We start from the raw sequence: 265,790 nt of genomic DNA, 5'->3' as shown, positions 1-265,790 counted from the left end.
CTGATCTCGTGCCTATTGTATTATTTTTATTGCCTTTCCCATCCAGATCCGCTCAGATATTCGTCACTGGAAGTAGTAATATTTATCAACTTGAGCTTATTCTTTACACCTGCATGCATCCTACCATCTATCAGTATTTCTTCACTTTTCTAGGATGCCAGGAACACTGCTATATATAGGTATATTGGTTTTTTAAAAAACTTTATGCAAGACCAGATTTGAGAGTACAATTCATTTAGGTCATGTAAGAGATCATGGTTTGCATTCTGTAATTAACTTCTATTTTGTGTCCCATTCATGGTAATGGCTCCAATGTAGCAATTATGTATCAAATGTTGCCTAAAATGTCGAAGACCTGCTGATTTGTGAACCAGGTTTTCCTTTCCTTTTTTTGGCCAGGGTAAGAAGAGAACTAGCTTATAATGCTGTACTGTGGATAAGAATGAATTCTGTGGTTAAATTCTGAAAATGTAAATCTATGAAACATATACACAAAATAAGAATTGTACAAATGACTGAAACTGGGGTTTGCTTCCCCCAATTACACTCCAGGTTACAAATACCAATATAAGACAAAAAGTTTAAAGAGTTTCCATCTCTAACTAGGAATTATGCAACACAAAATAGGCTCTTGCTATATTAATGAAGTGCTCTATACTGTTTAGCATCTATAGCGATGAATAGAAAAAGCCACAATATTATCTTTTTAAGAAAGTATTGATCATGTTCTAGAACTACAGTAGAGATGATACTTGATTTTGTGTTTTTAATGTGAACTCTAGGTAAGAATATCTTGCATAGCTTAACATCCCTTTTTTCTAAAGATGGGAGTCTACTGGAAGGTAGAGGCTTTCCACAAATGAACAGGCATGAAGAACACTAATGTGTGTGTATATATATCTGTATTTTTATAAACTTTTTTTAAAAAATAAAACGTGTAGCAATGGTACACAAGTTTCTAAAGTAGACCTGAATAAAAAAAAACTTTACAAAACGTATGTCTTATATAAATTAAATCACCTCACATGAATTTGTTTAAGGCAAATGGTGTGTACTGTATATGGCTTTTGAGGCAGCAGGGCCCCTGTATAACACAGAAATTCATTGGAGAGTATTAAAAAGAGAGGAGCTTGAAGAAGTGAGGTGCTGAATACTTTGTGGAGGTAAGTGCCTGGACTGGATTGAATGGAGTGAAATTTTATGGGCTGCGTAGAGCAGCCACAGCTGAAATTCTAACAATCTCCAAACAGCTGAAATATTTCAGGATACAAAATATTCCACGTTTTGAAGGAGATAGATAGAAATCTGGGTGGTGTGGAACTACCCTTACACTCATGACCTCCATTTTAAGAGATGTAAGAAGGTTCGTTCTTTAGATCATGGTTACTAGAAGAGTACATTGGACTACATTGTAAAGAGAAATAATGCTGCTTTTAAACAGCAACGAAAATGAGAATTGAGGACTACAAAACAACTCTAGATGAGTAATGCATTTCTAGGAATCTTGAATTTAGAATGCGCAATTTCCCTGGTTCCTTAGCCTCCCAAGACAGCATATGGGCCCATTTTGTTGCCCATATGGACAGATGAGCTGTTTAGAAGCCATATAGCCATCCTCTGTAACTCTACGCCCAGTTCCTCTCTTTGTCTCGCAAGAAAATGAGGGTTTCTTCCATTAATTCAAAGTCTACTTGTGGAATCACTGTTATAACCTCACCTGGGACCTTAGTAGGAAGGGTGGGTAATGCATTGTACAGTGGTACCTTGGTTTACAAACTTAATCTGTTCCGGAAGTCTGGTATTAAACCAAGGCGTGCTTTCCCCTAGCAGCAGGGGACTCAATTTACAAATGGAACACACTCAACAGGAAGCAAAACATGTTCTTATTCCAAGGCAAAGTTCACAAACCAAAACACCTACTTCTGTGTTTGCAGCATTCTTAATCCAAGTTGTGCATAACTAAACTGTTCTTAAACCAAGGTACCACTGTAATAATGTATCTTGCAGGTTTTATTAGCAGTACAGTCATACCTCAGGTTACAGACGCTTAAGGTTGCGCGTTTTCAGGTTGCGCACCACGCCGAACCCGGAGATACCAGATCGGGTTACTTCCAGGTTTCGGCGCATGAGCAGAAGCGTCAAATCGCGCATGCGCAGATGCGGCGCTGCGGGTTGCGAATGTGCCTCCCCCACGGATCACATTCGCAACCCAAACATCCACTGTATCTCCCAAATAAACAAATAAAATCTCAGATGCGTGGTCAGTGTCCCATAGTATTTAAATTCCACACTGACGTGAAAAATAGTATCTGTATCTGAAGAAGTGTGCATGCACACGAAAGCTCATACCAGGAACAAACTCAGTTGGTCTCTAAGGTGCTACTAGAAAGAATTTTCGATTTTGTTTTGACTATGGCAGACCAACACGGCTACCCACCTGTAACGTGAAAAATAGTGACTGCAAGCTATCACTGCTGCCTTCTGCTTGACATCTGTTGCCTTGAATGCAAGGTTTCTGTAGAGAATTTTACGCATAAATTGTATGCACTTGGTTCTATCATGTGCATCCTATGCTTGAATAAAGGGAAAGCGCTGTATTTTTTTATTTGTATTTTTTTTAGTGGGGCTCAGGGCAGGCCATAAGACCTGCACCAGCAAGTTAGTACAGTACTTCAAGGAGGCTGGGGAAGATTGACCGTCATTGCCCTCCCCAACATTTCTCTTCTCTTGCTGCCAGCCTCCTCTGGAGTAAAGGATACGGGAGCCAGGTTTTATGTCATCTAACCTGGCTCCCCTTTGAACTGTATTTAAGGCAGGCTCCTTGGTGTACAGAAAGACCAGAAACTTTATTGTCAGTTAACTCTTGCTTTGTATTTAAGTACTTAGACCTAGGTAATTTTTTTTTAATGTTGAATTTATTTTGTGTTTGCCAATTTGCTTTTTTTTTTTTTTAATTGACTGGTGGTGTTTTTATATGTTTGCTGCATGGTCTAGCTCATTGTGGAAAGCGGCACATAAGTAAACGCGGCCACCCAATCCCTGCGCAGGCGCCTTTGCCGGCTGAACTCTCGAAGCAGCGGTTTGCGCGTGCGCGCTAGGTCTGCTTTTTCGGTCGTCGCGAGCGTCGCTGTTTGCCGCGCATGCGCTTTGCGGGCTCTGGGGGGAAGAAGACTCCCGGCTGAGGGATGGAGTCGGCGGCGGAGGAGTTGATGCCGCGGCTCCTGCCTGTGCAGGACTGCGACCTCTCGGAGGACTTCGACCCCACCGTGCCCCCCAGAACACCCCAGGAATATTTAAAGCGGGTCCAGTAAGTGGGCGGCTGGCCGGGTGTCTGTGGGCGCCCCCTTGGTAGGTCGGGGTGGGGAGCAGGGCTGCTCCGGGGAGCAGAGGGAGCGGGCTGGGATCGCCTACCTGCCAACCCCTTCGGGAGAACAGAGATTCCAATAATGTTTTTCACTGCCAAGTGGACCCTCATGCACACCTGGGCATGGCGGCTGCTGCTTCCAGCGTGCTTGCAGTTTGCATAGAGCTGATCAGGGCAAGCACTTCTTTTGATGGCGAGATGTGTGTGCAGTTCTGTCGGGATCGGGTCATTTATTTCCCAGAGGCTGGCTGTAGGCCACTGTTTATTTATTTTTAGCACATTTCTTTTTTTTCTTCTCTCTCTCTCTCTCTCTCTCTCCCCCCCCCCCCCCGCATCCTACCTTATGAAACAAAACAGTTTTGTCGTCTTAAATTTTGAAGTACAGGAACACATCGTGACAGCCGCCATAGCCACGTGCACAAACAGATTCCAAAAATTCAGGCACGCAGATTCTTTGTTTTGATACAACACACTCACACACGCACCAAAGAGTATCAGTACATACTACTATACCCAGTTGGTTAGGATCAGCTGACAGGGGCAGACTATGGAGGTGACAACGGGTGATGTTCACATGTTGGAATTTGGGGAGATCAGTGCTCACTTTCCTGATCAGCTGTGTGACATGACTGCAGTGTTGTTACCTGGGGGTAAGCTCTGTGGAATGCATTGGGCCTTACTTCTGACTGCATAGATTTAACTTGTAAAACACATTGAGCGTTAACCAAAAAATGTTCAGCCAACAAAAACACAACACTTAACTTTTAAATAGAAATGCAGTTTTCAGCTGTAGTTTGTGAAGCACATACTGTATAGATAACGTTTCTGCTGCCCTTCTATGTTATGTTCTGGGTTAATAGTTTTATATTGCAGCCTGTTCTTTTCACTGATCAAAAAAGCCTAAAAATAAAACATTCTCATTGAAAATAAATAAAACAGCTCAAAGAGGCAAAATTATATAAAAGAGAAGAAGGCAATCAAGAGTCTCAATGAAGCCCAGTTGAGGGCAAAGAGTGGGATAGATTGTGACAATTTCCTTAAGTATTTCAGTGTGTGGCATATAGAAAACCTCGTTTTACATGGTAAATTTACATGGAAATCAGAAGGCACTCCAAATTTTAGATCCCATTTTTGTTTTGTAGGATTGAAGCTGCAAAATGCCCTGATGTTGTTGTGGCCCAGATAGACCCCAAGAAATTGAAAAAGAAGCAGACTGCGAATATTTCAGTAAGTTTTGAAGAACTGTATCCAGAAACTTCTTGAGATAAAATAATAAAGTTGGAAGCACTTGAGTATGATTGTTCTCTTGTTTTAAGAATGTGCCACGCCATTGCAATTTCAGGGTTTGTTTTGCAAAAGGAGACACCATCCACGTAAACTGCAATGGCTTTTGAGGGTTTTCCAGTCACAAAATTGAAAACCTTGCACCAACCATGTGGCTGGTGTTCTTGCAGAACAGGACTTGAAATTGCAACAACATGGTCCTGCCTTAAAATGTAACTACGGTATGCTAAATTCTTAACAAAGCCATATTCATTCTTTCCTTTGTTAGCTTTCAGGATGCCAACCTGCCCCTGAAGGGTATTCTCCAACTCTGAAATGGCAACAGCAACAAGTGGCACACTTTTCAGCCATTCGCCAGGTAAGTAGTGATTACACACACCAAGCCAGTGATCCAGTATGGTGTTTTTCCTGGTATATTTTAACACACTTTCTGAATCTTATTGTCAGCCTGAGAGAACTCCCAAAGATTTGCATTCTGAAGATTTGGCCTCCAATATTAAACATGCTCTCAGATCAACTAACTTTCAAGAGTATTTTTTAAATAGAAAGGATCACATTGTGTTGATTTGTATAATGTTATAGTCCTTATCAAAAACAACAAAATTCAGCCTGCCACTCATCTCACTCTTTTTCCTTTTGAAATAAGATTTAATTCTGTTGAGGTCTTTTTAACTGATGAATGCTGTAGTCATTAGATTTTAATTATAAATCTTCCAGAATGTGAACAAGCACAGGAATCATTGGAAGTCGCAACATTTGGACAGTAATGTAGCAATCGTAAGTTGAATATAACATATTAACTGTGTTGTCAAACTGTTTGTTCCATAATACTCCAATTCAGCCCCTTATGATTGCCTTTATTTTGTTCTTAGGTCACATTATGATTCCAAGTGTTGTTGTTGTGGTAACTGTGTTACAAACTAAAAATACAGGATTGACTTTTTTGAGGGTAGAATTTTCTCTAACCTAATGGGGGGGGGGGAAACACCTCACAACATTTTTGTTTCATTAAATAAGAAAAGTAATTTGCCTTTTTGCATTCTTCAGCCCGGAGTGGAGGATGAAGAAGGTTGGAAAAGGTTTTGTCTAGGTGAAAAGTCCTATTTAGACACAGCTGTTGAAGTATCCAGAGATGAAGATCAAGGAATTGATTATGTACAAGTGCGTATTAACTTTGGACAAAAGTGTTGAATATCTACTGTACATCCTTGTTCAGAGTTCCTAGGCATGTTTTTATGTGCATATGACACTCCCATTTAATAAAGATGTGTTTTTTTTTATTAAAAAAATTGGGTGATAACCCACTTTGACTATCCACCTTCCACTGATAAAATGTGACTTCTCCTTCCTCTCCTCCTTTGTACAGCCTTGCCCTGCACCTACAAAATCTGCTCTGGGGTTTTGGGGATCCTCTGGAACAGATTTGGAGAGGATGCACAAATGAAGGAGCTGTCCTGTTTGTTATCACCCATTGGCAGCAAAGTGCTGCTGCTTGTGTGCTAAACTAATTCTGATTTCCATCAAATACATCTGTATCCTACTAAAATCCTATATATTCTAATGGAGGTTTTTTTTCTCTTCTAGATTGGCTTTCCTCCATTGCTGAGTATTGTTAGCAGAATGAATCAGGTAATTCTATTTCTTTCACTCTACAATTATGGCTGATAGTGAATTCTTTAGATTTGTACTGTCCACTTACTCACAGACACCCTACCATCATACATATTGTTGTGGAAAGTTGCATCCAGCTCTGAACTACAGAGTTATGATCTAACAAAAATTTGTGTGAGTTTTAGGAATATTTGTCACAAATAGCAACCTGATTTTCAAATTGGATATGCCAGTGAAAAATAAATGCTTATGATAAGACTGTTCAGCAGGGATGGGGAAATAGATCCACACTAGAGGGCTAGATCTAGAAGTGGCTAGCCTTCTGCAGGACACTTTGATAGGTGATGGGGCCACTCACTCACCTGTCAAGTCACTTGATGTCATATGATATCAGGTGGTCAAAAGTTTAAGCCGTGGCTGCAAATGAAGACACTTTATTTGCAGACCAAACTTGAGTTCTGCCCTTTTTAAATTTGGCACCTTTTTCAGTCCCTCTGCAGGGTGGTGGGAGAAAGCACCTTATTTCAAATTCAAGAAGCACCTATTTTGGCTGCAGAAGAAGAATGCCAACCTCTGAAGCCTGGTGGGCCTAATGAGGCCTGTGGGCTAGACACAGGCTTTTCCAAACTTTGGTTTCCAGCTGTTTTTTGGACTACAGTTTCCATCATCCTTGACCACTGGTACTGCTAGCTAAGGATGATGGGAGTTGTAGTCCAAAAACAGCTGGAGACCCAAGTTTGGGAAACCCTGGGCTAGAGGTTCACCACTGCTGTACAGCAACTATTTCATAGCAGCAGAAGTTACGAACATGTGTTGTCACTGCAGGGTGGCTTTGCATGTGTATTCAAAACAGGTTTATTGTGATCCATTTAGCCATTTGCTTCCTTGATTATCCTTAGCATTTGTGTAAGTCAGTTAGGAACCTGTGGCCCTCCATGCTAGCTGGTGCTTATGGGAGCTGGAATCCATCCACAACTTGGAGGGCCACAGATTCCCTGCATGTGGTATAAAATATCTAATATAGCTGTTACATCTTTTCTAATAATGCAAGGGCTATATGGAAACACTAGCTGCAGAAAACCCTTCTTCATAACTGCTTCTCTTGTTCTTAAAAGGCAATGGTAACCAGTGTCTTGGAGTACCTGACAAACTGGCTTGCAGAGAAGGAATTTACTCCAGAACTGGTAACTTGCACTCTTTCTTTTTTATTCGTTTTGGAAGTCAAAGAAGGCAATCTTGGAAGTTAGGCTAAAGAAAAATAGTAGTCATACCTTGGAAGTCTAACGGAATCCGTTCCGGAAGTCCGTTCGACTTCCAAAATGTTCGGAAACCAAAACGCAGCTTCTGATTGGCTGCAGGAAGCTCCTGAAAGCTAAATTTGGCTTGAGAAAACCACATGTATCTATTTTATGGTGACTGGATTGCTATGGATCTTTCACAGTGGTAATCCTTGTTGCAACTTTTGTTGAATTTCTCTAGGGCAGATGGCTTTATGCGCTATTGGCCTGTCTTGAAAAACCATTGTTGCCAGAGGCTCACTCCCTCATTCGGCAGTTGGCCAGACGATGCTCTGAAGTGAGAGTATTAGAAGTAAGCTGAATCAACAAATTTTTGTGGCAGAAAAGTAATAGTGGAATATATAATCTATGATAATTGCACATAGTTTCCTTTTCCTGTAACCATCTGGGTTGTATGAAATGTGTTGTTGTTTTTTACATTTTGTTTCTTTATATATTCTGAAAATGACAATTCAAAATGTGGCAGAAAAGCGAATTTGGGGTACTAGGTGGTATATTAAATGTCCAAAATGCTGACAGTTCTTAATTTAGTGAATGCCTGAATTTAGTGAATGCCTAATTTAGTGAATCACCTGTTTTCAGAAGCATAACAGCAAATGCTGTTAACATAAGAAATTACTGTCACATTCAGTGGAGTATATTTTGAGTCACAAATCTGTCTGGGATTGTTGACATTTACTGTAACATACTACATTAGCTTCATTTTTCTTCTGTTGCAGGAAAACAAGAATGATGAAAATGTGTCTGCTCTGAACTTGTTAATTTGTTTAGTTGGCAGGTATGGCATAGTTGCATAAATGTTAAGAGCGGGTTCAAAGCTGCAAGCCACTGAGATTTGCAGCCCTAAAGGAGAAAGAGCTGAATTGTAATTCTGTATATGGCTATTTAAGGATCGTGAGCTTGAGTCACTCAAAGCTGTTATCCTCAGTGGTCTGCCAGAAGCTTTGGATTTTTAAGTCCTGTAGTTTTGTGGCATTCTAGGCTGTTTCAGTTTCTTTATGGAGATTTAGGGGGCAAAGTTCAGCCATCACTAGCCCTATAATACAGCGTGATGAGACTTTTGGGTGGCTTATATGCCCAGACCACAAGAACCACACACTTTTTCATAAAGGCTGTAATTTGTCTGCTCCTGGTTCTCCTGTCACTTCTCCTCAGAATTGCTTGAGGATGCCTCCTTATTCATCAGGGATCAATAGGTTCTGATTCCTTATCAAAAGTGTATAGTATTGCAGAGTAGGGGCAGAGGGAATGAATATCACAACATAATTAAATAGGATTCCTTCAAGTTGTTTTAGCTTGAAGCAGTTTATTCACTACCAGGGCAAAACCTGTTTGGGACCTCCTTTTTGTTACAAGTCAGGGCTAACGAACCTTGTTGAGACCCACATTCCCTTGGAGGTGATCTTTTGGGGGGCTGCATGCCAGCAGGGGTTACAAATGCACAGGATTATGAGAAGCTGAGCCACCTACCACCCTGGCCTCTGTTCTTGAAGCAACTGAAATTGGTAGTTTTTGCATTCATTTAGTACATCAGTGTTCAGTTGAAGGAGTTTGAGATCCCCAAGTGTATGTGTTGTTTTCCTTTGACATTTCAAGTTTTTGTGTAGACTTTCCTTAGCGACTTGTATTAACTTTTATGGATTCTTTCCCCCAATAGGTATTTTGACCAGCTTGATCTGGCTGATGAAGCATCCTGACAAGTCTGGAAAGCATAAAAGCACTGGATGCCATTGTTTCTAAGGCGCTGTGCAAGCCAGTGTTATCAGCTCTGTGACAAGTGTGAAGAACAGCAGATATCCCATCTTCCAGTGTGATCTCCCTGAGTAGGGGGGAATTGTGTAGAAAACAAATAGTTGGGATATTGTTTTAGCAAGTGTGGCTGGAAAACTCAGCTTGGAAAAGGTCACCAACACAGTGCCTAAACACTTTCTGAAGGACCCATTTACCTGTAGCTAATGTGTGATTGCAGTTCATATACCAAATTCCTCCTTGTTCAAGCTACACCATGGAGCAAGACTCAATTCTGTCATTGAAAACCCCGCAGGACTGAATCTGGCTAGTGTAAAGTTTTTATAATACTATGTTTTTATAAATAAACTTATTCAAAAGAGCTTTAATTTGTGAGTGTTGGTATTGGCTCTTTGCAATGCTTTAGGCTATCTTAAAATAGCCAAATTTAGTTCATAAAATGGACGTAGCAGCTTTAGTAGATGCTAGTAAGTTAACTGACATTGATCATTCTCAAACACATTCTGAAAGAATCTCAAACACAGAATCCCCCTTCTATACTAGGAATAGTAAAATAAAAATCATATTCTATGCAGAGATTTAGCTTAGATATTGTACTTGTATTTTCTTTTCCAAAACTTGGTCTGTGCCAGTCACTGCATATGAAATAATGTCAGGCTGAGCAAGATTTTATTTGGTGGAAAGTTCATTAGAAATTTGCCTTTTCATTTTTTGTTGTTGTTTATTAGTGGCATGACCTCATGAACCAGACCAGAGCACGCCAGGCACTCCCGTCTTCCACTGCCTCCCGCAGTTTGGTCAAACTCAGTTCTAACTGTAGCTTCTTGTCCCACATAGATTTCTCATGAGACAGATGAGGTGATCAGGCACTCGCATTTCTTTAAGAACTTGCCATAGTTTGCTGTGGTCGACACAGTCAAATGCTTTTGCATAGTCAATGAAGCAGAAGTAGATGTTTTTCTGGAACTCTCTAGCTTTCTCCATAATCCAGCGCATATTTGGTCTCTGGTTCCTCTGCCCCTTCAAAATCCAGCTTGCACTTCTGGGAGTTCTCGGTCCACATACTGCTTAAGCCTGCCTTGTAGAATTTTAAGCATAACCTTGCTAGCGTGTGAAATGAGTGCAATTGTGCTCTTCATACCTAGCTGTTATTCATACCTTCCAATCCTTGAAAGCAATTACTGCAACTCGTTCAGAAGTGTTCCAAGACCTTTCCTTGTACAGCTAACACACAGATCAGCAGTAACCAACATGGTGCTCTCCAGGTCCTGCCATGGTGACACATACTTCACTTAGCACAAGAATGAAGTACTGTAATGTGCTCCACCAGGGCATGCCTTTGAAAACATCTGGAAATTCAGCTTGTGCAAAATGTTGCAGGGAGAGCGCTGAGCAGGGCTGGGCCTTGAGAACATACATTTCCAGGCTGAATTCCAAGAGCTGGTCACCACCTTTAAAGCCATAAGAGATTAGTACAGAACCCTTTCATTATAATCCATTCCCACCTGAACAACTTTTGTGGGTCACAGGTCATTGGGGGGCAGCTCCCCTTGCATGTTTCAATGCACCTTTAATCCAAGATATACTTAGGGCAACGTGAGAGAGGCCAGGATCTGGACTTATGTTTTCCACACCTTAAGCCCTTTTTGTTTAGGTAGGCATTTAATTTGCTTAGCTAATTATTCTTGGTTTTGGCCTGTTCACTTACATATTTTGATCATGCCATTTGTTTGGTGAGCCAGTTTGGAAAGGTAGGATCTAGAACTTTCAATACCTTAAATTTATTCCTACCAACAAGTATAGCATGTATAATATATGTATGTGTTTGCTGGCACACACTGAAGTCAGAATCATAGAATTCTAGACCTGGTAGGGAGCCTGAAGACCATCTAGTTCAATCCCATTCCATACAACAAGATTTCTTTAGTATCTCAAAAGCTGTGAAGGGGGAAGCTAGTTAAATGAGGGATGCAACCTGACTAAGGTATTTCAGTCATTTAATCATGAGTTCGCCCATTGAGCTATGAATTTAAAATTGCTGATGAGGGGGAAATGTTTTGATCATGCAAAGGGTTGGTTTCAAGAGTTTCAGACTTAAGGTAGTCATGAGTCTTGATGGGACTTGTTAGGCATGGCTAACTTGTCCCAGTGAGTCTAACGGGACTAAACCATGACTAATTTTGTCTGGATACAATTTAAGCTTTTAGTTTAGGCCTGTTTTAACACGCGTGTTATCTTAAAGGCAGTCCCTCCTATAAAAATATAAAAGAATACCTTTCAAAGATTGGCCTCGTCATCTTCAGTTTTTAGAAGTATTTGCATTAAAAACAAAAGTCTGTCATCTAATTAATCATTCTAATTATTCAATTAGACATTATACCCCAGTTCAGACAATAGCTGGGTGCCACATTATATATGCACAGATCTTATCAAACCCACCTCTAGATCAACGCTTGGAACAAATTTTGCATTGCTAAATCAAAGTACTGCAAAAGTAACCAGACATTAGAGCTTGAAATTTAATCAAGGTTTCCATTCCATCTTTACAAACTTGCAAGCTTCATCTTCCTTGAAACACACAGTAACTTAGCGACTACAAAAAAATAAAGCAAGATATACAGCAGACACTTGCTATTGGTCATACTTGAAAATTTGTGTTTTAAACTATATGGAATTTTACACAATATAGGACAGCTTCAATAAGCTACGGATATAAATAAAATATACATTTTATTTGTCATTTACAAGGCAGGAAGCTGGTTCTGTACATGTGTTATATCTTCTGTATCATCACCTGAAATTTGCCTGTAAAGAAAGAAAGTTATTCTAACATCCATCTCACCAAGGAGAAACAACTGTTCATGTAGTTAAAAGTGGTATGATTACATGTACTTTATTACATCCTCCAATAACAGTAACTCAAGGGTGTAGAACTGTTAGGATATTGGTACAGACCGAGCTGCAAAAGCAGCAGCGAGTCTGGTATGACTTGTGTTTTTCCCATGAGAAAGACAGCTGTTTTGTCTGCTTTCTCAACCATGTGATGTTACTGTATATCTTTACTTTCACTTTCAGTTCTGGCTCAAGAGATGCTAGATGCGTTATGCACAGCTCTGACTTACTGAGCAGGCAAGCAGAGACACACTCTACATCTTATCTACAATAAAATAGTTTGGCCTTAATGGCTTGTGTGTGTTGTTCTTCACGCTGGGGAACAATCGCATATCAATGTGCCACTGGACTTGAGTAGCCAGGAATGCACTCAGGCTTCGTCCCTGCCTGGGGGGTCACAGTCTCACAACTTGCCCTGGGCGGGACGTATGCTAACAAGAACCTCTGGTCCACAAGCCAAATTAAGCATTGGGGGGGGGGGTACCCAATTGTGTGCTTCCAAATGTTCTTTGACAAGCAAGGCTTCCTGTCAGCACTAATGCAGCCAATCCCAAAACAGAGCTAGCTGTAAAGCAGCTGAGCAGTACAGCAAAACTGTCAAGGAAGTACTTCCTTCACTCGTATGGTTTGATTTCAAACCATGCAGGCAAAGCAAAATGATCCATCTGATGTCATGGTGACATCAGGTGACTGACAGTTGGGTAACCATCTGCCAACCTGTCGAAAGTTGACCAACCGTTTGCGGCAAAGATCGAGATTCCGCCCACTGGCTGGATCCAGTTCCCTACCCTGATTGTTAGCTAGATTTAACAAAAATCTCTCAAACTTTCTGTATTAGGAGGTAGTTTTGACGTATTTTTAAAAACCAATTGCCGTTTAACAGTGCAATCAGGTTTCTACTCAATGTCCTATTGAGTTCTGTAAGCCTTACTCCCACTTGTAAGTAGGCACAGAACTGAAATCCGTTTCACCCTGGGCCTCCGGTTGAGTAGCTAGTTACAAGTTACTACCACCATTTATTTCAGACATGTTTAAAGATACAATGCCAAAATCCTATGCATGTTTCCTCAGAAGTAAATCCCAAAGTGTTCAATGGGGTTTGCTCCCCTGTAAGTGGATTTAGAATTACAGTCTTACAGAGAAATCCTACGGAACTGCCGCTTCCTAAAGTCTTGCTGGGCTCATGCTAGCCAGGGTGGCTTTTTGCCTTTCCTCCATTTTGCTTCTTCAAAAAAATCAACATGAGGTAAAATAACTCCCCCAGAGATCCATATAATTTATATAATATTTCTCCCTTGGAAGAATGAGATGGCTTGGGATCTGATGGATCCAAGGCCTCTTCTGGCATGCCTCTCTTCAGCCACTCTTGTATTTCCAGAACTGCAGCCACACTCGGCTTGGCTTCACACACAGAGGAAAAAACCAAGCAATTTAGTGCGACATCTGTGTGTTAGGGCTTGGAAACGGCCATTAATCTAGAGTAAGGTCTGTATCCAGTTAGGCATGCAGGTCCTCTAGCTAGAAATTCGTAAGACAGTTAATCCACCACCCAACACATTTCCCCCTACTTAAGTCCCCCTATACAGTGGTGCCCCGCTAGACGAAAATAATTCGTCCTGCGAAAATTTTCGTCTAGCAGGTTTTTCGTCTAGCGAAGCGGCAATGACAGCTGCGCTTTCGCTAAACAAAAAAAAGCCGAAAATTTTTTGTCTTGCGAAGCAGTCCCATTGACTTTTTCGTCTTGCGGGGCAGCTTCCGCTAGACGAATGCCGTTCGTCTAGCGAGGCATTCGTCTAGCGGGGCACCACTGTACGTTTTTGCAACCTATACCCAAGGCCGGCTTTACATTAGGCAGATGCTGGTGGGCAGGGGGCAACAGTGAGGTGTTGGAAGATAGGGTTTGTGTTTGCCCTGTATCCTACCCTCCCTATTCGATACTAGGCTGCTGCTCACAGATGCAGCAGGGGGAGAAAACAGTACCAGCAGCGTTCCTGGAATGAATTGGGAGCAGTGGGAAGTACCATCGTGTCCTCCACCTCAGACTGCAAAATATCATTGGCCAAGCTTGGCTACAACAAGCTATTTTAAGAGCAACCATCTCATATTTGTTAAAATCAGTCATTTGTCTCACCAACTTTATATTAAGTGGAAGAGACAATTTGCACACATACTTTGCCAAGAAGAAGAGTACTTACATGCAGGCATTGTTGAAACCTCAGCTGTCACGATGCTCTTTATTCCCAAGTTTGATAAAGCGCCTCTAATTAATCCACAAGTAAATGCCAAGTACTGTGGGGGGAAAGACCCATACATTAAGTCAAACAAAACAACATTCTGATAATTTATATAATTCTCGCATTACATTGTTGAAAGTTCTTTAAACTTGTGCCGAGGAATTTAATATTCAACACTGTTTTCAAAGAGGAGGCCTCTTTATGCAACACAATCATCTATTCTGGAGGTTACCAGAACATGGATAACTGTGGCCAGGCTCTTTGTCCAAGAAGGGGTGCAAGTTGTAGCTGGTGGAAAGGGCAAAATATCATGGAGGCATCTGAAAGCAACCCTGTATCAGGAATTTTTTTATGTCTAATGTTTTACAATTTTTTAATGTGCTGTAAGCTGCCCAGAGTGGTTGGGGAAACCCAGCCAGATGGGCGGACTATAAGTAACAAAATTTATTATTTATTATTTAGGCCACTTGGCTCTACCTCCAGTGAAAAAACCCAGGGTCAAGCCTCCAAGGTATGAATTTCATTCTTTAAGGAGAGTGTAATCCTGTCGAGAGCAGCTTGAAGACATTTCCATGTAGGAAATGGGGGAAATCACTTCAGGATACTTCTTTAATAGTAGCATACACACATGTGGATCTGACAGCTAGAATCAACTGATATAACACTGCTATAAAAGAGTTTGCTTCCCCTCCAACCTTTATCTGTCAAACTTGCAAAAATCCATATTGACACAGAATAAAAAAGATGACAGTATAAAGTACAACTGTGAGCACCGAGTGCATGGAGAAGTTAAGACCATTGCAAGACCACTCCTGCTGCTCTCCCCTGCCCCATACATATAATATATTGCAACTCCATGAAGAAACCTGGTTTTGAAGGTGCTCTTATGAACTACTTAAGATATAGTTAATTATACAAGCCTTAGGAGCGTGCTCCAAATACTGTTTTCCAGAAGACATCTGAGTCAGGAGACGGAACTTGTTGTCCTGTAGTACATAGATGCCCTGCAAAAAATGAATAACAGTTATATTTATATCCTGCCTTTCCTTGGCTACGCATGAAAGAATCATTTATTAATGTTGTAACCCCACTAGGTAATATACATGGGAAAAGCTAGTTACAGAGTACGTGCAAACACATGCAGTATACTTTATTTTCCTACCAAATACAGTCCGGTCAATTAAACTGCAATCATCCCAACCAGTCACTTTGAAAGAGAGACTAGGTTAATGACACACATCTTTCTCCCCAGGAAGTTAACTTCTGTGCAAATATGGTTACTAGCTGGATTGTTTTATTATGTATTCATGTTAATTATTCATTCATCCTTTCAAATCCTGCCTTTCAAGATAAAAGCTTTCGAAGACAGTGTACAATATTAACAAGAAAAACAGCAAAAACAAAATTGAAGGAACACCATAGAATAAATGTATATTATTCAGCTACGCATGCTACCCTTATGGAATTCTCGTTTACAGCACAAGGTGGCTGGCATGTGATCCTAACAAAATTATTCTGAAATAATAACCTAATTAGAATAAGAAAAAAAATGTGATGCAGCCCTTGCTTACTTTAATCTGCAAGTGGAAAAATACTATTTGGATATTCTCACATATGAAAATACCCTGCAAAGAAAACTAGACGAGTGTCAATAAGGGTTGTTCACCTTTTTACTGCTTTCTACATATGAAGACCTTATTTATAATCATACAGCCCCATATGTAGTACAATCCAAGCAAATGCTTCGTTGCGCAATTGTGCTGACAGAGCTGAGCTATACCAGATCCCAATTGTTTTAATTCCACACAGAATCCAAATTTTTACTAACGTATCTGAAGCTCAATAATGTATAATTTCTTCTCCGCCCACTTAGCACTGATATGCAACATGACTGACAACTCTACAAGTTCAGTTTCTTACAATACCTGATGGTTGGTCCTGAGGTTATCAATTTGCTTTTTGAATACAGTAGTCCAAAAATCTTTGCAGATAAACTTCATTATATCCAGTTCATCTTTGAATCTGGCAGTATCTTTTGTAAACCTAAGAGAAAGCAATTAAAAGTAGTGGCATAAGTCATTAGCAGAATTAAAGGTGCCAGTTTCAATCCCTGGGGCCTCAGGGTCATTCCCATCATTTTTCACTTAATCTGTTCTTTATTTGGGAATGACCCTGAGGCCCCAAAGAGTCACTGCCAGTCTGAGTACACAATATTGGACTAGAAGGACAAGTTATCTGACCTGACATAACACAGATTTCTAGTTTGTAATTATGCCAATGATTTATTCAATTTATGAGCTAGCATCCCACACAAATTTCAAAGTGACTTCCAAAAATTAAAAAAACAAAACCTAATGTAAAATGCAATGTTAAAAACAGAAACAATATAGATGAAAAGGTGGTCAATCCATAAAACAAATTCCTCCATCTCACCATGACTTGAAACTACAACTTTATAATTATTACAAATCTTGGGACAAGAAAGGTCTTGCACAAACAGAAAAAACACTTCCACTTAGTACAAGGCAGCATCACTGAATTCCCTCGATTTTCCATCATGTTGCAGCCACTAAAGTTTTGTGGGGCATCTTTAAAAGCAACATCCCTTAGGGAATTTCTGCATGATATAAGAACATCAGGAAACCTGCTGGAATATTGGAAAATAATGGGTCAAGAGAGAAGCTAAACATGCCACTCACCTTTCTATTAACCCCTGTCCAACTCGAAAACCCATGTTTTCCAGTTTCGTGATGCAGCGTCCATTTTCCTGTAAAGTACAGTAGAATAAAGGCAATATTGTATGTGTACAAAGAACACCCCACAAACAGCAATAACTTATGCAAATCTATTTCAAAGTTATACTTTAAGTTTTCTTCTTCCACACTTTTCTCTTGCCTGTGATCAAAAGGCTGTTGGTTGTGACACTCAACATAGAACAGTGAATTTGCGGCAACAGGTAGAAACACATATGTTATTCTCTTTTCAACTCCTGATAAACAGTCCTGAGATCTGCCCACTTCTGTTTTAACATTATAGAAGAAAGGTCTTTCCAAAGCACTGGAATACCAAAGATTATATATTAAAGAGTCACATTAACATCAACCCCTGGGGACAAATGGAATTACAGGCAATCCCATATTTATGCGCACTCAATATGTGCTCAACCACGCATGTGCGCATCATGCTGAACGTGGAAGTGACCTGAAAACATCACGAAAAGTCACATAAAGGGGTAGGGTGTTTACAGGCTTCTTCAATGGGGTTTCAAATATACACAATTTCACTGATACATGCAATGCCTCGGAACATAACCCCTGTGTAAATGCCTGTGTGTGTGTGCACCTGTATTCAAAAACCCAACCCCCAAATTTTGATTATTATTGGTAGTCTGCCACTAGCAGGGAAGAGAATCAATATATTTATTATAGCATGAAAACTTAGAAAACAATGAATTGTTTGGTACAACAAATACACAGAGGATCCTAATTGAACAAAACCAAAAGCTAATTTGTTTAGTTAGGCTGCAATCAGAAGCCCCCAGTGAAACCAGTAGGCCTGGTTTCTGGTTTTTTTAGATATAGATATATATAGATATATATTCAGCAAATCAAAAATGTAACACAGAAACTTCCCTGTTTCCCTCTCCTTTCCCTTCTGGAACAGATGATAATACCCTTGTTTGTGAACTCAGATGCCAATCACTGGAATAGTAATTAGAAACCCTTATAAAAGGGTAACATAAAGCAATTGTCCATACAACTCTAGTATATAAGCTAAGCACAAAAATGGAATGTTTAGTTGCCATTTTGGGGTAAGATGGCTCTAATGTCTCCCCCCCCCCCATGATGGACTGTGATTATCTGGCTAGTTCAGATGACTACCTTGAGCTAGGTTAAGAACTTTTGAGAACTTAAATAAGAAAAGTTGCTTGATCCAGGGACCTTCCAGATATATATTGGCCTATTCAGACCTCTTTTTCTTAATGGTGACCATTCGTAATGTAGGGAAATTGCTCACAACTGTCATCAGGGCAGAGGGGTGAAGACAAGCTACGACAAACTATAACATTATTCACTGCTCCTGCTCAGGCGGCACAGTAAAAGCATTTTGGTTCCTTAAATTCATTCCAATTGTGCAGATAAAATATGACCAATAGAATTCTACAGGATGTGTTATTATAGTATGTGAAAACAGGCAGGATCCAAGGTATGCACCTCCAGATGGTGGATCTTCACTTGGTCCCAAGTAATTGATAGCCAGGTGCAAAATGTGCCTGGCTAATTTCGAACACTGGCTATGAGTAGCCATGCAGCCCCCAACAGAAAAGTAGCAAGTTCCTTGTATTACAGTAGGACCGATTTCTGACTGATGTCTGAAGCAACAGAGGCTGGAATAAACCCCTAGTGTCAGTCAGTCATTTATTTCCCACCCTTCACTCTAAGGTCTCAGGGTAGGTTACAGTATTAAAACACAGCATGAAAAGCAATTTAAAACAACTTACAACCACAAAAATAAACTGGGTCCTACAAACATACACTTTGAGACACTCTTTGTAATTTTATAATCTGAAGTACTTGAAGTGGAATAAAAAAAGACAGAGGTAGAGTTTCAACCCACTTCAATCACTGCTGAATTGACTCCAGGTTTGGTTAATAAACACACTAATTTAATTGCAAACAGTCTGTCCCAACTGAATTAAGGATAATGTTGTGTCGCCCTAATCCTGCCCATTTTAAAACACCTATGCTGTTTCTAAATTTAATGACACGTTACACTAAAGATGACAGGAATTTGGGTGGTCTTAAATTTCTGAAACTTTTTTAAAAGTTATATGCAAACACAAAGCATGCTGTTGCCGGGGGGGGGGGTTGGAAACCCATTGCATTAGTGCATGGGTAGGAAAACTAAGGCCTGGGGGCTGGATCCGGCCCAATTGCCTTCTCAATCTGGTCCGTGGACGGTCCGGGAATCAGCTTGTTTTTACATGAGTAGAATGTGTCCTTTTATTTAAAATGCATCTCTGGTTTATTTGTGGGGCATAGGAATTCGTTCATTCCCCCCCCCAAAAAATATAGCCCAGCCCCCAACAAGTTCTGAGGGACAGTGGACCGGCCCCCTGCTGAAAAAGTTTGCTGACCACTGTATTAGTGGGTCAGAGACAATGTAATAAACATTTTTAATTTAGATCATCCCTAGTTTACTTGGTACATACTGTATGTGATGCTATTACATTTCTATCGGGGGAGTCTGTTCATGTTCATCACGGGACTCGCCCATAACCAGCCCCAAACCTGGATACTGAACACGGACTAATCTGTTCAGACGCCAGAAACCCTTGGCCAGGCCCTTAAACAACCACAGGGACACCCAGCGAGAGCGAGCAGCGCTTTAAGGGAAGAGATTTCGAAACCAGAGACTCCATTATGAGGCTCTGGGTAGGGGAAGGCATTCCGGATTTAGGGAAGCTTCGTTTTAAAAAAAGGGACCCTCCTCGGGCCACAGCGCCGGCCCACGAGCTCCGCCTCTCTCCCTTCCCTCCGACAGGGAAGCGCCGGAATCCCTCTCCGAAGCCGCGAGAGCAGCACCCGCTCACCCCATCGCCCTGCTCGGCGGCGCGGTACAGCCCGGACACCATCTCGTTGTGCAGCAGCAGGAAGAGCGCCTCGTCCGCCATCTCCGACTTGTTCATGCCGGGCAGCTCCCGGCCAGAACGGAACGAGGAACGAGGACCAGGCCCACCCGCTCTTCGCCGGGGCCAAGCCGAGCGGAGTCCCTCCTTAAATCCAGAGGCGGAGCTGCCCAGGCAACAACGGGCAGCTGCTTCTGGGGCGGAGCTCCGGGAAGTCCCAGCCTCGCTTGCGCGGAGCTCCTGGAACAAGGACGCGCGCTTCGGGATCGACCTGGGACACGGTGGTTTGCGGGCGCCGATGGGAGCGATCTCGGGCATTGGGATACTGTTCTCCGTGTCCGTTTGGAAGCGAAGGTCCGGCGGGTCTCACGGCTACGTTTGAGATGTCATGGAATTCTACTCAGTATTGATCAAGATTCCAACGTAGAGTTAGCAGAGTAAAAACTTACAACACGTTGCAGGATCCCCAAAAAATAGACAACAGGCAATTGCATTTCATCCAGCAGAGCTTTACTACTACTGAAGGCAAATGAGCATAATGGTCACAAATCCCATACATTCAGGATGGGCACTGGCCATAAGAAAATCAGTTGCAGCAGACTTAACTTTAAAATTCTAATAACTTAAAACAGGTCTAAAAACACTAAGCATACTATATACAGAACACCACACCAGAAGGAAAAGAGAAAGGGAAACTCGTCGTCTGGCCTCTTAACAGAACACCCCCAGGATTACTGCGATTTAGGGATGCCTAACATCAGTGGGTGTAGAGAGCATAGTGGGTGAAGTGTGACTGCTGGAAATTAATCCCAAAAGGCCTCTGCTGTACATTCACTCAGCTCAAATTCAGCCTTTTCACGTTCAACCTACTTTAGTGAAATTATAAATACATAAGTTGCTATTGGCTTGCAGTAGGGTGTTCCAAGGGTCTTGGATAAGTTGTGAAGTAGATAAATTGTATATATATCCTGTTTGTTTGATTTACCGTATATCTTGCCTTCTCCTCAAAGCAGCTCATCCCAATAACAAGACTGATCTACTTTTGATTTCTCAACCTCACCATTACCCTAGGTCTGCAACCATTTTTAGCCGTGGGCCAATCCACCGTCCCTCAGACCATGGTGGGCCGGACTATATTTTTGGGGGGAAATGAACGAATTCCTATTCCCCACAAATAATCCAAAGTGTCCGTCTTAGTGGGCTCTAGGAGTTCTGCTAGTTTTGCCACTGGCCTGTTGATCACTAGATCAGCCAATTCAGGGCCCTTGGCAGTTTCACTCCCCAGAATCCTTCTGCCCTTGTTGAGCTGGGCCTTCCTGTCATTTAATGGAAAGCTTTGTGTGATGAAAAAGCAGGGAAGGCAGAAATTCAAAATTAATTTGACCAAACACCTTAAAGACCCATTGAAGGTCTAATATTTGGCTGTGATAGCAGCAAACATTAATGCTGCTGCCTCCTCACCTTGGTGACCTTTTAGCCCTCTGTGCCCCAATAAACAAGATGGCTTGCCTTAAAGTGCAGGGAAGGCAATTACAGCAATGATAGTGGGAGCGTTTGCTAATAGTTAAAACCCATCTCACATATTTTGGTTATGCTGTTACTTCAACTTGTCACTTGTGCATTCTGAGTCTGTGGGTTTTTTTACTCAAAAATTAGTTCCATTGACTTCAATAGGGCTTGCTGCCAAGTGAATAGGACTTATAAGCAAATTTCAGAATCAGAGAAGCCACGCGTCCGTGGAAATTGAGTTTAGTCCCGCCTCCTGCACTTCAAGGCACCTCATGACTAGAGGAGCGCGCGAAAATGAGCATGGCTGATAGGGAAGCATACGGCGGATAGGGAAGCATAAGCCGACCCACCTCCCATCACTAATTGGTTACTCGAGGGACAAGTGTACCACTTGGTTGGTTGTTCAGATGCCACCCTGCTCTGGCATTCCGTGATTGGCACATAGCTGTCAACTTTTCTTGCGAGGAATCCTATTCGGAATAAGGGAATTTCCCTTAAGAAAGGGAAAAGTTGACAGCAATGAATTGGCAGGAGAAACAAAGCAACGCGATCGTTGAGCGGTTCTCCCAACGTCGCTCTAGCAATATGGATTCCCGATTGGCTAAGAAGGAAGCTGATGACTAGAGCACCCAAATGCCACTCAACCTGTCAGGGCGGTGATTCGCTAGGGACGAGGCGCGGCTGTTGGCGAGGAACGTTGTCGATCAAATCTTCACGCGCCGATTGGCGAGTTTGCTCGGAGGAGCCGCGCTACGTGGGGGGCTGGGCAGTCGCGCCCCGCCCCTTTCCCGCCGAGCTGTGCTCTCGGCCGGGCCCTTACTGGCTAGGCCGCGCCTGTGGGTGGCTAGGATGGCGGTGGCGGTGCGTGCTCTGCAGGAGCAGCTCGAGAAGGCCAAGGAGAGCCTCAAGCACGTCGACGAGAACATCCGCAAGCTCACGGGGCGGGACCCCAACGATGTGCGGTGAGGCTGGAGGAAGAGTAGGGCGGCCGGGTGGGGTTTCGGCTCAGAGGGGGCCGCCGCGCTCGTCCCCTGAGAGGCTTCTTTGCGGTTGCCACCTTCGTGCCCGTGCCCTTTTCCCCTTCCCGCTCCGGGAACTTCAGGAGCCCGAGCGCCGCATCCGTTAGCCCCGTCCCTCTTCAAATCGGGGGTAAACGGGTCTGGGGAGGGACGGAGCGGGAGCGCAGAGGCAGGCCTACGAGAAGAATCCGTTAGTGGCGTCCACGTGAGTTGCGAGGCGCGGCTGCGCCATGCGAACGCGGCTTCCCCTCTTGTCTTCAATGGGGACGCAGCCTGCACCGGCCAAAATTAACCCGGCTTAAGAGTGCGCTCATGCCCCAGCCTAAATCTGTAAAAGTTTCCCTGGCACAAAAGGTAGGCAAAACCCACTGCTGTCCCCCTGCATTTTCCCTCTTCTGCCACTTCCTTCCACGTGGAAAGTCAAGGTATTTTAATAAAATAGGCCACCAGGATCCTGCACACGGTGGAAGCAGTCACTCCCCGTCCCCAATGACTAAAGCTGACTAATAAAGTGGGTGGTGGGGGATATATTTGCACCAGGTCACCAGTGGTGTTCCTCTTTGCACCTTCCTGATGATTATCCCCTTGACCTTTTTTTCCAGGCCCGCTCAAGGGAGATTATTGACCATCACAGGCCCTGGTGGAGGTAGGGGGCGTGGAAGTATATTACTTAGGTGAGTATCTCTGGATGATTAATGGAAACCAATTCTGTACCTTTTTGAGGGCAGCTTCTATGCTGCACAGAATGTTACGCTTGCATTTGAAGGCTATAAATTAAAAGAAGGTTAAATGTTGATTGAATATGTTGATTTAAGGTAGCTAGAGTCTGAACTCAACTGCCATACTTGTACTGTGAGGGGGAAGAGGGGTTCTGCTCATGGTCCAAAGCATATTCACAGGCAAACAAGCAAATAACTGTTGGGGTACTTGATCATTGCTTGTGCTGTCACTGCTGCCCTAAGGTTGCATGCAACTTCTCTTCTAACCTTAAAAAAAACTTCAGTAATTTCAAGTTGTACTTGTACAGTTGCTGTAATGCTAGTTTATGGCAGTGCTGAGGAGCCCACAAGATTGCTGTCTTCAAAGATTTCAGTAGAAGGCATGTATAACTTGCCACTTGGCTCATATACCATTGTTATTACCAAAGGGTGGGCAGCCAACCATGCTATTCTAAGGGTTACAGATCCTCTGCTGTTGTACCCTAACACTGGCATGGTATGGTTGTTGCTGTTTAGTCGTGTCCAACTCTTCGTGACCCCATGGACCAGAGCACACCAGGCACCCCTGTCTTCCACTGCCTCCCACAGTTTGGTCAAACTCATGTTGGTAGCTTCGAGAACACTATCAAACCATCTAATCATCTGTCATCCCCTTCTCCTTGTGCCTTCAATCTTTCCCAACATCAGGGTATTTTCCAGGGAGTTTTCTCTTCTCATGAAGTGGCCAGCTTCAGGATCTGTCCTTCCAGTGAGCTCTCAGGGCTGGTTTCCTTAAGAATGGATAGGTTTGATCTTCTTGCAGTCCATGGGACTCTCAAGAGTCTCCTCCAGCACCATAATTCAAAAGCACCAATTCAGCCTTCTTTATGGTCCAGCTCTCACTCCCATACATCACTACTGGGGAAACCATAGCTTTAACTATACGGACCTTTGTTGGCAAAGTGCTGTCTCTGCTTTTTAAGATGCTGTCAAGACAGCATGGTATGGTACTTGAAGGCTATTGCAACAGAGCTCTGCCTGGTTTTTATTGGATGGTGTTTTAGGCTCTGCTTGCACAGCAGTCTTTGCAGTCCTACAGATGTTTGACCTACTTAGTACTTCTTGGTCTTTAGTTTTGGTACTGGAAAGTCTTAAATTGCTACATATGTTCACATTTTTAGAGTTTCTTTAAAATGCTCTTAAAAGGAGGGAATAAGCTTTTGAGTTAGTGGCATTGTGTAACTCAGGGATTAGTTACTTTTGTGGGTAGGTTATTTTTTAAAAACAGTCACAACCTCCACCCTTGGAGGGGCTTTTCAGAATTGGAACGGATACAGTGGTACCTCTGGTTAACTACTTAATTCGTTCCGGAGGTCCGTTCTAAACCTGAAACTGTTCTTAACCTGAAGCACCACTTTAGCTGATGGGACCTGCCGCTGCGCCGCCAGAGCACGATTTCGGTTCTTATCCTGAAGCAAAGTTCTTAACCTGAAGTGTTATTTCTGGGTTAGCAGAGTATGTAACCTGAAGCGTATGTAACCCAAGGTACCACTGTACTTAGTTTGTTCAGTGTATGAGAGTTGGATATATACATGGGAAGAGAGGGAGGGGAGATATTTCAGTGAGGTGGGGGAATAGAGGGTAGGTATGTGTTTGAGAGGGAGAGGTGTACTCGCAGCAGTGTATATGTGAAGTACATGAGTGTGTGAGAGAGCTGCATGTGTGTGCTGAGAGGTTTTCACTTGCATCTCACCCAAATACAGTCATACCTTTCCGGAAGTCCGTTCAACTTCCAAAGCGTTCAGAAACCAAAGCGCTTTCTTCTGATTGGCTGCAGGAGGCTCTTGCACCAATCAGAAGCTGCACTGGACGTTCAGCTTCCGATATTCATTCGAAAACCAAAACACTGACTTCCGGGTTTTGATCATTTGGCAGCTGATTTGTTCAGCAGCCACGGCATTTGAGATCCAAGGTACGACTGTACTGAACTTCCCAACAATGGAAACAGAAAAGCGCACTCTAGCAATCTTGAGGCATAGGTAGGCTGGTATAGGGAGATGTGCTCCTTCAAGTATTTGGGCCCCAAACCATTTAGGGTCTTAATAGAGGAGTACTAGCATTTGGAATTGGGCTTGACAGCAAATAGGCTGCCAGGGTAATTCTTTCAGAATTGATGTGATATGATTCCATCAGGATAAAGCGACAGCCTTGTTAGTGGGTAGCCAGGGGGCCTGTGTGTCTGGGTCTTTGATGCAGGATCCTGGACATCTTTCCCCTTTAAACTTAACTTTTTTTACAGGGCAAGTGGTAACACTTCAAAGTACAGCACTGGTGAGACCCTAGACACCTGCCATTCAAATTTGCCAATGAGCACTTGTTCTATTTTTAAATATGTACACAAACAGCAGCTCTAGACTGGATGGGGTGGAGAGCCCAATCCACATATAGTATACTGGCCCAGGAAATCCCTGTTGCCACCCCATAGCTCTGAGTTCTTCCTGACAGCCAGTTTGTTTCTCCCCTTCAAATGACAGCTGAAACTGGCACCTATACATAAAAATAAGTATATGCAAATGTTTTTTGTGGGCCTCTGCCCTGAGTCTTCAGTACCCAACAATGCTCCTTGGCTAAACTATTCTGCACTAATGAAAGTTTTCAAGGGCAGCTCCTAGTCGTGCTCGCTTCGGCAGCACATATACTAAAAGGGCAGCTCCTAGTACAACATATTACAATATTACATTTGAAAGGTAAGCAGAATGTGAATCATGGTGGCAAGGTTGCCTGTTCAGGAATGTTCCTACCTGGTGATTAGGTTGAACCTGGGAAGGGCTGTTTGTGACACTGGGGCTACCTTGGCCTCTAGTGACAACTTTGGGTGCAAGTGTGTCCCCAAGCTGCAAACCTGCTTCTTCCTGGAAGGCACACCCCTATCTGAAACAAGCCAAGCACCTAATTTATCAACATAAGAACCACTTTCTCACAACTCTTTATTGTCAGCTTTCAGTCTGTTAGCCCATCACTGAGCCCAAGCACTGGTTCTGCACCTGAACAGCCTCACCTAACTCAGATAAAAAAAAGAAATAGAGCTGATTTCCTTATACTGATGACATTTTACTTCCACCCTCTGATCTCACCTAATGGCTTCATATATATGTTAGAGAGCATGGCATGACTTCTGTAAAACTTGCTGCACACAAAGCAAGACATTGAACTTCAGTTTTTTGGGGTCTTGGAATTATAAACTTGCTTGGAGCATGCTGATCTGATACACTGATCATCTCTTTTGTTTCAGGCGTGGATTCTCGGATAGCGGAGGAGGACCCCCAGCCAAACAGAGGGATCTAGAAGGGGCGACCAATAGGTGAGCAGAGAATTAAATAGGGCAGAATTCAAGAAGAGGATTGAATGACGTTCGAGACAAGAAGAGCATGCCTTCTTAGCTGACTCAGTATATTTCCTTAGTGCATTTCTGCATGGTTTTTATATAGCACTCAAGCCTGTGTATCATTTAAAATGATTGCTTGCAATTTCAGACATACAAAAGGAACTGGGAGGGAAGAAAGGAAAAACCATTCATGAATCAGTTCTTCTTTAATTAAGTTGCATAATAATTCCTCTTGGAACCCTACACTGGCAAATAATTTATACTGGTATATTTTGATTCCGTGTGATTTTTTAAAAATAGGATTTCAATAGAACATATTTTTTGTCTTGAGTACCGGTAAATTGTGTAGGAGTTGCTACCCTACAGTATGTTCTGTAGAAAGAAAGGTAAGTGGAGTTTAAAAGTGAGGTCTCCATCTTTTAAAAGATGCTGTAATAAAGCAACAAATTTAGCAAGCAGCTAATCTACATTCACCGAAGAGTTCATTGGATCCCAGCAACAACATGGACAGAGAGGTTGGATCAAAGCAGTCTGTGAAGCACAGTATCTTGATTTTAGTGTAGTTATTTTGCTTTTATTAACATCATTTTCTAAGCCTATTGAAATATTTTCCTTGGTTCTAGTATAAAATGGATGCCTTTGATACTCTCTTAAATTTAGGCTAGCTGGGGAACGTCGGACAAGGAGAGAATCACGCCATGAAAGCGACGCAGAGGATGATGATGTTAAAAAAGTAAGGGATACCTAGAAGTTGTTGGGTAGAGAGGGAAAGAAATGTAAGAAAGCTTCCATTAACCTGGCTTTGACCTATCCTTGCAGCCAGCGTTGCAGTCTTCTGTTGTTGCTACCTCCAAAGAACGAACACGCCGAGACCTTATTCAAGATCAAAACATGGATGAAAAGGGAAAACAAAGGTATCTTACAATGTTGTTTACTGTAACCATAATGTTTTCAAACTCCAAGCACATAATACAAATTACAAAAAAAAATGTTCTTTCTTGCACAGAAAAAAATTGTCCAATATTTTATGCTGTCTTAGACTGCTCCTTAAGAAATGTGTGTACAGGCACTGACTGCACCAGACAATTCAACCCAGCTTCCACGTTTATTTACCGTATTTTTCGCACCATAGAACACACCTGACCACAAGATGCACTTAGTTTTTAGAGGAGGAAAACTAGAGAATATATTCTGAATCAAATGTTGTACTAAACTGGTATTTAATAAACAACCGGTATATCAGCATAATATTTCAACCATGTAAAGTGAACAGCAGTCAACAGTGGTATTAAGAATCATCATCACTGTCATTAACAAATGAAGAGAGACTTTAAGGCTCGAGTACTCTTTTAGTTGTCTGTGAACCCCAAGAATTCATCAGTGCTAGAGTCAGGATTTAGGAAGCTCAGTTGTTCACAGTCACTGACATCATGGTGACAAGCGCTACGTGCCTCAGTAAAGCCACAATGAAGAACCTACTTCAGCTTCTTACTTTCTGTGAGGATGCTGTGTCACTGGGTTTTACTGATCACCTTTAACATCAGTAACATCTCTGACCTTTAGCTGCTATATCAATGAAAAATATGAGCATCTCTGACCTGTGACTTTTGACAGCTAGTCCCAGTTATTATTCTCTACTAAGGGGGGAGAGATGCATCACATATGGTCCCAAATGCATGTATCCTTTGCTGCTTTTGATTCCCCACATACAAAACCCTCTCACATTCAGAGCAAGCTTGGGCTTGTTCTCCTGAGTGTTGAATCAAGTCAAGGTGTGCATGTGTGTGTTTGTAGGGGTGTGTGTGTGTTTGTTTGAATCAAATAAAGGGGGTGTTGAATAAACTCAAGGGCTGTGTATGTGTTGAATCAAGTCAAGGTTTGTGTGTGTGTGTGTAGGGAGGTGTTGAATCAAATAAAGGGGTGGGGGATGTTGAATAAACTCAAGGGCTGTGTGTGTGTTGAATAGAGATGTAAAATTTCCCGGTTGGTTGTTTTTTTTAGGAAAAAAATTTGGAAATTTTTGGAAAAATTGAAAAAAATGCTACATTAGGACTTCTTTTTTCTTTTCCAGATTGAACGTCATTCTGTTACAGTGGTGCCCCACTAGACGAATGCCTCGCTAGACGAAAATACTCGCAGAACGAATTATTTTCGTCTAGCGGAGCACCACTGTACTTTAGAAACATAAAATATAACTATGGACAGTTTCAATGGGCATAAAATTATCACAACTAGCATATTAAAAATATAGTGTATCCAAACAATTATTACAAACAGAATTTACTTTTAAAATAATATTTATTTGTATTTGTAACAAATGGAGCAACAATCTCCTGAACTGTTTACTAGTTTATGTGGAACAAAAAAAAAACGCCACAAAACAATTTTTAAAAATCCAGAAGTAACAATTATATTTCCTCTCCACAGTATTTAAAAAAAACATTCTCATAAAAAGAACTGAAGAAGGAAGTCTGACTAAGTTTCAATGAATAGGCATGAAATTTAATCAGAATCATTTTCTGAGCTGTAATTAAGTATATACTTTCAGGCCCTTTTTGTTGCTCTATATTTTCTTTTAGTGCTTTGAGGCCTAGTGAAGAGAAACAGAACCAATGCATACCACACGCATGCAAAAACAAAACTGAAACCTTTTTCTTTTATGGTGACAACAGCACCTCCTAAAGGAAGAAATGTATCTTGTTCTTGCATTGGAGAGTTCAGTTTGTAACCTAGGACTTGTTTGTCCTCACAGAAATTAGAATAATCTGATACCATACATTTTTTTTAGAAATGATTTATAAAATATTTGAACCCCTTATCTTAAAATGTTTCAATCATCATGTTAAAATAAAACATTCCATAATCTATTTTTTTATTTTTTCAATTTTTCCGGGGGGGTTTCCGGGCCTTCACATCTCTAGTGTTGAATCAAGTCAAGGGGTGTGTGTGTGTGTTTGTAGGGAGATGTTGAATCAAATAAAGGGGTGGGGTGTTGAATTAAACTCAAGGGCTGTGTGTGTGTTTAATCAAGCCAGAGGGTGTGTGTTTTTGTGTGTGGGCCAGTAAAAGGGTGTTGAAGAGAAGCTCAAGGGCTCTGCGTGTTGGGGTTGGGGCAGCCCTCTGCCCCTCGCAGATGCCGCGTTCAACAAAGAGCAGCTGAGGGAAGGGACTCTCTTCCCGCCTTTCCCCTCTGAGGCAAAGGCTCCCCTCACATCAGACACTACTCCTGTCTGGCAGCGATGGAGCTCCAGGCTGCTAACGTGAGTGGGATGCTCTTTCCTCCCCCCCTCCCCATCCGAAAAACGTAGTGTGCGGGTAGTGGCTTTGGAGGAGGAAGAGCTGCATGCGTGTTCTGACAGTAAGAGATGTTCTACAGTGGAGTTGACTCCCTCGAAAGGTTGTAGACTCTCCTCCCTTGGATGTTTTTAAGCAGAGATTGGATGGCAATCTGTCATGGTTGTTTGATGTTGAATTTCCTGCATTGCAAGGGATTGGACTAGATGACCCTTGGCGGGGGGTCCCTCCCAACTTAACAATTCTATGATTCGCCATATGGGCCAAAGTTCTTGCTCATACAGAACAAAAAAGTAAGTCAAAAGAAGATGACTATATTTTCAGTGCAATGTTGCTTACAAAATGGCAAATAATTTCTTGAGGTTCCTTATGAAAAGTCACAACAATTGTGTTCCTTTTATTAATAATTAGTCTGTTTAATGTATTTTATTCTTGTCTTCAATCTTAGATAAAACTTTTAGATGTCTTTGGGTCATAATTTAAGAACTTCATTTAATTTAATATGTTTGGAAATTATATGCTATTGTTGATAAAGCTATCCACTGGAATTATCTTGTTATCTTCTCATGTTGGTTGTTGCAGTTTACAACATCTAGTGGTTATGTTTCTTTCTAAATAGCTTTTGCACCCTGTATTATTATTGTAGCCTTTTTATAATTCATGTGCCATTAACTAACAACCTTGGAAGGTTTAGGAAATGTTTCAATAGGTATGCATAATGAACACGTATGAAAGTCAATGGTATAATCATATCTTTTTACTCCTATCTGTTCTAGGAATCGGCGCATATTTGGCCTGTTGATGGGTACTCTTCAGAAGTTCAAACAAGAATCAACAGTTGCTACTGAGAGGGTATTAGCTCAATACTTTGCAATGTTCATTAGAGGAGAGAGAGTGTACTGTTTCTATTGAATGAGAGGATTGTATACTATCTTGTGCGAAGAAACTTACTGCTCGTAGCCCAGTAGCTCACATTTTTCATTGTGGAAACACGAGGACTTTGTCATTTTTCAAATGTAAAGGGAAACATTGAGCATTCCTAAAACTTTCCTTAAGCCTATTAAGTTCAATAGAACATGGATCCTACTACCAATACAGTTCTGTATGGCAACCCTAAACTGGGTTCTGGCAACCAGCTGGGAAAACCACTAGTAACTGCCAGCAGCCTAGAGAGGTCCATGCTTAGGTTTCATATGCCCTCCCTTTAGTTGGCTATATAGTTGAATTTTTATTACTATTTACTTCTCTCTGGTCCCATAACAATTTGAAAACAGATTAGAATGAGAGAGGGGGGCACAGAGCTCCTATTGGTTGCCAGGCTTCAGGTCATAAGTTGGAGAGATGTAAATTGCATTGCCCGGCACTGCTTCACTGTAAATGTGGTTTGCATGATACACAAGGAGTGATCCATACCTTAGGGGAGCAGAAATGAAAAAAAAACTAACCACTATAAGCAGTGACTTGACTACTAAGTCCAGCCAGAAGTTTTGGGTCATCTTGAAATAATTAGATAAAGCTTTTTCTATATCAGACTTCAGTATTGATCTGACTCCAGAACAGGGGTCAACCAGCTATTAAGTGGTATATAAATTAATAATAAAATTTCTGAGCTCACCTTAAGCAAATCTGAAACTGTTTTCTCCACCTCAGCAAAAAAGACGGCAAGAAATTGAACAGAAACTTGAAGTGCAGGCAGAGGAAGAGAGAAAGCAGGTTGAAAACGAGAGGCGAGAGCTCTTTGAGGAAAGACGTGCTAAACAAACAGAGCTGCGGCTATTGGAACAGAAGGTTGAACTTGCTCAGCTGGTAAGCCAAAATTCAAGCAGCTGCTATGTGGTGTTTGTGTTGTGGACAATACTAAAAAAATAAAAATCTTTTTTTTACCAGCAAGAAGAATGGAATGATCATAATGCCAAAATAATTAAATATATAAGAACAAAGACAAAGCCTCACCTGTTCTACATACCTGGCAGAATGTGTCCTGCTACCCAGAAGCTGTTTGATGATTCCCAAAAAAAATTAAATGGTATGTTACTGGTGGTAGGTTAGATACATTTTCTTTGATAAAAGCTCTTCTGCATTTCAGTAGAAAAAGTTAAACTGATACTGATAAGGCAGTAAAGTGAACTTGCATCTTAGTCAAAGGGTCAGTTCTGGGAGTCTTCACGTTTACACAAAAACACTTAAAGCCGGAACTGGCTCACCCACAAGGTGGAGGATTGCCTGCCCAGCTTTGGGAGGTTGATGCAGAGGCACTGGCAGGGTCCTAGAATCCTGGTTCTGGGGTTTAGGAAAATCCTCAGAACAGCACATAGTTGGAAGTGAGGGTTTTTCATCTTGCAAGATGATGTGCTCGCACAAACAGAACATTTGTAATGGTGTGATATTGGAATTGCAGCCCAGGTGCTTGACAGATCCAACTACCCCATAAAGTTTGTCTCTAGGGGGTTGGGGAGATAAGGATCTTGCCCACCTGTTGGATCCAGTTCTAAATTATTTCTTAATGTGAAACTATACTGCTCATAACTGCCAGTAGCCTGTAATTCAAAAATATGTGGCAAATGCCCCAATTCACAAGTGCACATTCTTGACTTCTTAACATGGATGATCACTTGTCTATATGAAACTTTCCTTGTGTGAAGTGGCTCAAGTGATCTATCAGTAAGATGGAACCATGCTAAGTAACCCACAGTAAGCTTTAGTGTGTCTTCTCTCGTCCTGCAGCACTGTTTGAAAATAGGCGCATTGAGTTTGCTGAGCAAATTAACAAAATGGAAGCCAGGCCCAGGCGACAATCTCTGAAGGAAAAAGAACACCAGGAGGTGCAGAAGGAAGAAAAGAAGGAAGACCAGAAGAAGGAGCAAGAAGAGGGTAAGGCGGTTCAGCAGGTGGAAGAGATGGAGACAGGTAATCGGAGCAATGATGTAGAAATGGAAGAGGTAGGGGAAGAAAAGGAGGTAGGTGCTAGTCACAGTGATGGAGAGATAGAACAGGAGGACGAGGAGCAGAAAGAGGAAATGGAGGTTAAGATAGATGAGGGACCAGAGATTAAGGAGAATGATAGGCAGCAGGATAATCAGGAGGAGGATGTTGTGTTAGGGAAAGAGGAGGGTGAAAATACACTGCCAGTAGATGGTGAGCAGGATGTGATGGAAACCAATGAGGCAGATCATGCAGAGCCACTAGAAAATGAGAATAGCAAAGAAGTGGAACCAGAAATGGAGAGTAATGCTCAACCAGAGCAGGAGGGGCCTGTTGCTCCTTTGGAGAAAGAGGAAGCCAACAAGCCAGAAGTGGAAGCTGAACCAGAGGAGGCAGAAGAGAAGGAGCCAGAATCCATTGCAGTGTCCGAGGCTGAGGCCCAGCCTCAAGCAGAGGCTGTGCTTCAGCCACAGCCTTCACCACAGTTGGAATCTACTCAAGATCAAGAGCCTCAGGTAGACAAAGAAGAAATGGTGGTGCCTGAGAATCTGCCTGAAACTCAGGCAGACCAAATCCAGGCAGTAACTGTAGAAGTCAAGAACAAGGGCAGGAGCAGGAGCAGAGGTAGAGCAAGGAACAAAGGCAGCAAGAGTCGAAGTCGCAGTACTAGCAGCAGCACCAGTAGTACTAGTTCTACAAGCAGTAGTAGCGGCAGCAGTTCTAGCAGCGGCAGCAGCAGTAGTCGGAGTAGTTCCTCCAGCAGCAGCAGCACTAGCGGAAGTAGCAGTCGAGAGAGTAGCAGTAGTTCCAGCAGCAGCGAGAGCAGAAGTCGAAGCAGAGGGCGTGGGCACAATAGGGATAGGAAGCGTAGGAGGAGTCTGGATCGAAAGCGAAGGGATAATGCAGGAGTAGACAGGAGTCACAAGTCTTCGAAAGGTAGCAGCAGAGATGCGAAAGGATCAAAGGATAAAAGTTCAAGGTCGGACAGAAAGAGGTCTATATCAGAAAGTAGTCGGTCAGGCAAAAGAACTTCGCGGAGCGAAAGAGACCGTAAATCAGACAGGAAAGACAAAAGGCGTTGACAGAAGAGACCAGGCTCCCTAGCCTAATCTTTGCAGCAGAAGATTACTTGATGAGTGAAAGGATTCCATGTGGGGAAGAAAAGGCTGCCTTAATTGCATGCTGTATAAAATCTTTTGGAGAAATGCAGACTCTTTACCAGGCAATTCTCGTGCTTTTTACATGATTTTGTAAAAGGTTACTTATCAAATTATGTGAAGATGCAAAAGTGTACAAATAAAAGGATTGACAACCCCTTCATCTTTTTAAATCTCCTCTACTTAAAAGAGTTTCTGTATATTTTAATAGGTGCATAGTTACATTTGTGTGAATCACTTCTGTATCAGATCTTTTTTTTGTAGAAATAAATGTGTATTTTACAGAGGTGTGAGAGCCTGTTGCCGCTTCATCTTGCATAGATATCTTTCTCCCTTTGCCATACTTCATACAGAGTGTTTGAATATTCTGCCTATTAACACTTCCCCTCTAATTGCTAAAAAGTGAATTCTCAAGTTCTATGAAGGAGCACTCACCTGTGCATAATCCAGGTTTTCTTTTCTGTGCTTTCGTTATACAAATTGATGCCAGCTTTTACTAACGTTCCTTGGTGAACTAACTACCCATATACAGGAGCCAAGTGAGTGTATCAAGCCAATTCTAATTACTTGGCCATCTAAAATCTGTTTAGAGACTTCATGTATTTCAACAAGCCTTGCCTTTCCCCTAGTTTTAGAGTAATGCTTAGATTTTTTTTAAAAAAACTTGCATCTCATTTATTTCTGTGCTTTGCAGTATGTTGCAGGAAGGCTATGGGTAACTTCAAAACTAGATTATTGTTGGCCACAGGCTAAACTTTCAAATACCAATAAAAATGCAGTAAACCATTAAATTAATTGGGGGTTAAGATGTTGTATTTATGAATACCTGTTGATTGAGGAAAGTGGATTCAAAAATTTCTGTAACATCTAAAGCAAGTCGATGGCAATATAGTTGGTGTAAAAAGGTGACATACTGTTTTTAAACTTCCTACAATTGTATTCATTGGCTTGTTCTGTAAAAGTCTAAATAAAGGTAGCTTTATATACTATTTTCTGTATTCTGGATTTACTGTTTGTTTAATGAAAAGTTTTTTATACTTGTCGTTCACCTACCAAAACCAAATGCTCCTACACAAATTAGAATCCCCATTCCCAGCCATAAACATACATTGGAAAGACCAGAAATCTCAACTTGTACTTAGGTACCCCTTAAAAACATTTAAAGTAGTCTCTCATACCTAACAATGTGGATTTGTGTATGGGATGTAATCCTGAACTGGGCTGGCAAAGGATTTGTGTGAAGTGCCCTTTTGAGTTTGTTTCCACCAGCCACCCAGCAAAAATTCCTTTTTAAAAGTCCTGGCTGCAGATGACTCAGTGGATGGGCTGATGGAATCCTAAAGCACCTGAGTCATTTTGTTCTACATCTTAATTTGCAACATGGAAAGGGTAGATATGAAAAGACACTATTTGCCTCAATGGGTATGCGCCCAACTATGGTCTAAACCACTGAGCCTCTTGGACTTGCCATTCAGAAGGTCGGCAGTTCAAATCCCCACAACGGAGGGGAGCTCCCGTTGCTCTGTTGCAGCTCCTGCCACCTAGCAGTTCGAAAGCAGGTCAGTACTGCTCCGGCAGGAAGGTAAATGGCGTTTCCATGCATTCTGGTTTCTATCACAGTGTTTGGTTGCACCAGAAGTGGTTTAGTCATGCTGGCCACATGACCCAGAAAACTGTGGACAAACACCGGCTCCTGTCTGAAAGCAAGATGAGCACCGCAACCCCATAGTCGCCTTTGACTGGACTTAACCATTCAGGGGTCCTTTACCTACCAGTATTACCAGCAAGTTGGCAAACTGCTTAGTGTTCTTAAAACAGGCCACTATGGTAGGTTAGTGTTGGCCTGGGATAAATAAAATTTAAATAGTAAAGTTAGCAGTTAAATTACACATAAAATTACATATTATAATGCATGTCAGCTTTACATACCTGGATAAGGTTTGCCCACACAAAGCTTTTAGTAAGTGTCAAAAGTGAAGGAAGGTACCTGCCTGATGTCAATAGGCAGGAAGTTCCAGAGTGTTAGTGTCGCAGTGCTGGAAGAAAAAAAAACCTATGTGTTTAAGGAGCAACAATTTGAGAAGGAACAAAAAAGGGAACCACGCTACTAAAGGAGATGTGATTTATTTATAAAATTCTATACTGCCATATAAAATATCAAGACTGTTTACAGTGTTAAAAGATGCCATTTTAAAGAATATAAATAAAAATATGGATAATCATTAATTTGACTGGTTAATGAAGATAAAATTTGAACAGCTGCAAATATTTCTTAGAATAAAAAGATCTTCAAGAGATAGCTAAAAGTCAAAGGATGCTTGTGGAATCTCTGCTGGAAGAGTGTTCTACAGCATGGGACTGGTGACAGATTCAAAGATGGAGGCCACTAAAGGAGATGTGATTCAAAAAGAATAGTAAAATGCAACAAACAAGCATTAGAAGGATAAGGAGAACATTTCACAAAAGGTAGTTTGTTTCTGCTTTAAACATTGGTATTAACACTTCATATTCCCAAGAGGATAAAGCAATTTAACAAAACACCCTCCCAGTAAAATCACATTAAAGTTTAGTCCTGGTTCAGATATCTTTTTATGTCCAATGAGACATTATCAGTTGATAGGTTTGGAAAGGCTGTTGCTTGGGTGGTGCGTTGCTCTGCTCTTTTTCGGAGCTAAAAATATTTTTAATGTCCCAGGGACTGGGTGCTCTTTTTGTTGAAAGTATCCAACCCTAATAAAATTTCCCTTTCGTTTGGAAGATGCTTGGATTATAATTGGTCTCCAGCAGAAGGAAAGAGCTCTGAAAATGTCCCTAAGAAGCATCTATGTTCCACTATATACCATGTGTACCACAGTGCCTTTACAAATTTTAGCTCTTAAATAATCAAGGTAAACAAATGGGAACAAGATGCAATTCAACAAGAGCCAATGTGAAACTGCATTGACAATTAAACAAATGGCCATGTATAAGAGGGCAAACTAGTGTTTTGGGGAGGGGGGGCAGGTTAAGTGCAAAAGAAAAAGAGAAGAGCAGCAACAAAGATGGCCCAAAATAAAGAAAGGAGATATGAATCTCAAGTTCAGGTTATTTTTTATTTTTTTAAAAAAAAAATAAGATTGTCAGTTTGGTTTTATGCATACCTGCTCAAAAGTCCCATTGGAACTTGCTCCAAGCTGAGTGTTGGCAACCTAAATTGCCCAACATGTTTCATCAAAGAGAAGGGATGCATTTCAGTGGCAGAGCATCTCCTCTGCATGCAGAAGACCCCAGCAACTTTAGGTGGAACTGGGAGAGATCCCTTGTTTGAAACCTTGGGTAGTTGATGCCAAATGATGTCGACAGTGCTGAGCTAAATGGGTCCATGGGCTGGTTAAGTGTACAGCAACTTCCTATGTTCCTTCCTGAGGTGATTCAACAGTGAGTAGACAGCATCAGCACTTTTGAGAGAGAAGCAGCCTCATATAGTCAACATATTTAAGTCCAATTAATGCATGAAGGGATTAAGACATAGAGTAAGCTGACCTGCCAGGCTTTGCTATGTCCACTTCCCCTCTCCTTGGGAGGAGCTAGGTAATCAAGTTTTTGTTCTCCCGCAGTTTCCCTAAGAAGCTCTCCATGTGAAGAGGGTTGAGCTGGTTGTTCCAGCTCAACCGCATGGCTCTCGCCAGCCATTCTTGAGCTCCTATACAAATCATCTAGAAACTTTCACCACTTTGTAAGCAAGCCAAGTTTTACTGACTGCAACTTTTCTGAAGCACATGAATCTGACATTTTAAGAGTTTGTAAGTAAACCATTTTTAACTTACCCAATATGTGGCCTTATTCCTATGCTGGGGTAAGAAGGAAACTTTGGAAAGAAACTTTTTAAGAGGACATATTTTAAAGCCTTTATTTCCATGCTGCATATTTTGTGAATTTAAATCTCTGCTGGGGTTCTCTCACCAAGAAGTAATTGCTCTAAACTTGGATTTCGGAATACAGGAATTCTCTTCTCTATACTATGGTATTTTTTTTTCCTTGGCACCAACAATATCATTATTACCGGTATGTTATATGGGATAATAAAGGGAACCTGAAATTACAATGTGCCGCTCAGAGCAAGCAACACTATACTTTTTTCTGGATCTACTAGTGCAATGCCTGTATGCTGGATGGGCAGTCTGCAATAGAACTTTTGGGTTGACCAATTAGAGGGAAGATATAAATGCGAGGGGAAAAGAACCTTGGATGAAAAGGAGTTGGAAAAGGGCAGTTGAAGTGAGAAGACCAGACAGGCAACAGATGGGAGTGAAGATTAAGAAACAGAGCTGGCTGGAAAATGGGAAAGTGAGCTGATATACACCACATTAAAGCGACAATCCTTACTTGGCAGTAAGCCTGATTGAACATAGGATACCTTCCAAATGAAGGCTGTAAGACACCAAAGGAAATATCAGTTGGATAGGCTGATGGACTTGGGTCAAGGATATTTGGTTTCAACTCACTATTCAGTTGTTGAGCTCACTGGGTAACTATAGCCAAGTTACCCAATTAACCTCACTGGAATATGGTGATGATAAAATTAGATAACTGTGTACACCATCATGAGCTCATTGAAACAAAAGTGTGATGCAAATGGAATAATTTTGTATCATATAAGGCACTTTTCCATGTCCAGTATCCCACAAGCCTGCTGCAACCCTTGTAGAACAGATTAGTACTGTATAGGGAACCTGTGGCCATCCAGATGTTAAAGGCCAAGCTGCCAATGACCAGCAATGGTGGGAGGTAGAGAGGGCCATAAGTGCTCCATCTCTGATTTATAAGGTGAAATAAAGTGTAGACCTGCAATTGTTTATTTGTTTGTTAAATGTATTGGCTGCTCTTCATCAGAGTGATCCCAGGGTAATGTACAATACCAAATGCTGTGGCCACATATAAATTACAATCGGCAACAATAATAAAAACACAAAATCGTGTTATTAAAACTACTAAAAACATACTCTGAGCAAAATTTAAAGCAGCAGTAACAGTACATCAGGGTTTTCGAATATTCTGTAGTATTTCCTGTTAATTCATAATACATCTTTCTCTACATTGCATCTAAAGTTCCACAAAGCGCTCCAATAATTTGCTGATGCAAATGAGGCTATTGGTACATCTGTAGTTTGACTGAAAGCACCTTTTTCATTTCAAATTCCAAGTCTATATTGTCACAGACAGTTAATAATTAAGCCATTTAATCAGGACAGTTCACTGAGCAGCTTGTTGAAAGGGCATTTATGCAAGTGGACTCTGGATGTAGAAGGAAAATGGAACCAAAAAGATTTATATATATATATTAACTAAATGGAGGGGGGTGAATGATGTTTCAGACTTCTATTGCCAAGGCACAATCTGTTTTTCTTTTTTCTGTCGGGGATCAGCTTTTTTTAACCATTTAGGATGCTGCCGATTTGGGACATCAGAATTTTATTTTTGATCTTTTCATTGCTAACTATCACCAAGAGCACAAAGTTGTTGTCAGGCCACAAAAAGTGTGGCAATCCAGAATGCGAAAGTAAGTATAAGGACTTTTGCTTTAAGTAAGCTTCTCTGAAACTAATTTAAGTGTCGTCAAAATCTGTAAAACAAAACAAAGCAAGAAAGAGATTTGAAAATGCAAGATATACTTCAAGAAATGTTTGCAAAATATTAGCTTTATGCATGATTAACCTGTATATTTTCAACAATAGAGAAATTCTTTCTGGGAAGCCATTTGGTGGAACGGTGTTGTAGCGTATGTGAAAGGGCAAAGTTCAATAGAAAAGCTTGTTATCAAACCAGTGGCCTAGTTTTCGTCAGAATTGTCCCTGTGCTTATTCAAAATCTCTTATTTTCCAAAAGGGCCTGATTAATATTTACAGTATTTATATTTTAGTTATGTATACAAATTACTAGTATTTTGTCTGCCAAATCTATACTGTATATTTGGGTCAATTTGGTTTTCTGTCTATTTTTCTTAGCACCTTGTAAAATCTTATTGCTTTTGTACCTTGCCTTAAAACTGCACTGTTTGTAGCACTACCGGTATCTCTATGTTTCCTCAGAAGGAAGTGCCACTGGGTGAGTTCAGTGAGTCTTACTCCCAACCCAAGAATGCTTAGGGTTGCAGCTAAGGCTGCAGTTCTATATACTAGAAGCAAGACTCATTGAATACAATAGACTTGTTTCTGAGAGAATATGCATAGGACTGTGCTGCCTGTTAATGTTATATACTAGTGAAATGCTTGTCAATAGGACTGTGGGGTAGAGTGTTTGTGCAGGTGTGTAGGACTTGTCTATTACGGTGTTCCTAGGCATGATTTATGCACAGGACCGTCTTTAGCATATGCTCCGCTGGGTTGCGAAGATCTGCCCAGCGCCCCCAAATTTAGTTTAGCAGTCTTGTTAAAATATATTTTGGAATGTATTTCTAATTACTCCAAAATGTGTTTCTCACTTAGCATTCGTCGTAAAATGAAGAAAAAATGCAGCTTGCGGAATTCATAGTGTGTGCTCTAAGCGCGTTTTTGCAGAAATGGAAAACTAAAATCGCGTGCTGAAACACATGTGTATAGAGCCCTTAGTACTAAGTAGTTAGTCAAAGAAAATGCCAACAATTCGTGAAAATAAACATTATTTTTTTAACGGTTTCTCTAAACAAATTTGAACTGTAAGTGATGAAATTAAAACTTGCCATTGTGAATGACAAGCGCTGCCGTTGGCGCAGCGCGTCCTTGGTAAATGAGCACACAAAGTCAAAAGTCCTTTAGTGAAACAGTAGGTATACATTTTGGTGATACCTGGGCATATATGTATTTTGTTTTTCTAGCATGATCAAAATTATTTATTATTTCATAACAGGTAGATACCGGTAGTTAAAGAGTTCAGCGGCGGGCACCTTGCACCCCCCAGAATTCGGCACCAGGGTGCCCCGCACCCTTTGCACCCTCGGGTAAAGACAGCCCTGTTTATGCACTTGGTGCCACCCAGAGACACAATACCACTCTAGTTCCCTGTCAGTGGAGACTGAGCAACGAAGTATCAGGTGTGGCAGATAGATTTTATGCTCACCCAAAACATAGCCTCCAACATTTCACAGATTCTTCTAGGTGAACTCAGTTTACAGTAGTCGTCAACTTTTTCAAACCTAGGACCCACCTCCAACCCAAACATGCGTTTGGGGACCTATTTAATCTTTTACAATATATTTTGTATGGTGGTATTGCAGCTGTAGTGACCCACCTTAGATCAGGCCATGACCTGCCAAATGAAGGCCAGAGGAACTCTAGCAGGCAACACGGAGGGTGAGGCCTGGCAGAAAACGTATTTATGCTGGTTTTAATGTATGTGTTATTTATTTATTGCTGTAAGCCACTCTGAGTTACTTAGCAAAAATAGTGACTGATTAGTTCAATGCCACAAACAGAGAAATAAATTTCCAAATAGCTTCAGGTGACACAAGGAGGGTGAGTTAGGCCGCATACTACAGGACAGGTAAAAAAAAAAATACAAGAAGAATGTGTATTCATATACAAACATTAAACTTATTTAGTATACCATTAGAGGAAATTCTAACCAAACACTACCGGGTACTCACTCAGCGCAAACAATTAAAGTTTGTTCATTTATTTTAAGAATTGCATAGTGAGACTAACCACTTCTGAAAAAATGTGTCCAGGATTTTGTTGTTTCCGTAGTAAGTGGTAAAACATTTCATTTAAAGTGAGGTGAAATTCCCATCTTCTAGGACAAGAGGATATCTAATGTACACAAATAATGTAAACACAATGCCAGTGTGTCTTGGACATGTACTGTACTGTGATTTTTGCATGTGGCAACATATTATTCGGGAGGAGAGTAGATTTTAAACTTTAGGACAGCTGGGATAGGTCAGTTGGTAGACCATGAGGCTCTTAATTTCAAGGTAATGTGTTCAAGGCCCACTTTGGGTGAAAGATTCCTGCATTGCAGGGGATTGAACTACAGCACGTGATCCTTGTGGTCCTAACTCTACAATTCTATGATTCTATGCCTGTCTGAGATCAAATCCAGACTACATTTGATTAACTTTGATTAAGTTTCCTCTGTTTGTTTGTTTTTTACATACGTGCAGCTTCAATGAGCAGAGTGCTAGCCATTAAAGACTACGTAGGACCTGACTGCCGCTATTTGAACTTCAAAATTGGGGAAGAGATAATGGTATACTCCAAACTCTCCAGGGAAAGGGAGGATTTGTGGGCAGGAAGTGTAAGTATTTCAAAAGGCAACTATTTATCTTATGTGCAATCAGAATTCACTTTTATCAACAGATTTGTTATTCACAGTGCTTTTTCTGGGGGTATTCAAGAGTATCCAATAATGGGATCTTTTTGCCCAAAAGAAAAGCATTGGTTAAAAGTGTGGCACTTACTGTAACAACTTCACGGTGAGTACCGGCACCTTTTTAAAAAAATAGATGATAAGCAGTGGTTATTCATAAGTGGTTATTCAGTGGGCTAGACACTTTCCCATAAATATTTTGAAATACTTAAAAATGCTAGCCAGGTAAGTTTCACAAATGTTTCAGATGTAAATTATGATGCCACTTTCACAGATAGAAAATTCAGCATATTTTAGTTGCTGGGGAAATTATACTTTTCTTCAATCATTTTATTCTGAAATTGTGTCGATCCAAAGGGAACACCCCCCTCTGCCCTGCAGTGCATGAAAAATATTGCTCTGTAGATTTGGCTGCTGCAACCCTGAGAGCAAACTTATCAAGATCCATGTGAGCCATAAGCCCCACCCCCCCCTTTTGCAGCCAAGGAAAGTTCCTAGAATTTAGACAAAATATTTGTTTCCATGAATGAAGGCTATATGTGGAATATGCCATACAGCATCGCCTGCTAATTTAATGGTATACAGTGGACGCTCGGGTTGCGAATGTGATCCGTGCAGGAGGCGTGCTTGCAACCCGCAGCGTCCATAACCCGCAGCGCCGCATCTGTGCACACGTGTGACGTAATTTGGCGCTTCTGCGCATGTGCAAAGCACGATTTACTGGTTCTGCATGAGCGCTGAAACCCAGAAGTAACCCGTTCCGGTACTTCCAGGTTCGGCACGTCCGTAACCCAAAAATGCGCAACCCTCAGTGAGCGCAACCCGAGGTATGACAGTATGTGTTTTATAAAATTAATATATAACTACGTGTGTGGTTTATAACTCTCCCTTGGTGGGGCGGGAGGCAATATTTTACTTATTTGTTTCCTACTGTTAATAAATTGTGCCCTAGGTAAGATTTCAAAGTGATGTTAATATTATGGCATGCAGTGTCATCCTTTTAAATCCTCTTGGCATAAACCATAATAGTTTCCTTGAACATTCCCTTCCAGAGATGTAATTTCACATTAAGTGTAGGCACCCACTATTACATTAGTTTGGTCTATGTCAGTGTTTTTCAACCTTTTTTGGGCAAAGGCACACTTGTTTCATGAAAAAAATCACGAGGCACACCACCATTAGAAAATGTTAAAAAAAGTTAAAAAATTTAACTCTGTGCCTATATTGACTATATATAAAGTAATTTTTCAATTTTTCCCACGGCACACCAGGCAACATCTCGCGGCACACTAGTGTGCCGCGGAACAGTGGTTGAAAAACACTGGTCTATGTAAACAAGAACATTTCTGTGCTTTTATTGTTAGCCAAGCCACTAGGTCATATCCCTGTTTCCAAATAAATTAACTGGGAATATTTGCTAGAGGCATTGTGGAACAATATAAGGCCATTATTGTATCCAGTAGGACCCAAACATCAATTAATGGCTGGTTATTGTAGCATACAAGAGTACTTTTAATAATGTGCAAAATAATAACATTAAAAGTTCTATTACTTTGTGTATTTTTATGAAGTGGGAGAGGTAATTTTCTGAGGGTTAATAACAGTTCTTATTATAATTGAAATAAGTGCAGAGATTCTGTATTTGTCAACTCTGTATTTGTTGTATATCAATTTTAAGTACCAATCCCCATTTCTTTTATAATAAAAAGCTACATGTTTAATTTTATAGAAAGGTGCAGATTTTGGATATTTCCCAGTGCATGCAGTCCGGATTGAAGAAACTTTTATTACAAAAGAAGTAGAACTGCCAACTAAGGTAAATTAAAGTAATTTCAAAATGGACATCTTTGGTTGTGGAAATGTATATATGAATGAATGTATTAAACTTGTTATAGAATTATAGAATCTTAGAGTTGGAAGAGACCCTGAGGGTCATCTAGTCCAACCCCCTGCAATGCATCTCAACTAAAGCATCCATGACAGATCCCCATCTAACCTCTGCTTTAAAAACACCAATAACAGAAACTTGGGAGAAACCAACATTGAGAGATTTGCCCATCTCCTGCCAACCTAGCAGTTCAAAAGCACGTCAAAGTGCAAGTAGATAAATAGGTACCAGTCCGCCAGAAGCGGCTTAGTCATGCTGGCCACATGACCTGGAAGCTGTGTGCTGGCTCCCTCAGCCAGTAAAGCGAGATGAGCACCGCAACCCCAGAGTCGTCCGTGACTGGACCTAATGGTCAGGGGTCCCTTTACCTTTACATTTACTCAAAGGCCTGTGCCCCAGAGTCATTTAAGTATCTATCACTGCCCCTTCCAACAAATATGCATAAAAATATACATTTGCATGTGTGTAAAACATGTTCTAAAGACCTCTTTCAAATGCATGAACTACTAAACTTGGTCTCATAAAAATGATTAATAAAGTTGCTCTGATTTAAATATTCCTTGTGTTAATTTTTAAAGAGAATGTACATTTCACAATTATTTAACAACTTATTTATTTCATAACTTGCCAGTTGGGGCATTTGCATGCTTAAAAAAATATTCATAATGATATAATGTTAAGAAATAATAGAGACGTATTAAATGGGTAGTAGCGTATTAACTTCAGACACATGCTTATTTTTAGGAAACTGATTTCCTTTGTCTTGATGAAGGGGAATACGTTTTTGAAAATGAAGACAGCATACTTAATCATTATGACAAAGAAAATGAATATATACCTCCATATTCAGATGAAAAAGACACCACATTTGAAATGCCTGAAGATGAAGGCTTGAAACTTGGAGGTATTTCTTACCCAAATGAATATAAAGAACAATTTCCTGACAGTCATGAATCTGACAGTAAATACAAAGACCTGCATATGCTGGAAACTACAAGCCATGGTGATATAGAACTCAGAGACAGGGAGACGAGACAAGATGAGACTACTCCGGAAGAAGACCAGATTAGTCAGACTCCGCAAGCTGTCCCAACTCAGTCAGCCTGGACTGTGTCTGGTTTTGTTGGCTGGCTTGGCTTGGGAAGTAATGAAAATGAGGAGGCGGTCAGAAAAATATCACAGAAAACAGAAGAAGTTACATTCAGGCGCAGGAAAATAGCAATAACTGATGATAGTGGCTTAAAAAAATTAAATGAAGAGGGTGAAACAGCACCACAGGGCTCCAGCTGGTTTAAAAGTACTTTCACAGATTTGATGCATCTTGGAAGTGACAAATCAGAACTTGATATGCTGTACAAAGGAAATGATCCAGAAATCCACGACAGCTCCACCATTGCTGGCAATGCCGGCCACCATGGCAGTTCTACCGCATCAGAAGGAATAAAAGAACGTAGCAATTCCGAACAATCTGACTCAAGCTGGTTTGATCTGGAATTCAGTGATATTTTGCCTTTTCGTTATGCTAAAGAAAATGCAGACAAAGAAAAGCTTGCAGGTGGAGGAGAAGCAGATCAAGTTGAAGAGCAGCGTCCAAGTGAACAATCAAGCTTATTGGACGATGGCTTGAGAAAGCAAACAGGCAGACTGATGCCCTATGAAGAACGAGACAAAGTAAAAATTGTTCAAGAAACCCCAAAGCAAACAGCTGAACCAACTCTTTACGAAGAACAAGTGAAAGAAAAATATGACCAAGAAGCCCCAGGCATACATGTTAGAAAAACAGATTCTGAAGTGCAGTTAGCAGATGAGCATGCAGACGTAAAGGAGGCAGCAAGTCCATCACCTTTGCTTGGTGATAAACAACTTAAGTCTCCCTATGCAGAACAGGATTCAATACCAGACAACCAAGTTATGGAAAACAATAAAATTAAAGCTGTAACAAAGGAGTCAGAAAGGACAAATGACCAGTCAGGTTGGTATGAAAGTATGTATAACAGTTTGATTGATTATAATAGGGTTACATCAGACAATCAACCAGGGCATGAGTATGTAACTGTTGAGAGTCCACAGGAATCAGTTGTAGATCAGTTATCATATAGTAAAGGTCAAGGTACTGCAAAGGAAGAAAATCATGAGGGTCCTAAAAACCAGAAATCTTTCTTTTCTGTTAGTTATTTTACAGGTGTACTGAATGTTCAGAGTTTTAAATCTGAAGGAACCAATAATGCTCAGCATGCACACAATAATATAAAGTCTAGTGAGGAAAGCATCCAGTTTAAAAAGAGTGAGGAAGTATTACATGTAGGCAAAGAAGAATTACTAGAAAATCAGAATATTACTGAAAAGGTGCCAGAAAACAGAGATGCTGATACTACCCAGGGAAACGTTTTGCTGTCTTCTTTAGCAGTAAAATGTAGTGAAGAAAGTAGAGGAAAAAGACAGGGTGAAGAACTAGCGAAAGATAATACACCACATCCTTTGCCAGTAAAATCTATAGAGTTAGAACACCAGGTTTCCTATGGTCAATGTACAGAAAAAAAATTGTATGGAAGACCTGAGGACCATAGTTTGGACACACAAGACCATTCCAAAATAGAAGATAAAAACAAAGTTCGTAACTTAGAGGCCAAACAACAGTTTTCTTTAGAGCTACGAAAGCTACCTGATTTGGCAGAGCAAAAGGATTATATTAGTAAAGACACATATTCCTATGAAAAATCTATCCTAGGAGAAGATGAGCCACATGATGGGAAAGCAGTCAGACCAGATAATGTTGAACAAACACTATTTTTCGAGGAGCCGAATGAACATTCAGACCGTTTTTCCAAATCAAAGAACATTCCAGGCAAAGATAAGATACCTCTTGATGAAGATAAGCCAGTTATCCAAGGGAGCAGAGAATTTAATACAAAATATCAGAATCCATTTTTAACAGAACATGAAGCACCAGAATTAACATACAGTGTTAGAAGACCACCACCACCACCACCACAACAACAACAACAGTATAAGGCTATTAACAAAGATTCCAAATCTAGCAAATACAATGTTAATAAAAATAATTGTTTAGTCTCAAAAGTTTTGAATGGGAGTAGTCGTACTCCTGTCATAGGTTATACAGATGTTATGAAAGGAATACAAGTTTCACATCCAGTGCCACATTTAAATTCAAAAAAACATATAAACAGCAATATAAGGGCAGATAATGTTATAGATTCTCATGATGAAAAGAAACTTCCTGATGTTAAAAATATAGAGAGTGTCCCCTCCCATGCCATCCAAGGTTATTTTCATATCGACCCCAGTGCTGAAGATGAGATGAACCAAAATGTAGTTACTAAGGTAGGCAAGAATTTGTTTTCTCAAGGAAGTGCAAAAGAACAAATGCATTTTTCACAGCATATCTCAGAACTTAGTGAAGGCAAACAAGGACACAATGAGCAAAACACATCAAGTAATCAAGGACCATCTCCACTGTCTGAGGAAGTATTTCAAAGTGAAACGGAGATTTCCGGGCATAGCAGCCGCATACTGAATTATGATTCTGTCACCAACAGTGTGCAGAAGAAAGACTTTCAGGGCCCACAAGTGCAGATAGGTGAAGGAGGTGTAGAAGAACAACAAAACTCAAAAGCAATAGAGGAACATTTTGATAGTGCTCAAGTTAGTGATGCTTCATTAATAGATCAGCAAGAGCAAAGTGTTTTTCCTTATCGTAGCTCCTCTGGCACTTTTTCCAAGAAAAGTGTTGACTCACCTCAAATGTGTGCAAGTCTGACACATCAGAAGGATGATAAAGAAGAGTTAAAAGGTGAACAAGTATCATCTTCCTACCTCAACTGTCAGAGTACCAATATTATGAGCTTAGTACCTGACAAAAAGTGTGTAAGTCAGAAGGGACAAGATAGAAAACAACATTTAACTGCGGGTTTAGAAGTGAAGAAGCTTAGAATCTCAGCTCAGCATAAAAAAATAGACAGCATTCCAAATACTGAAGAAACTAAACCTGAGTATCAGAAACAAATAGCATACACAACTTCAAATATAACTGACATAAAACCTGAAGACAGTTTAGTGACAACTAACTTTAATAGTTTACCTCAGAAACAATATACCGTAGTTGGAACAAGTCCTGCCAGTGAAAATCCAGTCCAGCGCTTAGAAGTGCAAAGTGAGGCATCTGATCTAGATCATAATGTCAATCCTAGCAAACATTTATCACATTATCTTCAGCCTGTGGATGATTATACGGACCCTATCCCTCCACATGCTAAAGATGGCACAGACACACAGCATTTAGCTAAAGAACATCATGATGAAACATTTGCACATGACTTAATTTCTCCTTTTCCTAAAAATCTAAACCATGCAGAGAAAGTAGCTTATTCTGGGCATGCAAGAGATAGTCAAGAAAAAGGCAAAACAGGTAAAGATAGTGAGAAAAAACTAAGATGCAAGAATATAGATTGCACAAGAGACAAGACAGAGAAAGGAGGTGTCGGGAGTAACATTTTTGGTAAAATATCACGGCTTCTTGGAGAGTCATTTAAAAATAAGTACGATGAAGACTTTAAAAAATATGAAGGTAGTAGAAATATTATTGGAACACAGATTAAGACAAAGAGGCAGGAAGCTGATGTAGTGAGAAGTAACTTTGAAAAAGACAAAGGTGAAGTTCAGAGCACAAAAGCTATCAGGTATTTAGGTAATTTGAAAATTAAGGAAGAGGGATCTCAGGGCCCAGGGGAAAGGGACAGCAGCATCCAGGAAAAATCTGTTGCTGCAGACTCAAAAAATTACAACCAAAAGTATGACAGATCTGCAAATCAGGAGACAATAGTTCAAAATGGTCAATTAACATCCGATACAGAGTTGGACCTGAAAGAAGCCACTTCCTTCAGTGGATTACAGGAACTTTATTTCAACTTTGTTGAGGAATCTAAAAGGATACTTCAAGCAAATACGTGTGAAAAGCATGAACTGCAGCTACTAGAGCAAGAGTTTGAAAAACTTACCCATGATATCACCACTTTTCCATGTGAAGATATTCGCAGGGAAATGAAAGAAGTGACTACTTTGGTGGAACATGAAAATAAATTAAATAGTGGACATGAAAAGTGTTTGAAGGATAAAGTGAATTTACTTCCAGAACTGCACAGTTTTGTGCTGGACATCAGAAACAAATGTGAAATCCAAAAGGCAGAATCAGGTACCAGACCACTGTTTTGATAATAAAAGTTAACCAAGCAAGAACAATATCGCACCTTGTTTTTTTATTTTAAAAAAGCAAAATGTCTGACCAATGGGATGATGTAATTTTTTTTCAGTATAAAATGAATTATAGAAGCTGGTGCCCACTATAAGCTTACACAACAACAGGATAATATAAAGTTGTTTTGTGCTTTGTCAGGAAATATAATATAAAAACCAAAATACAAATGGAGAATCATTCGTTTTCTATCAGTAGAATAAATAGCTGGGTGCTGGAAGGATGCAACAGCCCCACAACAATAATAGTTTCTCAGAAGATATATGTTTGATAGGGCTATTAACAAAAGGCTTTTTTATGTTGCTTACATATATGGATTTTAGCCCATTACAGTTTACTAAATATGATTATAATATATTACAAGGAAAAGTCATATTTAAATTTTCATCTTCAGTATAAGAATTGAAAATATAACATATTATCTGTCACAGTAATAAACTGATATAAAAAGGCTTCCGGAAGTGATCAGGTTCAAATTCAATCAATCATGCTTGTATGCATCTCCACCCTAGCCAGTTTCCTGCTTCTAACACATTTAAATGCAGTAATTATAAATTATCAGTCTTAATAATTTAAGGGATGTGATCCAATGCTATTTTCTTCCTTATTTTCTGCTTGCATTTCTTTTTCCAAAATTTGTGTTTCCTTCCCCCCCTTATTCAAACGAACCTTTCTAGCCTCTGAGAGCTTCCTTGACTCATTTCTTTAGCCATGCTTTGCCTTGGTAGTACCGGTATATTCCCTGATTTTAATAGTAACACTTTCCTTGTTAAAAAAATTATTGCTAATTGTAAGATGGGAGACTGTAGTACAGGAGAATTTTAATGATTGAAAAGACATTGAGATATGAGTAGGGATCCTGGGAATTGACATGTGGTGGTGGGGGGTATAATCAGGTGGAAATAAACATGGTACCTCTTTACAATTATTTGTAGGTATGACCAATAATGGAAAATTACCTGATGATGCTCCTAAAGAAAAACATCACTTGAATTTGGATAAAGAACCTAACAGTGGCCAACATACAGAAGCAAATAATGTGCCTCCAATAAATACAGAGAAGAAAATACATACTTCAGCCAAAAATAGTCAACATCAGCCAAATTCAAAAAGGAAATTATCAGAGAACCATCTAGTGACTCATAACTATACTATCAGCAATGGTAAGGAATATGATTGATCTAAAAAATATAATTACATATTATTGTTGTTTTGTTGTTTAGTCGTCTTAGTCGTGTTAACTCTCTGTGACCCCATGAACCAGAGCATGCCTTGAAAACTCTTTCTTCTCAAAGCTTTTTATGTCCATGGAATTTTATTGGCAAAATACTGGAGGGGTTTGCCAGTTTCTTCTCCAGGTGGATCACATTTAGTCTTAACTCTCGGCTATGACCTGTCCGTCTTGGGTGGCCCTGCACAGCATAGCTCATAGCTTCTTGGAGTTATTCAAGCCTTTGCAATGACAAGGCAGTGATCCATGAAGGGGTACATATATTATAGTATTCTTGAAATATACTCAGAGTCAAGTGCTCTTTATTCAGAGTTTATTCAGAGTTTCATGCTCTTTATTCAGCTCATTGTGGTTAGAAATGCAGTTCCCCCAAAACGTCTGCTTTATATACACTATTTACACAATGGGCCCCACGTGATTGGCTAATTCCGGGATACTCCTGTATGCCAATCGGGTTGCGGATTCACTTCCACCTGGAGCTGGATTGGGGGGCTCCTGTGGACCAATCAGACTGCTGCATTCTGGATCCTATTGTTCTAGGACCAATCAGACTGCTGCATTCTGAATCCTATTGTTCTAGGACCTACAGTATTAGACTGCTGCATTTTGGATCCTATTCAACTCAGTACATAACAATTCTGTAAAGAAGATATATTGTAATACTCATTCTCTCTTCCTCTACTTTTACATGAAACAGAAAGAGAATGGCTATTTCAGATAATCCTGCATTTGAATGACTTCTGTGCCATTGTATCATCTGTATTTTCAGTGACGGCATCTACTAGTAAAAAGGTATGTTTATTTACTTTCGATTTCTACAATAATCATAAAAATGCACTAGTTACAGCTTTGAAAACATTTTATTTGACATTTAAGCACAAAATTCCTCCTAAGTTTGCATTTCCTAGTACACTCCCCTGTCACTTCCCTGTAGTTTTCTTTTTTTTTCAAAATTAATAAACTTTATTTCATTTCGGAATAATACAAGTAAAATTCTTAAAGAAAAAAGGAGACAACAGTGTACATATCCAAAGCATGCTATGAAAAAACAAACAAACAAACAAAAATACAAAACCAGAAGAAGAAGCAAAACCCTCCTCCTCCTAAGTTTGCATTTCCTAGTACACTCCCCTGTCACTTCCCTGTAGTTTTCTAATAGCATTGAACCTACGGTAATCTAAAGTAGGGATGGACAAAGGTTATGAATGTTTGCAAGTTCAGATGGTGGAGAAATTTGATTCCAATTGCATTTAAAGGAGGATCTATCAAATTCACACTTTCTGAAACAATATGAGAACTGAAATGCAGCCATCCTGCCAAATTCGCACTTACCAGGATTTTGTAATGCAGTTGTCTGGGCAAGTAATGTGTGCAAAAATGCATATATATTAGGGTAAAAATGTGCTTAAAACTGAATGCATTATAAACAAAATACATTATATTAGGAGAAAATGCTTGCAGAAATGAATACTATTATTCAAAGCTACGTACAAAAAATGTTTATTAGGAGAGATTTGCACTGAAACGCTGAAGTGTTTTCATGAGGTTTGTTTTTAAAGAATTGCAAATCACTGCAGAAATGTGTAGAACTGAATTTAATAGTGGAAAAAATAGAAACTGAGAGAACTGAAATTGACAGAACCTTCCGTCTCTACTGACTCCTGTGATATCACTAAGAACTGTTCCTTATCTACCTGTTAAATTTGGCCTGCAGTGGGTGGAGGAAATAAGGATCTAATTGTAAAGAACTGCAGTGCCCAGAATTCTTTTGAGGGGAAAATGTGCTTCAAATGTTCTTTAAAGGTTTAAGCAGCAGTGTTGTATTGAGCCTCCTGAATTCTCACATACAGTCACACCTCAGGTTGTGAATGCTGCGGGTTACGTTTTTTCGGGTTGCACTCCGCGCCGAACCTGGAAGTACCGGAATGGGTTACCTCCAGGTTTTGGCGCTCACGCATGCACAGAATCACTAAATCGTGCTTCACGCTGCGCAGAAGCACCAAATTGCATCACGCGCGTGCACAGATGCGGATTGCGGACGTGCCTCCGTCACAGATTACGTCTGCAACCCAAGCGTCCACAGTAAATGCATACAAGAGTGCACAGTGCCTCCTAGGGAGGCGTTTTATTTTTGCATAGATGTGTATCTGTGCTTTTTGCATGGTTGCCATCACATTTTTAGTTTGTTCTGAGCCTTGAAACACGTGCAAATTCATTGTGTAGGTCCCCTGGCTAAAACACTAAGAACCCCTTGCAGTAGATGACATGAGGGAGCAGTAGATGACATGTCTTCCTCGGCTCATCACTTAATTTTCTAGGTAGAATGGAATTAATTATCTTGTATGAAGCCTAAAAGCTTCCTGAGAGCCCACAGAGAGTTATCGCTCTTTTGTAAAAGGCAAGTGTGATGAGTTTTGATGGGAGAGGTCTGCCTAAAATCCCTGCTCAACTCTGAAGCTAATCAGGGTGACCTTGCACAAGTTGGTTTCCCTCAGCCTCACCTGTATCACAGAGCTATTATTGTATAGGTCAAATGAAAGGAGAATATACTGTAGCTGTCCTGAATTATTTTGATATGATGGAAAATACAAATAAAAATGTGGTAATTCAGACAAAGTTGGTGAAAATGCACAAGCTTTAACTGCCTGGCAGAAATAAGAGGACTCTAAAATTTCAGAATCTTTCTAGCTCCAGCAGCTTCATCATACAGTAATGAAATAAATAGGGGCACAGGTGGCACTGTGGTCTAAACCACGGAGCCTCTTGGGCTTGCTAATTGGAAGATCGGTGGTTCGAATCCCCACGACGGGGTGAACTCCCATTGCTCTGTCCCAGCTCCTGCCAACCTAGTAGTTCGAAAGCACACCAGTGCAAGTAGATAAATAGGCACCGCTGCGGCGGGAAGGTAAACAGCATTTCTGTGCGCTCTGGCACTAAGTTTGTTCTTGGTATGAGCTTTCGTGTGCATGCACACTTCTTCAGCATGCTTCTTCTGCATGCACATGGAAGCTCATACCAAGAACAAACTTAGTTGGTCTCTAGGGTGCTACTGGAAGGATTTTTATATTTTTTGTTTTGACTATGGCAGACCAACATGGCTACCTAACTGTAAACAGAATCGGTTTAGTCATGCTGGCCACATGACCCGGAAAACTGTCTGTGGACAAACGCCAGCTCCCTTGGCCTGAAAGAGAGATGAGCGCCACAACCCCATAGTCGCCTTTGACTGGACTTAATCGTCCAGGGGTCCTTTACCTTTACCTAATGGAATAAATAACTCTTATCTGGGGTTCCTTAAAATGTAACAGTAAGAGATTAAAAGTGTATGGAATGTTCTGAAGAATGACTTGACAGCCTGAACTGAAACATGCTTACTTGGACGTAAGACCCACCAAGTTCAATTGAACTTGTGTCTTATGTATGCTGCATCTTGCTAATTTATATCCATATTTAGATAAGTGAAGTTGCCTTAGTATTAAATACAAGTATAAGACAATTACATGAGAAAATAGAAATTAATAAGAAACCAGCACTGCCATACAGGTAGCATATATGTATTTCCTTTCAAGTCCAGCTTTCAGGCCTTGTCGTTTTTGAGTCTGATAAGATAATATTTTCAGCTGCGTCATATACTTGTAAAAAAAGAAAAGAAAAGGTGTTACCTAAGCATCTGTTTAGCAATGCCTTTTAAATACATGCTGCAACTAATCTTATATTTCACAAGGACCTGACTACTGTAATACTATACTGGAAGAAAGTTGCTTGTCATTAACCTCCCTTTTGCACCCCTTCCTTAAACGCATACATGTCAAAGCAGGATCTCTTTTCCATTTGGAAACATAAGCTACAGGAGCTCTTGTTATCTGGATAAACAACTAGGAAACTAGAGCTAATTTAATTATTCTTACAGATTTTTTAAAAGTAACTTTTATGTGATTACTATACTTGTTCCGTAAATGGAAAGAGCAGACGAAGAGGTAAGTTTTTAAAGGTACTTAAACTTTTAACGATAGTGAAAGGTGGGGAATGCTGTATCTATAGAGTGCCAGACTATTTAGTGCCACATAGACACTCCAGTCTAGTAGATCCTTTCCTGGTGCCTTTTTATTTCTTTTTTGCTTTGTAGTTTTGTCTTATGACATTTTGAATACTGTCACTTGTGAGAGTTGGCTGCTGAGCTTCTTAACTTATTCCTCATGTTTTAGGAATAGTTCCTAGGTCATGATATTCACCGTGGTCCCAGGTTATGACATCCAGGTATCAAGCGAATTTTCATGTTGAAGTAAAGGGCCAGCTGTTTATACACTGAGGTGCAAATAGTCTATATTAATTTAATGTAAGAATCTACGGAAGAAATTGTTATTAGAGTTAATCAAAATGTCTCCTATTTCATACTCCTAGACATAAATATAATTTTCCAGAGTAGGATATTTTCCTTTTCTTCCTTGGCCCCCACCCACAGGCCATTAGCCTAATTTATTTCCCCTAGAAACTTTGCAGTTTTCTCCCGCTTTGGTGTTTCTACTAAGAACTGCAAGTACTACAAGGAATATTATCCCAAGTATTCTAGGATTCTTAACTACAAACTGTGCGTTCTTATCTGTTTGAAGAGAAAAAGCACATGCTTGAACACAGTGTTACTTAAAATGCTCTCAGATTGAAACACAATGCTATTATTGTTATTGGCGTTAATAAAATTGTCATCTCTATGCTAATGCTGTTTAAAGTTCCCATAAATATAATTTCCCAGAGTAAGATACTTGCACTTTCTTCCTTGCCCCTCCCCACTCAAAATCCACAAGCTTTTAGCTTGATTCCCTGCCTTAAGTTTTCAACCTGAAAACTTCCCCTCTACAAAAAGGGTGGCCTGTATTAAGGGTATGTAGCTTACCCCTTGTGGGGTGACCTACTTTCAGAGTGCCTTCAAGATCAAGGATGAGGAACCTGTGGCTCTCCAGATGTTGCTCCCCATAACTTCCATAATTCCTGATCATTGGCCCTGCTACCTGGGGCACATGAGAGCTGGAGTCAGCCTCACCTGGAGGGCTGCAGGTTCTCGACCCCTCTTTTAGACACTGCACATAAGGCGGGAAGATGAGAAAACTGGGCTATGGACACATAGAAACGCATGCAGAGAACAAGCAGCACAAGTTGCATGGGCGTTGTTTTCCTTCTGTATTACAGTGTTAGAAGCTCCTCTGAATATACCGTATTTTTCCATCTATAAGATGAGGTTTTTATACTCCCTGCAGTTGGCTGCGGTGATTGAAGATATCTCTCCCCTCTGCGCCTTTCCCTTGGAGCATTCTCAGTCTGCTTGCCTCCTCGCACTCTGCCTGCCCTACAGGGCAGAGCCTGTGTGCAATCTGTTTTTTTCTGCGCAGCATCTTCGCGCGGCTCCATTTGTGTGCAGGCGGCGCAACATTACCATAGCTGTCAACCTTTTCCTTTTTTTGCGGGAAATTCCCTTATTATAGCATTGGGAAACAGCAGGGAGGGTTAACAGCTATGCGTTAGAGAGCAAAGCACATCCAGAGGGGGGATATTACTTCAATCGCCGCACTCCTCCTGTGTAACGTTGTGCCGCCCACGCACAAATGGAGCCACGCGAAGACACCGCACGGCAAAAACGGACTGCCTACAGCCTCCCTCCCAGCTGTAGGGCGGGCAGAGTGGGAGGAGGCAAGCAGAATACTGTACGGAGAAGTGCTAAAAGTAATTGGGAAAAAGCTTCACCACTCTTCCCCCCACAAAAAGCTCAACTCTGCCCCCCCCCAAGCTCAGTGATTGCCGGCAAGGGAACAGCTGATAGACGGCCTGTTAGACGCATGGGGCTGTTAGCCTCTGGGCAATTCTCCCCCCAAAAATGTCAACAAGTCAGGGCAATTTCCCCCCATTTTCTTAATTTGGGGTCCCCAAAAATAGGGGAAGTCGTATACATGGGGGTGTCCAATACACGGAAAAATATGGTAGGTCCCTATCATCTTATTAGGAAAGCAAGAAAATATTTATCTCAAAAACAGTAGTCAACCAAAATTTATTTTCATTTATGTAAGATTAAGCATCATAGTCACTTATATCCAAGCGGGAGATAACTAGAGCATGCACCACTCTGGCGAGACAGTCTGCAGGCAGGTAGTGTCTCAGCCTGCGTACCAGATGGAGCTGGTAGACAGCTGCCTTGGATACAGAATTGACCTGCGCCTCCATGGACAGCTGAGAGTCCAAAATGACTCCCAGGCTGCGCACCTGGTCCTTCCTAGCAGCTGTTCCCCACTTTCTAGCTTTTCCGGGGTGGGGGTTGGGCACCCTCTTTGTGCAATACTCCTGTGTAGCAAATAGTTTTTTCTTTAGCACCACAGAGCAGCAGAGCCGAAGGCTGCCTCAGTAATGGAGAAAAAGAACAAGGGTCAACTTGCTCAATGCTGGATCCTATGCTTTGTGCTTCATCTGCTCAACACAGAGCAGAGTCAGATTCTTACTGCCCAGTATAACAATTTACTCAAGACATATGTCATTACACCACTGAATTCAGTGTGATGTTGGACTGTGGCCTCAATGTGTTTAGAATGGAGCAGTTGGTGAAGTGAAAAATCTCGAATATAATTTCCTACTGGGACACAAGACTTAAAGCAGGGACTTGTTACACTGGTTGCATGCACTGTCATAAACCTGTATCATAACGTGGTTCTGCTTGGCTGCTGCTAATTCATGCTTGCTCAATCTGCATTTAAATAAGGCAGTGATTTATTATTTGTCAGTAGTCTGAGAAGCAGAGATACAAGTCTCAAACTAGTTATATTGACTTTGTAAAAATAAAAGTCTACTATCGAAAGAAGATACGTTTCAGCATAAACTAGTTCCCTACATGAATCTACTTAAAAATATCAGTGACCTTTACTCCAGGGCCAGAATGTTCTATTGGGGAGCTATTATTCTACCCCATATCTTATCCCATAGGGAGCAGCTACATGTTTGGTCCCTGCATGTGAAGATTTTTACCCCACAAGACCTAAGACATGCAGCACAATTCTGTATATGCTTAGAAGCACTGAGTTTGTTGGAAGATTTAAGACAAATAAAACTATGCAGATCATAGTCAAACTATGGAACTTGCTCCCCAAGGAGGCATTGATGGCCACCAATTTGATGGCTTTAAAAGAGGATTAGGCAAATTCATGGAGGAGAGGGCTATCAATGGCTACCATTATTTATTAAATTTCTATACTGCCTACTACCCTTCACCCTAGGATCACAGGGCAACGACTGAACAACAACAAAAAAACACCATAACTAACAAAAAACAATACCTCCCTCCTCAGTTTAAAAGGCCATAGATTGTTTAATTAGCCAAAGGCTATGTTCTTCATTTGCAGATGGAGGCAGAAATGCTTGCGAATACCAGAGGAAAGTGCTTTTGTGCTCATGTTCTGCTCCTGATTTCCCACAGGCATTTAGCTGGCCACTGTGAGAACAGGAAGCTGGACCTACCGTGTTTCTCCTAAAATAAGACACCGTCTTATATTTTTTTTCGCTCAACAAAACACAGTATGGCTTATTTTCAGGGGATGTCTTATTTTAACCGCGTCGCATCGGTACGCTGCATAGCCACGCCTCTCCAGGCTGTTTTAATGGGAGGTACCACGTCACTATGGCTTATTTTCGGGGTATGGCTTATTTTTGGGGAACGGCTTATATTTCGCAAATGCATAGGAATCCTGCTATGGCTTATTTTATGGCTATGTCTTATTTTAGGAGAAACAGGGTAGGTGGCCAATGATCTGATATAGCAGGCTCTTGTGTTCTTACTCCTTACCTGTTTAGGGCTGCAGATTAGCTTATATTAATACAGTAGTGCATATCTTTCAGTCTTCCACAGATTAAAATAGGGATATGCTTGTAACATGCCTCATCTCGTCCAAGGATCCTGTTGCAAGCCCTAACTTTTAGGAACAACTGGGTTCTGGGGGTGCTAAAGAAAAATTCACACCCCAGTTTTCCATTGGCCCATGGAAGTATGCTTCCGGCAGAGTTTAAATGCAAAGCAGAAGAGACTTGTCTGAAGCATTCCTGCATTCCTTCTTTATCAGGATACAAAAACAAAAAGTTGCCTTGGCTTCAGCAGAAGAACAATAAAATAAAAACAAACCAGAATTCTATTCTAGCAGTAAACCTTCTTCCAGAGACTTAAGCTAGTTTCAAACAGCACCTTATAAAAAACATTCACTCTCCCCGCAGTGGCTTCTTGACAGAGACTTATATACTTATATACCCACAGCAACGCCTACGCTTCATTGCAATTAAGCAGGAGTACCAGCAGCACCCCTTTCTTAATCTGATAGTTCTGACACCAGACCGGCTCAGGTGCGATTTGATTACTCAAAACCCAACACTAACCCCCTCAACGATCACATATTGTTGAAAGCTCTTCAGTGCCCTTTGCATATTTTTTCAGTATACACTGCAATAACTTGCACCGGTTTAAAAGGCAGCAGACTGATTTGATTTTGGCCGGTGAGAAAACTGCAATTCTTTGGCATTTTTTGTCCCACCAAATTAACTAACTTGCACCACCGCCCTTTCCCAGAGCAACATGAGCAGACACAGAAGATGGCTGTATAGGGTTTGCTTGCTCTGTATCTTTCAGGTCGCTGCTTGGGGTTGGTTTGTAGCCTCCTCGGGGCTGGATCATTTATTTTGCCCCTCGCGAACATGTAGAAAAATACAGCGTAGTGGGTGCTTCCTACTGTCGTACAGTGGGGGCGACTGAAATGCCTATGCGGCCTCCTGCCCAAACACCGAAACAGCCTCTCCTACCCCGGCAACACTGCCGTCTCTCCTTCTTCCCACCTCTTCCCCCTTTTTTTCCTTTCGCTACCGCGGTGTCGGCAACCTCCTTTCCCGGCGCCCGACTCTCCCTCCCCTCCGGCCATGGTTTCTCCCTGCTCCCCCCTCCGAGGCTGCCGGTGGTGCGTCCCGTTGGCCGGGCGGGCGCCCAGGACAGGAAGAGGCGGTGTGGGCGGCGCTGCCGGTTGCCGCTGGGCCTCCCCGAATCGAGCCGCGGCTGCTGCAGTAAAGATGGCTGCTGCCAGCGACGCCGCCGTTGCGGGGGGCAGCCCGGAGGACGCCGTGGAAGCCGTGGCCGGAGGCCTCGGGCTGGGTTGGCGGGACAGCGCTCGGCGCTACTGCGGGCTGGCCTTGGAGAGCGTGAGTGCGGGGAAGGGCAGGGCGCCGGGTGGGCGTGGAGTCGTCGGCCTTTGCCGGGGCTCTGCAGCTCTGCGTTCCCCTCTGGCTGTGATGCCGCATTTGCTTGCCTTGTGACGAGAGAGGTGCTCAAAGCCTGCTCCCCCCCCCCCCGTTGCGCCCGTCTCACTGGCACGCCGGTCAAGTGTGTAGGGGCGGCTGCGGTACTCAAGGGGGGGGGGCTGCGCCCTGCACATGTTCAGAGGCACGGCCGTGTTGCTTCAAGCGTTCCCGGTTATAAAAAGCCCTTTCTAAAAGTCCAGGTTCAGATGAAGCCCTTTAATGACAAAATGATGCCTCCAGGCTGACATAATGTCTCCCATGTGGCTGTGTACCGTGGGTAGATGGTGGTGGTACTAGGAATGCAACCATTGACTTAAGCCAAGTAGGTTGCCAGCTTTTTTTCTGATAGGGTTCCTGTGCTGTTAAGAGCTGTGATAGACTGACATTCTGGTGGAGTTTTCTCATTGCATTAGTTTAGTTCCAAAGCTGTATTTTGTCTGTCACCTGTTTGTTAAAGGGATAGGGAGGTCTCTGTCTGGAACAGGCATAGGCAACCTTCGGCTCTCCAGATGTTTTGGCCTACAACTCCCATGATCCCTAGCTAACAGGACCAGTGGTCAGGGATGATGGGAATTGTAGTCTGAAACATCTGGAGAGCCGAAGGTTGCCTATGCCTGCTGGAAGAAGGAAAGAGGTCAGAAGTGTCTGCTGTAAAACTCAGTGGCTCTCTAATGTAGTCTATTCCTCTCTCTTGTATCCTATTTGCTTCTGTAAGAGTACTATAGGTTGAATGTACATATTTTTCAGTCTTAGATTTGCCTCAAGTAGCAGCCATTATAAATCAGGTACCTTGGATCAAACCAGCCTCAAATACTATGTTTTTTGGTAGAAGCAATTCACGCCAGCTATTGTGTGATAAGACTTGCATGTGTGGATCAGTTCATAGTGTTGTGTCTGAGATGGTGAGGCCCAAGTTCAAGACCTGGGTTCCACTTGACCATAGAACAGTGATGTTAGTACAATAACCTACGGTATCTCATACAGTAAGTTTGTTGTCAGAATGAAATAATTGAGGCAGGGATGGGGAAACTGTGGCCCTCCAGATGCTGTTGGAATCCATCTATCATCAGCCCAGCTGTTGTGTTCAGTAATTACCCGAGTTGTAGTCCAGCAACATCTGGAAGGCCACATATTTGCCATACCTGAGATAAGGATTGTAACGCACTTGCACACAAAAGAATGCTGTAGTATTACAGTACTTGCAGTAATAACAAACTGATTTGATATACAGTCATACCTTGGGTTGCGAACACTACGGGTTATGGTTTTTCGGGTTGCACTCCACGCCGAACCCAGAAGTACCGGAACAAGTTACTTCCGGGTTTCGGTGCATGTGCAGAAGCACTAAATCGTGCTTGGTGCACACGCAGAAGCACCAAATCACAACCCGTGCGTGCACAGACACGGCGCTGCAGGTTGCGAATGTGCCTCCCGCACGGATCATGTTCGCAACCCAAGCATCCACTGTATTGGTAAAACTGGGGTGTACGTAACAGTCATTCAGACAACCATGTTTTTTCACTTTATAAATTCACCTCAAGTTTTCTCTCTATGTATTTTATCTTTTTATATTTTGATGCATTGTTCAGTCTTGTGCATGTTTCTTCAAAAGCCTTGATGCCAACTGGATGCATGACTGCCTGGGAGCTACATGATGGAAGAAAGGCAGATGAAGATAAATAAACTCCTTGTGTCTTAACTCAGTCTGTTTTTCAAAAGTTTTCCAGGAAATGATGAGTTCAGGGAACTTTAGGGAACATTCACAAGACTGGAAGCTACACCAAAATCATGGGGCGGGGTGGAGGAGGAGGAATACATTCATATGAAAAATGATTGCGTAAATCATCGCTATGTTTTCTCAGAGTGTTAATGTGGCAAGTCATAGTTTTGAACATCTATGGTTTTACTGGTTTAGGCTGTGAAATAAAAAGTTGAGAAGGGAAACTGTTAAATTGCTTCTCATGTGGAAGAAATGAATAGGCTATCATGTCAATACAAGAACAGCCAATTCTGAACCAAGGATTGCCCAAAAGCCCAGTTTGGTTTTGAAGCCCTCATATTGTGTTGAAGATGGAGGAATAGCATGGAAAGATCTGCTCAGCATTATCTATGTGGTGGTGAAGTTTCTGATACAGATTAATCAAGCTGTTCATTAACAGTCCAGTGTTTGCGGGATCAAAATGAGAGTAGGGGAAATTGCCTGTTTGGCTGGGTTTAAAATGCAGGTGCATAGTTTTGCAGGGCAGCTGTAGATGTGGCGATAGTAAAGCTAAGACTCAAGGATCCCAGAGATAAGGTGGCTGAGTGATAGAGTTAGGATAAAGAGTCTTGTGACACTTCTGCCCTTTTCCTTTACTGGGCATAACCTTTCGTGGGCCATAGTGCACTTCATGAGATTTGAAAGTTTATGCCATACTTTGTTGTTTTTGCTATAACAGTCTAATCCTTCTGGAAATTGAAGGGTAGAGTGCAGTTAATAGACTGAGAAAAACGTGTATGCGTGGCGGGTGAGCTAAATAACAAAAAAGCAGGAGGAGGCTCTGAAGAAATCACAATGCATAATGTCAGAATGGCCTGTAAGTTGAGTACTAAGAGGATTGATTGGCCAAATGGTGGGGTATCTAAAGGGAAAGTGTGACACTGTAGGCAGTAGCCTGAAAAGCAGGAATCTGATGAAACCTGATTATGGAGACAAGAAGAAATGGAGTCAAGGAAAAATTCACATGGGATGGAAAATAGGAAGGAATTAGAAAAAGATGGAGATTTGAAGGGATAGGTACTGTGTTCCAAAAAGTCACTGGCTATATAAATACCTTAGAATCTAGATCAGGGATGAGGAACCTGGGTGCCCTCCAGATGTTGATCAGGCTAGCATGGTCAATGGTCAAGGATGATAAAGTTGGAGTCCATGAAAACTGCAGACAAGTTCCTAGTCTATAGAGCCTGACAGGGCTGTTATTCCTTTAAAAAAATTATGTAAAGGGAGCTCTGCAAGTTGTAGCTTCCGCTGTTGCTGCAACATTGTGATTTGGCAAGTCTAGAAGGACAGTGAGATGAAACCAAGAAGCAGTGTGCAGAAGCAAGGTCTTTGTTTCATATATTGATTTCATCTAGTCAATCAAATCTTTGACACTGCCTTATATTATGAGTGTGTTTCCTGTCATTTGCTGTTTAGCAGTTTTGTCCTATATGGAGAGAGGCACTGTAAGCTAGTTCTCTTGCTAACAAGTGTTCATAGTTCTATTAATATTTTTTCCATCCTTTATGAGCATCAACTTTTGGGGTTTCCTAAAAAAAGCCACCCTATGTAAGCAAACATTGGATAGCACACCTATCTGTCTTTTTTAGAAGTGTGCATACAATACTATCAAGAACATAACTCTTGTCTTCTATTGAACAATACTGTTAAATAAATGAAATCTCCAGATTAAATACAGGGCTTCTGATAAGTGTATATATCTGTTCTAAAAAAGTAAACATAAAAGACTGAAGCACTAAACTGTGGAGTTTGCTTATCATGAGACATTCATCTCTTTCCTCCTTTCAACTTTTCTATTGTATTGATTTCTGTCTTGCAAAAATGTTTTATCAATTGTGCTTTGGAATAATGCTGAAATAGCCTGATCAAATATACACAATTTATGTTAACATCTTGCTCTTAATTGTTTGGGGAAAAGCTTGTTTTGTTCGTTTTTGTTTTAAGGTTCTTGCAGCATTGCCTGAAAATATGAAACCTGGTCCAGATCTTTATGGCTTTCCATGGGAAATGGTGATTTGTGGTGCAGTTGTTGCCGTTTTTACTATCTTACTTCTGATGTGTAGGAGTTATCAGTCAGTAAGTATTCAGTATGAGTTATACAGAGTTTTATCAAACTTGTTGGGTTGCTTTTAAAATATTCATTTGTATTTTGAGAATCCTATGTAACATTCTTCCAGACTTCTCCTGTGATGTGGCTTTGGATTTTAGCTGTAGAATTATATACTTGTCTGTATTTTGGCAACTTCATATTTCAACTTGGTGTCGGAAAAGCAAATTAAACAAAATCCATCTCCATGTTCAGTTGCATTTATTTTAATAGTCAGTTTATATTTATTTGTTTTAATAAACAGGCTTTCTTTGAAATATTCAAGGCTATATAGGTTACAGTTTCAGAATAAATTTTGAAGAATTACTAAATTATACTCAGTAGTGCAAACTGCTGTCCCTGATGATGTAACTAATTTTCTAGTATTCTTTATTTTTGTCCGTTTGGCCTCTCCCTGACTCCCACCACATCTTTTTAAAGATGTTAGTATATTGCTCTGATGTTTCCTTGTAGCTTGAAGAAACATTATGGAAACTTTAATTTGCATGATATTTTGTGTGTATTTTTCATCAGCAAGATGATGAAACAACATTTGAATCTATTAAATTAGAAATACCTTTATTTTGTGACTACATTATTGTGTTCTGAAGTTCCACATCCATTCAATCTAGATTGATTTTTAAAAAGCTTTTAGATCTAAGACAATAGTCTTCCTTTACTATTTCACAGACAGTGACTGATTACCACAGTACTACTTTTTGCAGAAGTGCAGAAAGAATGTAGTGGGAAGCACTTGCATGTCAAAGTTGTGCAAAGGGTCTACTCCATTCACAAGTTGTTTGTTACTTTGAGTCATTAGCAGACATAACGATGGGGAATGGATTGTCCACGGCTCCCTTGACCAACTACATTCTTTCTATGATAGTGGAAGGCGGAGAATGTTGCATCCGTAGAGTGCCAAACTGCTTAAGTGCCACATAGACACTCTAGTCTAGTAGGTCCTTTAACTTTTGCAGTTTAATTATTTTTTGCTTTGTAGTTTTGCCTTTTGGCATTTTTAATGCTGTCACTTGTGAGAGTTGGCAGGTGAGCTAACTTTCATGTTGAGAAAAGGGCCAGCTGTGTATACACTGAGATACAAATAGCCTATGAGATTGCATGCTGCTTCCTGAGAGCAGTCTTGTTTATCCCCAGTTAAGATATACCGGTACAACTGCAGTAACATTAGCAGTCTGTTAAGGCTAATTAAGTTCCCCATGCAGAATTATGAACTAGCTCCATATTCTGAAGATCCTGTTTATGTGGTGAATGAAGTTAGATTTAACCGTTGTTATTATCAGGTGATGTATCATTTAACTGTGATTAAAGGGGAAGTGTGGGGAGGAAGTGTGTGATTCCTCAAGCTGCTTGCCTATTTTTGATCTTTTAATTGATTTTAAGAGAGCCCTGATATGTTTACTCTGGCACTGGGAATCTACTTTGTTGACTATGCTACTCTAAATTTCCCTTAATATTGAAAACTGAGCCTCAATCCCATCTATGCTGTAAACAAACTGCAATATTTGCTCTTCTTTTGCAGGTTAGAAGTAGACTTTATGTAGGTAAGTTCAATTTTTTGTCTGAGTTGAGTTTAGCTGCAGAATTGAGTTGAAACCGTTTTCTCTCCGTTAAAGGTTACCACATATAGCTCTTCCTCTTTTTAGGAAGAGAGAAACAGCTTGCCAGTAAAGTTGCTGAACTAGTTGAAGACAAATGTAAAGTACTGGAAAAACTCAGTCTCTGCAAAAAAGAGGTAATGGTTACTGTTTCTCTTCAAAGCTTAAATGCTTAGTTATTGCTTCTGTCCAATTTTTTTAAATACAGTACTGTACTAGAATATAGACTTCCATTTTTTATTTTATTTAATATCAATTTTGCTTAATGAATGTGTGTGTTCCCGGAAGTTTCTTTCCTTCCTTTCCCTTCAATTATCATTTCTTATTCCAATGCAACCTCGTTACATAGGAGCTGCATTCAGATGATCAACGAGTATTTTGGCTACACACACACCTGCTTTGCTCCTTCCTTTCTTTGAGTGAGAAAACAAACAAACCAACCAGAAAGCTTTCTTTTAACCGAGTTTCCTGTTTAGTCTGAACCAGAAAAATATGGCTAACGGTTATGGAACAAGCCAAGATAGTGAGCCATAGTGGAAACTGATTTAATATCCAGGCTTGTTCTGAAACCATTAACCATGCAATATGCCTGCAACAGAAATGCTATAATGTGCAAAGATGCCTAGATCACCCACAGCAAAAGGGTGATAACCATGCTAAGAGAAAAGAGTTCATTGGTACCAAGTCATAGAGCAGTGCTCCCCAAACTTCCCCCCCCATGGAGCACTTGAAAATTGCAGAGGGTCTTGGCAACCCACTTAATCATTTTTCTGTCTGTAGTAGCAATGGTAATGCACTGTGCTAGGTGCTGTAAGATTTTAAATTGATTTTTTATAAACATGTCACAGACCACCTGAGTGAAGCTCATGGACCACTGATGGTTCATGCACTGCAGTTTGGGAACCCCTGGCTTATAGAACCTTGTTTTCCTGAGAATTCTGCTAGGAATTGTCACTCTCTGGGCTCACATACTACTATTTTGAACACCCTGTTTAGCCTAGTTCTTGACAAGTCTGATAATTATAAAGCTGAAATGTGTGGCGCTTTCGCTAGCAGAGCAGTTTGAGGAGCACAGCCATAGGTTGTCTGATTTCCTTTATTTTAATTCTAATACGGAATTTTCATTTTAGTTTGAAGAGTTAGAAAACTCCCTAAAAGATGCGAGCCTTCTGCAAGGGTCAGCCAGTACATCAAGCATGAAGGTAAAAGTTGAACTGAGAAAAGTACTTGTATAATATTCACTTTATTTATATACCACTTCATATTTTAATACAAACCTCTGTTTGGCTTAAAAACAACAACAAAGAGGAATCAATGTAAGAAAAAGAATAAAGATTAAACGTTCAAAAATAATACAGTTTCTAATCCTGCTAATCATCTTCATCATAATTCCACATTGGAAGGAACATAAATGAATGGCCATCTGTAAAATATATACCACCTGATCCTGTGCATGTTGGTTCAGAATTCCCACTGTGTAAGTAAGTGGGGCTCACTTTCAAATAAGTAAGCATTGAACTGCAGCACTAGATAGGTTTTTGTTGTTGTTTATGACATGTACATACTACCTCACTGCTTTTTGTTGGCTATTGTGTCCAGTCACAAGGCATCAAGTTAGGATTTTACTGTACAAGTGCGGAATCTGGAATTTTGGTAATCCCACATTTCATTTTTAAAGGCTTTTAACCCTATCTGTGCAGATAAGCTCAACAATATGTAGGAAATGTGGGATGTCATACTGTGCATAGGCTCTTTTATCCATGCAAGGCTGGCAGAAGTAGAATCAAGTATGTAAAATGAAGTAGATTGTGCTAACTTCAATTTGCATGATTTATGCAGGTTGAATAATTTGATTTTGTACATCCTTGACTTAGGCCTTTAATTTTTAGTGCATTAAAATTAAATATAATAAATACATCCAATGTAGCCTGGTCTGTGGAGCTGCTCTTAATGCTCCTACAATACATAATTAAAGTTAAAAGTACTCAGTAGCTACTACTTCATACTAGATTACGGTAATCTTATTATAAATGTCTTCATGTTATCTTTCAAAACTTGATTATTTTAGGCAGCATATGAAGAACTGAGCAGCTCGAACTCTGTACTCAAGAGTGACATAGAATGTTTAGAAAAAGAACTTAAAGAAGAGAAGTCCAAACGATCAGAGCAGGATGCCTTGGTATGTCTTTTGTTCAAAGCAGTCTTTCTCAGGCAGAAAGTTTAGCCTTCAAAGAGAAATCAAATAGTGTAGTCTATCTGCATTAAAATTAGAATATCCTGTCCTCATCTCCTCCTCTCTATTTGCTTTTTGGGTTGTTTTTTTAAAGAATAACATTAAGTCATTGAAGGTCAATTGTTCCTGTGGCTTTTGATCAAAAACACTGTGTACTTCATATTCCAAATACGTTAAATGTATTGTTTCTTTATCAGACTGATCCACAATTTTTCACTTCGTCCTGGAAGCAGCACTATTTGAATTTAATTATGTACAGCAAGGGTTGCCAACATTTTTGGTTCCAAGGACACATTTGTAAACCGGAGAAACTGCAGTGGGGATCACATTGCAAACAAGTGCACACTGCAGCCTATTCTTTTGGCTGCAATAGAATGCATCTTTCAAGCCTAATTTCAGCAGCAGGGTGGGGGCCCTGTGGGTTCCAAGGAAGACCAGTGAGGGCACATGTACCACCATATTTGCAACCCCTGAACCCAATGTTGGTTCTTGAAATGCAGCTATCTCTATGTCTGCATCTTACTCTTTCTGTTTTGCTCATCCAAGGATGATTTATTGCCATTTTAATTAACTGTAGCTAATTCCTGAACATCGGAAAAAGTCCAGCTGAATTCAGTGGGACTTTTCTCCCATGTATTTCATTCAGCATTCTGTGAGAATCATACATGGACTACAGTTAATGGGACTTCCTGTTTCCCTGTGCCAGTGTTGTTGTTTGTTTAGATGAATGTATAAGAGTAGAAGATCTTTCAGTATGAAAACATTATCACAAAGCTAATAGAATTGAATGTTTTCTTGACAAATGTGCATAGAATACCTTCATAGAGAAGGAGACATTTGCCTTTGGGACACAATAGATAGAGCCAGTTGATTTTTGGAAGTTATTTAATCAACATTCTAAAGCATATTTTATAACAAGGGTGGGGAACAGGGGTGGGGAAATGTCCCCATAGCCGCATGGGCACTTTGACTGATGGGAGGGGCTGTGCACTTGTCAATTTCAAAGGAAGAATTGTGACAACACTTAGAATGCACTCCCAACTCTTCCTTTGCAGCCTGGCTGGATTAAGTCAAAGAGTGTCACTTCTCTTTTAATGCAACCTATATAGTTTCCTATCAATGAGAGCTGAAAATAAAATGGTTTGCAGGTGATCCCTTGAGAAATACAGTATTTAAATCTAATTTAATTCAGTGTTTGTTCACAGTTATTTTGACAAGGCAGTATCAACCAGAGTGTTTTACATAAATTTCTTTTAATGTCTTTGTAGATGATTGAAATACAGAGAAGAATGGAATCCTTAGAAAATGAAGCAAAATCTATTCAAATGCAAGTAGCTGAAGTAAGCCAATCATTAGATATTAATGTAAATGTTTCATCATGCACTGCAGCAAAATCTTGGACCTCACTGTCAACTTTTTTCATTAGTCTTGAACACAAGTTCTTTATGTCTGCTCTGTTTAGACATTTCTTTCTTGTAAACAAATTGAATTCCTCTTGGCTTGCCATTAGAGGTGGTTTGTCTTTTTCTGCAGTAATTTGGCATTCTAGGAGGAGAATTCAGGACTTTTTATTCATTTCAACATTGCAAATAATTTAAGCCAAAGTTATCTTTCACCTTGTACAATCTCAAGAGCAGTTATGCAGCAGTAATGTCAATGTGTGTGTGCAGACAAGCTGCTGCAGTGCCATTGGCAACCAGGTTCCATTGTTGTCCCTTAGAACACAGTGTGTACACACAGGGTCACTAGTGCTGTTTGACAGGTGGAACTGTGTATTGTCATATTAGTCAGTGGAGAAAGCCCTGCTTGCTTATTTAATTTTTCATTAAAATATCTTTCAAAAATCAGCATGCAGAGTTAAATGTATGACTCACAGCTTTAGAACCCCCAGACCATTGAGGGGGTTTTGGTGCACAGATAACATGCTTATGATATATATAATTTACTGCTGCTGAAGGTAGGATGCTGGGATTGCATGCATCTATGCCTCAGATTCACAGGATTGCAAGATGAGCAGAAAGGGTTGTACCTGTTGTCTATTTTAGAGAGCATCGTGTGTTTGGCAGAGGAAAGGTGGGTTCTGTGAACATAGTTATACTATGGATGAGGGCACAGAGATATATATCTTAGTGAGTATCACTCAATGGAACATAATTTTATGATACGGTATTAGTTTACACTAGCTCGATTTCATGCCATCCCCACAGCATTCTTACAGGGCGTATTTTCCAATACTCCTCTGGATCTTCAACTCTGCCCATGCAACAAAGGAAAGATAGAGGACTTTATTCACTTTTTCCTCTACTGCCCACTATATGTCTCAATAAGACCTAGGCTTTCCCCTCTAATCCCGCCGACTATCGCCAGGGACGTTGACCGCATTAAATACTTACTGGTGGATGCCAACCCCTTGATTTCATGTGGAGTGGCCATCTATACATTACAGGCCCTGAAACTCAGGACTACCTTTTCAGCTAACTTGCCTTAGCCTTAGTCCTATCTATCTTCCTGACATGGACACTGTCGTCATGCCCTGCTATTGTTCTCTATTTTATCTGTATTATCCAGCACGATTTTACACCCACTGTTTTAACTCTTATCTGTAGTGTTCTTTGTATAATCGTGCTAGGCCACTGCCTGGTTTTTTACTATGTGCTATGGCCATATGGCTAATGCAATAAATAAATTGATTGATGGATTGATACGGTATTAGGATTTGCATTGTAACAAGGCTAATGCCTAAAGTCAATCAACAGCATCTCTACAGATTAGAAGCACATACTAAAGGAATGGATAGAAATAACCAAAAATGTAAATGCGATTCTATGTATTTTTGTATATGTTTATATTAGCAGCTTCACTGTGCTTTATTTCATTTAGGCCAAGTCCACATTAAAAGTATATGAGATCAACAGAGAGAGATTGAAAACATCTGTCCAAGATGCAATAGCTGAAAACAACCAACTTCATGAAAGTGAAAAACAGGTATTTTATTTACACTGTGTAGTTTCATAGAGTGCCTTTAAGGAACATTGTATCCTCACTTTAGAATAATTTATGATTTTAAATATTGTTAATGCTCCAGTTTAAATTACTATGTAGTTTAATGAAAGTTGGAGGGAAAGCTAAAGGAAAGTGTGATAGTCCACAGACTGCTATAATTTTTGTGATTTTGCCTTCCATGGTTGCATCAGATGCAACTTCTATGAGTGGTTTGATGTTCTGAGGTGCTTGGCATTTCAGTGCATTTATTAATACTCAGGCCTTTCAGCAGTGTGTGTGTGTGTGTGTGTGTGTGTGTGTGGTTCAATTGCTTCCTTGCCATCAGAGTGGTTAGATGCTCTTTGTTCTTGGAGGATGTGTTTCCTTCAGAACTCTCTTCTTTCTTTTTGACTTCCCTATACAGTAGAGGCTTTTCTAGATTGATGTGCCTGGGACAATGTCAGGACAGTATTTCTGAGCTACTATTTCAGTCAGCTTTTAATACTTGTCTCGCAGCAGATTGGATCCACCTCATATTTCCAGCTTGGGAATGATTAATCATTGGCTTGGGTTGCGTTCTGGTAACATGAAAGCTGGACTTGTTCCACATAGTCAGGTTTTATGCTTTAAATCTCTAGCTCTATATTGGCCAGAACATTCTGGGTTATATCGTGTTGTGTCTCTCAAGCTGATGGGAAGTTCTTTGCTCCAGTAGAGCCTCCCATCAGCAGAATGGAAAGAAAGGTAATTTTGTTGATTTCCCTTCCTCCCTGCAGACCCCTTCTGCCCTCTTACACTATTCTAAGGGCTTCCTGCCACCCAACTGTTCTGAAGCAGATTTCGCAGGGCAGGTTTGAAAAATTGCCTCCCTTCCTGTTCCACTGATGGAAGGTTCTGTCAGATCAAAAAGTCTTGTATTAGTCTGCAAGACACAATTGGATGCAACCTTATATATTACCATAATAATAATAATAATAATTTATTATTTGTACCCCGCCCATCTGGCTGGGTCTCCCCAGCCACTCTGGGCGGCTTCCACCAAACATTAAAATACATTTAAAATATCACAGTTTAAAAACTTCCCTAAACAGGGCTGCCTTCATGCTTTTTTAAAACGGAAAAAGTTCAGTAAACATGTTTTTAAATTTCATGTATAGCAAAAGAACGGCTGTCAGATATTAGAACATACGAAATGTCAGTTAAAATACAAAATATTCAGCTCAATGAATTTTGCTGTATGTAATGTTAATAATTTAGGCCAGACCTTTTAGAATTAAATATTATGAAATTCTAATAACTGGTTGGTATAAATTAAGTACTGAACTTTCTAACTTTTGTTTCCAGCTCTTAAAAGAAGCTGAAGGACAGAGTGAACAATTAAGTGAGTTAAATGAACAAGCAAAAATGTTTGAAACCTCAAAAGCAGGTATGGAGGAGACTCTTAAAAACAAAGAAAGTCAAGTCAAGGTAAAGTTTAAAGATTTATTTATTATATTTATATCCCAACTTTTTTCTCAAAGGATGGTTCTCCTACAACAACCCTGTGAAGTAGATTAGGCTGAAAGGCAGTGACAGGCCCAAGGTCACTCAATGACTTTCATGACTGAATGGGGGTTTGAAACCTGGTTTTCCAGGTGTTAGTCTAACACTTTAAGCACAACACCACGCTGGCTGCGGCTCTTGCTTTACTTTATTCATACGGACATGTGTGAATTCTGTGAATGCCTAATGTCACCTGGCACACAGGAGGAAATTTGTTATTTGTTTTGGGGCTCTATCATGGGAAGACTGCTTCACATTTTAAAACAGCAGGAAGGATTTTTGAATTCTAGGGGGGAGAGAGAGAGAAAGGCGAAATTCCAGGAGTTGCAAGAGAACCAATTTTATTATGTATATAATTTCTTCCCTCCACCCCCCCCCTTCAAAGTATTGCTTGGTGTGCTTCAAAATCGTGCCACTCAACAAAAGCTTGCACTCCTCCCTTTGGGGATATCTGGAGAGATACAGATGCTTCCCTCAGGCATTGATAACACTGCTTGGAACTGTGGTTGCCTTGTAGCTCCATTGATTCCTATGGGAGTCACTGGTGCAAAGCTCTAGGAGGGAGCATGGTAGACTTTGGTATGTTTGGCAAGTTGCTAAGCCCTTTTTAATTGGCTGAGGTGTAGACTTATCTGCTTAAACTTCTTGGAGTCTTCCCTCCTCTCATATCAAGCATTCCATTTGTGTAAGTGAATGGGAGAAAAGGCCTAGGCAGAAAACTAGGGCCATAATATTTCACTGATTTCTTTAGGCATCTATCCACATCCCTCCAGATTCCTCAAAGGGCAATTTCCAAATAGCTTTAGTGGAGGTTCAGGTGGCTTTTTCAGAAACCAAGGAAGCTAGTGGTCAGATACAGATTTGCAGTGCTGGATAGAGAGAAAAACCTGCCTGCAACTTTACTGGGGGTTCTGGAATTCTACTTGTATTGAGTTTGCAAGAAGTCTAGCTACCACAGTAATGCATGCTATTGTAAAAGTTTTTCTCTTAGAAGTAGTCCACATGGAACAGGAACTATTCCTGTAAAACACTCGATATGAAGATACTGTTAAACATTCAATAGGTTTATTGAATATATATGAAATGAATAAAATCATGAATTTGCTTTGTGAAGAGCCAAGGACTCATTTGTGCATCTTGTTTTATAAATATGGTATAGTCACTGACAGAGTGCTTGTTGAACATGAAAGACTGGAGCTGTACATTAGATGAACATGCTGCTGCTGAAGACAACCATTGGGATAATGATATAAAGACTGAATCAGAAAATGGGGAGCACTTGGGTAAATCATTATTCATTTCCTACGGAAAGGGAAAGAAAAGAGAAATGATTTCATTTTCAAATTCTAGAATTGTCGCCTGTTGTCCTTCTTAATATGTATGAATCAACTACACACAAGGAATTAAACAAAATCTATGGCATAGGTATTAATAGGAAATAGCCTATTGCATTCAGTGCATAAAGTGGATTTTCACCAAAGCTTTATGTTGACATATGCTAGATTTCTCTGTGCTACAGCTGACTGCTCAATGTAACCCCTGAAGTTAAAAAACAAAAAACTTACAAAATGACAGTCCAAGTTGTTGAGACTCTAACCCCAGGATAACTTGCCAAAGCACAAACTGGTCTGACAACCACTACTCGTTCTTGTCCTTAGCCTAAGGATAAGCAGCCCACATGAAAAGGTCAAGGAACTTAAGCCTGAGGAGTGTAATTCTCTCATTGGATTGATTACACATTTCAAACGCATTTCAGAAAAACTGCTTCCGTGAAGCATTGTTAGATGAATAATATCCCTATCCCCTCCCTCTGGAACCCACTGCTTCTTAAAAACAGTACAACTGTTTTTTAAATTTGGGCAAAAGAATAAAGCAATACTGTGTTTTTATAAATAAATAACAAAAGAAAAAAAATTCTGTGTTTTATTGGGGGTTTTTACCACCTCTTCATTTCCCTTAAACCAGATGATCAGGATAAACGAACTGTAAAGAAGTTGATTTATGCTGCGAAGGTAATACACTAATATTGTGATTATTTTATTTACTGATTTACAAAAACTTTTTTGGGGGGAAAATTAAAGCAAGGTTTGGAGGAGTCAGAGACAGAAGTGTACACTTTGGAAGCGGAGAAAGAGGCTGTTCAGGCAAGGGGCAGGCTAGTCCCATCTCTGCCATCCCCTGCTCCGCTGTTATTTAGAACCAGGAGGTACTTGAAGAGGGAAGAGCAGGAGAAGTCTCTGGTTGCATGTGTGCACTCCCATAAGATGAGGGTACATAACTCGGGGGGGGGGGGTCCCACTGTTGCTTTAACTGCTCCACAGGGCAGGGCAGGAACCTGGAAAAGTTAAGGCGAGCTAATTGGGCACTAAAAGCTTGTGTGCATGTGTATCCTGTGCAACTTAGGAGCTGCTGGAAGTGTGTGCATTTGTCATTAAAGAAGTAAGCATCAACCAATCGCCTTCTTTGGCTAGGTGGGTGCAGGACAAGTATATAATACTTCCTGGCTTTGCCTTGGCATGTGATTTTGTTTTACAATGGGTGCACAACCTCCCTTTAGGTACCTACTGTTTTTGCTGTGATATATTCTTTGTGTAATGTAGTGATGTTATCGTTATATTTATTTTAAATGGCTGTTTTAATGATATACTATGTGAAACCAGTTTGTTGTGGTTTGGAGGAATGGTGGCATGGGGGGGGGGAATCAAATACATAAATAAGCATTGCAGCCAGAAAATGATACAGAACTAGATAAAGATTTGTTTTAGAAGTGCAAATGTACATCAGTAGCTTCTTTTGCAGGTATGATTTGAAATAATTTGTCTTTTTTCTTTGATATAGCTAAATGCTTGTCTAAAATCTATGGAATCAGAAATAAATCAAATCTGTTCAAAGCTAACAGATGAAAACAAAGCAAAAGAGAAACTTGCAGGTAATGACGAATTCTTGATTTTTAATTAATTTTTAAAAAAAGGAAGAAGAAAACTGTTTTCTACTAAGGTTTTAGAAAAATCTTTACTTTTAACTGAATGAAGCTGTGAAGATAATTAGAAATCTCTTAAATGATCAGGGTTCACTGAAGTATAAGGTATCATGGGAAAAAATTAAAATGAAGAATTCAATTTTTACAAGATACCTTGTTGAATTTCTGATGCAGTATCCTTCATGGTGTGCCTCAGGAAGGTGTTTTTTATGGCCATTTAGATTTGCTGTCTGTTCTATTTCCCCACCCCACCCCCACCCCCTTCAGAAAGAAGAAACGGTTCCAGAGACAGTGAAAGGGGTTGAATCTTGTTGAGGGGAGTTTGTGACAGGGTCAGCCCTACCATTAGGCAGAGTGTGGTGCAGGCCCAGGGTCAGACTTTGCTGCTGCCACTCACTTATTACACACACACACCTCCTCTGCCAGGAGGACCCCAGAAGTGTGTTAGTAGTTTTCCTGGCGCTGCTGTATCATGGGAACCAAACTTAGCTCTTAATTGCAGTTGCCATCTTCCATGTTAGATTACACAAAACGGAATGCTCAACCCCAACGTTGTGTCAGACGTTGCATTTTGGGAAGTTTAACTTGGCTGGTGGCTACTGCAGATGGGAGCCAAATACTGACTAGCCTTCCATTCAAAAAGCACTGCTGCCTCCCATGACTTAAACATGCCAGGTGGCCTGGTGGGGAAAGCCATAGGAAGCTGCCTTATCCCGGAGTCATATCATTGGTCATACTGAGTCAGGCTGTTGGTCCATCTAGCTGAGCATTGTCTACATTGACTGGCAGCAGCTCACCAGGATTTCAGACAGGGGGCTCTCCCAACCCTGTCTTGAAAATACTGGGGATTGTGGTGTGAGGTGAGTGACCGGTGGTGGCTGAGGAAACACTAAGCAGGGACAACCCACAGAAATTTGAGGCAACTGCCTCAGACAATTAATTTTGGGTGTCATGAAATGGCAACAGGCTGTTAGTTATTTCACGTATCATTATTGCATTTTTAATGTCAGGGAGCTGGGAGAGGTGTTTCCGGGGTTTTTCCAGAATAACTTGCCCAGCTGTGCATACTATGCACTTTGACTGGATAGTGGGTTGGGTTGGGGGAGAACACAGCTGTTCTGTCTCAGGCAGCAAACTTGGGCCAACCCGGATCCTGATTAGGAAGTAGAAGACACCAAAAACAAAACCCAAAGCCTGGAGTTCTATACTGTACATTATATTGCCATTATCTTAGTAGATTGAGATGCAGAGCTTGTTAGCTGGGATACTGTTGATGCTGTCATGTGTGGTATTAGTATTAAAAAGGACTTTATTTAACTTTATTCCCTCCTGTCTGCGCCTCTGCCCATGTGGTCCAAACATTTGTCCTGTGAAGGAAATCAAAACAAAATTTGGTCCACAAATCCATGTGAAAGGGGGGGAAATGTATCCTTTAATGGGATTTCCAAGCATTTTTCAAAGTGACTGGAGTTATTGTACAGGGACATAATGAGGTTTTATGTCTCTTCCAAACTCCTTCAGAAATCATTTTTCTTTTCCGCGTTAGAATACAGTATTCAGTCTTCAATATTTTGTTTCCTTTATCGTATTGGTTTAACATATCAGTTAATTGCAATTAACTCTTAATTGTGACAGAACACATTGAAAATCTACAAAAGGAACATGTCACGTTGCATTCTGAAAATACACACTTTGAAAGCGAAGTTCAGAAGCTTCAGCAAAAGCTTAAAGTCATGACTGAGCTGTATCAAGAAAATGAAATGAACCTTCACAGGTATTGGTAGTGGTCAATTTGTTGCTTGATGAATGGTATTTCACTATACATGAATCTCTGTTTAGATAACAGAAAAAGGATGTTATATGTAACTTGAGCCTGTCATGTTTCCTCAACAATTATACCCTTGTCTTGGCACTGGGACCTTGCTGCCACTTCTTTGTGTATTTGCTTAGTACTTCATATGATTTCTAATACTGTGTTTTTAAACAACTCCCAAGCATTTTGGATTGATGTGACCCTCTTGACTTTTCCTTTCAACTTCCTTTTTACCAATCCTCTCATTTTCGGGATGTTTCCTCTTTTGAAGCCAAAAGTGACTGTGCTGGATTTTCTTGGCAATTGGCCATTTCCATGTATGGAACACTTGCAACACTTACATCTTGTACCAAGTTCTGGGCACCACTCAAGATAAAAGTCCAGGTTTGCCGTCCCTCTGGTTAGTTCCATGACACAGTCATTTAGGATATCTAGAAAATTTACCTCTTTGTCATGGCTGGAACACATATGTAGCCAGTCTGTATGATTCTAGTTGAAGTCACCCATAACTGCAGCATTCCCTCTTTTGGATTCTTCCTTGATTTCATTCTTTTATCTTAAGATCCCCTCAGCATTTTGATCATGGGGGTGCTAGCACTTTATCAGTACTAAATTTCTTTTGGGGCCCAGTTACTATTGTTAGCAGATGTGTACCGGCAAGTTTTTAACAGATCCTTTTTCAGATTCAGGTAGGTAAAATTGTCCAGTAGCACCTTAGAGACCAACTAAGTTTGTTCTTGGTATAAGCTTTCGTGTGCATGTCTGAAGATATCTGAAGAAGTGTGCATGCACACGAAAGCTTATACCAAGAACAAACTTAGTTGGTCACTTTTTTAGAGTTACTTCTGCTATAGCCCAGTCCTATGCATGTTTGCTCTGAACACTCAATGAGGGTGGTGGTGTTGAACACTCTGCCTGCTCAAGTGTTGCAGCTTGCCAGATGGAATGATCTCTCCTGCCCACATGCAATATTGTCTCCATCCCTAGCAAATTTGCACGGGGGTGGGGGGGGGGAGAAGCCCCATTGTACAGGGCTTCTACTGACAAGGATTGTTAACTGATTTGCACCTCGAGAAGCCCTCTAAGTATACACAGGGTGGCACAACCTGTAATTTATTGAGGATCTTAACACCATTTTTATTGTTGCTTACGCTGCTTATAATTAAGGATCAGGCTACTAGGGCAAATGGAAATTACTGTATGTGTCAGTGTTCGTTTTTTTGAAATGAGCTGCAGCTTTATGTGGGTGTTTTCTTAAGATGGCTAGAAAACAGTTGAGTTGTGGCTAATGAAAGGCTTTGTTTATTTTTTTTAAAGGAAATTAACTGTAGAAGAAAAAGATCGTTTACAGAAAGAAGAAAAGCTTTCCAAAGTTGATGAGACAATCAGTCATGCTGCTGAAGAAGTGAACCGTTATCGGTAACTATGGATTTCATTTGGTATTTTCCTCTGTTGAATGAACATAATTCAGTGGAGAATTAGACCTAGTATCTTGAAACTTATGAAAAATCAGAGGAGTCGTATGAAGAAGTACCTCTAATCAAGTCAGTGAAGCCCCATTACAGTAATCACAACTGACTCAAGCCCCTTCTCATAGTGATTTGGGTGGAGAGAGTGGTTATCAGAGGCTTGGATTCAGGGGCGTCGCAAGGGGGGGGCGGGCCGCCCCTAGTTCCAGGGGAGGGGGGTGACACTTTGGCCAGCCCCTCCCACCCCGCCTCGCTGGGTGGCCCCGAATGGGGGCATGTCGCCTTTTCCCCCTTCCAGCGGCTATTTTTCGGTGGGGGGTGGGCCAGGGAAGAGGGGGTGTCACGCTGGCATGACACCCCCTCCTCGCTGGCCCACTCCCCCGCCGAAAAAACCACTGGGGGGGGGAAGGAAGCAGAGCAGGTGCATCCAAGCGCCTGCTCTGCTTCTCTTTTATCCTTTCCGCCGCTTTTTTTCGGGGGGGGGTTGGGCCAGTGAGGGGGGTGTCACACTTGTCACTGGCATGACACCCCCTCCTTGCTGGCCCACCCCCTGCCGAAAAAAACCACTGGAAGGGGGGGGAAAGGAAGCAGAGCAGGTGCATCCAAGCGCCTGCTCTGCATTTCTTTTTCTCCTTTCCTCCGCTTTTTTTTGGCGGGGGGGCGGGCCAGCGAGGGGTGTGTGTGTCACGCTTGTCACCCCCTCCTCGCTGGCCCACCCCCCGCCAAAAAAAAGCCACGGAAAGGGGGGAATTCCCCCTTTCTGCATCCATGTGCGTCTAGTGCTTTATTAAAAGAAAGGTGCAGACTTGCAGCAAATCAGCCTGCTAGGTCTCCCAGCCTTTATGGGATTGACATTGAAGTAAGGAGATGGCTGTCTGCACCCACACAAACACTCATACATTCTTTATAGACAAAGCAGCAGACGTTTCTCGGCCAGGACTTCCCATCACTCCACCTGACAAGATGAGGGCATAGGTGGCAAATGCCCAAGTCTTACAGATAGTTGCCCTTTCTGGGCCCAGAGCCCCGCACTTCAAGCCCACAGATAAGGATAGCATCAAAGCAAGCAAATTAGCTTATAGCAAAAGAAGTGAATATAAACATATATGAGCTCATTGCTACAACTGCCAATTAATTGTGGGGTTATCTTGACTACCAAGATGACATTTGCAGAGCTTCTGGAACAATTTGCCTTTGGTTCGACACAGCCAGGTTACTATCCTCCCCCAACCTTACAGGGCCTTGTAAATCAATGTAGACTGCTAAGCTTCAATTGGAAGAGACCCCATTCAATTCCAGTTTTGTCTCTTTCACAACAACAGAATTTTGCAGGCAGCTTGACAAAAGGGAATAGTTTTGTAGGCAGGTTCCAATCTGCTTCAAAGGCTGTCTATTCTTGCCTAACTGGTGCTCTGCCTTCTGATTCAATAGGGCTCCCAGTTAGATTAGGTTTGGGGTTGTTGCTTTTTTTAATGACATACTTTTCAATGTTTCTTAAGGTGTTGTGATAATATCTGGTGTGCAAAATTATCATTGTATAATTCCATTAACAGACAACGAGCAGAAGAGCTAGAAGAAGAACTGAAAAAAACAGTTCACTCTTATGAGAATCTGGTATTTATATATATATTGTTTTCTAAATTAGTACATGTGCTATGTTTACTATGACTGATTTCAGTTGGGTTTACTTCAAAGTATGCTTGCTTTAGGATTTCAGCATTATAACATGATCCTAAGCATGTTTACTCAGAAGCAGTCCTTTTTTTCTTAAAAAATGTTTAGGGGTACTCTCATTTTGACTCAAGAAAATCATTTTGTAGTTCAAATTGGGGAAAATAAATACAGTAAATGGACAAAAGTACAAAGATTCACAAAATGTTTAGGGGTATGCATACCCCTGCGTCCCCCCAGAAAAAAGCACTGCTCAGAAGTAAAATTCAGTTCAATTAAATTTGCTCCCAGACAAGTGTATAGCAGACTGAGGCCTTTGTTGTTGTTATTTTTATTAATAACATATATCTCAAATGAATTGTGCAGCATCTCTCACCTTTAAAGGCTTACTGACTTTGACCACAGGTGAGGAATGTATCCAGTGGGCTAGATCCAAAACTTCCCCACCTATGTGGGCCATTTTGATAGGTGGATGGGGTTGCCCATATGTCAGTCCATGATGGCCCATGACAGCAGGTTATGCAACAGAAAATCAAATCAAGTGAACTCCCATTTCTTCCTTCGCTGGTGCAGTTTTTCAACTGAAGCAGTGGCTGCGAAGGAACATTCTACCTTTGCAGACATGACTCATCTTTGAGCCACGGCAGCAAAGGAAAATTTCTGTTTGTGATTTGCTCCTTTTTGCATTTGGCACCATTTCCTGTCTACAGGAGGAGTACCTCTGCTGAGTATAGTTTAAAGAGTCGTAGCTTAGTGTTACATACGAACCATATATCCTGGTTTAAAACAAGCTGCTTTAGCTTCTAAAGAAGCCAACTTCAAACCATGTGTGAACCCAGCCAGTGCTATGTATTTAAGTACTCAGGATGTTAGTTTATATTTGATCAAAAGCATGCCAGATCATTTGCCAGCCCTCTCTCAACTCCTTGTGGAGACATCTAAGGCCCACCCAAGCTCAGCATGAATAGGAGTGGGATGGGGGAATTCTTGTGTCAATGCATGCGCTTTCCTCTTCCTCCTCTTTGGTTTGTGAGGCACGCAGCTGAGAAATGGAGGCATGCTAGTATCTGTCCAGATGGCCTCCCTCTCTTGTGCCTCATACACTTTCATTAGGGTAAAATGCTGGGAAATTGGGGGGGGGGACCTTGTTTGCTGTTGTTGATGAACTTGGCAAGAAAGGAGTGGAGATAAGAGAAGAAACAGCAGGGGAAATGTGGGAAATGAGAGGAGGAGTGAGCAAGCAAGAGCACTGCAGGGCAATGTGAGAGGAAAAACAGTATTGAGGAAGGCAGAGGGACCTGTGGAATGGAGGCACAACAGAGATAAACATTATGGAGTGGGGAAAGGAGAGAGATTAATAGAAGGTGGGTGTGGAGAGAAAGCGAATTGCCATATACTTTCCCACAAATCATGTGCTAGTGTGGCTCTTTGGAATTTAAAAAAATGCATCTTGCCCCTCAGACTGTGATTTGAGTTCTGCACCTCTGAACTAATGTGGGATTCTCTTTTAACAGGTTAAGTCCCACGAGCAGAAAGCTCATGATAACTGGGTAAGTTGCAAATGCTAAAAACTTGCCAGCCTTTCTGAAAAGTGTGATGCTTTCAAAAGGGGCAAAGGCATTTTTATTATTTTATTTTAAAATATTTGTATGCTGCCTTGGAGAGATTCACCTGGATCTTTCTAATACACTCATTTGCCCCTTGCTCTGCAGCTGTCCCAAAACAACTGTTAGACTGCTCCTTTGAACTCCCCAAGTTTAGCCATTATGCTGGGTAAATTGACAAAAGTTGTTTTGAAGGTTTTCTGTGAGCTGCTATAGGCTAAATCCAGATGTGCACCTGAATGCTGCTACCCCACCCCATTTGTTACCATATTCATTTACCTACCACCAGCTCCCCAGTAGGATTTTTAAGTTATATTTTATAGGGCCTTTTAAACTTACTCTCTTTAGATAAGTATATTCTATCGCCTCTGATAAAGTCTGGTGCTATTGCTCAGTGGTAGGATCAGCTGCAGGGCTCTGCGTGCTGTTCAGTGGCAAAATTTGTGGCAGATCAAGTTGTGTTTGGAGAAAAGCAACTCTGCAATGCACTTCAGAAGGAACTCTTTCAGGGCAGAGGAAGAATGGAGAAAGGGGGAAAAGCTTCCCATGCCCCTTAGTTCAGAATTGTAGGACCATAAAAATACTCCTTTTCATTAGTACCAGTAAAAAATAGATGGGGTAAATCCAGTGCTTTTTTTCCTTTAAAAAAAGTGTTTAGGGGTACTCTCATTTTGACTCAAGAAAATCACCATTTTATAGTTCAAATTGGGAAAAATAAATACAGTAAATGAACAAAATTACAAAGATTCAAAAAAATGTTTAGGGGTATGCGTACCCCTGCATCCTCCCAGAAAAAAATCACTGGATAAAACTAATTTACCTCAAAAAGTACAAGCTTATGGCAGGAAAAGGCTATATCAATATGAGCCCATGGATGCTATGCCCAGTTTCCTTTGAATTACCGATATGTCTTATGGAATCTTTTTTATAGTAACAGTAAATCCCTTCTTGTAAAAATAAATCCTTCCAAACCCAATGCCAGTTTTAAAGTGTTTGATTTTGTAACACTCTTCTGGCCTTGTTTCAATGCCATTTTAATAAATATTTTGGCTGTTTTGCAGCTCTTATCTAAGAATAAAACAGTCGGTCCTCTGATAACATTGCAGTAACGGAGAACAAAATGTGATTGCAAAACCTATCTTTCACCCCTCCCCTCTCTTTCCCCTGTTATAAGGCACCCCAGTTTTATCAAGAGATTCACACAAAGGCTTGTCCATATGATAGCTTCCTCCAGAGCTTGAATTGGCATGGACCGCTAAAACAGATGGGAAGGGAAAATGTCCCAGCTAGTATTGAGGGTTTGCTCAACAACTGTTGGGTGGGATTCAGTTAGTGAAGCCCATCAGCAGCACCCCTGCACAGGGACTCCGCACCCCTTGAAATTGGCTTGGGTGGCAGGTGGGAGAACTGGAATTGTTCCTGGGGATTGTTCCATCTGGCAAGCCAAACTGTTTGCCCTGATGGAATGATCAAAGAGCGCAACATTGAATTCCTCCCATTAGTTTGATCTTTACTAATCTTGCTAGACTTGGAGTAGCCAACACCACACTTCTAGATTTTGTTAGACTACACTGCCCATCATCCCAGCCCTGTTGACCATACTGATGGGCTGATGGACATTGTAGACTTCTACATGGAGGGCAACGTGTTGGCTACTCATAGTTTGTTTTCACCAGCTCAACGGCACCATCTCTGTGTAAGTTGTGGGTGTCAGACAGGGTGACATTTAGTAGCTACTCCATCTAAGGAGCATGCTAATTAAACTTGCAACTTGTATGGGAAAGAGAATGCCATTAGTATTCCATAGCTTCTTTGTCTGTTAGTACTCATTGGGTCAAATTGCTAGCGAATAAGAAAGATGAGGATATTTAAAAGAAGGCTTACACCCAGACCCTTGATGGAGTCACAGTGGTCCAGCAGCTGCAAATTGCATTGTAATCAGCAGTCTTGCATTATGGTCATTGCTCACAATGGGGGAGGGGTGCTTCACTTTTAGTGTCATTTAAGCTGTTTTATAGGCTTTCTTATAGACTGCTGTTCTACGATAGGAGATAACAATATGTGAACTTTCAACTGGAAATATTTCTTGTGCTTTAAGGAATAGCAGTATTTAACAAGAACGTTTATTTTTAAAGCTGGCAGCACGGGCAGCTGAAAGGCACCTCAGTGATATAAGAGAAGAAAATGCATACAGTAGACAAAAGTAAGTATAAAAATGTACATACTGAAGAACTTGATTTTGTTGACGTACTGTTGTCACTGAATAGTGTGCCATCGTTCAGTTACTATGTGACACCAGTGATCAGTTATGTGGGTTTTCTGGAAAAATAAAAATTGATATACTGTATATGCACAGGCTGATGTGTGTCATCAGTGTATTACTGACAATTTACTCCAAAACTCCGGATTTAACTTTCTGATTTAATAATTAATGCCTGTAATCTATTTCATTAACTGATTTTTACCTTTTTCATCAGTTGAAAAATTGAGTTCTAGAAAAAAATAGGGAAGAAGTTAATTTATTAACTTGTTCTTCTTTCCTTTAGATTAACAGAAGCAGAATTTAAATTTGATCGTTTGGAAAAGGATCCTTATGCTCTTGATATGCCAGTTAGGGCATTTGGCAGAGGTACAGTACTCTTTAAAATGTGCATCTTGTTGCAGTGTAAAGAGATCATGACTCCATTTATGTATGAAAGCATAGCTGGTCTTTATTCATGCAGGGATCATTTTTATTTCATTGATCTGTAGCAGCAACAGCATTTTGGTTCTCAATGTAATTTTTGTTCCTATTAACAATCTGTAGAGCATTTGAAAATTATTTAAAATGACTTTTTTTTTAATTCCATGACTGATAATGAAGTCAAGAGATTGACTTTTCTTTTGTCCCAAATTAGTTTTAAACCTAGGTGAGAAATGAACTATATGTCAGCCCATTAACTCTAACCTGTGAATTTTAGTATTTTGTTTTAACTGTTCCAGAGCACTCCCCATATGGACCCTCACCAATGGGCAGACCTTCATCTGAAACAAGAGCTTTTCTTTCCCCTCCAACCTTATTGGAGGGTCCCTTAAGATTTTCACCTGTGCTTCCAGGTGGTGGAGGAGGAAGAGGTACAATTCTTAAATTTGAAAACTTAACTTTCATGGATTCTCTCTCCTCTTAGTCTATCCCTCCTTTCTTGGTAATGGATCTATCTGCAAAAGTATACTAAAAGGAACCCGGTTAAGAGTAAGCTTAAATTATCCATATAAATGCATTCTAGCATATAGGTCATGAAGCAGCAGTATAAAGTACCATTATGACTTTATGTTCCAAAAACCAGTGTGTTGGATCTAAAAATGTTCTTTTACATGTGAAAGATGTATTCTGCTCATGGAAGGATTCTTAACAGCACCTACTAGAGCTTTTTGTGAAAATCATGAAACTATCTATGCTTCCACTAGTGCTGTCCATCCATTTGTGGAACAGTCTATTTCCCCTAGTTTCTGCAGCTCATTACAGCAGATGGGTGCCCAATGCAAAACAAAAACAAAATAAAAGCTTAAGAAAAACAACTACTTTACTCTTAATTTTTTAAAACCAACGCTGCTCATCCATCTAGCTACTAAAGAAGCCCGTGTCATCTTTCAGATTCAAGAAAGGGAGTTTGAAAGAAAGAATAGGCCTTTTATAGCATTGTAGCAAGAATATTTGAGTCTATTTGCATTTTAGGCTTTGGATCTCAACAGAAAAAAAGAGTTTTGTTTTTAACTGATATGTATTGACAGCATGTGGTGAATAATCTCAGGAGCTGTTTCTTTTTGTTCTGGCTTTTGTTGGAGAGGATGGAGGAAATATGTCAACTTGCTGACTTGAAAGTGCAACTATACTCAGATAAATTCAGAGCCAGTACAAGTATAACAAAATAGGTGATAGACCAACATAAATCAGTACTTAGGAGCCAGAGAGTGAGTCAAACCTTAAAAGCTTCTCAACAGCTTGAATAATTAGAAATGAAAACGCTTTAATGTACAGTAGTTCAGAATATTGCCCTACTGGTTTAAAGCGTGATTTCTCATTTATTCTTCTAAAGGGGGGGGGGGGGATTCTCTAATCTTTTTCAGCTGTCTTCTTACTTTGAATATTAGAGATTTAAGGGAGGGGAGAGTATTGCATTTGATGGGGTTGATGAAATTGCTTGGGGAAGGGGAAGCAAAATTGGACTCTGAGGGAGGAGGAATCTCTGCCAAGACATTGCCAACACTGATGAGGTTGATGAAAAGACCTCATTCTTTTTCCTCCCTTTGCCCATTGAGAGGAATCAGAATATAATGTAGACTTTGTTTCAGGGTTCCTTCCACCCTCTTTCAAAGCAGCTGTCTTAGTATTTACTGTACTTTTGACTGACTGAACAGTTGCACCCCTCCTGGAAAAAGAGCACAAGACTGAAATTCACCAAGGGAGCCATGTGTGTTATTATACCACCTATCAATATGTTGGGATATCGTGGTTTGGTACTCGGTGAAAACTGCAACGACGGATGTCTCAAGTGACTGAATCCATTGTAACTTGTTCAATTAGGATCAAGAGGACCGGGGAATGCTGGCATGTATGAAGTTAGTAATGAAAGAGGAGAGTTGCATTCTGACAGGTTATCTGATCCCCACAGACCACCTTCTGACACTGGATCTTTGTCACCTCCATGGGATAGAGATCACAGGATAATGCCCCCGCCTGCAGGTAACTAAACACAGCCCATCATTCTTTGACATTTTCTTTTTTAATGGCAATTACAAAATGAAATACTGCTGAGCTCCCTTTTGTTTTGGACTCTGCTATGACCTCTGGGGGGATCATTACCAGGGCTTTTTAGGTTCAAGAGTTTGATGGTGTACCTAAGGAATAGCAGCATATGTATGATATATATGAGTCTGATAACTGCTTAAAGATTCCAAGACCATATTGTATAGTTGATCGACCTTGATAAACTGGATAGATGTGAGATTTCCATCAACTAGTAGGTTTAGGTAGCTATCGCCCCTTGTCCTTTAGTTTGTATATTCCATAACACAAGGAATACAAGATATAAGTTGTTGATAAGTCATCATTGAGTAATTCTAATGACATCTACTGAATAAATTGCACTTTTTATTGAATGGTAGGTCAGCTGTATAATGAGCAATCTCTTCCTCGAAGACCAGAAAGATTTTATTTTAGTCATCCAAACTCAGGAAGACTTTCAGGACCAGCAGAACTAAGAAGTTATAGCATGCCTTCATTTGATAAAGCAGGTAGGAACTGCTTTCTTTTAGTGCTCATATAAAGGAGTTCATTACCAAATTTGGCTGCAGCAGTAAATAATCCTTTTTTGCTCAGATCTAAAGCCCAAAGAGCTTGAAATCCAAACACTCAGAGCACTTTCTGTTCTCCTGTTTGTAGCATATCAAAGAATGCCAGTAATGACTTTGGTATTTTGAAATTAATGTTCTTTGCTGTTTGTAATACCAAGTTGTAATCCGTGTTTGTGATACAAAAAGGGGGGGGGGCAGCAATAAAGTTTAAGAAACTTCTGCACTTTCTCCATGTTAACTGGACTGCTATGCTTTGCTTACCATAAGTCACATCATTACTTTATCTCCATTCAGCATCTGGTCACATGTGGGAAAGAATAACCTGAATTCATGCTAAAAGCAAAAAGCCTTTCATCTAAGACATTTGACCCAAGATCAGTAAAACATTGATTTAGACTTTGAAACAGACCTTGTTCTCTATAACCAGCATAGCATTTAAACAATGCCCTTGGTGTTTACACACTGGTTGTTTTGAAAAGATAAATATTCTTCCCTGAAATGATCATCTAGTAAATCTATACAGCAGCCTTGTCATTTATTTAACTTCAGTAGGAAAAACAATAGTTGAAACTGGTTGTGAGTGGGGGATGGCACTATTTGTTTTGTTTTTTGAAGTGCACAAAAGTATCAATACAGTCAACACCTCTGTTTAGTAAATGTGCAAAAACATACGTTTCCACACCCATCTGTTCTTTGGAGGAAAGCTGTTTTGGGACTACTTAATGCTAAAGTGCTTGTTGGGTATTCCCCCCCTCCCCTTCCAGATGGACAAGCATCTGAGAATAACTCAGGAACAGACTTAAGTGGGAATGGAATAAGAGATCATCCCAATGACAATGTAAGTAACAGACAAAAGACTGAGATCAATGTCTTACTGAATCCCATTTGGTGTGAAAAAAGGTTTGCCAAGTTTCTGCTGAATTTGACAGTTCTTTAAATTGATTTTACACAGTATGTATTTTGCTGCAGCATTATTCATCACCTTGTGGGCATTTTCAATTACTGAAGACATGTTAGCTAAAATAATAGTTTAATGACTGAATTTATTTACCACCTGAAAGAGCAAGAAAGATGAAAGGACCGAAAAGAAAGGTAGTTAGAAATGAGTGGACTAGCTTTTCAGTGCAGAGGTGATGTGTCTTGCTTTAATGAACTTACAACTTGTAGCCTTTGAGTTTGGCTCCATCTCAGTCCTGTTAGCCCACATTCCTGATTTGGATTGGGCTTCTGCTTTGATCTGCCCTCCTTGTAGCTTGTAAATCATAGCTTCTTTTCAAGCTTACATGCTTTGACAAGTTTCTCAGTGGCTTGAAAAAGTGGCACGAGCTTCTTTCTAAATATTAACTTTCCCACTTCTCTTTCCTCACAGAATATGCTCAATGCCTCGGATCAGTCTCATGCACCTGACAATGGAGGCTTTGGGCCTGGAAGTGTGCCGCCACCACTGCCCTTACTGCGAGCTCCTCTAATGCCAATGGACCCAAGGGGGCCTTTCATGAGAAGAGGCCCTCCTTTTCCACCAGTGCCTTCTAGCGCATATGGACCTCGAGAATATTTCCCAAGGGATTTTGCTGGTCTGCCACGTCCTCTTCTGCCAAGTATGTGCTTGCTGCTCTTAAATTATTTCCCCCCTAAAATAAATAATGAAATGCATTTCATAGGGAAATGTTTGAAAACTGCAATAACTTGAGGCACAACCCAGGAAAAGTGAATTGCACCCAAGTTCCACTGAAATTAATGGACTTAAGTTAGTCGAGAGAGCAAACCTGCTCCCAGTGTCTCTGTTCCCATCAGCTTCATGGAGTGGGAACATAGGGAGGACTTTTCACATAGACTCCTCCACGTGGACAGGAATCTCCTGTAATCAGCTGAGTACATGAAGATTCCTCATCCAGACCTTCCCACTCAGTATGTAAAGTTCTGCAGCTAGTAGGGAGGTGGGAGAAGAGACTAGCATGTACAACCCTGGTCCTCTCTATATACCTGGAAGGCATCAGGTTGGGGAAAGCTGTTTATGTTGGAGGTGAATCCCTGAACGGGTCTTGCTAACTTGCTGATGGTGCTCAATAACTTTTAATGGACATTTTCCCAAGTTCAAAGCTGTGTTAAGGAAATTAATAACTACTTTTAGTGGAAGATATGATTAAACTTTACCTCGTAAGTTATTGTTAGAAAACCTAACAAGCCTTTCTCAGCGGCTGCACCCAGGTTGTAAAATACCTTACCCAGTGAGTCCCGTTTGGGCCCTCTAACTGCTTTGTGATGATTGATGAAAACATTGCGTTGAAACAACAACCAGTTTTATTATATGGTTGCTGCTGGACAAATTATTTCAATAAGGTAGACTTTCATTTTAGAATGCTCTTAGCATCCAAGCCTGTTTTCATTCCCGGTTAATTGTAAACCACTCTGAATGATGCAGATGTGTCAGAAGGGCAGGATATCCGTTTTGTAGAATAAATAAATTTGGAAATTCTCTGCTCCAAATGCTACTCTACTTCTCTTGTCAGATGAACACACCAGTGCTAGCAGAATCTTCCATAGCAAAGGGGTCCATGAGTTAGGCAGTCTAGATGCCATAGCTTCCCTTCTGAAGTTGGCTTTTGCAACAGATAGTCGTTGAACCCCACATCACATGAGCAGCATTTCCCTTACACAACAGGACTTCCCCCTCTTTTTCTCCCCCTGCAGCTCCCTTCCCTGAGTTCCCTCAGTGCTCCAAAGCAAGTGTTGGGCACATGTGGGGCCTGCAGAGGTGAGGAGAATCCTGTTGTACAAGGAAAATTCTGTCCCACTTGCACATAGACGCTCTTGGATACCTCAATGGGAATTATTGAAGTGTTAACTATTAACATTTGCTCCCCCTTCACCATGGAAGGCAAACATCTTCCATGGCTATAGGCACCATGTCTTCCTTTATTCTTGCTTATGGGTTATGGCTGCTGTTGATTTAAAGGTGTGTGTGTTTGTGAGTATTCAGTGTCAAATCTGTAAGAAAGTAGCTCTATTCTGAATACTAACCCAAACGGGCTTTGATAATTCTCTTTGAACAGTGAGAGGTCCCTTTCCTGTGAGGCCTTATTCTCAATACCCGCCTCCAAGGGCTGGCTTTTTCCCACCACTGCCACCTGAGAGCAGAAATGAAATGCCTGCTGAGTTAACACATCCGTCAACTGCATCTTCTGCGACTCCTCAAGAACCACAAGAAGAAACTTGACTCTGTTTTGAACTAGCTCTATCCTTTCCCTCTCAACTCAATAATTTGCTGTTAAGTAGCTATTGTTACTTAACTGACTGTATTATTGCTCAAATTGAAGCTTAATAGGATAATTCTCAGGAGAGTGCCCTGTAAATAATGGTCTAACTGTGAATAAATTGATTTTCGTTGTACAGCAGTAACTAAATTATTTTTAATTTGCATATCTAGATGTAAAAATTTGTACCATGTAAGAACTCTCCCGTTGTTTTGGTCTCATAGAAAATGATTGCATGTGAAGAGAATACTTGTAACAAAAGGCAATGTGAAAAAAATTAAACAAATTTAATAATTTTTGGTATTTTGACTCTTCAGTGAAACAGGCATCTCTGCTTTTTTGTTTTCTAAGGGTAGAGCACATGGGTTTAGAACAGGGTTTCCCAAACTTGGGTCTCCAGCTGTTTTTGGACTATAGTTCCCATCATCCCTGATTACTAGTCCTGCTAGCTAGGGATGATGAGAGTTGTAGTCCAAAAACAGCTGGAGACCAAAGTTTGGGAGTCCCTGCTTTAGAAGTTACACCTCCTACATAGCCACTGATATTGGTCTGAATTCACAGGTATTAGGTAGGGAGGTGGCCTGTTATAGATGGGGTTGCACTCACCTGGGAAAAGCAGGGGTGGCAGTACTCCTGGATCCAGCACTGTCACTGAAGACTCAGGTGGCTTTGGTGGTTAGGAGGAGTGCCTTTTTCCAGCTTCAGCTGGTTTGCCAGTTAAGACCTCTTGACAGAGATTACTTGGCCACTACTCCATCCTCTGGTCTCTTCCAGGTCAGATTATTGCAACAGGAGGCTATGTTCTTAAAAAGCTGCCCTGGTTGCTAGCTTCTAGGCCCGATTCAAGGTGCCCACATTAATGTAGAGGGAAGTGAGGGGCAGATAGGACTCATCAACCTGCGAGGGTAACCCCATTGAGAAAACACTGACCCTAAACTTCTGCTGCCTTGTGTGACATCTTGGGGGGGGGGGAGAGAGAAAAGGCTGAGGAGTAAACCTTACACAAATCCAGATGGTTGGAAGGTGTCCTGTATGCCTCCTTCCAGCAACTTGTGCAGCCACGTTGGTGCCAAACCTATTTCTGGTTTTTTGGACCACATCAGCAAAGCCAAAGGGAGGATCTTGTCGCTTGGATAGCCCTGGACCTTCATACACACTGCCCAGGTTTGTGCCCTGGGGAGGTGACTTTACTGCTGCTAATGCTGCAGTTTGACTTCATCCCTTGGAGCCGCACTCCACTGTTGAGAGACGGATGGATGCCAGTATCATTAGTGTTTAAAGTCTTAAACTATTTGGGCCCCAAATACCTGAAAGACTGCCTCCTTCCCTACAGATCCTCTTGCATGAGGGAGTCCTCCTGGTAGCATTGTTTGGCAGGTGGCAGCCCGTTTCCTGTGGAATTCCCTCCCCAGAGTTGCATGTAGTACATCCATTTCCTATATGCTGAAGATGCACCTGGGTATGCTGGTCTTATGACACCAAAGATATGTATATTATGATCCATCCTATTATTCAGATTATAAATTGTTATAACCAATTTCAATACTGAATCTATCCTGGAACCTTTGGGTCGTTTCACTCTTTTAGAATTCTCTTCATCATGAGGTGCAAGTGGCTGTCTGTCTTGGCTTTTAAATGGACACTGAAGACACTGTGTTTTGTTGAAGGGATGGTGTATACTGATAATTGCTGTTTCCCTTTATCGTCCACTATTTGAAAGATTGGATAGTACTCAACACTAGTTCTACTCCCATTGAAGTTAATGGACATGCTTAACTTAATTAATGAATTCAAGTAGGATTTATTGCATTCAATATGACCTCACAATTTGACTTTCCCTTCCCTCATCCATGTGTTACAAGTGCACCTGCCTCAGACACCACAGCTTGTTAACAGCTTTAGTGGGGGTTTTCCTGTATTGCACCAAAAGCAGGCTATTGGGACATATTTGTTTCAACTTGTGCATTTCCATACTTTTCTGCAAGTTATGTAGGCTTAGGGACCATTCATTAACCATTAAGAATGAAAAACTTCAAGGGAAGCTGGTTCTGCCAGTTGCCAATACAGGTAGGTGCTAATTTACTTGTAACATCATGATCTACCTTTGCCATGTGGCCCACAAGTCAAACATTTTGAAGGGTTAGCTACACATTACACATGCATAGCTGAGGTCACAAAGCAAAGAAAAGCTGCTTTGGAAGGCAGGGGAATTTTAGTGTGCAGAAGCATCTGAAGTGGCTGATTGCCCATTCCTAGTCACTCTCCAAGTAGGTTTTCCTTCTGCAGAGTTCAAAGACAGGATCCAGGTCTCAGATCCATGTGTTTGCCTGTAACTCTCTGTTAGCCCCTTAGTTAAATTGATCTCACAAGAGCAGTTAAGTGTGTGGTTGACTCTTGTATTGATATCAAGGGTATGTACAAAGACTTATCTTTTGCTGGATTGTATCCTAGGTGCAAGGGTTGCAAACCTGTGGCTCATCAGTTATTGAACTACAGCTCCCATCAGTCCCACCCAGGATGCCTGCCCGTTGTTGAGGGAAGGTACCACATTAGCCACCCCTGCCTGTGTGTTGTGTTGAACTGTGTAACATGAACTAGTAACAAATTTGGGGGGGGGCAATGTAATTTTATCACACAGAACAAGCTGCTGTTTGTCCATCCACTGTATAGTCACCCAGAAAGTACAGTAATAAGAATAAATAGATAACATGTAAAGCCAAAGGCATGGTAAGTGTTCACAGTCTATTTAATAGTGGGACATGAATATAAGTACTACACAGTTGTTGTTTTAGAACACATTCAATTTTGATATAAGCATTTGCTACGGGAGGGATTTGGGCTTTCCATATTCTACACTTTTAAAGATTTATTCTGCCAGTTTAAGCAAACAATATCAAATTATGATAGCTGGTCTGGTCTTCTACTTAGCTTGGTTTCCTAAAAAAAATTGTTCATAAAGCATTAGCCAAATAAATGTCTGACTTACTTCAGAACTCAAGGCTTTCTGGATTTAAACAGTGGAAACAAGCAAGATAGTTTTCAACGAAAAGTGTGATTTGTTCAGTGCTAAAACTACCATGCTGATATAATAAAATATTTTTCCATGATCAATTTTAATGCTTTATTCATTGATTAAAAGAATATACATTTAACATAAACCATACAACATCAGTCATCAAGTCAAACACTCAGCTGGTTTCCTTACAATTTCTGTCAGGAGTTACTTTAGTCTGATCACATTTATAAGATAAAATCTCACCACATCTGGCATTCACACACACTGTGCCAGTGGATTCACTCTACTGATGTACATATAAAATCCGCATGGTATGTGCTCACTGGAGACAAAACAGCGCACACCTGTCAAAAGGTCATTTTAATATAAGATGGTAAAACCATTTGTAAAACACATATAAACTTTTCCATAAATAGAATCATATCTGGACATCTGTTGCATAAATTGTGTTTTCCAAAGCTTACAATATGGCAGCCAGGTCTCAGCACTGCTGGGCACCCACGTTGGCCACTTAACTTTATTATTGCAGACTGTCCTTTAACATTAAATGCACAACATTCGTACCACTTAAAACTTGGGTCAGGTGGAAGTCTCACAGAGACCACGTCTGTACCGCGGTTGCCCTGAAACAGTTTAAATCGGCTTTTAAAGCCTCTCAGATATAACAAGATTTTAAAACATACTTCATGGAATGTTCTTCATGCATCATAGCAGCTCATACCTGTGATAGAACAAGGTTTGTATTATCAGTTTTCCTTTCTTTCCTTTACATTCACTATTCACAGTGAAACAGGTGCATGTTTAAGAGTTCTGAGGTTGCTGACTGAGCCACAGCACAGCTGTGTACCACAGGTCGAAATTCGACCTTATATATTACAATCTAGCAGTATCTGGCTGGCCAAAAATTGACCTGCCCCTGCCAGCATGTGGGCACTTCTTCGTTTTAAATCTATTCTTTGGCAGCTGACACAGGCGCTGACAGAGAAAATCCAGTGACTTAGTTGCTAGGGATTTCACGACTAATGTTTGTTTGCAAGCAAAGTAGACTTAAATTTATATCTTTAAATCATTATGGTTTTACCCCATCGGAGTGTAGAGACTTGACGTTTCTCTTTAAATCTGGGCCCAAAGCTAACTTGTACAGAGAAGCTGACAGACCACAAGAAAAAGAAGCTACAATTAATTTACAATGAAACTACGATTGATAGCTTTCAGAGTCAGGTAAGCATCTGAAGAAGCTATACTGTGCAAGAGACGACGGTTTCATATTTAAGGAGGAGATTGCAGAGTGGCAATATTTCATGCTCCAGATATTGTACATGAAATCAAAGCAAAGGTTTACAGTAAATGGTATTGGATAGTCCTGATTTTTCTCTCTTAAAAAAAAAGCTTTAAGTAGCATGCTACTAGTTTACATGACAATGACTGCATTCAAAACCACTGGGCTATGGATAGTAAAAAGATTTTTGGCTCCTGAGCACAAAAACTCCGACAATAGTAAAATCAGTGAAGTTGCAGAGTTACTCAGTACAAAAAAGAAAGTTAGCCGGCAACCTCAGACAACCTTCAGCCACATCTGAGTTTTGCTTTTTTTTTTTGTAGACAAGTCCATTAACCGTGAAAGCCCTAAACGTTGCCACTTTCAGCTTCTAAACCAATACCCGACTACGTTCTTTGATCAAGAAGTAGAATATACATATATAATTCTATATAGCTAATACTGATTAAACACAGCACAAGAGGGGTTAATTCACACTACTGAAAAACATAATAGGACCCTACTTGCATATGTAACCACAGGAACTGTAAATAAAGAGAACTAAATGCCTTCACTGAAGCTTTGCATTTCTCTGTAAAAATGACGAGTTGGCTCAGTAAAGACACTGAGTAATTCTATGTCCATGACTGCGTGCCAAGGTCGGCCCAATCCAAGGGATACCTGCTCAATGAGATTGTGCACCGGATCCACATCTTGATCGGCCAGTTCACCTTGGTCAAAATCAATGCTTTCTTCTGTGACTTCAAGCACTTTCAAATCAGAGCCACGAAGACGAGCAATGGCAATCAGGTTGTGAGCCCAAACAGTATAACCTGAAACACAAAAAAGAAATTACTACTTTTTAGGACTTTGTCTTTCTTCCCTCTCCATCCCCATCCTACCCCAAAGGTAATTTAATATTTTACAGCCTCACAGCTAATGTCTCCCTATTTAGCAATTTTCCTAATGAGGTTCTTTTCAAGAAATCACCCCAGTAATTGATCAGTTTACTTACTCGGTAAATTAAAAAAGTGAATATTGCTGCTGCTTCTTTTTTATTTAATTTTTGCAGAGCTGCCTGTTTTTCCTTCCCCAATAATTCCGGGCAGATGAGTAAGGAAATGTCTCATGGTATTTCTTAGTAGTTTTGCAGCACGATATGTATGTAGCATAAAGGCTTGTGTTAAAGGAGCCAATAATTGTTAAAGTATGTTGGGTGTAATACAACTTTGACGGGGAAGCCAGTAATGCATGACTAAAGTAAGGACAATCCAACAGTGCAGGAACTTATTTTCCTACCAATTAAGGGTTGTTGGGTTGTTGTTTTTTGGCAACTGTGAGTCTTGTGTTCTGAAGGTAGTAATAGTTTCCCACCATATAATCATGTTGATATGCACAGCGTATCCTAGCCTGAAGCCAGAGCACAATTTATTCCCTGCCCCAACACCCAACACTTTGGGAATTCTCCCAAAACCTGGAGAAAAATACTTGAGTGGAAAATCTCAAGGGCATACCCATACCCATATGAATGTGTAGGTTTCTAAACTAGCAGTGTTTTGCCCCTATGTAATTGCCTACCATGCACTGCCAGAAGAGAGAGCCTTGTGCACCTCCAGGCCAATAAAACCAATGGGTCTTCGGTTCGGTTGTCGCTGAGATCTGGGAAGCCAGACATATCTATCACATCATTCATTAGGATGAAATGAGTGAGGAACTTATCATACTGCCTAGATATGAGATCAACAACAGCTCCTGAAACGCAAGTGATGTAGCTGTCGAAGTGAATCCTCTCCAGTGGGATACTGGGTTTAAGAATCCTTAGCATGTCATCGCTCTTGATATCAAAAGCCATTATATAGACCCGAAGATTAGTGCTGTTGCGTGTCAGTGCCTTCCAATCTTCGTCTTCTGGCATATTTTCCAGGGACTTGTGCATTACGGAAATATTGTGGACCAGAAGAGACAGTCGATGCAAAGGCACATGGTTACTATCAGCCAGGACTCTTGCCATTTCTGCTGTAAAATCACAGAAATCCAAGGCGAGTGAGCGAAGACTGACAAAACGCTCCAATTCAACCGCAGTGATAAGAGTGGTATTACCAGGGATGTGGTTGTCCAGTAAACTCAGGTGTTCCATAGTGTTGGCAATAGGATTTGAGAGAGATGACAATGATGTGGGTGTTACGATTTGTAGCATAAACCCACATGACAGCCATTTCAGTTGCCTGCTGTTACCCAATATTTCTTCAAACAGTTGCTGTATTCTGCAAGAAGAAACAGAAGCAACCGTCTTAATCTTTTATAGTTTAATTTTTTAATTCTGAGCCAAGTTCAATAGACAAGGAAGCAACAAAACTATACACCTTTAATGCAAACTGTGTTGCATTAGAAACACACTGGCTGTAGCAGGGGTGGGTGGGGTGGTAGTGAAGGAGAGAAAGAACACACCATTTAAAAATAAGTCTAAAGTTCCAGCAGCAGAATTGCACTTGCTTTTTAAAGTTCTGTTGTCTTTTCGTTTTAAACAAATATAAAAGAAAATTCATTTTGCCCTTTTGGAACTGTGCATGCTAACTTGTTTTGATTCTCTTCCCCACATTTTGTAACTAGCATACTAGCGTGGTGGGTTCAATAGTTTTGTATCTACTCACTGTATCAGCACTTTGTGTATCTCATTCAAATGATACTCCAAAGGGAAAATCAGGACTGATTAATACTGTATATGCTTGTACATCATTCAGCTTGACACCTGATTTGAAGCTAAATGGCGGAAGTGATATTTGATTATATGAAAGCTCTATCCGTGATGCTTGTTTCACGATAACCATTTCTCACATGTGAGTCATGACTTGGTACCACATTCAGAGTGATGGACATCTGTATGTAACCTATTTATACTGGCTGATGAAAATAATGGGGGGGGGGGTAGGAAGTAACTTGTATCTTACGCTTATTTTACTTATGCAATTGCACTCTAACTGGAGAGTGGAGGAAACCCATTCTCCATTTATTTATTTCCCCCCACCCACCTGTGCAAAGCTGTGATTGCTGGTTTTGGAACAGCAGCTCTGGCAGTGTACCAGAGCCCTGCCACTGCCTTCCCCAGCTGGGTAGACAGCCTTCCATCTTGCCGGGTGTGTGTGTGTGTTCTGAAGGGTTCCTGGCTTTATGCAGTTTTGCATAAATGTGTGGACCCCTCACGTAAGAGGTGAGTTAACTGTACCAGAAACCTTTCTTCTAATTAGCAACTCTGATAATGATGAGCATTCTAATCCCACCCTTCCACCAGGGAGCTGAGGACAGTGTACATAGTCCCCACACATCACATATTTTGCTCCTGAAGTTAATTGTGAGAATAGTCAGGTTAATTGTGTCTGAAGCAGTATGCAAGTTGCTCAGCTTTTTTGCAGAATGCACCTGCTTTTTGCAATGTGGCGTGGATAGCATTTAAGTTTATATTGAGAATTGCTGGATGAAGATACTACTATAGCAGTCCCTGGCACCCTTTCCTGCTCTGCTTAAAATGATTTATCCTAGAATGTGAATTTTGTAGGAGAAAATCTCCCAACTATTGCAAATGGCTTGTTTTTAGAGTAATCGTGACTGAGAAAAGATGTCCAATTTGCAAAGGAAATTGCAACAACAAAGAATGATAGACACTGTGAATCCATGAGCCATTATTTTCAGTACTAAATCATCAGAGAAGACAATGGATTATAAACTCGAAGGATTATATTCTAAGACAGCACATTTACAACACACACATCCTATTTCTTTAAACTGCAATACTGTAACAAGATATTTTGGACAACTTACTGCTTAATCTTTTTTCCATCTGGATCCACTTTGCTGAGGTGCGTATTTGATATACTCCCATGTTGTTGCAGAATGCTTATATCACCAAAGAGACTTAATTTCTGGAGATTCCTATTTGGAAGGGGAAAGTGTCAAGTCAGAGGCTTTGCATTAGAGGAGCATTTGAAAATAGCTCAAGCTTTTGTGTTATATGAGCCGCAATCCACACGGTAACACTATAGCCTTCCAGCACATGAAATCTAGAAACTAGTTGCCCCTTCTAACCAAGGTACATTTGAATGACCAAGCTAAATAGCTTTCCAATACATTTAAATTTGTTCAAAACTAGAAAAGAACCCAACATAATTCAGTCACAATATAGTGAATCTTTTTTCTGAATCACAGTGTACTAGAACTAATCCTCATGAATATAGACGGTGGTAAGGAAATGATTATATGATTGGTATTAATACAAGTGGACATAACATTGTAGAGGGGCTTGCAAAATATATACCAGAATGAAATCTCCTGAGACTGTATAGAACCTATGATGTAATGAGCTTCCTTTGCATGAACCTGCTTATTTTCTTGGCTTTTTTCCACCTAAGAATAAAATGTTTGAATACAAAGGATGGAATGGAATGGAAAGGCCATCTAACCAGATTTCCTTCTAGCCCGCCTTCACAGACTGCATCACTCTCCAGGTTTTCTGGTTATGTTTTTAGCAGAGTTGTGACATTTTTGGTAAATTCTATATTGCATGGCTCAGGCATAAACACAATGCCCTGCCTAATATTTACTTAGAAGCTCTTGAATTGGATTCTCCCAGGTACAGATTAGATAATTTGCCAGATCTTCACAGAGGGCAAAGTAAAAGGCAGAAAACAGCAGCCATTCCCTAGATTATTTTAAGTGAAGCTTACTAATAACAGCTGTTTCCAAGGCCATCATACTTAAAGGTACATATACAACTTATTTGGAGACAAGTTTATAGTTCAATACATACAGTACAACCTTTAATTTATTACCTATACTAAAGCTTCACTGAAAATCATGTTTAAATATTTCAGCATGTACACTTTTGCCTCCCATATCATTTTAAATTCTCAATTCTGCTCCAGCCTCCTTTACTTTGGTGTTCTGTAGGCAGCCAAGTAAAACAATTTGCTCACTTTCGCTCCCATAGATGCACAGTATTAAAAAGAAAACTGTTGTATAAACAAGTCTGAAGAAGCATTCACCAACCTGGCACCCTCCAGATGTTTTGCACTACGACGTTTGGAGGACATCAGGTTGAAGGCTGGTCTATTAAAAACCATCTAAGTAGTCCCTGCTCCCACTCAACAGTGGTCTAAAAAGCAGTAAAGGAGAGCCAGGTTTCGTCCAATTAACAAAAGCTTGCTTGTCTGGTTGCAGCAACTCATATTCCCATTAAGTGACTACTAGATGAGTGGTTAGCTACAACCCTGGATTTAAATATTGACTTTTGATCATAAATTCAACCTGAAGCATAAGCACTCTGTAGAATATTAACTATGTTTATGTCAGTACAAACCTGAGTTTGGCAGGGTGCCACTCAATTGGTAGCTACTCAAGAGTTATCATAATGTATTGCACAGAGATCCGAAGACTAGTCACATAACAGCGAAGTTCATGCTCAAATAAGTCAATATTTTGAGCGCATCATTTATTGCCAATATGCAAAACACAGAGATTGCTTGCCAAATGATTTTCTAAAGGGTCAGCTTTCATACCAGATCTATACGCTCCGCTTACAGAATCAGGCCACAATAATGTGAACATTTTAATTAGAAGCAGCAGTGAGCACCCAAGAACATCAAGCAGTATTGCTATTTTTAGCTCTGCAGCCAAAGACTTTTTGCCTCAGGTACCGTAAATTCTAAAAGAACAGCATTGTCATTTGAAAGTTGTGTGTAGTTGCATAAGCTGTACATGCTGCACAGCTGAAAGCCAGGCTAGACCTTATAAGAGGCCTACAGCTGCCACTGCTATCACTCTCTCTTGTAGCATCGTCCAACACATAAAACGCATCACACAAAAAAACATTATGCTAACCCATCTGCCAATGCTGTGAGGCAAAGACAGGGAGATGAGCAACACAATAGGATGCCATGTGTTGTGTTGGATGCTATAAGGAGGAGTGGTGGTTGCTGCAGGGACGAAGATAGTAAGCCCTCACATACTGATTCACATGAATAACTCAGGCTCCTAATCAAAATAGTTGCTCAAACTATCCAGTGACCCTGAAGACCTTCTCTTTTGACTTCAAACATTCACTTACTTTAACAATCTGGCACTATCTATTCTACACCCACCTTTAGCACAGTGGGCACTGCTTGTACATCATGACTTGAAGTGTGTGTGAATGCATCTGCCCGGGTATGTAAGAGGGAGACAGAGAGATTAGGTATCACAGCACGCACTTCAATCCTATATACTTGGAAGCAAGTCCCACTTTTAGGGGGGCTTACTCCCAGGAAGGGACATGGGTGGCACTGTGGGTTAAACCACAGAGCCTAGGGCTTGGTGATCAGAAGGTCAGCGGTTCGAATCCCCGCGACCGGGTGAGCTCCCGTTGCTCGGTCCCAGCTCCTGCCCACCTAGCAGTTTTGAAAGCACGTCAAAGTGCAAGTAGATAAATAGGTACTGCTCCAGCGGGAAGGTAAACGGCGTTTCCATGCGCTGCTCTGGTTCACCAGAAGCGGCTTAGTCATGCTGGCCACATGAACTGGAAGCTGTACGCCGGTTCCCTCGGCCAGTAACGCGAGATGAGTGCCGCAACCCCAGAGTCATCCACGACTGGACCTAATGGTCAGGGGTCCCTTTACCTTTACCTTTACTCCCAGGAAACTATGCACAGAAGGATCCAAGCCATACTCTGCAGACATGCTATTCCCCCAGCCCATCAGCAACCAGAGCCCAGTTGATCCCACAGCAGCAGCAACAGCAGCAGTGAGAGCTCCTGGCACCAGGCTAACTTGATGAACTCTGGATCTCCTTCAGTCATGTGTTATCATGAACCGTAATGTCCTAAAAATACATGAGCAATTTAGTAATACCCATTAAACCACTGCGTAAAACACAGCATTTTTCTAATGTATGACATTAGCTTTAGGGTTTATGCACAATTGTTTCCAACCTGCATTAAGACTGCATTTGAGCTTTAGAGAAATTTATGGAATTGCTTGGAGAACCTTGTGTTCCATATTATGTCCTAGATCCTTCAGAAACTATTAATTCTTCCCAGCCTTATTTTATGTGCTGTACTCAAGCTAATTCATTAATTCTCTGTACAGCAACTAATTTTCAGAAGCCATATTTTCAGTTGAGCAATGGCCGGAAGGCCTGCAGTGTGGGCTCTGCTTAGACCTACATGAGCAAAAATAAAGTGAATGCGCTCTTCCGCATCCTCTTCTCCAGCACAATTTGCATCAGAAACTTTGGCACTCTATGCACCTTCTATGCACCTTCACTGCTCACTGCTATTTCTTTGTGCTTTGGCTTGTACACAGGAGTAAACAGTTTAGGTGCACAATGAGGTAAAGAGGTCTGCCCAAGTTAATTCTGTCTGTAGTGTAAAAGACATGTTTAAAGATTGCTTTGCCTGTGCCTCACCCAGGAAGAAAATGGATGACTACACCATAAGAGCACATGGTCCTGTCTTGAGACACCCTGGTGATCAGGGGCTGTGCAAGGAGCCAGGCAGAAAACCTTTAGAAACTAGATTTATTCACTAGGCCACCATTTGTCTATCCACACAAAGTATAGCCCATGCTATACTTCTTAGTCAAACAGAATATAATTTGCTAGATTTATCTCATTGCCACTTAGTCCACAACAGAAACACATCTAATATTATAGAGTGATCTAGTATGTTCAAACTCTAACATTCTGCATTGTGATTTATTTTACTTTTGTGGTTGGAAGGAAGAGCCAGATGCAACAATGACAGAAACCCAGGCAACAACTTGCCTATGTAGTGTTAGTGCATTGGCAGAGACTAAAAGTAGTCAGTGTAACCATTTCAGCTACACATTCATGTGCACTGTGGTTTCTGTGAAATACAGTTTCGGAATACAATACCAAGCTATGCACCAGAGAGAAAACTAACACCTACTAGTTATCAGAGAGCAAGTACATAGTAGAATATAAAAAAAGTAAACAAGTCTTGCCATAACAGATACTGCTGTGGCAAGACTTTCCACAAAGGCAGGATTGGAAAGATGCCCAAAACCTTTACATTAGCGAAACTAACATTTTACTGACATCCCAAATATCTACCAATTAGAGGAATACGTACATGTGTAATATGTTGCCTAAAAATATTAGCAACCACATCGCAGTTCCCTCATGTTTGTAGGTGGAAATCTGTCAAATTTCACTAGTATTATATCAGACAGTGAAGAGGTTTCTCAAGAATTTCCCACATACTTAAAAAATTATAACAGTAGAATGATTACTCTTTTTTAACCAATGTTTTCTTGGGAAGAAAGTTTTTAAAAAGTTTAGGGATCTACTACAAAATATTTAATGGCTTAGGTAATGCCTTAGATATTAACTTTGGGGCATATTGTTCAACACTCTATCAGCCATAATTGCTGCATTTTCCACCTCCTCAATTATGAACCGTATTCCACTGAACACCTAGAACAGTGTTTTTCAACCACTGTTCCGCGGCACACTAGTGTGCCGCAAGATGTTGCCTGGTGTGCCGTGGGAAAAATTGAAAAATTCAAGATAATTACTTTATATATAGTCAATATAGGCACAGAGTTAAATTTTTTAACATTTTCTAATGGTGGTGTGCCTCGTGATTTTTTTCATGAAACAAGTGTGCCTTTGCCCAAAAAAGGTTGAAAAACACTGACCTAGAAGATAAGGAGGGAACTAAGACAGGCTGCTTCCTCTGGCTGGGTGCTGCATTTTCACATCACAGTCCTGACACAGTGGCCGCTCAGAGAGGGTGATGCCCAAGCTCCTAAGTATTGACCAGTTTCAATATAGGCCTGTACTCTGGAGGCTGTACACTCAAGTCAAAAGCATATTTTATAACTGCAATTTCTGAGAATCTCTGGGGATCTTGTTGTAGTTTAATAAAGGGGAAATTAAAAGATAAGCCTATTTTGCTCTATCGTTAGTCAAGCTGCCAAGCAAACATCAATGACAGGGTGCATTTTGCTCTTTTTTCTGAATTTAAGTTTTCATTTAAAAAAAACAAAGCACCTACCTCTCAAATGCATTAAGTTATTTATGGTAGGGGGAACAGAGTTACTCAGATGTAGCAAACAGGACAGCTCTACTTATCTGCCCACACTATGCCATAGAGAATTGCACTGCATCATATGAATTTCCAGCTAAGTATATACTGTGCTTTTTGATGTAGCTCTGTCCATTTTTAGCAGTGAGCCTTGCTCATACTGTATGTCATGACACCACTGCATTATGTGGGTGGCATTGTAGCCAAGAAGGTTATCATGGTGCGAACTGCAAACAGGGATGTTCTCTGAAGGGCTTTAAACAAGATAATTATAAAAACATTATCAGGAGTCAGAACCATTAGTAAATGTAAATCATGAGTTTGTATTCCCAAACCTGAGAACCACTACATTGTTCTCTCCTACAAAGAATATAGGTTCTTTCAGAACAGAACAGAACAGTTTAGCTTCCTCACCATGCCACTCCAAAATTCTAATCAGAACTCAAATGTTTCAAAGCATGGAAATATATTTCCTTAGCTTCCAGGCCGTTATGTTCTTGATTAGTTACAATAGTCACTTAAAGTTGACTTTGTGGCTCTGCACTTCAGGCCATTTGTGTTTGACAAAGACATACTGTAGGTTTTGAAGAGATTGTAAATTTTATCACTGCCTGTTATGTAACTGAAGGATAAATAAGACAGAAGCAACATCAGTCTTGGCCATTCGATCATCAACCTGAGCATATCTCCTTGATTTCTATTTTTTCTCTCTCCAACTGATTGATGAAAAATGTTTTGCTTGCAAACCATTTTGAATAACTAGCTGGTGCAATAAAATATGCCATTTTAAATCATGCTGTGTGAAAAACAAAGGCACCAACTCTCTGATCTCATACAGCGATGACATGGAAATTTCCCACTATTCTGTAAAATACTGAAAATCTCTCCAGAACAAGCAATCTTGCTATGCTGATCAGTAAATGTGCTTCCAGTGTGCCCTTTTTCTTTCAAGAGTTCAACGACAGAAATAAACGCCTTATCTTTCAAAAGCCTATTTGCAGCATAATGCTGAACATGCTAATATGCCTCTTTCTTTCCTAGCTTATTCACCTCCTTTCCAAGCCTATTCATTTTTATTACGCAGGTGCTCTAACAAGTTAACATTACTACATAATTTATCTTGTACAGGTCAAGAGCAGGCGTATTTCCCCAGAAACCAAATGTGACAAAAGCAGATAACCAACCAGCAGGCATTGCAGATGGAGGAAGAGAAAGTAAAGCAACAGGAAGAACTACCGGTAGTTTCGTATCTATTTCAGACCTTGAAAATATTTGAAACAATTCAAGGTGCTATGGAGAAACTAATTATGGAGAACAAAAAAAAATAAAAATTGGTTTACTACCACTGCACCTGCAACCAAGGAGAAGGAAGAGAAGGCCTCAAAGGATATTATTATTTCAGGGCCTCAAAAGATAAGGCTATTTCATCCTTTGATTTCCTACCCCCCCCCCCCCAGTCTTAAGCATGTTTACATGGAAGAAGTTAAGGCATACAGGAACAAGGTCTGATTGCCCACTCTCCAAATCACACACACAATCACTTAGTTATTTCATAGTTTGTGGCAAAGGTTTCACAGGAAATAGGGGTGTGCATTAGTTTCAGAAAAATGGTGAAGCCAAGTGGGATGTGGGAGGAGGTGTCCAGTACAAAAGCCCCTGGATGTGCTAATCTATTCTGCAGGAGTTGCTATGCCTGCAAATTTTACCTGCTTCTATCAAAAGGGGGACAAATTATAGCCATTTGAATTCCCAATACTGGAAGGGTGGGGGGCAAATGGAACTGATTCACTCTCCTGTGCCAAACAGAGCTGTTTTAAAAAGTGCCAAGATTTGGGATTCAAACCAAATATTATGGTTGGTGTACACTCCTAACAAGAAGTAACTAAAAAAGAAGATTCCATGGGGTCTCTAATTATCTGTGGCCTTTTAGAAGTGGGTGGAATATTTAAAATTTTAATCCTCCGCTTGCTTTTAAAGTATCTATTGGGAGAGTTGGGCTATTAATCGGTTTGAGTTGCCCTGTGCAAGATAAAGTGACTAACAAATTCAATAAATAATAACAACGTATGAGCTTGAGGCTCCATCTCCAACACCAAACAATGGTTTGTTTGTTATATGTGAACTGACCCCACTGTTATAACAGAATTTACTTCAGTAAGACTATTTAAAATTGCAATCTTCTAAGGAGATCCACACATAGAAGCAGGCTTTCCAGAGCAGATTTCTTTGCTGGATGAGGATTGTGCTTGCAACAAGGAACTGGATGTTCAGATATTCTTGCTGAATGCCCACATCCATTAATGAAGGCTATGCATGATGGAATGTGAATTGTGTACACAGTGCCCAACTCATATGCAGCACAGATGGAATGTGGATAGGCACCAAACACATGCAAGCTCTATCAGCACTGTAGAGTGGGGAAGATGCTGAGACTTTCCATTCATCCAGGGATGCAATCAAGGCAGCATATCCCCATCCATTACCTGAGACAACAGTACATGATCATTACTCAACATGATCATTACTCAACACTAAACAGAGAATAGTTTTAAAAATCATGATGCAGATGAAACTAAGCAAGCCTGGTCCTGTAAACTGGGAGGCTGCCCAGGAAAAACATGCAATTTGCTCTTTGGAGGAGTAGAGCGTTAGCGAAATAAAGACAACTTCTTGGGTGCAACACCTTTCTTACAGCACAATCCTCTGTATTAATTCCGAAGTGAATTCTACGGTTTTTCCACAGGGCTTATTCTAACATGTGGTTACAATTGCAGCTTTAAAGGTTTATTCAAAAGGTGTTGTTGCAGAACAAAGCTGCTGCAACAATTAAATATTTTCCTCAATAAATTCTAAAAGTTAACCGCAGGGGGAGGGAGAGTTCTGCTTCACTAGGAAAAGGAAAGAGTCAAACATATTTGCTGGATTTAGTTAATAAACTCTCAGAATGGTTCTGCCAAATGAAACACATTTCCTTCTACTTCTCAAAAAAGTGTGCATGTCAGCATTCTGGCAATATTTGAGTCGTGTGCGTTCAACAGCACATGACCAAAACATACATTCTATGATTCTATACAGTTCAGACACTAGTTTTTGCACACACCCTAGTCTAGCAATCCTTTCTAAAGGATCATGCTCTGGCTCATTACCTAGGAACTAAGTAATATGAAAATGTACATAATGAAACCCTGATGCTCTATTTTTGTAAGGAAAAGCAACTTCAGATGGAGAAAGTCTTGAGCAGAGATGCAACAGGGTGGGTTTACTCTTTCACTATCAACTATTTTTTTTCTTCTAACTCACCACTTGAGCTGCTTTCCCCCTCTGTGGGGTTCCAGGAATAAATTTGTGATGGTAAATATGCTTCTAGAGCATTTATATGCAACACATCGTCTACTCTTTAAGCTACCTGATCATTTACATACTAAGACAGCCTTGTAACTAAGTCCACAAAAGTTAATAGCCTGTAAAGTAAAACCACTGGCCTGCTAAAAAGCTAGTAGGCTGTGTTGTTATGCTGCTCAGAGGAATAAAAGCCTCTTCCTCAGTGGTGAGAACAGAAACGAAGTGGGTTGGTGGTGCCTGGTCAGAGCAATCCATCCCTCCTTAGCCAGACAACTAATTAGCCTCATGGAATTCCTTGTTGCCTATGGTCACAAGGCGAGTTGTTAAGATACAAGGCTGACATAGAAGCTTTGCATGTTTGCTGGTCCTTTCAATGGGGTTGTTCACATAAACACTTTAAGGAAACAGGATTGCCTCTGCAATCTCAACCAGCTGCAGTTAGAATTACTGGGGTTAACTTCTACAGAATTATTATTTTGCCTAGCTGGTAAAGAAATAAGGCTATATAAATAGAACTGGATAAATGTTTTATGCAAGCATGGCCTCAACTGGTAAGCAACAGGGATGTTCAAAGGAAAACCAGCAGACAGTATGCAGGATCAGCTGCAAGATACAAATAACCCTTGCAATGCCATCATCTTTACACTCTCCAGATTCCGCAGGACTGAAGAAGAAAGCCCATGAAGTCATCTGTGTACCATGATTAGCTAACAGAGTGAAATGGAGGGTAAGTCCTGTAAGAAACTGCTGAGGCCCAAATTCCCCGCAGCTTTAATAGGCTGCTAGCTTGAGAGGGGCTCATCTAGCCTACCACACCCTTGTTGCAGACCTAGCACTTCAGTCTAATGGTTTCCTAATAATTTGTCCAGGCCTGCTGATGGTGATGCTGGTTAGAGTTGGGCCTTAGTGTTGCTGTTTTTATAACAGGTGCATGGATTTATTTTGTTTTTTTTTAATATATAACCATATACCCTGTAGTGCATGCTGTATTGTAAGCCTCTCTTCTAGATGACGGACAGGGTATCAGCTCAAAGAAAGGACTTTGCTGCTCTCTCTTTCTGGTTCTTGGCTTGTTACTTTTCATGCAGATTGCCTCCTTCCCTTAAGCAAGCAGCTGCCTTTTCCACAGGTGAGTGTAAGAGTGCCAATCATTGGCTCCAAGTCTAACCTACATCACATGGGTGCTGTGAGGATAAAATAGGGAGAGGAAGAACCATGTGTGTTACACTGAGCTCCTTGGGAGCAAGGTGGGATTTAAATAAATGTAATAAATGCGCAAAAATAAAAAGTGACAGAAAGGCCCCACAGCAGGTCACCTGGTGAGTTCACAGATGAGGTGAAATATGAACTGCAATTTCCTGGCTGCCGTGAAAGTGAACTGCAATTTCCTGGCTCACAGCACACATACTTGAGTGTTTCAGTATCCACATGACAAAAGACGGTCACTGTAACACCCAACAGAGTGAGCCTGAGCTTCGAAATCTCTGAAAAAAAATGGCCACAAATCTGATCTTGGCTGCTTCAGATCTTATCACATCTTTTCATTGACATATGGTTGTTGCACCAGTTGCAGCAGTTAAATTTTCTGAGATGTATGATCTGAACAGGATTTTCTTACTGCAAATTACTTAAAATGTGCAAACTATAGTTTATTCTATTATGCAGAACTGGCTGTAGGAAAGAGTGATGAGCACAGCATGGACAACTGCACGATCTTTTCTGGAAAAGGACATGTCATTCTGTAGTGGAAACAAGAGTAACACAGGAGGAAACAAAAGGAAACAAACAGCTCTGGAACATTACTGATCAAGTTAGATTTCTTCATTATATGACCTTGACAGAATGGGAATTTTGGAAATCTTGAGGGAGAATGCAGTGCTAAAGGCTTACAAATGCAAAATATGTTTATGCTATTTTGTGATATACAAATGACATGAGAAAACTTGGTATACTTATTTGTAAAACATTCTTGTTTATAAAACCCAATTAAAAATGCAAAGTATGTGACTAATTGTGACACCTTTGTTGTATGACAACACACACTAGAGTCACTGGAAAGGAAAAGATATCACTTTGGATGAGCTGGTATCGCTCCCTTTAAAAAAGAAAAAAAATGTTCTTTAACTGGTTTCCCAATTATGTAACAGCCTTCAGCAGAGCAAATTATTAATGTGCCCTGCTGCTGGCTTCAGAATAGTACACTAACAGTAGGTGTTCTAGAACAGACACCACAAAGCCACTGTCTCCCATTTTTAAGGATTTAGGCACTAAAGAAGTGACATGTTAGCTGACGAATGGTTAGTGTTTCTGTCAGTCAAGAAACCAAAAGCAACTGTCAGGTTTTCCTAGCAGCTTATGACAAAAAGTATTATGAACCCATCAAAATAGGGGGCACCGGGCAAACAATAACAACTGTCTCAACAGCTCCCTGTTTTTGGTGACACCCCAGGGAAAGCACTTGACGTGTGGAAGGTAGTGAGGCTACCTATCCAGGAACACTCCTCTTCACAAGGATCCCCCCCCCCAACCGCAGCACTTTTGGGTGGCGACGTGCAGACGTGTGTTCCTTCGTGTGATGTTCCCTTAGAGTTGCTCCAGAATGGCTCCTTCCTCGCCGCTCACACATCCCTCCCACCCCACCCCCCCGCGCGCACAGCAGGAGTAAGGCGTCTTTAAGTGATGCGTGACAATCGGGAATTCAACAGGTGCAGCTTCCCCCCACCCAGTAATAACTCAATCGGCTGAACTTCAGGCAGATGTTAGAAAGCACATGAACCTTTGAAAGAGGGAGAAAGCTTCTGCTTCCCAGCTAGGTAGCGGGGAAGCAGGAGGCTTTGCAACTCTCCCTCTCGCTCGGTGCGTGTTTCCATTGGTGTTAGTACGCGTGTGTGTTTGTGGGTGTTAGTTAACGATGGCTGGCCTCCCACCACGCCGTCCTACCTGTTGTTGCGGACGCTGCTAAGCACGCAGAGTACGAGCTCCAGGTAGGTCCTCAGCAGCTCCAGCCAGCGAGGGCAGAGCTGCGCTTCTCCCTCCGCCGCGGCTGCCGCGGCCGCCGCTTCCTCGCACACCCCGCTGGCGCCTCCTCCTCCGGCTGCTGCTCCGCCGCCTCCGGCTCCTCCGCTGGGGTAGTTGTCGGCGGCGAACTGGACGCGGAGCTCGCGCACGAACCAGCCGCACTTGCGCATGAGGAAGTCGAGGCGCGGGCGCTCGGCCGGGCAAACGCGCAGGCTGAGGCGCAGCCGGGGCCACAGGGCCGGGTAGAAGAGGCACTCTCGCCAGTGCGAGCAGGCGGCCGAGGCCCGGAGCCGGTCCGGGGCGGCCAGGAACGAGAAGATGTGGACCACCAGCTCGCTTGGCAGGGAGCCGGCGCCCACCGGCCCCCCACACACCGACGACATGGCCGGCCCAGCCGCCGGCGGCCGCAGCCCCGAGCCCGGCCTCGGCCTCCCCTCCGGCTCCTGCGACAGAAACAACAACATCAATGACAAGGCGGAGGGAGGCGGGGCGGGACCGGACGGGACTCTGCTGCTGCTTCTGCTGCCGCCGCCGCCGCTGCCGGAGCCAACCACTGCTCCCAGCCGCAGGGGGAGGGCGAGATGTACCATTGGGCTCCGGGGTTGGGTTGTCGGGGCGGGATGGAACGCACCAACGCGCCGAGAGGGAGGGGGAGAAGGAGCGTACCAAAGTGTCCTCAGCCGGCGGGGGTGGCGGGGTACTGTTGCTTTTATGACTCAGCGCGCGGAGAAGGGCTGGCTTGGCTGATGGATGCCACCTAACGAAAGTTTCGCAGAGGAGGAGGAGGAGGCGATAGCCGACCTGGATCTTTCCTTTGCAAGGCCGCGGAGACGCTTAGAAGAACAACGGGAGGCGCTTCCGCCAAAGAGCCCCTGCCTGCACAAAGTCCTCCGCGCGGCGAGGAAGGAAGACGCCCGGTGTTTCTGCATCTTTCCAAAATTCGAATGTCGCCGTACTGTTAAAATGAAGCAATTTATTCCAGGATAATTTTAAGGGCTGGAATAGCCAAACATCGGCGTCTGATAAACGAACCTGCGATTATTCCCACCTAAGTGGTGTTTATTTTCTTCATTTTTCCTTGGGAAGATAAGAGCAGGGACAAAATATTCTCCCTGCCCTCTTTCATTTGTATCAGAGCCATGAGCATGACTAGTTTGCAAAATAACAATTTTGTTCACTGTATTGTTGCTGACCTTAAAGCCCTAAATGGCCTCATCTTGTATAAGCAAAGGAGTGTCTCCATCTCTGGACACTGAGGTCCAGCTCCGAGGGCCGCCTGATGGTTCCCTGACTGAGAAGTTATGGGGAATCGGGGGGGGGGGGGCTTTTTGGTAGTGGTGCCTTCCCATCAGATGTCAAGGAAATAACTATTTGACTTTTAGAAGACATCTGAAGGCAGCCCTGTATAGGGAAGTTTTTAATGTTGATGTCTTAATTGTGTTTTTGATATTTTGTTGGGAGCTGCCCACAGTGGCTGGGGCAACCCAGTCAAATGGACGGCATATAATTTTACCGCTTTGGGACCGGATTAGAAATGTGAACAGAATGCTCTTAGAGATTGTTTTAAGAATTTAACCAAAGGCCACTTTGGCAGCCCTTAGCTGAAGAGCAGGACCATTTACTGGCCATCTTCCCAAAGAATATAAATCACACGTCCTCTCACACAATCTGTGACTCTCCAATGTTATTGGACTTTCAGCTCCCATCATCTCCGCTCAGCATGACAAACGGTCAGGGACAATGAGAGTTGCAACCCAGGAACATCTCTCGGGTTCCTCCACTCCTACTCTTACATGACACCATAATCTTGGACAGAAAACCCTAGCACACCACTAGCAGTATCATTTGTCAGCTGCCAGTTCCCCAAATCCCATCACTTTTTTTTTTACCAAGAAATAAACCAGCCTGCCAACATGCAATTCAAAGGACGGCAATGCAGGGGGTTACCAGGAGCATAGAAGAGGGGAAGGGATTTCAGCTCAGTGGTATCCCCAAATGACTCCTTAACCTTCTCCCATATAAATGAATAGTTGCCATTCATTCCCCATGTAGAAAAAAGGAACTGTTAAATTTAGGAATACAGTACTACTGCACTGAGGGCAAAACCAGCCATCCACAAGTGGCTTTTAGTGACATTGGTTTTGCAGGAATTTATACATAGTATGTTTCTTGGATATGGAAGCCTACCCTTTGCAGCACATGCCAAAATGACAATTTTGTGATGGTAATAATGTTTACAGTATTGATGATGATGGTGCTTTTTTATTTCTTCCTGCAGTTATAGAGCAAAGGGGGAAGGTGAGAGCCAGTGTGGTGTGGTGGTTAAGAGTAGTGGACTTGTAATCTGGTGAACCGGGTTCGCTTCCCCGCTCCTACACATGCAGCTGCTGGGTGACCTTGGGCTAGCCACCCTTCTCTGAAGTCTCTCAGCCCCACTCACTTCACAGAGTGTTTGTTGTGGAGGAGGAAGGGAAAGGAGAATGTTAGCCGCTTTGAGACTCCTTAGGGTAGTGGTAAAGCGGGATATCAAATCCAAACTCCTCTTCTTATGAAGGCATACTACCTAAACACACTTTCATGAACAAGTGTTCACATAACATCCATATACCTTTAATGGCTGCAGTCCTAAACATACCTGCTTAAGAGTAAACCCCATTTCACTAATAAGGACCTACTTCTAAGCTAGCATGTACAGGATCAAGCTTATGCATGGCCACTTTAGATAAAACATTGTTTCCAAATATAGGGTGTTATTTGCTCAGTGCTGATGTCACTGCTCAGGCACAACTGAACTGTAAGTACATAATTCATGAGTTCACACAGTCACCTGAGTTGATGTCATGATGCATTGTCTCCACAATATGCAAGAGCACAGGCGCTTTTCTAAGGTCTCTGGCAACACAGCATATATATATTATGATTTAATACAGGCTTTTGTGCTGTTACAAAGTATGTGTCTGAAACCACACCTTTGCCCAGCACTCGTGTATTCATACACTACCAAGAGGTTTAGGATCTTTTGCTAGTTATGACATGTGTCCGTTAAGAATATGTGTTTACTCTTAACCTTATGCCCACAAGAAGTTCTTACACAAACAGAATAAAGGTTTGTTGTTGTTGTTGTTCAGTCGTGTCCAACTCTTCGTGACCCCATGGACCAGAGCACGCCAGGCACGCCTATCCTTCACTGCCTCTCGCAGTTTGGCCAAACTCATGCTAGTCGCTTCGAGAACACTGTCCAACCATCTCATCCTCTGTCGTCCCCTTCTCCTTGTGCCCTCCATCTTTCCCAACATCAGGGTCTTTTCTAGGGAGTCTTCTCTTCTCATGAGGTGGCCATGAGATTCACAAAATGTTTAGGGTTATGCGTACCCCTGTGTCCCCCCAGAAAAAAGCACCTTGATCTAAAGAGTGAAATAATCCCTTTCTATTTTCAAAATTCTACAGAAAGTGAGTGTGACAATTGTGCCACGGAGCCCACATTAACAGCAAGTCAAGAAAAGGATAGGCATACCTATCTCTAAGGTAGAGTATGCATTGGTTCGTTGAGAACATTGAGTTAGTTATTTGTTAGAGCTTGGAAAAAGCTAACTAACCATTTAAAATCTAGGGTTCTTGTACTAATTTTAGCCAGTGCATTGTATTGGAGAAGGGAGGGGGCTTCGTAATTCCAATATTGTGCTATTGACTTTATCCTAGCTTCCTGCCTATTTCCCACTTCGCCCATCTTGCTTAATTAACAGTTGAAAGAACATGATCCTAGTGAACTGATGACTGAACCAGCCATCCTTGTCTGCCTCCTGTCTCAAATTACAGGTAGGTAGCCATGTTGGTCTGCCATAGACAAAACAAAATAAAAAATAAAAAATTCCTTCCAGTAGCACCTTAGAGACCAACTAAGTTTGTTTTTGGTATGAGCTTTCGTGTGCATGCACACTTCTTGCAGATATGTACATGGTAGTGGTGACAAGGGTGGGTGAGGAATGTGAGGTCAGAAAGCCCATAAACAAACAGATGTGTGTGTTTCATTAGTAAGTGGAACACAAATGCAAACAAGCAAAGGGTAAAAGATCAGACTCCCAGCCGATAACAGATCTGCAAAGCAAGCTAAATACCACGCATAAGCACATAAGGAGGTGAAATTCTTTTCTATTTTAAATAAATTCCCAATTTGCATTTAGCTCATGTGTTAAGTGTGAAACTTGCATATGAATCCCAGTTTAACAACGTCCCTTTTTTGCTGAAGTATGGCAGGGTCTTAGATATATAATAAATGTTCATAAGTATACCAAGCAAAGACATGTATAGGCCACATATCTGAGGCAGCGCGGGAGGACAATCCTGAAACCATTTTGACTCCCAAGCTGACAAAGTGTTTCTCTGCAAGAAGGGAGGAGGTGAAAGAAACCTTCCCATTGTCTCAGGAATTAAGTGATTACCATCTCAAAGTAATGGCCAGACTACCAGGAAAGGCAATCAGATAAGGCATTATCAGATAACCTGGCAGATAGGAAAAACAACATTCAAATTTCTGTTGTAGACCGCCTTTTCTGTGATGTAGGTATGATGTGAAAGATAGGCGTGCTCTGGTCCATGGGGTTACGAAGAGTCGGACATGACTGAACAACAACAACAAGGTATGGTGTATCTGGGGGGTGGTCTTGGGCTACACCCCTTCTGTGATGTATATATGGTGTGTGGAGGGGTGGTCTTGAGCCAGGGCAGGGAATTTCAAAATGTCTAAGGGCAGGCACACCTTTGTTCTGGGTCTTCCACTCTCCTGTGTGTGAAGGGAGCACCCTGTTGCAACAGCGTTAATAAAGATCAGGCTTACTAGCTGCTTTGCTTCTCAATATTCTCTGGTTGCCTCTGTTATTTTCGCCTACTGATGGAGAATCTACAAAGGACACTATAAGGGCTCTTGTGTCCCCCATAAGGGAATAAGGGCAGATTTTGTTTACAACAGTCAGATGGTTAATATCCAGAGAGACCGAAACACACCCCGACTCAACCCACGGATTCTAAGCATTACCATTTTTTAATATTAGATTTGTGGCCATTAATTATCTGGATCAGTGACAGTCTGGTTTAGAGAGCAAGCATGTGGTTTCAGGCTAGGGACCCAAAAAATCCGTCAGATATACTGGGACGTGATCAAACCGCTGCATAGTAAATAGATTCCAGAGAACATCCGTAAGTACACGCAGGAAGCACCCCACGCTACTAGAACATGACGTCAGAAGAGGGGGTGGCGCTTGCTATGTTAGCCGGAAGCTACCCGTCATTCTGGCGTCCTGGCCGGCGTCGTGCAGCAGAGAGTCACAGGCTCAGTGAGATTTTTCACTTCCGGTTCTAAATCGAGCATTTGGGGGGGGGCAATGCAACGAAATAAAAGAGGGCACTGTACAACCCACTCTCCCATTTTGCACCATGAAATGGGGGCCGGGGAGCTGCGTTAGTCCGCTGCAACAAAAGCAACAACAAAAACCCACATATGACAAACACACACACACAAACAACGCCCTGCTTTTTAAGGTGCCACGGACGGACTCTAGTTCTCTATTCTGCACCAGCTCCGTATATGGCGGTATTCCAACGGAAACCGGAAGTGGGTAACGCATTCAGAGGCGAATTCTCTACCTCTACGCAGTTGTGGGGTTTTTTTTGTTTGTTAAGGGCCGGCCGAGCAGCAAAGGTGCGACGCGCTCGCCTCTCTCTGCCCTCCCTCTCTCTATGGTCTGTTATCGATGGGAGCGAGGCATTTTCGATGGCTGCGCGCGTCATATCCGGACGATTCTGAGATGCCGGTAAGAAACGCTCCTCTCGGGGAAGGAGCTGGGGGGGGGGGAGTGGGGGCGCGAGATTACGTCCCTCCGCCCACGCGCTCCCTTCCCTGACTCTGGGTGGTCTCGCCACTGTGTCGCCCCCGCCGCCTACCTGCCCCCCCCTTTCCCTCAGTTATTGGGTCCAGCCCGGTCCTTGAGAGAACCCTTCCCTCTCTGCTCTCGGTGCCGTGGGAGCGGCCTGGGTCTGCCTTGGCCTTGTCGCCGATATGGGACGGATCTTTGCTTCCCCTCTCAGCGCCCGCCCGCCCGCGGGGGCTTATGCGGATCCAGGGGCTGGCGGGTGATTCCGGTTGACTCCGTCCAGAAGGTGGCCTGGTTGTTGTTTAGGCCCTGGAAAGTTTTCCGGTGTTTCACGAGGGGTCGTTTTGTTGGATGAACCTCCTTATCCCCGACCCTCCCGGGTCTTCACGAACCGCCGCCTCCTTGGGTGGTTGGAAGGCTTCGCTGTCCTCAATGTTCAAAGTAAGGAAAAGTTTAGGATTAAGCCTTGGTATAGCGATGGTTCCCACTGATAACGGAGGAATCCGAGGGCTATCTTGGACAAACTGGAGACCACCACCAAAGTTTAGAGCAAACAGCAGCCAGTAGGCTTGGTCTTTAGCGCACGTGGGGTACCATAGGGTTATTGCAACAAAAAAAGTCAGACTCCTGCCCTGAAGAGCTTTGCATGATAATAGCCGGGATATTTATTATTTTTGTTATTTGTCGAATTTATGCCCCTCCATAAGCAGTCCTGGGCGGCAATCGAGGATAGGCAGCAGAGGAAGATGACGAGGGGGAGATGGAAGAGGCAGTGAAAACCGAGGACACGTGTGAGCAAATTGGTTTTAAGACAGACATAAAGACATATTGCTTGGGAATCGGGATTAAGAGGTCTTGAACACATCCAGCCCTGACATCAGCACCTGGGAGTGGCACACACAGGTGGCTGCCAGGGCCCATGCAGTCAAGTGGGGCGGACTGGCAACAATTCCTACTGTCTTTGAGTATGTTTTCCCTCCCACACTGGACACTAGCAGTGTTACCACTAGTTGGATTCCCACCCCCGTGTTGCTATTCAGCTTCTGACTTGTGGCCTTACCCAGGCATCCCTGTTGCGCTTCCTAATGGATGTAGTAGCTCCCATTTTTGAACATACAGTACAGTATGTGCAAATGCTGTACAGCTTATAATGTAGTGATATCCCGTTGGGTGCTGTAGCATTAAGGATTATGGCTGCTCACTTTGTATAGGAATTGCACTTCCTCTGAGTAAGGACATGGAGGTTATAATCATTGTTCTACAACCAGGTAAAATGGGGGGTATATGGTGGTTGTAACACCAATGGCACTGTTATCTGGAATGGGTTTGAAGGAAGAGAGAAAGAAGCGAATTCTAGGCATATGTGAAAACGAGAGAATGGACAGCTGTTTAAGAGCTGGTATTTATGTATTAAAATGTTTATTTTTGCACCCAAATTTTGGTCCTGACCTACAAAATAAGCTTGTTGCAGTTATGTAGGAGGGAATTAATGATATTCTGTAATGCTCAAATAAAAGCTTTTCATTGTTATTGCTATATCCCTGTAATGAACCATAGAACTGTAAATGTTTCTTGAGGCTGATCTCTGGCAAAGTCTGGGCCTCTGGCAGTGGAATTTAACAGCTGTAGTTTAATGGGCATGGAGTGGAGGTAGAAAGCAAAGAGAATCCACACTATGTTTCTGCTGTTTTTTGTGTGAGAAATAATTACCGGTATGTTTTAAAATATGGCAGCATGACTGGCAATATGTTGGTCATATATTTAATATTTGGTTTTTTTTCAGGTTAAACTGAATAGCTCTCTACTACGGCTTCTCCTAAGAAGATCCTCACAAAGCTGTGAGGCTGGAATATATTTATAAACACAGAACGTTGTTCACTTTGAACTCTTAAGCTTTGTGCCTTATCCAGATCGACTTTGGGAATCGGAAACTTGAATCAATGTTATCGGATGAGTTAGAGTCTAAACCAGAGGTCAGCAACCGCTAGATTTATTTTGTGGCTCAATGGCTGTATTCTGGAATTATCATTATGGCAAATGATAATTTTCCTAGTAATTTGTGTAGTTGGCATATGGTTATCATGCATAGAAGCAGTGCAATCTTTTTTGCTTCATTAATGGCTCCAAAATTGCTCATCTGATTTGCACCCACAAGGTCTCCCTTGAAAACCTACAATCACAAGTGACACTTAAGCAGGAGTGGGCCTCACAATGTGACTTACTTCCGAGTAAGCCCATGTAGCATTGCAATGCACAGAGGTCACAATTTAAAAATGTTTAACAGTCTACTTGGCTCTTAATGTAAAAACTCTGCGGTACCAATAGCACCCAATTGCTTGACATAAAGACTTCCAGCTCAGAGCAGTTATGCTTATGGCCTTCATGGTAAAAAAGCTGACAAGGAGGCTAGTCAGAATGAAAGGAAGGGGTGTACTAATCCTTTACTCCTTCTCCACTGTCCTGTCCCCCCTTCCCCAACTGCTATTTGGCATGCGAAAGAAGCTGCCATTGATGTAATTTAGTATAGAGGAAAACTGCCATCATCAGCTTTGGGGAGTTGTTTCCATTGGAACCAGATGTGCAGAGAAAAGAAGGCTGCTTATTATGGTTTTGATTCTCCACAAAATATACCACATATAGTGTATAAAAATACATGTGACAGTATATACCACATATAGTGTATAAAAAATACATGTGACATTAAGATATATACAGGTGAAACTCGAAAAATTAGAATATCGTGGAAAGGTTCGTTTCTTTCAGTAATTCAACTTAAAAGGTGAAACTAATATATGAGATAGACTCATGACATGCAAAGCGAGATATGTCAAGCCTTTATTTGTTATAATTGTGATGATTATGGCATACAGCTGATGAGAACCCCAAATTCACAATCTCAACTTTGGGGTTTTCATCAGGTGCACGCCATAATCATCACAATTATAACAAGCAAAGGCTTGACATATCTCGCTTTGCATGTCATGAGTCTATCTCATATATTAAACTCCAGTAGCTAATGAAAACAATTGCTTACATAAATGGACTTTTCCACGATATTCTAATTTTTCGAGTTTCACCTGTATTTAACAGCATGTGTAATATGGCCTATACTCTGTGACTAGTGCAGAAGTGTTTTGGGGTGATTCATATAGATTATGTTACCTGTTGCTTCTTTTCAGCTCAAAATCAAGCTGGGGAAGGACCATAGCTGAGTGGTAGATTTTCTGCTTTGCATGCAGAAAGTGCCAGGCTTAGCCCCTGCACGTCCAGGTAGGGCTGAGAGAGGCCCCAGTGTAAAACCCTGAAGAGTTGTGCTGCCATTATTGTGGAAAATACAGACCAATGAACTAACTACTGTGCAAAGGCAACAGTAGTTGTGAATTTAGGCAAAGAACAGGGCTTGTAACATTTATGCTTGTTACCCTAAGAATTAAAATTTGCACAGTGAAATAAGAGTTCAGAGTCAGTGATGAGTAATTATTTCACATTGTTGATTTCTTATTGTTTCTTGGTTGAGCTCAGAATGACAGAATATTTACTTGTAGTATATTCGCTACAGTGTAGTTTATGAACCATTTCTCTGTGTTACTGCCTTTTGCAGCTGAAGTTGTAGAATGGGAACCGGGGCGAATTGACAGAAAGCATTCAGCTTCAGATCTAAGCATTTGCTGCTGCTTTAATATCTTTGCTTTCCCCCTAGCTGCTGGTTCAATTTGTTCAGAACACATCTATTCCACTAGGACAGGAGCTTGTGGAATCAGAACCTAAAGATATAACCTGTTTGTCTCTCCTTCCTGTTACTGAACCCCAAGAATGCAACAGACTGATGTTGCCAGGTAAAACCTGAAGCCTGATTATGCTAAAAATGCTATTTGCATTTTTAAGATATTAACAACACAGTTCCATGTGTGTCTACATGGAAGTCAGTCCCACTGAGTTCAGTTTGGCTTGCTTCCAGGTAAGTGTGCATAGGAGTGAATGCTGTGTTTAGATGTGGGATACTCCTGTAATGCACAGTTATTAAAGTTCAGTTCTTTTTCAAGGAATGGTGAGATAAAAATGTAATAGAGTAGATTCTGGCAAAGCTGCTAGCAATCCTCTAATTAATATTAAACGTTCATTAAGTTGTTTAATGTTAATTAGAGCATTGCTAGCAGCTTTGCCAGAATCCACTCTCTTACTTGTGGAATATGCAAAAATGGCGAAATTTACCGGAAGAATAAGAAATCAAGATAACAAACTTTTTATAAAATAATGGAAATGGTTTATTGAATATTTATAGATAAATTGCAAACACATAAAAACATTGATAGTTATTGTAATAACCTGCAGTTTCATAAGAGTATATATTTAAAGTAGATAATTAAATGAGCAAAGTAAATGAATTTGGATATGCAGAAGATATTAGAAAATAAATTTAAGGAACCGCAGAAAGAGGGGGAAGGAAGTCAAACTTTGAAATGTTAAATTGATTGTACAACTAATGAAATGTATAAACTTGAAAAGTATAAATAAAAACTAAAAAAAAATTAAATGTACTACTAAGGTTACTGGTTATATAATAGTTTTCTATCACATTTGTGCTGAAAGCATGATTGTCTTGAATGCAATGCATAATCTCACAAATGCTTTTTAAAATTTCATTTTCTTCATTAGATGACTCTCCAGGTCATACTAGCTCCTCAAAGGATGTCTCCTCTTCTGCTGTTTTGCGAAGCCTCCAGGTGAATGTTGGCCCTGATGGTGAGGAGACAAGGGCACAAACAGTACAGAAACCACCTGAGCTTCTGCCAAGCCCTGATACGTCTAGCTTATTGCAAGACCTCCAACCCACTGATAGCACTTCTTTTATCCTTCTCAATTTAACAAGAACAGGTAACTCCTTCAAGCACTTCAAAGCACAGAAAGAGATTTGGGTAAAGTGGCTGGAGAGCAGGGAAGCTAACCTGTGGCACCTCCAGATGATGCTGAACTAAAGCTCCCATCTGCTCTGGCCGTTGACCATGCTGGCTGGGGCAGAAGGGACTTGCTGTGCAATGACATATTGAGGGCTACAGATTAGCCACCCCTGCTGTAGAGGTTCATTGTGATATTGTGGGAAGCAAGAGATTTTGCTCCCCTTCTTATAGTCTCATGAAAACTGCCTCCCTTCTAGGCCTAGGTTCTCCCTCAGAGCACTTGGTGTTTGTCCAAGATGAAGCAGAAGATTCTGGGAATGATTTCTTCTCGAATGATAGCACCGACAGCAGTACCCCATGGTTTTTGCGAGTGCAGGAACTGGCTCATGACAGTTTGATTGCTGCCACTCGAGCACAGCTCGCAAAGAATGCCAAAGCAAGCAATAATGGTAAGAGGGCTTTTATTTCTGTTGGGTTTTTTTCCATTTTCAAGGTATAATGTTACTTTCACCCATAAAATGAGTTTAGGAAATCTTGTAAAGCTTATATGTTGTTGAGATCTTCAGTCATTTACTTCCTGCCTTTTAAGGTAAAAAACTTTCAATGTCCCTAATAGGGCTGGGTGATATCTGGTTTTCGATATCATGATATTTCACCAGCTAAACATCGCAACATACTGCTATATCATGAAATCTGAAATAAGATGCAGCTACGTAGAAGCGAACATGGTAATGTCCTGGCAACTGCTACTAAGTTATGGGTCTAAATCACCACACACTGATGAAACCATTACTTTCATCAGCAGTTTCATCAGCCAAAACGCATTCAAACAGGACTTTGTTTTGGGGCTTGGATACCAAATGGTGGTATTCAGGGCCAGGACAATCCAAAATGCAGTGATGAGTCATAGTGAATAATGAATAATCTGGGAAAATATTGAACAACAACAAAAATATAAATTTGATGCATATAATTATATTAAAATTAACTCAGATTCATCCCCCAGCATTTCCAGGGCGGGCTGGGAGAGACCCCCTCTGAAATTTTGGAGAGGAGCTGCTGCTCAGTGTAGACAATAGTGTTGCAGATTGACCAATGGTGTGGTATACTTCCTATATTCCTATCATATAATTTCCGTTTGTCTTTGGAGCAGGACCAGAGGCTACTCTGATCTCTAGCAGAGGTAATGGATCCCATAAGTTATGCACTAGTTAATAAAGGTGCTGTTGTGCAGTCACAACAGCACCTGGCCATGCCTGTGCATGGCTGTGAGGGTAAACGGAGTTCTGGGGTTTAGTAGCTCCTGGCTCTGAGCTGTTTTCGCCAGTTGTTGCTGCATGACTGCTGGGCCATGCAATCTGCTGAAGGCCAGGTATACCTGGGAATTGCTGATGCTTGGCAAATGCAGCTCCATTGCTGAGGTAACCAGCCTTGATGTTCCCTTCCTCAATCCAATTGTGTGTCGTTGATTTCTTGCCAATGAGATTGGGACGCACATTCCATTGGATGTAAAACATTCAAATAGAAATTATTTGCATTCCGCTGCAACTTCATCTGTTTGTACCACACTGCTTATAATGGGATGCACATCTCCATGCCTGTTCTGTCCATTAGGCATGCCTAACTATGTGCGATGGGAGCTCAGTCAGGAGAAAAATATGCTGCATAATTATAGTAAGATAGTGAAACTGCCAGCATAACATGGTATGAGTCCTCTCAGTTGTCTCTTTCCCCCCATAAGTGTGAGAGCAATTGAACAGCATTGTTTGCCCTTGCTGTTGTCACACAACTACAGCTGGGCACGTGGTGCCAGTTTTACTATGAGATCTGTGAGTTGGCTGGGATCACATAGTGAAGAAGCCCTTTCAAGTTTTGTGTTTTGTTTTTAAGAAGGTGACTAAGCAGCAACAGCAAGTCAGGGTAACATTGAATGTGAACAGGTATGCAAAAATGTGGAAGGTAGTGGTTTATTGTTTTAACGTGCCTTCTCTACCCTCCCCCTACCTTTGGGAAAGGATTATAGCTCCGTTGGCAGAGCACTTGCTTTGGATGAAGGCTCAATCTCTCCAGGTAGGACTGGGAATGCTTCCAGTCTGAAACCCTTGGAAATGTACTAGTCAGAGCGGTCAGTGCTAAGCCAGATGGACCAGTGGTGACTGGTTATAAAGCAGCTTTCTATGCTAGTGTTTCACCACCCCCACTGCTCCTGCCCCTAGAAATGGTAACTTTTGCAGAAGAAAATTGAACCTCCAGAAAATTTGGGAGAGTGCAGATTTGAAGTAAAGCATCCACTTCAGGGGGCTGAGTAAACAAAATGAGCAGAAATGTTTCTCTTTTTAAATGTATTTAAGTGAGTTCCCCCCCTCCTATGTATCATTGTCATCTTACCATTGCATTCTTTCTTTTTTTACCCCTTCCAGGTGAAAATGTTCATGTTTGCTCAGGAGACCCTCAACCGAAAGAATCCAGCCCTATTCCTCACTTGCCTCGGGTGGAGAAAAAGTTGAAATGTACAGTTGAAGGCTGTGACAGGACATTTGTGTGGCCGGCCCACTTCAAATATCACTTAAAGACTCACAGGTGCATAAAGTTGCTATAGCTATGACTTTGCTGAGCACTGCAGACAGTATGCAGCTATATGAGTGGTCCTGCTATGGAACGATCAGATTCAGAGAGTCAACCAAAGTACAGAAATCTGAAACAGATAAAGCCTATCTCTATTTTGGAAATACACTCAATGTGGTTTTTAAAACACTGTTTGTGTGTTTTAACTGCCTGGGAGTGGCTTGTGATTTGCAACTGGCCCAAACAAAACTCATTTGTTTTATGTACGTTATATGTAACCTAAACTTTTAAATGAGAATATCTGGTTTATTAAAATTATTTATACAGTGTAAGGCAAGGAAAATGCAGCCTCTTCATTTTACTTTAACTGTTACTTCAGGTGGGACCAGTAACTGGCCATGTCACTTTTCAGCCCCTTCATTTTGAACTGAAATAAAAACAAAAATGCATACAACACCACATTAAGGAAAGCCATAACACCAGCAGAGGACTACTTGATTACAGCAGCATGTATAATAGTGCCATGAAAGTGATGTTGTTTTCCAGGAATGACCGTTCCTTCATTTGTCCAGCAAAAGATTGCGGGAAAAGCTTCTATGTCCTGCAGAGGCTGAAGGTGCACATGAGAACGCACAATGGTGAGAAACCATTCATCTGCACCGAGCTAGGTTGTGGGAAGCAGTTCACGACAGCTGGGAACCTGAAGAATCACCTGCGGATTCATACTGGTGTGTACCATCCCCCCTTTTTTCAAATTCTTCTTTTGTTCCAGTATTCAAGTGTTAAAAGAAGTTTCTCTCCATTTCTATCAGTCAGATTATGAGCATGGCACTGACTGGGCAGCTGCTGCCTCTCTGCCTGTTATGAAGTATTTACAGTATTTAGGGTTGCCGAAGTTGTTGAGCTTTGAGGTATTTTTAATGAAATTAGGCAAAATCTACACTTCCAACATGGATTGCTATATGTCCGGATCTTCCTGGACACTTCAGTGATTTCCACCTGGGTGCTGTTTATGAGGGCCAAATGCTGGCTATGTTACAGCTAGGGAGGAGAAAGCTGATTCAGATGACCCACTAAGCTAAACCTGGTTTGGCACAGCAGCAAAGAGGACCAGGGAGGAGCAACGAGGATATGAGCTCCTCTGTGTATGGTCTCAATAAGTCAAGGTTTGGCTTAGCGGGTGATGTGAACCAGCCCAAAGGTTTCTCACACCTCATTTAGCTGATCAAAAGGTATATAATAGCAATCCATGTTGGTGGTTATTATATTAAATTTCTGGGGATTTCCAGTCTTGGAGAAATTGTGTTTTCACTCTCCAAGTAGAAAGCTTCAGCGCTAATGTTTGATAGCCAATGAAGAGCTCATGTAAACAACGAAAGGTATGTGACTGAATTTGAGAAACGGCAACTTAATAGAAAGAAGTGGATCCTTGCATATGAGGCCATATGCAATTCAAGTGACTTTTTGAATTAACTGAAGCAAATGCTTCAATGCAGGGGAAAAGCCCTTCTTGTGTGAGGCTCAGGGCTGTGGTCGCTCCTTTGCTGAATACTCCAGCCTTCGGAAACACCTAGTTGTCCATTCAGGTAAGGGGACTTCATTCCTTGAGATACCCATACAACAGACAGCATGTATCTTGAAGACAGCAGGACATTGTTCCCTAGGTCTTACTGAAAAATTACTAATGTGCTTCCCCCTTTGCTTTTTATGCTGTCTTCCCTTTTCTTCTCTTGAGCCTCATAATTTCCAAGGTGTAGGCTAAAAACTGCATCTTGCCTAGAATATACAATTGTGGGTGTGACAAAGTCAGATCTTACAATCTCTAGGTCAAAGGCTTCTTGTACATACAGGCCTGAGACTCTAAATTGCTCAAATTTCCTGACAAAATTTGACTGTGAACTTGATAGGCCTTTCTAAAGCTAAGCCTTTGGTGTCTGAATTCAAGAGAAATGAAAACTACTTAAGCATAGAAAATGGATATTTCATGCTATGCTCTAGCAATTATTGTATATTGTTTTCAGGAGTAAAGCCCCACCAGTGTCAAATATGTGGGAAGACATTTTCTCAGAGTGGTAGTAGGAATGTACACATGAAGAAACATCATTCCAGAGTTGGAACAGATAGCAACAGACAGCATGAACAAACAGGTAGGAATCAAGTAGAATGGGAATGTATGACTGGATCTTTCAAATAGTAATGAGAAGGGTCGAGTTGAGAAAGAGAACCTGTTCTGCCATAGAAGTGTTAGCATGAGATGGCGACAGAAATGTGGCTTTCTGAGGATTTGAAATATATCACATGAAGAGACTGCAGGAACAGAGAGGCTAAGAGTGTTTGACCACAAAGCATTAACTATTTCTCAGCTTTGAAAAACAGTTATAAAATTGATCTGTGTAAGTAAAGTTGTGCTTTTCAGATGTGTATGCCCACATCTCAAAATATACTCTGTATATAAACATTCCTCCTGCAAATACAGGTAATGAAGAAGAAATCTTGGATAAGGATTAGTGAGAAAACAATTGTCCACATTCTTCAGATTTGTGAAGCAGAAATCCCTCTCTGTGTGATGGTGGACACTGATGCTGTTGCTCCTCAACTTGGTGTTTTGTTTTGTTTTTGCAACAGAATCGTTGATGGGCAGTAGTTTGTTGGAAGAATCTGAAGTGCACAGTAAGAATCTGGTGTCCATGAGCTCACCTCCCAGCCTTGGTGTAGAATCCTTGCATTTGCCAGACACAGAATCAATTATTGGTGTAAAGGAAGGTGAGAAAAATATTTCTATTGGCAATGTAATGTTTACAGAAGCTGAGTTGGAAGGGGATAGCTTTCTATCAGCATAGTCTTAAATGGGATAATTTATTGGAGTTCCAACACATAGTTTCAGTAGGAAGGGTGGGATGCAATAATAATACTTTTTTATTGGTTTCTGATATTGTATATGTTTTCCTGAGTGCTGATTTAGCCACTGTTTCTTATATTTGCTCTAGTCTAATACATCTACATATTGCACACTTCATTTTTTGTCTGAAGATTGGGTTGCTTGAGAAAATAATCCCCAATGAACATTTTACAAAGCACAACTTAGTCTCCCGTTTGATTTGCAGAAGTTCTTGCTGAAGCAACAACAAACTCTCTCCATGCTGCATCTGATGTGGTTTTGCCATCTCATCACCTGATGCCCATGTCAACATCAAGACACTCCTATGGGGTGTCATCTTTACTACAGTAAATCTACAGGTCAGCCTAAAAGACTTCTATTTCTTTCTGAACAGCATACTTCTAGTCTCTTGAAAGTGCAGGAAAACTTCACCTTTTCGACTATTCGAGAATTTGATAGCAGCGAGGCTTTGGGTTATTATTTAGTCTTAAGAATATTTGTTTGAAATTTTGATGGAAGATTATAGTAATGATAGGTTTAAAAGAAAATCCCCATTCAATCTTAAATTGAAGGCTTATTATTATTATTATTATTATTATTATTATTATTATTATTATTATTACTACTACTACTACTACTACTAACTTGATCTGGAAGCTATATAGCTATAGTGGCATACAGCTTGGTCTGACACAAACATCATAACCTCTGCTGGTGCCTGTTGGTTTCAGTTAAAAAGCATATTACAGTCTATTAACTGTGGTGACTAGGCAAGGCTTTTGGTAACAACCTTACTATATCCATTGGTTCACTGAACAATGATTGGGTGTGGTACCACAATGTCACACAATTCTTGCAAAATAAGACTGTTCTCTGTCAGCATGCTGTTCCCAGCCCACAATGCCATCTTTCATAATATGACACAGGCAAAGTGTGTACTCCTGCGATGTTTTGCTGGCACAGAATATTTAGTACGAGTTGAATCCTAAGATGCCTTCTGCTCCTGAAGAGGCTATTTTACACTTGTATTAGAGTGAGAAAAGTGAAGCAGTCTAAAGATGTTCTGTTCAGCTTTTTGTGTGAGCATGGGTCTGCCCCTGCCCAACTTCTACCCGGACCGGAGTGAGCCAGCAGGGCTTAGGAAGTGGCAGTTCCTCCCACTGCCTTAGCACTGATCAGCCACGCCCTTCATTCAAAACAAATACTGTATGTTAGAAGGTGTTACAAGTAAAGGTACTTCTCCCATACATCTGTGTTGGTAATTTTGTCATATAGAGAGGGCTTGAAAGAAAGAAAAAAAGATGCTGTGAAATATAATAGAGCAGTGTGTTGCTTGAATCATTCTATTATTCGTTCCGTTTTTATAAACAAGTCTGAACTAGTATTGATAAAAATAAAATGTGTTGATTTGCAGTTACAAAAGGAAGAGCAAATGAATGAAGTATTCAACACAAGATATGAAGCTAAAGAAGAAGCTTGTGTGATGATGGGCTCAAGAAACCATGTGGTACTTGAATCCCCAGAGTTTATGCTGTGCCTCTATTGTACTTATTGTGACCTGTCAGACCAGAGGCCTGGAATATGGTTTGCTTCAATCACTGGAACCTCTGAAGAAGGGCTTCAGGAGCTTTTACTAATGTCTGAACAGGGTACTGTTCCTATTGAACCTGGCACCCCAAAGGCGAGGAGGTAATACTCTTGGAACTAGTTCCAAGCCACTTTTTTCTCTCCTGAAGCTGATCATAAGCTCAGCATTATATTGACTCGTTCTTCTTGGAGGAGTATCTATAGATGGTAGTGAATTCTGCAACAAGGCACTGCAGTTCTGTTCTTGCTTCTGAATTATCAGGTGGTTTGTGGTTTCTCTTTGAGCCAGATCTTCCACATCTCCTTGCTTGGTGCGGATATACTCTCTAATATGGTTTCTGCTCCATACTGAAGACGTGATGTTGTTCAGAGGATTGCCTCAGACACCCTTGCTTCTTGCTGTGATTTTAATTTCTAATTATTAGGGCTTAATTTAAAAAAAAATCAGAGGTAGAATCTATTCAGTATTCTTCAGTTGTAAATAAACTATCTACTTCCAACTCCTGATATTTGTGTATTTTGTGTTTTTCTTAATTCATAACTTTGCCTATTCAAAGATGCTGGGTACCTTAAAGCCAGGTACCAAGCAATTATATGTAAAACAATTAAACAGAAAAAATAGAACAAAAATGAGCAGGAATGTTCTCATTGGCCACTCTGTACCAACAGTACAGAAGCTTCTCATAGTTAGAGAGAAATATAGCTTCCACTTTAAATAATTCTTTTTCTTTGGGGGGGGGGGGAAGATGTCATCTTTCTACATTAATTTTAAAGGCCATATATTTTTGTGAACATATAAAAAGGTGAAAACAATGAATCTTGTAATGCCTTTAAGGTTAAGCACATTTATTATAGCATAAGCTTTCATTTACTTCAGACAGTTCAACTTGTAAAATAGGAAAATGCATAATTCTTTTAATCAGCCTCTGAGCTCAGAATTAACATGGTTTGATATGGCCCAGACAAAGCATAATACAGTATTTGTGCCACTCACAAAGTTTTCTGAGCAGCTTAAATATTTAAAAACAATTATAGACCATTAGAACAAGAATACAGCACAAAAATTGTTAACTGTACTTGCAAGCTGTTTCAAAGTAGCTTTTGCAAAGGGTTTAAAGGCAGCTCCTGTGCTCCCATTTGCTCAAAAGCAAGTGCAGAGGCTGTCTTAAATCTTTTTGCAAGTCTCCCCATCCACTTTGCACCCCCAACCTCTGGGAATTGGAAAAGGCTTTGCAAGTCTCCTGTCACTTTTTTGTACCTCTGAGATCAGTGTGCAAGGGATTTTGAGAAGTGGGTGGCCCCACTCACGTCAAATTTGGCCTGCAAGGCAGATCTTGGTAAGAATCTGGCCTATGGAGTAAAAAAGGTGCCCCCCACCCCTGCCCATCCTCAATGAATAAAGTAATCTTGGGCTTAATTATTTTATTCATGTTTTTGAAAATAGTTAATTTTTACTAAACGTTCAGATGGAATACCATCATGTCTTCCAGTAGTTGCTGCTAGACTAATATACTGCTGCTTTTGGAGCATAGGCACTTCAGTTTACTCCCTGCGCACATTTATCTGAAAGTAAGCCCATTTATCCTCAATGGGACTTACTTCCAAGTAAGCCAGCATAGAATCATAATGGCATCTTGGACTGTAAAACTCAGTGAACTTTTAACAATAATAAATCTAGGTTGCTAGGGAAAACATAATTTTATTAGCCTTGCATGGCCAAAGGATGGAGAAGAGGATTTAGCACAGATCCTCTGGCCATCTTTTGTTTTAAAAAATAGTGCAAATGAGTTACTGAAGGAAAATCTAAAAACTTATTGCCAACCTGTTTGTAGAAACAAAACTGGCTAAAAATCATCTACTGTAGGAATTTCATTGTACAGCTTCCTGAATCTGAGAGGCATAAACATTTAAAACAGTAGTATGGTACCTTTTAATTTAAGTTAGTTCAGAATCTGTATGGGTACCATTAGCATGAAATGTCCAAACAGGATGATGCCTCCAGGATCTCTGTCAGCACAGCAGGCTGCATATGAACATACCTTCCCACTTCCACCCACCCAAGTACAGGGATGGTGCCAAATCTTTTGAGACTGTCTAAAGAAGTGCAATACATATGCTGTCTATAATCTAGTATACATCATGATTACAAATTTTAATATAAAAGTATTTCTTTGTGCTGAAGAAGTTGCCTAACCCTGATCTAATGACATTTGATTAAAGGGGGGGAATGAGCTTTAGGCACCTGAAGACTTCCATTGGGTTCCTACTTTGTTTGTAGTATTCTTTGCCCCTCTTCAGCTAGTTCTTGTATAATCCCAGCTTTGGTATTCCTCTGCGATTTACGAGTCCTGTTGATTAAAAGTTGTGATTTCAAAATATCATGCTATAAAATAATTGGAAGTGGTGGTCATAGTTGCAAAGTTCACATCTGAATCCTACTCTACTTCAAAGGAGTTCTGAACATCCTATATGTTTTCCATATTTCATCCTCACAAGAACTGTGTGAGATACTTTAGACAGTGTGACGAGCCTAAATTCAATCTGTGAGCAGGGACTTGTATTATTATTTCAGTTTATATTCTGCTGTTCCTCCCAAATGAATCCAGGGTAGCTAAACACATCAATAATGAAACAATTTTAAAATTCTAAAAACATTCTTTCAACCGGTGATCTCAGGGTTTCCAGGAACAGATTTTTTTCCCCCAGCCATCAAATGTCTGAGTAAACAGGAATGTTTTTAAAATCATGAAAGTAAATAATGAGGGGAGACACACAGCACAACAGGGGTACCAACTCCAGGGCCCTAGGGGCCCAGCCTCTACCGGCTGGTGTCTTACCTCTGGTGGCGACTGGGCTGGGGCCTGCGCCTCTGCCATGAGGCCTCTGTTGGGCCACACTGCCGCCATGGACGTGCTTCTGGGATGCAGTGGGCCCCTCGCCAGTATGACAGTGTGGGGCCTAAGTCAGCGCAGCTGCCTCACCAGGAAGGCCCTATGAATGGGGAACTCCTGCTGAAGAGGCCCTGTCACATGTAATTGCGAGCTGGGGAGCCCCCAGCAGGACCATCACCAACAAGGCATCACCTGCCAAACAGGTAGTTTCCTATTTGGGCAGATTCTCTTTCATATAATTTGGTCCCAAGACATTTCATCTTGAATTGGGTCTCGTAGCTCACTGACAACTCCATGGCTTGTTAAGTGCAAGTTTCTTTCCTTCTCAGCATAAATGTATGCCCCTATATCTAATAGGTGAATGTAGAGACTATTTTTTTACGAAGCTACTGGTGATTTTCTGTTCTTTAAATACCTTTGTGATTCAGACTGCTCCTTCCCTACTAGGTCAGTGGAGTCTCTTCCTTTGCTTTTCACAAATTCTTCATTCAACCCAAACTGCTGCAAGGTGTCTCGAAAAAGCCTCTCTGCCCCCTGACGGGCACCTTGCTGTGGAATGAGAAGACAGGCAGTTTAGTAGGCCCTCTTCCCTTCATGAATACTTACAGTTATTCCAGGCAATCGCTCTAAACTAGAAAAGTAAATGGATATTTCTCTCAATATGGAAGAAGCAGTTATATTTTAAAATGTTTGCGAATTCTTTGAAGACCATTATATTCAAACATACATCAGTTTAAAACAATATTTTCCTATTTAGTGTACAGTATTTTCTCTTATCATTACAGCTGGTCAACAACTAAATATTGTTCCCTACCAAACTGTTTTCCCCATGAAGTGTTTTTACGCTGCAGAATTCCAGAATGGCAAAGAGGATACTTGAATATTGACTCCCTGCTAGTATTTACTGTTTGATCCTCTAAACCCTGACAGTTTCCCCAAACCAAAATAGTTACCTTTGTGATCTGTTCAAACATATATGGTCTGTTTTTGACTCGCAACTTCATCTCTTCTAGTTCCTTTTTATACTCTTGTGTTCTTTTTCGGTCATTTTGCCTGAAACAAAAGGTTCCCGTACTATTTATCATCTTCAGTTACTCTGTGCTGCACTTTTAATTACAGGTAGGAGGGCACATTTAGGGATAGGAATCTCCACAGAAATGGGCTGCATATAGATCTTCTGCTATGTGGGTGCAGAAGACCATCTGGGCACCTATGCTCCCTGGCAATTCATTTATAACATTTATACTGCTTAACAAAACATTTATAAACAATTTACATAAAAACAAAGCAATAACATTTCTTAAAAACAAGGTAGGAAAACAGAACTGTTTATCACTGATAAAACTGAGCAATGGACAAAAAAAGTTAAGAGGTTGGGTAAAAGCATAAAGTTTTTAAGGGGCATTTGAAAGCCATTACTATCTCCACCTCACATATTACCAGAGGGAGAGCTTTTGAGTGGGTGGCTGCTACTGCCAAAAAAACTTGTTCCCGTTTTTTCAAATCTGTTGGTAGTGAAATAACCAGCAGGGTCTCCTTGGAAGATCCTAAAAGTTGGCTTGGCTTGTACTTCAAGAGACAGGCATCCTGGTCTCATGTTATTTAGGACTTTACATGTCACCAACAAAAACTTAAATTTAATTCAGGACTTCCGGCGGCGACGCCATTGCGGGTGGTCGTGGGCTGCTTCGGCTGCGAAGCACCCAGTCCATCCCGGGGGTTAGGAGCCCTGCTACCGCAAAGCGGGGCTCCGGTTGGGGTGCGGGAAGAGTGTCCCGCACCCTGGGCTCCCCGGCTGTGCCCGTTGTGGCTCCGAACCCTTCCCCCGCTCCCCCTGTAAAGGGGGAGTGGGGGTGAAGGGACGACGGAGCCGGGCTATAGGGGACATGCCCCAACCGGGATGTAAATGCGGCGACAAAGCCTGTGATGAGCGTCTAAGTTCTACCTGTCTTTAACGAGCTGATAAGAACCCAGTGGCTGTGAGTATCTGATTGACTCTTTGTATTCTTGGAACGATCTGGGGGAAAGAAGAAAGGCAGCCCGCCTCCCTCCCTTCGGGAGATGAAAGAAATTAACCGTTTAAGTGACTGCTGCTACAATAATCGATAGAAAGTATCTGGAATTTGAAAACTGAGACTGCTGAGATTTCCCTTCGGGGGTTAACTGGGGAAAAAATATCTCCATTTGAAGTTTTGGTCTTTATACTCCGGCTTCGGAGAAATGGCGACGACTCGGACTGTCGTGGGAAAAAATTGAAACAAAGGAAGGAAGAGACAGGAACTGAAATTTGACACTCACCCTCCCTTCTAAAATGCTGGACTTTGTGTTTGCACTGGTATTGAACTCTGGTTTAAAGGATGAGGAAATGCTCACTGTCTTAAAGCTGGAACTGCTTAATCGGAAACTGCAAGTTTTGAGTGGAATTATAAATAAAAAGGACTCACTTTCCACAGAGGAGGCTTTTCAAAAGTTTTATACAATGGAATCAAACCTTGGCAAAGAGCTGGGAGGGGTGCTTGAAGGATGGTTCGAAATGGCTGGGCAACTCCGGGAAAAGGAACCGATTTCTGGGGGTGGCAGCCCTGGAACGGGAAAATTTATAATATCCAGACTCCGAGGTGGCAGCTCGGGGGCAAGGGACATGGAATTAAGATTTCTACAAGAAGAAGAAGTATGCTACAAAGAAACGGAGGAGCCCAGAAAGGAAGTGATGAACACCCTGAAGCTCGATGCAAGGTTTGTTGTGAATGCCTGGATCTGTGGACACTCAGAGGAAGACAATTGGAGATCTGGTTCTGGTGAAAGACAGGAAAAAACAATGGACAGAGGGGGAGTGGGTTGAAGTATTAAATGTATAATCCAAATGGTCTGTCATGGTATCCGAAATCGGAGTGTGAAGTCTGTTAATTATAAGTTTATTTTAAATAAGTAAGGAGATATTGAATCTTAAGTCAAAAGCAGCATGATAAAGGATAGAAGAAATAAGTTTAGTTATAAGAATATTTGGTTAAGATTTAGGTTATAATAAAAAGATCAAGATAATTGTGTTATTTTTAAGTAAAGTTAAATTTTTTTATAGAGAAAAGTTGTTAAGGAAATAGTATATGAATTTAAAACCGAAGGCGAAAAGGCGGGGGAAGTCAAACGTTAAGATTCAGAAGTAGAAATTTTTTTTTGTAAGATATACAAATAAGAAGAAGAATCCTGACATTATGTGTATTTGTATCTGTTTTTGTATTTGTAGGTGTGGGGTTGGGTTTGTGTTATATTATGAAAATGCTAATAAATCCTGTTTAAAAAACAAAACAAAAACTTAAATTTAATTCAGTAGTGAATAGTAAGCCAATGCAGATTTTTCCAACACTGGCATAATTTACCAGTAGCTGCATTTTGCATAAGGGTAGCCTCAAATATAGCACATTACAGTAGTTTACCAATGTATGCACCATTGCTGCAAGTAGGGTTGGGTGATGTTGGGTTTTCAACATCGTGGTGTATCACCAGCCAAACATCGCAGTTTGGCGATATAGCGCGATGTTGAAAAAATATTGCATTGGGCCCAGCCAGCGAGATGCCGGGTGAAACTGCCGCAGCTCTCATGGGAGATGAGGTGCTTTCACCCCAGTGCCTCACGGGCTAAGGTCAATACAGCTGGCCCCAGCCTGTGACTCATTCGGGTGGAAAGGCTCCTGTCCCCAGCTGAGTGAGCCCCCAAACTCCTTGGCCAGGCTCCGCTGGGGGCGGAAGAGCTCCTGCCCCCAGTGGAGACAGCCCCGAGTCCCCTGACGCTCGCGCTGGAGCAGCAAGGACCTTGGGGCTGCTTGGTCAAGCTCCCTCTGCCTTTGCTAAGGTGGGGGGCAGACAAGCTACCTTGTCCGCTTGCCCCCCACTCCCCGAAAGCCAAGCACACAGAACTTGTCAGGCTCTGTGCGTTTGCCTGTGGGGGTGTGCAGTCTTCTTTCCTCCAGTGGGGGGGTCATTCACACCAGGAGGAATGATGCAGCCCACCCACCCTCCTAGGAGCAGTCTGCAAGGCGCGGTGTGCAAAGCCACTCTATCCTGGCGGTGAGGGGCTACTGGAGGCTGTTGGCGAACAATGGGGCCGCCAGCAGCACCAAAGAGCCCCTACACTGACTAGCTGCCTTCCACTGGAAGGGTGGGGTCCGTCTTTCTGGAAGGAAAGGTGCAGCAAGCATGCAAGCAGGAGCAGGTTCAGGGGATCTCTCAGCTGGGAAGCAGAGGGTTCTCACTTCACAGCTGAGAACAGCCCAATCCCACTCCTACTCATGTGCAAACAGGAGCTGGGACCAGCTGTATATCGCTGGTGAAATGGCCACTTGAGTCCCTCTGCCTCCAGCTCCCAGCTAGTTTGTTTCTCCCTCAGCACACTGGGTGCTGAAGGCAGAGAAACTCAAGAACAGCGACGGTTTCATCAGCGATATACCGCTGAGTGATACCGGTCCTGAGCAATATATCACCCAGGCCTAGCCACAAGGCAATCTCTGTTCAGGAATGGATGCAGCTGGTGCACCAACCAAAGTTGGTAAAGATTTTGCTTCAATAATATGCTACCAAAGCCAATTCTTTAAAAAAACATCTTTAGACCTGGCCAATATGGCCAACTATCGCCCCGTCTCAAATCTACCATTCTTGGGCAGGGTGATTGAGTGGGTGGTTGCTGAACAACTCCAGGCATGCCTGGAAGAAGCGGACCATTTGGATCCCTTCCAATCGGGATTCAGGCCTCATCATGGGACTGAAACTGCCTTGGTTGTGCGGCTAGGGACAAAGGTGAGAGCTGTTTCCTAGTTCTGCTGGATCTCTCAGCGGCCTTTGACACCATCGACCAGAACATCCTTCTAGACCGGCTAGAGGGGTTGGGAGCTGGAGGCACTGTTATACAGTGGTTCCGCTCCTTCCTCCTGGGCCGTGTTCAGAAAGTGGTGGTGGGGAATGAGTGTTCAGACCCCTGGGCTCTCACTTGTGGGGTGCCTCAGGGTTCCGTCCTCTTCCCCCATGCTTTTTAATATCTATATGAAGCCACTGGGAGAGATCATCAGGGGGTTTGGGCTGGGTGTTCATCAGTATGCGGATGATACCCAGCTCTACCTCTCTTTCAAATCAGAACCAGTGAAGGCGGTGAAGGACCTGTGTGAGTGCCTGGAGGCGGTTGGAGGATGGATGGTGGTTAACAGATTGAGGTTGAATCCTGACAAGACAGAAGTACTGTTTGGGGGGGATAGGAGGAGGGCAGGTGTGGAGGACTCCCTGGTCCTGAATGGGGTAACTGTGCCCCTGAAGGACCAGGTGCACAGCCTGGGAGTCATTTTGGACTCACAGCTGTCCATGGAGGCGCAGATTAATTCTGTATCCAGGGTGGCTGTCTACCAGCTCCATTTGGTAGGCAGGCTGAGACCCTACCTGCCCGCAGACTGTCTCACCAGAGTGGTGCATGCTCTGGTTACCTCCCACTTGGACTACAGCAATGCGCTCTACGTGGGGCTACCTTTGAAGGTGACCCGGAAACTGCAATTAATCCAGAATGCGGCAGCTAGACTGGTGACTGGGAGTGGCCGCCGGGACCACATAACACCGGTCCTGAGAGATCTACATTGGCTTCCAGTACGTATCCGAGCACAATTCAAAGTGTTGGTGCTGACCTTTAAAGCCCTAAACGGCCTCGGTCCTGTATACCTGAAGGAGTGTCTCCACCCCCATCATTCAGCCCGGATACTGAGCTCCAACGCCGAGGGCCTTCTGGTGGTTCCCTCACTGCGAGAAGCAAAGCTACAGGGAACCAGGCAGAGGGCCTTCTCTGTAGTGGCACCCGCCCTGTGGAATGCCCTCCTATCAGAGGTCAAAGAGATAAGCAACTACTTGACATTCAGAAAATACCTGAAGGCAGCCCTGTTTAGGGAAGTTTTTAATCTGTGATATTTTAGTGTATTTAATATTTGTTGGAAGCTGGCCAGAGTGGCTAGGGGGACCCAGCCAGATGGGTGGGGTACTACTACTACTACTACTAATAATAATAATAATTAGCATACTGACCAGTTTTGCTTCAGCTTTTCTCTGTGTGTTTCCTCCAAGCTTTTATGTGGATCCAAAGCTTTTGCTCGGCAGTTCAGAGACTTATGCATAGCTTGACCTCTCTTTCTCTGCAACTCTGCCCAACGAGCTCCTTCATTTTCCTTGTATTTTTTATCTTCTTGAAGGCGTCTATAAATATATATGTGAATAATGGGATTATGCTCTTATTTCAAAATAAAATCACTAAGCTTTCCAAAACAAAACTTATAGAAAGCCAGTTCATATATCCAAGTTAAAACAATATTGTTCAAAGTATAACCCTGAATTTTAGCAGGCTTTTGGGAATTTTGTTCAGGGGGATATCCAAAAGCATAGGTGGCCTCCACCTGCCATGTGGGACAGGCAGGGTTATGTTACATGGTTTTGAAGGTATTGTCTGGATCAGGATGTTCCACTTTCGCACTTATTCATACTTTAATGAGTAAGTTACTCACTTAATAGCAGACTGTCTCTTTCTCACTGCATCTGTGATATATATTGGAAGTGTGTTGGAGGAGAGGGATGAAAGGTAATTCAAAGACCGACTCCTTTGTATTGGTGCCCTGGAAGGTTGTTGAAAATCCTGAAAGTAAGAATATGTAAGATTGGTGGGGGTTTTTTTGGTTTTTTTTAAAAAAACGTCTTTTTGTATAGTGCTTAGTTGCAGCTGTGCTCTCTATGTATGTATGTATACATCAATACACATATATAGTTTGCTATTCGTAATTATCAACCTGCAAATACTTGTCTCTTATGAGGTTCACATTTTTACATTTGGAAAACATTATGCTGACAGGAAAGTGGGGCGTAGAGCTGCTGATGTGGAAAGTGACACATCCTGTACACAACAGGATGTTATCCTGCTACATATATAACCGCTTCATGATCTACAAGGAAATCTCTTTTTGCTCCATGACTGCTAAGATTACACAAGAGTCTTGGGTGAGGTATTTTGCTGAAAGCTTTTTGAAAATCCAAATACACTGTGTCAACCTCTATCTATGTGGTTGCTGACACTCTCAAATAATTCTAATTGGTTGGTGAGACAGGACTTTCCCTTTGCAGAAGTAATGCTGGATCTGCTTAAGCAAGAATACAAAGAACAAGCCTTGCTGATCTAATCTTTAACGATACTTTCCACCAGTTTTCCTGGGACAGATCAGATGTTAAACTAAACAGCATTTAATTTCCAGGATTCCTTTAAAAACAATTAGGGTTATACTGGTCACTTTCCAGTCCTCAGGTATGGAGGCTGATCTGAGACAATTTACATATTTTTGTTAAAAGTTCAGCAATTTTACATTTACGTGCTTTACGAACTCTTGGGTGGATGTTGTCTGGGCTTGGTGATTTGTCAGTTTTGATTTTGTCTACTGGGCCTAAAACCTCATCTCTCTCAGTTTTTCAGACTACCTTCCCCCCAAATTTAGTTCAGACACTGTGATTTGCTATTTAATATTAATATTAATAAAGTTGGTAAGTTATTTACTATTCAAAATACACTTCAATAGAAGTACTACTACAGTTAAGACTTCAAGCCATTGAGACTCTTCTTGTTTTACTCTGTAACATTTGTTCCAAAGAAAGCCTAACTTGGTCTAAAACTATCTCAACACTGAGTTAAATGGATGGTAAAGTATATTTGGCATTTTGCACTGAGTGATTTGTATGTAAAAGAATACAAAGCAGTACAAAGATAAAAGCAATCCCTTTTACCATCATCGCCTGATTAGGCACTTGATGTTTGCAACAGAGATTAGATGTTCTCAGTCTGAATGGTTTATTATGAGTTGTTTCTTTGATTTCTCGTTTGCTTAAAGCTTCTCTCTGGAATGCCCAGTAAAGTCCTTCAAAGTCAGGCACAGATGTATTGATTCTTGGTTTAAAACTGAAGTTATCCTGCAGAAAGCTCAGTTTTTTCTCCCTGTTTACAGAGGTAATTTGGGGTCGTTTTTTTCTCTTGCCAAGCTCAATAGGAGCCCAGGAACTTTCCAATAAATCCTTGGCTCTCATCTGAATACGGATTTTTCGTAATAGTTCAGCTTCTGGGGAGTAAAAGCAACAGTGATGAACAGTAATGAACAGGCTGGGAGAAGATATGTAAATCTGGCTAATGGAACAGAAGAAAAGTGTTAATGACACTAATAACAAGAGAAGCTAATGGTTGAGCCAACTGTTAAAGCAAAAGCAAGAACTGGAAATCCAGAACATTTGAAACCACATAACAGGTATGTTTTTCAAATAGTTACGGCATATATCATGCAGTACAACTTAATAATGCTCATTCTTTTTATATTTCTATTTTCTATTTCTATATTATTTTTCAAAAACTTGTGTATTCTAGAAAGGAAAATGATCAACATGAAGTCTCCCAGACCTTTGGCTAATTAAACAATCCATGGCCTTTTAAACACTGGGTGGGACAGAGGCCAAGGCCCTGAAGATGCCCAATTCATCAACCAGTGCAAATCTGTAGCATCAGAGAAGTTTCCTCCTAATTTTTATGTGTTTGTTGATCACCTTCCCTGTGTCCTGTTTTTACTAAATCCACTGATTGGTCTTACTCACTCTGAGATAAGAAATGCATAGCTGTCAACCTTTCCCTTTTTTTGTGGGAAATTTCCTTATTCTAGCATTGGGAAACAGCAGGGAGGGTTGACAGCTATGGAATGTGTTTTGTGATATGGCAGGATAAAAGGCCTATTTTCTTTTATTTCTTTTGTACTGGTATGACAGACAATGAATCTACTAACTGGAATGTCTCCTATAGCAGATGAAGGAGATACTTTCATACCACCATTAGGTATTGTTAAGACAGTGCATTAAAAGCTGTTTTACCTTTGAGTTTATCCCCAAACATTGGTTCATAGGTGGACTTGGGGATCTTCTTCCTGACTTTTGGCACTAATTTCTCAACTGGAGTCAATACTTCTAGCATATTCTGCCTGATCACCTCCTTTCGTTTTTCTTCTTTTTCCTGAAAACTGAAGGGTTTTTGCATTGAAAGGAGCAGTTCTCTCCTCTTTTGTGTTTCCACTTGTCTGCGAATTTCATTCTTTTCCATTATTTCTTGGTAGAGTGGCAGATAGATGTGAGCAGGCACAGGTTGTGCTCTGAACTGTTTCTGACATTCAGCTTCTTCTAGGCTTTGCCTTTTGTATTCAGCTGATTCAATTTCAAACAATGAATGGGACTTCAACTTTCTGCGAGCTTCTCGAAGTGTCATATTGAAGGGTTGAGGGACAGTGATAGAGGAGATCCATGTAGCTGAAGCACTCTTTGATCTTGAAAAGGACTGAAGAAACGAATGATGATATTGCTCATCTTTTGGGTTATCGGCGGTGATGTTAGTCAACGAATTGAACCTTCTTAGGTTGCCAGATCTGAGGATATGGTAAAAATAATGTTATCAATGGCAAATAAATAAGAATAAAGGTAAAATTTGAGAACATAGAATAAATGACAGGAGATAGTATAGGAGTGCCTGGTAATGATACACTAAGATCTGTTTCATTATTTTATTAGATTCTGTTGTCCAACAGGAGCACTCAAGACTACTGTAAAAACTGTATGCCTGTGTAGGAGAATCATGGTATGCATTTCATTAGACTCTCTTGCATCTCACCTCAAAGCTTCATGGAACTTTGAAGGCAATGTCAATCTTCCATTTTCCTGGAAAAAGTCTTCCAGCTCCTTGTTCTCCTCTGGTGGTTCCTGGTGGTTTTCCAACTGTACCTGGTACATCAGACCTAGTTCTAACAAACATTGTCTGTTTTTCCTTTTGAGGGCCTGAAGCGAGTCGTAAAAATCCTCTCCTGAATTCGAGGCACCTACTAATTGTTCCTCTGACTGGAGGAAATCTAGCAGCTCACCGCCATCAGGCCGAGAAACATTACTACCCAGTTGCAAGTCTGGAGACTGTGCTTTAATTGGAAACACCTAGGCAAATCAAAACAAAGGTTTCAAATACAGAAGAAGAAACTATTTTGAAAATGCATTTCCATTCGAAATACTGTATACCACTTTGCATTTAACCAGCATCTCCCCACAACATGCCTGTGCTCAGTTAACTTGGGAGTAAAGAAGACCCCTTGAACTTTGGGTTCACATGCAATGGGATCCCGCCGCCGCTGCACGAGAGAGGTTATTCCTTGTAAATAATAATAATAATAATAATAAAATTATTTTATTTCTTATTTACTATTTGTGGTGACTGTTGCTGTTACAGGTCTGGCCCGCTCCCCTCTGCCGCCTATCGGTTTCCTCCAGGGATGCCCTCGAACTTCCATCCCCATCATACCCGACCCCCATTTTCCGCTCAGGTGAAGCTGCCGAGGAGCAGCCATGGCAACAAACAACCACCGCCTGTTGCCATGGTAACATACGGCTTACAACTGCCCCGCATACCCGTCGAATATCTTCCTTCGGGAGCACCGCTTCGGCCCCGCCCGCGGCCCCCTGAGGTTCCGACACTGTCATCGCTCCCTAGCACCTGCTGCGCCGCCCGCAGCGCTCCGCCGCTACCAGCTCGCCGTGCCCGCTTATGTAGCCAATAGGCATTCTCCTTTTTTGTCGCTCCTCGCACATTGGCCAATGACAGCGGTCTGTTTTCCGTAGCTCCCGCCCATCCCGGTAGAATTCTCGGCTCTCATTGGTCTGGTTCTGTTGGCCGCTGTCGGTTGCCAAGGTGCTGCTGAGGTTAATACATGGTGCACGAGAGTGACGTGAGCGTCACTCCCCCCAAAGATGGCGGTCGTGGTGGGTCTGTCACCGTGCCGGGGCGTTGGGCCCCTTTTCGGGAAGGGCCTCTGTCTCCGGAGCGGCCTTGCCCGTTCTCTCGTGCGGCGGGGCTCGGTGAGGTCCAGTGGCTCGACGGCGGTGTACGACGTTGTGGTATCGGGTGGCGGCATGGTCGGGACCGCCATGGCTGCTGCACTGGGTAGGAGGCTAGAGACAGGTCATATTCGTAATTTTAATCCCTACAAGTTCCTGTCCTCGGGCTCGTTGATAGTATATAGGGAACCATTGGCCCTCCCGACGTAATTTAGGCAATAAATGAGTTGTGGGCTACAGTGTTTACAGCTGTGCTGGTGTATATACATTGTTACTGTTTTCTTCAAATACAGCATTTTAGCGGTGAATCTTCGCGATATGGACTGAAATATCATGTCGGTCGTGTTGAGGAGTTTCATACCAATCATGTATTTCGCCAACATTCAGTGCATGCCAGTGGCAGCACCTGAATAGACTGGAGGAACAGACAGGAGTGTTTTAACTGTAACAATATTCCAAGGTTATTGGTGTATGGAATACCCAGGCTGGGTCCAAATATTGAAGAATGCATTAACTTGTATTCTTCCGATCAGGTAGAGTTTGTTGTTAACAGTGTTAGCTTATTCAGTAAAAACAACAAGGAGTTTTGTGGCACCCTGAAAACTAACACTTTGATTGTGGCATAAGCTTGAAAGAACTAGCGTCCATTTCATCAGAGTCCATTTCAAGTGCTGCCCTGAGTTGATTTTGTGAATATTTACTCATATGCACACTGATATATTTCTGCATTTAATTTTACTTTGACTTCACTGCTTACAACCCCCTCCCCACCTCTGCTGCAACCATGTGTTTAGGTATCAGAAACTCAGGATTACACATCATGTATTGGATGAAGTGGACTATAGTCCACAAAAATCTATACTGTAATGTATTTTTTGTTTTTAAAGTGCCACAAGATTCAAGCCATCTCAAAAGCTTTTAGTAGCCACTTTTTAAATCAACAATTTATTTAGGCTCTAAAAGAGAAAAGCTAGAACTGTTAGCTTTCACTTTTCGGAGTTAAAGAGTGCTAAACAATTCTGCATGTTCAGGGGAAGATGTAAAATAGATTCTTGTAAACTCCTGTTGCAGAATGTTAAATTATTGATTAATCTTGGTTAAAATGTTATTAAACATCTGGCTTTTTCTTTTAATAAGGGCATGATGTTCACCTGTCTGATAAGAAAATTCTGCTACTTGAAGCCCGTCCAAAGAAAGTGTCTAACCAGTTGCCCAAGAGTTACAGTAATAGAGTCAGTGCTATCACCCCTGGTTCAGCCACACTTCTCAGTAGTAAGTACAGTATAGCATTCACCTGTTGTCTGGTTGCCAACTATGCATGCATGGTATTTTGATGTTGGAAAATGAAGTTACAGATGTGAGTCTATAAAACCTTGTGTGCCGCATAGGATACTGGCTTGGAATAGATGGGGAGAATAAATCCCATACATTGTAGAACTGGCTTGAGTCACCTAGAGTGGAATTCACCTCTAACGGTCACATGTTGAAATTAATTTTCAGGTTCACATGTGAGTTCTTTGCAGGTAAAAAATGGTTACCAGCCTGTCATATTTCTGGCCTCAGTAATCCATAAGTGTTGTTGCTAGCATCTAATAAAAAAGACTGTTGATGTGAACTTCTGGAGTTCCTTACTACAAGATGTAGTGATGACTGCTTTAAAAGGGCAGCTTGAAAGCTGGGCAACTCTAAAAGATAATTAGACAAATTCATGGAAGTTAAGGCTATCTATATCTATTTGACTGGACCTAACTGTCCAGGGATCCTTTACCTTAGTCATGTATTTCCATCAATATCAGGCTATACGAGTCTGAATACCAGTTGCTGAAAAAACATAAACAAGAGAGTACTATTTGCACATGTCCTTGTAGCCACTGTGTGAACAAAATTCTGGACAAACTGAGCATTTGGTCTGATCCAGCAGGATTTTCTTTGTGTTATGATTCCCTAGTTAGTTGCTTATTGGAACATGTCCAAATTACGTCACTGTTTCTGTTCATGATTGCTTGGCTCTGTGCGTTGGGGGGATTTTCTTAGAAACTGCCGAGTATAATTAAGTGGTGCACCATTCCTTTAGTCGGCTTCTGACAAACATCTTAGAACTTTCCTCTTCATAACTGCAAATCTGCTCATCTGTGAAATGACAGATGCTTTTTCTTATTTATCTCCCTAAAATAGTTTATACAGATAACTAAGCCAAAGAAAATTGTTGATATATTGATTTTTAAATTATATACATTACACATTTTGCTCCCAAATATGAGACCCTTTCTTAAAGCAGTTAATAAGCACAACAAAGCAAGTTCCAGTAAAACATCACAAAACTAAAAATTACAATAAATAATACAACAATAAAATAGCAAATACAATAAAGCTTGAGGAGGCCAAAACAGACTGTGGTTTAATCACGTTTCTGCTGAAATAGTTGTTTGCTGGCAGGAGGGTGCCAACCAAATCTTCTGTGGCAAGGAGTTCTAAAGCTTCATAAGGTGCTCAGCAAATCATGCTGATGCCTGCTTTGGGCTTTGTTTGGCTTTAAATTTGGTACAGAAAAAATGCAAAAGATCTAAGGCAGGGATGGGGAACCTTTGGCCCTCCAGATGCTGCCGGATTACAACTCTCCTAATCCCTGGCCATGCTGGTTGAGGGGAGTTGCAGTCCCAGCATTTGGAGAAACACAGGTTACTCATTGCTACTCCAAGTGTTACCCTGCAGCTTCCATAACAGTGTCCTTGGGGAATTCACTGCTTTTGTTTCTTACAACCCTCCATCTCCCAACTAGACAGTTGGGCCACAGTCAAACCACAAGCAAATAAGGGAGAGTAGAAAGAAACCAGATGGAAATTGTGAGGGAATTTGAATTGGGTTCCCCTGAGGGTTCCCCATTAAAAGTTTACAGAGTGTCAGAACTATTCCTTTAACGTTCTCTTTCTTTTCTAGGTTTTGGTGCTTGGGATCATATTTGCAGTATGAGAATCAAGCCATTTCGGCGGATGCAGGTGCCTGGTACTTCAACAGATATACTGGGTCTGTGGGTGGTAATGTAATTCTGAAGTCCATGCAAGCAAGGACATTCTATTTTGTTTCTAGAGTCTTGTGCAAAGGGTGGGAATTAGGTGGGAAGTGTACATATAACTGAACTCATGTTTTGGGGCATCTACGTTGGGAACTCTCTGCTTATTGACACCAGGCAGGTGCCTTTATTGTTTTTGGTGCCTGCTTAAAACATTTTTGTTTACGCAAGCCTATCCAAACATGCAGATGTTGACATCTTTTTAATCTCTTTTCCTGCTAAGTATTATTATTTTTGAATGTTTTGGTTTTTAACTGTATTTGTTGATAATCTTAATGTTTCTCGTAAGCTTCTAAAAGGTTTCATAAGTGGTATAAAAATATTGTTTAAAAATATATATATGCTTTGAGTTCCTAAGAATGGCGTATAAATAATAAGTAGTGGACCACTTGGAGAAGAAGTTTATCATTTTTGTATTTCCTTTCTTTTTCATACTAATGTCATTGTATGTCTTGATTCTCCATTTATCAGAGGTTACAATTGCATTTTGTACATCATGATAAAGGAGAAAATGTCTGTGTTTGGGTCTTGTATCCTCTTTGCTGTTATTAATACTGTTCTTCTCTACAGGTGTGGGATGCTTGTTCTGAGGCCATGATAATCTTTGATAAAGATAACTTGGAAGACATGGGTTATATAGTGGAGAATGATGTTATCATGTCTGCTCTAACCAAACAACTGGATGCAGTTTCAGGTAGTAGCTACTTTCTCCAATCTTGGTTTACATGAAACTCTCTGTGATTTGGGTTGAGTGGAGGCATGTGAGAATTGGATACATTTATGTCCACCGTATAACTTGGGGTTATAGTAATCAACTTTAGAAGTATAGAAATTAAATAAAAAATGATTATGTTTTTTCAAATTGGGTCCTTTTCAATATGGTACAGTGTGTCTGCCAGTAGCTTAGAAACTGGGAGATACCTAACCAACAGCCAAAAAAGTACTTAAAGATAGGAATTCGGCAAATTAGTGAGCTGTTCTGCCTGAGTAGTTTTGGTTTTTTGCTTCTTTGCTTCGCTCATTTGATGACATCAATGTATTGTGCCCCCATCAGACTGCGTTGAAGTTCTTTACAGGAGCCGAGCAATTGGCTACTCCTTGCCCCTTCCTTATGAAACCTCTGACTCAAGCCCTTGGATCCAAATTGATTTAGCAAATGGACGCAGGCTACAGACCAAACTGTTGGTAAGTAAGCCTTCATCTTCTGTTTGGTTAGGCACTATCTCTTCCTAAATCCTAAATCCTTCCATTGGATTTGGTTGTAATCTCATGTGGTGCTACTCAACCAGCACAAAGGGTTATAATGGTCAGTAGTAAAACATGTTCAGTGGGGTTATACTTGGATTAACATTGTGGTTCTAAACATGCTTACTAGAAAGTAATTAAATATGATGACATTCTGGGTATAGGAAAATGCCATTTTTATACATAAATAAGCTACATATTGAAGTGCAGAGGAAATATTTGGGTTTCTATAACTAGTTAGTGGCTGATTATTCACAATGAGACTTGAAGGAATTCATTTTTGTTAAAACTGTTCATGGGTTCTTTTAATCTCTTGTCCACAGATTGGTGCAGATGGGCAGAACTCTATAGTTCGGAAGGCAGCTGGTATTCAAAATATTCAGTATCAATATGGACAGTCAGCTGTAGTTGCTACCCTTCACTTATCTGAGGTCAGATCCTAGAAAATTGGTCATTTGGGCTGTATCTTCTGAACAGTCAAAACAGGTGATGGAAACTTGATAATATGAATCTGTTTTCTGGTTTTCATGTGCCGCAGGCAACAGATAACAACGTAGCATGGCAGAGATTCCTTCCATCAGGACCAATTGCTCTCCTCCCGGTAAATAACTTAATAACACTTGACATGCCCATTTTTAATATTTGTCTTCCTTCTGCCTTTCTTTGTTTAAGCACTAGTTTGATATGGAAAAAAATCAGTTACTGTATGTTGTTTTATCTTCATTAATGTATTTATCCTCCCCTTTAAGTTATGAACTCCTTGCACCTGTTTAGGGTGGGGGGGAGTTATTTTTTAGAGAAGTAATGGTTGGATATTTTGTGTTTTTAATTCCTGATGCTGGGTCAGCTCTCTGACACTGTCAGCTCTTTGGTTTGGTCCACATCACATGAGCATGCATCCCAACTTCAGAGAATGGATGAGGAAAGTTTTGTGGATTCTATCAATTCTGCTTTTGTGAGTACCTTCCTCTTTTTATTTATGTTCTCCTAACAAGAGGCATGAGAATCAAGAAGTTAGGGTGGTATTCAAAAAAAACAAGTTTGGGTGATATTCAATTAAGTTTTGCTTAGAGTAGACCAATGGAAATGGACTTAATTTAGTTATGTTCATTCATTTCAGTGGGTGTGTTCTGAGTAAAATTTGAATGTCACCCTTTATTTCTAATAAGTTGTGTGTTTATGGTAATTCCTGTGCCGAGGGAATATATTCCTAGCATCAGTTGAAGATGGAACAGATCTTTCTTTCTTGCTTTCTCTGTGAGCAAGTAGTTGGTTTTTTCTTCTTAACAACCAGACCTTGTGAAAACAATATTTATTTTGTGTAACAGTTCAGCTCACATCTTTTGGCACACTGCCAAATGTAGTCATTTATACAGTGTGAGGGGACACTGAAAATAGTAAGTAAATTAATTCACCCTTAGATATCCCATACAGAAGTTCCTATTTTTGGCTACTGAAATTGAAAGTGAAGTGCTGAACTGGTTTTTGAAGCTCTGTCATAGTCTTCAGTAATACAGATGTCAATTTTTCCACTTTATATTGCACCATATGTGGTGATTGTTTATATATTTTATACTTTGGCTTTGAAATATCGTGTGTGGTCATTGGTAATCTTGTACTGTATTACATTGGCAATATAGAAGCTACCATAGCAGAGTGGTAATATGAGACGCTATGGCCTACATGAGGGTATCCTTTGCTAGAATACCTCCTCATGCCACCATCTCCTCCTTTGGAGGTTAGATAGATAGTGGAACACTCCTCCCATCTGAAATGCAAATTCTGTGTTGTCTTGCTTTTATTTCGTGCTTGAAACACATGGAGTTGATTTGCAAAAACCGAGGTCCTGGTGGTTGTGGACCCCATTATAGGTTTCTTGTGAGTCCTGTATGCAAGATATTTTGCAGGCAGATTATTAAGAAAGAAACTGTTTTATTCTAAGATAATGATTTCTTAAAACTTAGTAGAGTTTCGGTTTTGACTCTCATACTCTTGTAATCTATTGGTAATATTAGGGTGTTGTATAAATAAATCTATCGTTATTCAGTGGAGCAACGCAAATCACTCTGACTTCATTGATACTGCTGGATCCATGTTCCGATCTGCTGTCTCTCTCTTGATGCCATCGGGGACTGCAGCCCGTCAGCTGCCCCCAAGTGTTGCAAAAGTGGATCCAAAGAGCCGAGCTGTGTTCCCTCTTGGACTGGGGCATGCAACAGAATATGTCCAACACCGTGTGGCCCTTATTGGGTAATTTCACATTGAGGAACTTTAATGCTGCAATAAGGGTGGATTTGGTCTGGGAAGAGGAGTTCTTAACTGATGGGAGTATGCTGTTTTTAGTGCCAGAGGTTGAGATTCTTGATGGTATAATATTAATTTTGGAGGGATTGGTGGATTGTGTCTGGAGAAAATGTAAGTCTAGTTAGTTTAACCCATGTCCCTAGACGCTAGCATGTTAACAGGGATGAATACAAATTGTGGGAGAAGCCAGCAGGTATCAAGTGGGGTGTTCGCTTAAGGTTCTAGTGAGGGACAGAAAAGAGCTTTGAGTCCCATATAGTGAAACTCATGCAATACTACTTGGCAGGGTTCTTGTGGAGTACCTGACTTTGTAACTGGCATAAGCTGACATTATCCTTTCCTTTTAGGGATGCAGCTCACAGAGTACATCCTCTTGCAGGTCAGGGTGTAAATATGGGCTTTGGTGACATAGCCTGCTTGAGGCAACTTCTCAGCACTGCAGCATTTAATGGGAAGGACCTGGGTAAGATTTTAAAACTTTGAAGGAATTGATAGCACAGGCAACCATCAGCTTAAGCGGGGGTTACGTTCCAGGGATAGTCAAAACACACTGGGTGCAGTGGGGGGTGGAATCGCCAAAGTTTATTTCCCCGGATGCCCACTCCCCCTTTTAATTTTTTTTGCCATGCATGTAAAGCTGTGCATAAGTTGCAAGTTACCTGTAATACAAAATGTCACTTCTAGGGTCTCTGCCATTCAACTTATTGGTGTACAATCTGTCTAAAGTGCTGGCTACTAGCTTTAGGAATGACACTACCCATTTGGGGGTATTTGTGGCAGGAACATTTTGTGCCCATTTTGTTCTCCTATAGACTAGGAGAAGCATTTCTCTGAAAATAAGAAATTGACGCCACCAGATTGGAGTTAATAAGGAAAGGACAAAGCTGCAACATGCCACCTATTCTCATTTACAAAAAGTTGTTTTAGAAAATGCTAATTCAAGATGTGCTAGTAGGAATCCAGGGTGTTAATACACTCTTATGTGTTATTTGGGTCATGAATATATTACTGTTTTCCTGCTGTGGTTTACATGGAATTCCAGAATACCTGACTATAGAGGCAACATAATTCAGCATCTGGGATGCAATAGTATCACTGTTGTGCTACTGCCTATCCAACATGACAGAATATGGCAAAAATAATAATCCTTGCCCAGGATGAACTTCTTAACATACTATGAGTCAGCCCTGATTGAATAACTTTGTAGATGGAATCTAGTCCATAGGTACCTGTGGTGTGGCTGAATCACCAGTTAATTTACTCTGGAATAATCTTTCTGTTCTAGGCTCTTTAAAGCATCTACTACAGTATGAAAGTGAGCGGCAAAAGCACAACCTCTCTCTCTTGGCCACAACAGACTTATTAAAGAGGCTGTACTCTACAAATATAGCTCCTTTTGTACTGCTAAGGACATGGGGATTGCAAGCAACTAATGCTGTTCCTCCAATTAAAGTAAGATTTTTTTAAATTGCTTATTAAGAAATTAAGATTAAGAAATTTGCTTAATCCCAAATACGTGTTGCAGCTAGTGTGTAGCTTCCCTAAGTATGTGTCTCCTTCCTATAGCAAGGTTGCTCAGTCACCAGCATTTAGACTAGGGCACTACATCTAGAGCCTATATATTTATTATTTATATCTCACCTTTCTCGGTTTGGTAGACCCAAGGTGGGTACCAATTCAGATGAATTTCTGGAATTAAACAATTTGCTCTTCTTATGGTTCAAGAGGGAGGAATGGTTCCGTCTTTATAGTAACTATCCAATTCCCCAGCTCTCACCTTGAGCCCCACCAGGTGTTTGTAGAGATGAATGTATGAACATGCTGTGATTTCCAAGTCCAGTGGGATGTCCCCAAAATGGCACTGACCTATGGGAAACATTTACGGTACAGTGATATTTGAATTAAAACCAAACCTATAGCCTGTAGTTTGTACTTCGGTAATTAGGTTTGGCCCAAATGCAGGAAATGGGGTCATCTTATTTCCTACTAGGATAATCTAATAGCTTCGAAAAGGTATCATAACTGCTGTCTTTGGTCCAACCATGCTAGTTCCCCCATTAAGTGTGCTTAGTGAACAGTACTAGCGTGTCTGGAGCAACACAAACTCCACAAGCTGACACTATCCATGCAGACCCACAATACAGCATCTGTGGCAGTCTTTCATATCCTGAAGGGAGGTGTGAACTGGTTAAGTAAGAAGTGTTGCCATTTGGTGCTTATGAGAGATAAGCTTCTAAATGCTTCTGGTGTAGCCTCTCATTTTCAGATGGGAAGGTATATACAGAGCTGAGTAGATATTTATAGGATTACACTGTTAGTTTATTATATACTTAAGAGGTGGAAAGCAAACAAAAGCTACCTTGTGCATGTCATAGCTGATGACATTTGAGTAGAGCTGTCTTATATCTTAGTAGTGTATCTTGCTTTAGATCCCCTCTGTGCCCTGTCCAGCAGCAAAGGGTGGAAGAGCTTCATCAGAAATAGAAATAATGTTCTTTCTTCTTTCTTTAGGAGCAGATCATGGCGTTTGCTAGCAAGTGACATCCTTGTGACTCTAGGATGATAGTTCCTGAGTGGTTGCTGTATACTTGCCAATTACAAAGACTGTGTTTGAAATGGCATTTAAACAAAACGGGAAGCACAGTATTTTCTTACGTTTGCCAATTGTGGCTGAAAGTTCTTCTTTCCTCCAGCAGTACCAGCAGATTTTTTTCTTCTAGAATGTCAAGATCTATCTCTAATCTGACACAGTACTGGATCTGGAGCTCTAAATATTGGCCTTGAAAACAGTATTGTTGGAATGAATTTACTTGTATCCAGTTCACATGCAGGATTTTTTATTTTTTTTTACTGCTTCGGACAAAAGATTCTGAGCTGCAAGCTTAGTCGGCATCTCTTTCAGCCTTGGTGGCTGCGAAATAGAGGAGCAGAATGTTGCTTACCAGCTCCCTCTTCAAGACTGCAGTGATTCTCTTCTACCTCCAAGGATTGCAAGATTGAGACTCAAGTTACAGGATGGAGTCTGAGAACATTTTGTTAAAAATACTGTTTAATTACTAAAATAGACATTCAAAGAGCCCTGTCATAGTCATGTGCCAAACAACCAGGCCAGACATTATCAGTTTAATGGCATTACAGCACCAAGTAATGTGAACACAACTAATAAGCAAGGATATTTATGCTATCGTCTGACAATTAACTACTTTCAGAACTTGTCTGAAAAGAAATTCTAAGGCTTATCAGCACTCAACCTGTACTTGCAATGCTACATCAGTGGAAATTTATTTAAGAGGGGCTCAGTCTGCTTAACAGTTTAGCTTAACTTTTTAAAATAGTTTTAAGCTAAACCAAAATAACGTGTCCTTTCAACCTACAAGATTATGTAAAACTTAATCTGCTTTCACTTCTGACTTCTTAAAAACTCTTAATTTAGTACACTGTTAAATATGTACTTCATTCCTCCTCCGCCAATTACATAGGTGCTTTTCAACAAGGCCACCGTACAGATCATTACACTGTGAATGATCTCATTGCACTAGGAAAGGTATGGGCATTTGTGGAAACAAGATAGAATTCTGTACCACCACCACTGGGATCATAAGAGGAAGAAACTACTTGTCTGTCTTGCGCCCTACCTGACAAACTCAACTGGTGCCCAATTTTGGTTGACTATAGAAATGGTCTCTTAATTAGCAGCAGAAGTTACTCATCATTCAAAACACGTAGTACCTGAAGAAATAAAGACCCTGAATTTTTCAAACATAGGTTAACTTTGGTAGAGGAAGAGCAATGCAAAGAAAAAAGAATCTTGTGCCTGAGTTTACAAATGAGGTTTCAGAGGAAACGTTTATAATGAGTTTTAACAAATTATGTTGCTCTGGTCCAGTACCAAACATCTTGCTTCCAGTTTGCTATCTTCTTTACTACTTGCCTAATGGGACAAGAAAGCAAGTTGCAGAGAAGCTGGGCTTTGATTTAGGGTTATAGAGATAAGTTGAGAAGCATTAATGAGTTCAGACACTTAAAGAAAGGATAGTGCAGAATAGTTCCTGCCAAACTAAGGCTTCCATCATAATTAATTTTCTAACGTATACTGAAATAGGTACAAATAAAGGCTTATGCAGGGCAATAGGATACACAGTAAAAAGGCTAATCCTATGCACTTACTTGTGAGTATGTCACAGTGAGCTAATAGGAATTACTTCAGAGCAAACAAGCACAAGATGCACTGTAAGTGTCCCAACTTTGTATTCTGCAGATAATGCCAGAATACCTTTTCACATTCAGTAATAGGGCGGTGGGCCAAAACTGTTGTCAAATGAGGTATTGGGTTGGCATGTCTTAACCTAATTTGGTCAAGGTTTCTTTAGCAAGCGTTTACACTGTACTGGTATATCTGGACAACACAGAGATGAAACACTTTGTGGAGTGGCTACCATGTTAAGTCTCATATTTATGCAGCCTGAAATGTCTTGCTCAAACACAATGTTTAAGGTGTGACAGCATGTAGTGCATCAGCTTCAGTGGTAGTCCCACGATGGGGTCCAGTTAACCATACCATTTTCCAAGGAAGTTTATTTGGGAGGCCTTCATTTGCAACTGGAAGGAGGCACCAGGATGCCTTGCATTAAAGGTATCTTTAAGGCTAGACTGAGAATCAAATTATTTACGCCAGTTCATCCCCAGCACTCCTCGTGGTCCTCTAAAGTAGCCAGAAAATGCTTATATACAAGCCTTTGCTTGCTCTCTGCTTTAGAGATGTAAAAGAGGAGAGAAGTTTTTGGGGTGTTCCTAAAGTCTTTACTGCTATGTTTAGCCAGCTACTTATATGTGAGGGTTGACAAACAAGTTTTTCCACTGACTGTCACTCCTAAAGCTCCACCAGTTTCAGCAGCCCTCTTCAGGAATTGGCTAATCCTAAAAATCTTAACTTTTTAAATGTCAAAAGGTTGGTAAATGGCACACTCCAGCTTTGTTTAAAAACAACTCATTATGTAAGCATCTATTTGAGATTTGAATCTTAAGTTTCATGCACGAAAAGGCCTACAAAATATTATGGAGGAAGATCAATATTGGGATGCATTGGTACCAAATGTGTATAAATGCCTTGGCTAAAGATGTGCTTCACCTCTGCACAAGATCAGCTCCAAAGCTATAAACCTAGAATTCGGGCCCTTTGGCATCAGTTAAGCAATTGTACAACAAAGCACATCTTACTACCCTAGAAGGACCCATCTTATTACAGCTTGGAACCACTCAGTCTTAAAGGTAACCAGTTCTACTTTGGTCTGTGTTTGGCTGTATGCTCATCAGAATTGCCTTTTCTTGTTTCAAGAAAATATAATATTCTTTAGATGATGTTTTCTCAATGGGAGAGTCCAAGTGATTGCAGGAGGTGAAAGGTAGCACCTAGAGCCCAGCTTGTCTCTATGTTGTTCACTTTCTTTGCCAGCTGTAAAAGAAGAAAAGTAAGAGATCAATTACCCTTGTTGCTATAAGGACATTTTAGTCAGAGTACATTTTTAGTGTATAGGTTGAGTATATTTTCCATTGTTAACTCCAGATGGATATGATAGGAAGTACAGTTGCAGTAAAAATAACTGCAAGTCAGATCTCAAACAAGGATATCTGACTACTGGACACTAAGCAGCATTCGGGTCAATTTAAACAGGGAGTTTAACTACTGCAACTACTTATTAATGAACAGTGACTTCCTACTGTTATGAGTTTAAATAATAAAATCCCATACTGTTATGTTTGAGCTGCATTTGACTAGAAGAAAAAAAAACAGGAGCTGCAAGGACTTTTAGCAGTAGCAGTATTCTTTACCATGCTAAAATAAGTAAAATGTAGATTTACCCACCCTATTTCACCAAAGCATATGGAACGAAGTACCAGTACCAACAACTAGTAACTACCGGTAGTCAATAAAATAAAATCTTCAACCAAGGCTTCTTTCAAATTACTTGCCTGTAAAACTGTACTGTCTCCAAATCCAAATCCTTCTTTTAATAAAGCTGTAATGTAACTGAGATCCATACAAAGGAAAGGACTGGCAGAGCTGTAGCTGTCCAGATTGTCACACACTTTAAAGAAAAAAATTGAGAAGAATATTCACCAGTATTGGAGCAAGTGACTCCAAAAAAACAACAACAATATTATCACAAAAACTATTAAATGTAATTCTAGCTGAATGCAAACCATGACTTGGAGATGTATGATCCCATAGGTCATTCCACATTTGTTCATCCCCACCTGTGCTACTCTTGTGCATGAATTAGTTTCAAATGCTGCTTTAGGAGCATTTGAGAACAAGAACCATGGCAAATGGTGCAAGTGCAATAATAAACAGAGTCCTCTGCTTGTTCCCAATCCCTTAATTGTTTAGTATATGTTTTTAGCTACTCCAAAGTAGAATATTTTCTACTTGGAAGAGAGAGGAACTTGCTGGCCATATTAAGACCGTGCACTTTAAATGGTTCCTAAATATATATAAACGTGAATACACTTTACAGTACTGGAATACATAATCTATGCAAGTAGTTGAAATGCTTGTAGACTGGCTGACTTGCCCTTAAAAATCATAGACTCATAGAATTATAGAGCTAGAAGGGATCCCGAGGGTCATGCAATGCCGGAATTCTGCCCACAGCCATCCTTTGTTTGGCTCAAACCACCAACCTGGTTAATAGCCATGGTTGTTTCATGGCTATTCCATACTTCATAGTCTGAATTCAAAAGTGCAGAGCAAATTCCTAATTTCTTAAGCAGTTACTCGAAAACCTGCTTTATTCTGATCAAACCATTAGCCTTACCTTGTCCCTAAACAACAATGGTCTGATATTTCAAATGTCAGTGAGTGACTAAAATACACCCTCACATGGCACTATTTCAAAGTGACACGACTACTGCTTCATTAACTGGAAGTACCCTAATTCAACTCGCAGAATACATTTTACCTTCTTTGGCTTTTCTTCTAAAGTCTCCCACTTTGAGAACACCGCCTTTCTCATAATCTGAAATGTCAAAAGATGAGGGTCATCCTCTGGCTACGAGATACTGTGAAAGACTGATAAAGCACTTATCTCTGTGGCAAGTGTAATAGTCTACCCAACACAAGCTATAGTGGGATTTCCTGATCAATTTAGGATGGCATGGGATGCTGCTAAAACCCCAAAACATTTAAATGTTACAATTGGGTGTTTGGTTGATTCAGATATGGTCCTTAGACCAATGGTTTTCACATTTTCTTCGCGTAGATTTCCTTTCCATGTCAATTGGTCTATGAAGGAAGCCATGTGTGTCTGCCACAGAACCCCAATATGTAAAGCAGCTAATGCAATTAGTTTGTTGACGCAGAGTCCTGTCACTGGCCTATGGAACAGACCCTTGGTAGGTGGACTGACTAGGAAAGCAAGATACAGCAAACATTAATGACAAACATTTAAGTTGTCATTTAAACATTTGATGTTTGTTTAATTTAAAACAAGTTAAACATTTAAGCACTAGCTTCAACTCAGATCATGGGTGCCAGTATAGCAGTTATGGGCAAAGCAGCAAACTTAAAGACTTCTGGTGCCTACAAAGGCTGCCCCCCCCCCCTGCTTACTGCCCCCTTTGTCATGAAGCGAGGAGGGGTAGTTCCTCCTTTGGCCCTACCAAGACCTGAAAAACAACAAGCTTGTACAAACACACATTTTGTTGGGAGAGATGCAACTACAGGGGCTGATAGCCAGCCACACACACACACACAGCTCAAAATGTGCCCATTAACCCAAAAAGGCTGGTGACCCCCTGAGCCATGACAGCCTGGTATAAGTGAAGCCTAAGTGGCACCTGCCCAAGCAACTGTGCTGCTGCATTCATTCTCCATAGGAATGAATGAAATAACACCAATCATTTATACAGAAGGAAGCATGCAAAAACACTCTTTTATTGTTAAGGCTCTTCCAGAGGTTAAAGGAATTCTGTTCTAAGCACTACGTTTGCACTATCCTCAACCATCTACAGCCACACTGTAATCCATCCTCATACAACTGAAAAGGGGAAGGCACTTTTTAAAAGGTTCATAAAGTGGTGCTGGCGGCATTGCTCATGCTCGTGATATTCAATAGGTGCCAGTGACATCTGGTGCAACCACATTCTATTCTACCCAGCATTCACAATGGATACACTATCTAGGCTGGGGGAATCATATTTCTCCAGATACAATATATAATTCCAGTGCCGGGATATAAGACATTCCTGCAACAAATGAACAACTCGTGTGCATTCATTGCATGAGTAGAGGAGCGTCTGGAATGGCTCATCGAGTCCCATTGTGTAGGTGACTGACTGAAAGAGGGGCATTCATTTCCCAAGGGTCATAGAGCTCAAGCAAGATTTCAAATGTTTGCTATTCACCTATCAGGGCAGTGTCCACAGCCCGATCGTAATAATAGGAAAAAGCATAGAAGGAGCTGTGCCGAATCTCATCTGGTTGATGCAGTTTTCCCTTTACCACCTTCAACACTTCAGAATAGCAAGGTTCAAATCCCGTTTCTCCTGGCAGGGTAAACACACAAAAGTAAGTTCAACATGTCATGAATCCCATTGCAGATAAGTGCAGAATTGCTAACCATGAAATTAAGGAAAGTGCAACAGTTGTAAATGGTCTTTCTTGACAGCTTTGCAGTACTGGCACAGCCTGGGCACATTCCCATCTCCTTACGTTTTATTATTATACATTGTTTTTTAAATATAAACAATCCCTAGGTGATGGGGAAAGGGCTCTACACAAAAAGGACTCTCTTACAACAGTGAACATACACCTAATATTAAATGCCGTAGATGTCAGGGAATTATGCAAAGTAACCTTATTGTGAGCCTTGTGGTCCAAATAATGGAGATTTTAATGGAGCAGAAGTGACTTGTTTGCCTGGTTTGCACACCACACTGAGCCAAACCATGGCTTAGCACAAATGTGTTGGCTTGGAGAGGAGATGGTGGTTGCTTTGCTCATTCCCTGATTGTTTTGCATCTGTTCCACGCCGAGCTAACCCATGGCTTACCATGTCCAAAACTGGGATTGTAATTCAGCTCTCCTGGACAAAACTTTGTTAGAATTTGTGCTTAGTCTGGACAACACTAAACCACAAGCCTGGGTTGAGATGACACCCTAAGCCAAACTGGTTTAGCTCAAGCAGGGCATGGAAGCAAAATGACTGGGAAGGAGCAAAATGGCTGTGATCTCTGGGAGCCCACTCACTTGGGCCTTTGTGCTAAGCCTCCGTTTGGCTTAGTATGATGTGCAAACAGGGCCACAGTAGCCAGAGGAGAAAGGAAATGCTGTCTTCTTGGACCTAAAATTTATGTTCTGTCCCTGGTGCAATCTGAAATGGAAACTCAATAAATATTGGGGGGGGGGGGGGAGTCCACACATGGCAGAAGTAGCACAGTAAGATCAATGCAAAGAAAACAAGCTTCCTGGCTGCTACTGCCTGTGCAAAATAGCTGAGGTCTTATCTTGACACCATCTCTTCCTGACTAGAGCCTCTGTATCTTCATGAATCTCTGACTCATCTCCCAGCTTTCTTCTCTGTCCTTAAATACTAGGTTTTAATAAAAATAGGTATTCATTTAATCCATGATTTAAGAACTTCCTGTTTTCAATAAATCAAATCCAGAACTGGCCTATCCTCTACGGGTCAGTTTTGAAAGTTTATCACACTGCAAGCGAGTGACAACACAGGGAAAATGTTCCCATGCAGCTGCAGGCTGCACTTGCAAAAAAAAGTATAATGCAGTGCTTTCTCTGCCACAAGAATGCCCTGGCAGGGATGGCTTCATCCAAGAATTCTGTTCCATAGTCTCTTGAGTGGAGCCAATCCCAGGTCTGGTATTCAGCACCAAATTTAAAGATATTGAATGCAAACCCCACTTGCAGGCAAATGAGTGCACTTTAACACTCCTCGTTGTTTCTTTGCAGCTACAGCTGTACTACACCTGGCCTGGGGTAAAATGCCTCATAGGTTAAACTGGGACCGCTGGCCTCCAAGCTACAAGTTCCCCACCTGTGCCCTATGATTTTTATTTAAAATAGTTACTTAAAAAAGAAAACCCTCCAAGTGTAAGTAGCAAAATGTTTTGAAGTTGGGAGCATACAAAATAAAATTCACATCAAGCAAATAAATTATGGCAATGGATAGCTTCACTGAGATTCAGATCAAGGATTCCCAGATTAAATAAAAATGGAAGAGACCGGCCATGTTACTTCAGTGGTACAATATACTCCAATGAGCACAATCAATAGCTTTTCAGCTGAAGATCTGTTTCCTGATCATTATTGTTTCAAGCTGGGTCTAAACCATTTCAAGCCATTACCCCAGCAATAAGCTCCCTGGGACCAGAAAGATATAAAATAAAAGCCAGAGCTTCTAACTTACCTTCTTTGTTGCCACCATACTGGTATTTTACTCCCCCAAAGTGCCATTCTGCCTCCAGCTGTTTTGGCAAACATGAACTTCGGAACATCCGTCCATCTGGTGCTAAAGAGAATATAGATCGGCTGAAATCAATAGTGCTTATGTTTTTCAGTACCCTTGTATTTGCAGGAAAAGGAAGTTGGGGAAAGTTCAAATGCCAAAGACCATTTATAGAAGAAAATCAAGTTTTTTCTTGTTTCCCCAAATAGGAAGATCAGTCCACTGGAGCAGGAGTAGCTAATCTTTGGTCTTTCAGATGTTGGTGTACTATAGTTCCCATCAATCCTAACCACTAGTCATGCTGGGTTGTTGGAGCAGATGGGTGTAGGAATTCAACAACAGCTGGAGGGCCACCTATTCCCCAACTGTGCACTAAACTCTATGTAGGCAGGTGGGTCCTGTATAGATAGGTAGGTGAAAAATTGAAGAGACAGATACAGGTTGGGGAATGCTGCTGCTCACAGCCAAAGTGGACTGAAAATGTATAGATGGGGCAGCAATGTACAACACCGGGATGGAGGCCATGAAACCTAAGTGTATTGTGGGTGAGTTGGCAAAATGCACTGCATACATGATAATAGGATGTGAAAAGGATAATAGCTGAATTTGCTACCCAAAGGGTCTTGATATTAATACGTTAGTGGACTCCTAGGCCAGGCTTCCTCAACCTCGGCCCTCCAGATGTTTTTGGCCTACAACTCCCATGATCTTTAGCTAGCAGGACCAGTGGTCAGGGATGATGTCAACTGTAGTCTCAAAACATCTGGAGGGCCAAGTTTGAGGAAGCCTGTCCTAGGCTAATCAAAAGGAGGAGACGATACTTAGAAGGTTCTCAAGTAGGAAGAGCATCCCCTGAACCCGATTTTTTTCACATTCCAGCAAAACAGGAAGCTGGGTTGCTGAACCGTTTAAAAGAGCTGAAGTAATATATCTACTGTTTAGAATGTAGATCATAATAATAGTGCATTTTTATTTATTTGTTTGTTTGTAATCACAACCCAAACTCACCTCCACCCAAAGGCTTGGTTTTAATAAGCAGTTACCTACCACAAAGGGCAGCTATAATTGCTTTCCACAATTTGGCTCCTCTTTGAGTTTACCTTTCATGTTGTTGCTTCACAGCCTAGGTTCTGTTTGAGCTGGCTTGTATAACCTTACAGAGTGCCATGTTACCTGTCTCAGTGACAGCAGAATCTCATTAAAAGGAAAATGTATACCAGGAGGGGGATAAAGAGACCATCAGCCTGTCAGAAGCTGGTCTAAGACCATTTCCCATTAGAATTCTGAATAGGACAAATTCTAGGGACTGGATGAACCCACTCAGCTGGATGACCCCCCCCCCCAGACACACACGAGTCCGTTCACACACACAAACACTGTACCTTCCATTTCCAGGGCTCCCAAGGTAGCAAGCCGTGCAGCCTTCAGACCAAACCCCAAATAGCTGTAAAATGAAGAAGGCCAAACAGCACTTGGTTAAAGTCAGGGTTCACCCTATCCCACTTACAAGACTTGGCAATTTTATGAACAAGAATATAAGATTAATATTCTGCTAAAACAGCCTCCTCCTTGCTAAGCCCAGGTATGAAATGTTAGCATGTGGTTCTTTACAGTAATCCGCAAACTACCTGTTTATTATAATGAGAATAAAGACACACATGTGAGGTTGTGATAACTAGCAAGAGGTGCTGACTTCAGAATAAGCAATACAAATTATTAAGGCAATATTACATCTGACAAATATTTAACAGCGTCCTTAAAAAATAGTCATTTGCATAGAACCACCTCACTCACCTGTGTGTGTAGAGCTTGTAAGTGCTGTTGAACATTTCGAATGAGGTAAGGAAATCTATTGGTGTTTGCTCTAGGGTTTCCTAAAATTAGGATAATGAAAAAGAATTTTTCAGTGACTTTTAAATTTCAAGATACATTTGTGTAACATTTGTACAGCATATAACATTCACATGAGTCTTGAAGAGACAAGAGAATTTTGATAATCTTAAGCTATTAATGTTCAGAAAACGACTGCTCTATTGTAGTAAGGAATAAAATCTTCTATGAAGGTTGATAATGAATGTAGTCACGGTCATAAAGTGATGATGCTGGAAAGGTCACAATAAGGAAAAAAGGTAAAGGACCCCTGGACGGTTAAGTTCAGTCAAAGGCGATTATGGCGTGTGGCGTTCATCTTGTTTCAGACCGAGGGAGCCGACGTTTGTCCACAGACAGCTTTTCCAGGTCATGTGGCCAGCATGACTTAACCACTACTGGTGCAATGGGACACCGTGATGAGTGCCAGAGCACATGGAAACGCCATTTACCTTCCCGCTGCAGCAGTATCTATTTATCTACTTGCACTGGTGTGCTTTCTAACAGCTAGGTTAGAAGCTGGGACAGAGCAATGGGAGCTCACCCCGTCGTGAGGATTCAAATGCCAATCTTCCGATTGGCAAGCCCAAGAGGCTCAGTGGTTCAGACCACAGTGCCACCCGCGTTCCCTGGTCAAAATATACATATGATAATAAGATAAGATACAGGCACTACTTTAAAGAACAAGCTACAACATTTTGGAAGTGACAGCTTGAAAAGCAACATTATCAAATACATACCATTTCACATTATTTCTGGTATTTAAAACACTTTTACAAAGAAGCCTAACAAGCTAATGAATATAATAATAATAATAATAATAATAATAATAATAATAATAATTTATTTGTACCCCGCCCATGTGACTGGGTTGCCCCTGCCAGATTAAAGCAGCCTAGATCTAGATGAAATAAAACATGAAATAACTGGGACACCTGCACCAAATTATCCAACATTTTGGCAACCTCAAGAGATTCCTCACCTCCTTCTGTGGCAGGAATGTAATCTGGGTTGAGGCTCCTCCCAGATCCAGGGTCCCCACCGTCTGCTGGTTCCGGCCATACAACTGCCCTGCAGGGAACATTGAAGAAGTTCAAAGACCCACATGCCCAGAGAGTTTTTATTTGCAGCCCTGAATGGATTTCAGTAGCAGAGTCTTCTGAAAATGTGCACTATAAATATCCAACTGCCTACTCAGTTTTTATGGAACAGACTCTATCCAAGCCTCAAAACTGAAATCACATAGCAGTAATTACCTGTCAAAAAGTTCACAGTGATCCAGGCTAGTATACCTGCAAAAAGGAAGGGAAGGAAAAGTCACTGAAATTTATCTTGAGACCCAAATGCAATCCAGAAAGATATCCACTGCTTCTAGATTTCCACCTCTATTGCTGTCCAAGCAGAATCTCTTCTAATCCTTCCCTAGGTTTTGAGTATGTTCTAGTCTCCGCCCCCATCAGCCTTCACTGTTTTCCATATGAGACCTTCCACAATTCCTCTCTTAAAATATATTTGACTTCATTTCTAACCCACGAAAAATATGTTACTTTTACATTTAGTGAACTGTAGAGGACATGCTTAACTGGCTTGCCTGCTTAGGGACAACTCACTTGATCAGTTTGGCATGTTGAACATGTGGACTGAGGGGATCCAGGCTGAGTTTAGCACGCAATAAGTATGGTGGGATAGCTTTGCACTGCTCACTGTTTCCCATCTCAGAAAATATTTTGGCTTGCAAATGTGCAGGCAGGGACTGTGCTGTTTTGCCTGTACTTCCCAATAAGTAACAAACAATAATTCACTGTTCATCACAAAGGTATGGAAAGTGAGTTGAAGATCATTTGGTAAATGTAGGCTGACTGATAAACCATGCTTGTGAGGAAACAAGAAACCTCTACGCCAGCTGTTATTGTTAGTCAGATTAGGGGTAGGAAATCTCAGGCTCGGCCAAGGCCTATAAGAGACCTAATATGTCTGCAAGTTGGTTAAGATATGCAGATATATTGCAGCGAGAAGGTGAGTCGATTAAGTTGAAAAGCTATGACCAAGTAAAAAGTGAAGTCACCGACTGGCTGCAATATCACCAGATTTATGAGATATTTAAAGCAGACAAGAAAATTGGTTTTCAAATGGAAAAATCAAAACTGGAAACAGAACTGATTGAATCGAACTCTAAAAACCTTTCCAAGATGTATAACTTGTTGCTAGAGTGGCATACGAAAGATGAATTGGTTAAATCGACAATGATTGATTGGGCGAAAGATGTGGGTCATAACATTATGATGGATGACTGGGAGAGATTGTGGAAGAAAGGTATCAAATTTACAGCTTGTAATAGTCTAAGAGAAAATATTATGAAAATGCTTTATAGATGGTATCTGACACCAGTTAAGATAGCCAAGATGAATCCTACAATGACTAATGTGTGTTGGAAATGTAAATCTACGGAAGGTACCTTTTATCATATGTGGTGGTCATGTCCAGGGGTAAATGCTTTCTGGGATAAGATTTATAATGAACTTAAGAAGGTAATGAAAATTACCTTTAGCAAGAAACCAGAGGCATTTCTTTTGAGCATGACCAACGAAGAGATACCCAGTCAGGATAGAGTATTTTTTATGTATGCCACAACAGCTGCTAGAATTTTATTGGCAAGAAATTGGAAAGGTGAAGAGATTCCGACAGTGGAAGAATGGCAGATGAAGCTAATGGACTTTATGGAACTCGCCGAACTGACCGCGAGAATCCGAGACCAGAGGGAGGAGAAGGTGTCGCAAGATTGGAAAAAATTCAAGGATTACTTAGTTAAATGTGTAAAATTGAATATTTGAGCAGAATTAGCTTGTATAATCGGCTATAGCTTGTTTATGTTAGATAAAATAGGGTAGAAGAAGTTTAGATGTGAATGTTATAAATGTTTAAGAGTATCTAAAGATATTGAGTCTAAGTGAGAAACTATATTTGTTTAATTAATTTAAAGTTTATTGAGAGATATGGTAAAGGTTTATGGAAAAAGATACAAAGCTACCCAAATTATATATTAATTTTGAATGCAGTGGGGGGAACGGGGGAAGTCTTAATGTATGCAAAGAAGATAGAGAAAAGAAGATGATTGAGATATGTGTATGTTTAGGTATGTATGTTTGCTTTTTCTTATGTTTATTGTTATTGTCATTGTTATTGTTGTTGTTTATCTTTCTTTTGTTTATATATGGAAAATAATAAAATCTTTATTAAAAAAAAAAGGCAATCTCAGGCTCAGGGGCCAATGCCGCCCTCCAGAGCTTTCCATCTGGTCCACAGAACCCTGCCAGGTCATGCCCCACCCATAGGCCACACCTCTCTCCAGCCCTGTTCCATGTCCTCTTCCACTGCTTTTCCTTCACCGAAAGACCATGTCCCTGACCTGTGACAATGCCTGTTGGTGAGACTGGGGCAGAGGTGCGCATAAAGACATCTGACAATGTAGCTGACAGTACAAAGGTAAAAGTCTCACCTGTCGGGCAGCTTATTTTTGTCTCCAACCCTGCACATCTCTGGCATACAGGGGCTCCCTACCCCCCTGGGCTAGATACATTTAAAGCTATTTATTCACCATGCCAGTTTGGCTACTTGAATTTGTCCTTTGCTTGAGTTTCTTCTAACTGCAAACTATGTGACTGCTTTTCATCTAACAGTATTTGTATTATGAAATGTTGCCATTAAAACCAAGGAAACTCTTTGCTTTCCAATGTGTTGTTGTTCAGTCGTTCAGTCGTGTCCGACTCTTCGTGACCCCATGGACCAGAGTACGCCAGGCACGCCTATCCTTCACTGCCTCTCGCAGTTTGTGTATGGAACCTAATTCTCCTCTAGAAACTTAAAATGTCTCTTTGGGACTAAAAAGGAAATTGTGGTTTAGCCACCGTGAGACCAGCAATATTTTACCTTTCATTCGGCACTGGGGAGATGCTTCCCCTTCCCTCTTCCGTAGTTATTCCCCCTCATTTGGTCCCCTCCCTTTTCTTTCTCCCTGAACTCACCTCCATTCCTTCCCATTTTCTGCCTCCCAGGACCCACCTTCATAAGATCCATCCATGATGCTAACACTGTTATCAGGAACTAGAAATGGTGACTCCTCAAAGACCACCCTGACCTGTGGAAATGAAAAAACTAGGTTATGCGTGGATGAGTGGATGTCATAACATTCTTACCGTACAAAAAAAGTGGGAGGTAAATCAAGGTGAGCACAAGTCAAACGCTTTCACCCAGCATTCAGGTATAAAACAGGAATTTATTGAAACATAGTGACAGCAGATGTAGGATCTACAAGTGCCTCTCACAAGACTGGTATAGTATTTTTTAAAAAATCAAGGCAAAAACGCACATAGGCAAGCACTGAAAAGAGCTTGTTACACATGCCCCCCAATTTTGCACAATAAGCCAACCCCCTTGCAATACAACCTAAAGTTACCTCAGAGAGTAAAGCTTGGGCTTTGTGCTCTGCTAACAGCCTCAGACCAGCTGTGGCTTTCAGGACTACTGGGGTCTTATTCCAGTGACTGGGCGGTACGGCTTCTTTAGCCATGTCCAACAATTGTCTGACTGTTTCTGCTCCCTAAAGTTGGAGAGAAATCCAAGACACAAACATTGGTAAGTTCGCTCCCAACTATAACTAAGTTGCAGGTACATGCAACTGCATTTACTCACATTTGTCCCTTCCACACACACATCCCCAAGTTCCTCTTGCCCCACCCTCTCTTACTTACCTCTTCTGTTATCCTAGATCAGGCTTCCTCAAACTCGGCCCTCCAAATGTTTTGAGACTACAATTCCCATCATCCCTGACCACTGGTCCTGCTAGCTAGTGATCATGGGAGTTGTAGGCCAAAAACATCTAGAGCAGTGTTTTTCAACCTTTTTTGGGCAAAGGCACACTTGTTTCATGAAAAAAATCACGAGGCACACCACCATTAGAAAATGTTAAAAAAAAATTAACTCTGTGCCTATATTGACTATATATAAAGTAATTCTCTTGAATAGGAATCAAATAAACACAAAGAAAGTATTTTATAATTACTTTATTATGAAATAGTAAGTAAACAGAAATATGAAAAATTATAAAATACTTTATTCAGTGTGCAACCAGGGCCTGTTTGGCTGAACACAAAGCTGATATTCTGGCTGGAAATTTTCCCAAGGCACACCAGAGAACATCTCACGGCACACTAGTGTGCCGCGGAACAGTGGTTGAAAAACACTGATCTAGAGGGCCAAGTTTGAGGAAGCCTGTCCTAGATTGTAAGCTCCTGTCCAGCTCCCCTTCCCCATGATCAAACTTTGTCAAGCGCCATGTCTACTGATGGCGCTGTACAGCAAAACATCTACTTCTCACCTGCCTCTTTGTCCTCCTCGCCTTCCCGTTATGCTTTCTTTTTCTTCTTCATGTTATATAAACTGAATTTAGAATGAGTGGGGAGGACGAGAGCCAAATAGCCACAAAAAGAGTGGCTGGGGAGACCCAGCCAGATGGGCGGGGTACAAATAATAAATTATTATTATTATTATCATTTAAAAAGCCATCAGAATGTCTTACCTTCCCAGGCTGATCAGCATAGGCGGAGAGCCCTGGCTTGACTGATTCAAAGATTTCACCTTCTAACTCTGCAGGTTTTTCTGCAAAAATAAAACCAAACCACTTTTATAATGGTTGATCTTCTCAAACGTGTGCACATCTATCACAAGGAATTTACTAATTTCACAGGACATCAATCTAACACATCATTATTTCTTTCACACAGAAAAAGTTCTAGTATGGGCCACTGTCGCTTTGGTTTTCAAAATGCAGCCAAACTGACAAATTCAGTATACTTTTGGGAAAGGAAATTCTGAGCCCTGCAAATCCAGATGTAAAATGAATTACTGGGGCAACAAGTGAGCCCAAAATTAGATGAAACCTGACAAAGCAAGCTGATCTGGATACAAAATAGCAATCAAAATAAGGAGCTGAAAAACTTATCTAGCATGTCCTAAGGTGATCCCTCCCCCCACTCATCTATTTATTGAAACAAGGCCACCTTCTAAGTTACAAAACATCTTCCCCTCCCTGCCTGGAGTAACTTTTAGAAAACATATTTGTTCTGTTTGACAGTTATCCGATAACCTCCTAACAATTCACTATAGACGTTCATATACGTCTCATACCACTATCAAGTTCCCCAACTTTCTGAAACTCACTCTGTTACAGACAACATTTCAGACCAAAATCCCCTGCTGTTTTCTGTGATAAAGCCACTTTAAATTGATCACCCTTTCAAAAGAAGCATGACTAGGCAGTTCAACTGAACCACAATGAACTTTATCTACGAAGAGAAGCAAACATATACAAACTGATCAAAGGTTAAAGAAAACAAGACAGAAGCTCTGAGAATAAAGGCTTACGAAGCATTAAGAAACTCCAAAGCTCAGAATTAAGTTTCATTGGCTGGTCACAGAAGTACTCAAGCTAGTTCTCCAACTTTTAGAGGATAAGTAAGATACCGGTAACTGGTATCAGAATTAGCAAAAGCATACAATATATTTACAATCTAAGGTCTCCATGGCATAGGCTGAGAACCTACTCATGTGATCTTACCTGGGCTTCTCTGTACAAAGGTGTAAATGTGAATCCGTGTCCCTGTGCTTCCTGCATCAAACATGATGCCATATAACGTGTCCATGCTGGTGTTTGCAGGGCACACTTTAGATGGGAAGAGGTCTTGAAACCACAGCTCTGGGCTGTGGTGAGAAACTAGGCAGTAAATGGAGGAAAGCGCAAACATAGCAATGACTGCAGCCCAGGAAAGTACCATTGTGCTTGGGAGCCTTGGACAGCTGCTGTACAAATCAGGATTTGAAGAGTTGTAGAAGTTCCTGCAGCAGAGTTATTAACCAACAGCATAATTAGTTACACCAAACCTCTTACACACAGGAGACTTTCAACATCCTAAAAAGCCACCCCAACCACACCTCATGCTACAAATGTACTTCAAGAATCTGATTCTCACCATTAGGGGCTGCATCTTTTGAGTCTACAGAACAGTTCAAGATGCATTCTAATATTCCAGACAATTTCATAAAAATGCAAGCTATGCTCCTCCTCCCTCAAAGAGTATCTGGTTGAACAGCTTCAAGATAATGTTGAAACTGTGCCAAATGCCAAATTAAGCCATTGACATGAATCCATTCAATTCAGCCAAGCTGTGTTCAGGCCAAAACTTCTGTGTCCTCACTAAAACGCTAGCAGGCTTGGGCAGGCGAAGAACACAAATGTCATTCAAAACAACAGACAATGGGAATCTCATCTCCTCCTTATGGCAGCGGCTTAAAGATCAGGGAGGGTAAAATACACCATTCACTACAGTTATATACTATTATTAGAGAGGCAGAATGGGAGGAGGAGAATTAGAATTAGATGCAGTTTTCTTCCCTTGTACTCAAATTCATCTTTCAGTATATTTTTTTGTTTTGTGTATTAACTTTTACTTTCAAATCAGATGCAAATTGTTTTTAGACTAATGTTCCCGACCAATGCTGTGTCTGATTATAGCACAAAAGAACCTCACAAGAACCTAGAAAGTACTGTAGATAACATATAAGGCTTTCCCCAAAGATGAATTCTGATAGGTTGCTACCAGTCATACTAAATCTCCCAGATTATCTAGCAATGGAGGGGTGGGGAGAAGAGGGGGTAAATCCTAAAGAGAGTGATCCAGCCATATTCTAGGAAAAATGATCTTTAGTTTTACTTTTCCAAAGCTTAGAGGACATCATAGAACTCTATGAGGTAATTTTGAAATACAAGAGCTAGCTTAATAACCGTGCAGTCTAACATATGTTGTTGTTGTTGTTGTTCAGTCGTGTCCGACTCTTCGTGACCCCATGGACCAGAGCACGCCAGGCACGCCTATCCTTTACTGCCTCTCGCAGTTTGGCCAAACTCATGTTAGTAGCTTCGAGAACACTGTCCAACCATCTCATCCTCTGTCGTCCCCTTCTCCTTGTGCCCTCCATCTTTCCCAACATCAGGGTCTTTTCTAGGGAGTCTTCTCTTCTAATTTCGTGACTGCTGTCACCATCTGCAGTGATCATGGAACCCAAGAAAGTGAAATCTCTCACTGCCTCCATTTCTTCCCCTTCTATTTGCCAGGAGGTGATGGGACCAGTGGCCATGATCTTAGTTTTTTTGATGTTGAGCTTCAGACCATATTTTGCGCTCTCCTCTTTCACCCTCATTAAAAGGTTCTTTAATTCCTCCTCACTTTCTGCCATCAAGGTAGTATCATCAGCATATCTGAGGTTGTTGATATTTTTTCCGGCAGTCTAACATATGGAAGTCTTTAATGAGAAATTCCAGAGGAATACTATTTTCAACTCATGAAACAAAATGTCAAAGAACAGAAATAAAGTTTATTCAGGAAAGGGGGGAGGAAGAAGAAGAAAAGGAATGCAATGCATCACACAGAGACTTTCAAACTAAAAATTTAAAAAGTCAACCTAATGTCACCAATTGCATTTTACCTATTTGAGTAGAGTGTTGAGTTTTAGAGCCTATGCAGAACTTGCCAAAAAGAAGTTCAGGGAAAATGCAAGTCCTTACAGAGCATCTGATGACGTGGACTCTGGTCCACAGAAAATTATGGTATGTCAAAAAAAAAATGTGTTAGTTGTTAAGGTGCCACAAGACTCTTGGTTAATTTTGTCCATACTTAGCTGTGACATGCTCTTATTTCTAAAAAGCCTCAAACTACTTTATGCACCAGCTTTTCAGCATAATACATCACCTCACTATTTGCACTATATCTGTCCACTGACATGTGGTTAGAACTTGTGCACTATACATCACCTCACTATTCACCATCACCTCATCATAATACATCACCTCACTATTTGCACTATATCTGTCCACTGACATGTGGTTATATCTGTCCACTGACATGTGGTTAGAACTTGGCATCTGAATCCATTATCACTGGACTTGTCACCTTCTCCTGCTTTTTAAAAAAAATAATATTTATTGCCTTTTTAAAAAACAAAAACAAACAAAACACAACATACAAACAAAACACAAAAATTTCATAATCTATCTCATTGCTATTTTCCATTGTATGGGGACTTCCCTCAGTCCCCCTCTCTGAGCTGCATTGTCCCAATTATCTCCTATAGCAGGTTCCTCTTCTCTAATCTTAAGTTTTAATAAAATCAATCAATTCTGTCTAAAAATTAAATCAGATATGTTACCAGAAACCTATCTGCACTTCCATAAGGATATATTATATACGGTATTACAAGTCACCTTCTCCTGCTTCTACCCTTATGCCCGTTTGCTGCCCCTCCCACTCAGAAACCTCATTTGGCCTCTGCCTTTTGTTTTATTTCCTTATCATTCCATTCACTCTCATATTTTCATCCCTCAACTTTATGACTAGTTACAAAACCTAAAATGAATCTTTAAACTCCTCTCCCTCGGCAGCTATGTCATTTTCCATCTAGATTCAAATCAGTATGTTTTGTTCCAAGAGCAGGAGAAAGTATTCCTGGAGAGAAATCCCATAATAAAGTGGCCCTCTTAACATAAAATTAGGGCTAAGGACAAGTTTCTTGAAAACTCTTCTCCATATGCAGCATAAGAATATCATTCTAGGCTATACTTCGCCATAACAAAATGGAAAAAAATTGGTCTAACAATCTGAAACCTATCTGAAGAAGTGTGCATGCACACGAAAGCTCATACCAAGAACAAACTCAGTTGGTCTCTAAGGTGCTACTGGAAAGAATTTCCTATTTTGTTTCGACTATGGCAGACCAACACGGCTACCCACCTGTAATCTGAAACCTAAACTTTCATTTTACAATGAACATCCCAAGCCACATGAACCCAGAATTTATATTAAAAAGACAGCTTCAGCAACTTCAACAACAAAGGAGCAGATTAATTGTCTAAATCAAATTACAACAAAGTTTTAAATGCAATAGCAAACAAGTGAAATCCTTTATTCAACTTAACACCATTTTGAGAGACTATCCATTAACATCCCTGTTGAGTGAACTGTTATTTTGCACCACCAGTAGTTTTCCTATTCAAATATAAAGCTTGGGATGTTGTCACACTCCAGTTCGATTGAAATAAAGACATAGATTATTATCATAGAACTGGAGGAATAATAGTGAATAAACTTGTTCTGCACCAGCAGAGCAAGCCCAAAAAGGAAATAAAAATGCAAGATCGTGCTGGCCAGTATTTATTAGAAACTTGGGTATTTTCTAATAAATACCCACCTGCTCTACTTTGCATTTTCCTCCTTGTTAAAGGCATAATAACTAAAGTAGTCAGATGCATAATATAGCTTTATGTTAAGCAGGTCTCATTCATGTTGTAACTAAGACTGGATTTAGAACTCACAGTTCAAGTTTTCTTACCAACCACTGAGCCTGCTAATAAGCACGGAATTTGGCATACAGAGGAATCCTAAGCACATTTACTGAGATGTTTACTTTTCACTCAGTGGATATCTACGGTAAGCCCACAATCCTATATTCATTTACCTGGGAGTAAGTCCCATTGAACTCAATGCAGTTTACTTCTCAGTGGACATGTACAGGACTGTCTGTAAAACGTTACACCATTAAGTTGGATTTGTGGCGCTGCAGAGGGGTTATTTTTAACTTGTTGGTGCAGCACTTTGGTTTTTTGGATGTTGAGTGATAGGCCAAGCTTTTTGTAAGCTTTTGCAAAGATATTTAGGATGCTTTGGCTATGAGTGATCGCTAAAGAAGAAGAATGTCTGTAAAAATCTCTCACTGCAAAAATCTAAGGGAGCAGCTCCTGTACTATATGATACCACAGAGCAAGAGTGGTGTAGTCAACACAATGCTGAGCTAAGACTAGGAAGACCTAGATTAAAATATCTGCATAGCCATTATAATGATCAATAGTTGAACTTGGGCTCAACACTCTCTGTGCTGAACTGATTTCACAAGCCACTGTGACATAATTGATTATGGTTCCACCGATCCACCAAACACCCAATTTATTCTTGCAACTACCCTGTGAAGTGCCACTGTGCACTTCAAAGGAAGGCAGGATAATTACCGTACTTTTCCGTGTATGACTAGGTTTTTTTTACTTTAAAATAAGGTTTAAAATATGGGGGCGTCTTATACACAGACAGTGCATATGCCCATTTTCTAAATTTGGGGTCCCCAAAAGTAGGGGGTGTCATACATGGGGGCATCTTATACACAGAAAAATGTGGTATGTAATATATGAAGCAATATTTAATGATATTTGGAAATTGTAGCTCATTCCTTACTTGCCATCATACTAGGCTAGTACCCCTTCACAGATAAACAATAGTTCAATTGATGAGCAAATCACATATAAGCTTCATGTACTTCATGTACTTAGCTGTCAAGCTGCAGTGGATTTCATAATAGATTTAGAACATGTGATGCTGAAATCTTAGTATAATCTGTATAAATGGTTCAGGGCTGAGCAACAATGGTTAGAAAGCAATTAGGTTGAGTTGGATTCCTTAAAAATCTGGGAACAATGAATCCAGCTGCACTTACACAGTGTACCTTTGTTTTACCACCTTTCTTACTTCTTTCAAATCCCTCCTCAAAACCCATCTTTTCCATAAAGCCTTTAGCACAATCCCCATTCCCAATTACTACAAACCCAAAGAATGTGTAACTGAAATAAATACAGAGTCTTCCCATGCTTACTGCCTGTATTTCCCTCCATCTTATCTGTGGTCACCTGTGGTCAATTGCTTAGAATGTAAGCCCCCTCAGTGATGGATAGGGCAGGTTATCTTGTATCCTGTATTTGTAAAGCACCATGCACATTAATTACATTACAGTATATATAAAAAATATTGTATCTCTTAGTTTTTATTTGATGGCAATCATGACAACTATATATTCAATCCTGTAATTTAGGCAGTTTCTTTCAATCCCAAAGTCCCCCTCCCCACAAAGCAATTTAACTAGCCAAGCAGCTCCAATACAATACTACATCTTCACTCACCTATTTCTCGGCTTTATTTGCAAGTGCAACTAAAAATGCCCAGCTATTAAGCAAGCAGGAGTTACATGTTAAAGTTCAAGCCAACCACCTTCTGTGAACCTAGGTTTATCATTTATCTAAGGCAAACAAGAAAATATGCCTTGGTTGGGGTTTTTTTTCTGCCCCAGGAAAGTTCAAGGGGCATATTTCAGTAGGGCAAAAGCTCCAATAAAAATCATTGCTGAATTAGAAAATAATTTACCAGGATGAATGTTCATTGCAAAAGAAAGATGGGGTGGGTGGTAGGGAGGAGGCACAAAGTCAATTCATGAACGGGGGAAAACAAAGAGCTATTTTTGACTCTTCTTATGTCACACTGTGCTGATCGGAGCGGGCACTGCCACAGTGCAGCAATAGATGATGCGACTGCTTGAAATGCGCTTTATCACAGCACCCCTACAACACCACATCTCAATTTCAGGAGGCATTGACATAACTAGAATTGGAGAATAAAAGCAACACTCTTTCCAAGGCTTAACTTAACCCATTGAGCAAACCAATTTTGTAAGTAGTGAAATTACACGTTCAACTGATGCTGGAAACAAACTACGTATTTCCTCGTGGTGGTTCTAAACGGGCAAAGTGGCTTTTCTTTGTATGTATGCAACAGATTGAAACGGGAGGCATGGTCTCTCCAAGTCGAGAAGCTCCGGATGCCTACCGAAAGACGCGTGTCGGGTGTGCACGCATCCGAGTGTATTGCTCGAAACTCCGCTGGAGTATCGACAGGGCAAATGCTGCCGAAGCAGGAGAGACCAGAGCCAAGGCTGCACGTCGGGAAGGCCGGGGCAGAGGGAGCTCGCCAGGGCTCGGCCCACGCGCGACCCTGAGCCGGCGGGGAAAGAACTTCCACGCACTGCCCCGTCCAGACCTCTCCACTCACCGCCTTGTCAGAGCCCTCAACCTTCCACATCTCGCCGGTGCCGCGTGTCACGTCAACACACCGCGCGTGACGTCTCTCCCTCTCGTGCGCGCGCGCCTTCGTCCTCATCTTTTCGCGACGCCCGGTTGCCGTAGCAACGGGCCGCCGCGAGGGAAAACACCGGCGTGGTTTTTTAGGGGGAACATGAAGGGGAAAGGGAAGGCGAAAGCGGCGAAAGGAGGGAAGTAGGTAGCTAGGGAAACGGGGACGGGCGGAAGGGCGGGCGCTGGGACCCACTTCTCCGGGCAAATCTGGCGGGCTGTAGAGAGTAGGGGTGGGGGCGAGAGTCGCCCGGACCCCCTTGACCCTTCTATGGCGCGGTGTCGCTCCCTTCCCTCAGGGGGAAGAAGGGCGGCAGCGGCAAGAAGGTTGACGTGAAGGCCCTGAAGGAGGAGTCGGAGGCCGACAGGGCTAAAGCTGCGGCGTCGCTATGGGAGGCCAGGCTGGAGGTGACCGAGATCTCCCGCAAGGAGTACCGCGCCGCCGCCCGCCGCCTCGCGCAGAACAACGAGGAGCTGGAACGGCAGCAGCGGCGGCTGGAGAGGGACACGGTGGACGTGATCGGCTACCTCAAGAAGCAGGACGTGGAGAAGGAAGATCTGGTAGGTGCGGAACAACAGGCGAACTTCCTCCTCCTTTTGCAGAGTTGCTACCCCTTAAAGTTGAAGGCTACGATCTTTCCAGCCTGTCGAGCTAATTCAGAATAATCTGTCTATTATTATCTGTTTTAATACACAGATATATATGCAGTGCTCTCTTTTTTCAAAAAACATGTTTAGGGGGTACTCTCATTTTCCTACTCATATTTAAATACTGCCACTCAATGAGGCCAAACTTAGATGCGCAAAATGTTTAGGGGTATGTGTCCCCCCAGAAAAAAGCACTGTATACGTGTGTGTGTGTGTGTGTGTGTGTGTGCAAAACCCCCCCAAAAATATATGAAGGAACTGACTGCTGTTGTATTCATTAGGCAATCTTAAAACTGGTGTAGGAAACTTTTAGCCCTCCAGATGTTGCCCTTTTAGCCCTAGCAAGAGTGGCCAAAGGCTGTTAGCTGTAGTTCAGGAACATCTGGAGCACCAAAGGTTCCCCACACCTCAGAATGGAGACGTGACTTAGAATTTCAGAACAATCGCCACTGCTACACTTTTTAGCTTCTCTTTCTTTGCAACAGATAGCGTTTGCCAAAATTATTATCCTTTCATTTTCCATTGGTCTTCAGAATCAATAGTACAAAAGTACTAATATGGAGTTTCATTCAATATGTATAGTTTGGCTTTCCTTTACAATTTAACAGCCTACTCATTCAGCCCACTGACTGTAAGACTTTCACAGCATATACCCTTTCTACTGTAGCACTTTTGCAAATAAAGATACAGAGAACAAAAGTATGAAATAATCACCCTCATATGCTTAAATCTAATTAATGTGTGGAGGGACCAAAACTATAGAGTAAGCTGTCCTGCCAGGCTTAGCTAGGTCACACACCCTCACCTTGGGAAAGCTCTTTCTTCTTCCATTCCACCATGTGAGCCCTTACCAGTAAGGAGGTCTGGACTGCTTGCTCCAGCCTCAGACCATATGACTTAAACAAGCCATCTTTGTGTTTCTATACAAATAATTTAGAAATCACTCACTATTTTGGAACCTAAGTTTTACTGCCTGTGTTTTCTGACTGTTGCATGGAAAAGCATATGAACCTGACCTTTGAAGAGTTTGCAAGTACAGTAAACCATTTTTAACTTACCAAACATATGGTATCTTTTCTATGCTAAAGGAAGAGGGGAACTTTGGAAACAACTTAGAAGGAAGCGTTTAAACCTATATTTCTACACTTTACTTTGCTGCATATTTTGTGATTTTAAATCACTGCTGGGATTCTCTCACCAAGGAGTAGCTGCCTCAAAACTGGATCCGGGCATCCAGGAATTCTCCTTTTATATATATATTTCCTTTAACCAATCAAACACCAACTAAAAGTGCCACAACTAATGGGGGGAAATAGTGCCATTTGTAAACTTGGGACACCTGAGTGTATGTAGAGTACAGTGGTACCCCGCTAGACGAATGCCTCGCAAGACGAAAAACTCGCTAGACGAAGGCATTCGTCTAGCGGAAGGCTGCCCCGCAAGACGAAAAAGTCTATGGGGCTGCCTCGCAAGATGAAAAATTTTCGTCTTTTTTTTTCCGTTTTGCGGAGCTCGGCTGTCATTGCCGCTCCGCAAGACGAAAAACCCGCTAGACGAAAATTTTCGCAGAACGAATTATTTTCGTCTAGCGGGGCACCACTGTACATCATTCCCAATACTAGTAACACCAGAAACTCCTCTTCCAGTTCCTAGAATTAAGTCACAAGGTAAGTATTTCAGTCAAACCTGAGGCCACTAAGCTTATGTAAAGTTACCTTCCCTCAGCATTTAGTGGGTTGACCTGGACAGAGTCTGGGATGCAGTCACTGCATTTTTCCAATCCATAAAATGTTTGATCCCCCCCCCCATTTTCTTTCTTTAATATGTAGATTGAGAAGCTGAAGCTGCAGTTGAATGAGGTGAAGCAAAAAGCCAAAGAAGAGAACGATGAACTGGTGAATGGACATGTCTTCTGATTCTGTTGGTACAATGGGACACTGAAAAACAGACTAAACACATTTGGGTTGTACCTGACAGATAGATAAGTTGCACAAGACTGTTTTACAGTAAATATATTTAATCTTCTAACCTCTAGTGTTTCTACTCTTTAAGTCATGACTAAGTCCTTAACTAGGGCTGCCATACATTCGGGCTCTGAAAATGGCGTCTGGGTGGATTTTTGCCGAATCGTCAAAGTGTCTGGGAAAACCCGGACATACGGCAAGTACAGCTTTCTTTTTAAAAAAGAAATGCTTTAAAATCATGTTAAAAGCCTAAAAACATAATTGGGGTGTGTGTGTGTTCCCAACAATTTTGTCCCCCCTCTCCTCCCCTTCCCCCAAGAAGAAAAAAACTCAACAACTTTGTCCGGATTTTCACTTTTGGGAATATGGCAATCCTACCTTAACTGTTTTTTGGGGACAGGATTTGTCAGATTTTTTTTTTAAACTAAGTCCGAAGTATGTTAATACTCACCTCACGGCAATACACCCTTACCTGGGATTAAGTTCCATTCAACTCAATGACTTATTTTTAAATAAGCATGCCTAGAGTCAGAGATGGAGTTCTCATCAACATTTGGCTTATGCAACTGGAGGTAGAACTGACTTGGAATTGTTATACTACTATTTGGTTCTAAAAAGTCATCATTTAAAGTTTCATTTTGTTAAGTTATTTTACTGGTAGTTCTTTATTGGTAGCTCTTCCCTAGTGATGCTCTTTAATGCGAATTGTTTTTAAACATGCTACACATCAAGCTGATCCTAATGCAATAGGCTCATTTTTCAGAATTTTAAAATTTTTATTTTTGCCATACCTGTGTCTCTTACCAAGCAGCCTTTGTCCAGGAATTTGCAGAATTGGAGCAGCATCTAAACTATCACCAAATAGGGAGGGGAGGGGGAGAACTCAGGAAAAGCATGTTGCAGGTGGGGTGAGCAATGGTCATTTTTCTCTGTTTCCTCCCATGGTAAACAGTGGGATAATCAGAACTTAAGCCAGTTTGTGTCCTCACATGGATTTCCTCCAATCCTCCATGTTCATGGATATGAGTGTGCCATTACAAACACTGATAATATGCTTCTCCTCCACGCCCCACCCTTTTCTCTGCCACTCTACCTCTGGGATTTTGCTGGTGTAATTTTTCAGCTGATGGGGTCTTCCATCAGTGTAACAACAGGGTTCTGGCAGTGGATAGCTTGTTCTGCCTCTGTAGGTTCAATTCCACCAGTGGAAAAGGAGTTCTTCCACTTCCAAAGGCCATTCGACCAGTAGATACCTAGGGTAAGATTGCACCATTAGTTGTTTTTATCTTGCTAAAAGTTTCTAATTTGCAGGTAGAACATTACACCAAACAGTTGGAGGAGATGGAGGAAAAATTCAACAAGAAGGCCAAAGAAATTGGCCTAATTCAAGTTGAGCTGAAAATGATAATGGAGTTTCGCAAAAAGAAAGCTCTTTTGGAAAAACAACTCGAAGATGTAAGTTTATTATTAGCATCTATTATGCTAAGTGTTAGAAGTGCATTGGGTGATCTCTAGACTGCCATGCTAAAGTGCAGCTATGCTGGACTGCCAAAGTGTAATTTGGAAAAATGAAATGAAGTTTTGAGAGACAGGCTCAGAAGTTACTAGAATGAGACAAAGTTTTTTTCTTGGATTTTTGTCAGTTTGATGACCTTTTAGCAATTTATTAAGCTTATATATAATGTGATGTGCACTTCAACTGAGATATTTTCAAGATTTGTGTGCAGCAGATTTTGGATTATATACTTTGACAAAGATGAAAAGCTATGTAAAAATGTGAGAAGGTATGCAAGGCCTGTGCTTTCAGCGTTGCTCACAAAGTAAGTGTTACCTGTAGTGCTTTTTTCAGGGTGTACTTTGCAGGGGAAGCAGTACTGGCACCTCTTTTGTTGTTGTAAAAAAGTGTATTGTAACAACTTCATGGTGAGTACTGGCAACTATTTTTCTAGAAAAAAAGCATTGGTTACCTGATATGCAAACTTGCAAAAATGTGAAAAAGTGAAAGTTGGTAAATTTTCAGGTAACAGATGGTGAAAGCATGGTGAGTTTCAAGGCATGCAATACGGACATATGAGAAAAATGTGTGGCATAGTGTGAGATACCGCTCTAGAGAGTTTTGTTTAAATTGTCATCTAGATGGTTAAAATAATAATTAAATATTTCCTGAAATCCTAGCTCAATGAAATTATGGAAATCACAGAAAAAGAACATCAGGAAACAATCTGCATGTTGGAGAAAAAGTTCCTTGAAGAAAAGGTATAGTATTTGGGCAGTAGTACATACATTGTTTCAGCATGCACAGTCCTTGCGATAATGCACAGGGTGTCTGCTTCAATCCACCAGTTCAAACAGCTTCTAGGCAGCAGTCTATGCATGGACAACTTTTTGAACCACCTAGATATGTATGGAATAAAGAAATATGAAGTACTGTACTGATCCAGATTCCAGATTCGCAATATTTTGCCTGTTCTGTTATCTTGAAATAATAAATAAGGAAATAGGTACAGATTTTAAGGAAAAGTTATGGATGTAGGAATCTCTGCCATTCTGCCTCTGTCTGTTATGACCCTCAACTTTCACAGTGCAACATTTTTTCTTTTTCTATAACACAGAAGTGGCGAACACTTCCTTCACATACTTTTGAAATCTGAACACCGCTTTATGCCTGGTTTTCATTGCAAAATATCTGTTCATATGCTTCTTTCAGCAACGACTTGAAAGAGAAGCAGAGAAGAAGATTTATATGCTAGCAGAAAGGGCTCACCATGAAGCCATTATGTAAGACTTACTTGATTTCTCTGTTCTTTAACCATTATGAAGGTGCTAAAATATGGCAATTCCTAGGATATCCACATGGGTGCTTTGTTTCTGATAAGTAAATATGATGCTGGACCCAAAGCAGTCTTAACACTCCCATGAATGCTGTCTCCATCTGTTTGTTTTGTATCTGCAGCTTGTGCACTGTGATTAATACAGTAAATTTGTGATTACAACTGCTGAATAGTCTTTACCCTTATTCAGGCAGTTGGACGCTGCTGGAAAAGCTGTTTTTCAAGAGAATGTTCGTCTTCATGAGGCTCTTGGATACCACATGAAGGAAACAGAAGAGTTACAAAAAGCCAAGCAAAAACTGGAGGAGAAAAATGCCTTTCTCTTGCAGGAAAAGGTTAAGTTTATGACTTCTTACCGTTTTCATTCTCCTGTACATAAGATCGCTTGAAATTCTATTTGTGCAGGTTTATTAGAACTGGTACCTCTCCATATCTATGTCAAAATCACTAACATTTGGTGGTATACTGGAAAGCTAAAGCTCCTGTTCTGCTCTGTAATGAAAAGGCTTCTAACACCAATTCACACGTTACTTGCATATAGGGCACTCGTGTTGAAACAGGGGCAGGGCTGATGACTTGTTCCCATGCTAGTCTTTATCCCTGCCATCTTCAAAGGAATGCAAACATGGGAGCAGCTGCTGTTGCACCTACACGTGTCGCCTAGATGTCAATGGTACATCTGGTTGTGTAAGTGTCCTGATCACGTGAATCCTTGTATTTGAACAGCGGCTTGTGCGTATGGAATCATTTTCAGATACCATTCAAAATGTGGACATTGGTTATGCAGACGGGATGTAATTTCAGGGGTGAGGTCATGTTGTGGGCCTTGAGCTTGCAAATGCCTTACATACCTGTAATGCATGAATTGGTGTCCACTGAAGACCATGTTTTATATTTTCTCCTTCAATATTTTGAGATTTTGGGATATATTCAGTGGGTGGGATTTACCTAAGCAGCTCAACCCACTTGCAACTGGACTTCCTCTTCTCAACCCTCCAAAATTGGCTCTGAGCTGGCGGACAGGAGAACCCCAGAACAGTGCATGGGGGAGGCAGGATCGTTCCATCTGGCAGGCTGCTGCAATGCTTGTGCAGACTGAACGATAGAAGAAGCACAGCATCGAATTCCACCCGTTATTTATTATTATAGTCATATATCAGAGCCAGAATAGTTTTAAAATTAGTCTAAATCCCAACACTATTGTGAAAGATCTAGATTTAAACATAAACTAGTCATTCCAATTGAACACTGTCCGTTTCAACTACCTGTGGCTAACCTGAAACCTATAGTAGTTTCCCTCCAAAATACAAATATGCACTAGAATTGCATATTAACTGAAAGGGAAAGCTCATGTTAACTTTGTTTTTATCAGATTGAGCATGGGTTGAAGGGAGTCAACGTGTGTGCCAGCTGCCCAGCAGTGGACTCTTTAACCTGCCTATCTGAGATTGGTGAATGTTTCAAGCAGGACAAATTTTAATCTAGTCTGTAATCCATTGAAGTTTTCAATTTTGTTTATAGCCGTTTCAAGAATTTTAATTGTTTGAAAGCTTTGATGATCAAAAGACAGCTTTCAAACAGTATTATCTTGCAAGTAATTTTATTTATTTATTTTTAAAGGAAACCAATGAATTGTTAGTTCAGGAAAAGATACGGCAAATTACTCAGCAGAAAACTCTGATCCAGGACCTGCAAAACAAGGTGAAAAAACTGGAAGATGCTCTTTATCATATGACCCGAGAATTTAAAACTGAAGTTGAAAGTACCCAACAGAAGGCTTTGATGCAGAACCAGGCAGGCCAGACAGAAATTGTAAAGCTGCAGCAGCTGCTGGAAATGAAGGAACGAGAGATGAGTAGAGTGAAGAAACTGGCCAGAAATATCTTGGACCAAAGGACTGAGGTGGAGAAGTTCTTCTTAGATGCTCTGGAGCAGGTGAAACAGGAGATCATAACCAGCAGAAAGTGCTACAAGCAGGTGGCTCAAGATGCATATCAGAGAAAAATGATGGCAGCATTTGCAGGGAAAGATGAATACCCTAAAATCAGAACCTTTAACAACAACGAGCACAGCACAAATAGTGTACAAATGGACCTTCTGGAAGCAGAGAAATGGTACATGTGGTAGAACTGTAGAAGTTTTATTTCTGGTGGCCTTGGCTGCCAGGAACAGAAAGTGTGTGAAAATCCCTGTGAAATAGCACACCTCAATTTAGACTGTCTTAGGATAGGGCCGGGGTAGGGAACCTTTTTTAGCCTGAGACACATTTCTTTCTTGGCAACCTTCCCGGACCACATGCCAGTAGTGAGTGGAGCCAAGGGTAAAGTGGGTAGAGTGACAAATGAAAATTTTACTTTTGTACAATAAGCTAGTTTCTTCACACACACACACACCCTCTCTATCCTGTATTCTGGCAAGCAAAATGCACTGTCAGAATTTAAGGGCACATTCCATCCTGGCCAAAATACCCAAGGAGAGGCATTGCCTGGAGAGAAACCTGGAAGCCAGATAGAGAAGCTTATTGCAGCACAAGAGTAAGGAGATAGAGCCATATAATTTTAGAGTTGAAAGGGATATAAAGGGTCATCTAATCGAACCCTGTGTAATGCTGGAAACACAACTAAGGAATCCCTGACAGGTAGTCATCCAATCACTGTTTAAAAGTCTCCAATTAAAGAGAGTCCATCACCTTCTGAGGTAGTCCATTCCATTGTCAAAACGGCTCTTAATGTCATGATCCTAAATCTCTTGTGGTTAGGCACCACTGGTTCAGACCATATAAGCAGATATGTGAAGTTAAGACTTTTTTCTCCAGTGTGCATCACTTTATGTGGTGCTTAAATTGCATATGCCTTTTTAATGTCTGTTCACCCAGTTTAGAAAGAACCTATTGGAGTGCCTCACAATCCCTTTGTCCTGTTTGTTTTTGCCAACCTGAACTATTGGATGTCACCCCACCTCCAAATCATGACGAATAAGTTTAAAAAGCACTGCTTCCAATGCAGATCCCTGAAGGACTCTGCTTCTTCCATCTCTCCATTTGAAGAACTGTCCATTTATTCCTCTTCTCTGCTTCCTGTCCCCCCCCCAGCAGTTACTGATCTGTAAGAGGACCTGCCCTCTTATCTCATGACTGTTAAGCTTACCCAAGAGTCTTTATCAAAAGCTTTTTGAAAGTCCAAGCACACTGTGTCTACCTTACTGGATCATCCCTATTCACATGCTTCTAGATGCTCTCAAAGAGTTCTGAATCTTTTTGAGCAAGGCTTGTTCTTCTATATACTATAATGTTATTTTTAATACCTTTTCCACCAGTTTTCCTGGAACAGATGTTCAACTAACCTGCCTGTAATTTCCTGGATCCCTTCTTAAACATTGGTGTTACATTGGCCACTTTCCAGTCCTCAAAACACAGATACCAGTCTTAAGGACAAACTACATATTTTTGTTACAAGATCAGCAATTTGAGGTCTTTGAGCTCTTAGTTGGATGCCATCTGGATCAGGTGATCATTTTTATTTTGTCCATAATACCTTTATCTCTTGTCACCACTATTTGCCTTAGTCCCTGAGAGTCCTTTCCTAAGAAAGTTAGTTCAGGTACAAATGCTTGCCTTACATCTTCGGAAGCAAAAGCTTTTCTGTGATTTTCATTTCTTCCATCTGCACACTTTGACACCCTTGTAGTCTAAAGGTCCAGCTGTTCCCTAGCTAGCTTCTGCTTTTAATTTACATACTTTTTATTGTTAGCTGTAAATGCATTTTTAAATTTATTTATTTATTTGGGGACATTCCTTGCCATCTGCTTGCTTTTTATTTTTTTGGCTGAAGTTTGTTTTCCTTTTTCTCATTTGGCCCATTTCCCCCCTGAAATATTCCTTCTTGAATCTAATAGCTTCCTTGAATCTAATACCGGTAGCTTCCTTGAAGTTGCTCCTTAAATGCAGTGGCATCATCTTGGCCTAAGAATCATAGAATTGTGGAGTTGGAAGGCATCCTGAGGGTCATCTAGTCCCAGCCCCCTGCAATGCTGAAATCTCAACACATGGTCCATTTAATATGAAACCATACCGGACCTTCCTTCATTTTGCAAACGTGCTAGCAGTTTTATGGCTGGACCTCCAGGAGAACCTTGGTGGTGTCTTTCCTGATTTAAGCTGCTATTATTGAGGGTTTGGATGATTCCTAAAACATTCTGGGAAGATTTGACTTTCCCTTTCAAATTCCTTTTTACCAGTCCCCTAATTTTTAGAATCTTCTTTTTGAAGTCAAATGTGATGCGTTGGACTTTGGCAGTTGTTCATTTACACATATATTGGATTCATTAGCGGCACAATGACTGTTCCCAATCGCACCAGTTCTTGGATGCCCCTTAAGATTAAGTCCAGGGTCACTTCCTCCTCCTTCGGTTCAGTGACCAACTGATCCAGGACACAGTCATTTAGGGTATATATTTGTAGGTTTATGCTCGTAAAGTACTGATTTCTTGATTTTATCTTTTTTTCTGTAGGACAAATATTCAGAAAGGAAAACTCGACATTTCTGATTTGACCTGGGAGCAGAAGGAGAGTGTGCTGAGGCTACTCTTTGCAAAAATGAATGGCCTTAAACAACGGTAAAGTCCTGTCTGTTACAGTGAGCAAGGGCTATAGAATCCATAGGGCTCATCCACTTGGTAGCTGCCCATTTCTTAGTTCACTACTTGTTCACCAAACGGAAACCCTTGAGAAATGGTCCACAAAAAGAATCATGCTCAAAGTGACTTACAACAAAAGTCAACATCATAGGAACAATTTCATAACAACATAATAAAACAACATAATAGCAAAATATAACAAATGAAAAACACAACATTTCAGTACTAATATAAGATGGCATTAACAAAAAAATTGCAGTACCAAAAAATAACAAGAGCTTGATAGTTTCTGCTTGGTCCTAGAAACACCCCTTTCACGAGATTGCTCATAGTTCCTTTCCTGCAGCAACTTGCAGGGCTTCCAAAGGGTAGTTGGAAACATTCCTCTGGTGGTGTTGGGGGAGGAAATGTTGAAACCTTCACTAGCTAAACCAGTTTTTTGGGGGGAGGGGGAGGAGAGGTTTGAAGAAAGTAAATCCCATATTTTGATTTTGATTGAATTAGAACCACTAGGCCTGAGACTGAGAAATTCTAGCTGCCCTGCTTTCCTAGCATAGTCAGGATAAAAAAGAGACGTTAACTCCTACAAGCGGAAGATGGAAGCTTCTGCAAGTCCTGCCTCCACTGTTGAAAAGGATGAATGCTATTGGATGTCCTCCTCTGTATTAGAGCAAGAATGCAAATAGGAAATAGTAGCTTGGAAAAATATTTCTGTTTCCTTTTTCTTGTACAGGTCCTAACCAGCTAATGGGGGAAATGGGTATCCAGACTTTATTAAGAAGTACTAAAATTTAAAATGGCAGAATTATGAAGTATTTTCTCTAGTTTTGAAAATTTAAGCAGTGATCCTAATCCCACTTAGCTGGCAATAAGTAGCAGTGAGCTCCATTGAATTCAGTGGGTCTGACTTCTGAGTAGACATGGTTAGGCTTGCAGCCTTAGTTACTAGCACATTCTGACACATTGTATTGAAATAAAGTGCAAACTAACTTCAGGAGGAGAAAATGAAACAGAAGTTCAGGTGTGTAGATTCATTGCAGAGTCAATGATTTCCCAAAGTTTTGCAATGTCACAGAATAGCATTGACTCTGGGAGTTCTGGGCAGAGGAGAGACAAAATGCTTGATAACAGATCAGCAGTGTCTGCTTTAATTTCAGCAACTCTAATCACAATGAAAATTACAGAAATAGGAACTGATGATTTTTGCTGTCATTTCTGTTTTATAGGAAATATGGTCAAGCTTTGGTTCCCATAACTCCAGACACAATAAAATTAGCAGAACCAAAGAACGCTGGGTAAGAGAATTTGCATTTATCTAGTGACTTAGTAGTTCTTTCTGTAGCACTGTCCCACTTTCCAAAAAGGGCAATGGTAGTTAGTACTTGCATGAGCAATTCCCATGTTACCCTGCCAGCATGGGAAGATCTATGCTGCCAGTGTCATGTAAGACAAACTAGGTCCAACCAAAAGCCACAGAAAACAAGGTAGGAGTAACAATGTTTGTATTACTACATCTTCACTTTCTATCCTTTTGGATATATGTGATGGAATTAGCATTATCTTTTCCAGCATGTTGTAGCTAATTGTTCTGCATGCTGACTCCTTCATTGAGTTTGATAGCAACAGACACAAGGCAACAGACACTCTCCCAGCAATTTACACAGTGAAAGAAAGGTAGATATGGAAGGTGGCCACAAAGGAAGAAAAAAGCAGAGGTGCTGAGAGATGGGGATGTAGACTCTTAATCAGAGAAAAAAGAGACAAAGGGGTCCAATAGGATGCAGAGAGACCTGTGGAAAGACCTACATTGGCTCCCAGTATGTTTCTAAGCACAATTCAAAGTGTTGATGCTGACCTTTAAAGCCCCAAATGGCCTTGGTCCAGTATACCTGAAGGAACGTCTCCACCCCCATTGTTTTGCCTGGACACTGAGGTCCAGTGCCGAGGGCCTTCTAGCAGTTCCCGCCCTGTGAGAAGCGAAGTTACAGGGAACCAGGCAGAGGGCCTTCTTGGTAGTGGCACCCGCCCTGTGGAACGCCCTCCCACCAGATGTCAAAGAGAAAAACAACTACCTGACTTTTAGAAGACACCTGAAGGTAGCCCTGTTTAGGGAAGCTTTTAATGTTTGACGGACTATTGTATTTCAATATTTTGTTGGAAGCCGCCCAGAGTGGCTGGGGAAACCCAGCCTGATGGGCGGGCATAAATAATAAATAAATTATTATTATTATTATTATTATTAACGACTCATACAGCTTACTTAAAGGTAAAGGAACCCCTAACCATTAGGTCCAGTCGCAGACGACTCTGGGGTTACAGTGCTCATCTCGCTTTATTGGCCAAAGGAGCCTGCATACAGCTTCCGGGTCATGTGACCAGCATGACTAATCCGCTTCTGGAGAACCAGAGCAGTGCACAGAAACGCTGTTTACCTTCCCGCCAGAGTGGTACCCATTTATCTACTTGCACTTTGACGTGCTTTCGAACTGCTAGGTAGGCAGGAGCTGGGACCAAACAATGGGAGCTCACCCCGTCATAGGGATTCAAACCACTGACCTGATCAGCAAGCCCCAGGCTCTGTGGTTTAGAAAGAAAGAAAAACAGCTCAGGGCTACTTTATCATTCACAGCTATGCTCTGTTCCAGAACATGGCATTTTAAAGGCGCTGTATACTTTTCCTCCCTCCTACATACTGAGAAACGCTTTTTCCCTTGCAGGGGAACTGGGTTTATTATCTTTTTTCATTCTGGCCTACTTATCACCTGTTTGTTGACTTGCATGGGGTTTGGGGAAATCCAGCAACCAATTTTCCTTCTCTATGATGTTTGTGCAGCTATTAGGCTACCATTACTAGATCAGGGCAAGTGCCACAACTTGGTCTTGATATTCTCGTCCCTTCAGAGAAAGGAGTGGAGTGGGGAAGCAGCTAGAGGCAGGCTCCCACTTCTGTGCCCCAAACAGTTCAACCTCCTAGCTGGTTTGAGGACATTGAGAACATGGACCATGGGAGCAACCCTGGAAAATCTGAAAATTCTCAATCTCAAATTCCTGGGGGAAAGGAAACACACACGATTAACCCCTAAATTTGCAAGGCTTGAGGAAATCTTGTAACCCCTCAACACAATGGGAACTCTGGAGTTCCAGCTAACAGCTGGCCTAAGGTAGACAGCTGCAAAATAGGTTGAAAATGGAGACAAGGGCACAGTGCCTCAAATGTGCATGGCTGAGGACATTACCCACAGGAGGACATCCTTAGTATGGGCCAGGACCTTTGTTGTGAACTATCTAGGACATAAAAAATAAAAAATCCTTCCAGTAGCACCTTAGACACCAACTATGTTTGTCTCTAAGGTGCTACTGGAAGGATTTTTATTTATTTATTTTTTTGTTCTATGGCAGACCAACATGGCTACCTACCTGTATCTAGGACATGGGTAGGCAAACTAAGGCCCAGGGGCCAGATCCAGCCCAATCACATTCTAAATCCGGCCCGTGGATGGTCTGGAAATCAGTGTTTTTTTACCTGAGTAGAATGTGCCCTTTTATTTAAAATACATCTCTGGGTTATTTGTGGGGCATAGGAATTCGTTCACCCCCCCAAAAAAAATATAGTCTGGCCCCCCACAAGGTCTGAGGGACAGTGGACCAGCCCCCTGCTGAAAAAGTTTGCTGACCCCTGATCTAGGATCACCCCCACAAAGATCTAAACACAGCAGAACAATTTTCTGTGCAGAAGAGACAGTTCTATTAGGGGAAACGTCCCCAAAAGTGTGGGTGTGTTTGGGCCTATAGCCTAAATGTGAAAAGGGGTTAAAATTGCTGCTGAATTGAGATGGAAAGTGGGCAATTGTTAGGCTTATCTGGATGAATGTATGTGCTAATGCTGATCTTTTCTTACTGTCTTTCCATTACAGCACTGATGATACAATTCCTGTCTATGCTTTCATCACTCAGCAGGCACCAGTATCAGAGTCACCTCGTAAAGGATCAGCTCTTCCAGATATTCAGGTTATACCACCACAATCCAACTAAGATGGCTGCTAATCAAGAAAAATATATAATGAAAGCCATTTTCTTCATGGGCTCCAGGTCTATCAGGCAAATAATGCTGCATTGATGAAATTTAAATGTTTTCTATACATTTTAATTTACTACTTCAATTATTCTTTCAAGGCAACTTGACTTTCTTTTTAAAAAATTCACTAAGGCTTTCTTGCAAGATGGAATCCTATTTCTTGGTAACATAATTTGTTTCATTTTAAAGAGTTTGTATTGTATAACTGTATTCTGCAATAAAAAATGAGGACATTTTGTTCAAAGCCCTTTTTGATACAGTAAGGTGAAACTTTCTGATTTTTGCCTTAATTCAATACAAAGTTTAGCTTGGTGAAGACAATGTGTTCAAGGGGATTTGTGCTCTTAGATTGTTTTCCTGAAGAAAATCAGAAGGATTCTGAATTTAGTAGCCATTTATTCATGATTAACACCAATGTAAGACACAACATAGAGTATTAATTCAATTATTCATTACCTTTTTCAGTTTAAGCGCTTGCTGGTTACAAAAGGCAGAATATCAAATGAGTCCAATTTGTTTCATTAGAGAACTTAAAAATCACTGCTTGGTTTCAAAGTGGAAGAAAGGATTTGTTTTGTTTTGTTTTTTTGGTGTGGAAGAAAGGACTTTGAGCAAGTTTTTTATGCCACTAACATCCCTATGAAGCCAGATAGTTTATCCCTCCCTGTCCCATGACTGCATCACTCACAGCTAACCTATGCAGATCACACTGCTGTGCAATTCAAGATGTCATCTCAAGTTGTAAGTACTCCCACTATACAGGATTGCCTTTAAATAGCCCTAGAATCTACAATTCTCCTTTGCACTAGTGCAATGGGAAGTAATATCCCAGTGAAAGCTAGATTGATAGAACCAATTGCATCTTTATGAAGGCTTATTATTTTTGACACCATTATGGTCTAGCAGCCCCAGAAGCAAAAATCACACATGTTTTGGTTCCAAAAATATTTAGTGCATAAATAACGTATAGGCACATTGCTGTGTTAAGGTAGAAAATCTGTCCGCTTTAAAGTAGCTTGTATTCTGCTTCCATGCATCATGGGAACCAAAGTTCCCACTGGTAAGGTTTCACTGTCTCTTTGCAACAGCTATTTCCTATGTGTGAGATTCTTGGGGACTACTTATTAAAGTTGAGTACCTGCACATTTACTGCTCAGTACTGTAATGAGTAAATCTGCTTCTCTGAAGTATCCAAAGTTTATTGTGGGGGGAAAGCTGAATTAGATTCTCACAGCAGGACAGACCAGCTGTGAACAAAGAAACAGCAGTAACTGCAGCAAATGATTCTTAAAAACTAACATCCCATGAAAAATAGAGTCTGGGTTCTCAGCACCGGGTTGCATGAGTGGGACAAAAGAAGCTGATTTACTCTGTTTACATACAACAGATTATTTTCTCTAGAATTAAAGAAAATGCCTTGGTTAGCCAGTATGTAGATGAAAAATCTAATTTTTTTGTTAAAGGGCCCTGGGCCAATTTGATTTTAAATGCAGAGCCTGAAATGAAGCAAACTTCGTTATTTCTAGGGCAACAATGGCAACAGGGAATATCCAAGAGCAGCTTGCATCAGTGGGTGAAGAATACTTTCAGCAGCATCTTGAGCAAATTTAACAAGGTGCTTTAGTTCCCCATGGTTGGCATAACAACAGCAGGCTTGGCATCAGTAGCATCTTCCTCCTTCCACTGAGAAGTGATTGTCTTCAGCTGTGTGTAGAAATGTACCCCCTGAAAGAGACAAATGTTTATAACAGTTTGTGCTGCAGAATCGCTGGTTTTAGTTTTAACCATAAGGCTGCAGGGGAACCTGCAGTTCTTTTGACTTCATTGGACTCCAACAAATTTATCAGCCCCAGGCAGCATGGCCCATGGTCAGGGATAATTAGAGCTGTCATCTAGCAACATCTGGAGTGCTATAGGTTCTCCACACCTGCTACAAGGCAAAATATATTTTCCCTGGAAAGTTCCTGCTCATTTTCTCTTGTCAGAAATACAGCATGCTGATAAGCCCTCCCTTTGTCTATCTCCTCCCAGTTTTCCTTCCTTCCTTCCTTGGCTCCTCCTGGCTTTAAAAAACAACCTTAATGGATTACCTGTTTGCCATAGAAATTGGTGTCCCCCCTGAAGGACCCACGAGAGCCAGTGAAGGAGAACATTGGCAAAGGCACTGGAATTGGAACATTCACACCAATCTAAAGCAAAGCCAAAATTTATAATTTTATTATAAATCAAAGAAAATGCACAAATAAATCTAAAAAGAGTCAGGCTAGGCTCAGGGTAACCTGGATTCAAATCAATGCTCTGCTGTAGTCTCACTGGGTAACCAGTGAGCAATTTCTTACTTTGTAACCTCAGGGCCAAAAAAGAAAAGAGAAATATTTTGCATTTTAAGAAACTTGCATGTTGAATGCAGTGGTGCATTAAGCATTAGTTTGGTCCTCGGTTTATAAATAAAATGGCCCTCAGTTCCTCGTTGGTAGCATGGCAAATGGCTCCACAGAGGGAAAATGGGGCAAGTGCATTACATTCAGATGGAGATCTCTCAGTATGGAGGCCACACAGGAAAGAGGACAAGGTTCTTGCACCTTTAGTGTTGGAGAGGGAATTTCCCAACCCTGCTATCCAACAATCTTTTCACTAAGAGATGCTAAAGATGGAATGTGGGGAAGTCTGGATGTGGGGATGTCATGGAGCTATGATGGAGTTAAAACAGTACCCTGAGCTGTTCAGCACGATCCTCAACCTTTACATACCTGCCCAACATCCACTAAGTGAGAGTACTTCCGAGCAGTGGCACCATTTGTGGTAAAGATGGCTGTTCCATTCCCATACGGATTTTTATTTATTATTTCAATTGCTTCATTCAGACTGTCTGCCTCCAGAACCACTAGAACTGGTCCAAAGATTTCCTCCTTATAGCAGGTCATATTGGGCTGTCAAGAAAGAAGCAACTTTTAATTGTACCGCATGTCAGATTCTGCAGAAATCTTGTTTCTGACACTTAACACAGAAACTTCCTTTTCCTTCACAAGTCATCACCCCAAATGACCCTCCTGTTCCTTTTCACGAAATGGCTACCACTCTGGGGCTATCATCCCTCCCTCCAATATTGAAGTCAGATGGTGACTGCTGCCAGGATTGTAGCCAGATGGGGAGACTAAGAAACAAGAGGGAGGCTATCACCAAGCTTGGGAGGGGGAAACCCTAAGGTTTGCAGAAGTATAAAAAAGAGAGAACCACCACCTAATGCAGGGGGTCGTGGAAGGAAGCCATTTTTTATTCAAGGAAAGGATCTCCAGCACATTTCAGCCTTTATTATTCTTTATCCATCCATTCCCGTATATCCGCCAAGCATCATTCTTGAACTTCACCACTTTTTGACAATCATTCCACATTCTAGCCACAGCTCACTTCAATAGCCAGGTATCAGGACATTTGCAACATTTCACTATGGCACAAAATATAGCTGTAGGCCAACACCAGTATTTTGAAGACCAAAGGAAATGCTACCTCTTGGAACATGCTGGATCAAAGTTCATTTCTTCCTTAGTTTTAAGGTGTTTTAATTTGCACCTGATGATCAGTACATCAGCTCACCTTGACCTTCGCAAGGATTGTCGGTCCAACAAAATTGCCATTTTCAAAACCTTTCACTCTGATATTTCGTCCATCCAGAAGGATGCTAGCCCCCTCCTTTGCTCCACTGTCAATCAGTTGACAGACACGCTCCTTGGCCTGGGGACTGATCAGCGGCCCCAGATCTGCCCCAGGTTGGTCTCCTATGACAATACACAAAAGCTGCTCAAATCCTAAACTCTTCTTTTTAAACACCTAACAAAAATCAAGCATAAGCAAGCAATGTCAACATATGAAATTAAACATGGTCGTCATGATGCAGCCTTGTAACACTGCCACATGTTTAGCCCATTCAAGGCTAACTGTGCTCTTTAGCTTCAGTCACAGGTTTATTTTAATAGTGCCATATATTCTGATGCCTTTCAATGTAGCTAAGTAATTAGCTAGCCAGCTATGTAACTCTAATTTTGGTGACAAGGCAGTAAAGTTCCGTAAAGTGAACATGGTTTTTATTATAAGGTTAAAAGCAATGAGTCTTCCAAGATCTTACTACATTATGAAAAAGCAGCGACCCTACAAAGAAAGCAAATTTATTAGACACTTGAGAGAAACAATTTAATGGACAGAAGGGGCATTGATCATCTTCAGGGCTCCAAAAATTAGCCTTTAACAAGCACATTACAACACACATTCTAATGTTCTAGATTAGACAACCTGTGGCTCTCCATGTGTTGCTGCATGACCTATGGTGAGGAATGATGGGAGCTGGAGTCCAACAACATCTGGGGGGCCACAGGTTGCCCACTCTTTTCCTAGATCTGCAGAAATGCACACAAACAGATTGAATTTAAACAAATGCATCGGCACCTGCATTAACTCGCAGCTTCTTGGCTCTCTCCACCAGTTCGGGCAGCCAATTCCGAGCCTCTCCCACCAAGATTGCTGTGGATAATGCCATGCAACGTTGCCCAGCTGCTCCAAAAGCTGCTCCAACCAACTGATTCAGGGTGTTCTCCTTATTGGCATCTGGCATCACTACTCCATGGTTCTTAGCTCCCTAGAATGAAATGTACTTTTTTTCTAAACAGTAATCTTCAAACATCAGCTTAAATGGTCCCAGACCTTCAAGGAAAATGTGGCTGTTACTCACAAAAAGTTTTTTACATTTTGAGATTTTCTACTACATAATTAAGTGTTACTGAATATATGGAGTATTTAAAGGTTTCGTGTTAACCATACTTAAAATGACTGAAGTTTGTCGTTTTCAACTGTAACATCAAAACTTCAGAAATACAATTCAGGACATTAAAATCATAGTTTTTTCCAGGATCATCAACAACTATCCTATAAACAGAGATGTCAAGTGGTATACATTATGCGGAGTTTTACCATATTGGCCTGCACTCTCTTGCCGTTCTTGGAACCCCTTTCATAGATATATTCTCCAGCCTGATTAGATCCTACAAAGCTGATGGCTTTGATATCAGGGTGCTCACAAATAAAATTCACGGCTGAAAAAACCAAAGAAAAACAAAACACTGTTCATTATATCTCATCATCGAAGAGCTCTTCATCTTTGTGCTGTAGCAACGATAACTTAAACAAATAAACCAAATTCTCTCCCTCTCCCACACCCCAATGTTCTCACAAAACGTCCTTAAAACACAAACACTCTCCCATTTGGGATATCTACTTGGCTCACCAAGCCTCACACCTTCCTTGTTCCCAGATCACTACACAAACACATGATCTGGATGAGCAAATAACCTGGTCACACTTGCAAATAGGGAAGACCAAGAGTGGTAGAAGGGGGAGATTTTTTTATAGCCTTTCAAGGCATACCTCTTGAAGGAGTGGGGACTTTGCACCTGTGATTACCAGGATCAAAGCGGGAAACATGGAGAAGGCGCTTATTTTTAAACAGTTAAAAGAGAACACAAGCACACAATCTTGGCTATATAGCACATCCCTGCCTGCATGATAGCGACGTGGTATCAACCCCACTCTGCCCACACTCTACAGCCTTGGAGACTGCTGAGGCCTGCCCTGCATTTGTTACTGTTATTATTAGCTATTTATTAAATTTCTATACTGCCTTTCATCTGAGGATCACAGGGCCGTTTACAATACAAAAACACAAGAATGCAGAACACCGTAACAAACAAAAGCAATACCCCCCTCCCCAGTTTAAAAGGCCATGGATTGTTTAATTAGCCAAAGGCCTGGGATAATAGGAATGTTTTTGCCTAAAACATTTTGTGATGAAGGCGCCAGGAAAGCCTCCCCTGGAATTACCTGCGTGTTGTCCATGGATGATGTTCAGTGTTCCATCAGGGGCTCCAGCATCCTGCAGCAGCTTTGCAAGAAGCATGAGGGCTCCCGGCACCCGCTCTGAAGGCTTCATCAAGAAAGTGTTCCCGCACACCATGGCCATGGGAAACATCCAGAGAGGAATCATGGCTGGGAAATTGAAAGGTGCTATGCCTGCACACACTCCCAGAGGCAAGCGGTAGGTATAAGTGTCCATATCTTTAGTGATGGAGGGAAGCGTCTCGCCCAGCATAAGGGATGTCACACTACAAGCATGTTCAACGACCTCTGGAACAAAGAACAGGGACTTCTCAGTTTACGGATCTCCCTGGAAATGCTCTTTTCCAATGCCCCTATGACCTGGCTAGCTTTTCCAGCTCCTTCACTATAACTCATACAATCACCACCATCCAGAAATGCTCCCTATTCCAAAAGGGATAGGGTTCTGCTCGAGAATTACTTCGATTCAGATAATTAACGGGTGAGGTGGATTCGTGTCCAAATGGAGACAGGAACTACGCTAACGGGATTCTACCATAAAAGAATACTGTCGGTATTATCAGAAAGATATCAGAAAGAAAAACAAAGCTCTTGGCATTTCAGAATATACTCGAAAAGCCGGGGGACGGGGACGGGGGACAGAAGTGTTGTTTAAAATTCACAGAGTACTCGGAATTCCTTCTTGGAAGGTTACAGAAGGGGCTATCATCCCAAGGCCTTAGAACTCAGAAGTATTCTGCTCTTCCCTCAGCCCGTGAAAAGCCATTTTCTATGTACAGCAAGAGGTGCCGGCAGCTTACGGAGGCCTCGAAACACATCTCCCTCAGCATCAGCCAGGGTCTTCCCTTGCTCTAAGGTGATCAGTTTTGAAATTTCTTTCTGGAGATAAAAAAAAAAAGGTAATGAGAATTCCTGAAACCGAGAAAAGGGAAACTCAACAAAGGTGGAAATAAAGCTCATCTACTGAATCAGAAGGCAAGAAGCAAGATTTACTGTGCTGCAGGAGGCCAAGTGCAATAGTAGGGAAGAGCCACTCTGCACATGAGTAATCACCACCCTGCCCCCATCTTATTCCTGGCTGTACCCAGCTGGTGGATGGGTCATTTGGCCCTCAGGTTTGCAAGGACCACAGTCCACTTCATCCTGTTTCTAGGCAGGCTACGAACTCTATGTAGAGCAAGATAACATACCTCCTGAACAGGGTAAAATTATTTAATGTGAGGAGAGACTTGTACACTTTATTTTGCTCATTTCAGTAACAATTTTGTAGGGAAGGCTACCTTAATTCCCATTTTATAGCCAAGGGCACTTATTTATTTAATAAAATTAGTATAACGCCTGATTGAAGAAAACCCCTCACCACAAAGCGTTTTACAAGAATAAATCAATAACATTATCAGGACCCACTGTTTAAAAATAACTGTTCAAAACACACACAATCTGGTCAGTCCAGTTCCTCACCAGATTGTCTTTGATGAGCTGTTGGTATCGCAAGAAGACTTGTTGCCGACTCAGAATGGATGTCTCAGCCCAGTTTGGTAGAGATTTCTTACACGAAGCCACTGCTGCTTCCATCTCACTTTGTGTAGTTTTTGGGACACGACCAACCACTTCATTGGTGGCCTGTTAGAATAGTAAACCCCCAAAAATGGTCATTATAAATGTGCCACCGACTCAGGATTGCCTTAACATGGGAATCCACAAATTGTGGCTAAATTTCAGGGCCAACTATTATCTTCTAGGAGCTAGCTGCAAAGTCCAGTCCAGCCCAACCTCAATTTCAGTGGGTCTGTCAGGGCTGGCAGTTATCCTCTTCAGATCACCACACAAACGCTTCTTATTCTTTTATAACTTTTTATTGAGTATTAACAAACAATCTTATAAACAGTTCTTATCTTTAACTATTACTCCTCAGAGTCACTTATTACAGATACTTTCAGAGCTCTGCTTCTCCGTGACCAGCAACTCTCAAAATGGCGAACGTGCCATTCCTTATTATTATTATATTGGAGCACATGACAGCTTGTGCAGAAAGATGTTTTAAATTTCAAGCTAAAGACAGCTTTGGAATTCAGACTACTTAAGCAATTCCATTTTAAAGCGTTGCTCCTGAGTGCCTGTTCCTTCTTACACTGGTCAACTGCACAATCCAACCCTTTCCTGATTCAAAGAAGAGAAGCACAAAAGAAAAAGGAAGTTTACTTACTGGGTTGTGAATATCAATCCATTCATTACTTTTGGAATCAACAAATTTGCCATCGATGAACAGCTTGGTTGTTGGCTGCAGAATACAAAGGGTTGGTCAATGTCAGAGTTTATTTGAATGCTGAAATACCGATCAAGTTTAACTCTTTGACATACTTAACATAAGGATTAGGTATCAATTCTTTTTTCCTTTCTCTCCCTCTAATTCTCTTCACAGAGCTGCAGTCATTTATCCACATTTATTTGCAACCAAAGTTAATGAATACTGCCAGAAAAGTGGGTTGAGAATTTGCAATCCACAAGATTTTTAAAAGCCAATAATCTTGCAACTAAAACTTTATTTTGGAAGAAACCAACTTACCACTGAAGATGAATAGGAGGATGAAAAATGCCAATTTGCCTTCCTCTGGATCTACAAGATGGAAAAAACAGGAACACAGAACTTACTCAGCAACACAGCTACAATTTTCTGTGAAGACATTCAGCTACCCTAATTTCACCCAAGGCTGTGCCATGAACAGACGACGTATTCACTCATTTTCAAACTGCCACAATTTACTATTATTTTGTGTCATATGCAAAATTGTGTCCTCTTTTGCAGGTGGAGTAGAGTGCCAAACAATGAACTGGGGCCACACATAAGTATTAATATGCCCGACAAACATAAAGAAGGCCCTGAAAAAAGACTGGGAAAATTTAGGGGCAGTGGATAATGTTTTTATGTTTTTCCCAAAGCCTCTTTTTTCATTTTCATTTGGCTTTCTCCCCCAAGAAATATATCTAGGTTGCAGGGGATGGATTATGAAGTCATTTCCTTTAGAAAGATGAATGAAATGTTTAAGACAAAATGTTCCTATATTTGGCCACCCCCCAAAAAATCTAGAAACCATGTAACAGGAATACTTTTTTGTAAGACTATGTACAGTATCATATCATTACAATTCCTGTAACACAAAGGACAAGCAAGTCCTGAGTTGTAGACGGAGAACAACCCACAAATGCAGATGCAAGATGCATGTCTGTGGAAGGAATTCAACATCATGCTAAGGTGATTATTATGTCAAGGCAAGCATTTTGGCTTGCCAGACAAAATTATCCCCCTCTGCTCCCCTGTGCACTGTTGCAGGAGTTCTCTTGAACCCCCCAAGCCAATTTCAGGGGGTATGGAGTGGTGTACGGGAAGGAAAGTCCTTGCCCACAGCTTCTGCTGATGGAACTCATTAGCTGAATCCCACCCAAAAGGAAATGGTAGAGAAGCTTGTTTCAATCCATGCAAGCCTTTAGATGTCCATGATAAATAAGAGATGTAATAAGAATAATTCTTATTTGAAACATATGTTTATGCTTATGAGGTTTGGGGAGAAAGTACTGTACTAGACTGTATAAATATTACCTTTGGGGGGAAAGCTAGCAGTCAGAGGATAATATTATTTTAAATTATCTATCTACTACATGGAATTTGACAACTGGTCAACGTAAATAGATTGTCCGCACCCTCACTACGGTTAAAAGACTGATATTGATAGCAGAGATGACAACTCTCGCAAAATACAATTGGAGAGCTTATAGACATAGATATGGACAAATATTATGATATTTGAAAAGCATTTATAAAAATATAGTAGCTTATAAATAAATGTATATGTATTAGGATAATAATTTCATTTATGGGCCTTTGTGTTATATAAGTAAGTATAGAATTATAGAATTATAGGGTTTTTTGTATTTTTATGCACCTGTTCTTTTCTTTTTTCACTTTATTTTGTTCATCTGAAATATTTTCAATTAAAAATTAAAAGTCTCAACCATGATTCTTGCTCACCTGAGATATGGATATACTGTACAGTGGTATCTCGGAAGTTGAACGGAATCCATTCCAGAAGTCTGTTTGACTTCCAAAATGTTCAAAAACCAAGGTACGGCTTCCGATTGGCTGCAGGTGCTCCTTCAAAATTGTCAGAAGGAACTTCCTATGTACTTTTAAGCCATTTGCAAATATTCCCTTGGGTTTGTACGACTATGTTTCTCCATAGCACTCATTAATCACAGCTCTGACTTCCTACCTTTCAGAGCTTTTAGCCAATGAGTGAGCAGGCTCCTATCTCACAAAGCAATTCCTTCAAACATTCCTTGCACATTTTGCTTTTGTTCTACATGGGCAAGAGATTGTTTTATGTTTAAAGAAACTCAAAGTCTGGGCCTGATACAGCTGTACACCCCTGCTGCCTGAACTCCCACCGAGGGCCCTGTATCCATTTGCCAACGAAAGCCAAAAAGGTTTATGTTTCCTTCCCCTTCTCCGAACCTCTGCCCTGTCTCTTTCAAGCTCCATAGAGGAGACTGTAGTAAGGAACTTGCAAGATTTTCCAGTGTGCATTTCATTTGGAACTACAACATGTCACACTCATTTCAAACACAACTTGTGGTTAAGATCTACAACACATGTTAATTCTGTACTGAGACAGGTTTACTCGGGTTGTAAATCGCTTTGGGGTTGCCCGGGTTGCAATTGACAAATAATTAAATACTCTGCAAGGCAATTAGAGAGTTGAACTGTCACGTATGAACGGATCCCTGCGTGTACTTGGCCCCATAATCACAAAGCAGTGTTATGTTCAAGGCGGCTATGCACACTTACCACGGAGGAATTTAGCAGAACTAGCCTCCAAGTAAATATAGGCATAGACCGGCATGCACTGCATACATTCAACAGTGCTTTAGACTTTGGAGAACTACAATCTAAAGCAAGGGTGGACAGAAAATAAGCCCACCAGGCAGTTTTCCGTGGGATTTTTCTTGCAATGGGCTCCTGCCTGTATGGATCCCGGTCTGATCCTACAACGCGCTTTGCGATGAGAAATGGATGTCTTGAGGAGGCTTTTTACACTCAGGAATAACTGAAAACAAAGGGGAGCGATTGCACCTTCGCCTTTCAGAAATCCCGAGTGTACCCTCGCTTCGCACGTGAAAAAGCAAGCGTGTCCACCCACTCAAGGCTGAAGTTCGCTTGCTCTTGAGAAGCGATCCCCGTCGCCAGCCAGATTTCATCGGCTTTTGCAAGGGGGGGCGGAGCGAGTGTGGTGGGACGAGAGTCGATCCCGCTCCAGGGGCTATTCCGGGGGTGTAAATTATCCCCCTGCCCGCTCGCCCGGGCAGGAGGGCAGGTGAAATGGAGGAAGGGGCAAGATCTCCCGCCTCCCGTGCCTGACGGACCCGAAACCCCCAGGAGGAACCCTCCCCATGCCAACCCCATTCTCTTTCTGGGCCGCTCCCCCTCCAGCATGCAGTCTCACCCCGAGCCAGAGGCGCCGCCCTCCCTGAGACCCCCGAGCTGCAGTCACCGCCGCCATTCTGCCAGCGACCACCTGCCAAAAGGCGCCCCGCCCACCTCCAGCTCAACGATCGAACCCCGCCCGAGCTTTGAGCTTGGCCAATGGAATCACGAACCCCGACGTTTTCTCCTCCCCTTTCTCCCTTAGCAAGCCAATGGAATAGTGTTGTAACCTGGCTCGGACCCACCTCTTCAGCTCCGGGTTCCGATTGGCTACGTTGCCGTCAACGCCCCCTCTAGGCGAAGTTTGACTGGATGGCTCTCCCACCCACCCCCATCCCTGGGCTCTTTCTCTCTCTCCTAAATCACGACCTACGGGGAAGGAGTGCAGGAGGGAGGAGGGGGGTGGAGCAAGGTTGGCTCGTACGAAAAGAAAGCGTCATACTGTATGTTTAGATTCCCGCGTGCAGGGGGCCGGTTGTCACATGATGGGCCAAAATGGCGGTCTCAACGGAAGGTAAGAGGTGGTGGTGAGGAGAAGGCGAAGGTTTTTCCAGTTTTGCGAGTATCTCTTCCACTGGCATATTAATACTATAATTTCTGTCCACTTGCTTGTCTCTGACTGGGTGGCTGTGGAAACCCAGCCAGATGGGCGGGGTATATATAATAAATTATTATTATGCGTACGTGTGCATAGGGTGGATCGAAGTTGTCGCATGGGAACAGTCCTCACTGAATACAGCGGGTAACTATCCCTCAGTAAACCTGCTCCAGTTAGAGGTGAAATGCTACTTAAGCGAATTCCTCAGATTTTTTTCCCTCAGATCTGGAAATAATAGGGTTTATAGTCACATTTGATGCTCGTCCATTCAGGCTCTAAAGTGGCACACGATCCCAGTCCCAGTAGTAAGTAGATCATGAAACTCTTAATCTCAGTCATGAGTTTGAGTCCCACAATGATTGGAAGTATTTTGGTTGTTCTTCTAGGCACAGACTTAGAAGCCTCCCTGCTGAGCTTTGAAAAGTTGGACCGGGCTTCACCGGACCTCTGGCCTGAACAATGTAAGTTGCACTCAAGTGGGAAATGTGAAAAGGCATGGAGAATCTTTTTGGCAACTATGATACTGCTCTGACTTACAACCTGCTGTTAGGATGTTACTGACAGTGTCTGTTGGGAGGGCAGTTGTCTGGTACTGTGCCACTCGCTTTTGTGCACATGCACATTCATTTACATAGGCATGCTCATACACTTTTGTTTAGCAAACATAACAAATGTTTAGTTGAACTAACACTTTTTAACTACTGCGTTTTCTATCCTTTCAGTATTTGTATTTTAAAAGTGGTTTTTAAAATACATATTAGCTAATTGTGAGTAAGCACTTTATTATAGCTAATCCAGTTTAAGGCTGCCGTCCTTTGCAGAATTAGCTTGGAGTAAACCTCACTTACTGTGAACTTTACTTCTCAGTAGATGTGTATAGGATTGCACTCAAGGGCTCCAGGTGTGTGTTTCATTGATGGACCAAAGAGAAATCATACAAATCACTACTGAGCTGCAAATGTTACAGAAGCAAATAATTAGTGTTGCGTTTGCACGGTCACAGAATTGAACATGAATGTGAAGTAATACATGGTACAAATGAACAATCATTTTATGCTGAATGTCTCTAGCAATTTAACTGATGGAGTTAGCGACAGAAATCGTAAATTGCCCTTGAAGTTGTAGAGAAAGTTGTACTCCAGTAACTGTTTCTGTCTTGTCTCCAGTACCAGGTGTTGCTGAATTTGCAGCTTCTTTTAAAAGTGTAAGTAATTTCTCACTTGGATTGACGATTCAATACTAAACTATCTACTCAGAAGTAAGCCCCAATAAATTCAGTAGGACTTAGTCTTGTTCACCTAAACCCTAGAATCATCACCCAGTGTTATTCCCATTGTGTTGTTCAGAAACCTGATATATTGCCCAAGCAGGCAAATACATCCCATTTCATGCAAATAAACTGACTAAGAACTAATTCTAGACTTGCATGTTGTGGCTAACTTGACATAGCTGACCCATCCATTAGCCAAGGTAAATCAGCAGATTTTAGGTCTCCATTAAAGTAGAGCAAATCGGTATGTTTTTCACTTACTATAGTTTTTACACTATTTTGTGGAGCTGTTGACCTTCTCTGCCTCAGGCACCAAAAGTGTATTGGGCCATCTCTGCAACTTGCAAATTCCGGTTGTGTGTTTCTTCAGTGGAAGCTTAGCAACCTGCCATATTCAAGGACAACTGAAACGGTTGTTTTTGAAACTCCTTTTTAAAAAAAATATAAAAATTGATATCTTAAACTCATGACACTTTGTCTTTTTTCAGCCTACTTTTATTTTTTAGATAATTAAGTTTTGCACTATATATTTTTTAATATTTGCAACCATGAGAACTTTTTGTTTGTTTGTTTGTTTGTTTGTTTGTTTAAAACTGGGTTTAGGGGGTGTCTTAAAAGAGGAATCTGACCAGTGAGTCATAAAGTGGTTGATGATAGTTATATTCTGTGTAAGTGTCATGGAGCTGTAAAACGTAATAATTTTCATACTTCTGAGTTAAGAATCTATTAGTGTCTAGATAATGCACGCTGAGTTTTGTTCTCTCTGCTACATTAAAATTGTAGTAATTTTTTGTAGTTTATATAACATTGTGTAACTATTTAGAACTTGACTGGTGATCTGCATTTTTTTGTACTTGTATCACAAACAGGATTCTGTGTAGTCTGCATGTGCCAGTGCTGATATAATCTTATTTGAATTGAACTTCTATGCTTACAATGGGAATATTTTGCAAAAACAATAGTTGCTAATATTTCTTATTTACATTTTGATCCTGTTAAAAAAAAAAGCTTCCAGCAGCTAAAGTCCAATGCAATTAACAATTGCTATGCAATGCAAAATGCTGTTGGGGAGCAGGTTTTGATCTGGTTTTGTATTCCGGCATGATAAAAGGGTTTCTGGCTCTTTCCTTCATTTTGACAGCCTCAGCAATGGTAAATGGTAAAATAAAAAATATGTGTGGTTATTCAAAAACTCTACAACTAATGCTACAACCTTAATTCCACTTACCTGGGAGTAAGCCCCATAGAAAACACGTGCTCTGTATCAAAGTATAGTGGAATTTTATACAATTTGGCAGCTGAGCCTATTTTCTATCAGCTGGCTTCAGATATTAGAAATATTTCCCAGTTTCTGTTTATCAAAGAAACAGGTAATCACATTTTTTTCTATATATGTGTGTGTATTTGTTTTTAATAGCCCATCACCAGTTCTCCTCCCAAATGGATGGCTGAATTAGAAAATGATGATATTGACATGTTAAAAGGTGAGTTCCTGTCAATGTTTGAGCACTTTAAATGACTGGAATTAACAAGCCCAGTATAGTTTGTCTTTAAAACTACACAAATAGTTAAATATTTGTTTTTTATCTTTTTAAGCTCTACTGAAGCATTCATCTGAACGTATGTGGGCAAAAGATTGTGATGGGGGGGGGACAGGGGTGCACACGTAAGCCCACCCCTGTGTCCCTGCACACATCTCCTTCACACCAGACCTTTCCATGCTGGGAGGGAAAGCTTGAAGGGTTTGGCCAAGGGTGCGACCAGCTAATGTTCATCATGTATCTGTGATTTTGGATCCATTCATTGAACCTCAGACTTGGAGAACATCATGCAAGATGTTCTCCAAGACCTTGAAATGTTGTTGTTGTTGTTCAGTCGTTCAGTCGTGTCTATTAAACCACTAGTGAATTTCTGTATGTAATATTGGTTTCCAGAATTGTTGTTGTTGTTGTTGATGATGATGATACAACATTCTGGGAGTGATAAAACTCTTCTTTGTGTGGGATGTAAGCACAGAGCAGCCAAACACAACACTCCTAGAGAGGACATGAAGGTAACTCAGTCCTCCAGGCTTAACTTCCTGTTTACCTGGACTGAGTTACAGGAAACAGAAGTAGGTGTGGTCTTACCTGGGAGGAAGATCCCAAAGAAGACTCTCCATTTTGCCTCATCCTTTGAAGAAGCAGGATGCTCTCTCAGCCTGCAGCTGAGAGAAGCAGAAGTGAAGCCTGTTCCCTTATGGAATCAGCTTCACTGCATGTAAATACATTTATCTAAGTTTGTCTGCCTCTTTTTGCCTGTACTGTAACTCATGGATGTCTGTAAGTAAACTCCTTTTATATCTTATAATCAGTATTGTGTCTTTCTACTTTTAAGAGGGAACAAGGGGAATATACCAGGAATATAGCTGGCTTAAGCAAGCCTATGCAAACGTTTTTCTGCTGTGTTTTAAAAGGGAATGTAAACTCTGCTAAGTTTGGAGCTTGCTCACACAAGCTGGGATTGAGATATATAAATAATATATACTCATCCACACTCCTAAACATTCCCACAAAGGGTTATTGGCCCCAGTATTGCATATTTTTGTGTATTTTTGAAGGATTGCATTGGATTGTGTTTTTGAGTTGAGTTGGATTTTTTTTTTAAAGTACTTCCTGGTGAGCACATGTTTCTTTGTCTTTGTTCTTTTGTTACTGTGCTGAAAAGGGATTAATCCCCCTCCCCTCCCTCAGAGTTTACAGTACTCAGAGGCAGTGAAGATTTATTTGAGTTTTTTGTATTTTTGAGCATTTTTGAGTTTTTGTTTTTGGAATTTTTGACAAATTTTTGGATTTTTGAAATTTTTTCAACTTTTTGAATTTTAAGATGGCTAGTCTAGCTTTTGATAGTGAAGCAAGGCCAAACTATATGCTGCTGAACGACCATAATTTTGTGCACTGGAAGCAACGCTTAATGGTATATCTGAGTGCAAGGAACGTTCTGCAGGCTATAAAAGATGAAAAGCCTACAGGAGATAAAGAAGAAGATTTAGCCAAAATTGAAGCCTGGGAAAGGAAGAATAGCGAAGCCAAGCACATAATTTTAAGTGCACTTCGCGATGAGCATCTATCCTTAATAAACATTGAGGATGATGCATCCCAGATTTTAAAAGACATTGAGCGGATTTATGGAGCATCTACACAGAACTCCTACAGGCATTTGCTAGATAAATTGCTCAAGTTAAAGATGAACTCCAGAGAGCAGTTCACAGAGCATGTTAAGAGTTTTTCAGAGATTGTGCAAAGAATTGCTCTCACTCCTGAAGCTCTTAATGAAGTGACTAAGGTGACTTTCTTGCTAGCATCGCTAGGACCAGCATTTTCTTCATTTAGAAGCCTAATGGATCACACAAAAGATCTGACTTTTAATGAATTAATCAGCCACTTAAGAGAGGAATGCAGAGAAAGCTTGGATTCTCAAGAGCGCAACTCTAGGAGAGGTGACTGTAATTATGCTTCTAAAGCAAAGAATTCCCAGACCTTTCAGCAAAAGGCAGAAAGGAAGGAAAGATTTAAGTGCTCCATGCTGTTACAAGAGAGGAGTTTAGCTGTCCAGAATTATGAAAATGTGCATAATACGTGGATTTTAGATTCTGGAGCGAGCTCCCATTACTGTTTTGTAAAAGGATATTTTAATGAATTAAATGATCAAGAATCTGAGATCGAAATAGCTGATGGCCGCATTTTGAAGTCGGAAGGTGCAGGTTCTGTGCATTTGGAATTCAATGTAGATAATGAATCTTTTAGAACCAGAGTGTCTGATGTTCAGTATGTGCCAGAATTGAACTGCAATTTACTCAGTGTGTCCGCTTTGGACAAGAAAGGCTTCAAGATCACATTTGAGAATGGACAATGTAGTGTGACCAAAGATGGTGAAGTGTATGCTGAAGCCAGACTAACAAATGGGGTTTATGAGCTTAATGTTTCAGAAAAGCAGTCTGCAAAAGTCGCCCATTCCAGCCAGAAGGATGAAGCAGATTTAACGCTGTGGCACCGAAGATTGGGACACAGAGACAGAAACGTCATTCTGGATCTACAAAAGAAGGATCTTGTAAGAGGTTTGCAGGTAAAAGGGAGCAACAACCAGGCTCCAACAAAATGCATAAGTTGTATAACTGAAAAGGCTGTAAAACCTTCTTTTCCACGTTGTGCAGAGCAAAGAAGTACTAAAGTTTTGGACATTGTGCATTCAGATCTATGTGGACCAATCAATGTTCCATCACTTGGAAACAACAAATATATATTGATATTTCTTGATGATTTTTCGAGATATTGTGTTGCATACTTCATCAGAGAGAAATGTGAGACAGTAGAAATGTTCAGAGACTACATTGCCATGGTCAAGAACAAGTTCCAGAGAGCTCCGGGTGTGTTGATGAGTGACAATGGAGGTGAGTACTGCTCACGTGAAATGCAAGATCTCATGTCCAAGGAAGGTATCATACATGTAACCACAGTCGCATATACCCCACAACAGAATTCGATAGCCGAAAGGAAATTCAGATCCATTATGGAAATGACAAGATGCATGCTAAAGGAAGCATCCTTGCCCCAAAGGCTATGGGGAAATGCAGCCCATACAGCCGTTTATCTCCAGAATAGATTGCCCACCAAGGGGGCAGAGCGCACACCATTTGAACTTTGGCATGGAAGAACGCCTAATTTGTCACACATACGTGTGTTTGGTAGTCTGTGTTACTATCACGTGCCCAAGGAACACAGACACAAGCTAGACTCCAGAGCACAGGCAGGTATCCTGGTTGGGTACGCCTCTGGAGGAAAAGGATACAGAGTGATGGACTTACGAACTGGTAAGGTCAGCGCACAACATGCAATCTATTTTGATGAGCATGCAAAGGTTGACACAAGGAAGACTGTCATTGACTGTTCCAAGGAGTCAGAATGGACTCAAGAACTTATACACTTTCCTTCTGTAACCCCACAAAGTACTAATCTGCCTTCTAGTGTCATAGCGCCCCCTACAGGTGATGCACCAGAAGACGCAGAGGACCAGAATCCTGGCGGCTCCAGAGACGAAGAGGATCCAGAAGGGGACATGCCAGCGTTGGAGGATGATGAAGAAGCTGATGCGGTTCAGGAACCAGAACCAGAGGTCAGACGCTCATCCAGAACCAACAGAGGTGTTCCACCGGTAAGGTTGTCCTACCTTGCAGGGTCGGCGTCACCACAGGAACCTTCCACATGGGAAGAGATTCAGCGGATGCCAACTGCAGAAGCCAGTCTCTGGAAGAAGGCCGCGCAGGAGGAGATGGATGCACTGCATCAAAACAAGACTTGGACCCTCACAGAACTACCTCCGGGTAAGAAAGCCATTGGCTGCAAGTGGGTTTTCAAGGTTAAGAAGGGGTCAGAAGGGGAAGTGCAACGCTACAAAGCAAGACTAGTAGCACAAGGCTTTTCACAGAAATATGGTGAAGATTATGATGAAACGTTTGCACCAACTGTAAGATACAGTAGCGTAAGAATGCTTTTGAGCATAGCAGCCTCTAAGCAAATGGACGTGCGTCACATCGATATTTCGACTGCGTTTTTGCATGGCGAGATTACAGAACAGATTTATATGAAACAGCCTAAGGGTTTTATAAAACCGAATGAAGCTCATCTAGTCTGCAAATTAGAAAAAGGACTTTATGGATTAAGGCAGGCTGCTAGAGCTTGGAATCAGAAATTGCACAGTATGCTGGTGCAACTTGGATACAAGCAAGGAAACGCTGACAAGTGCTTGTACAGTAAGTCAAGTAATGGACAATTTTCTTATATATTGGCTTTCGTTGATGACTTGATTATCGCAACATCTAATAACAGAGACTATGTGCAAATTGTGAAACACCTCAGCAAAGAGGTGGGAGTCAAAGAACTAGGAGACGTCAAGTACTACCTAGGAATCCAAGTGGAAAGAGAAGAAGACGGATCATTTCTTCTCAGCCAGCGACAGAAAATAAATGAACTGATTGAATGCATGCAGTTGCAAGATGCAAACACAGTTGCAACGCCCATGGCCACAGACTTCCTGAAGAATCAGCAGGATTCGAAGCTGTTGCCAGACAACAGTGAATATAGGTCGGTAATTGGTAAACTTTTGTATTTAGTTACCACATGTAGACCTGACATAGCCAATGCAGTGGGGATTCTTAGCAGGAAAGTGAGTTCTCCCACTGAGCATGATTGGGCTGGTGTGAAGAGGGTGGTGCGTTATCTGAAGGGTACGGTGAACTGTAAATTAAGGTTGCCAGCTGTCAGTGACCCTAAGTTGGTGGGGTACACTGATGCAGATTGGGCTGGGGATAATGCTGACTATAAATCAACAAGTGGTCATGTTTTTATGTTTGGGGATGGACCTGTTGTGTGGGGCAGTTATAAACAGAACTGTGTAGCATTATCTTCCACAGAAGCTGAATATATTTCTGCATCGGAAGCGTGCCGAGAGATTGCCTGGCTGGATGAACTCATCAAGGACTTTGGTTTGGTGAGAAAGCAAGCTGTCAGTTTGCTGGAGGACAATCAGAGTTGCATAAAACTGACTCAGAGTGAAAAGTTCCTTGCCAGGACAAAACATATAGGTGTGAGGTACCATTATATACGTCAGGCAGTCCAGGATGGACTTGTGGAACTGTCGTACTGCTGCACCAATGAGATGGCTGCGGACATCCTGACGAAGCCCCTCCCAAGAGAGAGTTTCCAGAATCTACGTGTCAAGCTGGGACTCTGGGTGGTTGAATAAAGTTGTATATGTTTGTATGTTGTGTTCGTCTGAGAAGGGGTTTGTGGGATGTAAGCACAGAGCAGCCAAACACAACACTCCTAGAGAGGACATGAAGGTAACTCAGTCCTCCAGGCTTAACTTCCTGTTTACCTGGACTGAGTTACAGGAAACAGAAGTAGGTGTGGTCTTACCTGGGAGGAAGATCCCAAAGAAGACTCTCCATTTTGCCTCATCCTTTGAAGAAGCAGGATGCTCTCTCAGCCTGCAGCTGAGAGAAGCAGAAGTGAAGCCTGTTCCCTTATGGAATCAGCTTCACTGCATGTAAATACATTTATCTAAGTTTGTCTGCCTCTTTTTGCCTGTACTGTAACTCATGGATGTCTGTAAGTAAACTCCTTTTATATCTTATAATCAGTATTGTGTCTTTCTACTTTTAAGAGGGAACAAGGGGAATATACCAGGAATATAGCTGGCTTAAGCAAGCCTATGCAAACGTTTTTCTGCTGTGTTTTAAAAGGGAATGTAAACTCTGCTAAGTTTGGAGCTTGCTCACACAAGCTGGGATTGAGATATATAAATAATATATACTCATCCACACTCCTAAACATTCCCACACTTTGAAGTATATGTTTCAGTTTTTCTGTATAACCATTTTAAATTTCATGGTTAATTATTACTGCAGTATTGTTAAATTTGTTACACATACTTCACCAGCAGGTCACAGGGCATTTTTAATTCTTCAATAAGCTTCTTACATAGATGCTTCAGATCAGGCTAGATGTATGACTGGATGTTGGATTTGTATGTCTACACCAATTTTTTGTCTATATAGCCTCTAAACCAGCTCCAGTCATGCAAGCTAAGCTTAAGGATGTGGCGGGAGCGGTTTATAGCCGTTTAAATGGACTTGAGCAACACTATGTAAAAAAGAGAAGAGCTGTAACCCTAGACATATTTGGACAATGGTGTGCCAAATACATTTTGTATAATATAATAGTGACAAAACTAAAGAAACAACATGAAGAGTCTTTGCTAGGAATTTATTTCATGGCATATCTAAAGCCACGGTTCTTCTTTTTTAAGAGTTGGGGAGTCTCACCACAGCTAATCTAATGGAGAAAGTGAGAGGTCTGCAGAATCTGGCATACCAACTGGGACTGGACGAATGTAAGTAGATACCGTATTTTTTGCTCCATAGGGCGCACCGGACCATAGGGCACACCTCATTTTTAGAGGAGGAAACTAGAAAAAAATATTTTTTCTGGTTTTCCTCCTCTAAAAGCCCTGTTTTTTTAGGATCAGCTAAAAGTTTTGCAGCTTTTTTTGCAAAGGGAAAAGCCCTGGTTTTTAGAGGATCAGCTAAAAGTTTTGCAGCTTTTTTTGCAAAGGGAAAAGCCTTGGTTTTTTGAGGATCAGCTAAAAGTTTTGCAGCTTTTTTGCAAAGAGAAAAACCCTGTTTTTTGAGGATCAGCTAAAAGTTTTGCAGCTCCTTTTCCAAAGGGGAAAAAGCAAAGAGGAAAAGCCCCATTTTTATGGGGTTGAACTCACATTTCTGCAGCTTCTAAAGGAAAGGGAGCCTTTTCTACAGTTTCCAGACAGATAATCTAATCAGCCAGTCACATGTTGCTGGGGAAACAAACAACCTCCCTCTGCAGCACATTCAACAAAGGAGGGCGGGGCTGAAAGGCAGCCAAGGACTCTTATCTCTCTCCTGATCTCTTGCTGATCAGCTGCTGAGCGGGTCCTTTCAACACCCCCTTTTCTCTTTGTAAAATAAAAAGCATGATCCTCTTTTGGCCCCTGGGCAATTCAGCTCCAGGGACCACTATTCGCTCCATAAGACGCACAGATATTTCCACTTACTTTTTAGGAGGGAAAAAGTGTCTTATGGAGCGAAAAATACAGTAGTTGCTAAAGTGTATTCTGTTTTAAAACTGTAGATCTATTGCTTAATTTTCTTATAGAGCTATAGGAAAACTTTACATATTCAATAAGGACTTATTCAATATTTCACTTGTGAGAAATAATACAATAGCCAGGCATGTATGATATTGCACTGTTAGTCTCCTGAAAAATTAACAGTTTGGAGTGGCTGCATCAGTAGTAGAATAGCTCTACTAGCAGTTGCTGGGTTCCTACAACGATTGTGTTTCTCAACGATTTAGGTGGAATGTTTCTCCTGTTTCTGCTGTGAACCTCACTGATGTTTTGTAATAGTAACTCCATAAGATAACTGAAGTATGAATTCCGAGTACCTCGGAACACTTCTTACTTGAAGATAAACTTACTCTATTAGGATTATGTACTATCTTATGATATTCAAGGTAAATAAATAATTATTTGAAGCAGTTTATGAGTCACAACAAGAGCTATCTTTCAGTATCCTCTAGGTGGCAGCAAAATGCTACCTAGAGATAATTGGTTCTCTTCAGTGATGTTTTTGCAGCTTTTTAGATTCGGATTGAGTTCTTTTGGGAGGTGGGAGTGTTAATTACTGAATTTTTATATTGTATTGAAAAATGATATCAGAAAGATTGTCTCCATCTAGTAGTGTTGATGGTCCCTTATTTTCGTGGAATGGTAGAGAAATTTCAGTTGACATTTTTTTTTCATTCTTCGTTAGCAGTTTGCAGGTTTAGGCATTGTAATTCTTATGGTCAGTCTTTGCTCTCTCTTGAAATTAGATTTGATATTTTGCTGAGGGGACAATTTATTTAGGTAATTCTAGGGTTCAATTGGTTTTTAAGCTATAAATTTATATTTCCATGTATTAATATTTCCCATTATAAAACTTGCCTTTCTTTGCTGCTCTCTGACATTTAGAATGTTCCTGCATATTGTATATGACCACTGAAAGCAAGCCATAAGAAAATTACCTTAGTAACTTAGTTTGTAACTTATGGTACTATCCTGTTCATTAGGATCCTCTGTACAATTAGGTAATGGCACAATCAAATCTTAGTTTAATAAGCAGAGATATGCGCAAGCATCAGGCACCTACCCCCAACTTCTTTGTTCCCCCCTTTGCCCAAGCCAGAAAGCAGATTAAACCATGATTTCTTGTTAACATCTGATTCAGGAAGCTGTGGAAAGACAGGACAGGATAGAACTTTTAAGTTATGGCTTCCATATCCTGGCTTTTTCAGCAGCCATTAACCATAGTTTCCTGGTTCATATGTAATATGAAATCACAGTTAAATGCATCTTCCTGGTTTGTTCATTCGTGCAAAGGATTAAGCAGAGTGATTGCATTCAGGTGCCTGAAGCTCATGAATAGTTTAATAAGATGAGATGAGATTTGATTATTCAAATGTTACCATTAAATAACTTGTTTGGAGGATCATAACTCTTTACATAGCATTTATATACCACCTTTCAATAAAGTTCTCCCGATGGCTTACAAAATAAAAATCCTGAAACAAATACCAATAGCAGAGAGAAGACAATTCATCTCCTACAACTTGGGAGCAAGAGAAGAGGATAAACAAGGCTCATGAGAGGGCATTCTGTAGTACTGAAAGGCCCCTTGGGTATGTCAACCTGATACGCTTAAAGGATGCTGGCCAGCTAGCTGTCCACAGGCAAAATCCAGCCCCCCAAGCAGTTCTACTGGGTCTCTGGCAGTTCTATCAGATTGTACTTGAGGTATGCTAAAAAGTAAAAAATTAGAGAAGCTCTGTTCTGCAAAGGCAGAGATCTGTCTGTAACAGTCTATGCACTGAAAAATTGCTCATAAAAAATGGTGACAATGCACATGCAATGTTAGTGCTACCTCTATATAAGCATGGTTCAAATGCAGTGTTGGCCTTGTATAGGCCTGGGGCATACCTATACTAAGATGGTGCCAAAACTCTGAGGGCATCTGGCTGGCCAAGGCTGTTCTACGTTGATAGCACCAGTGTTGCAACAAGCTCCGCACTGTCAAGTTTGTTGGTGGCTTTTCTGTTGTTATGGGACCAGGCCACTGAATATTAGCCTCTAGTCCATCAGTAGACTGTGATCAATATTCTGCCTCCTTCTTTCTCCTCATTCCCCACTTCCCACTCTGGTCATGTTATTGTGGGGTTTGTCATAAAGTTTGTGTAGTAAGGTATGGTTCTGTCCCCCAGACAACTATCTGGAAACAGAGTGAGTGCAAGAGTCTGAGTATTCCTGGTTTAGGTTCTAGACTACTCCAGTACAGGAGATGGAGTAAATTCCATTGCTGGGTCTTATTGTGAGGTATGTAAAGCTTGATTGAGATTGCTGTCAACCAACTGATAGCTTCCATACAGCCACACAGTTTTAAATGAGCCATAATAACAGATCTGATACCTTGTTTTAGATCGGGGATAGCCAGTTGCAATCTACAGGCAGCATCAGGAGTGCAGCTAGTTATCTAGTCCCTGCTAGGCTCATTGTGTTGAGAAAATAATCTGAGGGTGAAGACAAAGCTGAGACTCTTCCGTGCTCATATTTAGGGCAGGGCGGGGAGCGAATGGCTAAAATCAGTTGTTCCAGAAAGCAGTAGGGTGTGACTAGAATAACCGTGTGACTAGAAGAACCTTGTGTCTACATTGCTCATCAGATGTATGAGTAAACGTAGCATGCTCATAGGTTCTGAAACTTTCTAGTGTTGCCCTCCATGTTCATCTTGCTGAACATGCCATAATGTAGCATTGGGGACTCTCCAGGGTTTCATGCAGGAGACATTCTCCCAATGTGGACATGTCAAGGACTGAATCTGGGACCTACCATGGAGGCTTTAGCCCTCCCCCTCTGCAACAATAGGTATAAAAGCCTCTGATTGGGGGTGCAGGCACTCTGTACAATCTCAGAGGCACCACCATTCCATCGTGTGGTCCAAGGATGAGCTCAGCACCAGTAGGGAACATAGCAAGGTGCCTTATACTGAGACAGCTCATTCGTTCCTCAAAGTCAGAATTGCCTAGCCTACTGAGAGCAACTCTCCATAGGTTTCTCCCAGTATTACTTGAAGATGCTGGGGATTGACCCTGGGTTGCTTCATCTGCTTGCCACAGCTTGCTATTGTGCTTGGCATATTTCATTTTCCAGCACTCAAAAGCTGCCCGCCAGATCATGGGCGATCCTGGTAGAGCGCCCCTCTGATTTTCACCATCCCACCTCAGAGGAGGAGCAAAAACACTTCCATGCTGTGCAAATACCAATGGATGGAAGAGGAGCCAGGCACATAGGGTACTACCCAGCCTCACAATCACTTCTGTCTGGAAGGAAAGGCCAGCCTTTCCATAAGCCATGGCTGAAGAGGCTCCTGCTGACTGGAAGATTCCTGCCGATCCTGAGATCCATGGTGGAATCTGTCCTGCATGATTTTAATGCATCCAGACTGCTGTTTCTGTATAATACAGTTGATTTAAAATGAACAACTTATATTTTGTATTGATCTCTTGTTTTATGCTGCTTTTTAAAAATGTTGCTCCTTGAGATAACTCTGCAGCCCCCAGGTTAGCAACCACTGATCTGGACTATTGCTGTTTGTGTAGTACAGCATAAAATGCGACCAAACCTCAAGTTTAAATAATAGAACAGTTGTGATGTGCAGAGCAATGGTTCAGAAAGAGCTGGTTTCACCTCGGAGAATTGGCTTTATTAAATACAAAGCAACCATCTGTTCTTAAATGTAGTCAGAATTACTTTAGCTAAAATAATTTGCAGCGATGGTTAGACAACCATGTAAAATTTTACTTTAAAATATTTTATGATTGTCCTACACTTAATGAATTCATCTGATATTAATTTTGTATTCCCTGATATGCACAACAAATATTTATTTAACAAAGTATCAGAAACCACATCAAAATTCAGAGCTTTTTTTTTTTTGGCTACAATGTAGATTACCAGAGTCATGTAACTGCATAAACTGTAGAACATGCTGTTTGATACCTAGTCTCCAAGGAAAATAACAAGATGGCATTTAGACATTGTTTTGAAAGTGAGAGTGCTTTATGATGAACAGAGGGCTTGGAAGTTCTGTAACTTGATAACCGTATTTATGTAGGTTTTTGTGTATGGAAAGTGTGGCTTGCTAGTATGCCATGAAAGAGAATACTAGAAGCCCACATACAGTTGCATCCTGACTTAAGTTAGTTGAGCTTGGGCCCCATTGAAATCAGTGAAACAGATTAGTCACAATTTGACTTGCATTCCATTTATTTCAACTAATTTAGTGTGGATCCAACCCATGTACTTACTTTGTGTTGTGTAATTGCCAACATGCTGGCTTCTTTTGGAATGAACATGGATGTTCTGCAGGTTCTATGGTTTGCTTCTTGTGTTTCATCTGGTATTCAGATAAGATATCTTGACTCCAAAATGTGTATGTAATGTGGCAAATATATAAACTTCAGGTTTCTCTTTTAAAGTCTCTGGCAGGGCCTTCATTTGCTTGGGGGCATGGAAACATGCATCTGTCCCTTGCCTACACATTTAAAGAGAAATTTCCATGGGATAAGAGCACAGAGAGATGATAGAAGATTGTAGTCCTACTTTCCACACATAGTTGGGGGAATCTAGAAATAATTTAGTAGTAATAAGAAAGAAGAAGAAGCTGCTGGATCAAGTTGTTGCTGGTAGGAAGCTTACAAAAGCAGGACCTGAGTACAGCAGCACTTTCCCGGACTGCAGTTGCTAGCTGGGAACAGCTTCTTCAAGGAAACAGACTACAGTGTAGGCCAGGCATGTCCAAAGTCCGTTTCGGGGGCCCAAACTGGTCGGCCCTCACACATGTTCACTTCATCAAATCTGGCCCTCTTTGAAAAAAGTTTGGGCATCCCTGCTGTAGGCTTCTGAGAAACTAGTCAGCTATGGAGAGTACTTAGGTTTCCAGCACTCCTGGGTGTATGTTAGACCTCACAGGCACTCACCCCAGTGCTCAGCCTGGAATATATTATTTTTTTCATACTTCATTCTTTTTTTATCATTCTAGGTCTCTTTTGACACACTAGTGTGCTGTTCACATGTAGAGGAACAAGACATTCACCTTTGTTTTTGCTGCTCATCACGCAGCTTGGCTTGTTTACTCACTGTTTTGTTTTTTGTTTTTTTATGTGTGAGCATTTCAGTTTCTAAAAAGAGCCACCCAAATACCAATTTAGAATTAGGATGCACACAAGACTCTTGAATTGGCTAATTTTGACATGTAATATTCTTAACTATCTGCAGTCCACAGATCATGACCTCAACTTTTTATCATCGCTATTGGATTGTATGCCAGTTTTAGAAGTGAAGGAGCTATGGGAAGTTTTAATTGTACCTGTGTGATTTATCCCCAGTCAGCTCTTTAATTTCTTCTGGCTGTCTGAGGTTTCCGACATGCTGTAAATTTCACCAACTTTTTCATTATCTGCAATTTCTTTATGACTTGTGAATCGGAGTGGAGAGAGAGTGTGGATTTACAGCGGATATAAACATGTCCATAAAGTCTGTATCTGTGTCAGTAATTGTACTGCTGTCAGTGACTGTCCTGTTTTACAGGCCTCTCTTGGGGAAGGAACACACTTTGCTACTAGTGGCAGTGTAGTGTTCATCCTTCGCTTTGCATTAACTCACCAAGAGATTAGGTTGTAATAATTGGGATGGAAATTGAGCTTAGATATTGGTCTCTCTCTCTCTCTCTCTCTCTCTCTCTCTCTCTCTCTCTCTCTCTTTCTTCTTGCTCTTAGCTAATGAATAAGTGAGTGAATTATCCAGTATTTGTTTGGAAGTAAAGGGAAATGGACAGATAGCTGCTTCATGCTAAAATGTGCTGTAGTCGACTAACAATATTATAAATGATAGTGCTGTGCATATGTACAGATTAGTTGCATGTACCATAATAAACACTGTCTTTACCTGCCTCACCAGCATTTCTAGATTAACTATTTCCTTTGAGACAGTTACTTACATCCTAATAATCTCCAGCTGTTGATGACTTTTTGTTGCCCATAGGAAGAGGTGTGGGGGCAAAGAGAGAGTATTCTTTTAAATGTCAATAAATGTGCCAGGTATTTCTTGTTTACTCTCTTTGCTTCAAGTAAAGTAGTTTGATAAGCTGTAGATTTTTTTGACAAAGGCATTTTTGTGTGGCTTGTCTTTTAGTATATGAACTATTAGGTGTTTGGTATAGCAAAATGCATTTCAGACACTGGAAGATTATTCATGATGTCTTTGTGGAATGTCTCGTTCACTTGTCAAATACCCAGAATGTGAGCCGGTTCCAGCACTTCTGATATATATGCCTGCCAAACAGATTCAAACTGTGGAGAATGAAAACTTAAAATAAAGCCTTTTCGGGAAGTGTTTGGGTACAAAAGACTGTTTGATAGCTCACTTCCTTTTGTTCATGTCAGTGGATGCTAACTTTAAAGCCTATGTCACTTGCATGGCATCTTGTGGAATTACAAGGGCATCGTTCCCCATTTATAGTGAGTGAAGTTATATTTAAATAGCTACCAAAATCTGATATGTGCATGCACTTGACCTTAAATATATAGATAAGCACACTTCATTTGAGTCTTGCAACCCCAACTTTATACAAATTCATGGGAAGTTTCTAGTGCTTGAGTGTCACTCTGTCTAGATTTGCACCCACTGAAATGCTGTTTACCTTGTATTTTTATGTTGTCAACCACCTTGAGATCTACAGATGAAGGGTGGCATATAAATTTAATAATAATAATAATAATAATAATAATAATAATAAGCCATGATCCAAACTACTTGGTTCGCCACTATGGGCCGGGTAGAAAACAAACACCTGGTAAATTCTAACAATTGGCTGTTGTGTGCATGTCTCTCTAGGCTTGTTCACACATTTCGCTGAACAAGGGTACCAATTACCGGTATCTCTACACATGTTCTATACAGCTAAACTATTGTGTACACACTGTGCTCCGCTGCATTATTAAAAAAACAACTATTTGTGTACACAGATTGTACACTGATTGAATGTAACGTGCGAACATGCTCAAATATTTTGTACTATAACAGAACACGACTAGTAATCACATACAGCTCCCAAGTTAAAACAGTACAACGCATCATCAGAGATCTGCAACCTCTCCTAGACAATGACAGCTCTCTTTCTCAAGCTCTGGGAGGAAGACCTTTCATCGCCTACAGACAGCCACCCAATCTTAAACAACTCCTCACCCACAATAATACAACAACAGGACTTAACATGGACACTGGTACCAGAGCCTGCAGTAAACCCAGATGCCAACTTTGCTGCCACATACACCCGGACAACACCATTACTGGCCCCAACAACATCAAACATACCACCTCAGGGCTATTGAATTGCTCATCTTCTAACATTGTGTATGCCATCAAATGCCAACAGTGCCCTTCAGCTGTCTATATTGGACAAACAGGCCAAACCCTACGCCAAAGGATAAATGGACACAAATCTGACATCAGGAATCACAAGACAGAGAAAACAGTAAGAGAACACTTCAATCTCCCAGGACATTCCATACAAGATCTCAAAGTAGCTGTCTTACTACAAAGGAATTTCAGAAATAGACTGGAAAGAGAAGTTGCTGAATTGCAACTAATTACCAAACTTAAAGCCACGGAGAGAGCTGGTCTGAACAAAGACATTGGATTCTTATCTCATTATACATGACAAAGCTATCTTTAGCCATCTCACCCCTTGCTTTTTCCTGTAAGACCAATTGCAGTCGTTAACAGTCGTCAACAGGTTTTCATTCCCACCACCCTTCTGAGTAATACCCCTCCCCACTCTCTCACTATATATTAGGGTCTGGTGACTTCTGTTTCAGTGTATCTGAAGAAGTGTGCATGCACACGAAAGCTCATACCAAGAACAAACTTAGTTGGTCTCTAAGGTGCTACTGGAAGGATTTTTTTTTTTACTTTAATGAAGTTATTGGTACACATACACCAGACTGTTTCTAAAGAGTTAGAAATTGAGAATATGGAGTCCATGTCTGAAAGCAGGCTTGACCTATTTTTTTTAAAATGTTTTTTTTAGTTTTCAAAAGTACATACTTCACCATCAACAATATGTTTAATTCAGGCCTGGCTTATTTCAGAGGTTGAATGGACTTCCGGAAGGGATTACGCTCGAAAACCAAGGTTCCACTGTACAACTTTTCTACAGTGGAAAAACTTCTATCTTGAACTAGGAATCGGCTATCATCCTTTGTCACACTTCTTTTTATCATACTGCAGGGTATATATACCGTATTTTTCGGCGTATAAGACGACTGGGCGTATAAGACGACCCCCAACTTTTCCAATTAAAATATAGAGTTTGAGATATACTCGACCGCAGATTCTCTACCCAGCGTATAAGACGACCCCCGACTTTTGAGAATATTTTCCTGGATTAAAAAGTAGTCTTATACGCCAGAATATATAGTACATAAATAAACTTGCAACTTAATTTTTACATTATAATTTTCAAAAGTAGAAGACTTACATTTTATTAAGTTGTGATTATAAACTTATAAGATAAGACAGCTTGTCATTATAAGGAGAGACAGCTGGTGTTGTCCAATTCCTTACCCACTGGACTTGGGTCTGGGTTCAACACCTGCCTCTGTCATGGGCTTGCAATATGCCTTGTGTAAATTGTGTTCCTTACTTCAGTTTCCCATCTGTAGAACATGTATAATAGTTGACAAGGCAAACAGGAAATCTGCAAATAAGTAGCAATATAATATGTAACCTGCCTTTTTCAAATCCCTGCCTACATTTTTATTTCCTACTTTAGTTTTTTATGACAAAAAGCAAATAATCTTCAAGCATTGGGTGCCAACCAAGGCAGAAAACCAGTTCAGCTCCAAATGCCAATGTAGTATTCTTTAGCATAATAATAATTTTCTTAGAAGATTTGAATGTATCCAGAATTTCAAAATAATCATTCTATACACAAAACTTGGTGGACCCTGATATATTGCAATCACAACTGTAGTTCTTTAAACAATCACATAGCCAGGGCTGTTTTTCAGCTGGAACTTACAGTAGCTCAGTTCCGGCACCTTTCAGATGGGCGCCATTGCCATTCTAAGAGAACAACAGAGAAGTTCATGGTGAGCTCTGGCACCTACTTTTAAAGAAAAATAGCACTGCATGTAGCTTTGTTTTAATGTATCTTCTGTTCCACCCCCTCCTAGTTTCCTGGGGAAAACTTAGGACAACCTCATTCGATTAAGTAAGCCATGCAAAGTATGTGGAAATGCTTGATTCCTAGTGGCTTCCCATGTGATGTTCAGCTGTGGCATATAGCACTTAGCAGATGATTAACCAGGATGTACATGGATATATGTTTTGTAAATTAATCCTACAGCAGAACCCTGTCCTTGTTTACTCAGAAGTAGGTCGGTATTTCGTTTGATTCATGGATAAGATAGCCTATCTTGTAGCCTATCTTGATTTCAGCAAGGCCTTTGACAAGGTGCCCCATGATGTTCTTGTAAAGAAGCTGGTAAAATGTGGGCTGGACAAGACTACCATTCAGTGGATTTGTAACTGGCTGACTGACCGAACACAAAGGGTACTCATTAACGGCTCCCCTTCATCCTGGAGAGAAGTGACTAGTGGGGTGCCACAGGGTTCTGTCATGGGCCCAGTCTTATTCAACATCTTTATCAATGACTTGGATGATGGGCTTGAGAGCATCCTGATCAAGTTTGCAGATGACACCAAATTGGGAGGGGTGGCTAATACCCCTGAGGACAGGATCACAATTCAAAATGACCTTAACAGATTAGAGAACTGGGCCAAAGCAAACAAGATGAATTTTAACAGGGATAAATGTAAAGTACTACACTTGGGCAAAAAAATGAAAGGCACAAATACAGGATGGGTGACACCTGGCTTGAGAGCAGTACATGTGAAAAGGATCTAGGAGTCTTGGTAGACCATAAACTTGACATGAGTCAACAGTGTGATGCAGCAGCTAAAAAAGCCAATGCAATTCTGGGCTGCATCAATAGGAGTATAGCATCTAGATCAAGGGAAGTAATAGTACCACTGTATTCCGCTCTGGTCAGACCTCACCTGGAATACTGTGTCCAGTTCTGGGCACCACAGTTCAAGAAGGATACTGACAAGCTGGAACGTGTCCAGAGGAGGGCAACCAAAATGGTCAAAGGCCTGGAAACGATGCCTTATGAGGAACGGCTTAGGGAGCTGGGTATGTTTAGCCTGGAGAAGAGAAGGTTAAGGGGTGATATGATAGCCATGTTCAAATATATCAAAGGATGTCATATAGAGGAGGGTGAAAGGTTGTTTTCTGCTGCTCCAGAGAAGCGGACACGGGGCAATGAATTCAAACTACAAGAAAGAAGATTCCACCTAAACATTAGGAAGAACTTCCTGACAGTGAGAGCTGTTCGGCAGTGGAATTTGCTGCCAAGGAGTGTGGTGGAGTCTCCTTCTTTGGAGGTCTTTAAGCAGAGGCTTGACAGCCATCTGTCAGGAATGCTTTGATGGTGTTTCCTGCTTGGCAGGGGGTTGGACTGGATGGCCCTTGTGGTCTCTTCCAACTCTATGATTCTATGATTCTAAGATTGTGGAATGAAAATTTGAAATTTACAGCATGTATGGCTTTAAAAGAAAATGTAATGAAGATGATGTACAGATGGTATTTGTCACCAGTAAAGTTAGCTAAAATGTATAGAATGAGAGATAAAGCATGCTGGAAATGTAAAGAATCAGACGGTGATTTTTATCATATGTGGTGGACTTGTGACAAAGTAAAAGTATTTTGGGAATCGATCTACAGTGAGCTAAAGAAGCTGTTCAGATAAACTTTCCCCAAAAAACCGGAAGCATTTTTGTTAGGTTTGATAGGAAATGAGATTGCTAAAGTAGATCAAAGATTGTTTATGTTCACCACAGTTGCTGCGAGAACTTTGTTGGCCCAAAAGTGGAAATTACAAGAAGTACCTACTATTGCTGAGTGGCAGACGAAGATGATGGACTTTGCAGAATTGGCCAAACTGACTTGCAGGATTCGAGATCAGGACGATCAGAAATTCCAAAGGGATTGGAGTAAATTTATTGTATATTTGAATGATAATTGTAAAATCTGAAGACACTAGCAGGATTGAAATAAATCCTACAGTGTGGACAATAGAGTAAAGATTCAAATTGCGTGGTTAGATTTGAAATGGAATACCTGTTGAAGGGAAGGTGGGAAGTTGAATGCTTGGCAGAGCAGAAAGTGTTTTTTGTTTGATATTGTATTGTTGAAAATGTTGTTTAAGGAGGAAAATAATAACAATGTATTTTTTTAAAAAGAAGAAGAAGAAGGTCGGACCATCATTTTCTCTTAGCAAATACAGCAATCTATTATCTGAGATTTCTATGTTGTTGTTTTTTTAGAGAAGAACCTGTTGTTTTCTCAGCTTCCCAGAAACAGTTCCTCATCTTCTGAATACGAGGCCTTACAGAGATCAATTGCATTCCTTTTTTGCATTCCTAGTCACTGCAGCCTTGCAGGGCCTGTATATATTGAATGTAATATGGCTGGGCCAGAGCTCTGTGACAAGATCTAAGTGCCTCATTAACTCCTGTACGCTAGAACAAGATAAAAATGTCATCAAGCCCCTATCAGATGCCTGATATAACCTCCAGCAAGCTGGAGTGCCATTAGTTTAAATTCTCAATCAAATGCCTTCCTTGAGCTTAAGGAGCAATGATTAAACATGGAGTGTCCCCTGAGGACTCTACAGCTGTCGCGGCTTGGGGTGGGTCCCCTCTCTTACTAACCGGAGAGTCTTGAGCCAGAGGTCCCAGTGGGGCGGGCCCTTTTCAGACCTGCACGTGCCTGCCCCAGCTGTTCTCCTTTGCCTAATGAATTGCTTTACAGGGAGAAGCTGGGTATTGTCATCACAAGCTGCCTTCCCTGGGGGCTGGAGCCAGCCTCCGTAATGACTAATGTTAGTGATAGTAATTGAAGTGTGATAGCTCCCTGGGGACTCTGCACCATGTTTGATGCTAGCAAGCACTTGTGGCTGGTGCAGGCCTGTGAACGGCTCAAAAGTGATTTCTAATTGCTCTGCTCCCGTAACTACGCTTAAAAGTGGACTATGTTTCTCATTTTCTTGGTACTCTGGTGGATTTATATTTTTTTGGAGTGAGTGGTACTGTGAAAGGTTTGCAGGACTCTACTGTCCTTGTAGTCCTATTTTTAATTAATTAATATTAATTAAAATTTGTATGCTGCCCTATACCTGTAGATCTCAGGGCAGTTCACAACATAAAATCACAATATGAAAAACAGAAATATACATAATAAAAACAAAGACAACCCAATAATCCCCCCTCAACAAAAAGTTTTCAATTGGCAATAATTGTAATAGTCCTTGGCACCCCTGTTGCTTGTCCTCATCTGTCTGTCAAGTTGCAGTGTGTGGCGCGTACAGTAACATACGGATCCTTCTCTTTTCTAAGTTCAGCTGAACTCTAGTGGAAAGAAGGATCACGCGCAATGATGCAGTTAGTTTGTTCATTGGCATCAGCATATGGGGGTAGGCCAGATCCTTACCACCCACAATAGGCAAAGTTTGACCGGCAGCTGGTGTCAAAGATGTCAGGTGACATGTTTTTGCCCGTGTGGTGATCAGCTGATGGTTGGGGCTTGCACACATCTTTGGCCCAGCCACATCTATCTGCCCTGCAACTGACATAATATATAACATTAGATATTGGGAAGGTGCATGTGGCTTAGCCAAAATGGCCTTGTGGGCCTTTTACTGGCTTTAGCTGGTTCACTAGCTGTAGCCATTGCTGGACAGAGGTAGCCTGACCGCTGTAGTTCATGTGTTGGTGAGTTGAAGGCTGGATTACTGCACCTTGCTCTTTGTGGGGCTACCCTTGGTCCTGGTTCAGAAACTAAAGCTAGTGCACAATGTGGCTGCCAGGCTGCTGCTGGAGGCCTCTGGCTGGCAACATGTGACACCATTGTTAATATCTGACTGCCCATCTACTACTGAGCCAGGTTCCAGGTTCTTGCATTAATTTACAAAGCCCTGAACAACTTAGGTGCAGGGTTCCTTAAGGTCTGCCTAAGTCCTTATGTCTCTGCTCAATCACTGAGATCATCTGTGGGGTTGTCGATGGTTCTCTCCTGAGTTGGCAAGGTCTTTGACAGCAATACAAAATAGAGCCTTGAGTGTCATCATCCCTGTCCTGTGGTATGTTGAAGAATTTCTTCAGTTTTAAATTTCTGCCATTTTATACTGTTTTTCAGAATTTTGTATTTTTCCCCCCAAGCAGTACTGCAGTCTTCACAGGATCAGTTTTACTTGAAAGTTTGGCTTGTGATATCCTTTTTTAGAAAACCTAAGCTTCAATGCAGATGGTTCAGAAACAATTGTTTCTTCCTGTCCCGTTCCTGCAGTCAGACCAGCATTGCATTGTACAGGGTTGGACTAGAATTTAATGGGTTTTTGTGGCTGTGGCAAAACTTGCTTATGTATCTTGGTCCACTTCATATGTAGCTTCCTATTGATATTTCTGCCTGTAGGAAGAATGTTCATATGTTGATACATCATTACAAAGAATATTGAATATAGTCAACTTTAAAGATACAAATGTTTTGCACTTACATATTTCTCTGAAACAGCCTTCTTCAGCAGATTTGTGCTGTAGTATCTATCTAATGAGAGAGAGAGCTCTTGGTTCCTTGGAACTTCTGTGCAAAGGCGAATGGCAAACATTATAGCTACAAAGTGTGAATTCTTAGCTGAAGTATGGTACCGACAGCATGAGCTTTAAAAAAACAAGTAGGAATGTCTCGTTTTTGACGTCACAGCAATCAAGTTCCCAATTAATTACTAAGAGACACTATGGAGAAGAAATTTTCAATCTTTTCTGCTAATTTTCTCATGCTGCTCCTAGTAATAATATTTCATTGTATATGCATTATAGATATGCTTGGATTTGTTAATTGTAATATAAAATTAATGAGCACACTCAAATAGCAATTAGTTAACATGCATTCTTCAGGAGGCTCATGGCATTTTGTTCTGCCTAGTGTACCTGACACCTGCACCAGCAATCTTGACCACATTTATCAAGGTTTACTTGTGGGGTGGCGGCGATAATGAAGGGAGTGCATTCTATTGCTCCAGCATGTCAACCAGAATAAACCCCTCCTTCTTTCCTTATATGACCTGTACACTGTTAACAGCTACTTTCCTATGGTTGCCAAGTTTCCTTAGCAAGGTCTCTAAAGCCCAGGTCTCATCTGGGCTTGTGCTGTTCCTCATTAATGTACACGTCCAAATTCTCTGTCCCTCCCCCCCCCCCAACAGAGCGCTACACTTTCTATAGTTTTTGTTAAGTCAAAACCTTATGAAATTATATTTGTGGGCGTTTTTAAAGCTAATTTAGATGTGCATCATCATAGTTCATGTATTGTCAATATATATTCAGGTCAAATGCAACCCATATAATTAGGTTTATACAAGCATGCTTTCTCAGTATTTTGCTCTGGTTTAAGTAAATCAATTTTAAAATCAATTTCTGTTTGTACAAATAAGACCTTTAATGTGGTAGCCTCAGACTTGGTTGTTTTAAGCATCGTGCCTGTTCTGAATAACTTTCCGCTGCTGTGTTCACTAAAAGTGCATCTGCTGGCAGAATAGGTCTTATTTATATGTTGGTTCTGCAAGAGCATATACTCCAGATTGGTTCCACTTAAAGCTTCCAAGATAACTGCCAGTTAGTACTGATGGTTACACGTTCATTATTTTCTGGGGAAGAGTGGGCACTGGTTGACTTCTGGGCACTGGTTGACTTCTATTAGACCAAGCTGTTTTGAATTCAGCAACATCCTTTCCTAAAATAAGGAACGTTGCATGAAGTATGGCACATCTGGCAACACCAATGCAGACCGTTCTGAATAGTTATTTAAAGTTCTATGATTTTTGACCTATGGAAGCATGGATAAACAAGTGACTGATTGTGATATAATTATAAGAGGAGGTAGTGATAGGAGTTTAGCTCCATAGAAGATATTTCTTGAGCCAGTAAGCTTTTTATAGGAAGCTGCATTCACTGCTGGTATTCAGTTGCTGTGCTCTGCTTTTCCCTGGGGGATTTAATACTTCTTCTACATACCTTAGTAGTATTCCCCCACCCCATGCCCAGCAAGGTCAAACCTGAAACACTGTAAGAGCTGTTGCCAGTGAACTATAAACAGTACTAAACTGGATGGACTCAGTGGTCTTGGTATGTGACAGTTTCCTATGTTCCACATGACACACAATATGATTGTGTATTTTTAAAACTAGGGTTTTCCAAATTTGGGTCTCCAACTTGGACTACAACTCCCATCATCCCTAGCTAGCAGGACCAATGGTCAGGGATGATGGGAATTGTTGTCCAAAAGCAGCTAGAGACCCAAGTTTGGGAAGCCCTGTTCTAGAGGAGTCCTGTACAGCATTTTAAAAACACTTGTACTAGCTTCACATTCTTAATCTGCAAGTGTGCAAACTTTTTAAAATACTTCTTTAAAAAGATCATCTTTAGGATGCAGTGAGTTTCTTAACTCAACGCAGGGAGCAATTGCCAGCTAATTTGTGTATTAGATATTTGGGCTTAAGCGTCTAATAAGTATAATAATGCCTGGTTAGTGATGAGTAACCTAATGAATCTTATGCAAGCAGGTTCCTTAGCCCCTAATCCATTGACCATGCTGAGGGTCACTGTTGCGGTGCATTTCTCAGGGTGAACCACATGCTGCCTGCTGCTTCCCTGTTAGAATTCAGCCTGCCATACCCTTAGCACCCTGTCTCCTGAATGGAATTCAAAAAGACACTTAGATTTCCATAAATAAATTAGGAATTCAGTGGCTTCTTCCGGCTAATCAGGACAGGCTGATAAACCTTGCTAGCTGTTTAATAAATGAATTGTGACTGATTACCTATTAATATGGACGCCTCAGGAATTCACCCAGGGGGAAGCAGAGCAGTGAAATAGAGAGGGGCATGGCCCCCTGGGAAATCAGGGCTTCATGTTTGCAGCTTAAATATCTCTGTGAAGTATCAATAAGGAGGTAATTGAATTTTGAACACAAACATGAGCGCCGGATGGATGAAGAGAAGGGGAGGGGGCTCTGATCGTCTCTTCTAGGCCCCTTCATTCTTCCCTCCCCTTTCCCTCGGAGACCACTCTAGTGAAGATAGATGCTAAATCCATTAAATAAAGATTAGACTCTGTCATGGTAGAAAATGGTAGCTTAGCTAGATCCCTGGGCAAATTGGGACCTTTAGCAATACAGAAAATTAAAATATACATTTTTAACAAGTGTGCTATCGACACGCTAATAATGGTTGCCTGTCTTGGGGGTTTGCTCACCTTTAGATTTGCTTTTGTTTGTCTATAGTGCTCTCCTTGTTTCTGTACTAGTTTTTTTTTGTTGTTCCTTAAAGTGGTAAAACTGTAGCTTCTTCAGACTATGATCTGTTATCTTTCCTAGAATGAGATCTAAAATGTAATATTAGACAAGAGATGTTCCACGTTCCCTGAAATAGAAAGACTACCAAGAAGATGCAGTTAAGGCAACAACATGCAGATTCAAGGATAGATGAAGCACCCAAGGGAGATAATTTTATGCCTACACAAGCTCCATAAGGACCTCGAATCCAAGTTTTTGTTTTTTCTAGGTTTGCCAGATACTGAATCTATTAAGAGGGTGGTACTGATACCAGTTGTTCCTGGTTTCTGGATTGCTCTGTGGGACAAAAATAATGAACTCACTAGTGCAGAGGTTTGCACCACAACAGTTAAACCAGAACTCTGCCTCAAGAAGCAGACAAAACTGTCCCTCTGTTAAAAAGCTCTCTACTCTTCATTATACTTGCAGTAGACTTGTTGCCAGAACTTTGGGAAGTCACCATATTCTAGCGCCTTGTAGGCAGGATAGTATTAAGTTCAAGGCAGCTTCTTTAATTTTAGGATCTCTTCGCTGAAAGATTACAGCAAAGTGGTCTGAGTTTAACACTCCATATGTTGCATAAGACTTGGTTTGTTTAAACTTGTGAAATAACTTTACACTTGTGCTAGGTAGATGGAAAGCACTCTGAATGCATGAATATAAACAGCAATCCAACATATATATGAAGGCTCTGGGTGTCCCCTGGGAAAAGAGAGGGGAATGGTAGTGAACCAACTACTTCTATAGAGATCTCCTCTTTCCATGCAGAGGATGGGATTTGAGCTAAAGGCTCTTTGCATTACTGGGATTTTTATCTCCATACAAGTCAATGTGCCAAGAAAGTCATTCGGCACTTGAGCCTACAACAGATTCTAGAACTGGCATCATTTTTCACAATGAAACTTATTGTACTTTTCCTTTACTCCATTGTACCTCTTTAAAATTTTCATTTTTTGATTGCATCATGAAGAGCTGAAGTGAATTGTTTTGAGCAAGCGCTGCTGTGGTTTCCTACAGAATAAAGCTCAGTCTTGTAAAGATTCAAGGCAAACTTGCTTTTTCCAGAGTTGGAAAAGCAGAAGCTCACTTGTGCCACTTTGGGGAGCAACATGCTGGATTCTGAGCACCAAAGGATAGAGAGAGTATTACTTAACCAAAGCAGCGTAATGGGAGACTTTTATTTACTAAGATATATAGAAGAGGTTGTATAGCACAGTAGTTCCCTATACCAGGAAATTGCCATTCCAAATTTGGCCTCATCCAAAATGCATTAGGCAGCCTTTTGCAAGTTACCACCTCTCACCCTTAGCAAATGATAATAATATTGACATAGCTGTTAGGGCTGTTGGATATTATGTGAAGCGCCCTGTGGACACTCAAGTACAATATAAATTCATACTGGTATTGAGATGTGCAGTTTTCTGGAACACATGCTAATGGCTTCACTGAGACAATAAAAAGATTCTGCCAAGGATGCTAAGGATTTAAGTATTTCATCTGTGCTTGGATTTCAGTGTTCACACAAATCCTCCCCTCAAGCATTTAAGTAGAATTAATTTACGTAAAGTTGTTTCCTACATATGATCATGATGGTAAAGAGGGTTAAAAAGTCTTCTCCAGTGCTATCCAATTGCTGTCCTTCTGTTTCAAGAATGTAAATGTTGACTAAGTGTGATTCTTTTTTTTAATTTTGGGGGGGAAAGACAGATGCTCTCTGATGGGTTGGTTGAAGAGTTTCGTCCGTTTAGAATTTCTACCATTTTATATACTATTGATCAGAATTTTGTACTCTTTTCCAAGCAGTACAGTGGTACCTCTGGTTACGAACTTAATTCGTTTTGGAGATCCGTTCTTAAGCTGAAACCGTTCTTATCCTGAGATGCGCTTTCGCTAATGGGGCTTCCTGCTACATGCGTGCCTCTGGCGTGCGATTTCTGTTCGCATCCTGGGGCAAAGTTCGCAACCAGGAGCAGCTGCTTCCGGGTTAGCGGAGCTTGTAACCTGAAGCGTTCATAACCAGAAGCATTCGTAACCAGAGGTACCACTGTACTACGGTCTCCACAGCTTCAGTTTTACTTGAAAGTTTGCCTTGTGATATCCTTTTCTAGCAAATCTCTGCTTGAATGCAGACTGTTCAGAAACAATTCTCTCCTCCTGTCGCATTCCTGTAACCCTGCATTGCATTGCAGGGGGTGGACTAGATGGCCCTTGGTAGCCCATCCAACTCTACAGTTCTATGATTCTCAGAAGAGCCTTTCAATAGTTGGAGATGTTTGCTTCTTATTTCAATGAAATACCTGCTTAATCAACCTGAATTACTCCCATTAATCAGTAGGTTGATCCCACTGAATAGCTAGTGCTCCGAGGGAGAAGGCTATTCTGCCCACACTGTTTATGAGAGCTATAATCTAGCTGTTAGAGTAGCTGTGTTAGTAGCATTTAATTCAGCGAATGTGTGCTGTTTTTTTTTTTAATAATTACATAGGGATTTGGCTTTTACAGTTATTGCAGTTCTCGGGGATGGTTGATTAACAGAAGTAATCATCTACCGGTAATCTTTGGCATTTATGCCGGTGTATGTTGTGTAGCAGAGTGAGATGGTTTCTCAAAGTGTAGCAAAATTTATGCTTTATCAGATGTTGCTTCAAAATTATGTTTGCACCTTTCTGCTTAAAGCCAACCATATCTTTTCACATTTTGTAGTCCAAGTCCACCTCTCCTCTTTATTGGTTGCAAATCATGTATGAAAACAGATATTGAAGCTATTTGGTAAGAATGGTAGACAATAGCGCACACAAACTCTCCCTCTCTCTCTCTCTCTCTCAAATCTCTCTCTCTCAAATCTCTCTAAAATCTCATCTCAAGGTTTTTGACACTGGTATACTTCCTAGTGATGGAGCATAATTTTCCTAGGAAAAAGTAGAAGATAGCCATGTTGGGCTATAAGAAAACTTGCCCATCTACCGTAATTCACCATCCCTTCGCTGTGGTAATTGCTCATTTGGGCATAACATATTTGTAGAATCAACTACTTGTACTCTACATGTGTTTAGATGATAAGGAAGCTCGGTTATGAGTTAAAGACTCATAACCTTTTGAAATAACTTGGTGTTAGTCTTCATCTTTAATGCCCCAAACAGTTCAGGCCGTCATGGAGATGTTCAAGTCCCACCAACTCCCCCCCCCCCCAGTCCCACCAACTTCTGATCTGAGACAGGATCTTGCTGGCTCTGGTTTTATGTGTTCGTTTCTGTTCTGCTGTTTGAAATGCAATGGTTAGATCTGTTTATTTGTTTTAATCCTTGGCTGCTTTTATGAACCCTTTGAGATTGCAGAGCAGAACATAAATATTTGTCAATAAATGTTTCCCTAAAGAAGGTATTCCGGAGGATTTAAGTCAGATTGTGAAATATTTTTCCTGCAACTGTTTGCATGGCTAAAGCAAATGCCTTTCGTACTGTGCAGGGATGAAAACAGATTTGTGCTCTCTTATCTGAACTGTAGCTATGGCTGGTCATCCTTTTTGCTTTTCATTTTCTTGGATTGGGCTGTGCTTTCTTCAGCTCTGCCACTGGAGATCTAAGCAATAGCACATAGCAACATTCACCACCTGTGGCCCCTTCTGGGCAGAGGCTGCATGTGGTTATTCATACTCTGATAACCTCCCAGATTAGGTTACTGCAACATCTTCTACTTGGAGCGCCATCTTTAATTTCTATTCTTTGTCTTTTATCCAAGCTGTATCTTCTTCTAGACAGTTCTAGTCTTCACTTTTTTTGTCTGTCCTTCTACTTCTAAAGCCTTTGGCTTCAGTTGAACATGTGTGAAGCACACTGAAAAACCAAGGGTCTGGTGACTTCTGTTTCAGTGTATCTGAAGAAGTGTGCATGCACACGAAAGCTCATACCAAGAACAAACTTAGTTGGTCTCTAAGGTGCTACTGGAAGACATTTTTTTTTATTTTATTTTTTTTGTTTTGACTATGGCAGACCAACACAGCTACCTACCTGTAACTGAAAAACCAATGCTCTTTAAGAGTGCTTAACTCCGTTGAATTGTGCCCTTTCTTTCTTTCACCTTGATTTACTGCAGTATTCTGCTCCCTAATCTTCCCATTTTCCAGTCTTGTTTTGCATTCTGCTGCTCTGCTCACCTGGTTTACTCTGCATTTTGTTTTGGCAAAGTCTCATTGTCTTCTGGCTTCTCTCCACAGGCCCCAGAACATTCCATGTGGAGTTTTGATTACAAGTATTCATGCTCCTGCTCCTGTTTTCCCCCTCTTTGCACTCCGACTCAGTTTCTTGGCCTCAGTTTTATGTTCCTACTTTGTATGTTAAAGATTTCCACTTCTGCTACTCTCCATCTTTTCTCACTTGTAGCCCTCTTCTATGGAATACATGCTATCTGAACACAATACATTCCCAGGAAATCATTTGTTAGGTGAGCGTTCACAAACCAGCCCACAATTACAATTGATTCCTATGGGGAAATTTCTAATGCATTCCTGACCAAGGATATTTGACCCCAAAATGATGAGAAAACCCCAGGAAAACACTCAGAAAGATTACAGTACAGTACAGAAATAAAATTCCAAACACCGTAACCATTAAAATACGAACCTGTATTGTGCTTTTTTCCCCCATATGGTTGTTTTATACATGTGTACATTTTCATTGAGTTTTTCCATCTTATTTATTATTATTAAATTTGCATACTACTCTTCATTTGAAGATCTCAGGGTGGTTAATTTGCTGCCCTTTATTATGTTGCTTTCCCTTTCCTCTTTTCAAATTCTAAATAGATGAAAAGAGATTGGCCCTTTTTTGGTACAATGTGGGTGCTATAGAAATATAATTAAATATTCAAGTATTGTGAATGTAAAAAGGAATGTATAGCTATACACAAAATGTTCCCTTCTGTGAATATTGGTTGTACAAGCACATTATGTAATTCTACCCTTGTTGCATTTCTAAGAGTTGTGGAATGGTAACTTAGAATTGTGACAAAAAAGTGTGTGTGTGTATGTATGTGTATGTGTATACACACACACACACACACACACACACACACATACTGAATGTATAGACAACACTGCATGAGTTTCAGAGTTTTGCACCAAACTCCAGGCTATTAGTAATATAAAACCAGTGGGAGCATTTGCTTAGCTAGGCTAGATTAGTAAACAATTTAATTGATTCCAGATTGCAAAAGAATCTGGATTCTTTTCTGAATGTGTCCTTATCTGAAACTAATTCTAATGCCATGTGTGTTATCCAAAGAAATTTGGGTGTGAACCTAATTTGAAAAGAGGTACAGCCATAACATCCATGGTGAAAGGTGCTAGTGTTAAAACAAACTGGATGGTTGTCACATGGAGTACAATGTGTAGCTGCTTTGTATTTAATATTCTAATAAAGCTTTGGGTGAAAATATTGCATGCCTATGTTAGATTTAGTAAAGAAATGCATTCTGTTCTGTTGAGCAGATTAAAACACAAGAAGTATCAGTTGAAACCTTTTAAAAAAAGTTTGAAAAACCAAAAACTAGTCTTGCAATATGAATAAACAAGGAAACATGCTATATTCCCTTGTGCTTGTGCACCTAAGCACCAGTCAGATTTGAGAAAAATATTTAGTAGGTTGCATTTTTGTTATGAGAAGTTGTTACTGGGGCAAGGAGGGAACTCCCCGTTGTGCAATCAAGAAGTCCTTGCATAGGACTTCTGCTGGTGGAGTTCATTAGGTGAATCCCATCCCAGATTTAATTGAACTTTGAGTTGGCTGAACATACAGCTTTCAACCAGCTCTTTTTAGAACCCTCTATCTGCCTTACGATAGAACTTCTTTGCAGGGAATCCACAGCTTTGACCACACTCACAGAGAGAAGCTCTTTGCAACTCTCCTCTATTCTTAATGGTTGGGAGAATGGGTATACAATCCTGGCATCCATTGAAATGTGGGCATGCTTGATGAGGTATGTTCCGTGTAGGCTAAGCCAATACAAATTGCTTGTTCTGCTCAGCTCCTATCAATCTTGTGTGTATTGCGAATTTTTGAGGGGATATTTACTGAGACCTTTTGCAGGCACTGCAGGAGGTACTGGTGTACGTTGGTGACCCCTAAATACATATATGTATGTGCTTTATGCATCCAGTTTTGCTGATCATTTTTGCAGTGCAGTTAGCCACTATAACACTCCTGTTATACTGTGTGTGTGTGTGTGTGTGTGTGTAAATTTGTTTATAGAGATTGGCTTTAGTGTGTATCTTTTGATGGGATTTTGTCTACATGATTTTACTTTGCAATATAGGATGTAAATTCAGCTCAGGCTTTGAGCACTATTATTGAACCTTTTCAAGGAGGTCCCTCGTGGCGGCTTCATAGAGCAGGTGGCCAGTACTGCATATGGGGAGTCAGGAGCCTGTGTCTTATCAGAACATATAATCTAAAAATCGCTCAGCCTGTTTTCCTCTCCTGGGGAGAGAACGACCACACTGGACTCTTATGCTAAAAACTAATTATTAACCTACAGTAAACGTCATTCAGCACAAATCCCAGCTGAAAGTGCCTGGGTGACGGATGTTTCTGGGTAGCAGGCCAAGCTGTCATTTGGCTTTTTAATAGATAGTCTGTTCATTGTCCTGCAGAATTTGAAGCTTATCTTTTTGGATTTAACAGAATAAGCCGAGCCTTTTTATTTTTCTAATAGCTGTTTAGAGGAGTGTGAATTTTATTTTTAAAAAAATGTAGGTCTCAACAGAGCTAGTGGGACACTGGCTGCTTTACTCAGTTATAGCATGAGTGGTCCAGTGATACCAGACATAGAATTAGGGTTCATGAGAATTTCCATTTTCACTTTTACATAGAAGCTAATTTCTCACGATTCCTATTTTAAAACCTGTAGACAATGTCTATAAAAGGCTGTATAAAAGGATGTCATATAGAGGAGGGTGAAAGGTTGTTTTCTGCTGCTCTAGAGAAGCGGACACGGAGCAATGGATTCAAACTACAAGAAAGAAGATTCCACCTAAACATTAGGAAGAACTTCCTGACAGTGAGAGCTGTTCAACAGTGGAATTTGCTACCAAGGAATGTGGTGGAGTCTCCTTCTTTGGAGGTCTTTAAGCAGAGGCTTGACAGCCATCTGTCAGGAATGCTTTGATGGTGTTTCCTGCTTGGCAGGGGGTTGGACTGGATGGCCCTTGTGGTCTCTTCCAACTCTATGATTCTATGATGAGGATGCAATTTGTGTCCTACCTGATTACCTGTTTTTCCCCCATGATCTCCAGTAATTTTGACCAATATCTTTCCTCTTGCTGCCACATTTTCTGTGCAAATAAAATAAAAGTTTGCCTCTTGCCTTGCTGAGGGTAATGCTGGTAGAGCGTATCCTTGTGATGGCATCTGGGTATCAAGTAAACCTGCCTTCCTACACTTCCTGCAACCTCCTTCCTTTTTGTATCCTTCCCTGCCCAGGTCTGGCAGCTGCCACCGCTCTAGGCACACTGAGAAGGAAAAAAGGAAAGTGACGACTACTTCCCCCCATGTGGATTGGTTTCCCGGTCTGTTTACAAACTACACAAACAACTTGCATCCCATTTATGTGGCTTGTAAACACTCCTCCAGGAGGCCAAATCACATTTGCTGAAGTAATTAGATATCTGGGACTGTGTGTATGCAACTGCAGAGGCAGCGACAACCACCCGAGGAATTATGTGTGTAAAGGGGGTCTTAGAATGTGCTACAGATACAACTCAGCACTGCACTCACTAGTGTTTCTCCACCCAAGCAAACACAATGTACTCTTGATGACTGCCAGTCTCTGGAGTTTCTCTATCTAAGTGAGTGAATGCACCCGGAGCAGTCAGTTGGGAAACTTTGTGGAGCTTCGTGACACCACGCACTCAGTTCTCTCTTTCTCCCTTCTTTTCCTGGCAGGAATGTGAGAGTGATCATGCCAGCAGCAGGAAAAGAGCCTGATTGGGTACCCAGTGACAGCTCTTTACCCCTCCAAATTGGTAGTGCATTTGAGCTTCAATGTTTGATTCACAGCCACACCTTACCAACCATTCTCTGATTGTTCATTTGCTGCGGTATTCATTACAAAGAATTTCACAACTGGAATGCAGCATCTGCAATACAGGGTGTGCAGCTACAACATACCTGACGGCCGCTGCTTAAATACCTCCAGTGAAGGAGAGGCCACCCTTTGAAGCAGCCTGTGCCACTGCTGAAAACCTCTTACCATTAGGAAGTTTCTCCTAATGTTCAGTTGAAATCTGCTTCCTTGCAATTACTACCCATTGGTTCCAGTGGAAGTAACGCGGAAGTCTGTTCCACCTTCTGCATGACACCGCTTCAGATATGAGGGACACAACCATGCAGTCCCCTCTGCTTAATCTTCACTTCTCCAAGCTAAACATATCCATCTCCTTCAACCATTAATCATAGGCCTTGGCTTCCAGACCGCTCACCATCCTGCTTACCTTCACATGCCATGTGTAAGAAAAAGGCTCCCTGTATCACAAACTCTTCTTCCACACATTGGGATTTGACAGGGAGCAGAGGCAGCACACTCATCCCCACTGCCCCCCCTCAGGTGTTTATGCCAGAGTTGTAACACTTGTGGAAGGTTGAAGTTGTCCCCTACTATCCCAGCATACTTCAACCAGCAGTGGGAGCTCTCTCACCTTTTTCTCTTTCTCTAGTCATGGTGAGAGGTGGAGACTATGATTATCTACTTTGGCCTCTTTAATAGTTTAATAAGGGGGTTGATAACTGTGGCTAGCATTTGGAGGGATTCCTGCAGGGTTAAGGATGCCACTAAGGAAAATGTCTATGATCGGACTCAACTAATCCTGCAGAGTCAAGAAAACTGGACCCAAGCAGGGGGTTTTGTATTAGTAAATGTGTTGAGTGTAGGGTTAGAAATTAAGTTTATGATTAACATTATATGGAAAGAATGGATATTGGTAATATGAGACACCATGTGAAATATTTATGTGACAGAATTCTCCTTACTTTATAGTGATGACTGCTCAGTCTTTTGCTATACCTGGGGGCTCTGTTTTTGTAGCTTTAAGTAATATTTTATAGTTTATTAGCCTCATAATTTAACTACTTGTCTTTGATATTGGCTGGTTTTGCGTGTGATGCTTGTATGTGTGCTCACGCACGGTTGGCCTTATGCCAGAATAAATATTTTAAGCTGCTTGGTTCCTACTTTTTCTCCTTTTCCTGAAACCACAGGACAGACATAACCAGCAGTGGGAGAACTGAACTGTATAAACTACAATTAGAATTGCAGAGCACAGGTGGTAGAAGCTTCTACACAATTGCCAAGCTATTTTGTTTTCTCAAATGAGTGGGTATTTAAGGGAAAAGTGGGCTGAAAATGTTGCTTTCTCATTCAGATTCTTACAGGCAATGTATTCTATTGAGGCCATTTGAAGCCATAGTGATAAACCATTTAAAGCTATCCTACAGTGATGCTGAGAAATGAATATATAACCTGATTCAGTTAGCAGTTCATTTATTGATTTAGATTAGTGTATTGGGAATAACTGTGCCCTTCAAAAGAAGCTTTCCTTTGATCACAGCTGGATTTGGCACTTGGAGCCTCAGAACAAGGCCACCAGTAACAAGCAGGTTTAAAATAAAAAGGTGGTTTTAGCGTCACAGTTAAGTACTGTTTCTGCAGTGTATGTCTAAGACTTCACTAGGGAGACAGGCATCCTATCTCTATGCTATTCAAATACAAAGAACTATGGAAATGAAAGACTGGAGTAGCCACCTTATAGCATGTAATGTACCTAAAGGTTTGTTGATCACTCCATTTTGCAATTTAATAGATAATAAACCCCCTCCCCTCGCGCCCTGTATATCTACATGCTCTACTATGTCAGATCTGCATTCTTGGGATGTAAGGTTCCATTAAAAAATAAATAATAATCACAGCCCCCGCTCTCCCCCTTCGCCACACTCATTTTCTATAATATGGTAATGATATCACCGTAGCAGTAATTACGGGTCATCTTCATTTCTTTCATCTCTGCTGGTTCTGATGGCTTCATTCCTTTGACGGAGAAGATTTGGCTCTGGGTACTGTGATTATTTTGTTAAGCATTATTCGAATAGACAGGAGTGAGAGAAATTAATCAATCCAAATGCAATTAGCATCATGTTTAACCCAGTGATGGACGTCTCAAGGTGAAACAGCCAAGGGAGTTTCAGTCATTATTATTCAATCCAGTGGCTCTTATCTAAATTATAATCAAGAGCTGTTTTATTGGCTTCAAGGCGAGGAGATGTAACTCTTTCCCTACACTTAGTGTCATGGAGATCATGGGTCAAGGAGGTCAAGCTGGCTGCTGTCAGTTTCTTGGAAGTGGGAGGTGCTCCCAATACATTCATCTTCATATTTAGGTTGGTTGAAACAAAATAGCCCTTAGTGAATTTGATACTGGTAGTTTTATGTTCTTGGCTTTTACCTTGATTGTGTTTATTAGGAGTAGCAGCACAGCCTATTCCTACGCAGTCTACTGAAGCCCATGATGGTCCAGTCTGTACGCCTCAAGAGTACTGCAAGAGTTTTTATTCCTTTCTTGTAATGGGGCCAGAAAGAGAAAATACCCGAAGGAAAACCTATTACAATAGAGAAATTCTTTTCAAATTCTGAACATCTTTTCAGGTAGTCCTAATCTATCCATGCAGCGGAGGAAGAGAAGGCGAAATCACATTATGCAAGTAGAATGTCTACTTGCGCATGGACAGTTTTGGATGCAGCCCATTGTTAAGTCACAGCATTTCACGATCAAGATTTTAAATATGTAGAGCAAATATTACCAGCATAATCAGCTTCTCTTCATTACTTAGAAGTCCAGTGCTATAAATAACATGTTCCAGATATGACTCAAAAATTCATCATTTTATTTATTTATTAGATTTATATACCACTCTTCATTGAAAGATCTCAGGGCAGTTCACAAGATAAAAACACAAGATAAAAGCACAAATAAATAGAACAGAAACAACCAGGACTTTTTTGTTTCAGCCAGAACTCTCTGGAACTCAGTTCCGTCACCTCTCATGAGGGTGCCATTGCCATTGTAAGAGAACAAAGGTGAGTTCTGGAACCTCTTTTTCTAGAAAAATAGCACTGGCAACAACAAAACAATATATTTGATACGTAAGCACTGTATTCTGGAACTAGAAAGTAAAATTATAGATTTGCAAAGATGAAGTGAAGCCAGTATATGTAAACAACATTCTATCCATGGATGGAAGGTTGTATAGAACCGCAAAACAGCGCACACAATTATATTTTAATCTCCATGTCTGCATAAGTTGCATGTTTCAACTACTATTCTCTCTGCCCTTAACAAACTTACAGGGCAAGGCTCTATGAACACAGAACTCTTCGCTTAAGGTCCCTTAACATGCAATTTCTGTGCTAATGGTCTGTGATTTTACATATAAGTCTGTTTGCAAAGCCGTGTTTCTTATAACAGGTGAAAATAGCACATCAGTGAAAAGCAGTTGAGAAGTTATAAGTATTTTATAGAGCTGCCCTTAGTTACAGCTGTGAACTGTGTATAAGAGTGCATAAAATGGCATTGGTGGTGTTGATTGTTGCTAATTGCATCAAGGAGGCTACCTTATACCAAGTTAGTCCACTGGTCTGTCTTGCTCGGTGCTGTCTACTCTTAACTGGCAGCAGCTCTCCTGGGGTTTCAGGATACCAGAGATTGAACCCAGAACCTTCCTTCTGGAAAAGAGCTATGCTGCCACTGAGCTATGGGCCTTCCCTTAAATGAAATGCAAATTGTTCTATCTGAACACATTGGGCATCTTTATGCCATCTCCCCTTTCCCTTTAAGGATCCTTCAGAATGATAGCTGCTTACATAAATGTAAGTCACTAGTTTCATTGGTTTTATCATAGTAAATCCTCCCATTATTTCCTGACTATCCAGAGCTTATGACACAGTGCGGCACAGAGATACTATATGCATGAGAATGCCCTTTATGAGATGTTGGGGAACAATGAGCCCCAATCTCCAGCAGAGGGTTCTTTTTCTAATTAAATTGCCATTGGAAGGAACATCCTAGCCGCAGTTTCCACTTTGGACCGAAGGCCAAACATTATGAGTCTTTGTCATTTGATTAAAAATGTTACTTAACCTTTAAATTGCTACAGATGTAAAGATAGCCCTGAGTTTCTAATGTAATCTCCTCAAAGTTAAAATCGGGAAAATCTTTGTGTAATGAAACCCATATGTCATAGTGAAAGGATGCAAAGCGCTGGCAGAGTGGGCTGCTCTCGCAGGAGATTCTGCACCCAATCTTGTTAACCAGGGCTGCTTTTGGTAATCCCTCATCTCCTCACTTGCAAGAAATCAATCTGTACTACTGAATCGCTTCAACCAACAGCCACAAAATTTACTGCGGGAGGCAGTTTGGGGACAGTTGTAGTGCGAAGGGAGACCAAGGCAACAAGGCTAAATACAGGATTGAGGGATTGAAGTTCCAAAGAGGAGATTATATTAAACTGTGCTCCACCCTCCTTAGCAACTGGGAAATTAAGCTTCCGTTTTTGGATTCGGCCTCTTCTGTCCACTACCTGGTTTGAGATCCATCTATTCTAAGGCAGAAAATTTAATTCCTGGTTCAAGAGCTTCTGTTATTTATAGCAACCCAATGGCTGTTTCCTAGGTAGTCCCAGGAAAGGGCGGATTTGTTGAAATACTCAGCTTTATTGTAACCTAGGCCGATTACATCCTAAATTGTTGTTTTCTGTGGTCTTTAGTGCCCCCACTTCCCCATCTAACTGAGGAGATTAATTTGTAATCGAGCTATTGCAGTTGTATCCATTGTTGGTTTTCTATTGTAGTGAAAGAGAGAGTAAATTTTGCCTGGACAGGGCAATTCATGCTTCTGTTTCGTGCTGTGGTTTTTTGCTAGAATGATAAAAAAAATTGTATGATGCCCCACCTCCAGTAGGCAAGTTCCTTGGATCAAGTATATTTGAAAAAAATATTCCAATGTAATCTAGTACAATTTTGTTTATCTGTTTTATTTGAAAACGTACCTGTATTTACTACGTAACTGGCTTCCCTCGTTCCCATGGGTAGTCAGTAGCGACAGCTACTACTGTAAGTTTCCCTGACGACAATTGCATTTAGGATGTTGGCTGCACTTTCTTCTCTTCCTTGTTTCTCAACTAAAATAAGCATATCTGGAATTAGATTTTTAATGAGGTGGGAAATAATGTTGAACTGGACCAACGCTAAACAAAAAGAACCATTTAGCATAAGAGACATTTTTGAGTTTCCTTCCCAAAGTGAGGTAAACTACAGGGAGAGGAGGGCAGCCCAGAGGGAAGAGTGCCCAAAATATTGGGAAAGAGCACTATCCTGTCTGAATTTGCCTATTACCAGCAATACACTGCAAGGGAAGGAGTGCGTGTATGGGTAGATCAGTTGCTAGACAATCAGCACACCCAAAGAAAGTAGCAAAATGCAGTAACTTCTCTGCACAATTTGGATGGCCCTTGCTTATTTGATGGCTATAAGGACCTTACCTTAGTTTTGTATTATAGCTTTTAAAATTTAAAGCCTCGTTGCCTCCTAAGTGTGTATTGAGAAGAGGAATACAGAATAGCAGAAGGCTGTCTCCTGCTCCTAATGGGATTTCGTAGCAGCATGTGCGAGTTTGTTTCAGAAGTCAGAAATGAACAGATGTTGGTATAAATTACCTCTGTGTCTGATGTCTTGCAAATTAAAAGCGCGGTTGGCATCACTAAACAATTTCACCAGGTGGGGGGGGGGAGGGCGAGCCGGGTGGTGATTATTGTAGCAGGTCGGTAAGAATCTTTAAGCTGCGGCAGAGCAGGATAGCAAGGATAAAGGAATGAAGAATAAAATGAGAGGTCTGTGAATTAATCAGAAATGTTAACATCTCCGATGACAAGCGAACAGGAGGGCACGTGCTCAGGAGCAGCCCCCAACTCACAGTAATTTCACTTGGAGCACAGAACTAGTCAGTGCTTGCAGCCTGATTTATAGGGTGCAGCCCTCTTCAGGGGCGCCTAGTTGTCACACATTCGTATATCTCCTATATGGGACTGGGGCTGTGGAAAACTTCCACTCCATCAGTTGATAATGCTGCAGTTTGACATTACTTGAGCAAGAGCAGGGCATAGGATTTAATTCAAATCCAACTTTCTTGAACCTCAAACTTCCAGTGATGATGTTTTAAAGTTATTAGGGTTTATCCCCTTTATACAAATTAGAAAAGAACCCCCCGAGTGTCTCACTGCACTTTTTAAGTCTCTGAACTTCACATATATGGTGTAATCATGGAAAAATTTGAAATAGGAAATGATAGTCTTCAGGTTACACAGCAAGGTTCAATATAGTTGACTGTTATTATGCAACTAAATGTTGGTTGAGTGAATATGGTTTCATGTTTTCTATTTCTGGGTGCATTGTGGTTATGTGATTGTTTCAGGGTCCCCTCAACACCACCAACATCACTCCGGCACATTTAATAAATATTTGGATAGTGCAGTAAAGTTGGGTTTGTGATGTGGGGAAACAATCCCATGGCCATTTTTTAATCAATATTCACTCAACCTGCTCCTTACTTAACTACAGTCCTGTGAATTGGACCTGACTAAAAGATATTATTATATACATGTTCTAGATCAGTAGTGGAGAACCTCTGGCCCACAGAAGTTTCATCTGCCCCACACCTGATGTCAGTTGTGGGTAAAGATGCTTCTAAGCAAAAGGGAATTTACAAGCCCCATTGGTCAGTTGAGCCCCTTTTAAAGCCATCTAAGTTAGCGAGTAGCTAGGTTTAACTGTCAAGTGTTTGAAGAAGTACTTCCTTCTGTTTGTACAAAATTGTACACAATATCATAGTGTGGTTGCAGCTTAGATTTGTATAATGACACTACAGTATTAGCAGTTTTATTTTCAGTCTTACAACGTGGAGTTTTCGCAGCTGCCATAGATTGAACCAGTGTTTTCACTAAGCTGTCCACCACAACCCCAAGATGCCACATTGAATGGATGCAATAATACAGGAAACTCCCCACTTGTGTGTGATCTACTTGCGCACAACCCCAGCGCCAGGAGGCCGGAAGAGGCAGGTTGATTGCGAGAAGATCCTCAGAGCCCAAAGAAGACATCCTTTTTGTGCTCTGGGGAGGGTCTTCTTGCAAGCCATGAGGACTCCCCAGGGTGCTCCCCACTTAAACACTTTTCACTTATGTGCGCAGAAACCCAGAATGTAACCCCTGCGAAAGTGGGGAGTTGCCTGTACTGCTCTTGCAGCCAAAATCTTCCCTCCGATCTTAAGATTGGGCGGTCTGGCCTTCATAATAAAGGATCCCACAGGGAATTTTGATGCCTAGGAGTCTTTGCAATATATTAGCCCTCTGTCTGCATATAACCTATTCACCACAATGAATGGGTATTTTACTTATTACTTAAGAATGGGGAGACAGCATGCAAGGGGAAATTTTGGTCTTTAGGACACCTGCAGCTAAAACCTTGGAACTCCAAGTCAGAAATGTTTCTGTAGGAAAGTAGCTGTGTAAAAGCTCTGTGGTGCTTTTCACAGAGATTGATGACACACAGGGAAGCATATATATACTTTCCCTTGCTGTATTAAGCACTCAGGGAATGACAATACAGCGTGAGGGGGTAGAGCACAGCTCTGTAAACTCTACTTTAACACACCATCCATAGATGAACTACTTTGAGGGAATATAAACCCCATTTACGTTATAGCATCCAGGAACTATCACTGCCAAGGGAGAGTGGAAGTGATGTCTCATTTATGTTTAAGATCATAAGCAGCCAGGGACAAGTAATCTTGAAATGGAGGGAGACAGAGGTCCATAATCTCTGAAGGGTTATAGCATCCAGGAAGAGATGCCCTGAGGAGGAGCAATAGCGCTCTAGATTATACTATTCATAGATGGATATAGCAGGAAAACTGAAAGGGGGAACCTGAAGCTAGCCGCAGAGGAAATAAAGGAAGTGGGTGTAGTAAGAAATGAGACAGCTTGTGAGTATTACAGCTGAGCTTTGACGTTTTCAGTGCTTGGCCTGCAATTCCAGACTGCTAGGAACTCAGAACCGCAGCACAGATTTATTTCTTCACGTTATATCTTTTTTGCTACCTCTTGGCACCAGAAAGCCATTTTAAATGAATTTCGCAAGTGGGGTTAAATATTGTAAATTATCCAGCTCTACTTGTTTTATGTTAAGCCTTTCTTTCTTTCTTTCTCTTTCTTTCTTTCTTGTGATTTCAGCAAGAGAAATGACTCGAGGGAAATTTCTGAACATCCTGGAAAAACCCAAAAAGTAGCTGATTATGGAGTTTGGAAAGAAATACACCTGGCTGCTGGAAGACAACCAGAACTTCCCCGAGTGCAGAAATGGAAAAGCCAGTACTCTGCCTGATGCTTACAGAAATGCTCTCTTGCCTCACCTCTTTTCTGAAGAGACACATCCAGGTTATTTTGGCAAGGACAGACAACAGTTCCCCAGCAGAACAATTTGACCTGCCTGCCTCTTAACTACCCCTACACGTTTTGCTAGAATAATTTTATGCCAGTCGTGTCAAAATGGATACATTCATTCATCTGCAATTGGCAACATAAAATAAAAGCAGAGTTGCTTTTTATTACCTGGTTCTGTGACACATGCCTGTACATCACATGACATATACAAGTATATGTCTGCATGCATGTACCTGTCCCTCTTTTCCCTTTGGGACAAGAACTCAACATGAATAATGCCACGTGGAAGAAGCCACCACAAGTGTGGTCCTGAATGAAAACTTATTTTTATTTTTATTTAATTTTTGGCTAATCTCAAGACTGCAAAACATGTTTGATTTCCTTCCAAGTTAGCTGTATGTATTGGCTACAAACATTGCAGATAAGATGATGTGGTTTCCCTTCCCAAAGGTCACATAGCCTCAGGTACTGAGTGGGATTGGGAGTCACATGCCAACATGTAATATGAATTAATGGATGTATGTTTGTTTAAATATATATTTGTCTATTAGGGTTGGAAATGTGGAGGGGGCCTTTCTAAATGATGAAAGAAAATATCCTCCAATCATTAATACCCAGAAGATGGTTCTTCAAAATTGGTTTCTCTTACAAAGAAACATATTGGAGAGATGTCATTATTGTATCACTTTAATCACCTTCCCGCCCCCCACAAGCAATAAATTGCTTGTCCACAAGATGCATGGTTAGGATATTGTATTATGAAGTTGCTAGTTAAATATTTGAGGATAATCCAGCCAGAAGCAAGCAGTTTTAAGTCCCATGGATCTCAGTGGGGAGATTGAACACATGCTTGCACCTCTCTCATTCTGAAATCAGTGGGATTCAAGAGAGCTTAACTTTGGGTATGGCCTGAATATTCTACTGAAAACTCTATAGATTTCACTTTTCTCCAGAGCAGAACAAAAGTATTTATGTTGTGGGCACTGGATATATATTGAAAGATTTCAGCACAGAGACCTTGGAGTGTCCTTTTCAATTTGCAGGTGATATAGGGTAAGCTTGGAGCTGTATGAGTAAACTATACTAAACTAACTATATATATATACAACTTCACATGATCCTGCAAGCAATTCTGTGTTAAGGCACTTTGTACAGTACACAAATGAGAGATTTCTGTTGCAGGGCACCTACCAGTTTCAGATGTAAATCCTTGGGTATCTGTCCATCCAGTAACAATAGGGACTTTTCAAAGCATAAGAAGTTTAGCAAAGTCTTCACTTGTTTAAGTAATGGTGACATATGGTCACAATATGCACAATTGGGGCTCAAATATGAGGTTGCATTGCTGTGGGAGCAAAACTGCATATAATGGTGAACAATGAGATTGAAAGCAAGAGAAACTGTGGTGTTGGCCAGAGAAATGTTGATGAAATGTTTATATTTGTTTAGGAATATTGAAATTCTTGCATCTATTTTATATATTTGTGGCTTTTCATATGTATATAGTAAACATCACAAAATTGGTTTTTGTGTACACGTTGAAGTTACGTTGGGACACAGAGTTCTGAACTCTCCCATTGAAAGCAATGGGATGTGAAAGTGTTTAGCTCCAGTTTCATCATGCTCTGTATATTTGTTTTTTATTGTGAAGGTTCTTAAAACACATTTTTGAGGCTGTGAAACTGAAAAGTTTAGGCAACACCTAGGGTAATTTCACATTACCAGCCTAGTCATGAATTACAATTTTTAAAATTAGTTGTTAAAAAGCATTTCTTTTTAATTCTGGAAACTTTTATCCTTCATAGATAGGGCAGTAATCTGTATATGCCCCAGTGCTGGGATATTTATATATTTATATTTTTCAGTCTTGGATATGATAGGAATGTATTTTTATAAATGGTAGTAATACTTCATCGGGTTGTCCTGAACAAGTAACCTGTATGTTATAGCTCCGTGTTCTTAAAATAAAAAAAAATTAAACAGTGCATTTTCAAAAGCATGTAAAATAAGGAATTTTGTTTCACCAGTGATTTTTAGTCAAATATCAGTTTGATTCTATGTATGCCCCAGCTGGGAATTACTAATACATTTCATTAATGGAATTCTTTCCCATAGAGTAGCCTGAGCCAATTTAACAATAAAAAAGTATCTTAAAAACAATTTGAAGTCTAATGATAATTACAGTCTGGGATAGAAATCTCAACCGCAAATGCTTGTTGGGAGAAGAAAGGTCTTCAACAGATGCTAAAAAGAAAATGGAGACGGTGCCCATATGCAACACTGGAAATTCACCAGGTGCCAGGCACATTTTGCACCTGGCTATCCGGCACTTGCATCCAAGTGAAATGCCCCGTCACCAGAATGGCACCTGATGTCTCCACCATCTGGAGGTGCATGCCTGGGGAGCCTTGGATCTTGGCTGTTTTCACACACTAGCAACACTTTCTATAGAATTCTATCTACTATGTTTTATCTGCACAAACAGAATTAATTTCAGAATTGAAAAATACGACTTTTGAGCCGTGTGGCCCAAAAATTGGCAACTAGGCATTCCATTTTGGCAACTGTAACCCTGGTTTAAGGAGCTACTTGGCGTCTATCTTATATATCTGAGTTTCTAACACTGCCTATATGGTATAGGGAGAGAGTTCTAAAGGACAGGTTCCTACCAGGTATCGGGAGGTCTGTTCTATGCAATGTATCTGCAGAAGGCCCTCACCTGCAGAGCAGTGATCAACCGATTCTATAAGGGGTGAGATTATTTTTCAGGTATCCTGATCCAAAGCTAAATAGGGCTTTAAATACCAAAACCAGCACATTAAACTTAGGCCAGTAGTGAATTGGCAGCCGGGGCAATTCTTTCAGCAGCAGCATAGTGTGAAAGTGATACTCTGCCCCAGTATGTTGCACTAGCTACAGATTCTGGGCAGCCCCACATAAAGCTAAGTGTGGTAAGTCATCTGGAGTTACCATGCATGGTTAACACTGCTCAGGATATCTTGGTCTGGAGACAGTCCTAACTGTCTTACTAGATGAAGCTGGCAAAAGACACTTCTAGCCATTGAGGTCACTTGGGCCTCTAGTGACAAAAGTTTCATATTTGGTAATGGTTATATAAAATTAAAATGTCACAGTTAAAGTTCACCTGAGTTTGAGACTTGAAAACCAGAATTTAGTTACTTTATAAAGAGTAAGACTTGTGCTCTCTCAGTCTACATCCCTAAATATCCTCTATAACAATCGTATGAAATTTTGAATACAGTCTCAAGTTTCTTTTGTATTTTGACATCAAAATAAATAGAGCAAGATGGATTCTGGTCTTTCAGGATGCCCATTTCACTTGCTTTCATACATTTAGAGTGAATTCATTTTGTATTAATTAAGTCTGGCAAATGTTGGAGTGTTTTGAGATAATTACGGAAGGAGTCTTCCTTCGGGTTGACTTGAATCTCCTATGGTCCACAATGGAAAGTGTAGCTTTGTAATAACGAGAAGGTTATCTAATTAGCAATTCAATTTAATCTGGTTTTAAATATTATTCAGTAATCATAGCTGCATGGTGTTACTAAAGGATAGAGTTAATTGAAAGCCTTAGCTTTGCATTTCCATACCTTAATAAGCTTGGAGAATAGGAGACATTCAAAGAGAAAAATGTTACATTCAAGTGTACCCTGTTGATCCTATTAAATCTTTTAGCAGCCCTTAATATCCTGAAGCACTAGGTTCTGGTGTTGCAAGTGCGGAACGTGGCAGACTTTTGTGTGACAGCTTTCTAGGGGTCTTCTGCTGCCAGTTTCTGGGGAACAACAGTGGAAGAGAGCTATTTCCTTTATGCCCTGTCTGGTGGGTTTCCCATAGGAATATGATTAGTCAGGGTGAGATGTTGCTGAACTACAACTCCCATCAGCCCCAGCAAGCATGGCAGATGGGCAAGGATGAAGGACGAAATGGCTTGTTCAGTCGCAGTGGAGCTGCAACACTAGTTTCCTAGCAGGTTTGTCACTGCTACTCACAGAGAAAGGGGGTTGGAGAGGTCAGCAAAGTCAATCCGGTGTTTCCTCCCATGCATCTGCACTGCCCTGCTCTCCTCCTTCCCACTCCTAGTAAGCAGCAGTGACACAACTGCCAGGCAGCTAATATCACAGATCCACCCCACAGTGGGAGCCATGCCTGCTAGGTCTTAGGATATAGGTAGTACAGATAATTAAGATGTAGATTTATACACCAGCTATCTAACACCTTAATTTAGGGTGGAGGGAGCCCTTTTTGTTTTCACAAACAAATGACCTACTTTAAAATTATCCAGCAATCTACTAATAGGTCTGCATTTAGCTGCTGCCAATCCCTGCTCTGCATAATTCTAGTGGCACCCTGAAGATAGCAGCAGGGTGAACATCTAGACTCCATTAAAATGGAGAGCATGAGACTCTTAATCTCAGGGTCATTGGTTTGAGCCCTACAGTGGGCAAGATTCCTGCATTGCAAAGGCTTAGACTAGATGGCACTTGTGGCCCCTTTCAACTATACAAAGTCTTCTATTCTATTCTATTCTATTCTATTCTATTCTGCCCACAGTTTAAAATGGTATGTGTGTGTGTGTGTAAAATCTCATCAAACTGTTTCAAGGATGTGACTCCACACATCTCTATGCATCACCATTTTAGCACTTCAGTGGTTTTGTTCTAAGTAAAGTTCAGAAAATACGTCATCTGAAAATTGGTGATTATCCAGCTTGGGCACTAGAGCCACGTGTAGTGGAAGAGAAAGTGAAAAGTCATGTAAAATGTGCAATTAGTTCCCATGTTTCACAGCTGAAAGTATTTTGACCTTGCTGGGGACCCCAAGGCATTGCATTCCATACTTCCTTTCACTTTATCATTGGTAACCCACCGTCACAACAAAGTGATCAGAGCAGCTAATGCAATAAACAGATTAAAAACAATAACCCCTTTTGCATTGTTCTTTGGCCCAGTGCTGTGATCAGAGCAGTTGACTCCAGTCAACTGACTTCCATGCAGAATGAGGCTTTTGTTGTTGTTGATGGGTTTGTGTTGCTGACCCCTGACCTCCATGCTGACTCTTCTAGCACAGCTCCCTGGCGAACAAGACACTGGAGCTTCCTGCTGTCTCTGTTACAGATACTAGCTGAGAGAAAGCAAAACAGAAAAGGTGATTCTGCTATACCTAACCATTCACTGTTGAATAAATCGTTCTTATTTCACCAGTCCCCCAAAAAGCTGTTTGTCATCAGAGGAAGTGGAAAAGAAAAGGGAATACAGTACTTTTTGAGGGCAACAATAGCCACAGAACTTTTTCTCCTTTTTTGTAACAGCAAGTTGTACTGTTAATCTTGTCCTTTTATGAGAGCCAAGGTGGGTGGCTCAGGAATAACATATGGTATTTTTCAGCTCTGTACTGCAGTTTTCTCAATGCATTGCTGCTTTTTTTAAAAATTCAAAACGAAACAATGTCCTAATTTTTGCAGCACCAAAATATCACAGGCTACCCAGAATTATTGGCAAAGCCTGCCTCAGCCAAAATAGAAAGCAATAGATGTCATACTTTGAGATGGTTTATACACTGAATCACCAACACAGTGCCCACAAACACACAGGTACCTGCAGAGACCTTCCCTGGCACTCAGAGGGGCCCACCTCCCACAAAAAAAGGCTTGAAAAAAGCCTTCTAGTCAAATGTCCCCATGGGCCTAAACGGTTGCTGCCCCCTACTGTATGCAAGGCAGTCAGATGAAACTTTTGACATGTTTACATGCAATGCATTTGTTCATAGAATCATAGAATTGTAGAGTTGGAAGGGATCACGAGGGTCATCTAGTCCAACCTCCTGAAATGCAGGAATCTTTTTGCCCAACATGGCGTTTGAACCCACAACCCTGAGGCTAAGAGTCTCATGCTCTGCAACTGAGCTCACCCTCTTCTCATATCTAATACAAATCCACTCTATCAATAGTCCCTTCTTGACATCATTCATTCTCATAACACTATAAATGATCTAGAATACATTCTTGTCTAGAGACACACCAGAGCTATGCAGAGTGCCATGAATGCCACTAGCAATGCCATTTATTCCTAAAATTCTGAGTATTTGAGCATCTTGGATCTTTTTTTGTGCCATTCAGATCCAGGGAATGTGAACGTATAAAAATTCAGCAGCCCATGTTTGCTGCTAGTGTTCATCTGTTTCTTGTAGCATAGTTCTTCTTACTTCCAGTTGGTGTTCCAAACAGGTACCTAGTATTGAATCAAACAAATTCAGGTATGTGACCAGCTGTTTGTGGACAGTGTATCAACATTGCTCTGAAATAGTGCCCCCAAAAGGCCAGTTTTAAAAAGCTGTTCCTATCACCTTTACTAAACAGGATGATTTTTTCAGTTTTCTAATTACTTCATTACTATTTTCATTGGTTTTTCAAAATGCACAAACATGCACAAAGGGCATAGATGAAAGAGAGGGGGAAACATTAGGTTAAAGAATATCAAATTATTAGTTCTTATGGCACACAATTTTTCATTTTTCAAATATTTACTAGGTTATATGTGCGTGCCTTCCTGGGGAGATTAAGCTAGTGCCTCTGTTTGCTGAACCATCATTTAAAATGCTAATAATGAAAAAGATTGGAAGGTAAGTCCATTTCTGAGCCTATCATGTTAAGTATATTACCTTCTATTTCCTTTCCCGTCACCTATGCCAAGGTCAATTGAACATCGCTCTCTGTTGTGAATCCATTAAAAGCAATTATATTCTTTCTGGAAAACTGCACAGTTGTGATTGCACTATGGAATGTAGAATACAGAGTAAGTAGAGATAAGGAACCCAGTAACTTGAGAAAAAGGCAAGCGAATAGTTCTCATGGCTACAGAGAGACACCTGAAAGCATGCTGGGACGTTATATATTTGCATTCAAGTTTAGGAACACTGCTGTTTGTGTGAAGCTTCTAATGTAACTATCAGCCATTCCTTAGTTCCCAGTCCATATATCTCTCTAGGCTTTTTATTCTCCTATTTCCTTTTCCATGAGTCCCAGACCTAGAATAGCTGGGAATGGCAAGCGGCGGCAAACGGTGTAATGTGAGTGAATGAGAGATTCACATGGAAATTTGCCCCACTGACAGCATGTGCTTCTGAGTCAGCGTTACTGTTTCAGCTGATCACTTCGCAAGGAATAAGCCTTTCCCCAAAACTGGTCCGAAGTCCAGTGACCTCGGTAAACTGATTGGCAGGAAGGAAAAAGAAGAGAAAGGTTGAGATAGAAGCGTGAGGGGAAGAGGAATGTGGACAGTAGAGGAAGAATAGGACAGGTCAAGGACAGACTTTGCCCCTGGCAATTACTAGCTGACATGAGGCCTTCTGGCGTCCTTCCCTTTGGGTCCCTATGAGGTAGTAATCTGGTAGTCGGAGGTTGTTTTCTCATTGCGTGTCCACTTCCCCTGCTTTCCCCCCCTTCCAGTCTGTGGCAGTTCTTGTTGCATTTGTCGTGCAGGCCGCACTGGCTGTTGCTTGTTAGGAGAATTTGCTGCCCCCCCCTCCGCCAAAGTCAGGCCTATGGTAAGAGCCGTGTGAAGCGGAAGACAATTAGGGGCTTATTAGTGTCCCGGGGAGACGTGTAACTTGTGTTGCTGGGACTTACCAAAACAGCGAGAGTCTTATGGGCAAGCTCCAGCCGAGAAAAGACTGAGGGATTGTCTCACCTAATTACAGGGAATGGGCCTCTTTGTGTTTGTGATTCGGTACGGTTGTCCGATCGCTTTTCTCCGGCTGCTGGCTCAGGCCGAGCTGGAAGTGTGCTAATTAGAAGAGAAATGGACGTAGTGATCCTGTCAGCTCTCGTTACCGGCGGGGACAAAGCAGAATATTATTCTGAGGCACTGTTTTGTGAGTGTCCCTCTCCCAGCTCTCATTAGGGGAAAAGGCGGGCGAGCGGATGGGGAGGGAGGGGATCCTACCACATGGACGGGCTAATGGAGCGCAGGCACCGTTACTGTGCTAATTAACGGGCTCAAGCAAGGCCTTCGCCAACCAGCAGCCGCGGCCATTACACCCGGGGACTCCACCACCTCAACCAACTGGCTAAGGTGAGAGGAAGCGCCTCGACTGAGCTGAATGCCAGGTGCTCAGCCACGTTCCTGTTCTTAATAGGGCTGGATCCAGATGTTATTAGTTACTTGTTGTTATTGTTTATTAAATTTGTATACCGCCCTATACCCATAGATTTCAGGGCAGTTCACAATATAAAATTCCAATATAAAAAACAAACACAAAATACATAAGAAAAACAAAGACAACCCAATAATCCCCCGTTCTGCAACACATTCTAAAAGGGCACAGATGTCAATCAGCCAAAGGCCTGGTTAAAGGGGCACCTTTTCACCTGGTGCGTAAAGGTGTATATTTGAACCTCCCTGGCCCCATTGAAATCAATGAGATAAGTTAGTGGCGATATAATTGAATCCCCATTGATTTCAGTGGAGGAAAAATGTCAACTTCCTTAGTCTTGATCCCACTCTCAGTCCCAACAAGAGAACAGAAATGAGGTTTGTCCAAGTGAGCCTTGGGTGGGTTTTGTTAGACTCAAAAGTATTCAGGCTCAAAGTCTGAGCACTGCAGAGCTACTTGGTTCAATTCTGGTTAACTCGTGATTAATACAATCAGTTTACTTATACTTAACACATATTTCCAAGATGTGAAATGGGCATGAGGGTAACATAATGCCTTGCAGGTAGCAAGAGATTTTAACCTCCAGCACGTGAGCAGCTTTAATTGTTATTTATTATGTAACATGGTCACTTAAATTTCCCAAGAAAGAGGAAATGCATCATCACAGAGGAGGACCAAAAAAAGGAAACAGATTTGTATAAACACTGCATATGCTAATTTCTATGAATAAATACAAATTCAGGAATAATTGCTGTAATTTTAATAGCAGTACATAGCCCGGAAAACCTCCAATAAAATTCGGGGGGGAAACGGTTTTCCCCATTTTTTTCCTGAAGCATTTTTTGTTTTTTCCCAAAAAAATGGAAAAATGGAAAAATAAAAAAATAGATTATGGAAAGTTTTATTTTAACATGATGAATAAAATATTTTAAGGTAAGGGGTTCAAATATTTTATAAATCATTTCTAAATATGTATGGTATCAGACTATTCTAATTTCTGTGAGGACAAGCAAGTCCTAGATTACAAACTGAACTCTCCAATGCAAGAAAAAGATACATTTCTTCCTTTAGGAGGTGCTGTTGTCACCAGAAAAGAAAAAGGTTTCAGTTTTGTTTTTGCATGCGTGTGGTATGCATTGGTTCTGTTCCTCTTCACTAGGCCTCAAAGCACTGGAAGAAAATATAGAGCAACAAAAAGGGCCTGAAAGTATATACTTAATTACAGCTCAGAAAATGATTCTGATAATATGGACTCAAATACCATAGCAATCCAAAGAGGCACAAAACAAGGATGCCCACTATCTCCCTTCCTATTTATCCTGGCACTGGAACCCCTAGCAATCCGAATCCGAGCAGCCACAGACATCAAGGGGGTGGAAATAAAAGGCAGAACCTATAAATTAGGACTTTTTGCAGACGACCTAATAGTCACAACACCAGATCCCTTAAACACAGCATCCTCCCTAATCAGATAACTCATGTGCTTCAACACCCCCCCCCTCACATCCAAAGAGAACTCACTAACATCACCAAGATAAAACTCTGTCACACCAAGTTCAGCTATCTAGGGGTACAAATAACCAAAAACCTCAACAAATTATACCTCCACAACTACAAACCCCTATGGCAACAAATAAACAAATACTTAAAGAGATGGAACAACATGAACTCCACTCTCTCAGACAAAATAGCCATGATCAAAATGATCACCCTTCCAAAACTAACCTACCTGTTCCAAACCCTTCCAGTCTGGATTCCCCCAACGCAACTCTGCAAATGGCAGAGAAAACTACACTGCTTTATCTTCTCACACAAAAAACCAAGAATAAGCACCAAATACCTATACCTCCCCACCTCAGAAGGAGGATGGGGAATCCCCAACATAGAAGCATACTACAGTGCCAACCAAATACGTCATATAGTCCCATATATACTAGAAGACGAGACAAAACAATGGATACACCTAGAAAGGGACACAATTGAAAATATCTGCACCACAGCATACCCACTCCTCCCAAACAAACTAAGAAAAATCCCCACAACACTTAACAGGTACACACAAACCATGTTCAAAGCATGGAAAACAGAAACAGGCAAACTATCCCCAACCCCATCCCCACTAATTTCCCTGGCCTACCATCCACTATTCCACCATGCAGCACAAAACCTCCAAACCAAAACCTGGCAATCCAAAGGCCTATATCGTCTAATAGACTTTTATAAAAATAACAAACCTCTGACAACACAAGAAATACAGGGCAAATTAGAAGACACCCAAATGCCCTGGTTAACACAACACCAATTACATGCCCTCTTAAACAATCCAAGAGTAAAATCAGCAGCAACTAGACCCCTGACAACCTTCGAAAACCTCATCTTAATGACAAAGGGACACGGCAGAGGGTTGGTATCCGCAATATACAAAATACTACTAAAAACCCCCACGAGCTCCCTAGAAACAATCAAAAAACAATGGGGGGATGACATAGGTTACGAAATCAACCCCACCCAATGGACCAGGATGTGGTCTAAACCCCCCTTTAAATCCATATCAACAAAAAGAAGAGAACTCACCCTAAAACTAACCTACAGGTGGTATCTAACGCCAAGAAAATTAGCGCTAATACACCCAGGAACCTCACGAAAATGCTGGAGAGGGTGCACCTCCACAGGCACATACTTCCACATGTGGTGGGAGTGCCCCAAAACCCAAACATTCTGGACAACAACCACACAAGAAATATGTAAAATAACCAAGCAAGTGTTAGAAACCACCCCAGAAATGGTCTTACTAAACATCTTCCAAGACAATAATGCCCACTTACAACACAAAGAAGTCATAATCCATCTACTCTCAGCAGCCAGAAACATCATAACCAGACACTGGAAAGACCTGTCCAGAGTAAACATGGACCAATGGTACCAAGTAGTATGGGAAACAGCCCTACTAGAAAAACTAACCAGTCACTTGAAACTGACACGGAGACAAACAGAATAAGACACCTTCACCCTGGTATGGTTCCCCTTCATCACACATACAGCCCAACAAGACAACGACAAAAATCTACCGACAGCATACAGATCAATATGGCTAACCTGATCCAAAACACTCATCCACTCCACTCACACAGGACACCAAACATCACCACAGCCAACCACAAATGAACAATCCCACCCTATGCAAACCCGACCTCTCTCACCGCCAAAGAAACACAAGCGAACAACAGAAAACCTACATAATCAACGCTGACACCAAACCCTACATATATTAAGGAAAACAGAAACATCGTCAACCCACCTACCTCTTTCCTCCTTCTCTCCCTAATGTCTCAACAACCTAAACCAATTTGTAAAAATGTTACATGGAAAAAATATGAGAGACACATTGTACACGCTTTTGTAAATCAAGAAAATCTTTTAAAAAGGGGGGGGGGAGAAAATGTTTCTGATTAAATTTAATGGCCATTCATTGAAACTTAGTCCCACTTCCTTCTTCAGTTCTTTTTATGAGAATGTTTTTTTAAATACTGTGCAGAGGAAATATGAATAATTGTTACTTCTGGATTTTTAAAAATTGTTTTGTGGAGTTTTTTTGTTCCACATAAACTAGTAAACAGTTCAGGAGATTGTTGCTCCATTTGTTACAAATACAAATAAATATTATTTTAAAAGTAAAAATTTCTGTTTGTAATAATTGTTTGGCTACACTATATTTTAATATGCTAGTTGTGATAATTTTATGCCCATTAAAATTGTCCATAGTTATATTTTATGTTTCTAAAGAAACAGAATGACTTTCAATCTGGAAAAGAAAAAAGAAGTGCTAATGTAGCATTTTTTTCAATTTTCCCGAAAATTTCCATTCCCCCCCCCCCCAGAAAAAAACGGGTTTTTTTCCAAGCTTCAAAATTTCCGGAAATTTTACATCTCTAGTTTCCAGTTTGTCAGCAGCTTGTCATCTCCATTGCCCAGGCATTCATATTTGCCTGCTGAACTGCCCTCACACCTTCCCTTTAAAAATAAAATTAAAGTAAAACCTTTAGCCACATGTATCAGGTTGCATCAAAGGCGGGAGCTTGAGCATCTGTGTCTTCATTTTTATCATACCTTTATATCTGTTGAGATGTGAATAGATGCTAGGTGAGGATATACCAGTATTTATTAGATATTACCCTTCCTTCCTCACGTTTATGAGTTCAACAGAGTGCCATCCATTAAAAAATTTTGTCTTTTAATTTAAGTAATCCAGGATGCCTTCAAGCAGACTGGATTTTAAAACAATAATTATACAGATAGTCTTGCAAAAGGTAAAAATAACATTTACTCAGAATACTTGTTGAACAGTAACAGATACATCAGCTTTGTTTAAAATGGTAATTCAGATACAAAATCATACTTTAGTCTAATTTAAAATGGAGACTGAGCATTGGAGCTCAGACTCAGATGTTCTCACATTTCTTGCTTGGTGGAAAGAGATGAGTAAGAGACAAAAAAGAGAATGTGCCCAGGCAGGTAAGAGAATATCCTGTCAGGGCACAGTGGGAGTGTCTCTCACAGAGTTCTCTCTAGCAAACTTACAGGAAAACTCTGTGATCTTCAGCTCCTATCATATGCCTGTCTGGCAAAACATGAACTGGTGGTTTTAACTGCATTTTAAATATATCACAATATGCTGTCTTTCCTCCATTCTGAAACAGGCAGCAGCATACATACTATTTCCAGGAGGTTCCCATTCCAGGCACAAAGCAGACACAGACCGGCTTAGCTTCAGCAATGTAGTTATTTTGCATTGCCTCAGACCGCATCCTGGCACATTATTTCATTGCAACAATCAGTGCTATGGAGTATTGCATCCCCAAGGAAAACCAAGCAGGGGTGGGAAGCATGTGACTGCAAAAAGCTATCCTACCCCCCTCCCCAATCTGTGAAGTGGACAGACACAGGAGATTGGGGAGGCTGCTAAGGTAGCAGGGTTGTGTGATGTCATAGGAAAATATGTCCTTTTTGAAACCTAAAGGCAAATATGCTAGAAAAACTCATTGATTTATTAATTCTTCATGCTTCCCTTTAATATAAGTACGTTTAGGATGGTTTGGATTTACTGTTTTATTATATCCAGTAAATCTAAAGTTTAGCAAATATGTAGCTCCTAGGGACATGTGCTATTTGCAGGGAGGAAGGGTACAAGGAACAAACAAAGGTGAAACTTGCTGCTTTGACACTGGAAGAGTGCAGCCAGTGGAATTCTGGAAGACTGAGTTTGACCTGGATCTCTTAGCTGAACAAGGGCAGCAGAAATGGAATTTATATCAATAACAATGTAATCTACTTAGAAATTTGTTAATCATTTTCGCTGTTAGCTTTTCTTATAAGCATAAGAACATCTTGCTATAATTATAGAACACATTGATGACATCTCATTTGGAGCAACCAGAATGAATTTGATAGCATCTCCCCACCCCCCACAAAATGCACACACCCACACCACAACTGGTTTTGTAGATATGGAAAATTGTATTATTTGATTTTCAATTTAGTTTTGATCATGTATTTTAAACAATTCATCCAGACTACTGTACTTTAACTAGTGGGCATTTTCATTTGCTCCTTGTGGCATTCTGTGATCAAGCTTCTGTCAATTGTTCAGTGGGAAGCTGGTGAGCTGATGGTCCTACTTTGCACCTTCACTAGGCAGCTGGATGAAAACCATGATCACTGATTTGTTGTTGTTTAGTCGTTTAGTCGTGTCCGACTCTTCATGACCCCATGGACCAGAGCACGCCAGGTACTCCTGTCTTCCACTGCTTCCCACAGTTTGGTCAAACTCACGTTAGTAGCTTTGAGAACACTGTCCAACCATCTCGTCCTCTGTCGTCCCCTTCTTTAAGTGCCCTCAGTCTTTCCCAACATCAGGGTCTTTTCCAGCGAGTCTTCTCTTCTTGTGAGGTGGCCAAACTATTGGAGCCTCAGCTTCAGGATCTGTCCTTCCAGTGAGCACTCAGGGCTGATTTCCTTCAGAATGGATAGGTTTGATCTTCTTGCGGTCCATGGGACTCTCAAGAGTCTCCTCCAGCAAAAGCTCCTCCTCAAAGGCATCAATTTTTCGGCGATCAGCCTCCTTTATGGTCCAGCTCTCAATTCTGATGTAATGTTTCCCATGTTTTCATTGCAAACCACTTCAAAATCAGAACCATGGAAACCAATGTTGTAGCAGCATTTTAAAATCAGTTCCTTTAAGAGTTCAAGAATAGGATTGGAGGGGGTCGTCATGAAATATGCCTTGAGCATAAGGCTGTTGCAGTCTAACCTGGAGAATAAGAAGCATATGAAACCCTTCTGTGAGATTGTGTTACCAAATAAGAAGGTCAGAATGGCAGTCTTAATGGTTTCTTTTGTATCACTATACAGTATTTAGAAAAAAGCATCAAGGGTCTTGAGGCACCTTAAAGACTAACACTTTTTATGGCATAAGCTTTCATTGGCTACAGTCTATAGTCCAGCTTTACAAATCTGGTGCCCTCCATAAATTTTGGCCTGCAACTCCCATCAATCCAGGCTATCATGGCTGTGCTGCTTGTCAATGGTGGGAATTGTAATCCAAAATATCTTGAAGGCACCAATAGAATGCCTACCAGCCTCACATGAAGAGCACCATCTCTGCATCTTATATATCTTGATGCAGAAGAGAATACAAGGCTGCTCTTCAGTGTACCTATATGAGATGTACTCCCTATTAACATGATTTATGTCCTCACCAGTGTCCCTTTGGCCTAGTTTGGAGAACATCCATTTTGATGCCTTATAGACTTTCCAGTGCTCCTTCATTCCAAGCTCAGGTACATCCCTTTCCAGTAGCACATAATTCTCTTGTAATCTGCAAAGCAAGCAAGAACCGAGTCAAAGAGCTAAGGCCAATAAGTTAAAATCTCTTTGGGGACTGCTTCCTGCTTCCCTCAATTTGTGTCCCTCCTGTCCCACAACACTTATTTTTCCCCTCTAGTAAGCTTTATGCTTCTCCCCCCCCCCCACGGAACTGTTCTCCAGCAATGCGTGCAGGTGAATTCCCGCACTTCCACCGTGCTTGAGAGGAACAAGTAGACACAAGCACAAGAGGGGGGGGGAGATCGCACATCACCTGACCCCCTTCAGCCAATTCACTGAGACAAGACGTCAAATTAATGAGCCCTCAGGACCGTAATTAGCTGTCAATTACCTCAAATTAATCAACTCCTCGCCTAATTAAGCATTATCGGCAGGTGGGCAAAAAACGGGCCATTGTGTGGGAGCCATGAGAAAAGCATGGCTGGCAAACTTGGTTAGTATCAGCGGCGCATTCCCTGCCTCACTGCACCACAGACACCAGGACAGCCAGGAACTTCTTAAAGGCACACAAACCCCTTCAGTCGGCCACCACCACCCCACACTTTATTCCTCCAGGCCCCAGGAGTATCCGGATGCAACGTAAGACAGTTAGGAGAAGATGCATTGGCTGAGTCGTCCTTCTCTGATCATTCCTACTGAAGTGATGCTGTGGTAGGACTTCTTGTGCCTTCACTGAGATGCCACCAAAAGGTGAACCTGTAAGGCATATCTGCCCTATAGTTGTAGTCCAGTCTGCCCAATCTGGGCAACTGGATGTGCAGGGTCTCATCTGGCTTGTGTGGTTGAGTGCATGGTTATGCTTGAGTCCCCCTGGTGTGCCCAGGCAGGGTGAGAAAGACTCCTGCCTGGAAACTTAAAGAACCATTGCCAGTCAGTGTTGGCAAAACTGAGCTAGATGGACCAGTGGTGTGACCTGGTATAAGGTAGTGTCCTATGTTCTTATGCTTGTGGTTATCATCACCCATCCAGCAATGTCTCCCTACACCGCCACACCGGGTTTTCAGAGTCTGAACTTAGGCAGTTCAGGCAGACATGAGGAACCTTCATTCATGAGTGCAGTAAATGCTACCTTTTGGGGGGGGACCATAAGCAGAGTCATGAATTGTTTGCATTCGATCTATGGACTTGGGAGTTTTGTTTACATATTTATTTAAACTGTATGTTGTTGTTGTTGTTCAGTTGTTCAGTCGTGTCCGACTCTTCGTGACCCCATGAACTGGAGCACGCCAGGCACGCCTATCCTTCACTGCTTCTCGCAGTTTGGCCAAACTCATGTTGGTAGCTTCGAGAATACTGTCCAACCATCTCATCCTCTGTTGTCCCCTTCTCTGTATACTGCCCTTCATCTGAGGATCACAGGGCAGTTTGCAGTGTCACCTGGAATGAGTCAACAAGCTTCCTTTTAGCTTGTTTTTTTTTTTTTTTGGTATCTTTGCCTCTCTTTTTCACTTAGGTCAAGGACATTATTTGAAAGACAATTAAAATTATGTTGCCTCACTTTTTGTTTTTAAAAGGATACAGGATTTCAAAGAAAGATAAAAACCATTCCTAGGCACTGGAAATTGTTTCTTGCCAGGCATCCAAATTCCTCATTATATAATTGGTTTGCATCAAGTAGAAAAACCAGGAGAACAAACCCAAATAAGGTGTTTCATAAATGCTTTTGTAAACTTCTTAAGCAGCTAGTGAAGAACAGCTCAAGAGAAAATAGAATCACTTTAAATCACATATATTGCAAAAAAATTAAATGAAAGGCTTTGCTTATGCCTCAAAATCCATTTTTGTGTAGCCAGATTATCACCCGGTGCGTTGGATTTGCACTGCATTAGTGATGATCAAGATTAGATCAGAATCCCCAGATAACAGACTGGAGTACACAGGATGTCAATTTGTGACATCATAGCAATAGTAGTAATAATCATCACATTTACTGAAGAAGCCCTAGGTCAAGAATGATCTCAGAAAGAAACTGCTTGTAACTTCCTGCACCCAGCCCTGTCATTGAAGTGGCTGCCTTGGGCAATTGACTTTGAATGATCATTGAAATGTTATTTTTAAAATTTTATTATTACTGTAATTTTACTGCCAGGGAAGGCAAATGTGCAGTGGAGTGGAATAATATTATTAATAATCATACTAATACTAATAATATATTTAGTATATATATGGTATATATCTTTAAGACATACAAATAATTGCAATAAAAACTGCACGGCAGCACCCTTTCATTTAACGCAGTCAATTCCCATATTCTGTCTCAGGGGCCAAAATAACTTGACCAGCCATTCCTCAGAGTTTTCGTCTTATCAGGATTCAGCTTCAGTTTATTAGCCCTGTGCTTGGTGTCGTCAGCATACATATTGCACAGAATTCCAAAACCTCTGATGACCTCTCCCAGCAGCTTCATATAGCCTGGAATATAAGATGCAACCTTCCAGTAGCTCATAGCTTAATTGCTGTGGGGCAGAGCAGAATTCCCCCATTGTACCATTATGAGTTTGTGGCTGCCAGACACCTGTATTCCCTGGACCCAGCAAGTGTTAGAAGCAAATTAAACCCACCTAGATTCCTGTGTTTGGGTTGTGGGCCATTAAGAGAACAAAGGATAGATTAAGATAACTTTGAGTCTAGGAAGGTCCTGTTCAAGAGAAATCATGCTTCCACTTCTTTCAAGGCAGCAGGCACCACCCATTGTCATAAGGAGCCTTCATAAGGAAACTGTTTCCAGGGGAAGAAACTGGGATAGAAAAGCTAAGAGCCAAATGGCTTCTAGGACCTGGGTTGTGGGCGCCAAAACAGAACGTCTAGTTGCCAGTTAAGGGTTGTGGTGGCAACACTTTATTAATTATTTTTATAAATATGAATTAAGCTGGCCAAAATGTATAGAACAGAATCAAATAACTGTTGGAGATGTAAAAATAAGGAGGGTACCTTTCATCATATGTAGTGGGAATGTAGTATTATCCAAAAAAAATTGGGAGATGATATATAACGAACTGGAAAAAAAAGTTTAAAATGACATTTGTTAAAAATAACAGAAGCGTTTTTACTAGGTATTTCTGATCAAGGACTGCCAAAAGAGAAATGGAAAATATTCATGTACACGACAACAGCGGCAAGAATCCTAATAGCACAAAACTGGAAGACTGGAGAAATACCTTTGAAAGCACAATGGCAGGAAAAATTGATGAACTATGCGGAATTAGCAAAGCTAACAGATAAGCTACATGAAAAAGACAATAGTGATTTTTTAAAGAATGGGAACCTTTCATAAACTATCTGCCGAAACAACTGAAAGAAATGAACATTCACAACTTAACAAAATGCATGAAGAATAACATTTTGACAGATAAGGAGTAGCAGATTGTATCATTTAAAGTAACAAACCAGAGGAGAAGCTGAAGGAAGCCAACTGGAATGGGGAGGGGGCGGAATGTAGAATGTGTGTTTGGAAATGATTTTGATATTTTTTGTTAGAAAAGAAAACTAATAAAAACAAAAATGGCACCTAGATTTTTGGAGATGCTCGCAAATGGAGAATATTTAGGCACAAAATGCGTCTGTCACCCTGCTAATTTCGAACCCTGACCGTGAGGGGAGAGAAACTTCTTGCTATCCATCAGGCAATTGTTTTTTCCACCTGCCTTAAGCCCTGGGGACCTTCATAAGGGACCTGTTTCCAAAGGAAGAACGGTGAGATGTGAGAGACTTTGTCATCATGAGGTGATGATTGTGGACACAAAATTTCAGTATTTATACCAAATTTGCCAGTTTCAGCATCTAGAGCCTCCTATGACAACTTGAAGGAGGGACAGAAAGCCCACCCAGGCCTCTTTTATCAACTTCAAAAAGATCCAGTAAACTTTTGGTCCCCACATGACTGACAAGTGTTAGCAGGAGGGGATGGACTGGGTGGGTCCAGGGAATGATGATTTGATTTGATTTATTATATTCCTATGCCCAGTGCTTTTTTTTCTCTTTAAAAAATGTTTAGGGGTGCTCTCATGCTGACTCAAGAAAATCACCATTTTATAGCTCAAATTGGGAAAATAAATACAGTAAATGGACAAAAGTACAAAGATTCACAAAATGTTTAGGAGTATGAACACCCCTGCACCCCCCCCCAAGAAAAGCACTGCCTATGCCACCTTTCATTCAAGTGAATTGCAAAACAACACAATAATAGAACATCACAAATACAGCATAACAAAATAATCAGTAAAACTCTTAGAAATCATCTGTAAAGCAATTACAATCTATAAAACACTACAGTATTAACGAAACAACTAAGGAAAAGGCTAAACAGCACGAATACAACAAAAGTCATATTACAGAATTCACAAAGTACTACAGCATTCGTAATCTATAAAACAATATTAAGTACATTGACAAAATAGCAACCAAAAAATAAACTAAGGACTGTTGAGAGCACACACTCTCCTCACCCCCATGACTCATAATCTCTCACTTTATTCAGATCATTAAAAGACACATACACATAATGCCCATAGCAGCAATTCCGTTCTGAGGGCTCCTAGGGCTGGAGGTGGGGCAGCACAGGTGAAGCCAGTTACCAAGGTTTGTTCTTGGTTGACAACTTATGGTTTGTCTTGAGGTGACAAACCACAAGTCCAGGTTCAGGTGACAAACTATAGCTAAGCTTGCAGCAGCCCAGCAGCAGCAGACTGGAGGAGGAAAAAAGTGGTCATAATCTCCTCTCTAGGGTACCACATGCTTGTGGGTTCACTGTAAACTGCGTTTTAGCTTAGCATTACGTTCAAAGTGAGCCATTTTGGGATGAAGGGTGGGGTATAAATTCAATAAATGGTCATAATGCAATTTGGTTGGAGGTTAAACTACCAACTCCACAGCAAATTAGAACTGCCACACTGCTAATTTTTTAAGGCAGCAGTGGGGGTATTCTGGCCCACAGGAGGGGTCCTAATTTGGCCTGCTAAGCTATTTTCTCCAAGCCATGTTCCTCTTACATGATGTCAGGTGGCTGGAAAAGCAAGAATTAGGAACCTTAAAGTGCTCTCACAATTGCTACTCAGAAAGCAGGACTTGCAGTGCCTTTTAAATTTGGTGCCAAATACAAGTCTCACTAGGATTGTATCAAAACAAAATAAAATAAAAAATTCCTTCCAGTAGCACCTTAGAGTATATCAGATATACTGAATAGAGAATATCCTGCTTTTGCAGGGATCTTTTGAGACAATACCAAAACTGTTGCTATGAGAGCACTTGGGGAAAGTGTGAGAGTAGAAGGGAGGAAACTGTGGGACAGGAAGTGAAAACCTACGGCTAGACAAAGCAAAAGACAGATAAAATAATTATGCAGCTGTTTAATAGGTAATTAAAAGCTCACATAGAAGAGGATGGAAATTTTGCAGTAACTGTTTATTTGCAAATGATACACACTGAACATGAAGGAGCAGCAAGTATCCAGTCAGACAGTGCTAGTCTGCAAACAAGCATCCGTTCTGCCAAAAACGAAGAGCATCCACACTGAGCCCCCAGCCCAAGCACATCATGTGTGCCCTAGCTCAGTGGCCAACCAGCTCCCACTGTTCACTGGGTCAAGATTATCTATCAAAGGTACGGTAACTGAGTAAGGATCCTAAGTTAGCCCTAAAAATATCAGCTAGCCATTGGCAAGCAAGGGAGGAAAACAAAAGAAAGGCATCTCGGATCATGAACAAGTCTTCCTTTTCTGGTCCTAGGCATTAGAAATATTCCAGCCTCTCTGACCATCTAGCAAGCCGATCTAGGGTTATCATGGCTTTAGTTTTCTCAGTAACAAAAAGGATGCTGAGCCCAATATCCTTGGGATCTGACACAAATACTAAGATATTCTCCCTACTCCTCTCACCCCTGTCATGCAGATGTATGTAATGCTGCAGTTTCATGCCACCGAAGTTCAGTGCTTAATTTGTAAAACAAGAAGATCCAGGGCTCAAGTATGCCTGGAAGCCAGACCCTCTGACTTGACCCCAATCACAGGTGTGCAAGTTACAGCCACTCAGTACTAGTGACATTGGGAACATAGACTGAGTCTGACCATTGGCCCATCTAGTTCAATATTTCCTACACTGACTGGCAGTGGCTCTCTAGGGCTTTGAGCAGGGAGCCTCCCCTCACCCCCGTCTTACTTGGAGATGCTGGGGGTTGAACCCCGGGGACTTCTGAATGCTATACCATTGAGCCATGCCCCCATCCCCTTAAAGGTTCTTTGCATGTGCCCAGAATCTCTCTTTAGCATCCGATCCCTGGCACTGAGAACAGTTTCCAAAGAAACTAAGCCTTGCCGCTTTCCCAAAGGAACATCCAGGAATATGGTCTAATCCCACACTTTGCATGTGAATGCAGTTTAAAAGGGCAACCTGGACTGCAGAGGAAGCACAGATTTCAACAAGTGGGAAGTGGACACGGAAGCCCTCCCTGTCAAAGGCCATATGGACCAAGTCTGCAAGAAGGCCACTGAAACCCACAAATATGGTAAATGATGTTGACAGGAAGCTATACATTTTGCTGGCAAGAGATGAGAAGGCTCTAGGCACGTGTGAGATAAATCTGAGGGGGCAGCGGATCTTGTTAGGTCCTCACCCCGCCCTCCGTTGCATTGAGATCCCTAACCTTAAGACTTCCCCCTCCCCAAAGGTGTCCTGCCCCCTCTCTTTATGTTTTAATTACTGCCCATTTTAATCTTGATTTGCATGCCGATCTCTCAGAAGTGGGCCATGCCTGGTCTCTCCAAAGCTCTTGTCAGCAACTCCCCCAATAATACACAGGAGGTGGGTGGTGGGTGGAGGCTTAAGGAGCAAATCACTTGCATGTTAATGAGACTGTTTGCTGGAGTCAAGAGAGAAAACAGCAAACAAACAAATGGACTGAATTCCAGCGGCAGCTGTTTGCTCCTTAATCTCGGCTCGTCAGAGGCTGCCCTTTGATGGGACACAATCTACACAAACGATTGTGCTAAATCTTCTAATCTACGTCCTCATTATTACATCCCTTCTTACGCATGTAAATCAGGGACAAACTCATTTTAATATGTAGATAGATTATGGGAGGGGAGGGGAAAAGGGGAGCTACTAATGGTGTCTGTGAGTCAGAGCCTAAAAAGGGGGGGGTTAGTAATAAGGAGATTGGTGGGGAGGAAAAGGGGGGGGGTGTCTGTCTGTGGAAAGCCACCAGGAGGAAAAGTGGAGGGCTTGTTGATGGCCCAAGAGGGAGAAGCTTAAGGGGGGAGGCCTCTGTCATTCTACCCGAGGGGGCCAATAAAGCGAGCAGCACTTCAGAAAGAGAAGAGCCTTTAACAAAGCATATATAATGCAATTCAATTAAACAGAGCGTGACAAGCTTTGTTAGAAGGGGCGGGGGCGGGGCGGGAGCATACTGCAAAATAAAATGAGAGTTAACTATCCGGATTAAGTTTAAAGCAGCCACAACAATGAAACTACAGAGCACACCAGGGAGCGACTCCTTCCGAAAGAAGTACAGACGAATACAGAGCAGGCAGGTAGCAAGGAGCCCTATAGAGCATGCTACTGGTGCAGGGTAATAACAGGAAGAATTTGCAATCTCAAAAATAAGGACTTGTCGCACAGTGAGTGGGGCCTGTTATCATTAAGTGTGCTGTGCAGAAATACTGCTGTTGAATGGTAAAGGATAGAGAGGCTGCAATAACCAAAAAATAGAGCAATAATAACGTCCACCAAAAGAGACTTTTACAAATGTTATCTGTAGCAATTTATTCTCACTTGCTTCCCAACTCGGAGCAATAACTGCTTCTGTTGCCTTGGCAGTTCAGGGTGAGCATACAATGACCCAGAGGCCTCAACTCATGGGCAGGGCAGTCCTGCATTGTGACATTAGTAGTAGAATCATAGAACTGTAGAATTGGAAGGGACCTAGGGTCATCTAGTCTAACC

The 265,790-nt window shown here is 41.2% G+C and overlaps 12 protein-coding genes across 22 annotated transcripts; 7 read left to right on the top strand and 5 right to left on the bottom strand.

Annotated features, from left to right (window-relative positions):
* Positions 1–3,152: 3,152 nt before the first annotated feature.
* Positions 3,153–9,668, top strand: GEMIN2 (gem nuclear organelle associated protein 2). Its single transcript, XM_033143038.1, has 10 exons — positions 3,153–3,307; positions 4,507–4,591; positions 4,917–5,006; positions 5,366–5,425; positions 5,696–5,809; positions 6,233–6,277; positions 7,375–7,443; positions 7,739–7,849; positions 8,277–8,335; positions 9,215–9,668. Exons 1-10 carry the CDS (start codon positions 3,186–3,188, stop codon positions 9,252–9,254), a joined length of 795 nt encoding a protein of 264 aa, XP_032998929.1. The 5' UTR covers positions 3,153–3,185; the 3' UTR covers positions 9,255–9,668.
* Positions 9,669–11,810: 2,142 nt separating this feature from the next.
* Positions 11,811–20,182, bottom strand: TRAPPC6B (trafficking protein particle complex 6B). The gene is made up of 6 exons (XM_033143022.1): positions 20,026–20,182; positions 17,132–17,199; positions 16,358–16,475; positions 15,353–15,436; positions 14,394–14,487; positions 11,811–12,111 (listed from the first exon to the last, which is right to left on the bottom strand). Exons 1-6 carry the CDS (start codon positions 20,119–20,121, stop codon positions 12,080–12,082), a joined length of 492 nt encoding a protein of 163 aa, XP_032998913.1. The 5' UTR covers positions 20,122–20,182; the 3' UTR covers positions 11,811–12,079.
* Positions 20,183–22,354: 2,172 nt separating this feature from the next.
* PNN (pinin, desmosome associated protein) lies at positions 22,355–35,034 on the top strand. Its single transcript, XM_033143010.1, has 9 exons — positions 22,355–22,532; positions 23,192–23,263; positions 26,580–26,648; positions 27,333–27,405; positions 27,492–27,586; positions 30,743–30,818; positions 31,617–31,772; positions 31,854–31,992; positions 32,691–35,034. Exons 1-9 carry the CDS (start codon positions 22,420–22,422, stop codon positions 33,968–33,970), a joined length of 2,073 nt encoding a protein of 690 aa, XP_032998901.1. The 5' UTR covers positions 22,355–22,419; the 3' UTR covers positions 33,971–35,034.
* Positions 35,035–39,366: 4,332 nt separating this feature from the next.
* MIA2 (MIA SH3 domain ER export factor 2) lies at positions 39,367–90,700 on the top strand. Of its 4 annotated transcripts, XM_033142998.1 has the most exons (29): positions 39,367–39,584; positions 42,162–42,295; positions 44,097–44,183; positions 45,000–49,464; positions 50,460–50,687; positions 51,453–51,547; positions 63,765–63,896; positions 65,447–65,468; positions 65,571–65,659; positions 66,653–66,724; positions 67,591–67,701; positions 69,024–69,095; positions 70,636–70,740; positions 72,082–72,204; positions 73,439–73,562; positions 74,245–74,291; positions 75,118–75,208; positions 76,895–77,033; positions 78,390–78,491; positions 80,095–80,155; positions 81,727–81,762; positions 83,952–84,019; positions 84,363–84,445; positions 84,799–84,930; positions 86,381–86,539; positions 86,962–87,090; positions 87,915–87,988; positions 88,520–88,748; positions 90,204–90,700. In XM_033142998.1, the coding sequence occupies exons 1-29, from the start codon at positions 39,470–39,472 to the stop codon at positions 90,365–90,367; spliced, it is 7,488 nt and encodes a 2,495-aa protein (XP_032998889.1). In that variant the 5' UTR covers positions 39,367–39,469; the 3' UTR covers positions 90,368–90,700. The 4 variants fall into 4 exon arrangements, with proteins under 4 accessions (XP_032998889.1, XP_032998881.1, XP_032998872.1 ...); XM_033142990.1 differs by lacking the exons at positions 39,367–39,584; positions 42,162–42,295; positions 44,097–44,183; ... (1 more) ...; positions 50,460–50,687; positions 51,453–51,547 and adding an exon at positions 54,512–54,732; XM_033142972.1 differs by lacking the exons at positions 39,367–39,584; positions 42,162–42,295; positions 44,097–44,183; ... (1 more) ...; positions 50,460–50,687; positions 51,453–51,547 and adding an exon at positions 59,799–59,962.
* Positions 90,701–93,132: 2,432 nt separating this feature from the next.
* FBXO33 (F-box protein 33) lies at positions 93,133–110,716 on the bottom strand. The gene is made up of 4 exons (XM_033142959.1): positions 110,034–110,716; positions 98,495–98,605; positions 96,257–96,942; positions 93,133–95,511 (listed from the first exon to the last, which is right to left on the bottom strand). Exons 1-4 carry the CDS (start codon positions 110,699–110,701, stop codon positions 95,240–95,242), a joined length of 1,737 nt encoding a protein of 578 aa, XP_032998850.1. The 5' UTR covers positions 110,702–110,716; the 3' UTR covers positions 93,133–95,239.
* Positions 110,717–115,817: 5,101 nt separating this feature from the next.
* ZNF410 (zinc finger protein 410) lies at positions 115,818–128,413 on the top strand. Of its 6 annotated transcripts, none has more exons than XM_033142902.1 (13): positions 115,834–115,918; positions 116,689–116,769; positions 117,762–117,951; positions 119,679–119,814; positions 120,635–120,853; positions 121,134–121,325; positions 123,297–123,456; positions 123,988–124,169; positions 124,938–125,027; positions 125,463–125,588; positions 126,067–126,204; positions 126,546–126,678; positions 127,734–128,413. In XM_033142902.1, exons 3-12 carry the CDS (start codon positions 117,919–117,921, stop codon positions 126,668–126,670), a joined length of 1,401 nt encoding a protein of 466 aa, XP_032998793.1. In that variant the 5' UTR covers positions 115,834–115,918; positions 116,689–116,769; positions 117,762–117,918; the 3' UTR covers positions 126,671–126,678; positions 127,734–128,413. The 6 variants fall into 6 exon arrangements, with proteins under 6 accessions (XP_032998801.1, XP_032998838.1, XP_032998793.1 ...); XM_033142918.1 differs by having other exon boundaries at positions 115,845–115,918; positions 116,686–116,769; XM_033142910.1 differs by lacking the exon at positions 116,689–116,769 and having other exon boundaries at positions 115,818–115,918.
* A 2,747-nt stretch (positions 128,414–131,160) lies between these two features.
* On the bottom strand, positions 131,161–141,403 carry FAM161B (FAM161 centrosomal protein B). Its single transcript, XM_033142888.1, has 8 exons — positions 141,274–141,403; positions 140,492–140,805; positions 139,705–140,249; positions 138,583–138,911; positions 137,322–137,449; positions 136,849–137,016; positions 131,751–131,850; positions 131,161–131,346 (listed from the first exon to the last, which is right to left on the bottom strand). Exons 1-8 carry the CDS (start codon positions 141,343–141,345, stop codon positions 131,176–131,178), a joined length of 1,827 nt encoding a protein of 608 aa, XP_032998779.1. The 5' UTR covers positions 141,346–141,403; the 3' UTR covers positions 131,161–131,175.
* Positions 141,404–141,589: 186 nt separating this feature from the next.
* Positions 141,590–151,135, top strand: COQ6 (coenzyme Q6, monooxygenase). Of its 3 annotated transcripts, XM_033142834.1 has the most exons (12): positions 141,590–141,805; positions 142,837–142,971; positions 144,637–144,695; positions 145,340–145,463; positions 145,824–145,954; positions 146,338–146,445; positions 146,553–146,615; positions 146,862–146,969; positions 148,062–148,264; positions 148,666–148,781; positions 149,604–149,770; positions 150,830–151,135. In XM_033142834.1, the coding sequence occupies exons 1-12, from the start codon at positions 141,613–141,615 to the stop codon at positions 150,857–150,859; spliced, it is 1,437 nt and encodes a 478-aa protein (XP_032998725.1). In that variant the 5' UTR covers positions 141,590–141,612; the 3' UTR covers positions 150,860–151,135. The 3 variants fall into 3 exon arrangements, with proteins under 3 accessions (XP_032998725.1, XP_032998734.1, XP_032998742.1); XM_033142843.1 differs by lacking the exon at positions 149,604–149,770; XM_033142851.1 differs by lacking the exons at positions 148,666–148,781; positions 150,830–151,135 and having other exon boundaries at positions 149,604–149,764.
* A 214-nt stretch (positions 151,136–151,349) lies between these two features.
* ENTPD5 (ectonucleoside triphosphate diphosphohydrolase 5 (inactive)) lies at positions 151,350–173,727 on the bottom strand. The gene is made up of 14 exons (XM_033142864.1): positions 173,622–173,727; positions 167,264–167,541; positions 166,226–166,305; positions 165,104–165,247; positions 164,710–164,785; positions 161,907–161,942; positions 161,633–161,721; positions 160,576–160,655; positions 160,164–160,225; positions 158,743–158,844; positions 156,722–156,862; positions 155,278–155,334; positions 154,289–154,404; positions 151,350–153,770 (listed from the first exon to the last, which is right to left on the bottom strand). Exons 2-14 carry the CDS (start codon positions 167,478–167,480, stop codon positions 153,684–153,686), a joined length of 1,287 nt encoding a protein of 428 aa, XP_032998755.1. The 5' UTR covers positions 167,481–167,541; positions 173,622–173,727; the 3' UTR covers positions 151,350–153,683.
* BBOF1 (basal body orientation factor 1) lies at positions 173,349–188,089 on the top strand. The gene is made up of 11 exons (XM_033142810.1): positions 173,349–173,845; positions 174,001–174,262; positions 176,179–176,244; positions 177,625–177,768; positions 178,489–178,569; positions 179,021–179,091; positions 179,335–179,479; positions 180,765–181,258; positions 183,654–183,758; positions 185,006–185,074; positions 187,694–188,089. The coding sequence occupies exons 1-11, from the start codon at positions 173,364–173,366 to the stop codon at positions 187,809–187,811; spliced, it is 2,037 nt and encodes a 678-aa protein (XP_032998701.1). The 5' UTR covers positions 173,349–173,363; the 3' UTR covers positions 187,812–188,089.
* A 388-nt stretch (positions 188,090–188,477) lies between these two features.
* Positions 188,478–199,337, bottom strand: ALDH6A1 (aldehyde dehydrogenase 6 family member A1). The gene is made up of 12 exons (XM_033142823.1): positions 199,236–199,337; positions 196,304–196,354; positions 195,944–196,018; positions 195,199–195,360; positions 194,538–194,616; positions 193,723–194,025; positions 192,817–192,938; positions 192,295–192,484; positions 191,449–191,630; positions 190,605–190,784; positions 189,945–190,043; positions 188,478–189,579 (listed from the first exon to the last, which is right to left on the bottom strand). Exons 1-12 carry the CDS (start codon positions 199,290–199,292, stop codon positions 189,475–189,477), a joined length of 1,605 nt encoding a protein of 534 aa, XP_032998714.1. The 5' UTR covers positions 199,293–199,337; the 3' UTR covers positions 188,478–189,474.
* A 307-nt stretch (positions 199,338–199,644) lies between these two features.
* Positions 199,645–244,411, top strand: LIN52 (lin-52 DREAM MuvB core complex component). The gene is made up of 6 exons (XM_033142876.1): positions 199,645–199,730; positions 200,201–200,275; positions 200,981–201,018; positions 202,502–202,568; positions 208,930–209,013; positions 242,590–244,411. The coding sequence occupies exons 1-6, from the start codon at positions 199,712–199,714 to the stop codon at positions 242,643–242,645; spliced, it is 339 nt and encodes a 112-aa protein (XP_032998767.1). The 5' UTR covers positions 199,645–199,711; the 3' UTR covers positions 242,646–244,411.
* Positions 244,412–265,790: the final 21,379 nt, after the last annotated feature.

Source organism: Lacerta agilis, chromosome 1 (genome assembly GCF_009819535.1).
Source record: "Lacerta agilis isolate rLacAgi1 chromosome 1, rLacAgi1.pri, whole genome shotgun sequence".
NCBI classification, from domain to species: Eukaryota; Metazoa; Chordata; class Lepidosauria; order Squamata; family Lacertidae; genus Lacerta; species Lacerta agilis.
Note: the sequence above shows the minus strand (reverse complement) of the source record. Positions and strands in the feature narration are given on the sequence as shown.

Excerpts from the sequence above, each read along its gene's own strand:
- ZNF410 (XM_033142910.1), top strand. The coding sequence starts at position 117,919 with ATGTTATCGGATGAGTTAGAGTCTAAACCAGAG. Across the intron at positions 119,815-120,634 it reads CAACAGACTGATGTTGCCAG|ATGACTCTCCAGGTCATACT; the intron begins GTAAAACCTGAA and ends TTTCTTCATTAG. Across the intron at positions 120,854-121,133 it reads TCTCAATTTAACAAGAACAG|GCCTAGGTTCTCCCTCAGAG; the intron begins GTAACTCCTTCA and ends CCTCCCTTCTAG.
- FBXO33 (XM_033142959.1), bottom strand. The coding sequence starts at position 110,701 with ATGGTACATCTCGCCCTCCCCCTGCGGCTGGGAGCAGTGGTTGGCTCC. Across the intron at positions 98,606-110,033 it reads AGCAGCGTCCGCAACAACAG|GAATCTCCAGAAATTAAGTC; the intron begins GTAGGACGGCGT and ends CCTTCCAAATAG. Across the intron at positions 95,512-96,256 it reads CTCTCTTCTGGCAGTGCATG|GTTATACTGTTTGGGCTCAC; the intron begins GTAGGCAATTAC and ends TTTGTGTTTCAG.
- FAM161B (XM_033142888.1), bottom strand. The coding sequence starts at position 141,345 with ATGACAGTGTCGGAACCTCAGGGGGCCGCGGGCGGGGCCGAAGCGGTG. Across the intron at positions 137,017-137,321 it reads AAGAGACAGTCTGCTATTAA|ACGCCTTCAAGAAGATAAAA; the intron begins GTGAGTAACTTA and ends ATATATTTATAG. Across the intron at positions 131,851-136,848 it reads GAAAAGCTGAAGCAAAACTG|GCAAAATGACCGAAAAAGAA; the intron begins GTCAGTATGCTA and ends CTTTTGTTTCAG.
- COQ6 (XM_033142834.1), top strand. The coding sequence starts at position 141,613 with ATGGCGGTCGTGGTGGGTCTGTCACCGTGCCGGGGCGTTGGGCCCCTT. Across the intron at positions 141,806-142,836 it reads CGCCATGGCTGCTGCACTGG|GGCATGATGTTCACCTGTCT; the intron begins GTAGGAGGCTAG and ends TCTTTTAATAAG. Across the intron at positions 146,616-146,861 it reads GACCAATTGCTCTCCTCCCG|CTCTCTGACACTGTCAGCTC; the intron begins GTAAATAACTTA and ends ATGCTGGGTCAG.
- TRAPPC6B (XM_033143022.1), bottom strand. The coding sequence starts at position 20,121 with ATGAACAAGTCGGAGATGGCGGACGAGGCGCTCTTCCTGCTGCTGCAC. Across the intron at positions 17,200-20,025 it reads CCGCCGAGCAGGGCGATGGG|GAAAATGGACGCTGCATCAC; the intron begins GTGAGCGGGTGC and ends TGTACTTTACAG. Across the intron at positions 14,488-15,352 it reads ATTTGGAGCACGCTCCTAAG|TACTTGGCATTTACTTGTGG; the intron begins GCTTGTATAATT and ends TTCCCCCCACAG.
- PNN (XM_033143010.1), top strand. The coding sequence starts at position 22,420 with ATGGCGGTGGCGGTGCGTGCTCTGCAGGAGCAGCTCGAGAAGGCCAAG. Across the intron at positions 23,264-26,579 it reads CGTGGAAGTATATTACTTAG|GCGTGGATTCTCGGATAGCG; the intron begins GTGAGTATCTCT and ends CTTTTGTTTCAG. Across the intron at positions 26,649-27,332 it reads CTAGAAGGGGCGACCAATAG|GCTAGCTGGGGAACGTCGGA; the intron begins GTGAGCAGAGAA and ends TCTTAAATTTAG.
- BBOF1 (XM_033142810.1), top strand. The coding sequence starts at position 173,364 with ATGGTCTCTCCAAGTCGAGAAGCTCCGGATGCCTACCGAAAGACGCGT. Across the intron at positions 177,769-178,488 it reads TGGAAAAACAACTCGAAGAT|CTCAATGAAATTATGGAAAT; the intron begins GTAAGTTTATTA and ends CTGAAATCCTAG. Across the intron at positions 179,480-180,764 it reads CCTTTCTCTTGCAGGAAAAG|GAAACCAATGAATTGTTAGT; the intron begins GTTAAGTTTATG and ends TTATTTTTAAAG.
- MIA2 (XM_033142998.1), top strand. The coding sequence starts at position 39,470 with ATGCTGCCGATTTGGGACATCAGAATTTTATTTTTGATCTTTTCATTG. Across the intron at positions 81,763-83,951 it reads AGAAAGCTCATGATAACTGG|CTGGCAGCACGGGCAGCTGA; the intron begins GTAAGTTGCAAA and ends TTATTTTTAAAG. Across the intron at positions 84,931-86,380 it reads AGGTGGTGGAGGAGGAAGAG|GATCAAGAGGACCGGGGAAT; the intron begins GTACAATTCTTA and ends TTGTTCAATTAG.
- ALDH6A1 (XM_033142823.1), bottom strand. The coding sequence starts at position 199,292 with ATGGCGGCGGTGACTGCAGCTCGGGGGTCTCAGGGAGGGCGGCGCCTC. Across the intron at positions 192,939-193,722 it reads CATCCATGGACAACACGCAG|CCGTGAATTTTATTTGTGAG; the intron begins GTAATTCCAGGG and ends TGGTTTTTTCAG. Across the intron at positions 189,580-189,944 it reads CCAATTTCTATGGCAAACAG|GGGGTACATTTCTACACACA; the intron begins GTAATCCATTAA and ends TGTCTCTTTCAG.
- ENTPD5 (XM_033142864.1), bottom strand. The coding sequence starts at position 167,480 with ATGGTACTTTCCTGGGCTGCAGTCATTGCTATGTTTGCGCTTTCCTCC. Across the intron at positions 166,306-167,263 it reads CTTTGTACAGAGAAGCCCAG|AAAAACCTGCAGAGTTAGAA; the intron begins GTAAGATCACAT and ends TTATTTTTGCAG. Across the intron at positions 155,335-156,721 it reads TGTGGACACTGCCCTGATAG|ATTATGAGAAAGGCGGTGTT; the intron begins GTGAATAGCAAA and ends TTGACATTTCAG.
- LIN52 (XM_033142876.1), top strand. Across the intron at positions 202,569-208,929 it reads TGATATTGACATGTTAAAAG|AGTTGGGGAGTCTCACCACA; the intron begins GTGAGTTCCTGT and ends TTCTTTTTTAAG. Across the intron at positions 209,014-242,589 it reads CCAACTGGGACTGGACGAAT|CAAGAGAAATGACTCGAGGG; the intron begins GTAAGTAGATAC and ends TTGTGATTTCAG.
- GEMIN2 (XM_033143038.1), top strand. The coding sequence starts at position 3,186 with ATGGAGTCGGCGGCGGAGGAGTTGATGCCGCGGCTCCTGCCTGTGCAG. Across the intron at positions 3,308-4,506 it reads GAATATTTAAAGCGGGTCCA|GATTGAAGCTGCAAAATGCC; the intron begins GTAAGTGGGCGG and ends TTTGTTTTGTAG. Across the intron at positions 4,592-4,916 it reads AGCAGACTGCGAATATTTCA|CTTTCAGGATGCCAACCTGC; the intron begins GTAAGTTTTGAA and ends TTCCTTTGTTAG.